Below are 229,621 nucleotides of genomic sequence, written 5' to 3'. Positions count from 1 at the left end.
TTGCTAAGTCTAGAAAAGCTGAGGATTTAAACCCTACCTCGTTCTCTTCCCTTACAGACAGCAGTTGAGAAGCAAGAGATGGTGATCTCGATCCAAGAGGGATGACCATAGACCATTGGGCTGAACCAGCTGTTCCCAAGCCCTATTCTACCCCCTCAAGATGGTGCACAGCTCGACGCCATACAATTAAAGCACACACGGGTGGAAGGATGGCTACCAGAGTGGGACAAGAACAATCCAACTCTGCCGCAAGTCTCAGCAGTTGGACCCTGACAGCTCGTGTGAGCAGCAGATGGGGAAAAGGAAAATAAAGTTCAAGGAAAGACAGACTCCTGGCCCCTCAGTCTCACACCCTTCTGACCACAGGAGCCACAGAGGAGTGATTCTGTCCACTGGAAGCAGGGTTTCCTGTGGCTCAGTGCTTGCTTCCTTCCTGCAGTTCCCCTTTCCTTCTTTATTTCCCCAAACAGGATGGGAGAAGGCCTAGGTAGCAGATAAAACGTAATCCCCAGGAAGCTGTGCTCGTGGTCACTTCTGGAAAAGTGCATAGGCCTAAAGCTAGGCGGCTTCCAACAAAATTTCGGAGTATCTCCACACCTTTCCAAAAAGGCAGTAAAGGTTAAAGTACCTCAGAGTCTCCCACTTCCGTAACCTCCGTCTTCTACTGTTCATTTACTTCACCAAAGAGAAAAGGTACCAGAAAAAATAGTAAGAGACTTATTACGAAGACCAGAGCATCAGTTTTCAAGCTGTAAGGCAAATTATTTCCAAGTTATATGTATCCAGGTACAGACAAAAAGATCAGTAGCAGCAGTAAACACTAAGAGGATAAGATAAGAATATGCAGTCTGGAAAAAAAAAAATAACAATAGCAGTAGCTTGGGAACTAATAGTCTTACACCCACTCCTGAAAAGGCCACAGCAAGACAAGCACCGCGAACCTAGATAATCTCCCTGTATGCTGTTCTAATAAAAATAATGAGAAACTAATACCAATTTCGTAGTTTAATTTATATAGATACCATCAGACTAACTTAATTGCCAAGGGACCCTGTGGATACAGAAGAAAAGCAGATACCAAACCTATAACCAGAAAAAAAAGTGCTTACTCTGATGCTGGCCTCTCTTCTGGGAATCAAGAAGGTTGAATCACCAGAAGCCTCCAGTTATTTACAAAGAACACAGAAATAACTGTAATTCTTAGATCTATGCCATATTGGACTATCAATTTTGTGATTTTAAAGCATTAAAGATTCACTACCAACTATCAAAACATTTTTCAAGAGTCAAACCCAACTCCAAACAAGAACACCTTTCCGGCTTAAATACGACCTAATTAATACCTTAACTCTGCTGCCACTGAAGTCAGTAAAATGTGAATACAATTAGTCCCTAAACCCAGAAGCTTTATACTTATTTATACCAACAGTTCAGTGCAATACTTAAGAATTTGTACATTGTTGCCAAATTAAACAGCAGACAGCTAAAAATATGTTACGACTGTAACAGAGCTGCTGCAACTCCAGGTGGTTATTTTACAAAATACAGTGGTTTTTTCCCCCCTGAAATACAAAAGGGTGCGTAATAAAGCAATAGAACTGAAGCATTCTTTTGTCTTTGTAGGTCTAATGTTGTCCATAATCAAGTCATTTAAAGAAATGGGCATAAAAGTCATTTTGATATGAAGACCCAGAGTTTTTATGAAGCAAACAGAGCAAGGCAAACTGAAACATGAGCGCGTGCTGCTCGCATTTGTAGGGCACAACAAGGAAAATCTGATACTAAACACATTTGACCTGTGGCGACTCTCTGCAGCTACAGCGCTTTAGGCTCATTAAAGAGCCCACGGCTGGACGGTCTAACAGTATGAGAACAATATTAACAGTGTATGCTAATTGTTAGCTGGAGTCAAATGCAGCCTCACTAACTCTTTTTAAATGCATTTTTAAACTGCAGTTGAAAACAGAAGTGAGCATACAGCTATTTACCATTTTTGAAAAATGAAACTGTTAAAGGCACATTAACTATATTATGAACCGATTAAGACCACATTCCTTCACAATAATAAACAACACACGAGCAATACAATAAGGTCCTACCTACGCCCTACACATTCACCACTAGAAAACAATCCTGCAGGACTACACTCGTTCTGTAAACAGAAAAGCCGATCAAGACTTCCAAAATCTCATTTCCTGTCAACACAGTAATCACAACTAAAAAACAAAATTATTCATTAACTGAAATACTGTAGACTCCACTTTTTAAACCATGGAGTATAGTTAATTAGTTTCACAAACGTAAATTTAACCTTCTTAAATTAGTTTTTGCAAATAAATTGCACATGCACACAGAGAAAACACTCACACTAAAATAACTCTCTCCACTACCTGCTTTTTAGGCTAAAGCTGAAAATGTTCTTTTAAGTTGAATTCACTTTCTTTAGGGGAAAAAGAAAATCTGGCTATACTAAGATCCTGATTTCCACCGACTCTTATTTTTAAACTTTACTGAGTGGACTACGATGAGGCTTGTGTAACTTTTGCCTACAATATTATGTAGCTACTGCCTCATTACAGTTAACGATGGTACTACTGAGACCACACCTGCTCTAGAAACATCCACAGATCCAAAACTACAGAACGGCATTTGGAACATTTTGCAAGTACATATATATATATATATTTATATGGAAACAATTAGTTATTTATCCACAAAATGTCAAATTCAACATCGAAGACTATGGAACATAAAAAAAAAATCTTCATTTTTGTCTTTCAAACTTTGCTCATATCCCCAAAGTAATTCACTTTTAAAATAAGAACTGCTCTTATCTAAAGCCATTTGTTAATACACTGATACTTACGAACCGTAGTTGGTTATTAGTACACGTTAAGAGATCATGTAACAGTAAGACAGTTATTAAAGCATTAAAATATTTATAAGTGCCCCAAGAACAAAACTCAAATTCCTCATTCATTTCTAATTCTCACCCTGAACATTCACACCAATACACCACACTTCTGATTGTCTAAGCCACAGAATGGAGACTAGTTAACAGCAATTAAATATATTAAATCTTCCATGCGAAAAATTAATCAGTTAAATAGCTTTGGTAACCTAGTATATAGTTAGCTTTGTGTAAATATTTTGCAAACATCCCTTCCCCCAAAAAAATCCCTATATACCGTGTATATTTATATAATAATATACATATTTCCTGAGTAAATCGTTAAATCTGATTATTCGGAAGATTTGGCAAAATATCCAACTTTATATTACTAAAATAGAATTTTAAATAAACATTCAATAAACACATTAAAATAAATATGGAATGTTTCTGAAAATTATAGTACCGTGAATTTACATTAATAACAAACAATAATTTTTTTAATTAAGTGCATACTATGTTATATAGTTACCATTTTTTAACCCACTGAGTAATCAATAAATCTAATTTCTAATCCTGAGTGACAATTTTTATCACCTGCTAATGTGTACTTCAATGTAAATCTACAAAATCCTTTTTTTTTTTTTTAATGGAAAATTTTAACAGGCTATGCTATAGAAAAGCTCGGTTTACATTGGTTTAACTAGAAACTGAATTGGCAGCAAAACTGCTGAAGCATCTCACACAACCAACGTTAAACACTGATTATTCTTGTCAAACTGCTAGCGATAACCTGAATGACCTGACTCCCTGTCACAACAACAACACAGGAGTGTGGATTGCCCCCTATGGAGTGATCGGATGCAAACTACTTAGTGATCACTTTGACACTTAAAAGAACTACATATCGGTGCCAAAACCCCCTGAACAACTATGAAATAGCTTTCAAATCGATTTTTTTGAGTATGCTAAATTGTATCATTAACAAAAAATAAGGAGAATTAAGTTCTGCCACACTCTGGTTTCTCAGGTCATGGCTTGACTGACAGCTGACACATAGCTTTGGATAAGCAAACAAGGAAATGCTCAGCTATTGTTTAGTTCCTCTTAATAATAAAATTCTTATGCAGCAGACATTGCAATACCAGCAATATTAAAATTGCATTAACACTATTACAAGATGTGTCTCTCAACACCAGAATCACAGTAATTGAAGTGCAGCACTGATCAGTTATATGAACCCTTTTGCATGTGGCTAACCTGTCCAAAACACCTTCCACGGCACTATGCAGGGCACTTTGCCCTTCCCTCCCAGTCCTCAGCCTTCTGCCCTCCCTTTTGTTATTATTGTTATTATTATTTGTTATTATTCCAGAATTCTCATGGGTTCCTCGGGTTTTTCTTTTTTGCTTCCTTTGTTTTCATGCTCCATGCTGCTTTTTTCTTGTGTGCTTGTGTTTGGAGGACAAAGCTCTTGCAATGCCCTTTCAACAACTTCTTGTTTTACTGGACCGCTTGAAGAGGTTTTTGGCAAAGTCATCTGTAATGCACACCATAAAGCGGTACGAGCCTTGCGTGTGGAAGCAGCCAACTCCCTGATGGCAGCCGCCAGAGCCAGAACATCTGCAACAGAAAAACACGTTACAGGTTAAACTAGTATACAAGCCTCGTAATACTAAAACATTAAAAAATTCTGTAAATTTGATCAACCCATCACCAGTACCCAAAGTGTCCTCAAGAAACAGCTAATGCTGTGCCCTGGGGTACTGCACTGGTTGAATTCCATCAGTTATCTTCCTTCTCTTGCAAGTGATAGCTAGAACATCTCACACTAATAGCAACCATAATTGTGTCCAAAATTCAGTGGCATAATCATCAGGCCTGCAATAAAACAATTAAGCTCATTTAATTAGCGTTATCAGAGCGGACTATCTACAATGATACTAACAAGTATGACTAGTAAAACTACCTACTCAAATCTAGTAGCTATGTCCTTTTTTCCCTCCTTTGTCTTCCTTTCAGTGGCCCTGATACCCACCCAGCCTCACTGCCGACCTTTGGATTTGCGATCACCAACAGAAGAACTCAAAGAAACACACATTTCACAGGGGAAAACAGACCAAAGGCTTTTCCATACATGATTTAGATTGTGCTCAGGCACCCAACAGCAGCACAGGTCTTCTTCAGAAACATAACTACACCACAGATGTTACCATTAACCATAAAAGATTAATTGCAATTTGTCTAACTACAAGTATGATACAGGATGGTTCAAATCATGCTTCTATATGCCTTTACTAGAAAGCATTATCGAAAACATGGTTTGTAGGATTTTTCTTTTTTCAATAAGACTATGACTACCTGCTTTCCTGGCTTATGCTTGGGGCTAATGTCACATTACTCAATTTTAGGAGTACTTTTAGAAGTTGGTTTGCATATAGGATTATTACTTTTAAGGATATGACATCATGCTTGACACCTAACTCGTGAAAGCAAACCATTTTCACTCTTTACGGTTTATGTTTCCCTTCTTACAAGGAAGAACTATCCCATAACACATCGCTGGAAGCCAAAGGAACCACACTCTCAGCTTCACTGCAGCAACAGGAAATAAGACAATATAGGACTGTGCTGAGCAAGGATCCAAAAGAGGATGGAGGTGAAGCAGGGGAAATGCATTCCTCTTTGGAAATCATTTTCTGAGACACAGGTATTTTCTGCAGAAAGATAATGTGATCTTTACCACCAACCCCCAAATTCTTGTATGTATCAGCTGTATGATAATTACACTGAACAGCAGGTTATCACTTACAGGATGCTATTAGAAGGGAATGCAACTTGACCAAGTTTTGCACTACTTCTCCAGAAGTACATACACCTGGTACAAATTATTCTGGCTTTACGTCAACAGAAGTTGGGAACCTTAAAATGTAATTTCTAGCATTTTTGCGATTTAGATAAGGTAGACAGACACAATTAACACAGCACCAATACATTTCTTTTACTTTATAAGCTGAAAAGAAAGACTAGCTATACCACTATAAAAAAAAAATTAAACTTGTTTAAAAACAAGTATATTTTTACTTTTAGGACAACTACTATGGTTACATAATATCACTGAACAGTTTTTACAGTTCTTTTAGTTGAGAGGAGAATGTTTCAAAGGGTTTAAACTAGTAACAGAAAAATAGAAGAGGAAAAAAGATCTCAAAGTAATTTAAAGTCTTTTTAAAAGTGACAGGTTTAGATTTACGAGCTTTTTTGGTCAAAGTTGTAATAATTGCTGCATATTTCAAATTTGCATATTTTAAATGGCACACTTTCACAATTAAATCTTCAAAAAAGCTTTGAAAACTACAGAAATGGAAAGCAGTTACCTTTCTCATTGTTATAACGTGGTGCTCCTTGTCTCTGTGGATTAGCAGCATTAATAATCTCATCCTTGCGCCTCGCCTGTGTTACGTGAATGGCTTCCATATGGTGTTCCAATGCAGCGGATATGTTCCCGTGTACAGGGGTACCACGAAGCCTTTCCATTTTTCCTATTAACGTGAGCACCTGCCAGATACATTGAAATTATCAAAACTGCTAAATCTCCATTAAACAAACGTAAAAATCAAGCTCAAGAAAGCTCACCCTGGCTTGTTCTCGTAACTGGTCGACAATCAAACGATCAACGCGTGATGGGTTAGCAGGAAGTCGGGATACAGGAGTGTTATTTGAGCTAGATATGCGCTTTCCTGGAAAGTTTCTTGCAAGGTCAGCCTCAGTCTGGAAGGGAAATAAATAGCCATTAAAAATGTTTAAAATTAGTACAATATTTCAAGCCATATTTTTGGGGTCACTTAGAATTTTCAAATAAATTAGAAGTGCACTTCCTATCTTTAATTCTGACTGCATTTAACAAAAAAACACTCCCAAATATCTGTCTAGGTGTAAAACCAGATGTTGTAAAAACAATAACACTTCTCTACTCCAGCTCTACCTCAGCATGCAATGCTCAGCAGCAACATTTAGAACCAATGCTGTACAACTTTATTTTAACCAATCCTGGACCTAGGAAAAGCTATTCTTGACAGTACCCCAGGAATTTAAACTGTATGCCTCTCCCTGCATCTCTCAAGTGTCACACATTATGATTATTACCAAAAGAAACAGGTGATCACACCAGCATAAGTTGTATCTGAAGTGCATCAATGTTAAAAGCCAGATTTAACACAAACTGGTATCAACTCTGAAAGAGTCATCAACAGAGCTGCGAAACTCCCTATTGAGAAAGGAACCAACAAAAACACTGTACAATGCAGACAGTGACTAAACATCTCCAAACTTATTTCTGGACAGGAACTTATTATACTTGGAGTAAAAAAGACATAACTAGCAGCTGATACTCTCTCCTGTTCCTTCTGCAGTGTACACTGGACTTAGGAGAGAAATATTAGATACCACATTACAGTTCAAGGCAAAGTTAAGTCCACATCCACACTATGCACATTCATAATGAAGGTATGTGCTGAAGTCCTTTTCTTTTTGCTTTACTGACATATCCATATTATTTAGTCTCTCTCCTCACCTAACATGAGCTACAAGAGCTGACTGACTCTACTTGCATTCATCTCAGAAGGCTTAAAGATATTCGGAAAAAAATGGATGGAGAAAGGGCCATGAATTCATGTAACACCGCCAGGTATTTAAGAATTACAACTAATAAGTAATTCTCAGTACTCATCTATTTGCGCATTTAATATTGCGGGCAATTCCAAACAGACAATTTGTAGAATTTTTTTTTAAAAGAGGGATCTGTGGAAGAGTGAGATTTATAGAAGGAAACAGGTAAGCTCACTGTCACTGTGAACACCAAAGCAGCTGCAATGAACAGGTTGCTGAGAGCTGAAAGGGCTGACTGATTGGACAAACTAGAATTAAATGCAAGTCCTGCTGGGGGGGAATTTCTGTCTACACTCTTAAGGAATTCAGGTAGGACAAAAATATCAGAAGGGTGAGAATATCAAAAGAAAGTCCCTTCCCATGTACATATGTACAGGTGAGCTATACATACTAGTTTGTTAAACAACAGTTTAGGTGTGGCCAAGGACAGCGCCTTGGGATAGTTTAGGTTGTTCAGACTGTAAAAACAGCTGCTGAGAGTTTTAAACCCTGCCAACTAGCAGCCTCCCAAACTGTACCTACAAACAGGGACTAATGCAGTGCATGTACGTTCCCGCCAGGCAGACGGGATGCAGTCATCCTCTTTTGAGGAATAAGTAGTTTGGTCGTAGGAATGTGAGCCACACTATGGCAGCTGGTTTGCAGGACTGAGATCAGTTTATACTCATAAATAAAGCTATCTGCAGGTGTAGTCTGTAACTACAAAAATCAAGGACTGAGAAAGCCTGAGTAGAGCACTAGGATAAATTTGGATGACATAGAATGGACCAGATAAGTTCAACGATTAAATCCCTTTGATTATTAACAACATCACGAAATGAAGGTAAATAATTTTTTTAATGATGAAAACACAAAAACATAAATTATGAGATAAAAGCTATGATTCAGTCTTCCCAAATGACTTAATTGACCCAAATCCTGCATGAGCACGTTTCGAACAGCCGCTTTTGCCATAACAGAAAGCAGAAGAGTTTCTCTGTCTCAGACACACTGGAGCAAGAATCATCATCACCCTTTCTCACTTGTAGGGAATTCCTAGAAGACTGGACAGGCAGAAAGAAGTCTTGTTTAAAGGCATCAGTGTGTAAACAATACAGGCAATTCTATTTACACTTCCAAAAGTCCATTAGCAAGGTCTCACAGTTGATGCTGGAAAGAAAAAGGTGCTCTCCAGAGATCCAGTTTGGTCAGATACCTGTCTCTTTCTCCAATCACCAGGAATCTTCTCCAGCATGGAAGAAGTAGACAGGCACTCACTGTAGAATTAGGACCATGGATTACTGACAACCTAGTTTTTGAGACCTCGTATGGAGATTTGAATCCTCTTGGGAAAGCATCTCCTGCTCCTTTTGAGCACAGAGCTTTCATTCCCAAGCGTAACACCTTTATCAGTAGTGTGACCCCTCCCTGACAACAGCTCTTAGCAAGAGAGTCTGAGGCAGGAAAGTCACTGTAACAAGAAGAGTATAAATTGAACCTTCCTTTAGGAGAAGTCACGTGCATTCAGAACACTGTATGTTTTCCCTACAGCTATGTACAGGGTGCCCAGGATTACTTACTTACTACTTTTTTTTTTCCCACTAAACAAAAGATTTAGTAAAACAAGAAACAAAAAGAATAAGGGAAAGACACCACTATATCACTGACAGTAAAAAAAAAAAAAAAAAAGGAAGAAAAACCAGCAAAACCAAAAAAACATTCCACAGTTTCTTTCCTTAAATGACTATGTGGGGAAAAGGAGAACCTGGATTTGTAATACTGGAGTTAAAGATTTAATTGGAGAGAAGGAGTATGGGACAAGAAAAAAAAAAAAAAAGAAACTCATCTAACCAAACTGTGCAATATGGACATTTAGAGCACTAAGGTGTATTAAATGCCAGGACTTTAAGAACCACCTGTGGCAGTGAGGGCCCTGCTGGATCACCATATATGGCTGGTGGCCCTAGAGTCATAACAAAGGCAATAACAACTAGCTAATGGTCTTTTATTGACCATATAAATGAAAAACACCCACGCTAATGACAATTCAGTGCTTTGGCCAGTGACATTATTACCACACTTGCTGTAGCAAATACTGTAAGTGAACAGAAATCTGTTAGCAGCCCTGTCTAAGGGGAAAGGACGTTAGAAACTGAAGCTCAAAGCCACACACAATTTAAAAGCAGTCATGGCAAACAACACAAGCGTTATATTTAAAGCAGATGTTGTAGATGGTGCTCTAGGTATTTAACAACATGACAACAGAATTCTTGCCTCCTCAAAAGGAGTGACAGCCCAGAGGATCTACTCTCTATAAATTGTTTCAAGCGCTCACCGGCTTTGATAGGAAGTTATTATCAGTTGGGTTTTACCTTCTTTCTCTCTTTCTCCAAAGCTCTCCACTGCTCGTAACACTCCTCCAGTCGGATATGAAGCTCATTAGCAGGTCCACTGCGATTTCTGGGAGGCCTGTACTTGTTAAATGGTGTTGGAAAGGCAAAGTACGGTGCAGCTATTTCCCCACAAAACAGATCGTTGATGAAGGGATTCAAGTGGTTAAAATCATCGTAATGAAAAAGATCAACAAGTTCTGAGAATGGAAATGGTGATGGAGGAAAACTGAAATTATTTGCTGATGAAAACAGATGGTGATTAAACGGAGGAAAGCTGGGATTTTGCTTAAAATCAGACATTAATGGGAAAGAAGGAAGAAAAGAAGGATTGATGAAATCTGCCATGCTACCACCATTCTGTTCATGTTTTTTTCGGAACATATTGAAGTGCTGACGGTTTGGGGCTGTATACCCAAAATGAGGAATCCAATTCTTTTTGCCTCTTCTGTCATCTTTATTACTAATTTCTTGGGTCTGCTTTTTTTGAAATCTGTGGTATTTTTCAGGGTCTTCACTTAAAAGATTCTGCTGTGTTAACCAGTCAGATGAAAAATTAATGGGGAATTTACGGTATTGACCCTCCTTATTAGTCAATGAACTGTGCTGGGATCGTCCCATGGGTTTTATTTGCTTCTGATTTTCTGTGATGAAATTAGAAACTCCCAAATTATTAGAAACACCATTTGATATTTGTAACCTTCCATCTTTCCTTGAAGGGAGGAGAGGTAAGATCTGTGAGTAGTAAGAGGACTGTGTTACAGACTGATGTGTGGGAGAACCACTGGACATGGTTGAAACCCCTGAAGATGATTGCGGACTTGTTACCACTTGCTTTCCATACGTGATATCAGATGCAGATGTTGGACTTGTAATTTTCCCATCCAGCCACGTATGTCCATGGCACGATGAAAAACTCCCATTTTGCATGACATTTTTTACAGATAAATCATATTGAGATACTTTATGAGAGCATTCTTTCGGACTATTATGGATCTTACACTCATTATTATTAAGAGCATCCCCCAAAGTAAAGCTATGACGACCATTTTGCACACGGGTTTCCTGTGGTTTTCTGTTTGTCCCTCCAGAAAAATTATTTTCTTTAGGGGATTGATTGAAAAAATATAGCGATGGATGAACAGATGGCTGCAATTTGTGAGCAGCTGTAAAATTTTCATATCTTTTAGAAAACAAGTGGTTGTTCTGGGACACTTTATCCCAAGAGTCATCAACAGGCTGATTGGAAAGATCAGAGGAATACTTAGTTTGTTCTTGAGCATCATTTTTCAGAGCTTTGCCTCTTGCTCTTTCAGTTTTCCAATAGTCTTTCTGAATGCTAGTGCCTTCTTTCATTATGTTCTGAGAAGAAAAAGTGCTAAAATTGGAGCTGAATTTTTCATAGTCTCCATTTAACTTCATGTGGTCATAACTGCACAAATGCTGATTATAGTCCACATTTTGAAATGAAAATCCTTCTTGGTGAATTGTATTATTATTATGCAAAGAGGAATTTTCAGGATAACTGTTCTTCAGAATATTATCTGGCTGAGAGCAAGGGCCAGCTGGAGAAAGCCAAGACTCTATGAGATGAAGATCTTCCAAACCTCTGTGTAACATCTCCACATCATGAGACTTCTGCAAGTGCTCCTGATAGTAGTTCTGTGTGCCCAGCAGGTTTGAAAAATCCTTACTTTCAACAGAATGCTTAGATGAGAGCCCTGAGAATTCACCATTGCTTCCAAGATCAGGTGCCCACATCGGTGGAAACAATCTTGAAAGAGAATTCCTGTAACAAAGTTAAACAAAGCTCCTGTAATGATTTAAAACTTTTCATACATTAAAACAGTTCATGTATCACAGTTATTTCCCCAACACACACATATTTCCCTCATTACATTCTGGGCTAACCATACACAGCTCTCCTCCGGAATGTAAAGTGGGGGAAATATTCCTGCTGTAGTTGAGTAAAGGCTATGTGAAATCTGACTATAAATGCTGTTCTCATTTACAATATGTATACTCAGAACTGCAGAGTTTATTTGGATTTATTAAATATTTTACATTGGACTGTATTCAGTCAACTCCCTACTGGTTAAAATAAGATTATTCCCCCCCGCCCCCCCCAATGCTGTAGGTTGATGGAAGACTTCAGAAAATTTGCATTTCTAACGTTTTGTTGCCTTTTTTTTTTTTCTGACAATTGAAGTAAAGAAAAACACTTCTATATTTCAAGGGGATTTAGACCTTCATTACTCAACTCCGTGAAATAATTCAAAATGTGTATCATATCCGTGTGACGGAGGACATAAAAACCAGTACACAACACACAAGAACTTTCAGAACAAACTTACCAATCTGTAACTGGTTCTGGCTTGCTTGGCTCCTCTAAAATGCTTGACACTAGCCCAAACATATCAGGGCCATTGCCAGAATAAGAAAGGTTTATCGGTGCCCTGAAAAAAACCAAAAAAGCCTAGGTAAAAAAAGTCTTTTTCTCCTAAACAAAACAGGTAAAAGGAAAAGTAAAGCATTAAACCTTTGATTTATTTTAGCAGCGTCTGCTAAGTGTTCTGAATTTCATGTATTCTCAGCACAATATATTTCATATACAGAAAACTCTCCCTGCATTCATGAATTCTACAGCCTAAATGAAGTAGAACAATTTTCCTAACTTCTTGCTTCGACAGAGACTTCTCAAGCTGTTATGTGAAGAGACAGGAGCAGCAAAAGATTTTCCTCTCTTCTCAATCAACATAAGTATTTTATAGACATTTCCTCAAATCTTGACTGCCTTCTTTAGAGGGCAAATAGGATCAATCTTCTCAAGATCTTGAGCATTCTAATTGATCTACTTCCATAATTCAAGAACTATTATTTTAATCTCAAAAAAAAAAATTTAAGTTATACTTAAATTGAGCCACTCCTTAATCCCTCCTTAGAAAAGAGTTGGTCACAACTGCATTAAATATTCATGATGAATACCAAAGGTTCAAGCATCACCACTCTCAACACAACCCCAAATTTTATCTTTTACTTCAGATGCAAAATGAGATCTTTACAGAGCTGTCTGTAATGATATCTAAATCTCTCTCAGAAGTTAATTAAAACATAACACTGTTAAGAGATCCTTGCCTCTAATATGCATTGGTTTGCATCAATAAATTTCACTCATCATCCTATTCTCATCCAGCTGATTGTTTCAGTGTCCCTGAAGATCTCTCAGGCTTCCCTGGTGTCAGTTTATCCAAACAACTACATCTTCTGCTAATGCTGCCACATAACTACTCACGCGGATTTCACAATTTGATTAACAAAGACTATAAAACATGGGATAAACTATTAAGGCTGTCACCTTGTTAATCTCTTGCCACAATGAATATTAGCCACTTACACCTTACTACTATTTAAGTCAAAACCACATTTTGACTTCTAGCTACCTCTATTATTTACATCATGACCACTCAGCTTCCTCTGTAAGGAATCTGGCCTACATGATTTTGTTTAGAATATACATAAGTGCAAAGATTCTTGAAAATGTTTTATGAATATAGAACTGTAACTAATATTTGATAGCCTGATCTCTTCTGTGTCTCTGTCAGATGGTAATTTTTTTTTTTTTTACTTTTTTTTTTTTAAATGAGACTGATTTACTGCCAATTTCTGCAACCAACTGGAGATCATAGATGAAAGCCTGCATCTACATGATTTTCAACAAGGGAGAGATCAGAGTCAATTTGCAATGTGGCATGGAAATTAAAAATAAAATTAGTGGCCATTTTAGAACAGCAGACAGGGCAGCAGGAAGCTGGGTGGACTATAAAAGAAAAAAAAGAAAAAAAAGACAAGAACAAGCACAGGACAGCAGTGAGTGTGAAAGTGCCCAAATAAATTTTACAGACTAGATGAAGGTGAGATGAAATGTTTAGCTTTTCCTTTTTTTTTTTTTTTTTTAACCTTAAGCGCTAGTGTATATCTGCAGTCTCAGAATGGGTGTACAGATGGATTGCCAGTAACAAAGAGCACTTAGTTGTTTAATTCTTTGGATCACTTAAAAAAAATAAACCAACACTAAACACAAAACCACCCTACCTTGCATTTATTACCTTGCAGTAACCTTAAGGCTGTTTTTAAGAAGACATTGTGTATTTTAATGAGTGGATTGGCACTCAGAGGTTAAACTTAGAACTTACAGCTAATACTGGGGGGCCCAGGACAGCTGGTCAGTATTCAAGGATCACCTTCTCCATGTCCAGGAGCAAAAAGAGGAAGGCAGGAAAGAATGCTAGGAGACCTGCCTGGATGAACAGGGAGCTCGTGGACACACTGTCACACAAAAAGAAACTTTATAAGGAGTGGAAGAAAGGACAGCTAGAATGGGAGGCATATGAGGAAGCTGTCCAAGAGCAGCGAGAGACCTGGTGAGAAAAGCTAAAGCTCAGTTAGAATTAAACCTAGCCGAGGAGATCAAGGGAAACAACAAAAATTTCTATAGGTACATTAATGGTAAGAAGACGACTAGGGAGGGTGTGGGCCCCCTCAGAAAGGAAACGGGGCAGCTGGTGACAAGTGATATGGAGAAGGCCGAGGTTCTCGATGACTTCTTTTCCTCAGTCTTCACTGGCAAGGGCTCCAGCCACACTCCCAGAGTCACAGCGGACAATGACAGGGGCTGGAAAGAACTGCTCATCTTAAGTGAAGATCAGGTTCGTGACCATCTGATGAACCTGAAAGTAAACAAGTCCATGGGACCTGATGGGATACACCCACGGGTACTGAAGGAACTGGCGGATGAGGTTGCTAAACCGCTCTCTATTATATTCCAAAAGTCATGGCACTCTGGTGAAGTCCCCACTGACTGGAAAAGGGGAAACATAATCCCCATTTTGAAAAAGGGAAAGAAGGAGGAACCAGGGAACTACAGGCCAGTCAGTCTCACCTCTGTGCCTGGTAAGATTATGGAGCAGATCCTCCTGGAGGCACTGCTGAGGCAGAAGAATAACGAAGAGGTGATTGGGTACAATCAACACTGCTTCACCAAGGGCAAATCATGCCTGACAAACCTGGTGGCCTTCTATGAGAAGGTCACAACATCAATAGACAAGGGGAGAGAAACTGACATCATTTACCTGGGCCCGAGCAAAGCCTTTGACACTGTCCCACATCACATCCTGGTCTCCAAGATCGTAAAATATGGGATTGATGGACTGACAATTCAGTGGATAAAGAACTGGCTTGACGGCCACACCCAAAGAGTGGCTGTCAATGGGCCCATGTCCAAGTGAAGGCCAGTGACAAGTGGAGTCCCTCAAGGATCAGTACTGGGACCGGTCTTGTTTAACATCTTTGTCAGTGACATGGACAGTGGCACAGAGTGCACCCTCAGCAAGTTTGCTGACGACACCAAGCTGTGTGGGGCGGCTGACACACTGGAGGGAAGGGATGCCATCCAGAGGGACCTTGACAGGCTGGAGAGGTAGGCCCATGCCAACCTCATGAATTTCAACAAGACCAAGTGCAAAGTCCTCCACCTGGGTCGTGGCAATCCCAAGCACCGATATGGGCTGGGCAGGGACTGGCTTGAGAGCAGCCCTGAAGAAAAGGACTTGGGGGTGCTGGTGGACGAGAGGCTCAACATGAGCCATCAGTGTGCACTAGCAGCCCAGAAAGCCAATCGTCTCCTGGGTTCCATCAGGAGAAGCGTGGCCAGCAGGTCGAGGGAGGTGATTCTCCCCCTCTACTCCACTCTCGTGAGACCCCACCTGGAGTATTGCGTCCAGTTCTGGAGCCCCTACCACAAGAAAGATATGGACGTGCTGGAACATGTCCAGAGAAAGGCCACAAGGATGATCAGAGGGCTGGAGCACCTCTCCTATGAGGACAGACTGAGAGAGTTGGGGTTGTTCAGTCTGAAGAAAAGAAGGCTCCGAGGAGACCTTCTAGTGGCCTACCAGTATCTTAAGGGGGCCTCCAAGAAAGCTGGGGAGGGACTTTTTAGGATGTTGGGTAATGGTAGGACTAGAGGGAATGGATTAAAACTAGAGATGGGATGATTCAGAGTGGACAGGAAGAAGTTCTTCACCATCAGGGTGGTGAGACACTGGAACAGGTTGCTCAGGGAGGTGGTGGAAGCCCCATCTCTGGAAGTTTTTAAGGCCAGGCTGGATGGGGCTCTGAGCAACCTGATCTAGTGGGAGGTGTCCCTGCCCATGTCAGGGGGGGTGGAACTAGATGATCTTTAAGGTCCCTTGCAACTGTAACAATTCTATGATTCTATGAATTGTTACCTTTCAGCACCTTGTGAACCACTGAACTACCATTTCTCCCCACAAACTTCCTCTTGTTAGGCAAGTGATAAAAAAATGCAATGAGATTGAAATTAGAAATGCTAACGGCATAATCATCGCTGTCAAAAGCTGCTGTGCCAGTCTGTACCAACCAATCCTGCCCCCACCAAAAGGTAATATTTTGTTGCCAGCACTTGGCATTAAGCTGGAAAGAAGAAAGTGGGAAGCCTAATATGAAATAATTATTTACGCATTTCTAAGGGTGGAATAGAAACGCTACAATTTCAATTGCTGTACACAAGCTATAAAATTACCAACGTGAAGGAGAGGCCGAATTATTTCAGTGGGTATCCCCTAGTTTCTAGACTGTGAAATAATTATCCCCTGTTCCTTACAATCCTTGTACCATTTGTGATTTTATAGAAATCATTCCTCTGCAGAGCTGACTTATCAAAACCCAAGAGGAGTTTCATTCACCCTCCACTGACATGGAAGCTTTCAAACCCCTGTGCAGCCTCGCTGCCCTTCTCTGTAACTTTAATAATTTTACTGCATTATTAAGACTAGATGATCAGAAATGCCTGCAATAGTCAAGACTTGGGCAGAGTGGCTTTTTGCAGGGGAATAAAAATCTTTCATAATTCAAGTAACACAGACCCTTTGCATTCATTCAGCATCCAAAACCACAGGTTTTTTTTAAATATATAAAATCAAACTTGAGTGCATTATATCAAGGGCACAATAAGACAGTAGGCTGGCATATTTTCAAGAGTAGCTGTATGCATATCTGTGCTTTCAGCAGCAGAGGTACCACTTACACGCGACCTGTGTCTAACACTCTCTGCATTGTTCTTGTTCCAGGAAATATTCTACATTATCAAGCAGGGTCATTATGAGCTACAGTACTGAGGGATGGGAGGCACAGAAGGAGAGTGGCTTTTTTCTTTAAGGAGTTTTCAAATTACATACAGCAGTTTCCCATTTCCTTCCCTCAATGTAGTATTCTTTCCAAATTTTAAAATGTTTTTACATCTATACACACACATCTATACACAGACAGACCCCCTACCTTCCCCCCACCTCAATCTCTATAATAACTTTTATACAGTAAAGAAAAATTTTGAGTTTCTAGTTATCCCATAAATTCTTCCAAAAAGATCCAGAATCCCATTTACTCTGCTCCATAACAATTTCAGCGTTCCAGAACAGTACCCTAAGATTTTACCAAGAATGCTCATACCGTTTCTTTGTGCAGTCTTGAAAAGAACCTTTTGAGCCAATATCCTCTCCACATGCCGACCAGTCACTATACAGACGGGAAGATTCTAGCGGAGGTGGCGTACTAGTAATGGCTCCTAATAACGGGGAAAATAACTGAGTGTCCATTTTTTGTTTCTTGCTATTTACCTATGTTGAAAAGAGAAGGAAACGTATTTAACATTAGATGTTTATATAAATAAGCAGTAAAGGCAATAAAGCAAACCTTCTTTTTATATCTTGAGTTAAATAATTTTTCAGGAAAATCAAGTGCAGCTATGACAAAAGGATACAGTCTAAAACTTGTTCCCTCTCCTGCCTTAAAGCAGTCCAAATCTGACAAATGTATGCATCTTCTAAAAATAAGTAAATAATAAAACTTACTTACTATAGAATAATAGGAATTCTCTACACATTGTAGGCGTTTGCGTGTCACGTTCACAAGCTCAGAATCTTCTAGTCTATATGACTGGAAATGCACATGTCACAGGCATACACATCCCTTCTGAGAAAACAAAGGGAAGAGCTATTATCCTTGCTATATCCCTGCAAACATAAAATATTCCAACAGAGCGCCCATGGTAAGCAAGGAGGGACATTTGTAAACTTCACAGAGTAAAATCTGGGTAAGATCAGTGATCTGTCCTTAAGTATTGGTCCAGAAAAGACTATTATAGATAAATTATTTATTCAAAGAATAAATAATAGGAGATCCAGGTAACATAGCGAACTGTACCTCACGAGGTATCTCAACCAGGAATTACTACAACAGAATCTGTGATTGATATAGGTTTAAGTAGAATATCAGAAAACTACCTGGAGTTGGAAGGGACTACTTGGGGTCATGTGGCCTAATGCCCTGCTCAGAGCAGACCCCATTTGATCAGGCTGACAGAAACTTGCCCAGATGACTTCTGAGATCCCACCACTTCCTCTCTGGGCAAATTTTTCTAATATCTAACTGCTGTCCTAGTTTAAAAAAAAAAAAAAAAGTCTTAAAATAGTCTGTACTACCTTCTCTACAACCTCCCGTAAGGCAGCTACACACATCTGTAAGATCTTCCCTTTCTCTTCTCCAGGCTGATCAGACCCAGCTCTCTCAGCCTCTTCTTGGGCATCCTGTTCTCCAGCCCACAACCATTTTGGGAGCCTCTGTAGGACTCACTCCAGTACCCCTCTTGCACTGGGGAGCCCCAAACTGAACACAGTATCCAGTTGTGGTCTCACAAGGGCAAAACAGAGAGGATCATAACTGCGCTCACCCCTCTGGCTACGCTAAGACAGCCCAGTATAAGGGTGGCCTTCTCTGCTGCACACTGTTGATTAACGTCCAGCTTGACCACCAGGACTCTCAATCCTTGTTGATTAACTTTTGCAAGTTCTGACTCCAGGAGTAAAACCTCAAGCTTTCTTAAAAAAACAAAACCAAAACCTTTTATGACAGAGAACTGAACTAGCTGCCCTTTAATTCTCCTAAGTAAAGGCATTCACTCAAGATGGAGTATTTGTGGTTCTGAAAATAATATTTGGGAGACTCAAAGGAAAAAAAAAGAAAACCAGCCTGAACCCAGAAAACCCAAAACCAACAAAAAAAAAAAAAAGGAAAATAAAAATCCAAAACCCCAGATGTATCAATAGTTGCAAGAGGCCATGGAATTGGATACAGACTGGAGCTGACTGTAGCATCCCACCCTGTGCTTTACACCTTCCTGAGGAGGCCAGTAACTAACAAAATTGCCCTAAGGAGAACACTTAGCAGCCTCTGTACCCATCCAATTCTAGAATCATTTCTTAGTAAACTGAGGCTCTTATAAGCACAAAGAAAAATACCACTGCATCAGTTGAAAAGAATCTATTGAGGGGATTTCCTATTTCAAGATATATTTCATTGAAGATGCTGCCTTTCAGGTTCTTTGAGTAATTCAACCCATCTCCCTGAAACAACTTCTGAATTTGTTTGTGTTCTTGGCAAAAAAAAAAAAAAGTCAGTAGGCCAACTCAAAAAAAATATATTTTTTTTTTTTGGCAGGGAGGACAAAAAAAAAAAAGGAATTGCTTCCTTACAAATACTAATATATTTCATCTTCAGCTCTCAAAGAGCATATTAAGAGTTGCCACCCCACTGACTACTAATATATGGATAGCAATGCCTGGGAGATTGGAAAGAAATTGCAGATTAAATGACAGGAAGTTCCAATATATTTACACTTAACTAAGATCACTTCTGAGGGCATGAGACAACCTGGAGATCCCCAGCTTCTCTTGGATGTGTCAGTGACAAAGGTTTTCAACAAAAGCAGCAGGTTAAAAAGAGATGATGTTGTGCATGTCACTCCTCTAGCAAAGCCCTCCTGCTAAGCAAGTTTGTCCATCTTTCCAAGTCTCCCATTACAGACAGAAGGGCCCAGTGTTAGGACATTAACGAACTGGAATTTGCAGAGGTGCTTTTGGCAGGTGTCCTGTGTGTACAACCTGGAGGCAGGAAGAGTTCCCAGCCTACTGCAGAAAAACACTGCAATTAGCTTACTCTAAGACCCTAACATGCTGAACTGTGGATACCTGGCTGCTAAGGATGGAAAACAAGAGGGTTTTTTAGAACTATGAGGATAAAAGTAACTTCTGTCACATTGTTCTTTGTAAATACAGCTGGGATAGGTACAAAAAGCCAGCTAAAGAAAGCTCTTTCATCAGGATGGTCAAACTAGCCTTGGATCCAACAAATGGAACCATTTGCTAAATCCTTATTCAATAACTGCAGAAAGATCTCAACCATGTACTTATAAAATTACCGAAAAGGCTAAAAAACACAAAATGAAAGGAACAAATGGTGCTGCAGTGATGACTGATCCTCACACTTAAAAGCATTTAAGCTGATCTACAAAACTTCCATTTTATTGCTTCTGAGATAAAAATTGCATTGTCACTAGGAAGCATATTGCCAACTCTGTGAGACTGGTGCTTCCTATTGGACAAATACCTCTGAAGCCCTGAACAATCCAATAGAAAACAGAGGGTTTAACGGAAATTTACACTGTCTGAACAGCCTTATGCATTCAGTCTGTCTAGAGTCACATTAGAAGTTTTTTGTAGGTAGAGCTTTTTAAAAGTTTTATCTAAATAAGCTAAAAGAACAAAACTTCAATATTGATCATTTCACTATCTCATGTCTCATCCTTTTAAAAAAAGAAAACACTGTTAATTTAATTTTTCTCTCTTCCCTCTTTTCTCAAAGTAGAACAGTAAAATTTTGCTTACTACAAATCCTCAGCTAGAATTTGGGTTAGTGAAAGCTGTCACGGACTCAGAAGGTCTCCCTTCCTGGGTCTTGTCTGAAAAGGTAGTAAAATATTACTTGGCCAAGTGTGCTTCTACCAGGAGCAGAACAGAACAACCCTTTAGTGAACTGCTTCAATAAGAAATAAAAGTTTACACTAAGGGCTTATCACTTCCAATAAACTTGTCTTACACATCCAAACATACCCTTATTTAATAACAGAGTTACTATAACCCTGTAAAGGCTAGACACATAATCTGTAACATTCCATACAAACACACTGTCAATATCTATATCGTTAAATAAGAGACAAGAACAACTAAGTGGCACAGCAGTGCTCATGTGATAGAAGTAAATGCTTACTCTGCAGAAGAGAAGGAGAGTGATACCCAAATTGTCTGCTACAAATGACTCCTGAACCACACGTAGAGTATCCTCTAGGAAAGCAGTAGCTGACCAAGGCCAGAATTTTAGCAACAATCTAGCAGTATCAACAAGCACATGCCAATGCCCAGGCCCTGCTCTTGTTTAGCTTATGAGGAGGCAACACAGAGATAAATTATGCTCCTTGGCTAGAGTATAAAACACGTTTCCATCGATTAAAAATAGGATCTGTAACTAATGGATTTATCTTTTCTTTTCAGAGCCATTAATCACTGCTAATGAAAGTTGTGCAGGACAATGTGACTAAAGATCAGTAGAAGAGGTACTTTATGTACCCTGGATACAGCCTCGTCACTCAGCACTTACAAAACAATGGAGTCTGTCATTCTACCTAGTTAAACAGAATTTAAAAAAAAAATTAGAAATTCTTGTCTGTGCTTTACATATGAACTACTAACAAGTTACAGCAAAAAAGTGAAAGGGATAAAACAGTGTATTTTCTCCTATAGTTTGCTTTAGTTTCAAAATTCTTCACTGAATTTTAGATAGTCATAACCTCCACAACCGGCTTTGGAAAGAAAGGACTGCCTGCAGAGGCACAAACGTGTTTTGCTCAGAACTCCAACCTTAAAAATCAGTGAATGAAATACTGTCTCAAAAAAAAAAAATTAAAAACAACTCAAATGACAACTCGTACAGTCTCCCATAGGGGTTTTACTTCATTCTTTACACCCTGCAAATCATGGGAAAGCCACTGCTTTCACTAAATTTCCTCTCAAAACAACAAAAAAATTACCACATCTAAAACCTAGATACATTATCTCTTTTTTTTTTCCTTTCAAAGCATAACAAGACACAGCTTCTGTTCTTTCCTGTAAAATAGAAATGTGCATTGACTAAACTCTCTCCCTGCGTACAAAACTGAAGACACTTTTTTCCAAGACATCTAACACTGTTATTAAGTCACACCTTATCTTCAAATGAGCTCAGAGGGCTTTTAACTTCTGCAAGAAGCTCATCACAACTGAGGTATTTACCAAAAACATTCACTATTTCCAAAAGCCTCAAGCAGTTCCTTCTATTTAGAAGCTCTTTCAAAGTTTCTTTTATTTGAGGAGAAATAAACGAGTAGAACTTCATCGGTATAATGTTAACATTTCAACCGTAAATATATATGAAACTAAATAGTATCAAAGCTATTAGGCATTGATATTGTTATGGTATCTGTGACATGAGTTCTGTGCACACTGACTTGTTTTGCGACCCAGCTCCTTTGTGCTTCTGCTTCGACCAGGCTGTGTGCTAAGGATTTGCTGTTATTACGTAGATGGCTTCACTGCTCCAGCAGCGAGGGCAAAGACCTTGAGGAAGGCTGTTACTCCCTCACTCCTACTGCTGTCCTCCCATCCCCCCAACCAAGTGCCAAACTAGCACAGCTGCCAGGCACGTAGAGACAGATGAAAGCTACAGATCACAGTTAAGGACTTGATAAACAGTAAATTGTATTGGGAACAGAGAATCCTGCATGGCAGAGATCTCGGAACAGCTGAGGTTGGAAGGGACCTTTGGAGTCAAGGCCCCTGCTCAGAGCAGGCTGCTCAGGACCACGTGTGGTCAGTCCTGAGCACTGCCATGGATGGAGAGAAGACACACAGAAGTGCCAGTGTGCCCCCACTGTGCCCCCATACACAGACACAAGACAAATTTTCCACAGAGAGAGGTTTCTGCCTTACCACCACAGCTTGAGATGGGCAGCTAGGAGGCAAGAGATCTGTGACCTTCTAAAAATCCTTCGTCCAAAGATTTAACAGCACTGTGAATACAGCGGATGACTCTAATATTACTTCTTATTACTGGAAATGTTTTGTTTCATGTACTATCCAGCTAAGTACTGGAAACAATTCCAGACTGTCACCATCTATTCTGAGATGGTAATAGCTGCTGACAGAGCAGTGAAGGCCCCTCAAGCAGACTGGCAGGAGTTTTAGGGACTTTCACAGAGACCACTACATTACGCCAATTGTATAAAACATTTGCAGTGACATTATGTATATCTGGGGTACCTTGCTGAACTATAGCATTAGAGGACACAGGCTAAAAAAATTCAATAGGGCTTCACTGTCCTCCTGTTTGGAGGTGAGAACAGTCTGCAGCTTATATCAGAGTAACAGTTCTCTGAAAAGATATAAGCTAAAAAATAATGTAATCAGAGCTAAATATTTGCTTCTTTATATAATTAGAAAAAATTACTTTAATTCACATAAAGTCCCATCCGACAGAAAGTTCTTGATTTGCCAAAAAGCATTTGAGCTATGTTAGGTAACAGCCTTTTTACAGTCAGTTATCCTAAAACTGCAGGAACTCACTGCTACAGAGCATTGCTCGCAGATGCTTTTTATAAATATCTATCATAACAACAGTAAATGATAGCACTGCACGATGTTATTACTTCTATACTGAATGTATTCTTCTCTGATTTCTTGGCAGGATAAACATTTCCTGTTTATTTCTTGTTTTTCTTGGCAAGATAAAACAAACAAAAAAAAAGTACTGTTTTGGTTTTTTTACTTAAGGCTTCTAATAACTCCTGCCTACAGCCATCTTAATCTATAGCACACTGAAACAGGTTAACCCATTCAGGATGCACTGATATGAATTCTCTGAAACCAGTGGGTAAAATAAATAAATAAATAAATAAATAAATCAGAATTTGATAAATTGTCCTCTTGGACTACCTGGGAAACTAACTAGCAGAAGTTAACAGGTGATGAGGATGTGTCAAAAACTAAAACCAGGGGATTAAATAGGTCAGTTATTCCGATATCTCTTAATATCAGGGACAAAACCATAAGAATGGCAGATTACTGGAGACTTCCTTCTGAATCCCAATTTTGTATCATCAAAAAGGCTTGTTGCTGCAGCAAAGGGAAATGTTCCTTTTCATCAGTCAAAAAATTAAGATTTTCTTTTGCTGAGAAAAAGGAATCAATTCTGTCAGACATCTCATAGACACTTAAGTCAATATCATATAAAAAAGAACCGCTTAAGGTGGGGCAGAGCGGGAGAAGTACATTTATGAGCTGCTTGTTCAATATATGGGTTGTGTAGCCCACTTACAATTAAGAACACTCATGGGCTACTGGGCTATTTCTTTTGTTTAAACACTAGCATGTAAATACAATTATTGAATACAACAAAAAAAAAAATTTGACCATGGTAACTTCCAGCAGTTGTTCCTCAGAAGACTTTATGGTAAGTCTCACAAACACCCTTGACAAGAGGCACTCAAACCCAGACTGAATGAGGAACTGCTGACTTCCATGAATAGAGGATCACTCTTCTGGACTGACACAAAGTAATAGTGAAAGCTGCTCCATCTGTAATGTAGAATTCTCTTCAGGTGCTGAGGGGTTTTTTTGTTATGTGGTTATTCAATATATTTAGTTAGAAAAACCAACATACCATACAAGTATTTATTTCTGTTTACTATTCAAGTTCACTTTTTGGACTCACCTGTGACTCATAATTACCAGGGGCGGCACTTTGTTTGACCATGTCCTTGTTATAAGTATACAAGTTCTCTTCCCTGAAGTATGCAGCATTGCTGTGCAAGCAGAAATTTAGATTCCTATGGACAGACTTAGCCTATTTAAAAACAATTAAAAAATAAAAAAGAAAAAAGGTAATAATTACCAGGTCTGTTAAAGTTGTATTTATTATGCATGAAACTCATTTCTAGCTAGCCCTCATTGCTCCTCCCACCATCTCTCCACATCAAACCACCCACAACTCCTCCAGTACCACCTATGTCTCACATTCGCAGAACAATGGCGACGTTGCTTTACTGCTGTGAGAGGCCACATGACAGAACAGCTCAGCAGATATGAGAGCTGCTGACCACGGGTCACATGGAGTCCCAGAATGGGTAAACCAGCTGCGCTGAGCTGCACCTAAGATCACGCAGGCAGAGGCAGCTTGACAGACAAGACTCCTCTCTTCAGCTTTATCCTGTCACATAGATACATCACACAGGTCCACATCTACGACGCCAGTATGTAAGCTCACCCCATGATTCTGCTCACCAGCACACGTCTGCCACAGAACTGAACATCCATCCCTGTCAAATGACAGGACAAACAATCCTCAACTACCTGGGACTGCACCCATGTAAGGGCTCCACTCCATCTTCAGACTCGTAGCTTCTCTCAACGGCAAAGGCAAGCTTGGCTCCTGCCACACATTGCTATCCAAAACCAGGAGTCATAAAAGCATGTTCCCATGAAAGCCCAAAGTATAACATGCTGATTCTGAAATCCGTTCCTATGCTCTCTGCACATCCATTCACACATTACAGTATAACCTCCTATACTTCCCTTATTGAAAAGGGGATTATCAAGATGCCACTGCCTACTGACATGCCTGCACTTTGCACGCGTGCCATTTCTCCAACTTCAGATGTCTGCACTACATGACACAGCAAAAGCCTGTGCATTACACAAATATAAGGCTTCATCTTCACTGACACAAAGCCCTAATTGGTGGAAGAAATGAATGGGGGAAGGGCTGCTTTTACAATTAAGATAAACCAAGATAAAGTGTGCAACAATATTATGATAAATTCTTAAAACTTAAAGCACTTGCTCTTCTCCTAAAGTAATAAGACTGTGTCAGACAATACCCACATCCAACTGTGGCTGACCTACTCTGACCTGCTGAAGGACAGAACTAAGGATTTACCTATCCTGATGTCCAATCTGAAGTCTGCTACAATGATTTGTTCAACCCACAGTCAAGTCCTTGCTCTTCTCTTTTCCCAGGGCCTGCTGGAAACAGGCTACAAGCTGGATAAATAAGTTCATCCATTTCTGACAGTCACTTGTGCCGGGTTTCCTATAGTGTTTCCATCACCATGCAGCAGAGAAACATGCTCAGACTGACAGGAAAGTCTGCAGCAGGAATGGGTTGCAGAACAGTTCCATGAAATGTCCATGTAGATGTGTTGACGCTTCTGGGAAGTGCTGAGCTTGCTGCTCTTGCGCCAGTTGGTCTTCAGTGCATGTACAATACACCAGCTGTATTGCAAGGGAAGAGCTGCAGCAACACATCCCTTGACACTACAGAAAGCTCTGTGGCCCACACAGATGGAAGATTAGGCTCCTTGTATTTAAGCTAAATTAGTGGGCTCTGCAATGAAATGACTCAGGTGCACACAATTGCTCCTAGGTGCTAATTTTATTACCCACAGTCTCCTTTCAGAAGGGATGACTAGTGATGTCTTTATACCTCCCATGATGATTTGTTCAGTCAATATGTGTCTAAGCTGCTAACCTTTACTGATCCGTTAACTATTTGTGTGATTTATTAGCTGCTGTTCTGTCAAAGCAGACTTAATGAAACCCATTAATGATTTGGCTAATCACTACCTCTGTGACACAGTGTAACTATTCGGAACTTTAAAAGTGGGTTTCACAAAGCATTAATTGATATCTGAAACCCCAATCAACAATCCATTTATATCTCAAAATAGGAACTACTTCAAATCATGGGAAACTTTCAAAGCGTTACAGATGCTGCAATTAGGCTGCACAACCTATGTAAAAGTACAACCGAAGCTTAAAATTTACACAGCTGTTCAACAAAGGTACGAGTGCTACGTTCCGTGCTCAGGCAAATACACCTTCTTTCAGAAAAATGGATTTTCAATGGTAACTTTCTGCGGCTGTCACTTAGCTTTTAGGGGCTGATAAAACACATGCTTATTGCACTACTGATAAATTATTCATTCCTAGAAAGACCTTTTGGGATATCTTCAGGATGTGAGGGTACTACATTAGAGCTTTAGTGGAAGCCAATGCTTTACTTAAAGAAGCACTGCCAGCTTGCATCGCGTTAAATTAATAATAATCAAAAAATGGTTCTCATTGAGTACTTTAATACCACGTCCTCAATTTGTAAATGGTTTTGTTTTCTTCTGACGTTGTTCAAAAAGATCTCTTAAGTAAAAAGATGAATGACCACAGCTCAATACCAAAGGGAAACAAGTTGTTCCATCAGCAGCAAAGATGGATGACCTGCTGCTTATATGTTCATGCTGTAACCCAAGCTCATCCTAACAGAAGCAGTTTCCTTACTGCATCATCTCCATCTCCCCAGTCCCTCCCTACTCACCCTAACGGCAACCAGCTGGGAGCCCACTGTAACATGACAGGATAAGCAGGCCACACTGAAGACTTAAAATCATAGAATGTTTCGGGTTAGAAGGGACATGAAAGATCATCTAGTTCCAACCCCCCTGCCATGGACGTCATGTGGAAGCCTTTCTCCCTGCAAGGACACTGATCTGGATCTCTCCTCTGTGGTGCTGTCAACTTCCATGGCATTTACAGAAATTCTTTACCCTCAAGACATCCATCTGCCTCACCCCCCATTTCATTGAATTTGATGGACGGTTCAAAACTGACTAGAGGAATGACAGACACCCCAACAATGTAACCATTCAGCAGCTGGAAAAAAGCAATGCCTCTGATCTTCCTTAGGAATGAAATGTCCACTCATCTTCTCATCAACACTTCTTAAAGCTAACACTAGAAATTTTAAACAAACCTTGCAAATAGCAAGCCCTCTCAGCATGTGTATAGTCACCCTACTAATTTTGGTGCCTTCTGCCCCCAAATATCCTGTCCCACAGTAAATACAGGGATAATGTATTCCCTGTACACATATGTATGTACACAGACACACTTTCCACAATCTTCTTGCATTTATCAAATAGAAGCCATAGTAAATATGAAACTTAAGTTTGAATTATTCCTCACTGATTAATGTGAATTTTGCTAATCCGAATGCCTGCTTTTCAGAGTAATACAAATAGTGGTATCTTCAGGTGGATTTATATTGCACTTCCAGAGAGAAACAGTGTGCACACGTACACACACTGATGCCATTGTGGAAAAGTCACAGGTTTTGCAGTTCTGCACACTACGGTACATCGAGTCCTTCAGAAAACAAAGTCGATTTGAAACATTACCTTAATATTGTAAGGAGATCATGAGGAAAGCCTAAAAACTTCCACCTACACTGCTTGAGGGTTTACAAGTTCCAGAACCAGGTTACATGGGAAAACTACTGTTAAGTCTAAAGACCCACTCTTCTTTTTTTAACACACGTGTTTTGAACCTCTTTTATATTTAGGCCTATCTGCTTTACGAAGCTACATGGCAGAAAGTTTGTTGGGGAAGATTCCAATCTGCTCCTCAATTCTACCTTTAGAAACATTAGCCTTGAAACAGTACACCAGTACTTCTGTGAGCTTCCTCAGTTAAACACAAAAACACAAAGAACGTTTCTGCAACATTTATATTAAAACTTAGAACATCAATGACAAGAAATTAAGCATAATAAGCACTTGGGAAATCATGTGATACAGATTTATCTACCAGGAACTGTGGCTATGTACGTGCCATTATCATAACTTCAGCCTTCCTAAAGTCAGTAAATTCAGAAATTCAAATTTGTAACCTCCTCACTTACTGCAACTTTTGCTTTATTAGTTAGAAAAAATAAGGATAACTTGCCAGCAGGTAGTTTAGAAACAAAGCCCTGATATGCAATTCATTTAAGCCATTTTTTAAAAGTTACAATATTGCTTTTAAAGACAGATTTTTAGAGATCTAAAAACTCGAACTGTGATCCAAAGCCACAAGTACTTCTAACACCAAAGTCTTACTATTTCTAAGTACTTCTGCATGCAAAAAGGACTGAAGCCTCCTGCCCTTACTCTGGAGTTTCAGAGGATGTTTTTTTTCTTGTTTATAAGAGCCATGAAACCCTAATCCCCCATTAAAAAACATCCTTAATGAAATATTGACATGAAGTTTCAGTTTTAAAAACAGCAAACACAACTCAGCTGCAACATGTCATTATCCAAAAGTTCAAATTTGGGACTGCTAAAGGAAAGTTTTAGAAATGTGGTGAAAGACAGCTACTTTAATGCATCTATCACTAAGCAGCCTATGACACTCAAAATATCTAGTCAGCAAATACACATCTAAGTATTTGAATAACATATTCATGTTTAATGCAGGCTCCATGGAAATAAAAGGGAACTTAATACCATCTACCTCTATATATTCACCTTCACTTACAATTCTTACCACGTGTCACACTCCATTATCTCCTGGTAGACCAGGGAAACACAAGGGACTAAAACAAACAGGTACAGAGTTTTTTAACTGCACTTCCACTCACTTTAGAGTCAACTAATCCAAAGGTAACTTAACTGCGTGATTTGTAGGTTACGTCCTTTCAAACACATGTAGCTGCAAAATAGGATTATTGGTATTAATATACTCTCAGTATAAACTTTTTTGTTTAGGAATATAAAATTCTAACTGCAGTTGCAAAATGTTTTTCCAGATTCATTTTGACAGATGGACTATCTAGTACAGTTTAAACTCCACTAAATCAAAATGTCTTTCCAAATATATTTTTAAACAAACAAAAATGATGAAATTATCAATTACTGTATGTGTAAAAGCAATTTTTTTGAAGTTACAAGCCAGCGTATGTGGCCAAATAAATATTTTTTTAATCAGCTGCACAAGGATCTGTATACACTATATATCATTATATGGAGACTTGTATCATTACATTAGACTACCAAGATCAGGTATAAAGCTACTTTTCCCACTTGACCTGCTCCTCACTTTGTGAAATTCAAGTATAAGTAGATGCCTTCAAGATCTCAGACTTGAGCAAACACTGTCATAATGCCATTCAACAGATATAAACTGTTTCTAAAGAGAAATGAAAGGGGATCTATTACCTGTTTGAGAATTTATTACATTTCTCAGTGAAAAGATCACAGCAAGTATTCCCAGGTTTCCCATTCACTTTGTAAGCCTCTCCTCATTCTCCCTATTAGAATAATCTGGCAGTCAACACCAAGAGACATTTGTGTTTAGAGAATTATGTTTTTGTCAGGCACTTACAATATGTGACCACATGAAAGGCTGGGCACTATCAGGTGAATAAATCATTACACTTAGTTTAAACTACAGCAACATAAGCAAATACCCCACTGCAGAAATTGCTTTGCCAGATTGTTTTCCACCTTTCTAAAATACGATTATTACTCCAAACCTCTAACATCTCTCCTGAACAACAAAATCGACATAAACCTCATCCCGTTGAGAGAATCAACTTCCACGGAGACAAACCTGCACAGATGTTGCCACCAGCCATTCCCTGCCTGCATTCCTCCCACCGACACAGGCCACTGTGGAAGCACAGGCAGCACAGGCACTCCAACATGCCAGCTGTACACACTAGAGCACTGCAGCAGCAGCTGATCCCCGTGCTTTCAGGTCCGGCCGCTGCCGCACCTCATTTACCTCCCCTCAGATCGCTGCCATGGGACACACACTACACACCTCACTTACTACACGCACACAGAAACTGTTGCCAGGCTATGGACAGCGTCTCTCCTCCATCCGTTGAAGCTGCAGGACAAAAACAGCAGAAAAGAAGCAAACGGATTTTGGGCTGTGGGCAAGGAAACGGCCGCTCGAGACAAACTAGCAGCGCTGGCATTAAACAATTACTCCACACAGCTATTCCTAGACAGAGGAGTCTCTAAGCTGCACCAACACTACGAGAAACAGTACAAATTGCTTGCCCTTAAATGTCACCTCATGTTTTCTTTAGATACACACCCTTTCCAATATCTCTGCGGCAACTGAAATCCTCCCCTAGTAAGCAAAGATTTCACACTGCCAAACGCCCTGCTACAGAAGTGAAAGAAACACCAAGCTTACATTTTTGGTCTTCTTGCTTTACAACCAGTCTCAGCCATGTAATGTCTGATGTCACTGGAGTACCAGTATGTGGAAGTACTATGGGAATTGTAGTCTTTCCTCTGTTGTGCAATAGCTACAAGGTACGGGATCGAGGACTGCAGCTGTGAGCTTTACAAACTGTCCCTTTCACACAGAGGCTTACAGGGACCACCTGAGAAATGCAGTTGAACTGCTTTATTTGGCCAGGAAATGCTTCGCAGATGGGAAAAAAAGAAAAGTGTGTGGAAGGTTTTGAAATGCACCTTCCCCTCATTCCCATGCAAGAAGTAATTTCTAAGCAATTATTCTCAGGTGATCGCATATTTCCAAAACCATTTAAGTTGTAATCAGGAGGCACAACCCAGTGAGAAAAGTTTAATCACTATAATATACATATAATAACCTTGTATTTAACAGTACAAGAGTTCTTATGACAAGTTCATCATCTTCTGTACCTCTGGGGCTTTGGTACATCCACATTATAATTCTCTGGAATTAATAACACAATAATTCTCTGGAATTGATGTTTTTTGTCAGTGGTGATGATGAACCTGCCACTTTTGTTCCTATCTCTCCACTGAAATCTACCATTTGGCTCACCTCAGCTATGTAACTATGAAAGAGTTGCAGCGTGAGCAAATGGAGCCCTATGCTTCCTGCAACAAGAATTAAAAATAAAGGTTATTTTAATTAAAGCACTTTCAGGCTAAAGTGCTGCACCTGATGAAGAACCTGAAGTACCTGACTTACCATCTCCCCACTTTTAGTTGAGCATCTCATAGACAGTTACATTTTATCACCTTTTACACATTTTTCCTTAGTAAAGTCATTATTTTCCCATAACTCTTTGCCTTAACTCAGATGATGATGATGAACTCAGATGATCCTTCCCTCACATCGCCATATTTTTAATGCTACAAAAAGACCGAAGAGATATAATTTAAACAAATAAAGGAATCCAGAGACAATGGAAAAGGCTAACAGAGCCTTTTTCATCTTTTTGAAGAAAACAATATAAAAATCAACTATAACACAGTTCGGCTGCTGGGAAGCATAGTCCATCCTCAGTCAAGTATTATTACAGAGCCTTGAGACTAGAAAAAAAGAGAAAGCATAGTTCTAGCAAGTTTCGGCTAAATTTTTCCAAAAAAAAATCACGATAGTCTTCAGCATAAACTTGTTATCTGTGTTAAATCTAAAAACATATGTTGTTCATCCCGAACAATAAAACTGCCCCAAAATCCATCTTACAGAATATGAGAAAACTCCTACGACAGCTAGAAGTGTTACAGTGGAAATCAGAAAAGCATTCCATCTTAGGTTCTTCAACAACTCCATGGAGGCAGATTAAAAACAAAAGATCCTAAAAGGGAGGGAAGGAGGAACAAAACTTTCTCCAAAGTTTTCTTCTGTTCCCAAGGCATTTTCACAAAGCCTTGTTCTGCAGAGTCCTTCCCTCATCACTATCACTGTAGCCCTTACCACTAAAGCACTGCTAAAACACACTGCAGAGTGCCACGTAGCACATAACCTTCTCCAAATATTAAGTGTATTCCATATAGCTTTTCTGACACAGCAGTAAATACGAAGTGAGGTCACCCCTCCCTAAAAAACCTCAGCCCTTGCTTACATTATTGCTATTCTCCCTCTGGTTTCTCTCCACAAAGCTATAATGGCATTCAAAGAATGTGACCATCCTCCTCCAGCTCCTACAACAGTCTGATATAAGCACAATTTGAGAATGACAACGTATATAAAAACGACACACTAAGCTTTTATACCCATTTCACATTTAAGTTTTCAGAATAGCATATCGGCACCAGTGCTGCCGATAGTACGCACTGAACTCATTTGCTGCAAGGAGGGGGGTGGGGGAAAGAAAGATCAAAAATCTCAAGCCATGCTCTGACCAGGGATTAAAGAAAACAGAGAAAGCCCAAATGTTGCCAGTGTTATGGCAGCACAGGACTAAAGTATATGCAGTAATTTTAGTCATATGAATAAACCCCAATAGCTTCGAACGAAGTCCAACAGCAGAATTTCACACTTGTTTGGCCCAAGCAAGAGAAAGGGAAAGAGAGGAAATGCAGACACAAATCCTCAAGAACAGTTTAGGCATAAATTATTTCCGCTAGCTGGAGAACAGTGTGTTACAGAAGAAAACAAGACAGCCTTTTCTGAAGGGCTCACAGGCTACCTAAAAGCAAAGTAGTGCACACAGAAAGGAGTGAGAGAAGAGTTTGATATCAAAATGTAGCACATCTCCTTGTTACCATCCAGCAGAAACTGCTCCCACCAACATTCTTACAAAGTAGCTAGAAGTAGTAGCAGCTACACCTTCCTCAAAGTAACATGCAAAAATGCCCCTAGTGCCTGTGCAGAAGCACATCAACAGATCCTGGCTTCAGCAGTAATGGCTGTGAACAAGGGCACCAAAGCTGCCAAATTCTCCTGCCTTTAAAACTCTAGAGAAGACGTGCCTGCTGGAAAAGCAGGATCACCGCAGGCTGCAAAGGATAAATCACATTTGTGAATCTTAGCTGTGCAGTATTCAGATACCTCATGAAGATTGCAAAGGTTTCAGCAACGTATTAACCAGCGGGCAAACATACTCAAAATATTAATAAAGCAAGGACTTTTTAAACTTGCTAACTTCAAGTAACTCAGCATGAAGATGATGCTCACACACAATGTCCTAGCATCAACCTGGTCAAAGCGGTATAAATTCATTCAATGATGCATTTTAAATAGCAGATTGTAGTGATTTTAATAACTAAGTAGACTATCTGTTTATACTTCAAATATTAGCAGTCATTCTTCCGGACGCATCACCACACCGGGACAACTTTTGTGGCTTTTTACTATGATAGGAAATGTAAAAAACATAACAATGCAATCAAACACTGCTTCCAGAAAAAAAAAAGAAAAAAAAAGCCAAAACAGAAGAAAACAATTTCTTTTTCCTGAAACCAAACATTTCAACGTATCCCCCTCCGCAGCCTCAGAAAGCATCTTACTCCTGTCTTACCCTATTGGGATTTCAGGCTAACACAATCGCTTATTCCCCGCTCTCTTCTGCTATCTCTCCGTGCAGAAACATCAGTCATTTCTGGTGTGTCAACACCGCTCACGGCTCTTTAACTTCGGAGGGCGCTCAGCTTTCTGACAGGCTGCATATGACAAGTGGAAGAGGAAGACAGCCTGGTACTTTCGCAGACAGGTCCTTTATTTACATGGTTCTGCTCTACCAGCAGCCACAGGGCTCTCCCTCCCTCCAAGGGAGCCTCGCTGCAGCTCCGCCGCCGCCCCTCACCGGCCCTCACCGGGCAGAGGCCGGTTCCTCCCCTTAGAGAGTGGCCTCACGACCTCCCCTCCACCGCTCACCCCACTGGGCTCCGAGACCCCAGCCCCGTCCTGACAGCGGGGGCGGCGGCGCTGACGCCTCACCTCTGCCCGACAAGCCCCGCCAGGCCTCAGGGCGGCCAGCCGGCCGCTCCCCGCCACCATTTTATCCTCCCGCCTCACACTCCCGCCCTGAGGAGACCGGGCGGCACGCGCCGCCGGCCAAGGCGGGAACGGCGCGCGCCGGGGCGGGCAACACCACTGCGGGAGCGGGGGGGGGAGGAAGTGGGGGACTGGAAAAGGCGAACCATCGCTGAGCACGGGAGGGGAGCGGAGGGGGTGGCCCGCCATGGAGGGGAGGGCGAGGGGAAACTGAGGCAGCGAGGGGGAACTGGGGGGATGAGGGGAAACTGAGGCAGCCAGGGGAACTGAGGGAATGAGGAGGAAACTGAGATGGTGAGGGGGAAACTGAGGTGGTGAGGGAGAACTGATGGGACGAGGGGAAACTGAGACGGTGAGGGGGAACTGAGGGGATGAGGGAGAACTGAGGGGATGGGGAGGAACTGAGGTGGTGAAGGGAAACTGAGGCAGCCAGGGAAACTGGGAGGGTGAGGGGAAAGTGATGGGAAAGTGATGGGATTGAGGGGAAAGTGAGGCAGCCAGGGGAACTGAGGGGGTGAGGGGGACCACCCAGAAAACAGGTATGGGGAAGGGGTTGGCCCCTTGGAGAGTGGGGCCCTCATTTTGCAGCTGTATTTAGTCTGAGGCAAGCACCCTGAGCAGTTTTACCCGATGGCTCCCCTCAGCTGCCATGTTCATCCCATGCTGAGGGAAGCACAAAAATATGACGGAATTGTGCCATAAAAGCGTCTCGGCTCCCCCCAGGGGCTGTGTGGGCCTGATTCCAGTGGTTTATTTCTCAACAATTCCCCCTTCCTGCAGAAATCAGTTATGAAAAGTGCCATTGAGGATGTTTCAGCCCTTTGGTTGAGGTGAGGAAGAGGTGATTGGTTATTCGCCCCTTTTTAGCTGGCTCCGCCATGGCTTTGGTCAGCAGCGGGGCTCTTCGCTCAGTCCCCGCTTGGCATTTGCTCTGTCAGGGATCGTTGGCGAGACAAACACCTCTGCAAAATCAACCCTGCACCTCCACGGCCAATCGCCCGACCCTCCAGCCCAACCTCACCCAGCTGAAGCTGTTAACGATGGAGCAGGCTGCGAGGGAAAATAAAAAATGGAAGGATAGCGTGGATCAGGGCTGCCCTCTCCCATTTCTGCCACATCCTTCCTCTAGAAGTCATCTAGTATTACCTCTGAAAAAAAAAATCAACCTGTGTGTTTATTTTGTGTCTAAGCAGCCGCATTTGTAACCTGCAGCTGTTGGCAACAGAAAAGCCTTTCACATACGTTACAAAGACAAAAGAAACGTGTGTGCGACAGAAAGAGATGCAGGGCTTCCCCTAACAGAAAAAACATGGTGTTTATTCAGGCTGTGTGTATACCAGGACAATATAACTATTCTGAGAAGACATTGCACAATGGGCAGCAGAGGAAGAAAAGGCGCTTCTGGCAAAGCGGCATCAACGCGGGCAGCACAGTCTCGCCTTTGTGGCATTCGGAGGATCCAGAAAGGGTGAAGAACTGCAGTTTCGTTATTTTTTCCAGCAGAAAGACTTTCTTAACAATCTCAAACCTGACAAAAGGGTGTCAGCGATGACAAGAATGAACAGCGTAAGACGTTTCTTGTCAGCAAACAACCCAAAAAAGTATTCTGTTGTGTATCTTCACACAAGGTAAATAAAAGGCAGTGTCTCTACTCTTTCAGACAAGTCACATTTAAATTATTGATACAATAAACTTTTAATGAGAGATTCCACAAACTCATTTTACAGCAAGCATAGATTTTTCACCAATATGAGCATTTTTCACAAATCCCCTTCACAGTACCAGTGACACTGAAACAGTGGCAAAATGTGCTTTGGACGGTTTTTGTTACAAATATTCATGCGAGGTCTTGTTTTTTTGGCCAGAATGGGATCTCACCAGCTCATCTCTCTCATCACCCCCTTCTGCACAACGCGCCATTCCAAGAGCACGCACGCAATGGAATTATCGTAATACAACAATACAACAGTCACCCCAGGCCACGCACCAGTGCGCCTTATTTCTGTAAAACACCCCTTTTCTCTCCGAAACAGTCGTTTGGGCGAAGGACGGAGGTTGGGAGCGGCAGAGGAGCTGGCTGCTGCTGGCTGTGCTCCCTCTGCCGGTGCTGAAGCTGGGGACCGGGATGTTTGAGAGCTTTCACACCGAGGACGACTTATTAAAATCAAGGTCTGAAATGTGGAGTACAAGGAATTCCTCTTCCTGAACATAATTACAAGTTGGAGTGGTGGGAAAAACCACCCACCCAATCGGGAAGTTTAAGAAGCAGCTCAATGCAAGGAGTCATTTGCAGTGAACAATTTAGCCTGAGTACGTACCTTGTGCAAGGAAAGAGTGGCACACTCGCCGTTGAAAAAAGACATTATAATACCACAGAATGGTTACTCTGAACAGAAACATTCAGTGCACGCAATGGATTTGAAGAATCCTGGAATCCTGGCATCAAACACCACAAACAACAGCTGAAGGCAGAGTCGCCTTCCCAAACTTACCACACAAGAATATATCCTCAATAAGGCAAATGTGCGAGTGGTGGTTCCTCATTTATTTACTAGCAGTTTTTGGCCACCACTCAGGTATACTTGCAGTGAGCTTCACTTTATCACCCGCTACATTTAGGCAGAGCGTTTCATTTATATTAGCTAACCTCAGCAAAGCTATACCCAGTTCACCTCCTCCTGCCCGGAACTTGCCAGCTGACTTTCCCGATTCAGTTAAGATCTCGGCACCCTCGGGAATGCTGTCCTTGGGAAGCGGAGCTGAAAAGTGAACTGGCAGCAGACGTTTGCGGATGACACCCATGTGGTGGGTCCTGGCTGTCAATTCCTGCCCGATGTAACAGCCTTTGGTAAAGCTGATACCATTCATGTAGGCCAGGTTTGATTCCAGTGGGAGGGCTACTCCAGGAGGGAGATCTTTCACACCTTCGGGAATTCCTAGGAAAAAAGTAAAACCAATGGGTAAATGCTGTAAGACCTTCAGTATTTAAGCTTTCTGGAGTGTGCCTCCTTGGTCATAAACCAAGAGAACCCATAAGAAGCAGTGTGAAATAATGAACTTCCCAGTACTCTGGTTTGGACCTAAGTGAAATCATTAGCCATAAACGACGTTTACTGTTAAGGGCTAACAGAGAACAGCACTAGAACCTAATTTCACGAAGCGTACAGCACCTCCCAAGCACACCGGTGGAACTTCAAAGCACCCAGAGAGATGCAGACTCCCACACAAAGGCATCAACGTTGATGTCAATGCCAAAATCTTTCTCACCCACAACCTACAACTTGACTTTACTGTCGATAGACAGTTGGCCGACTGTCTTTCTTAAATCCCAAATGCCGAATGTCTGTATAAGTAGTTGTCCTTTTAGTGACCAATGACACAAAAATATTATTTTTTTGAAGCAGAGCATTGGACCAAGCTTTCTGCAGTGGCACCGCAAGAGGAGTGCTGGTGTTCTAGGGAAGTGGCACATCCCCACAGTCCAGCCCAGTCTGACCCATTAACAGCTTGCTTTTCCGAACCAGACGGACTCAGGTTCATGCAGAGGACCATGATCTTTCAGTCCGCCAATTAATTTAATCCACTGTCTGCGTGGACACAGTAAAATCGATGGGAGCTCTGCGCAGGCAGGGGGACTCCCAGGACCAAGTTCCCTCTCATTTCAATCATCCGTCCCTTGGCCTCCGAGTTAACTCTGCAAATCCAGTCATGCATTTTTAGGAAAGTACGTTAGGGTGTTTCCTTTTCCTCCCTTAGCAACAAGGAAAACACACACTGTGCACAATCCCAAAATAATCAAAATGACTCAAACCACAGAAGTCTCCCTCTAAGAAAATGAATAACTCTGGTTTTCTTTTGTGGTTGGCGTTCCTGACCCACTGCCCCATAATCTTAGTAATAGGGAACTATACCCAAATATTGATTCTGACACAAGAGAGAATTGTAACTACCAGATCACTTCTATCCTCAAAGTAGTAAATAATACCTGTACTTATTAACAAGTTAAACACTTTGAGACATACCAATGTGGCTTTTATAATTTATTCCTCTGTCTTATATCAGCTTATGGACTCTGATAATAAGACGGAGCTGTGAAAATACATAAATAAATAAATTTCCCCAAAATCCAGTGACACAGAGTGCAAAACAGGACTTGGCTTTACCTTGTTTGTACCTGTGCCTGTGGTAATCCTGAATATTTCCAATCTGACTCCCAGGGATAATCTCCGACAGATTTGCTCCTTTTTTTGTAATCAGTCTCCAGCCCATGACTTCTGTCCTGGGGTCAGGAGTTAAAATCAGAGCCTGGTCTGCAGATTTAGCGAGGGAACTGGCGATGTCTCCAGCCTGCTCCCCAGGGACGACGGCCCACAAAGAGAGGTCAAGGCAAGGGGCGATGTTTACTTTCCTCCGGATCTTGTACAGTTTGAGATGTTTTTGTATGGCCTCCAGCACGCCGCCGTCACACTCCAGCAGGATGTGCGGCTCTTCTTCTGGATTCTCGTGGAGCCTAAAAAAGTAACACCTACAAGGTCAGAAAAACAAACCTCCCACAGCAGCAGAAGCCAACACGCTTTATCTTGATCCTGGTGCGAATCCAGGGATCTGGGGAACCTCACTGATGGCTGCTGGTGCACACAAAAGCAGCACTCAGCTCCCTGAAATATTTTTTTCAGCCACCCGTTCCACTATTTTCTAGTAAATGCTGCCTTCACCTCTCCTGGGGACAGAAATGGGTCTGGCCTTGCAGTTTTCTGTACCAGTCACACTCACCTAAAGCGACATGAGTTTCAGCAGGAGAAGAGGCTTCATTCAGCTCTGCCATCCATTAATTACCACACTGTTACCCTCACGCGACACTCCACCAGCCCAATTTTTCCCTGTCACCATACCTGGCTATAGGGTGTAATTATTATATGTCATCTGTCAGTGACTATGGTGTCTGTAAGGCAGCACAAAACGCTTGTTTTGTATATGGCCTGAATATACTCATAGATGCCGTGCCTGGGTCCTGCCCTGAGGCCTGCTTTAAACATACTAAGATTACAGAACATAGAATTGTCCAGGTTGAAAGGGACCTTTAAGATCATCAAGTCCAACCATCAACCTAATACTGACAAAAACCACCACTAAACCATGTCCCTCAGCACCATGTCTACCCATCTTTTAAACACCTCCAGTGATGGTGACTCAATCACTTCCCTGGGCAGCCTGTTCCAATGCTTGATAACCCTTTTGGCGGATAAATTTTTCCTAATATCCATCCTAAACCTCCCCTGGTTCAACTTGAGGCCATTTTCTCTTGCCCTATCGCTTGTTACTTAGGAGAAGAGACTGACCACCCCCCTCGCTACACCCTCCTTTCAGGTAGTTGTAGAGAGCGATAAGGTCTCCCCTCAGCCTCCTTTTCTCCAGGCTGAACACCCCCAGTTCCCTCAGCTGCTCCTCACAAGACCTGTGCTCCAGATCCCCCACCAGCTCTGTTGCCCTCCTCTGGACTCACTCCAGCACCTCAGTGTCCCTCCTGTATTGAGGGGCCAAAAACTGGACACAGCACTCGAGGTGGGGCCTCACCAGTGCCGAGATTGAGGGCGACGATCACTGCCCTAGTCCTACTCACCACACTATTCCTGATAGAGGTCAGGATGCTGTTGGCCTTCTTGGCCACCTGGGCACACTGCTGGCTCATATTCCACTAGGCAGCTTTCCACCCACTCTTCCCCAAGCCCTTGGCATTCATGGTGGTGGTGTGACCCAAGTGCAGGACCTGTCACTTGGCTTTGTTGAACCTCACACCATGGGCCTTGGCCCATCGATTCAGCCTGTCCAGATCCCTCTGAAGAGCCTTCCTACCCTCCAGCAGATCAACACTCCTGCCCAACATGGTGTCATTTGCAAACTTACTGAGGGTGCACTCGATCCCCTCATGCAGGTCTTTGATATTAAACAGATCACAGAATCACAGAACGGTTTGGGTTGGAAGGGACCTTAAAGATCATCCAGTTCCAACCCCCCTGCCATGGGCAGGGACACCTCCCACTAGACCAGGTTGCTCCAAGCCCCGTCCAACCTGGCCTTGAACACCTCCAGGGATGGGGCAGCCACAGCTTCTCGGGGCAACCTGGGCCAGGGCCTCACCACACTCACAGTAAAGACTTTCTTCCTAATATCTCATCTAAATCTCAAAGGCATTACCCATTGTCCTATCACTACATCCCCTTGTAAAAAGTCCATCCCCAGCCTCCCTGGAGCCCCTTGAGGGACTGGAAGGGGCTCCAAGGTCTCCCCGGAGTCTTCTCTTCTCCAGGCTGAACCCCCCCTAGCTCTCTCAGCCTGTCCTCACAGCAGAGGGGCTCCAGCCCTCCCAGCATCTCCGGGGCCTCCTCTGGCCCCGCTCCAACAGCTCCGTGTCTCCCCTGTGTTGAGGCCCCAGAGCTGGAGGCAGCACTGCAGGGGGTCTCCCTCGAGTGGAGCAGAGGGGCAGAATCCCCCCCCTCGCCCTGCTGCCCACGCTGCTGGGGATGCAGCCCAGGACGTGGGCGGCTTTCCGGGCTGCGAGTGCACGTTGCCGATTCATGCCGAGCTTCTCAATTATGCTATTCCACTGAGGTAACTCACAGAGGCCAGCGGTGAGAAATATCCAGAGCGAGCCCTTTGGTTTTTTTACGCCTTGATTTGCAGCGATGAACCAGGAACGCCTCAGCGACTGGCGCGCAACGTGGCGGCCGAGCAGGGAGAAGCCCGCCAAAGCGGCGCGGCCCCGGTCTCCATGGCAACAGAAGGCCCCCGCTCCCCCTGCCCGCCTGGCCCCGCCCCTCGGCCTCACCTGTAGAGGATGACGTCGTACAGGCAGCGGCCCTGGACGCTCAGCGCATGCGCGTAGAGCGCGCGCGGCAGCCCCGCGGCGGGAGGGGGGGCCCCGTCCCCCTCCACCAGCCGCGTGACGTCATTGGTGAGGAGCCCCTGGAGGAAGATGGCGGCCTCGGCGCCCCGCACCGCCAGCAGCGCCCGGCCCAGCTGGAAGCAGGCGGCGGCCCCGCTCCCCCCGCCCCGCCACAACCGCCGCAGCCCTGGCAGGGTGGTTGTTGCTGTTGCCGCCGCCGCCGCTGCTCCCGCCCTCACCAACATGGCGGCGGGCAGGCCGAAGGCTGTCAGAGGGCCCCGCCGCAGCTCGCCGCCGCCGTCGCCGCCATCTTGTGTGTGTCGGCGGGGAGGGCGCCGCCGGCCCCGCCCCTCTCTCCCTCCCGTCCCAGGGGCAATCGGGTACCGGTCGGGTAGAGGTCGAGGGGCGTTTTGGGGAGTGATGGGTCCTGGACACCCCTAGCTCTGCCCTGCAGCTGCACGGAGGGGCGGCAGCGTCCCGCTGGGTCGCGGGTCCCTCCGCCAGGCAAGGGGACGATGGAGGAAGGGAAGGAAACGGCCTAAACTAAAGCCACCTCCTGCGGTTTGGTTGTGCGAGTCCTCGGGGGCTGTTCAGGCTACCTCTGCCCTGCTCTCGTGGCTGCTCGCAGCATTCCTGCTCCCTTAGTCATTCCTTCCCCCCCCCACCCCCCTGCCGAGCCTTTAATCCCCTGGAAACTGCAGATGGATAGGGTACGTACCCATTCTCCTCCAGTGGTGGTTTGGCTGGCGTGCTGGAAACGCTGCTGCTCCAAAGGTTCCTGTTTTCCACTCTATTTTAATGCTCCGTTGGATATGTTTCTAAAGGACCCATCAGCTGGCCCCATCCTCTTTTAACACTCCTGGAAAAACAGTCAGTAGCTCTCTTTTGGAATCAACGACAGTGTTTGACAGTAGTAATTTCTACTCATTGACACTGCACAGAAATAAAGTCCCCGCATTAAAAGCGTGGAGCTGAAGGTGCTGTTCTCCTGCCTCTTTAACATTAGTTAGCGCTGTGAAGGGCCCAGGTAGCCCCAGGTTTAGCTGCAGCTGCTTACGCTGGAATTCATCCCACAGTTCAAGACATGGCCGTGAGTCACGGCTGTCATTTGTGATTGCTTTTCTCCAGTTGCCGCGAGTCGGTTTAAGGCCATTCTGCCCCTTGCTGCGGCCAACGCCGGTGCATGTGCGGCTCTGCAGGGAGGGGGCTCAGGCTGGCCCAAAGTGAACTCTGCAAAACAGAGCCATCTGTGTTCACCGGGACAAGCAGCACCGGTGCAGAGCTCCAGCTCAAACACACTGAACCTAAAACCCTGAGAAAAGGGGCTCGTTTTTCAGGAGCTGCAAATGCAATGGCAGCAGCCAGCGCATCCAACCAGCTGGCCCTTGGGCAGGACCAGGCGCTCCCTGCGTGTCCCGGCAGCGATAACCTTATCACATATCCCTGTGTGCAAGGGGACAGATCCGCTGCCGGTGGTGGAGAGCGATGCGGCATGTTGGCCCCTGAATTCGGCGCTGGCCCTGCTCGGAGGCGACGCTTGTCAGGCAGCTGCGCCGGCAGAGCAGGTGGAGAAATAAAAACAGGCCGCGGATGTGATTCAAGGTGACCTTGGCGCACAAACGCACTCTGCCCAGCTGCTGGCACGTGCTGTGTGTAAAAAATGGGGCTGAGGAAACCTGCCTTCCTTTAAACCAGGGCTGAGGATGCAGAGAGCTTTTTCCTCTCCTTGGAAGTGTGAATATGCCAAGAGTAGGAGCTGCGCTTTGCTTTTTAGAGATCTGGGAGAAGGGTGAAAATCATGTAGCTGGAAGCACGTCTGGGCTGAGACGCGAGGGTCAATGGGCACCGGGGACCCACATCCAGATCCAGCTTTGGCCCTTCTTTGCCCAGTGCTGCATCCCTCCCTGTTGCACCCACCAGGACACGGTGGCAGTCCTGTGAGCAGCCCTTTGTCGTCTCTCTCAGTGCATGCCTGTGCTGCCTCCTAACTATCACACGTGTTGCGTGAACCCCCCCCCCGAGCATATTTGAAAGGATGGCAACGGAAAGAAAAGTGAAAACGGAAAAGCATTAGGGAGCCAGTTTGAGCCTTTATTTGGTTTTTCACTTCCTACAGCTTTTATTCACTTTTTTTCTGGGTTTTCTTTTAGCACAGAGTTACGCTGCCAGTAAAGGAGTATTTAAACATTTCAGTGATCAGAAAATACAACTTTGCCAGTTTAGAACATTAAATTGGCTCAGGGAATGGTTTGAGGGAAGCTATAGTGTGGTCAGGACCTGGGATGCTGAGAGCCAGGGGGAGGTTTGTGGCAGCGCTCGCTGAGCGTGTGTCTGAACTAAAAGTAGGGGACCTGAAACCTGGTTGGAGGGACAGCGTGATTCCCAGAGCTTTCTGTGAGATTAATTTGGCAGATATTGATTGGGTGATTCTTCCCTGTCCTCCACATCCATTGCTCAATGCTCTTTGGGTGAAGTTACGGTGACTTTAAACCCCACTAGCAGAGCAGGACCCGTCTCCACTGGCATCAGCATGGACTTGGCTGCTGTGTTTAAGGCTCCCAGGTATGGTCACGGATCCCCTCCTTCCTTTCCTCTGAAACCAGAGTCCCAGCTCAGCAACCGAACAAAAAGGAAAGCGTGATAAAAGGAGTCTGTGTCCTCAGGTTTCTTCTTCATTTCTGTGCTTTGAAGGCAGTTTAGGAACATCAAAATGGCCTGGTGCTGAGTGGGGTTGGCAGAGGCAGAGGGAATTTTGAAAAGCAAATACTCTGTGATGCTCGGTCGACTTCTGTCAGAGTCTCTGACCTAAAATATCTAAACTTATACTGGAAAACCAGTCCTCTCCTCTATGGAATTCATCTACCCAAATGTGGACATCCGCACCCGAGTGGGCTGGGCTCCTTTGTAGGTGACAGAGGTGAAAAAACACTTTCGGCATATTTTACCCTGAAGCCTCTGCATAAACCAAGTCACACCAGCAGCGCCAAGAAGTGCCTCTTCTCCCCACCCAAGTGGTCCTGGGGGGACCATCTCCATGCAGGCATCTAATGGTAATGGAGATTGGTCTCTCCTCTGTACCTAAGGCTCTCCACGTCCCGGTGAGACCATAAAAGGTACAGCTCCCTCTTATGATACTGCACCCACAGCAGCCTGATGAATTGTCCCCCACCAGCTTATTCATTTCTAACGTTTTTTGTGGAAGGAGAGCTGGTGGCACGGGTGGCAGGGTGATGAGATGCAACGTCTCCAGCTAAGCCCTATCCCAAAGGGGACATCCCCTGAAATCCCTCCCCCAGAGGAGCATCTCTCACCCAGGCAGGTATCTCGGGGCAGCTCAGAAACCTTTCTCACAGCTAAGAAAATGGTGGAAAAGGACAGGGAATCTCTCTCTCTGTTCCTCACCGGTCCCTGGGCAGTTGCACAAGCTGCCGGCAGCCTCTTGCTCCATCAGCTTTCCACTCTCTGCTCTCCCACTGCCCGAAACCCTGCCGTGTCTGGGGCTTGCTGCCTGCCGGAGCAGCAGGTCAGCTCGCGGCGGCTCATCCTCGGCGTTTATTCATCCATAACTCAGCTGCACTAGCATAAAGCGGGGATAACTGCTGTCTCTCTGCAGCCAGCCCTGCGGATTAATGCTGGTATAATAAACTCTGTTTCTCCAGCTTTTTCTTGGGGTGCTAAGCACAAACTCTCATCCACGAACCCACGTGAGCTGCAATTATTCAACCCTAACCCTGTGCATTAAATACTCCCCAAGCTGTGCTCCAGGAGGTCAGTCGCAGGCAGCCAGCAGCTGGGATGCGGGGCTGCGGTAAACCAGAGCAGCACTTCTGGCACGGGGACAGTATCCCACAATCTTGGAGAGGAAAACACATATTATGGCCTGGGCAATGCAAAGGCCGGTGAAGAGGTGGGGGAAATTGCAAGGACAACAGGCTGGATGTAGAAATAAAGTAAATTGGCAGCTCAGGAGCAACCCGGCTGAGTTTGCAAGGAGTGAGTCTCTGCACTGAAGGGGTTGTTCTGTGCTAGCAGGGCTGAAAATGAAGGTAAAGCTGTTATTAGCATCTCCCCAGGGGGAGCGATTAGGAGTTAGTGAGATGCTGTTGACAGGAATACTGGCTGCAGCGTGGAGCAGCTGAGGAAAAAGACGGGTCTTGTGATCCCAGAGAGAACGGGACGCTGGAGGGTGACTGGTATTTTTCAGCCTGGCTTTCTGAAGGAATGAGGGGTTTTGCAATTGCTCTGTGTGTTTCCAAAATACAGGCAGATGGAGGCTGGTTTTGCCGCTCCTCCTTCTACTGAGCATTAGACTCAGGGGCACCATCACCCTCTGGCTCTGCCCTCCCTCTGTCCCTAGCACACTCTCCAGCGACAGCAATTTGGAGGTGACCCGGGGACAAGGGACGAGGCTGCTCCTCACTCACTCCCCACTGATGCCAGTCACCCAAGCCATCAGGGCAGGACGTGGCTGCCTGGGTGTTGGGGCACAGAGACCTAGAGCAAGCCTGGCAGCGAGGGATGAAGGACTGCTAGCGAGGAAGACTCGCTACAGGGTTTGTTCCTGCATGACTGTGGCTAGCACCAGCATCAAGCTAAGGTCAGCCACCCGTTGGTGCTTCAACGGCCGAGTAAATCTGGTACCAACCCAGCAGCCAACAGCAAGGATAAGTTCACTTTATTCCTCGGACCTTTATGGTTTGAAGGACGCCTTGTTATTTAGCAAAATTTTTCTTTCTTTTGCATGTTTGATGTAGCGCTGCAAAGGATGTGACCTACGAGGCTAAAGTGCTTCTGACTATTGATCTTCCTTGTGGACTTCTTTGAGGATCCTGTTCTTCTCTGTCTCTTGGTGGGAGCTGGCCCTGCTCATGTCAAAAGAAGTGGTAAAGGTACCACAACTGCCAGAGAAACAGCAAAAATGCATGGTTTTGTCCAGAATTTGTTTCCTGAAGACTCTTTGGACAGTGGTTGTGAGTGAACGTGCCTGCTCTTTAAAGGGATGAGCAAAGATTGAGGTCGTTTGGAAAGTCAGGCTTTCTCACAAGTGCTTTTCCATTGTTTGCTCAGCTTGAATCATCAGTTTCTCCCCACGTCCGCAAAGTTTTCTTGCTTTTGAAAGTACAGGCTTTCCTGAGCAGTTTCAGCTCTGTGCCTGAAGGAACTGTAGGCAGTGATTCATCAGAGAGACAACACATCCCAAACAACTAGAAGGTCAACTGCTTCTTAAGGCAAAAATATTTTGCAGTGATTTATAGCCATATCTGGGAAAATAGAGCTCTTAACGTGGCTAAAAACAGGCAAATAATAGATGGAGAAGAATTTCTTGTCATCAACACTCAGCGCCCTTCTTATGGAAACACCACACGCTTTACATACTGTAACGAAATGTAAGTTTTATTCCTTTTTATTAGTAATGGATGTGGAATAGCCAGTTGAAGAGTTGGGCTGATGTATCTTTCTCTTTTGACCAGTGTTTAATATTGTAACTACAGTCCAGATGTAACATTTACACTGAAAAATACTTACAGATTCAACCTCATACTCAAAAAATTTCTAGTACAAATACAGTTAGTACATAAAAAAATGAACGACAAAAAAAAAAAATAACAATCCCAGAAACTTCGTAACAGCACAGACTAGTTATGGCCTTGAGTTAAGTTCAAGTATTTCCCAGTGGAATGCAATGCAAGCAACAAGGTAATCTGGCTTTTACGTGGGACATTCCTGGCCCTGAATGGTAAGAATAGAAATATAAGTGTGGGCACTTTATCCGACCAAGTTTAGCGAGAGAGTCAACATTTATGATTAGTTCAGCTACAGAGCCAAACCCGTCTTGTGTGTGAACAAAACTGCTAACTTGTAAAAAAAAAAAAAAAAAAGCAAAGCATTAATTACACTACTAGTGTTTCTTCTGTGGCCAACTGCCTGTCGTCTAATTGAAATTCCTCGAGCCGCTGGTTTAGTTTGTAATGTTGTGATGGGGGTTTTGCTTATGGTTATGCTTATTTTGCCTCTCTATCCTTTTCCTTCCCAAACTGACATCATAAAGGAGGTATTTTTGCTCTTGCCCTGAAAGGAGTTGTTTCTGCAGAGGCATTAATGCATGTCTGTTGCCTTTGTGGCAGTGACTTGGTGGAAATATACAATATTCTAAAGGCTTTAGAGGCCAAGGAGTGGAGGAGGAAGGGGGGAAGTGAGCAACTCAGTATACATCATCATAATAATAATTCCTTATATTTCTAGGGCTGTCTGACTCAAGCTGGCTCCTGTGTGTGGCTCAGATGGGATCTGGGAGAACTGGGGTCCCTCCTCCCCAGGGTCAGAGGAGTCAGTGGTGTCCTCCGGGCTGGCTGGGACCTTGCAGGCAATTTTGCATCTCATCCAGGCAACCCATGACACCAGAGAAATCCTGCTGGGAATGTGCCCTTGTGCTTCTGTCCTTGTCAAAACGCTTGGGAAACATGAGAAAGGAAGATCAGCTCCCACTCCCAAAGCATTTTATGCAAGGAATTGTTTCAAGCCTGATAGATGAGCGGGGCTGGCTGGAAGAACGGCTGAGAGAGCGGTTACCCTGTCTCTCTGCCCAACGAGGAGGTTGTATTGATCACCCGAGAGTCTGCCCTGGCTCTAGTCCTTGTCAATATTGCAATTATTGACTCTCACTGTGGAAAACAGTGTGCGCGTATTAAATGTGATGGTGACACCAGCCGGGAGGAGGCTGCGAATCTGCTGCAGGACAGACAGATCATTCAAATCTCCCTTGGTGCACTGGGTCTGTGGTGTGAAAATAAAAAGGCAGTTTGATGGAGGACAGGAAGATCCCAACTGTACAAGCACACGTCTGAGGAGGGGAGCAGTTCCCATGCCTGCAGAAGATGGGGTTTTGGGGAGGACCAGGGTGGCAGATGAGCACATGAAGAGCAGCAGAGTGGGAAGGTGGCCTGAGGACCATCGCTGCCACACTGCTGGGAAGACATGGACTGGGTGGTGGTGGTGGTTCAAAGCCACCAAGGAAAACCATGCTAGAAAAGCAGCCCTTGGAGAAAGGTTGATGAGACCAGAGTTGTTTAGCTTAAAGCAGACTGGAGGAGGATGAAAACAGACTTCAAACACTCAAAAGCTTCTGCAGCCGTTAAAGGCATGAGATGTTCTCCGTGGCTGCTGAGGAGAGGAGACACTAGGGGTTGCAGTGAGGGGGGTTCATGTTAGCCATTAAGGAAGCATTTGATGGTGGCAAGTTCGGGAGAAGATCCATGGTCCTTTCCAGCCCTGTTGCTCTTAAGTGTCTCTGAACCTGCAAGTATGGTGCCCAGGGATCTCCTCCTGTCAGGCACTGACCAGCTATATTGTTGGGGAAGTGGGTATAGCCCTGCTGTATAAAATGGGTTTAATGATTCAATCAGTTCCCTGTGATCATGTTCTGGGGTTTCTGGCTTAAAATCTACCCCCCACCCCTCTTCCCCGTGGTTAGGCCAGGATGGTTTCCTGAAGCAAGAACAAGGGAGGCACATGCCCATCCCTGCGTTTGGTGACTCGCTTGTGAATCTGCAGGTCAGCAGGAGCCGAGGGGCCAGTCTGAGTCATCAGGAAATGCTCAAGCCGTGTCTGGGGCTGAGGGAGGTATCGCTGGTATGGGCAGAAGAAATCCAAAATCCGGACTCCTGCACAGCACAGTGCCTTCCGGCATTGCGTGAGAAGGATGAGTTTATCTGGGGCTGTGATATTGCTGCTCATCTCAAAGGAATCAGAAAAACCCAGACAGAATCCAACCATCGCTCTCCTCAGAGTTTCCATCCTTCCCTTGGGATTGTGACTTTAAATACACGCAGTTTCCCATGGAACACAGGGCTGGCCGTAAGTGAGAAGTCACATCAATATGGAGGACGGGCTTGTGCCCTGAACAGCTGTAATTACTAGGGAGCAAATTTCCACCCAGCAGCACCTCTGCTTTCCTCCCCGGCAGCCCTGGGCTGTGGACCTGCATGTGTTTATCTTTATGGTAATAGCAGCGACAGCAACCAGCCTCTCCTGCATTGCCTGGTGCAGCACAGCCCAAGAGGAGAGCCTTCCCACGCGCAGGAGAAGGACCAACAGCACGGTTGGATATGTTTGTCTCCCCACCACCGTGGTGTGAACTATCTGAGCCTGTCATTCAAAATTCACGGCAGAAAGGCTGTCCCTCCGCACGACAGATGTGTGTTACTCCTGACCATTGCTGGTGGAGGGGATGAACCGATCCTCCTCCTGGATGCAGTTGTCCATTTTCAAGGGGAAGGTCTCTAGCAGCGAGAGCAGGCAGCACTCCAGGCATTTTACTGATGCCTTCAGCAGGTCCAGGAATAAGCCTGAAAGTGTTCCCCAGACTGTTACACAAAGCCATAGTGAGTATTTAAAGCTGGATACTTCCCAGGATATTTCTTTGATTTCTTTTTAAGTCTACTTTTTTGCTGTCAGCACTGTTCTCTAATGGCATGCCACAGCTCAGTCGAGGTCTGGAGGAGCTGAAGTTCTCTGTCTGCTCCCCAGACTGCCCAAAGGGTCCGGCTACCTGGAGAACGGGCGTCCTCGAGGTTTTCAGGGACCAGTCTCAAGAACATGAGAAAGATGCCCAGCAAGAAGTCACATAGATCCAATGCATAAAAAATACTGGCACAGGGACCTGCATGTGACTTTCGGTGTCTGGCATGGCCCTGAGGGAACAGCTCGGCACAGGGACAGCTCTGTGTTCAGTGAGGATTTATTTCATTCGCGTTAGGTTTGATCCTGAAGGCTCTGCCTATTTGGGTTCTCCATGGTGGTGAATCAACCGTTGGACTCTTGGGAGGTTGCAAGAGCATCTGCCAAGCCACAGGCATCTTGGGAGCATCTCAGGGATCAGACCTGCTCTAAGACCTGGCAGAGAGGTTTCAGCCTCTACCAACCTAAATGATTCTATGATTCAGTAGGAGATGCTCCCTGTGACCCCAGTGATGAGGTTTTCTTTCTGTTTTGTGTTACTGGAGGGGTAAAAAGCCACAGCCCCACAGCTGTGCAAGAGACACAGTATGAAACCACACTGACAAAGCACGGTCTCAGCACTAGCAGGAACCTTGGAGCTCAGCAGCTTGGTTTTAACACGCTCCCAGTTCCTGTAGCTGCCTGAAAACCACTCTAAAACCAAGCCAAGCTCAAAAAGCTCCCTATAAACTAGTGAAAAACTTCCTGCTGCTGTCCTGGTCCTGTCCTCCACTGAAGCCAGATCTCCTGCTAAGCCCCACAGACAAATGCGTGACACTTGCCAGTTCCCCAGGGGAGGCTGGAAGCTGGAAGCCCAAAGACTGCTCTAGGATGAGATCAGCCATAGTCCTGGACCAGTGGGGTTTTCCCAGGAGAGGTGGAAGGCTGTAAAATTACCAGAGGGTTGATATTACGTTTATATATTCTCTCTATGGCTATATTCATACACACATGTTCATATGTGTCTGTATATATACGTACATGTACACACACACATCATATACACACTATGCATAGTTCTGCCATCTGCCACTATTTATAAGGGTGTTGATTAAACAGAAAAACAAATTTGCCAACACTGATCTTCCAATCTCTACTAAAATTCAGCAAATAAAGAAGTCCAAACCCTTTATAATTTTGTTTTCCTGGTTGCATGAAGGCACTTTCTGATGATGTGAAGCAGCAGTTTGTTAAAAACAGTGTGACTGCAGCCGTTCCCATCGCATCTGTAGCAAGCGCTACACAGGCACCAGTACGACGCAATGTCACTGCTCGCTCCTGCTGTGTAGTGTTTAATCGTATTTGCTTTTTGCTTCAACGCAGAGGAATAAAAGACGAAAACCATCAGCGCCGCGCTATGCTTTTAGGTCTCCCTGTGTAAGAGAGTTGCTGTGTTTCTGCCCCATAACCTGATGTGGGTCCCAGCTCGTGGCTCGAACGATGCCTCCTAGAGCATCTAGCAATTCAGGCAGGACATCAGCTGTAAGCATGTCACGAAGGTTCCTGCAGTGTGTCAGTTGTTTTCTTTTATCAAGGGATCAGAAATTAATTTTGATTAAGGATATTTAGTAATTAAATGCTGCCTGACCTACAGCACTCTAGCCTCGCCATGCAGGAGGGGAGCTGCTCATCGTTGGCCTGACTTCTCTCCTGAGCCACCAGGAGCTCCGCTTCTCATCATGGCACATTGTCCAGTCTCTGTTGGGAGCTCCAGTGGTGGTGGGAAACGCAGGGGGTTTGCTATTGCTCACCGGAGGTTCCCAGCTGGAGAACATGTTGGAAACAGGGAAGAAACGTCTTTTGTTAATGCGCTGGAAGACAGCATTAAATTGGTCTGAAACTCCGTTACTTTCTTGACTTCCATATAAAAATTGCGCCTGTGCCCTGTGAAACGAACGCAAGACAATACCGAAAAACAGAAACAAACCAAAATAAAAACCCCACTTACGCTGCCTTCTCTCCTTTTGGATGACGCTATATCCATACAGACGTCTTTCCATCTTTACTGCTTGAGCTCCCTTTCTCCAAACAGGCCTTGGGTTTAGCACCTTGTTTCTCCTGGGCGGTGTTGGCCCTGTTCTGCTCTACCACTGTGCCACCCGAGGCAGGACTGCTGGTTCGAGAAGGTTGTGTGTTGCCCTGGGTGCTGCTGTAGCTCTGAAACGCTATGTCTAACTGCTCCTGGGCCACTCGCAAGTGTTTGTGAAGGGTGGACAAGTCTGCTGGGAGGTTCTCGTCTGGGCTGGTGCACTGCTGCTCCTGGGCGACGTTAGCCAAGTTCTGCTCATGAGCCATCAGGCTGTTGGGGATCTTGGTGGACTTCTCCGATTTCACTACCAGGTTGTACTCAGGAGGGCAGGAGATGTTCTTTGGGTAGGCATAGTTGTAGGGAGGCTGCCTAAAGCTGTTGATTTTCCGGTTGCGAATGGCATCTCGGATGGTCCCAAACCCTAAGTGAAACATCTCACACATGTTCAGCAATAAGCACAGGCAGCTCACGACATACATCACCAGGAGAAAGATGGTCTTCTCTGTTGGCCGGGACACAAAACAGTCCACAGTGTGAGGGCAAGGGACTCTGTTGCAGACATAATAGGCTTCTACCTCAAAACCATAGAGCAAATACTGCCCTATCAAAAAGCAAACTTCAAACGAAGCTCTGGTAAGTAGCTGGAAGACATAAATTTTCATCAGTCCTTCTTGCTGGATGCGCCTCCTCCCGTCATGCTTTTGTTGCTCTTTGCTCTTGGGTTTGGCTTTGGCTTTCTCATGTTCTGCTGTATCGTCAGAGATCATGGGCTCCTCTTCGTCAGCCTCCATGGGGTCCTCCATGTTGCGCACTGCCTGCCAGTTCAAAGCAAACTGCTTCTTCTTCTTGAATCCCTTGAATTTCTTCTCCTCCTCCGCCGACCGGGCAATCCTGTGGATGGCATAGCCCAGGTACATGACCGAAGGGGTGGATATCATGATAATCTGGAAAACCCAGAACCTGACGTGTGACAGCGGTGCGAAGGCATCGTAACAGACATTGTCGCAGCCGGGCTGCTTGGTGTTGCAGGTGAACTTGCTCTGCTCATCGGAGTAGATGGACTCCCCCCCCACCGCTGTCAAGACAATGCGGAAGACGATGAGCACAGTGAGCCAGACCTTCCCCACGAAGGTGGAGTGATTGTGAATCTCTTCTAGCAGGCGGGTTAGGAAGCTCCAGCTCATGTTGGTCATAAGGGCTACTCAGTTATAACCTGCAGGAAGAGGGGGGAAGAAAGAACACATAGCTGTAAGTTAACATCTGTGGCTGCAGTCAGCGATACGGCTGTGACATTGGCACATCTGTGACAGATGAAGTCATTTTATCTCAAAGAGGCACCCTTCGCTGCTGCAACCCATCTCCCCAGTGAGGGACCATGACATGGGGCTGACCATGAGAGCGCAGCATCGGGGAATGTGCCATGGCCAGTGTGGGGATGTGCTGCACCACCATAATTGGAGGAATGGATACCTGGTGGTACCAGATAAACACAGATTAATAACGTAACAAGCCACGGCATCTACTAGGTTCACCATTACCCACTTTGTCACCTGTTTCAAGACCTTACTCAGCTGCAAGAAGGGTTTGGGTGACTGTAAAAGTGGATGCAAGATGCCATGGAAGCCATGTAGGCACAAAAAGGTGCTTAACTTGTGACAATCTCTTGCTTGCACACCATGGGCTCAAGCGCCTGAGCGGAAAGCGGGAGTAGAGGATGCTGCCCCCATCAGAGAGACTTGCGCTGCTGAAATATCTTTCATTAGCAAACCCAGAAAAATGCAAAGAATCAGCAAAAGAATGGGAATATTTATGTTTACATGCTGATGGCCCTTTTAAGTTCCTTTTGAGAAAACACAACAAAACAAAACAAATGTTTAATCAAATGCAGGCTGTTTTAAAAATAAACCTTGAAAAGATTTCAGAGAAAAACATGCACTTATGAGAAGACCTGGACAGCTGGGGAGGAAGAGCTCGTAATACCCATTTTGTGTTTAGCTTAACTTGCGATGGGGCCTCAGCCCGAGCTCCTTGGGATGACCCCAGGCATCATTAAAGGCAGGAGGCAATTTTACTGCTTGACTGGCAGCAGCCCTGACAGATACCTGGAGACACGAGCAATAGGGAAAGCACTCAGATCCAAAGAGCACCGTGGTGGGGGACAGCGAGGCTCTCACTCCATGGCAGCAGAGGATGGGATCATCCTTTCTGCTCCCCTGAATCCTTCCTCTGAATCCTTCTCAGGCTCTTCATGGAGTTTACCCACCTTGTTTGCATGCAGACACCAGATGGCTGTCAGTAAATTAGGTATCCGTGAACTCGATCCCACCCATGAACTGATGCCTACCACTGCGCCCAGAAGAAAAGAGTGGATGTGTTGGTGGCAGATATAGGAGCACATGAGCGTGGACACAAGTGAGTGAGCGCGGAGTAGCACATGGCAGCGGTGTGTTATGGCTTGGCAGTAGCTGCCCTGATGCAGGCTGCTCCCCTGCCGTCCTCCATGATCACGCAGAGGACGAGAAAGAAGCCGTTGTCCATATGTTGCAAGAGTATGGACACCAAACCTACTCCTCCATGCTGGCTGAGCATGGCTGGGTAAATATCCAGGGGGTAAAACGATGCCGTGAGACATGATCCTGGTCCTAACGTGGTTTTGCACCACTTTTCCCTGGAGACACAAAATTATGCCCTAGGGTTTCTGTGGCACAAACCGGGCTTTGAGCCCATTGCCCGTGCCAGGCGCAGGGTGGGAGAGACACCAGCATCAGCCATGGGCACAGCCCCACACGGGAGCAAGAAGGGAAATGTGCCTTGCTCCACGTCAAGCCTTTCTGGAATGTGATTTTGCTCACGCTGCTTCTCAGGACAGGAGCCAAACAGCACTGGTTCGCTCAGCCCTCGCCTTCGCGCCACCCCGAGAGGCAGCAGCGCCGTCCGAGGCTCGAGAAGCATCGGAATTCTTCCTCTGTCGACGGCTCTCGAGAGCTGGCAGATGGAATTTTCTAACCCTGCTATTTCTAGATCAAACAAATCCTCTGTGAACCCAAACTCCCAAGTCTTCACACGCCAGACCAGGACCGCAGGAGCACTCTGCAGATGGTGTTATTCTTGTCCTGTAGCTGGAGAAACTGAGGCAGGGAGCAGAGAAACAGCTCACTCCAGGCTGGGTAATAAGCCAGAAGAAGAAGTGGGGAAGGTCTCCTTTCTTTCCTCAACTTACTTGGGGAAGCACGACAGCCCTGAAAGCTGCTGGGACCAGAATCCCCATCTCCTGCCCCAGAAGTGACACCTGGGACCCAATGGTCAGTACAGAAGTGCTGCTGCAGATACAATTCAGCCATTGCAGAAGAATGTGGGAAGCGATCCCCACAAATCTTATTCTTTATTTATTGAGGAAATTGGGTTTATTCAGGGGTGAGATGAGAAAGCATCCCCTTTGAGTGCCTTTTTTGCTTCTTGACAGTGGATACACTCTAAAGTGTCTTTAACCCTTCCTCTGACTTGTGTCCCCACTCAGATATGGGCAAAATGGGGCATTGAATGATTTGCAGGATTAATCCAGGCACTGGGCCAAGCTCCAGCTGACAGGGGACTGGGAAGGGAAGACCCTGCTGGGTGCAGCAATGTCCTGCTGTGGGACACGGTGCATCTGTCTGTGGAGCATCCGGGTCCGGCCGAGGCAGGGCTGGGGCTTAGCTGGAGCACACATTGGCCCCAGCTTGGTTGGCCCCATGCGGGCATTCAGCCACCTCCTGGCTCCCATCCACATCCCCGATTAGCTGCAAGCCCCACATTGTTCTAAAACACGGGCTGTAGAGCAGTTCATTTATAATTGCAGTGCTCACCTAAAGGGTTTACGAGGTCTACACCGGGGATAATTTACCATTTTGCAAGTGTTACTCAAGGACACAGTTCCCAAAGCTTGGACTTAGCTCCCAACAGCAGTTTTGCTGGGGCGGGGAGGGTCTAACCAAGGTAACGACGGCTTTTGGAGTAAATGTTCAAGTTTTGATCCTATATTAGTCAGGGTTGTTAGCAAAGCACCCAGTGCCTCATCTGGGAGACACATTTTGGAAAGGAGCACCCGATAGCGTTGGCCCAAAACACTGACAAACCTCCTGAGTCAGGGAAAGGGAAAGAAATTGCAAAATAACCAAAGTGGAAGATTGTTGCTTTGAGACAGCCACCTCTGGTTACCAGCCACCAGCCCGAGCTGTTGGTCCTGCCGTTGGCACTACGGCTCAGCCCTCCGTGACCATCTGGGTCTGCAGGAACATCTGCAGGAAACAGCCTCAAGCGGTCTCTGCGCCCCTGGGACCCCGCTGTTGCCTTTGCGGATGATCACACCTTGACGTTAGACTCTTGTGTGTCCACCCACTCTTCTGGCACCATTTTTGAAAGCAGAAGATGAAGGAAATGAGTTAAAAAACCCTCCTACAATCAGTTCAGTTAAAATTCCAGTGTTTTTTGCGACTCATTGGCTAGAAAGACTATACTATGAGATTTCAATGCCTTTAATTGCTGGGGGGGGGGTGTTAGTACACCACTGTATTTTGGAATCAATTACAAGGCAACAAGCTTCCAAGGAAGGATTTGTTCACAACACTTTTGCTGATGAATAGGATGGCACTAGGAAAAGACTATGTCGCGTCTCCTCACAACGCCAACTATCAAAACAGAACAAGTGCATTTTTGCACCTTTTGTGTGCTTCAGATCGAATTCCTCCACGCAACAGAAAAGTTACACAGTCCAACTCCCTGGGGAAAAGTCCCAAGTCCCTCCCTGGGGAAAGAAACACCTGTATGCGTCTACAGCAGGTAGATGGATTTGATTAGGTGGTTCAGGTAGCTAAATTAGCTGCCAGAGCGATCGCATGAGAGGTCACACCATCCCTCTGGCTTTGAAATCCATTCATTCACAGTCACCTATCTTCACACGTCGCCTCCAGACTAGCTGACATGCAGTGTATGAAGCGCAAGCGGGGTACAAGTTTCACTTCGAAACAGCCATACAGGCAGAGCTGAACCGCTCGACCCGACAGCAGCACTTAAAATCATGAAAATCGTGCGTAGCCAGGTACAGGAATGAGCTGTTGGCTCCATGTTCTCTTCACTACTTCACTACTCACTTCACCTCTGCGTAATCTCAAGCACAACTGTTGGAACTGGGAAAACTTTAAAACCTGAGTCTAAAAGGAGCAGAAGAGGGAAAAAGCTAAATAGAAAAAAAAAAAAATATCTGTGCTAGCTGGATGTCCTTCCTTTCCGCACAGTTGCCACAGCGTTGCTTAAACTGCAGGGAAAACAATGGGGAAGAAAAAAATCTACTCACAGAGACATGGTGCTTCTCGCGGTGGCTTTCCCTCCTCCGCCGACATTCCTGTGCTGCCGGCCCTCCGCCTTGCCTTAGATAAACTCCCGCCGCCTCGGTCCGGCCATACCCCGGCCGTTGGAAACTGGAGCTCGAGGGAAGTATTTAATGTGCTATCAAACCCCGCCTCTGCCGGGCACCCACCGCCGGAGGTCCTGCCCGAGCTGCCTGCACCCCTACGGCCGATCCCACCGCCGCTCGTGGCTCCTCTCTCCCTCGCCAAGCCTTGGGAGAAGGAGGGAAGGTGCTATATATATACATATATATACCGGGGAAGAAAGGGGCATTGGTTTTAAATCCAAACAAGCCGCCGGGTCTGGTTTTAGGAAAGCTGCCTGGAATTTTGCTGTCGAGCTCTTGAGCCGGTTGGAAGTAAATTAATAGCATCAGCTAGTGGCACTGGTAACAGATTTGTAAGACAGAGAGCATGACTAATAGGGAACATGTGGAAAACACATTTTGGCAAAACTTCCTTGGTTGCTGGGGGGGAAAAAAATAGCAAGAAAAAGAGGCAAGGCTCACTAGTGAGAAAAACCGCTCTGCAGCTCCTGCTTTGCTGCACCCCCAGGAGAGGCTTTGCCTGAGAGAGGTGGTGCACCTCTGTCCGAGCTGTCGGATGGGAGCAGGGAGCAAATGAAGGATGGGGAAGGGGTTTTGAGCCCACACAGAGACGTTTTGGCTTCTCTGCAGAAACGAGAAGTACGGGAATGTACATGAAGCCTAAGGCAAGTGGAGAAGAAAACCTCCATCCTGATGGTCCAAGGATCCCTTCTCATCTTTGCTCTGTCTCTGGGAAGCTTTGGCATTGCCAGCCCAGCGGGATCAGGGCTCCAGGTAGCTGCTGAGATGGAAATGGAGAGTCAAGGCAGAAGGTCTCCCCAAGGGCCAGCAAGGAGGAGAAGGAAGCAATAACATCAGCCAACAAGTTAGGGAATGATCAGACCCAGCCTTTGAGGGGAAAAAGCATGGGAAGATGTACATTTTGATCAAGGGAGATATTTGAAACCATGTGGTTTATCAGGAACTTTCATCCCTGGTCCTGACAAACCAACATATTCACTCTGCCATCAGACCTCTGGTTTCCCAAAGAGCCCAAAGGAGGAGCAATTCCTGCTCGCTGGAGCATCTCGTGCTGATGCTCTTGCAAGCAGCAGCACTTCCTGCACTGCTCCACGCTGGCTAATGCTTTGGCTGTCCTGCTGGAAGCTGCTCTGTGGAAAGCCCAGGAGTGTGTGAGGCCCTGCTGACACCAGAGCTCGGCTGCGTGACACAACCCCATTGCAGCTAACGGGGTCTCCAGGGAGGGGCTAGCATTTCTGGGCATGTTGTAGTAACTTTCCTGAAGGTTTTAAGTTATAAACTAATTACTTATACACAGTGATAAGTTAATTTGCTGTTCACAAGTAGCTGCCTATGACAGGCAGGTGGAAAAAGCCTTATAATCAGCTGTTAGGTGTAGGGATGGACATACCCTTCAGGGAATATGCCACACTAGGGAAACCAGAGTTTGGGAGGTATTTTGGGGGGAATAAGCTTCTGAAAAAGTTAAATTGTCACAACTCTGGCTGCCTGCTTCAATTTAAGCACACAGCACTCCAACAAAGCTTGCACTCTCAAAGGACATGGGGAGACAGGGAGCTGGTTTCAGAGGAGAGCACCAGGGCTGGAGATCTCCTCCACCAATGCTCTGACCTCCCTGGAGATCTCCCATCAGGACCCCTCTGAGGGGCAGAAAACATGCAGTGAGCCAAGGCCACATTACCCCTGCGTGTTCTCAGGGCTGGGTTTGGCCTCCAGCACGCTGGGGCAGTGATCTCCTTGCCCTCATGGTCCTTCAAGCCTGGAGACAGTGCGGTGGGTCACCTCGTGGTCACCTCCACAGGGGCCACAGCATGGTCCTTGGGTGCATCCCCACCAAGAGGGGACCCCATAGCTTCCAGCACATCACACCATCTACTTCTAAAAGACAAGTCCTATGAGATCCATCAGACCTGAGGGATGGCCACCAAGATCTCATTCCCACAAAGATCTGTAGCGAAACTTCCACCCGTTCCAGCTGGTGCAGGATGGAGAGGAGTATTATTAGTTATTTAAAAATAACTAGCTGAGAACAACTTCCAGGCTCTGCAGGACTGCAGGCATCAACTTAGAGATAAAAGGCAGCTCAGCACGGTCCCTGTCCCGTGGGTCATGCAGCCTTTCCAGGCCTTTTGCTTTCTAACCGTGCGTGTTATTTATACACACAGCAATCTCATCTGGTGGAAGTTTTCTCAGGGCATCTCTGCTTGAGGCAAGCTGAGCATCATCTGCTTCTGCTCCAGCCTCCGGCCCAGCAGGTCTGGCCATCGCACTGGCAGGGATCGTGTTGTTCCCATCACCAAACCATCATCCATGGGCTAAAGCATCACCTGGGGAAGGAGGCAGAGGGCTGGAGGCAGAGCCAGACCCGTGCATTTTCTCCTGCACTTTTTAGCTGGGTTTTCACTGTCTGAATAGGTTGTGTGAAAGCCAAAACCTCCTGTGCGCGGGTAATAACAGAATGGCAGGACTATGCACACAGTTATAAATAGTTTGTGCTTTCTTTCTCCCAAGGAAGGCCGTGGAGAGCAAACAGAGCTTTTCTAGCCATAAATGAATGTACAGGCTAATAAAGTTATAGGCACCTTTTCACTCCCGACCCACCCCTGCAGCATCCCATGCCCTGGATTTAATGCTTGGCACTGAGAAAAGGAAATAAAAGAGAGGGTGGAGACAGAGGGGGGATGGATGTAACGAAGCCTTGTGCGATTCTGGTTGCTGCTGGGAGTCACCTCGCCAAGTCACCTCTCCACCCAGGCACTGCTCCTCTTTCAGAGTACTGATCTATCTATATTTCTCTTAGATATCCTATTGAAATAAATAAGTGCTGTCACTAATGATACTGAGATCTGGTATAATGTCTCTCTGCTATGTCAGTGGTGAGTAGAAACCGTAATTATCCGCTCTGGCCACTAATCTACAAAGCTCTGTACCATATTGCAATGAAAGTTCATTTTCTTCTCTAATTTTCGCCTCTGGGATTTTCATTCGATCTGTTTTAAAACCAAATGAAACGAAGTAACACATCTTCGTTCAAATGATAAGCCCACTTTTTTTAAAAAAGACCTGGGAAGCAACATGACTGTGTCAAAAAACGTCACATAACTGAAATAAATTAAGAATGTCATTGCAAATTGTTGGATTTAAATTAGGAGACTGCAGAATTTAATGCCTGAGAAACAAAAACATTTGACTACCACAAATGAGGGCAAAGATTAAAGCATCAGTTTTAATTCGTACCTTTTCTTCTTTGGCTAACGTCACTAACCTTTTCGCTCTGACCTTTGGGGGTGGGATGCAGGACACATCTTCACCCTTGGTGGCTGTGGGTGCCATCCGCTTTGAAAGCGGTTTGTGATGGAAAGGGCGACAAAGGCACTGCCTAAAAGGAAATATTAGACTTGGAAAATATTCTACTTCTTTGGCATAACCTTCAAGTCCACTGCAGAACTGCTGAATTTTGTCATTAGTCTTACTATTCAGTAATTTGGTGGCAGTTCGAGAGAAAAAGGGATGTTGGGGGGTTACAGCTTTGCCAGTGAACAACAGAGTGATGGAAAGGCGCGCTGAGGTCTTACCTTTGCAAGCGAAGGCGGTGCTTTGAAATACTGCAGCTACACAGAAAAAGAGTCAGGTTTTAATTTAATTAGTGTCTCTGGTGTGGCCATTACTTGCAGCTCCGTGCCTTTAGCGGAGCACCACAGTTCTGGAAATGCTGTAAACAGATTTATTTTTTTCCCCTAGACGTTAAGATGTGCTTCAGGGCACAGCAACCTCCTTTTTCAACGCATCCTCCTTTCCTCCGGTCCCCCTCATTCTGCTGTTATCCTCGCTGTCTTCAGGCCAGCTGGTCCTCAAGCACACAGGTGTAGGGGCATTGATGGGTTTGGAAGAGGACTTGGGCTCATTTTGTACAAGTTTGGTTCAAGTCAGCATTGCAGCTTTGACATTTCTAATGGATCGTCCCCAGCCACATGCCTGGTTGATAGGACCAGGTAAACCAAGTGCTGCAGAAAGGTCCAAGCGTGTATCTCACTTCATCTTCATGAAGATGAAGAAGCCTTGAAGGCATCTTCAGGGCTGCCTTCCATTTCCTGATGGGAAAGAGGCCATCAGCACCCATCAGAGCTCGCTCTTCATGCCTGGAGTCTCCAGAGCCTTCAACAATCCAAGGACCCAAGTTTTGTCATTGTACCGATGACATGCCGGCTGGGATGGGGACTTCTGCTGGGACAGAGAGCCATGTCTCTTGTGTTAAGGTGCTTTGGGACAGGCCAGTCCCTTCCAGCAAGGGCAGAAGCAATGTCCTGGGATAGGACTTGGGTTTATGGGTGGAGGGACCATGCCTCTGTTGCCAGCCACAGAAAGAGCCCTTTTGCTCATGAAACAGTAACTGAACCAACACCCCTGTTTATGGATGGTGGTATCAAGGCCAGTTGTGGATGTCTCAGGGACCCGTTCAGGAGCTGTGATGCAGAGATGGGAGGGAGAAGGTGGGAATAGCCACAGCGCTGCTCAACTCAGCCACCCCTGGGCTCCCGTTCAGTCCCACCATGCTCCCTAGCTTAACCCAGAAAAAAAATCTCAGTTGTGCAAACGTCCCTCCTTCACCCAGAGCTTTGGGCATCCTCCAAGATTCAGGACTAATCAGGGCTTGCATCGCAAGAACTCTGCCAAAACCTCAACTCTCTTAAAAAAAAAAAAAATATTTACAGGCAGCAAAAAAAGCTGTGCCAGTGTTTGTTGCTAAAATTTGCTTCGTCACAAATCTCTGTACGGACTTTTCAGGACAGTGGTGATGACAACCCCAGCACAAATGTGCCATTTGAACAACACGGAGCCGAGGACTCTACGTATTCATCCTCCAGTTCATTTTTCTTCCGCATCCAGCTCTGCTTGTTGGATGAACCCAAGAAGTTTTTGATCTGGATCAGCACATTGCGCTTGGTCTCTGACTCTTGCAAGGACCAAACGGAGAAAATCGGGTCTCAGAAGTTTTTCCAAAGCCCATGGGGATTTTGGCTGTATAATGTAAGGATGTTTGAAAAGGAGGTGACGGCTGCTTTTTTTCATGCTCTCTGAAAATATAAACTCTGGCTCTGAATTGCCATGAAATTTGGATCACGGTCGTGCCTCAGTTAGCTCAGAAAACAGAATTTCTGTTAAGTTTGCATTGGTTTGTGATTGGCGCAAAAAGCCAATGCTGTTAGCAAAATGAACAATATTTCTGCTGAAAAACAGGGAAATGTTTCCTTTGGATATCACTGAGTGATGACTGCAGAAAGGTGAAACCACTTCACTTTGAAAATGACAAAAAAAAAAATCTGATACGGTTAAATAACAATAAGATTTAAATTCCACAGTACAAAAGCCCAGAGGAAGCACTTAAACCCTGGGCTGGAGAGCAGAAGCGATTTATTCCAGCCCTTCCCAGATGAAAATTTCACTGTGATGGACACATTCTTGAGATAAAATTCAGTGTTGACAGAAGCACATATTTTTTTTCCTGACGGGAACTTTTCTGCTGAAGTTTTCAAGGCTGGCAAGATAACACGGGCCAATGTACCAAAAGGTGGCAAGAAGGGACTCGCGGAGAGCCCCGGAGATGTGGCTCAGCAAAGCTATAAAGCATTTTTTCCCTGCGTCTGTTCCTGCTCCAAAGAAAGCATCTGCCTCAATAGTCAGAGGTCAGATCGAGCAATTATTCCCTTCTCTATTTGCTTCCCTTTCCTGAAGTAGCTGGAGAAGCAATGGGAATAAAAGGCCGTCTCCAACCGCACCCGTTGGGGGTCATACCTGGTGTTAGCGCTGCCCACGTCTCTCCTGCGAACCCATGGCGTTTCCCCGAGCTCTCATAACAGGAAGCAATAAACTTTCCAGCCGGTGTGTCCCAGCCCTGGCTGGGCTGCAGCACAACCCTGTGAAGCCAAGCCAGGCTGGACTTGCCGTCAACCTTCCTGAACTTGTACAAAAGAGTGAGGTGGGGGGGGCGGGGGGGGAACAATAAAAAATCAGAGGAAATCCATCCCCTGGCGAAAATGGCTGTTGCAAAAGTTCACGGCACATCGCCTCCTCCTGCCGTTGCTCCTCCATCTGCAGTTCACCGAGCAGCGGTGCATCGATAGAAGCAGGGGCAGTGCAAAAAGGTCAGGGTGCATGGGAAAGATGAGGGAACGCTGGAAAAAAAGACGAGCGGCCACATTTTTGGCTGCCCCAGAAAGGTGGTGGGTTTTGGTTTTTTTTCCCCTGACACCTGTGGACGGGCAGAGATGGCGTGTTAGGAGGGAGCTTGGAAGAGCCCCAGGAAAAGGGGACAGGAGCGGGGGCAGAGGTTGGAAGCTCAGCCACGGCTTCTGGGCTTGATTCAAGAGCTGCTGGGTGAGGTTCCTGGCTCGTGCCGGGCGGATGAGAAGAATGGTTTCCCTGCTTTTCAGCTGCGTGAAAACCGTGTGCGCAGTGTCAGTGGGGGGTGAGGGAAGAGGATGGGAGCAGCCAGCGACTCTGCATAGGGATGAACATCTTAGACACAGCTTGAGGGGAAAGACAGCGACGCCCCCCCCAAAGCGAAGGTGCGGCAGTTGTGTCCTCTGCACATCCACACAGGCACAGCAGGACATGCTCAAGACCTCCTCCAGCTTTCCTCACCAAACCCCTCTTGCAAATTCCTGCAAACACAGATAATTTTTGGTTTTCTTATGGAACGTTCTTTGCAACTGCACAGATCGGCTGCTGACTCTGAGAGTTTGACTCTATTTTTTTCAGCATTTCCAAAGAGAAAAATGATGGTGCCATCTCTGTCATCACACGCTTCATCTGTCAGACATGGGGAAGTGCAATGGGCACCGTAACAGGCAGGACAATCTCTACACCACCAATGCTGGTCTGACCAGGACATTGCTGTTCAACCAGCCCCATTAGATGTAGCAGCCCTCTGGACACCAGGATTTAAACCAGGTTCATATGGGTTGGAGCAACCCAAGGAGACTCTGCCACTGCCCTTGGCTCTGGCTGAAGGGCCCTTTTGCCCCTAGTAAAGGACAGTGTGACACACCACGAACCATGGCCCCATTTGCCAAAGGGGAGACTCAGGTCTATAGGTTCAAGCTTGATCCTGCCCAAACCACAAGTGCAATAGGGGAGAAGACTCTGGGTTGGGGATTTGGTGGAGGTTTCTTTCGCCCCTGACTGCAGGAGAAGCACAGCATGAGAACTGGGTACAAAGTTATCTTTGTTTCTTTACTACCCCAAAAATATCTGTAATTTGCCAACCAAAGTGCAGGTTAGAGGAACCGTGTCTCAACCTTAACAAGGACAGGAGCTTGCAGTGAGCAAGTGCCCCACAAATCGATGCAGGAACAGGACCCATAGGCTCCAGCCCAGCTATGTGAACCAGGTCCAAGCTCTACCCACCTTCACATGGCGGTCCCTCATCCAGCCTTGGACATACATCATGATCATTGAGCAAGTGCCCTGTCCTGCGCTGTCCTCCGGGCAGAACTCATGCCGTACTGCTTTAAACAACTGTGTGGTTAAAGACCATGTGTGGGTGATTTGGAAGAGCTGCTATGCTCGTGAGTGGATTTAAGGTCCTTTTGCTTTGGTGTGGCATCTTCTCAGGGTGCTGAGTCCCATTCTGTGCTCTGCTCTACCAAGAACTTAAGGGTGGTCTCCTAAACCTGTCATCCAGCACCTCAGCAGGTGGCCTGGTTGCAGCCGCTGAGGTGAAGCTCAAGGAGCAGGACTAGTAAAATGAGCCAAAATCCTGTCATCTGAACCAGGACATGTGCAACTAAGACACCAAACCTCTCTGAACATCTCAACGCTCCTCACTGGAGCATCTATTGCTCAATCTCCTGGCTTTGGAGGAGGACTTGCCAGGACAGATGGAGCTGTAACAGTGAGGGCACTCCGTGACCCAAGTGTTGTGCAAATAGGGAAAAGGGATGGGGACGGCAGCCAAACCCTTCCCTCTGCAGTATAAACCCGTCCCTGCTCCCTCCCCAAATAAACTCTGTGCTGCAGACCTGCAGACACTCTTCATCACCGAAATGTTCTCCTGAGCTCAGCTCTGGCTACCCAGACATCAGACCGCTCCTCACAGTAAAAATAAAATCCAACATCAACTAAATAAGGATATCGAAGACAAGAAAGCAAACACCAAAATGAAAATGCCAGACACTTGGATATGACTTTATGGCCCATTTTTCTATTACCAATAAGATCTAAACATAGTTAAAAGGGAAGAGAGAGAGAGACTTGAACGTGATTAATGAGGAAACAAACGGGTTGGACATGCTTTTGCCAACTGTTCTTAGATAACAGACAAAACAGAAAATAAAGAAAAAAGGAAACGTTATTACTACAAGTGCTTTCCTATCCTTCTGGCAGGGTTCCCAGCATGACCAGGGCAGGTTTCTACTCTGCTCACCCAGATTTATTGTTACACCAGTATCACCAGTAAATATTTAAATAACTACTTGGGTAATTACACACAGAGACAATTATATGGTCATGTTTACATGCAGAAAAGAGGAGTGCCTGGTGCCAGGCGAGCAGTACAGTACCTTCCCCGGGAGCTCTGGGGACAGAAGCATCAGCGAAGGCTGGCCGATCTGATCCGAAGGCAAGCGCAGGGTGGAAAAGGGATGGGAGCCTTCCTGGACGTGTTTACATAGGTGGGCCACCACCCGCTGACGCCGCAGAGGTCAGCAGCTCATGCCTCACATCTGGACGCCACTGGATCCCCCGTGCCAAGAAGGGAGACCACGTGTCTTTTCATCCCCAAAGCTTGTAGGACTGAAGTGGTGTTGAATCAACCCTTCTTCCCTTCCAGAGGTAGAAAGTGGGATGGAGAAGGTGCCCTCATGCTGGCATCCATGTGGGAATGGAGCCAGTCCCATCTTGCCCTGGGCCATGCTGATGCTTGAAGCAAAGGCTGACTCTGAGATCTGCAGTGCTAGAGGTCCAAGCCCTTGGGCATCCAGTGGGGTGCTGGCAGCACCTTCTCCACCTCCACTACACTGGGCATGAGCACACACCTGCTTGTCTGCCGTGCCCACCATCCAGCTATCCAAACCCTACATTAGCACCACCAAACCCTACACCAGCACCACCAAACCTTACAACAGACCACCAAACCCTACACAACCTCCACCAAACCCTACACCAGCATGACCAAACCCTACACCACCACCACCAAACCCTACACCACCACCACTAAACTGTACACCACCTCCATCAAACCCTACACAACCTCCACCAAACCCTACACAACCTCCACCAAACCCTACACCACCACCACCAAACCCTACACCACCACCACTAAACTGTACACCACCTCCATCAAACCCTACACAACCTCCACCAAACCCTACATCAGCACGACCAAACCCTACACCACCACCACTAAACTGTACACCACCTCCATCAAACCCTACACAACCTCCACCAAACCCTACATCAGCACGACCAAACCCTACACCACCACCACCAAACACTGTCAACAACAAACCATACACCACGTCCACCAAACCCTACAACATGCCCCTAGATTGGGACCATGGGCTTGGGGTTTTGCTATGGTCTCATCATGCCCCATGCACAGGGCTAAGTCAGACAACCCCCCCGCAACCTTACTGCCTGCTCTTGTCCTACCAAAAGTTGAACCGAGCTGGTCCCTGCTACCCATCTGCCTTCACCCCACGTGGTGCCGGGTGGGAAGGAACCACAAGAGCTGGGCTGCAGCCAGGTGCAGAGGACTATCATGGGATGGCACCTTCCTTGCTGCAGCATCACCCTCGCAGGCCCAGGACCTGCTGCATGACCCCTGCTATAGGAGAGCATAATCTCTTACGGTCTCAGTCCTTAATGAACACAGGGCTCTGTGCAGGTCGTTGGTCCCGAGGTGGACAGCCACGCTCGCTGCCCCTCAGGAAGCCAGAAGCTGGTTGTGCTTCAATGTGAGCACACTTCAACGTGTGCACGCTGCTTTGCAACAGGTTGCGCTGGGGAGTGAGCAGCAATAAAAAGCTGGAAAGAAGAAAGGGTAATATTGAATCCAGCTGTGAAAACAAAGATTTAAACTCTCTGAGTCTACAACCTCTCTTGGCCAATGCACGGGAAAAAATGTGCCAACATTAATTCCTCTCCCCACATCCATCCAACAGACATTTTTTCATGAATGAGCGTGTTGAGGCGGAAGGGGAAGGAAGGGAGATGCAGGAGGAGGAGGTGGACAGCCCTACCACGCCTTTTACACAGGGGAATCTCTGCAGCTCATGCAGAGGCAGGGCCGTGGGGCTGAGCCAACTGTGCACCAGTGCTTGGGGCTGATCCACAGCCTGAGACAAGCGGGCAGCTAGGTGAGGTTTTTCTGTCTTTTCTTATACAACAGGCTGGTCCTGAAGGTAAAGATCTTCCCGAGAGAGCGCCAGGCACATGGGTGAAGGTTTTGCTAGAGACGTGAGCGGCTCAGGTGCAAGCTACCCTGCTCACACCAAATCCTCCACCACCCACTGGGATGCACTGGGCTCCTGCTGCCAGAGCAGGTACCCCTGGCATCCTTAGGGCTTGCGTAGAGGTCAGACACCCCCATACCAGGTACTTGGCTGGTTCCCAAGCAGAGATGCGTGAAGCTCCACTGTGAGGCTGGGGATGGGACACAGAGGATGCTACCCTCACAGTTTAACCCGCAATAATTTTGAAGTCCCCACCATGAAATGCAACAAGTCCCTCCCTAGTCTCCTAGTTTTGTGCTTACATTTCTTTTCTTCCATGTTCTCTGCCAGCCCAGAGGCCAGTTCAGCCTCCTCTGCTAATTGGAACATTGCTAAAGAGGTAAACAGCATGGAAAATGCTGCGGAAAGAGGGTGCAAAAGAAAAGATCCTCCTTCACTTTGCAATAAATAGCCCTTAGAAATGCCAAGTCAGAGTCTCTGACCTACAGGCAGCTATTGGAACCCATCTAAGTTTGCTGCTGGTCAATTGAGGTCCATTCTCTTTGCTGCGTCTCTGGTGGTGGTCACTGGCTGGGCACGCAGCCCACCACATTTCAGTATTCCAGGAAACCCCCTGGAAATTTTCTGGAGCAAACAGATGCGATCAGTGACCTGGCCATTACCAGAAGCTGGAAAAGAAGATGAAGTTGTGGGAGGCTCTTCTTGAAAATTCACTCTTTCCATCTCTGGTTCTTTCCCTCCCTTCCTCTCCAAGGCATCCTCCCTTTAGCCTCCAGACAGAAATAAATAAGAAACTGCAACACCATCTGTGTTTCTGAGAAAGATTAAGAAGCAACAACTTAAGGGAGGTGAACCAAAACCCCAAATTATTTTCTGTGGCATTGCTATAAGACAGGTCGGTCTGTATGCAGATGGACAAGGTAGAGCCCTGTGGGCCATGTGTGCAACCATGGAGCTGGAGCCAGAGGAGCAGCGTCCCACAGCCAACTGGTGGTACCTCACTGAGCCATGATGAACGCGGAGCCTGTGAGCTTCCTTGCATCATTTGAAAGCAGAGCTTCATCCATTGTTGTCTTTTCCCCTGGCTGCTTTTTGGGTCCCTACTGGCCCCAAAGCCTGGGAGCCTTCACCTCAACCCTCTGGAGCCTACATCAATGCTGCCTGGCCAACTCTCTGCTCTCTCTAGGGTGAATCCATGCAGAAATGGGCAGGGCACCCATATTTCCACCTCTCCCAAAGGCAACAGCACAAGGAAGATATGTTTTGGCCTTCTCTCAAGCAGTAACAGTCCTGCAAACCATGAGCCCTGATCACTAGCACCAGACACAGCCCTGTGATGGAGGGTGGCCAAGACATGACGAGGGAATGGACTTCCCTGGTGGGAGATAATATCCAAACCAAGCCCAGGAGGTCCCACAGGGGGTCTCTCCCATGGCACTGCCATGCTGTCCCATGTGGGACTGGACCTCCAACCAGCAACGTTATCGCCTCCTGCTTCCGTGTGTCTCTTCTGCCTTCACCCTTGACAAAATGACATTGCATCGCCCTGCTGTGATCCCAAGCTCCCCTTTGTGTCCACCCCCACTGGTTTTATCTATGCTGCTGGCTCCAAAAATGAGCAGGTCTTCTCCTGGCACACCTAGTGTCACATCTCACCACCTTCAGGACTGCAGATCCAGACCCCAGACAGCTCTTGCTCTGCTGCGGTCCATTCAAAGATCCTCACTCCATCCCTGTTTTAAAAATTCAGCTGACCAAGTGGGTTTTCTCCTTTGGCCGGGGCCCTTCTTTTCTGCTCTTGATTTAATTGTCCAGTTGTAATAGCCAAGAATTTCCAAGACCTGGCGGAAAAATTAAAGAATGAGTGCAGGAGCAAAATCACCCCTGCCTTGGAGAACGGCGCTTTTATTTCCTGTCAGCCATCCTCTTTCAGGCACTGAGAGCCTTTCCAACCACTAAATCACCCCGTTGGACTCATAACAGGGGCAGCTGAACTACACCTAGTTCCACCTATTGAAATGACGGCAATGGTCTCCATCCCACAGGAACTGACCCCTTTACTGTCGCCGATGCCGGTGGAAGTGCTGATGACATATGAACGTTAGCGGCCGTTATTAATTTCCAGTGGTGTTTGCTGAAGTTGGAGCCAATGCAGAGCCAGGGCGGAGGGGAGTGAGCTCAAGGGACTGGAGGTGGGATGTGGGGATGCTCAACCCAACGGAGAAGCCAAGGGCTGCGTGGAGGGGGAATTACGGCTTTGCTTAAGAGTTAGCTCCACCAGACTAAGCAAGGTGTAGGCTGGTTAGACAGGATGCTCCGCTTGTAGGATATCCATCCCAGTCATCACACTGAAGTCCTGCATTCAAAAACACATGACGTGATCTGTGGGCTTCATAGGACCAAGAAATGGGGTCATCACAGAGCAGTGCACGTGGCCTCCTCTTGGAGCTCTCAGCAAAGTCTACCCAGCAGAGAAGTCCATGCACATACTCAGCCCACCACCTTCCCCATCCTGGCCAGCCCCGAGGAGAAGTCATCGCTCCCTCACCAGCCCAGTCCCTGCCCAGACTTCTGGCCAGCCCCTGCTTATAGCATTTTGAGTGCTTTTAGCTGCAATTTGAGGAATGACCAATTTTTCATGCCTGTCCATGCACCAGCCCCATTAACGCCACAGAAGAGAAGGGGAACGGGGAGAAGTTCGGCCTCTCCACGGTGCAATGGAAGGGGCTGGGTGAAACGTGCATCCCTGGGCAGGTCTGTTTTTAAAAAGCAATTACTGGCAGGGAAGACGGCAATTCCTGCATTCCTCGGTGAAGGAATCCGGATGATGTCACCTCCTGCCCGTTGGCAGGAGCATTCCTGCCCGCCACGGGCAGCCCCTGCCTGTGCTACAAATATTTATTTTGGCTTGTTTTTTGGAAGCTTCCCATTACAAGGAATAACAGCAGGATGGACTCTCCTACTGTAAGCCTCGTCTCTTAGCCACAGCCACATTAGCACGGGCCACAGGTTAATAGAGGTTCACACATGCCAGCCAAAATTTTACTGCAAGTCGAAGAAGTGGGGGATTTTGTTGTTTGTTTTAATGTTTTTTTTTTAAATCTGCCATGCAGTGCAGTCTGAGAGATATCAGAAATCTCTTAAAATAGAAGGCTGCCTGCTCCAGCAAGCCCATTTCAACCAAATTTTCTGAATTTTCTAGTTCGTGTATTTCTATTGGAGGCATGTAGATGTTCTATTGGAGGCATAATGTTGTGGCTTTCTTTCCCTCGCTTTCTAGTAGGATACATCTGGTAGGATTCGTCTAGTAGGATGCCTAAAGCAAGTCAGGATTTTTCCTAACCAACTGGCCAGGAATAAAATGCCCTTTTGCCTGGAAGGGGGGTCCCAGTAGATGTTTCTAGGGAAAGAGTTGCAAGGATATTGGGCAATTGCGGGGTGGTGTGGAGGCAGGACCATGTGAAGCGTGGTGGCTTCTCCTCAAAAGGAAAAGATCCCTCATTGTGTCCTCCAAGACTGTTTTTAAGGCACTTCAGTGGGATTTAGTTGCCTAAACCTGGGTGCTCAATCCTCCTTGTCCTTGGAGCTGAGCTCAATGTCCACCTGGCCTCCGAGGGCTGGTCTGGGACACGACTCAGTTTCTAGCTCTTCTCTCTGCTGCTCTAAATTACACTACTACATGCTCTCAGGAACCAGGACACCAGAAGCACACCCCCATCCAAGATGTGATATCCTTCTGCAACTCTTTCCTGCTAGTTTACATTTTTAAATACCCTTAAAAATGCCCAACCCACGCAACGGTGCTGCTTGCACCCCACTGTTCACCCACTTCTTAGCACCCGTGATGCTGGAGGAGGAAAAGTGGACACAACCAGAGGGGTCAGGACCTGATCATAAAGTAGGTATCTTACAGCAGATGGATGAATTGCGTCCTTATGCTCCATGATGACCCATTGCTGGCACCTGAAGAAGTTTCGTGCTCTCAGACCTCAACTGGAGGTCTGGCAGGAGAACAGTCCTGCCCTTCAGTGGAAAATGTTAGAAGAGCAGGAGAGTGTGTTTTGTGAGATGCTTGTGAGGTTAGATTACTCCAAATCCCACAGATGTTGATGGGATCTCACTAAAGTCCCTGGTTTTATTAGAACATGAGCTGTGCCAACCGAGATCCTAGCAAAGGCACAAAGAGAGGAGTGATGGCAATGGAAATGAGCTGCATTTTTAACACCAGGATAAGGTATTGCCCCTGTATTTGAGTGCATTGATGAGTTGGTTTGGGTTGTAAAAAAAGCACGTTTCAGCAATCGCTTTTGGAGATTTCCCAAGCTGGTGCCCCTTGCATCTGCTGATCATATTGTCCTGCCAGGCCAGGGAGGCTGTGAGCAGAGACTGGAACCCCAGGCATCATGATCTGTCTCTCTCGGTGCCAGATACAGCCTTCATTGGCATAACGGCTAAATCTGGGCTGATCCCCACCACACTGACGCGTGAAATCGTCTCTCCTTCCCCATGGGGACTGCAAGCTGCTGAGCTGGGCAGCAACTAGGCATTTGTGTACAGCTGCTGGGCAGCCTGAGCCCTACATCATAAAATCATAGAATGGTTTGCATTGGAAGGGACCTTAAAGACCACCCAGTTCCACCCCCCCTGCCATGGGCAGGGACACCTCCCACCAGCCCAGGTTGCTCCAAGCCCCATCCAACCTGGCCTTGAACCCATCCAGGGATGGGGCAGCCACAGCTTCCCTGGGCAACCTGGGCCAGGGGCTCACCCCCCTCACAGCAAAGAATTTCTTCCTCATATCCCATCTAAATCTCGCCTCTTACAGTTTGAAGCCATTACCCCTCGTTGTATCGCTACATGCCCTTGTAAAAATCAACCTTTCTTCAATTAGTGCAGGACTTTCATCAGCGCTCTTCTTGTTTTTAAGCTCCGGCGATAAGAGGTTTCAGTGAATATTTCAAACGGTACATAAACTCCAGCCTGCCAACATAAACACTGTCAAAAAACACTCCCATAAATCATGCAACACAGTTCACCCTTACTAGAACTATTAAAATTTTCTGGAGTGGCTAAAAAAGTGCCGTGGGCTGCCAGGAGGCTCTGCGGCCACCAGATCTGGGAGAGAGACACGCAGTGCGAAAGCTTGCAAGAAAGCAGCTGTTGGGAGCAGAGCTTCCTTCCCCTCGGGATCTCCGGGTGAGCTCCGCTCACGCAGGACTAAATAAATCAACCCCACGCCCACGCGCGTCCTGGCCAGCATGCGAAACCTCCCACGTGTTTGCCGTGAGACACGGTATTTCTCGCAGAAAGCCGCCTGCTTTTCCCTGCTGCTCTTCTGGCCTGGCTGCATCCATCTCCTCCGATTTTCCAGGGCATCCCTCTCTGCTCTGACAGCTAGGAGTTAAGGTTATCTCACAAAACCAGCTTCGGAAGTGCCCCGTGGACCCCCGCAGCTCATGCAGACCTTGAGGACTGAAGCAGGAGATCAAAACTTCTTGTGTTTGCCACTGGAGGTTTCTCTGATCTCTCTTTCTGCCTCGGTCAAACCCTACAGCGACCCAGAGAGCGGAGAAGGGGGAGGTCTGGAGCAGCCCCCGTGCAAGGACCAGCCCCAGCCCTGGTCTCTTTGCCATAGGTCGCACCCACTGAAAGACCAGCAGCACTGCAGCACGGCCAGCATCAGCCCGGGGCCATCTCCCGGGCTGGGTCCAAAGGAGAAGACGCAGCCATCCTCTCCCTCTCCCAAAATCCCAGTGGCCTGCAATCTGTCTCACCACCCCGGGGACATCCAGGAGAGCTTTGCGCTCCTGCTGGAGCTCCTCACCTCTCCGCTTACATGGGGATGCCAGGCAGGTCTCCGTGCCCCGGCCAGGGCAGTGGGATGTCTCACGTTCCACCAAACCAGCATTCCTCACCAAACGCCATGTCCGTCCTGTGCAAACCCCTGGGTCCGTTCAACCGGCAGCTGAAGCTATGGCTGATCCCTTCTCGCCTGTCTCCCCCTGGTCCCACCACGTGAGAGATGCTTTGTCTGGGGAGTTTGCAGCCTGAGAGCAACCACCTCCCGCGAAGCCAAGCCAAACAGGCAACAAAGCCCCATTGAAAGGCAGCCTTGCTCCGGGTGCCCTTGGAGAAGTGGCTACATGAGCCCTGAGCTGCTCCTCCCAAGCTCCGTATCGCCGCTCCGGCAGCGGCAGCATCATGCCAGCCAGCAGCCTCCCATGCTGCCCTGGCAAAACTAATGGGTTCTGGCATCTCAGGTGACCCTAAACACCTACATGTGGGCAACTGAAACCAGCCCGGGGTGTCCCATATGCAGCCCGTGGAGTCTGGGTGCTGGGGTCAGCACGGGGTCCTGGCCCTGGTGGTCTCCCCCTTCCTGGGGGACCCAACCACAACCCCGTGAGGACCCACACTATCAAGTGAGGTTCTTCTACGGCAGAGATTGCTTTGCAATGCCCGTGGCATCATTTTTTCTCTCTCTCCTCTCCCTCCCCTTCTCCAGCATCACTTTCTTTTTATTAGCTTGATCTGTTTTGACTTGAAACTCTCCAGAGCCGGGGCCGGCTGACGTCTTCCCCAGAGCCACGAGGTGCTCCCATCCCACCCATCACAAGAGGAGAGCAAAGGGCTGCTCTCGTGCTGCAGAAAGCCCCCAGGGGACCTGGCAACACTTGCACAGGCCACCAGGTCACGGAAACACTGCCAGGACGAGGGAGAAGGTGACCACGTCTGCTCTTGCATCATGTCACTAGATAACGGTTGGGAGCAGAGACCGGCAGGGGGGAGGCAGCGGGGAGCTGCCTGCACTGGGAAGGAAACAAGGACATTCACTTCTTCGTGCGCCTGGTTAACTGTTTCTGTCTGGGCGCACAGAGGAAAGGGCTGGGCAGAGCAGCGAGCAACCCCATTGTCCCCGGCAGGAAAAATAAAGGGATGATAAAAACGTGCCTGGAGGAATTTGGCTCAGGCTCACATTTGAACCGGCATCTGATTTCCGAAGGAGAGGCATCCAGATGCACGGCAGGGCGTTCTCCGGTGGGGAATGGCATTTGGGGTTGTGGGTTGTATTAACTCTGCATTGACCCAGAGGGTCAGACAGACAAAGGGTTTAAGCACCCGAAGATACCTGGGACCAGGCAAGAGCCGACAGCGATGCTTCAGCCCGGTGGCTTAGCCACGGCAGGGGATGAGCTGCGTTTCTGGGCTGTTTTCCCATGATTTTGTCCATTTACACCCTGCCAGCAGCCCGCTGGTAGTCCCACACGTGCCGTCTGCAGCTCGCTGCCTTGCTGGCCTCCACCTCGCCTTTGAAAGGCGCTTTGCACAAAGCAGACGCTTGTAAAGCTCTTGGCCGAGCGTGTGTTTAAGAGGGTATTAAAAGTTGCAGTCAGAAATAACAAAGCAAAGTAGAAATGCAGCCTCGGGAGATGCCGAGATCCCTCAGTCCTTGCTACATAGAAATGGGTCTTACCTCCATTGAAATGGGGATGCTGCATGTAAATTCACCCAGAAAATAGGGCCTCATGACCTCAACATCATCCTGGCCCCCAGGGAGCAGCTGGTGCCACCCCATCACCCCCCAGTGCTGGGAGGGTCCCCTCCCGGCAGAGGCTGGATGGTGGTGGCATCTCCCAGGGACGATGGCTGGTGCCAAGGCTGTTGAATGTCATTAATGATCAGGGTGATGGGACTGGGTTTAGGGCCAGTCAGTCCTAGTTGGGGGGAGCAGCGGAGAGGTGCAGTGGGGCAGTGCTGCTGTGTTGCGGGTCCTCAGCAGGCTGGAGAAAGGGGCTGGTGGGACCCAGGTGAAGTTCAACAGAGGCAGAATGGTGGCCCTGGTAGGGGACAGGACACAGGACAGCGGGGCGTGACTGGCTGGGGAGCAGCTCTGCAGGCAAGGATGGAGGCATCCTGGTGGCCAGGTTGGACATTAATCAGCAGCATGGCCTTGCAGCAGAGAAGGCCACCCCTATGCTGGGCTGTCTCAGCAAGAGCAAAGCCAGAGGGGTGAGGACTGCTATAATCCTCTCTGTTTTGCCCTTGTGAGACCACAGCTGGATACTGTGTCCAGTTTGGGGCTCCCCAGTGCAAGAAGGGTGCTGGAATGATTCCTACAGAGGCTCCCAAAATGGTTGTGGGCTGGAGAACGGGATGTCTGAGGGGAGGCTGAGAGTATAGGGTCTGATCAGCCTGGAGAAGAGAAAGGGAAGATCTTACAGATGTGTGCAGCTGCCTTACGGACGGATACAGAGAAGGTGGTCCAGATGCTTCTCAAAAGCGCACAATGAAAGGTCAAGTTGCAGCCAGAAAAACTTCAACCAGATACGAAATAAAAGTGTCTCCATGACAAACACTGGCACAGAGAGCTGGTGGGATGTCCACCCTTGGAGATAACTCAACCGGACAGGGCCCTGGGCAGCTTTATCCAACATCAAACTTGGCCCTGCTCCATGACTTCCTGAGGCACCTTCAGCATCTGTTGTCCTGCAGTTGCACAACGCACCCTTGAGATTCCCATCAGTCCCACCTTGCTCATCATCTCCTGCATCTCCACAACCACCAGTGGCCGGGAGAAGTTGGCACCCTCCCCATGAGACTGCTGTGTCCCCAGGGAGAGTGAAGACAGACCACAGAAGAGGGTGTGAAGGTCTTGGAGGAGCTCTTCTAAGACCCTGTGGGATGTGGATGGACCCTGTATAAAGCCACCTCGTGCCCCAGGGACAGCCCAGGGCACCTGGCAGGCAGCCCCAGGGTCCCCACCTTCTGGGAAGCCAGCCAGAGAGCCAACAGGCCACCCCACGGTGCCAAAAAATGCCACCAGACCTCTCTGCAGAGGCAAGGAGCTAAACCAATTCCTCTAGCAAAGTTCGAAATGAAGAAGTTAAGAATGAAATTTACCCCCATATGCCTTAATTTATAAGGCAGGACTCCTCATTTTCTATCCATTTCACCTGTCCCCTGCTGCTACCGCCCCGGGTTGCGCTGATGGCATGCCGTAACCCCGCACAAACTCCTTTATTTTCTCTTTTCCTGGCAGCAAGGAGCAGAAACCATAGCAGTTTACATGGCCGGTCACCAAGATCTCCAAGCAACAGACTGGGTCAAAGGAAGCTGCTCAGCCTTAAAAATGACCCTTGCACTGGTTGGATGAACCTTGGGTGGAAGAGCGCCAAACAAGGCATAAATTACAGGAGAGAAGAGTCCTCCACAGTGCTGCAGAAATAGGGTGCACGTCGTGTGCCGCAGTCCACCTCCACAGTGCATTACAGGGGAAGGAGGGGTTTCCTTATTACACACACCGAAAAAAATCTTCTGGTATTTTGGTCTTGGACAACACCCAAGGATTGTCTCAGAAATAGCTCTCGTAGCTTGCAGGAGTACAAGGCGCAAGATTCCCCATCCGTGACATGTCCCTTTCCCCCATTCCCAGCCACCCATGACTCACTTGCGCCGGGTTCCATTGGATTTCCTTCCTCCAAACTTCCTAAAGAGGCTTTGGACAGAGGACAGATTGCCCTCCTGTGGCATTTCAAGGTAATTTGGGTGCAAAGAGAAGGTGCCTGTGGCCTCCTAAGACTCAAGAGACTCTCTGTTTCCCTCTGGTTGGGTATGGGGGTGTTTGCTCACCCCCTGCCAGTAGAGGACATGGCTCTCTCCCATTAAGCACAGCTTAAATAAATTTATTAAGCCAATATATAGATGGAAAGGGCGTTTTGGGATAGGAGGAGAAGGAACCCCCAGGGTGTGTGTGAGAAATGTCTGCCTACCATGCATGGGGCGCAGCAGGGAGCAGGAGGGTTCAGGAGATCCTTCCAGCCCTGCTCTCAGGGGATCCCTCTGGACAAATGCTGGTTGCAACCAAGTTTTCTACGACTGTACCAGTGACCTGGAGGTAGGAGGGATGTAGTTAAGGGTCACCCATCAACCACAAGGAAGTTCTTAAGGTTTTAGTGAAGATGGAACTGGTAAAGGCTACAGAAACCTCTACGTGAGGTTCATCTAAGGACCTAGAGGTGTTGCTGGGGGATACAAGTTGGAGAAGGAGATCCCACCTCAGAGGAGCATCCTGTGTATTTGGTAGCCAACAGGAGAGTTTTCACTCAAGGAAGGACAGTTGGCCAAGAAGATGAAGCCACCAAGGAGCAGGTTCAGCTCCCGCTGGTGGTGATGCTGCCGAGCCACTTGCCCTCCCTGTGCTTCAGTTTCCCCGGCTGCGCAGGAGAGAAGATGCCCTTTGTGAGGGACTTTGAGATGCGAGGATGAAAAGTGTGCTCACATCCCTGGATGTTATTTAAAAGACAATACAAAAGCACCTTACAGAGAGCATGAACTTATCAATGGACCTTTTGTCCATGGGTTAGAGACACCAGATGCAAAACCACATCTTCTGCTGGGCTGAGCTCCCACCGCTGCTGGTCTCTGCCTGCGCCTGGTCTTTAAAGAGGAGCTCGTGATACATGAGCATGTACCACCTAAGCCGGTGCTCCAAAAGCAAGCAGGCCAGAGATCCCAAAATTTGCTGTACGAGCAGAAGACTCAGAAACATAACCCAAGGGACCAAGAGCAGGGAAACCAGGACAACCAGACCCCAAATCATCTTCCTCTGGCAGCCTGAGATGGGGAGAAGGTTTGGGATGGGGACTGGCCAGAAGGTCCCGGAGCACATAGGGGTTTTCATCAGGAAAAAACTAAACCACCAAAGGTTTAATCCCAAACTCCCTGGAGATAGATTCGCGCTGCCCCGCGCGATGGGGGGTGATTTATGCCCACAAAGCGTGCGCAAACTGTTGCCAAATAGGGATGTTCTGTCTCTTCCCACCATCAGGAAAGACAACACAGGAGCGTCAGGTCGCGGCAAACGCGTTCCCCACCCGAGCGATGGGGAAAAGGCAGAAAACGAAGAGCAGGGTGGGAGCAGAGGTGGATCGAAACCGAGGGAGGGGGTCGGCGAAGTGCCGGCGATCATCCAAACTAAAACCACCCCGCAAAACATCCAAATAAAGCGGAAGGGAGGGGGGTAAAAAAAAAAAACAGCAACCCAAAAAGTAACATACGGAGAAGCGCCGGGCTCGGTCCTTTGCACGAACGGTCCCATCCTTCCCCGCCGCGGTGCGCGGAGGCGCGGGCAGCGCCCCGTCCCTGCTTTCCCTCCCCTCCCGCCCCTTCCAACCCGGTTCTCTTCCCGCTGCACCAGCCGGGAAGACGGTGACGTGGAGACCTCCACCGGGGAAGCTTCCTGAGACGGGAGAGAGCTCCTCCGAGTCTCAGGCTGTGAACCCGTCCTTCTCCGGGACGCCGAGGATTTCTTTCCCTCCCTTTTGTTGTGGACCTTTTTTTTTTTTTTTTTTTTTTTTTAAACAAATTTCCTTATAAGCACCCAAAGAAAGTCTGGGAAAAATGCTAACACAGCGATGCTTTCAAGAGCCAAGAGCCGTGCTTCAGGGGGGGAAAAAAAAAAAAAATAATCAAATAATTCAAATAATGTAAGGGTTTAGGGCTAATAATAACAAAGAGAGCTCTCCTTGGAGCAGGGGAGGGGAGGCGGAAAATGGGGGTGCTGAGAAATGCTTCCTCCTTCTTTGGGATTTCTTTTCCTTTCTGTTCCAACAGGGGGGAAGCGGGAAAAAAGGCTGCAAACTCGACCTGTCCTTACAGCTACGGTGACGTGCGGCAGCAGCCTCAAAAAAAAAAAAAAATCTCTTTCCCGCCCCCCCCCGATTTTGATGTCCAAGTGAACAGCCCAAAGCAGCGCTCATCGCTATAATATATTTTTAGTATTTTATGGTGGCGGGGGGCTGCTGGCTCAATCCCAGACCTTCTCCGTCCCTTTGCTCCCTTCCCACCCGCCTTTTTGCAGGGCAGAGGTGGGGGGGGAGGGGGGCGGTTGGGAGCATCGCGGATGCTCTGCGGATAACAGCTGGAAGGGAAAACAGCTGGAAGGGGACAGAGAGGACATTTGCCTCCTCCTCCAGCCCCTCCTGCTCCCAGCCAGAGGGTTCTGCCCCCCACGCAGGGCTCCGGTTGAGAAGGATGGGGGGGGTGGGATGTTACCCCATGCTCGAATGCAACAAGCAGGGATTAAATAACCGCCGCCGTCCGGAGGCTGCGACCTTTGGCGCGTTGTTATCTGTTCCTTCGCGTTGCCGGCTCGCATGATTTTTATGGCTGATCTCACAATAATCGATGTTTTCCTTAAAGGCCCCATGCTGCCCGGCGAGATTTGGCTTTCAGGGCTTCAAATCAGCGAGGTTTCGCTCGCTGCAATTAAAGAGAAAAAAAAAAAAACCAAAAAAACCCAACCCAAACTTCATAACCCCAGCATGAAGATGGCTCTAAGACTTTATAATCTGGTTATTCTTTAATCTCCTGATCACACAGGGAGCCCGTGCACGTCCCTCGGCACTCCTTAAGTAGCGCCCGCCATGTGAAACTCCTCAAAATAACTTGTTTTTTCCCCGGTTTTAAAGAGAAGGGATGTCTTTGCTCCCCGGCACAGCTGGGATGGGGCAGCCAAGTTTTCATCCTCTGATTTAATTTTTTCAAGTGTGTTTCTTCTCTCCAGCTGTTTCAGGGGAAGGAACGAGCTGGGAAACAGCCTGGCTGACCGTGCCGGAGAGGGGGGGAGGGATGCGTTCACAGAAGGGGTTTTTCAAGAGGAAATTAGCTCGGAGGATGCTCCGGGGATGGAGGAGGATGGAGAAGGGAGGCATCGCCGCAGCGCTTGCTCCTGCAGCTGCTGCTGCCCTTGACACGGTCACGAGCCAAACCTTCAGCCCAGATTCGAGCTTTTTCGAACAGATTTTGGGTGAGGAAAACACTGTTCACCAGAAAGTAGTCAGGGAAATCCTTTCGTAGGTGCCCAACTTCACAACAACCTTAAAGATGCTTCTAAAAAATCTCAGCCTTGCTCTGTTTTGGAACCGGAGCAAAGTCTCAGCCTTGTTTCAAAGAGGTTCAAGAGAAACCCTGTATCCAAATTTTAAGGCATCGCCCAGACCCCAAGTGGAGTTAGATTTCTGTAGCTTAAGCACGTATTTAACGCAAAACATTTTATAGGCATAAAAAGACGACAGTTTTCATGGCTCAACGTGTTGACTTTACATATATTAGAGATGTGATATATATAATATATATGCTATATAATATATACAACATAATATATACAAAATATATTATGAGCATCGATGGAAGAGTGACATGCGTCCCCCCAGGGTGAGGAACAGAGCATCCCTTTTGTCCCCAAATCCACATTTTTTTCCCCATCACTGATATCCCCGGAGTCGCGCCTCGGCCAGCCGTACCTTTCACAGCCAGGAAAAACAAAAAAAAGGTGCGTCTGAGCTGCGGGTCTTCACCGCATCACCGGAGACCTTCGGGGGGAGGAAAAGCCCAGCAGCACGACCGACCGCAGCCCCTGCAACAAAGCCAAGGAGGAGGCGATTATTCCCGGGCATCTCTCTGCCAGGCACAATACGGCAGCGTGTCAGCGCCCACGCTCAATGCTGTCATTGTCCCCTCCAGAGCCACAGGGAGAAGCTTCTGCTCCTCTGCAAGCTCCCAAAGGCTTCATCCTACCACAGGAGAAGACCAGAAGACTTGGGTTTCCTCCTAGGGCAGGTTGGACGGGGGTCTGAGCAACCTGGTCTAGTGGGAGGTGTCCCTGCCCATGGCAGGGGGTTGGAACTGGATGGTCTTTAAGGTCCCTTCCAACCCGAACCATTCAATGATAACAGACCGAGGGACACGGGAGAGCTCAGTTTTGCCTTGCCAACGCCGTTACGCTATTGCCTGGTGAGATGTTCCTACGAGAGAGGAAATGGGATCTTAGATAAGATACATCAAGGGTGCAAAGGTGATGGGAAGACTGGTTTGAGAACGGGTGTTCACAGCTCGCTGATAAAACAGAGGGCTGCTCTGGGTGGTATTTTGTACAGATCCTTCCAGGGACTTCGCATCTGGATGCTGCATCCATCAGAAGAGCACACTGAGGAGCTGGAGAGGAGCCAGTGGTGGCCACCAAGATGGTCAGGGCCAGAGGATGGGACACGTGAGGAGAGGCTGAGCTGGGTCTGATCAGGCTGGAGAGAGCAGGGGAGACCTTATCGATAAATGCAACTATTAAATGGGAAGGTGGAGAGGAAACGGAGCCAAAGTCTTCCCAGAGGCACCAGAGAGGCAGCAAGTTTGCTGCAGCCAAGACGATGTGAAGGAAGATCCTGCTTGTCTCGGAGGAGCTGCTGCAAGACGACTGGTGAAATTTCTTCTCTATGGCCACGGCGGATAGGACAAGGGCAATCAGGTGGGATTTCAGTAATAAAAAAGCAGTAAAGAACCCAGAGATGCTACTACAGCGGTGCCCTCTGCTTTCTTTATGCTCCCGGTGTCTGCAGGTTAGGAGCAGGTCCTAGAGCCGATGGAGTGAAGCTGCAGTGTGATGGCACCATGGAGCAGCAGCACCCATGCTTGGAGGGCAGATAGGGTGAAAAAACCTGTGCTGCATCCAAAAATACATATATATATATATATATATAAAGAGGAAATTAAATGCAGGAAAGCCGCTGTGATGGAGCTGGGCTGTTCCCTGGGCATGCAGCAGGGGCAGGGTGTGAAGGCAGGATTTGGGAGCCTGGGGCCAGGAGGAGGGAGCAGAAGGGACGTTCAGCCCAGGTCTGAAGGCACGAGGATGCCTATGCTGGCCGAGATGACTGTCGGCGTTATGGCTTGCTGGCCTCCACAGGTCAAGCTGCCACAATAATTAGCAATCAGATACCGCATCGATGAAACATGTGAGATCCTCCTCCTCGCTCGGGGGAATGGCCTGACGAGCTCCCTCACCCCACGGATGCCGGTCACGGCTCCCCAGGGAGGGCGATTACACCAGCGGCGTGGGCAGGGACACCAGTGTCCCCTCTCCACCTGGGTCTGGGTGTTGGTTTCTCTCTCCGGTGCACGCCGCTGTGTCCAGGAGGGATCCATGGGACCACCACCATGAGTGGGGATGCAGCGCAGTGTCACAGAATGCTTTGGGTGGGAAGGGACCTTAAAGACCATCTCGTTCCACCCCCCTGCCCTGGGCAGGGACACCTCCCACCAGCCCAGGTTGCTCCAAGCCCCGTCCAACCTGGCCTTGAACACCTCCAGGGATGGGGCATCCACAGCTTCTCTGGGCAACCTGTTCCTGTATCCCGCGCTTCCAATGAGGAAGAATTACAAGCCTCCCCTTTTTTTTCATCCTACACCCAGTACATCCACGTCAGCACGCGGCTGGTTGCAACAGGGGGAAACTGGAGCATCGCACCATTGGCTTTTTGGAGATTTTTCCCAGCAGGGCTCCGTCCCCATCACTTCCACACTGGCTTTGCATTAGGGAGCCAGGGACACCCCTGGGGCTGGATGCCCACCATGTAGGAGCTTTGCTTTCCATCAGCAAGTCTTGAGAGCAAACAGGAGAAGTAACCCCTGGCGATTCAAGGGATTATCTTCGGGGGAACAGGTTGCCCAGAGAAGCTGTGGCTGCCCCATCCCTGGAGGGGTTCAAGGCCAGGTTGGATGGGGCTTGGAGCAACCTGGTCTGATGGGAGGTGTCCCTGCCCAGGGCAGGGGGGTGGGACGAGATGATCTTTAAGGTCCCTTCCAACCCAAACGATTCTGTGATTCTATGAATTAATGCTGGACTGAGGACTTGGCCACCATGGGTCTGATGGCAGCCACCCCGTCCTTCCCGGCTGGTTCTGGTTCCCAGGGGTCTCCTCCCCATGTGGGTTCACTAAAATAATCCCCTCTATGGGGCAATAAAATAAAATATATTAATTCTTTGAGCTCAACCTGGGCACCGGCATCTTGCCTTTTCCGCCTCCCTTCTTTTTATCGCGTCCTCGCCTCTCTGCCAGCTGGGATGGGGAAAGTAAAATGCGGAAAACATCCTGTTCCTCCCTCCTTTCGTGCCAGTGGAGAAAGAAGTCAGGCGTCAGGAGGGGGACATACCCCCGATCTCACAAGCGTCCGGTTGTACCAGTTACCGCCGCACGCAATCTGAATTGCAGATGGCTTCTGGCTATTTACAGGGCTGGAGCCACGTCCCAGACAAGCGGAGTCACGGCTGCTATTGTCGGAAAAAGCTTAGCCTGTACTGGATTCTCCATTTTTTGCCTATTTTTTGAGCTGGGGAGCAAGGTTTTGCTTGAGGAAAGGGGAGCGTGGTGTTGATGCCGGCGTTTCGCCCTGGCCAGTGCTCCTTGCGGTGCCCGCCACCCCATCCGGAGCCAGTTGGGTTTATGGATCGGCGTCCCGCGCTCTCCAGGGATGACACAGTTGCGCATGCGGTCGATGAGGCTGACCCAAATGAAGCGCCCAGCAAGGCAGGCACGTCCCGGCTCCCGCCCTGGCTGCCAGGGCGGCTCTTATCCTCGCGGAGCCGATGGAGCTGGGATGTCTCCTACAAGCATCACGTACTGACGGGATGCTCCCGAAAACCCTGCACTAGAGAGAAAACTCCATCCACCCCCACAGCTTGCTTTCCAGCAGCAGCGCCGTCAGGAAAAACAAGCCTCGGAGGAGCGATGTCTTGGCTGAGGGGTACCGGTATTTCGGATCGGGTCCCACCGGGGTCAGTTAGCCCCAGCGAGGGTTATTAATTGTGGGTTTATGGGACCTACCTGTGTCGGTGGGGTCTCAGCGCGCGGCAGCAGCAGTTGGCACGTGGCTGTCACCTCGCTGTCCTGCGGGAGAGCACAAAAAGGGCATCAGCGTCCCCGGGCTGGGACCACATCACCCAGCGTAACACCAACCTCAGCCGCAGCCCCCTGAAAAAACAAGCCCACGCTCGGGCACGGCTGGATTCCTCAGCTGGGAAAAGCCATCCCCAGCCCTCCGAGCCCACCTCCCTCCTGCTCCTGTGGACACACGCTCCTCCTCTCCCGCCCAAAGCCAGCCGCACTGCGAGCTGACGGAGGATTTTGCACGGAGCTGGGTTGGGAAACGCCGGCGGGTCTCATCCAGCGGCTCCGCTGGGGAGGGGAGACCCCAGGGAGAGGGGTGACACCCCGAACCCCCCCCGCAGTCAGGCTCTCGGCTCCTGCTTGAGGCCACGCAGGCTGCCAGAGGATTTCCTAGAAGAGGCCGGCTGCACACTGATGGGAGGGCAGGCACTGGATATAGCAGAAAAAAAAAAAAAAAGGTTTTTTTTCCAGAGAAGCCGGTAACCGGTGGCCTCAGCCCCCTCCCCAGCCACGCTGGGGCCGGGCAGCACTGACCCCATCTGCGATTCCACGTGCTGCACAAACTCTCTGCAAGGTCCCAGGTGCGGGCCAGCAGCCCAGGATGGCGCGCAATAAGGTTTTTCTCCCCCGATCGCGACTTCCCACGGCACTGTAGCCACAGCCCCACTTCACACACCGTCCCCGCGCACCGACACGAGCACGTCCCACCACACCTTCACACCCTAAATTTCCAGTGCTCTCCATCAGAAGCACAGACACAGACCGAGCCGGACACCGATGGGCAAGCGAGAAAACCATGGTTTTTCCTACTATTTTTTTTTTCTTTTTCCCCCGCCTCGTTGCTTATTTTATACGCCAGCCGCCCAATTATTTCCCCGGGCCGGCTCTGCCCCATGGTGCTTTTTTGCAATCGCATGGAAGGAAGCCTGAAAATCAGGGCTGGCTCCAAAAGCACTGAGATGCCAAGAAAAGCCACGGCAAGGACAAGTCTCTGGACCGTGGGATCATTGGGAGAGGGGGGAGGGGGTGTGATGCTGGAAGGAGCCGTGGGCTTTGGGCTAATTTTGGCTGCTTGAAACTATCCGGGAAATGTGGCTCCAGCCTTTCTGGGTTTCCCCCAGGATGATTTGGGCACTGGCTTTGGGGACTGCCTGCCCTCGGGCATCCCTGCACCATGTCCTTCCCTTCTCGGCGCCGCCGGGTCAGAGCAGAGGTCACCTCTGCGGCTAAAGCCACCAACCCCACGTTTGTCCCTTGGGAAGGGTACGTCTATTGCCGAAAACCTTGGATGGGCAGGAGGATAGGAAAAATTATCAACTCCTGCCCCAGAAGCGGTGTGTCAGCCCGGATTCAGCACGAATCACAAGAATAAGACCACAAAGGAATTGTTTTGAAGCCAAAGCGCTACAGGGATTTATTCTTTTTTGGGCATTAGCTCCGAAATACCCTCAGCCCCCACCGGTGAGAGCCCCCGCGACGGGTTTTATCCCAGCTTTTCCCCGGGATGGCTCCTCGTACCCTCTCACGCACCCTTCTCCTGCGGATGAGCCTTCCTCCCCCAGCATCCTCCTCCCGCAGCAGGGATGCAGGACGAGGTGCTGCCCCGCTTCCCAATGCATCTCACGGAGCTGAAAAAAGCTGAAATCTGTGCAATTTTATCCCAGTCCGATGGAACAGTGGAAATTATATATGTATGTATATATAAAAATACCCTTTTTCTGACACTTCCGCAAGAAACCCAGGAGAAAGCCCATTCTTTCACCCGGATCTACCCGGAGATGGAGCGACCGCCATCTCAGCCGGAGTCACAGCCGTGCTCAGGGGGAGAAATTCATCCCCGTGGTCCCATGGGACCAGGTGACGAGGTTTTTAACCGCCGTTGGGACAGCTAAATAAAATCCCTATTTGACAGCGTCAGCTTCCTCTTGTCCTTCACCTCGCCCACCTTCACCCCAAAACGCTCCAAACCCTTTGGACCCTGAATTTGGTGGCTGCCACAACCGTGATGCTCGGTGTGGTCTTCACCCACCCCAGGGATGCGGGGATGGCTGCATCCCCAGCGAGCTGGTACCGAAATTACAGATCCAGGAAGGTATTTATGTTTGCAAAGGCAATTAATAAAATAGACGTCCCGTTTCGAGGAGGCAGAAATTAAACCTATTTCAACAGGTGCCTTTGCCCACCCCATTATGAGACTCAACATGCGGCACAGCCCCTCCAAAACACTGAACACGGAGAAGGGCATGGCTGACAGCACCCGAAAACGACTCGCCGGAGATGCTCAACAGCCACATCATCCACTCAGCGACCAGCCCGGCTCCAGCAACCTGCTCCCAGTCCCTCCACCACCCCGTCACCTCGCATTAGCGCTGGGCACCCCGGCGTTCGCTGCCTCCGTCCGTCAGACACAGCGGCAGCCGCTAAAAGCGGGTCACCCGGTATGGGGGAGGGGGGGCGTATTTAGGGCTTCCACCTCTGTTATCACCAGGGAAAGGGAACACAAGTGATCTAAATGACTTTTTTTCCCCCCATTTTTCCAAGTGCTGGCACCGTAGGGCTGAAGCATTGTTCCCTTCCCGCTCCCAGGTACCACTCACCTCTCCCGCGGGGACAGCCGAAGGCTGGGCTCGGGGCTGGCAGCCGTGGGGCTCTCGGGACGGTGGCAGGAGGGCAGGGCAGGCAGCGGCTGGGCATTTCCATCTGGTGACAGCGCCGCAGGTCCCACAGGGTGGCCGGAGACCACCGGACTGAGGCCAGCACCGTGTCCTGGCCACCCAGGCGTTTCGCAGCGCCGGGGCCCCCCCCTGCGTCTCTCCCGCTGTCATTTCTGCCATCTAGAGGGGACGTTTCCCCACTGCAAACGCGTCCCTCAAAAGCACAATGAAAGCTCCCGATTCAGGGAAACATCCCTCGTCCGTCGCTCGCCACCGCGGGAAGAGCCCGGCCGCAGCGATTCCCGCCGCCAGGATGGGGAAAACCAGATGCTGGGATGCTACACCCCCAGAAAATAACTTTGGGGAGCATTTTCCGGCTCGATTAACCAAAGTTAGAACCTCGCAACATGAAACTCATGACAACAGAATGGATTTCAGAGTCTAAGCTAGGAAAGATATATTTAAAATGGCCCAAGAGAGGTAAATCATCAAAATAACCATCACATCACCTTTCTGAAGGCAAGCGAGGTACTAAAAGGGTGGCCCAAGGTCTGGTTCTGCTTATTGGTGTCCGCAACGTGAAGGATGGAGCTTGGTCGATTAGGAGGTGACCTGGATTGAGAGGGAGTGCAGGTGTGCCGGAGCAGAGCAGCTGGGTAAACTGGAGAGATGGAATAGGAAGAGGATGAAAGCCAAGAGCTGAGTGTAAATGACAAGCCTGCCCTTGGTAAGACACGCTTTGGGGTGAGAAAGTGTCACAGCCTGGCGCTGCGCGGTCCAGCCGCTCGTGGTCTGCACGATGCCAGCTTGAGCTGGGTTCGGTCTGGGGGGAAGCCGGCTGGAAGCCACCACCCGTGGGAGGGCAGCTCCGCGGGACTCGGCACTTCTCGAGGATCCAACGCAAACCGCCTGTGTCCTTTGGGACAACAGGCTCCGGGACAAGCAACCCCACAAGCCTGTTTGCAAGCCCTGCAGTCCCAGACCAGGTTAACCCCCTGGAGGTACCAGATGCACCACTGCTCGTCTCTCTCACGCATTTGCCTCGGTGAAGGTTGGGGTGGTTTGAGTGCAGGGGCTCAGTGAGGAACCAACCCCTCCGAGGAGGCTCAGGATACGACCTGCTGGAGGGACCAAAGGGCTTGGAAGTTTGGGGGCATGAGGGTTAAGGATGAAGAAAACCGGGGGAGGGAAGGGGAAAGCATCCTCCCAGCCCTCCTCAGAGGAAGGTCTCCATGTCTCAAGGCAGAGATGAGCCCGAGGAACAGTGGCGAGACCAGATGGATCACAGAATCATAGAATTGTCTAGGTTGGAAGGGACATTTAAGATGTCTAACCATCGACCTAACACTGACAAAAACACATCACTAAACCATCTCTCTAAGCACTACGTCCACCCATCTTTTAAATACCTCCAGGGAACATGATTCCACCACTTCCCTGGGCAGCCCGTTCCAATGCTTGATAACCCTTGTGGTGTAGAAATTTTCCCTAACATCCATCCTAAACCTCCCCTGGTGCAACTTGAGGCCGTTTCCTCTTGTCTTATCGTCTGTTACTTGGGAGAAGAGACTGACCCCCACCTGGCTACACCCTCCTTTCAGGTAGTTGTAGAGAGCAAGAAGGTCTCCCCTCAGCCTCCTTTTCTCCAGGCTGAACACCCCCAGCTCCCTCAGCCGCTCCTCATTAGACTTGTCCTTCAGACCTCTCACCACCTTGGATCCCTCCTAGGAAAAGGGATTTATTGCTGCCCTCAAGCACATCATCCAAAAAGGCTGCACAGCTTGGAAAAGAAATAATTTCTCCTCCAGCTTGCAGGTGTAAGAGCATCTAAAAAAATCTACCTGCACCTAAAGTCAAGTAGAACAATTAAGTATGTGTGAATTACGAGATTGCCACCAGGGTGGCAGAGAGCAGGAGAAGCTCACAGTACTTTTTCCCCCCAAAAAAACACAGAGGATAGATCATATCCTGCAACCATTCCCTTCTCTTGGCTTCTTAAAAAAACCAAAACAAACCAGTGGCAAGAACTGTGGTTAGAGCAGCCAAGACGTGCCGACATGCTGCCCCGCCACCGCGACACAATATAACACCGTAGAGGGTGAGGGTGGCAGGCACAGACCATCGGAAGCGCCTGAAGGAGCTGTAGCCAGATTGGCAAAAGGAAGCAGGAACCAGAGGGAGCAGGAGGGTGCCAACATGTGTGACAGCCGGTGACAGTAAAGATGGGAGCCCCTCCATCCGCAGGTGGAAATGGGGGTCACATCCATCTAAATCACAGAATGGCAGGGGTTGGAAGGGACCTCTGGAGATCATCTAGTCCAAACCCCCACCAAAGCAGGGTCACCCAGAGCAGGTGGCACAGGATTGTGTCCAGGTGGGTTTTGAACGTCTCCACAGACGGAGACTCCACCACCTCTCTGGGCAGCCTGTGCCAGGGCTCTGACACCCTCAAAGTAAAGAAGTTCCTCCTCATGTCGAGATGGAACTTCCTATGCTCAAGTTTGTGCCCGTTACCTCTTGTCCTGTCGCTGGGCACCACTGAAAAGAGCCTGGCCCCATCCTCCTGACCCCCATCCTTTAAGTATTTATAAGCATTAACAAGATCCCCCCTCAATCATCTTTTTTCCAGACTAAAAAGACACAAATCCCTCAGCCTTTTTCAGAAGAGAGATGTTCCAGCCCCCTAATCACCTTGGTAGCCCTTTGCTGTCCCCTCTCCAGCAGTTCCCTGTCCTTCTTGAGCTGGGGAGCCCGGCACTGGACACAGCACTCCAAATAGCTCCCCTTTATTGAGTGGCATTAGCTGGCACAACACGGACCTCCGCAAATATTGCGGTGGGATCCTAAACCACGTGCCGGGGCTGCGGTTGCCCAGACAGCGCCTCCACAGCCTGGCAGAACGGCTCTGCCCTGCGGCGGGGGATGCCGTGCAATCGCTTCCAAAGCATCCGCGCCAGGGTACAAACCTGGGAGAGCCCACGCCGAACAGAAAACACAAGCCTGACGGGGTTTTCGTTTTCTTTCCTTTTAATAGAAACATCCTAGACTAACTTGGGAGGAGGATCATCCTAAAGGGGAAAGTCTCTCGGAATGAAATGGTGTGACTCGCTTCGGGAATGATGTGCAAAGTTAAAACATCCAAGCAGGCTCAGCTCAGGACTTCCTGGATTCTTGCGTCTTCTTGATTTCCTGCAAGGAGATGAGGGAAGCAACTGAGCAGCTGCCACTCTTTGGGAACAACTCAGTTTCACAGCTCTGGAGACCGCGAGCGATCAACTCCTCAGACCAGCTCCACAGCATCACAGGACCAAGCCCAGGGTTTACGCACAAGCCTTTAGGGACAAGGCAAGGTTTGGCTTAAGAGGCTCTTCAAAAATCCCATGCCCCTTCCATACTGCCCAGGGATGTATGTTTATTTTGCCCCTAAACCAGTATCGCGCTGGATCCGTTTCCCACTCTTAGGCCACTGATCCACCATCACTCATACGCGATCTGTGCTCAACTACGTCACTCAGCAGCTCAAAAGAGATCAAATGTGGGCATGAGGACTGTCACCTGCTCAGCCTAGAGGTCATGCTGGCCCAGGGAGTGAGGCAGAAAAGCCCCGATGGACTCACCTCCAGCAGTATCTCCTTCAATTCGGAATAGGCTTTTTCTAAATCATCATTAATAATGACCAAGTCGAACAGGCCAGGCTCTTTACCTGGGGAAGAAAAACGAGGACAGAGTTGTTAGAGGAGAACATGTGCCTTCCCTGTGTCACCTCTCGTGCACGACCTGAGTTCCCGTGGCATTTTAGTATTACTATTTCAGCTGCTGCTAATTTGCTTCCCCACCAACCACCCACAAGGAACTGCACTGCGAAACGATGCACTACGGTGCTTAGATCAAACTAGCTAACGCCAAGCCCTGCCAGCATTCCTTGGAGAACACAAGTCTGATGTCCACACAGAAAACAGCTCCTGAATCACCAAGGCATCCCCTCTCCCCAGCCACATGGACTTACTAAGTTCCAAATCTACGCGGGCTGCAGTCAAACGCTTCAGTAAACTTTCTTCTGTCTCAGTCTTCCGGTCACGTAGTCTTTTTTCCTAAATCCAATGACAAACACATTAAAGAAATGCGTGTTCCAGATGCTGCATGCAGAAACCACCACCCACCCCCACAAGCCAGTGCTGTCTGCCATCTCCTACTGCTGGTGACCATGGGCACATGAGAGAACATCTGCAAAGGGTGAGGGGCTTCATTCACAGCCCAGAGCAAACCCGTGGCCAAGCTGGGTGTGGGCTCAAGATCTCCTACACAGAGCTCAGGTTCCCACTCTCTTTCTGCCCCCCTCTATTTTATTTATTTTTTGCAGGTACTGCTGGGAGATGAAGTCTCTCTGCTGGGCTCCGGCAGCTGGTGCTGTTGGCTTCCGTCCTCCACACTCCACGAGAAACACAGACTGCCTGATCTACTGAGAGCAAGAGAGGAGAGCCAGGAGTTGTGCCACGTACTCCTTGCATGGCTTCAGCAAATCACGTACATGTGTCCACATCCCTCTCTGAACCAGGACATCGATTTCACTTCTGCAAGAGGCACACTGCAATCATTATTATATAGGGCCCCATAGGACCAGAGGGGTACAGGATTTCCACTGCTGCAGAGAACAAGCTTCCCTTGGTTTAATTTTAATTGCTGGAGGCAACTCTCAGCACAAGAATCTTCTCTCCCCAGCATCAAGCACGACTAACGCATTTAAAGGCTGGTCACGCTGCAATGGAGTCTATAACCCAATGCTGGCAAACACACTAAGGTGTGGGAACTGTACAGGAGGGACTCAAAAAACAGAGCACAGGAAGATTTATCCCTGGGAGCCAGAGGCCAGGGAGCTGGACTGGGCAAAGGTAACAGCGTACTCAGAAATGTCCTCCCCACCTATTCTACAGCCCTTAAAAACATACAGATGAACCAACGAGGGGGGAACACCCATCCCTTCAGAGCAAGACGCTGATTACCTCTAACTGCTTAACGGCAAAGGAAGGCGGTCGCTCACCAAGATGTCTATGGATGGAGGCTGCACGGAGATGTAGATGGGATTCAGGTCTGTCCTCTTGATGTTCTTCACGCCCTGGATGTCGATGTCAAGGACGCAGATCTGGTTCTGGGCCTGAACAGCCTGCACTGCACCTTTACTGGGGACAGAGCGAAGAGGGAAGGGGTTAGAGCATCCAGCCATAGCAGTGAGGGTTTGGTGTGCCCCCCTCCAGCAGCAGGTCCTCACCTCACAGGGCTCCTCTGTGCCTAAATTGTGGCAGGAGAAAAGAGAGAGCCTGCTCTGCTCTTCCTAAAAAGCATCTCTTTCCCTCAAGTGTCCTCTGGCTGGAGCAGGGACCTGCTGTCTCCTGCTAAAGAGGCTGGCAAAACCATGATGGAATGTGTGGAAATGGATAACGTGTGACTATCCCATGAGCAGTGTGGCTCGGGTACAGCCCCTAAAGCTCCTGCCTTCAACAAACACAGGAGCAACCTTCACCAAAGAGTTTTGCTTTGAGACTCTTCCCTTCTCCACTTCTGACTTCTCCCTTCTCCACAACGCTGAGAACTTCCCTTCTCCAGAGATGCACCGATTTCCGTACCCATGCACTCTCCTGAAGGATGCTTGATAGAGATGGATGCTCCTGCCTGGGTTACAAGATGCACAATTGAGAAAATATTTTTTAAATGGTGGTTCTTGTATGTCATTAAAGATGGTATCTCTTCCCCAACACAGGGGAATTGCCTCAAGCTTGTTCCTGAACACCCACAATTCTCCCTTGAAAAGCAGCAACGCCAACCCTCTCCTGGCATGCCGGAGATACCTGGACTAGTTTCTGGGTAGCCGCCCTCTTGGGGGACTTCAGTATTTACACAATCTTGGGGGACGGTCAGCATTTGCACAGTGCTGAGCACAGGTTCTCCTTCAAGCCAGGGTTCCATGGCACGATGGACAGTGCAGAGAGAAGCCCTGCCAGGAGCTCGGAGGTGGCACTGCAGGTTTCAATGTCGTGAAGTCAGGAGGTCGTGCATTGGCAGCAGAGATCAAGAGAAAACACTGCCCTACAGCCAGCCTCCAACTTGCTTGATTCCCAGCTCACACCCAGGGCACCTCTTTGGACCTCACCCCATCACCCTGCACCACCAAGGCTTGCTCCCTGATACCTCCTGCAAAAGTGTGCTGAAAACACGCTGCCTTAAACAAATGCTCCTGTGTTGTCCTACGCCCCAGGAAGGGGGAGTCACAGCTCCAGTGAAACAGGATTTGGGACCTCCAGCCCTCCTCCCACAGCTCTCACCAACCCCTGATGGCTGTCCCAGCTGGAGAAGACAGGGTCTTCACCAGCACCACAGGAAATCACCCATGGGTGTCGCTCAGCAGCTGCTCATGGCCACAGTGCTGCTGTTGGCAGGGTGTGCAGAGAAAGATGTGACAGCCCAGACCTGAACCCTTGGTCTGAACCTGCAGCTTCACGACAGCTCTCGGCAAATGCAGCCAGAGGGGACAGAGGCAGCGCAAGCAGAAGGTGCCTCTCAGAGGGATACAGAGCAGAGTCAAGACGGGGAAAGCTGTAAAGACTTCTGGAAGCCTGCAAGCCCAGAAAAGCCCCAGCGACCAGGGATGAGCAACACAGCAGCTCGACCCATCGGCTGTGAGCTCCTAATGCTGGATGGTAGGGAAGAGCACGCAGACAGACAGCCTTGGGGTGCCGCAGCTGGTCTGGTCAGTGCGGCAGGGTCTACTGCCTGCAGAGAGGTCACGCAGGAGGATGGAGGTGGCTGGTGACTTTCCTCCTGACCTAGGAGTCCCACAACACAGGTCACAAGCCCCAACAGGAAGGAGAAAGCTGAAACGAAGCTGCAAGACCAGCCCCGTACAAATACGGAGGTTTGCTGCCTTGTTCGGGTGGGCAGCAGCGAGAGCCCAGATCTGAGCACTGCAAATCCACAAAAGCTCCCCAAAATAGGTTGTTTTGCCTTGCGAAAGCCACAGGCTTCATCCGGTGTCACCAAGTACCAGCTAACTCCTGCTACAACCAACCTACAAAGGGCCAGCAGCTCTCAGAGCCCCGAGAGACAGACCCCGTGCCCGCACTCCGATTTCAGCCTCTAACTTAAGGCAGCGTCAAAGAAATTCTGGTTTCTGCGGGTAGGACTCGGTGCTATCCCAGAGACAGGGCCCTTTCAGGGCTCTTAAATTAAGAAATTCTTTTTTAGTTATTCGTTATTATTAACTGATGAGATTTAGGGAGCAGGAAGGACTGGTGAAAACGTCAACTCTTTTGATAAGCATGAGGGACTCTCTCCATTTTATTACACATCTGATTAGGAACATCCTTAGGCACCTGTAGAGGAAACACAGTCTTGGAGAGTTTCTGTATTTATTCTGTTTGCAAACTGGTCTTTGTGGCTGAGATGGTGTGGGTTAATTTCAGCCTCCCACCCTGCATGCCCACCAGCACAGGCAGAGCCAATATGCAGATGGGACCAGAGATGGAAGTGAGGGCCAGGGAGAAAAGCACTTCAGAAACAAAGCCAAACATTATTTGATTTGGTTAAAGTATCAAATTCCTGCAAATTTCAAGGAAATGGGCTGAGGAGAGATGTCTTCTCAGCACCCACGCTGAAGAAAAGGCACCGGCATCAACTCCACCTACATATCAGGCATCAGAAAGCAGCCGTGTCCTCCACGCTGCAGCCGGCTGGATTAAGCAGGATGCGTGTGAAGGAAGGAAGCCTGTCCTACGCAGGATGAAGCCAGGGATTAAGGAGCTTGAACTCGGTTTCTCCTTGGTGCTGCGTATTTGGAAGATGAGCCGTCAGGTTTCGCTTCTCTTGCCAAACCAGTGACACTGGAAGGATCAAGGCCAGGGCAGGGGATTATGCTTCTCCATCAGCCTCAGAGGGAGCACGGCCAGACCCCCGCGAGGCTGCCCTTAGTTGCGGTGACAACAGTGACGCCTGTGCACGTCACACTAAAACAGCTACGTTACTGAAATGCAAAATCACCAGCTGTTCCTCCAGACCTGTAGACTTACAGCACATTTGGTCTGCGGGCCTTATGTTGGCAACTCCCATAAGGAGACCATCCTCAGAAGCTAACTTTGCCATCTCCAAAAATTCCTCCAAAAAGCACATTCAGCTCTTTAAGAAATATAAGTCTTCATGAAAAGTGTTTCAGGCAAATTTCTTCGATGCAACCAATTAAATATCTCAGGAAACATTTAACCCTCCTCCTTAGCAGGTCCTTTACTATAGTGCCACAAATTTCTCACAGTAATTATATAAGATATCTGACTTCTAATTAACATTGCAGCTTAATGTTTGATTGATCATCAGCTCCAACGCCCGGGGCAATGCTATTTTAAAATCCCCCTAACTCTTTAACCCCAGTCAAGGGTGCCATGCAATTTATCTATTTGTAAGCAGCCACTTTACCAAAGCAGCATGCGTACTTGTTTCACAACAGCCGATACATCACTTCTGCTACCGAATTCATTGTATTCGGACCATTAGGTAACGCAGGGATAATGACAGTAAGTCTCCGTTCTGCCCATTACTCTTTGCAAGCATTTGGAAAATATTAAGGAGTGTAAATAGTCTGTAAAAATCACCCTTGTGCAAGAAAAGCGTTAAACATATGAACTACTTCAGCAGCTTTCAAACACTGGAGGCTACAGAGAATCTCATAGCACAACAATGATTTAATTATGACGAGCTAACTCTCTCCAAGAGTTAGTTTTGCCATCTTAATAAAGCTGACAAGGACCCCGCTATCAAGATGAAAGGCTTTGCTTACAGCATGAACCTGCGTGTTTGGGGGAAGCCAGTGTCACTCAGTTACAATATTTTTGCCTTCACCATCATCTCAGCTCCTGGCACCACCTGGGTTGAGCAGCGACAGCGTCTGAACTGCGTACCTCGTCCCGTACATATTTCCGGAGAACTCTGCGTGCTCGATGAATTCACCAGCATCGATTTCTTTCTGCATTTCCTCTCTGGTCACAAAGTGGTAATCTGGATAGGGAAAACAAGGAAAACAGCCAGAAATTAATAGCTTTGAAGGTAAAGCTCATGGGCAAAATGACACCCATGGGTGCTCAGAGGAGGCTTTAAGCAGGCTTAAATTCTGCTTTGGACAACGCTGGCAGACTGCAATTATCTATGTCCTAATTACTGTATACAGCATCCCCTTTCCACACCAACTGCCCAGACACCTGCTCAAAATGTTTTGGAGTTTTCTGTGCGGCCAGACACGCTGCTGGAACCCCTTCTTCATACCCCTTCCCCTTTCTCATGCAGCAGGAAACTCCTCCCTGCTCCCCACGGGTGTGGAACACATTACAGCAGGACTGCCAAGGCCTCCAATTTGAAAACATTTATGATTAAAGACTAGAATAGGACGAGAGAGAAAGAGAGGGAGATAAAAGGGAACATCAAAACCAAACAAACTAAAAAGGAATGTTTCTCTGTCTTTTGTTAAAGTTCCTCCCTTTCATTTCAGAGTGAAAACCGCCATAAGAAATTAAGTGCAAACCTCATTTGATTCTTTCTGAAATACGCAAATAAACCAGAAAACAGAAAAGCAGCTGGCCAGCTGCACACAAGCTATTAATACAGATAAAGGCATCTCGTTAAGCAGTTGCATTTCCCAAAGGACTGTGCAGTTGAAGTACCTCACCAGAGCTGCCTGGCACTTTGGAAAACCAAGCCACTCAACACCCAAGTATGGACCAGGGTGCTTAAACTGGGAGCTCCGCTCTGAAAACGTCAGCCAGGAAGTCACAGAGATGGCGTCTAGAAAAGGAAACTGGCAGCACATGCTCTGCCTCTGTTAACATTTCACCGCTTAATTAAATTTTGGGTTTGTTCTGCTAAGTCCATCCCTCTTCGTTATTTTCCCTACAATGCATGGCACATGCTGCAGAGCAGCAGTAAATGGCTACGGTCTAACTGACACCGAGATCAAGAAAAAAATTGTGTGTGTGTATATATACAGACACACACACACACTCAAATACATCATTACTGAATGTCTGCTCCTCCTGCCTCAGGAAATGCACACTATAAACATAAATGTAGGACTAACTTATCTCCTAGTGGGGATTCATGCATCCACTTCACATAAGAACTTAAAAATTTTTCAGAGGAATCACTTCCCGAGTCTGACGAGACTGCAACACACTCACCTTTGCCGTTTACTTCTCCGGGTCTTGGCTGCCTTGTGGTATCTGCAAGCAAAAACAAACCTTGTGAATTTTGTAGATCACCCAAGGAAGTAATAGTATCAAAGAAATAAAAGCACACACACAGCAGATTAACACAATCACATAGTAAGCTGATCCTCTGTTTCAAATGATCAAAGCTTCTGGAATCAGCTAGTGTAACACACAACGACATGCAGGATTGGCCTTTAATCGAAGAATCCTAGATAATCTGAAAACAATCAATTAAGACTGTTAGGGGCTGAGCTGTCAGTCTGGGACCTACCAAGCTGGGCTTAGTTTTCATCTCTGCTACAGTCTTGTGTAATCCTAGACACACTATTCGGACCTCTGCCTCAGTTCAGGGGAATTAGCAATGCCCTACTTCGCAGAGTTATCTTCATTTTGAAAGATCACGCAGCACCTACATCGGTGCTTAAAATAGCCAGATTTAATGAATAAAGGCAAACTCCTGCATGAGGTACCTGCACGAGGTAGGTGAATAAATCAGACAGCCTTCAAACTCATTCAGACTAGTATTATTCTAAGCGCGTGCTCTGCAAACCAAAAAGGAACCGATGGTCATCACGGAGGGCAATGCCAATTACTTTATTTAGGACCGGCAGGAGTTAATCCAATGCAATAAGGCTCTGATCGCCTCCAAGTTTTCTATAAAGCACCAAGGTGCCTCCAAGTGGTTTATGGAGATTTAGGAAAAAAAAATATCTACCAAGAGGCAACCTTGAGGAAAACTGTAAAATTTAGTTTGGCGTTAGATGAGAAATTCAGTTGAATCAAGAGCACAGGATGAAACACACAAAAGGAAAGATAATTTTAAGGTTTATTTCATCTCCAGTAACGTGAAATTTTTAAACATCCAGTATTTGCCCTTTCAAGGTAGAATGAATTCGGATCTCACAGATTTCAAAGCAAGAATTTTTACCTGCAGTATCCAAAGCATAAGGACAGTAAAATAAATTTCGATAACGTACTTAAAAACACCTTGCAGAGCTCCAGGAAAAATCAGGTGAATGGGCTGTGGACACAGCCCAGATTCTGAGGGTAACCTTTCAGGTGTCGCTCAAGAAAAAGGAAACAAAATTGGTACGGCAACAGGCAAGCTGCCTGAAGAAAACTCCCTGCACTTACTCTGTTGTGGATGCAGGAGGACTTCAGCGAGGACTTCAGCAGTGCCTGCAGCCTCCGAGCAGGCGTGAGTGGACCGAGCTGGCCGGCCAGGGGTTATTTTCACATTACAGGTAGAAAAAAAAAAAAAGGACCCTTGGCCAGCACTTAGTGACCAACGTAGAAAAAGTCAACAAACCACCAGAGCAATGGCAGGAGGAGGAACGTACAGAGGTGATGGAGCGAACTGCCTCACTTGCTGACCCGGTAATGAGATGGGCTTAATGAAGCTCTTTAGTTTTAAATCTGAGACTCTGGTTTGCAGCCCCTGGGCTGTTAAAATCCCCATCAGCTCTCCGCCAGCAGGTGGACGGAAAGAATTGACATTTGAAGCAGAGGTGGCGGGGGGTGGGGTGGGTGGGAATTTTGTTACTTTCAGAGTCAAGAATGACTCAGAAAAAAATCGCATCGCCTCTCCAAGCTGTGTTTGGAGGTGGGGAGTAACCAGACCTGGAAAGGATGCTATTCCAGACAAATCTCAGACTTGCCACTTAACAGCTGTTCTAAAGGGCATCCTGACTTATTTAAACATCCCAAAGAGCTCACAGACAGACAGACTAGGACACAGGCAAGCCACAGGAGCCTGTTATTTGGGGCTACAGAAGCAGGCTCTGGGCTAGCAGCCCTGAACTCCTCCACTACCCTTCCACAGAGACGTACAGATACTCACGGGAGACGCTGAAGCCGAAGATGTTCTCATAATCTTTAAGCAATTTCTTTAACAAAGTGCTCTTCCCTGCACCTGATGGACCACTCAGGACCACTGGTCTCGGCCCCTGCATGGCTAGAGAGACAGAAAAATACGTGTCTGGTTAGAAACACCCATGGGAAAACACAGCTATGGATTCCCAGAGGTGCTTGGCCCCACACAAAAGTGTCTATGCTTTACCCTCGGATACAACTGTCTGCAGGCAAATCTGAAATGAGAAGTCACAAGCCTAGAGCTGATAGGAAGTAGATGAGAGTGCAGGAAATACCAGGGAAATTCAACGAACTATTAAATTAGCAAACTGGCTGTAGAAAGTGGGAGCTGCCACCTCTGAACTGCTGCAAAAGGTCTGGTCTGGGAGCCCTGAGGACTCGGATATCAGGTGAGGCCCCAGTTCTTACCTGGGGAACAAATACCTCGGACAAATAAAGGACACGTATCACCGCCACATGAACAATTGTTCTTGAGGGACTGAGGTTAAACTCATGGGACATAACCCAAAGGAGGAGGAAGCTGGGCTCCAGCTGCCACTAAACTGGGATAATTCAAGCCAGCTCTGTCCTAGCTCTGTTCTGTCATCAGGGTTGGGTCCCCCGGGACCCAAATCCTAGGGAAGATTTTCTCTAAGAGGAGGAAAATGTTGTCTGTGCCTTGTTGTGTCTGGAAACTCGGGACATCCACACACAATGGCAATGCAGCTTAATACTTGTCCTTACTGATAAGAGGTATAATAGTCACAGCCACTTCCCTCTCACAGGGACAGGCCTCGAGGAGTGTTTGCAGGAGATGCTGGCGAGAAAAGAAGGCAGAAAGCAGCCAGCATTACACACACAGAGCTCCGAGGGAGGGATGGATGCCCAGGAAATCGCCACACCTCTCATGTTACCTGTTTACATCCCAACAAGTACAAACTACAAGCCTATGATGGATGGACAGTTAAATGTTTTACATCAGTCCTGGGATAAACGTCCACATGCAAAGCCTTTACCATAAACAGACAATGTGCCAAAGCCTAGACCCAGAAGCCCAACACGTCCTCCACCACTAAACCTCAAAGCCCTGCAACAGCGGTCTGAACCCACGTGTGATCTGGGACACGAACATGCTTTGGGATTTATTTCCAGTTTCCTGGAGCGCTCACTCCAGCTCAAAGTGTCTCATAGCAAGAGAGAAGGGTTTGGTTCCTGGCACAAAAAAAAAGGGACAAGGGTTTGGTTCCTGGTAGAAAAAAAAAGGCGGCCTGAGGCCACACAGACCTTTCTGCAGTTGTTTCTTCAGCCAGGAAGAAAAAAAACTGGGCGTTTGCATGTTCCTGCCTCTCTGGGGAGGAAGAAAGGTTAATTATCGACATGTGAATAAAGAAGAAAATCCTGTACAACAGCACAGGGGGACCCTCATCCATCAACAGCAACTCAGCAGCTTCTAAACCAGCAGTGACACCTAATGTGGGACAAATCAAAGGCCTGTTTTTCCTATTTAAAAATAATTACTTTCTGCAAGCAGTAAAGTCCTCGGAAATGCATTTTTTTTTTTTTAGCCTCATTGCCTGGGTGTGGCCTCAGGAGCAATCCACTGACAGACAGTATAATGCCTTTCCATTTTAAATTAGATCATAGCAATGTCACCCTGACCTTACAAATCACTTCTGAAGCAGCCTTAAGCCAAATGCCGTGTCTTACAAAACCAGCCGTGGACCGTGCAGCAGGCTAATCTAGGCAGGCTGCCTCCCTGACCCCAGCCCATGTGAGCTGGACACCTCCTCATCCCTAAATCCCTCCCGCACGGCTCTGCGACTGCGCAGACACCTATTGGGCAGCACTACAGCTAGCAAATTATATGAGTTTTCCCTTTGTTCCCTTTGCTTTGCACTTGTCTGACCAGAGTTTATCCAAACCTGTATGAAGGAATGGGGTATTAATACACAAAGTCTAAGTGGATGCCAGCAGTAGCTAAAGTGGGCATAAAAACACCCATGTTCAATCACCAACCAAAAGGAAACTGTCTTTTCTTCCCTTTTTTTTTTTGCTGTTAGTGTCCTCCAGGTGCTGCAGCCCCAAGAGACCCAGCCATTCTCCGGGGACCACTCCCATCACACGTACATAGATTAGGCTCCATCATCCGAAAAGCACGCAGCTGAACAAAATCCAGAAAGCCCTTTTGAGGACCTGTCATACCTTTCCCTTAGCCCTTGATAATTTCCAAATATCACAGGTTTTGCCTAAATGTTCAATACCAAGAGGAAAGCACGTCCTCCCGCACCTCCTCACCAGTGAAATGCCATTCAGTGCTTGCAGCAAGGAAGCAGAGGGGCCCTGGCTGAGTTGTCCAAAGCATCTCCCTCTCTTCTGCCGCTGCCCGTTCCTCTCACCCACATAACTAAAATGGGGCAGCCCCGACCATCGCTTGCAAAACGCTCCAGAAGAAAAAGAGGAGCTACGCAAAGTTCATCGCCCCCCAGTCATCCCAGTGCATTTCGCAACACAGCTGCTCCCGAACGATGCTCCTTCATCACACACCAGCTTCCTCAGCCATTACCAAAAGCCCCCACATGTGACATTCAGACGCCAGCACCGACTGTCTGGGCATTACACGGCTTTCCCTTCACCACGATCCGACTGTGCCAACAAGAACTGCTCCAGACACACAAGTCCTGGTCCCTGCCTGCATCCTCACAGCCCAGCTAGAGGGAAAAGAGCTTTTCTCTCTCCCCCCTCAAAATTTAATCCACCTTTTACCAGGCATCGATAGGAAAAGGGGAATTTAAAGCTGCCCAAATCACTTATAATCACTTAATTCAACCCCAGAGCAACCGGGAAGGGGTAAGAGGAATGGGCAGAGCACTGGCTGGGAGCAGGCTCCAACGGATCCTTACCTTTTGCTTTTACTCCCTTTCAGCCAAGGTACAAAATCCAGCTCCTCGCAGCAGCGACAGGCTCACAATATGAGCGAGCCGGCAGAAAGCTGGGCTATTTGTGAGCTGCCTAAAGCCTTAATTACCGAGCTGCAATTTTAAGATGGCCAATGAAAACAGCTCGCTGGTCTTTAATCTCCTCTTGTGGTTTCTTCTCTGCTCCCTGCTCTCCAGGCTGATAAAGCTGCAAACACCGCTAACGGGTGGCGGCATGTGCCAGCCTGGCACTTCAGCAGAGGAAGACTGTCCCTGTCTCTGCATGCAACCTCATGGTCTCAGGTCCCCCCCAGTCACCAATGTAAATGCACACAGGGAAGAGCTGCTATCTGTGGGTCAGAGGGAGGTGTGGCACCTTCCAGCGAGACCACCAGTTCATTCGGGTTGGAGAGAGCCTTGGGAGGTCTCCAGCCCACCCTCCTTCTCAAACATAGCACCTCTTTAACTGGTGATGAAGTGGTGGTGCCCACAGACACCAAGAACGGATGGGCTCTTAGATAGCATTGACGCACATCAGGCATAAAACCCAGGCTGTAAAGCTGCTATGCTCAGACTACACACCCAACAGTGGTGTAATTGAGGCAACTCTTCTAGAAAATCACTCAGTTTTGACTTTAGCCAGGATTTCAGCTTCTGCAGACAACGCTCCTCTTCTTTTGGACTGAAGTCCCCACGGCTGTTGCCTCCAGCCACTGCTTCACCTCAGGCTACTTCATGAAGGCGACAGGGAAACTCCTTCTCTTGCCCACGTGAATCTGAACCCAAGTCTCCAAACAGCATGTCCCAGCACCTCCATGGTGGGACCCTGCAGGGTCTGTGCCACCCTGGTGCTGGTGATGCTTTTCTGCCTGAAATAGCACGGGCAGGGCATCAGGGGAAGACAGAGATGCTCTCCTTTACTGTACTCCCTTTTTTTCACAAAAATATTCAGGACTAAAGTGGGAAAAGACACACAAGTTGCGATCACAAGCCTCACATCTTTGGGAAATGGTCTAAAAATAAACCAAGAGACTTGCAGGTGCTTCCTCTTGCCTCCCTTCAAATGTATCCCTTCTCTTTTGCTGGAGATCTGCAGAGAAAAACAAGCCGCAATTTAGAGGGGAAAAAAGCCATTTCCATTGCCAGATGAAGGGGTTGGGCCCTCGTGGGTGGCAGACGGCAAACACCCGGCTGGCAAACTGGGAATCTGTGCCAGCGCAGAGCAAAAACAGCTCCCACGGAGCATTTTCAGAAGGCACCCACCACCTGGCGCGGTGCGGGATTTTGGGGGCAGCTGGTGGAGGCCTGGGAAGTGAAAAGCAAAGACGTCACGGAATCCCTGCCTCGAGACACGAGCAGCGCAGACGAGGGAGCGGGTGCCCTCTTCTCCACCATCAGATTTAACACACACCCTGACCCCAAGAAATCGCTCCTAATGACAAGCCGGTCTGCACACCGATATTAATGTCCTGCCCTGGCTTCTCCGCTGCCCCAGCCCTGTCAAACACAACTCCTCTCCCTCTGGCAACCTGAAGCCCTCAAAAACCACAAGTAAAGCGACAAAAAAGCCTGAGAAACCAGATCTGGCGGATACGTGGCTTTTTAAACCTCCTGTTTGGTTCCCAGCCCAGTAAGGCATCTGCACGTCACATTTTCAAGCTGTTGGCAGCAGCAACATACAGGCACGTATTTATTTCTAACAGAAGCTCATTTTTTTTCCCCTTTTGCTCATATTTGGCATTTTCAGAGCAGTCAATCTGCAAATACCTAGCACAGAGCATCTCTCTCCTCCAGTAGTTTACGCCTAAAATGGTTTTGGATCTACCCTAACCACCATGGATCACCAAAATCACAGCGGGCTGGAGTGGACCAGCAACAGAACAGCACAGCTATTTAATAAAGACCCTCATATTTGGGGAGGTGGCACACTTGGGACTGAGGACAAACGGCCACATAGACCCTAATGGGCTGCAAAAAGACAAGGTGGTCACCAAAGGAGGCTGCAGGAGGTTGTCACTAGGGTGAGGAACATTCCTTGGTCTGCTCCCACTTGCTAAATTTGCCCTGGATTTTAGCTGGGAGGCAGCAACACAACCAGTAAGGCAAAGGACAGACATCACAAGAGTCAAACAAAATTAATGCTGATTAGCAGGGAGGCTTTAAAGAGAAGATAAAGTAGAAAAGAAGATTAAAGGACAGTTTCCCTGGCAGTCCAAAGAAAGGTCTCCTGGATTAGGATTATAATCCCATTCCCTATTTTCAGCAGGTTCGTTATAAAGCTGCAACTCCCACCCTTCTGAGTTTTGGGATGCTTTTTGAAAACCCAACCCAGCTACAGTAACACAACAAAGTTTAACATTATCTGAGAGCAGGCAAATGCTCAGCAGCTTGATGTCTGCGAGGAGCCCTAGGTGCAGGACATCCCCTCGGCTGGTCAGATGACACCAGCTGCTTCAACAACCATAGGCCCAGATCCACGCTTGTTCACTCGGGGAACGGGTGGGCAAAAGCTCCAGAGCTTTCTTGCTGGTTTCCCAGCACACAGACTGCACAGGACAGCTGGGCTCAGAGGTCCTGTCCTGACAGTCAGCAAGGTGTTTTAATAAAGGAAATTATTTGCAGTACTGAAAGAGGAACAGAGCACCACCACCATGGTACCTCGAGCTGGTGGAACCACTCAGCCACCTTTTTCCTGGAAACAATTATCTAAAAAGCACTAGTTAGCTCCTCCTCTGGCTGCGCTGATTTGTGCCCTTTGCTTTGCAGGGAGCAATGATGAAGCAGATGGAACAAGAACAGCTTGCTCAAGGTCACTGCAGAAATCAGCTAAGTCCCGTCCACAGGTAAGGCTAGAAGTCACTCCAAGACCCTGTCCTGCTGCAAAACTGGACCAGTTTAATCAGCCAGCCGGTTCGAGCCAGTTTACCCACCTAGGTAAATGTCTACAAAGGTGAAGCTCAGACTAGTGTGGTTTTGCCAGTTTCTCCTCATGTACCTTGTGTTTCACCACACAGAGCGTTATTTTTGGATACCTGAAGGGTGCTCACCCCAGAGCCCTGGTCTTACCTCATTGTCTTGCACCGCACCCACAAAACCCAACCAATTCATAGAAGCACAGAATGGCTACAGTTGCAAAGGACCTAGTTCCAACCCCCTGCTATGGGCAGGGACATCTCCTACCAGGCCAGGTTGCTCAAAGCCCCGTCTAACCTGGCCTTGAACACTTCCAGGGATAGGGCAGCCACAGCTTCTCTGGGCAGCCTGCACCAGGAGCTCACCACCCTCACAGCAAAGATTTTCTTCCTAATATCTCACCTAAATCTCCCCTCTTTCAGTATAAAACCGTTCCCCCTCATCCCATGGCTCCCCTCCCTGATCCAGAGTCCCTTCCCAACTTTCCTGGAGCCTCTTTAGAGACTGGAAGGGGCTCGAAGGTCTCCCCAGAGCCTTCTCTTCTCCAGGATGAAGCCTCCCAACTCTCTCAGCCTGTCCTCACAGCAGAGGGGCTCCAGCCCTCTGATCATCTTCGTGTCCTCCTCTGGTCCTGCTCCAACAGGTCCACATCCTTCTTATACCGGGGGAAAGATTCAGCGTGCAAGCTCCCCCCCCGCCGTTTGCCTTATCTAATCGTGGGAAAGCACATGCCAGACCCATCCCCCGGCAGCCCAACGACGGGGATCCCAGCGCGGCTAGAAACTACGGCCCACCCCACGGCCGTGGATAGAGCAGGCGCTCTGAGGAAAAAAAGCTGGCCTAGGGCACGGTTCCCCCCTCAGGCAGAGGCCCCGGTGGGGACACCACAGCCCCCTCTCAGTTCCTCAGGGCTGGCTGGGCCCCCTCAGCTAAGGGGTTCAGCGTCCCGAGGCCAGCTGGGCCTCACCCCCCACGGCCGGGACGGACACCCGTGAAGGGGGACGCGGAGCCCCCGCCCTCCCTCACGGGGGCCCGTCCCAGCCCCTCCGCGCTCACCCGCCGCCCGGGCGATGGGGCCGCGCAGCCGCCGCCAGCTCATGAGGGGAACGACCGTTCCCGACAGCCCCCGCGGCGCCGCTGCCGCGCAGTGTGACGTCAGACGCAAAGGAACGCACGCCCTGCCCCGGTCACGTGAGCGGCGGGGCGCACCACTGCGGCGGGCGGAGGGGGGGGAGAAGCCGTCGGTGAAGGGGACGGGGGGTAACATGGCGGTTCTGTGGGGTGGCTGGGGCTGACCCGTGATGGCGGATGAACGGGGCGGGGGGGACGGGGGAGGTCGGGGCCGCGCCATGATGGGGGGTGAGAGCCGGGAAGGGGCGGGGGGGAAACACGCTGGGGTGAACCATTGCGGCGCGGCAGGGGGTTGGACTGAACCATTATGCGGGGGAGGGGGGGCGAACCATGGTTGGGGCGGGGGGAGCCATGATGGGGCTGAACCAGGGTGGGGTGGGGGGACCCGTGATGGGGGCCTGTGGGGCTGGATCGTGATGGCGACCCCGGGGATGTCACACCCCCCTCTCGTCCCCCAGGGCGTCCCCGAGGAGGCTGCCTCATCTCCCGCTCTCTGCCGCGTGGAGGATCCATCCTCACTCGCCTGCACGAAGATGGCAGCCTTGGGCCGGGCGCTGAGGTGAGCATGGCGGTGGTGGCCATGGGAGAGTGGACGGGCCCTTCATGGGGCTGGGCGTCAAGAGGTGACGGAGGTTTAATGGTGGGTCCCCTTCACTTTCTACACACGGGTACCTGCTGGAAGGCAGCTCTGCAGAGATGGAGCTGGCAGTCCTGGTGGACAACAAGTTGCCCATGAGGCAGCAATATGACCTTGTGGCCAAAAAGACCACTGGTCTCCTGGGGTGCATTGAAAAGAGCGTGGTCGGCAGATGGAGGGAGGTCATCCTCCCCCTCTGCTCTGCCCTGGTGAGGCCGCAGCTGGAGCGCTGGGTCCAGTTCTGGGCACCCCAATTCAAGAAGGACAGGGAGAGTCCAGCAAAGGTTACAAAGATGATCAAGGCTTGGAGCATCTGTGTGATAAGGAAAAGCTGAGAGACCCGGGGTGTGTTCAGCCTCGAGAAGGCTGAGAAGGGAGAAGGCTGAGAAGGGATCTCATCAATGCTGATCAATATTTAAAGGCTGGGTGTCAAGAGGATGGGGCCAGGCTCTTCTCGGTGGTGCCCAGTGACAGGACAAGGGGCAACGGGCACAAACTGGAATGCAGGAAATTCCATCTCAACATCAGGAAAAACTTCTTTAAATAGAGGGTGGCAGAGCCCTGGCACAGGCTGCCCAGAGAGGTGGTGGAGTCTCCGTCTCTGGAGACATTCAAACCCCACCTGGACGCATTCCTGTGCCACCTGCTCTGGGTGACCCGGCTCTAGCAAGGGGGTTGGAGGAGGTGACCTCCGAAGGTCCCTTCCAACCCCTGCCATTCCGTGATTCCCACCAGCGCCCTCCGCCTCTGTGCCAAGCCGCCGCTGCCCACCGCCACCTCCGCCCGCACCAACTCCAACCGCGCCGCCATCTCCCACCTGAACCGGCAGCTCTACGGCCGCCTCTACCCCGTCCTCCTCGTCAAGCTCGACGGCTCCACTGTCCGCCTGCGCTACAGGGAGCCCAAGCGGATCCTCATGGTGAGGCGGAGAGCCGGGGGAGGGTCGGGGGGGACAGGCGAGGCCCAGGGTGGGTAGGGGGGTTTCATGCCACGTTGCCCCCTCAGCTGCCCCTGGACAGCGGCACCCTGCCCAGGGGTCAGGCAAGGCCCAGGGCGGGGGGGTTTCAGGCCATGTTGTCCCCTCAGCTACCCCTGGACAGCAGCACCCTGCCCGAGGCCCAGCGCAAGGCCCGGCTGCGGAGGCAGTTCCCCAGCAAGCCGAAGGCCGAGACGGAGGAGACGTTTGAGGGCATCGACCTGGGCACCTACGAGCGGTTCTGGAAGAAGTGAGGCTCTGAAATAAAATTTATATAGAAAATAAAAAAAAAAAAAAAAAAAAAATAATAAAGCCGGGAAATGAGTCGTGCTGGTGCAGTTCTGTGAGGGAAGGGGGTTCTGGCCTCCCCAGGGGGCATCCCAGGGGCTTCCCCCGCGCTCCGCGCTGCGATGGTACGGTCCCACCTGGCAAACCGATGTGTTCCCCCCCAGGGGCGTGCGCGGTGGTAGCGGCCGGGGCGGGGCGGGGCGGAGCGGAGGGGCGCGCGCGGGGCTCGCGGCGCGGAGCGGCGCGCGAGGTGCGTGATGGGGAGGGGGAAGGAGGGGGGGAGTCGGCCGGGGCGGGGGGTCGTGGTTTGCTGCCGCCTTATCCCCCCCCCGACCCCGGGATGTGCACCCCCACACGCCCGTGCAGTCACCCCCCTCTATGGCCTTACACCCCCCCCCATGGCCTTGCACACGCCTCCCCCGGGCCGTAAGCCCCCCCGTGGCCGTGCAGGCTTCCCCCGCGCTGTGTGACCCCCCCCGTCGGACCGTACACCGCCCCCCCCCCCCCCCCCCCGCCCCACCTGCCGGGCCGTGCAATTCCCCTTCCATGGCCGTGCAACCCCCTCGGACCGTATAACCCCCCCCCGAACCATGCATACACACACACACGCACACCGGGCCGTAACTCCCCCCCCCAGAGCCGCATAGCAGCCCCCCCAAACTGTACACACACACGCCCTCGGACCGTGCAACCCCCCCCCGGACCGTGCAACGCCCCCCCCCCCTAGGTCTTGCAACCCCCCATGGCCGTGTGATCCCCCCCTCCCGCTGTGCCCCCCCCCCCCCGCCTTCCTCCAGGCTGTGCACCCCCCTGGGGCTTTGGGGGGGGGCCCACATTTGCCCTCCCCCGCCCCCGGGTAGCACGGAGGAGCTGGGGGGGGGGGGGGGGGAAGACACACAAACCCTGGGCTGATCCCCCTGCAGGTGTCACCATGTTCGGTTCCTCCCGGGGGGGGGTCCGGGGGGGCCAGGACCAGTTCAGCTGGGAGGACGTCAAGACGGACAAACAGCGGGAGAACTACCTGGGTAAGGGCTGACCTCTCCTCCCCCCCCCCTCCCCCCCAGCCCCCAGACACAATTTTGGGGTGCGAATGGAGGTTTTTGGGTGCAAGGAATTATTTTTTTCGGGGGGGGGGTGGGGAGGGGTTGTCTCGCTCCCTGCAGGGAACTCCCTGATGGCGCCGGTGGGCCGGTGGCAGAAGGGGAAGGACCTGACCTGGTACGCCAAGGGCAAGAAGGAGACGGGCCCCCCCTTGTCCCGCGAAGAAGAGCTGGCCGCCGTCCGCCTGGCCGAGCAGGAGGCCATGATGGCAGCACTGTGAGTCTACATCCCCCACTCCCCTTCCCCCCCCCCCCCGCCCCCCGAAAAAAAAAAATAGGAGGTGTGAGGCACGGGCATCCCCCCCATCACTTGGTTTTTGGTTCTATAGGGGCTACAAGAACGTGAAGAGGCAGCCCACCGGCCTCAGCAAGGAGGTAAGGGGGGGCCACCACGTGGAGATCATGGAATGATGGAATGGTTTGGGTGGGAAGGGACCTTGAAGACCATCTAGTTCCAACCCCCCCGCCATGGGGACACCTCCCACCAGACCATGTTGCTCAAAAGCCCCATCCAGCCTGGTCTTGAACCCCTCCAGCGATGGAGCAGCCACAGCTTCTCTGGGCAACCTGGGCCAGGGGCTCACCACCCTCACAACAAAGAATTTCTTCTTAATATCTCACCTAAATCTCCCCTCTTTCAGTATAAAACCGTTCCCCCTCGTCCCATGGCTCCCCTCCCTGATCCAGAGTCCGTTCCCAGCTTTCCTGGAGCCCCTTGAGGGCCTAGAAGGGGCTCGAAGGTCTCCCTGGATCCTTCTCTTCTCCAGGATGAACCCCCCCAGCTCTCTCAGCCTGTCCTCCCAGCAGAGGGGCTCCAGCCCTCCCAGCATCTCCGTGGCCTGCTCTGGTCCCGCTCCAACAGCTCTGTGTCCTGATGTTGGTGGCCCTAGAGCGGAGCAGAGGGGCAGAATCACTTCCCTTGACCTTCTGCCCACACTTCTCTTGATGCAGCCCAGGATGTGGGGGGTTTCTGGGCTGTGAGCACACATTGTCAACTCATGTTAAGCTTCTTGTCCACCAACACCCCAAAGTCCTTCTCCTCAGGGCTGCTCTCCATCCCTTCCATCCCTTAGCCTGGACTTGTGCTTGGGATGGCCCCAATCCACGTGCAGGACCTTGCATTTGGCCTGGTTGAACTTCATGAGGTTCACATGGGCCCACCTCAAGCCTGTCCAGGTCCTTCTGGATGCCATCTCGTCCCTCAGGCATGTCGACCCCTCTCTATTTTTTGGGGGGGACACACACAGGATGCTCTTCTCCCCCCTACAGGACCTGGCTGAGGTGTGCAAGCGGGATGGCGCGGAGCGGGACGAGAAGGACGTGGACCGGGTGGTGGGCTTGGGCAGCTCCAGGTACAGAGGGGAAAGGCTCCCGCACCAAAATGCCCCATTTCAGGGCAATTTGATTTTTTGATTTTACCATTTTTGTGCTTTTTTTGGTGTTTTTTTTCTCATTTCATGACATCTCTCCCCAGCGGCAGTGCCGGCCGGGTGATGCTCTCCAAGGAGGACAAGGAGGCGGCCAAGATGGGGCTCTCCATCTTCACGGTACGGCGCTGGCCCCGGGTCCCGTCTTCCCCATGAGGTTTAAAAAAAAAAAGACGGAAAAAGGCAAAAACCCCTTTTATTTGAAAGCGAAGCTGGTGGTCGTAGCCCAGAGACCTGCAAGATCTCCCCGTGTCCTGCATGCACAGCGTTAATTTGCGGGGTTTTAATTAGGAAGCGGCTCTGGCAGGCATTTAAACGTTTTTCCAAATGTAATTTAAATTTTATTTTATTTTAATTTTTTTCCCAAATTTACTATTTAAAGGGACAAAGTCCCCTTTTTCTTGTAATTGGAAGCTACAAGCTCAAAGAGTCACTCCATATTTTCCCCCTCTTTTTCAACCCCAGCACCAGAAAGTCTCCAGCAGCCCCGAGACGTCCGGCTCCAAGAAGAAGCAGGAGAAGGAGGAGAAGGTGGAGGAGAAACGGTGAGGACGGGGACCAACCCTTTGGTGGGAAACCACCAGGAATGGCCATTTTTGGGGGACGGTATTTTGCAAAACGCTTCTCTGGCTCCGTTTGGCATTGGGCTTGTTCTTCATCTGCCCGAAGCACCCCCAAAACTTCTGCTTTGTCCCCAAAATCTTGTGGGTTTTTTTGCAGAGGGCTTCTCCTTGGCCAAGGAGGGATGTGGTGGGATGGATGTGGAGGGAGGGATGAGTTTTTGGAGGAGCTGGAGGGATGCGCAGGGCAGGGATTGTCACTGCTTCATCTCTTCCCCACAGACCAGAGGGCGGCAAGAAATCCAAAAAGGAGAAAAAGAAGAAGAAAAAGAAGAAACACAAGAAGGAGAAGAAGAAGGACAAGCATCACAAGAAGGATGCTGCCCCGTCATCCTCTGATTCTTCTCCGGACCGGGATGAGAGGTAGCTGGGTTTGGATGAAGGCTGTAAGCATCATCGCTGGAAAATGGGATGAAGGATTTAGGAGAGCCACAAGGTTGTAGCTGGCATCAGGATGCCCCGTCGGCATCTCCTGGCTTTCCAAAATCCCTGTTTCATCCCCAAAAAATGGCTTGTCAGTGTCCCTGATGTCCCTGAGCTCACTTCCCCCTCCATCCCCGTAGGCACCACCGAAGGAAAACCCAGCAGCGCCCAGAGCCATCGCGGCACGGTGGCCGGCGGCGGCACGACACGGATTCTTCTGCCAGCAGCCGGCATTCGGGCAGGAGCCCCTCGCGCCGTCCTGCCCGTCGGCGGAGCCGGAGCCGGGATGGCCGTGGTCGCCACCCGTCCCCGCGCCGCAAGGGGAGGAAGAGGAGCAGGAGCCGGTCCCCTCCGTCCCGCGGGGTCAGGCAACGCCACGACACCGATTCGGAGGACTGAGAGGGAGATGATGTTGTTTTTTTTCCAGGGAGATCTCGCATAGGCTATATATTTTTTAAGGTTATTAAATTAAAAAAGCCGCAGCTCTGCGGTTGCCGGGGCTGAGCCTGGCAAAGGGCATTAGGTGTTGGCGATGCTGGCTGCCCCTTCCCTGCCCGCGGCTCCTGGTCTTCAACCTGGGGCAGCACCGGCAGCTCTCCCTGCGGTCGATCCCAGCCATGGAGGGCGCAGCAGGCACCCGGGCACCCTTCTCCTCACTCCCTGGATCCATCCATCCATCCAGGCGGGATTTAGCACGGAGGATGCTGTGGGATGGGTGCTGGCACTGGGACGGGGCCGGCTGCAATGCTGGAAATGCTGCGGATGCCTCGTGTTTATGTAAAGAGACTTTGGATACAGTTATTATTATTATTATTATGTTTTTTTAATATTTTCTTCCAAAGCCCTCGAGTAGCTGCCAGCAAAGCAGCTGGAGGAGAGTTTGTTTCCTCAAACCCTCCCTGAAGTTCATCAGCTGCAAAACAAAACCCGGGGCTCGCGCACTGCCGGGAGGGTTTTGCATCTTGGAGCCGGTGGGTTTATGGTGGCCGAGCTGTGGGGCTGTCCATGGAGTGATAGGTGCTCGTCATGGGGCAAGGTTGCTCTCTGTGGGGTGATGTGTGGGGCCACATATGCTCTCTGTGGAGCAATGGTGCCCTCCACAGGCTATGGGTGCTCTCCATGGGGTGATGGCTTGTCCCCATGGGGCCACACGTGCTCTCCATGGAGCAGTGGTGCCCTCCATGGGCTATGGGTGCTCTCCAAGGGCCACAGTTGTTCTCCAAGGGGTGGCACGTGCTCCCCATGGGGCATCAAATAATCTCCACAAGGCACGCATGCACATATGAGCAGGGGAGCTCCCCCTGAAACCCCGAGGAGAGGACAGAGCCCTGCCTGGGCTGCCTCAAGGTGACACTGACCCCCGCCCCCTCCCGTCCCCAAAAAGCTTTTTAATTTGGGCAGACCCAAGCAGGAGCTGCCATCTCCCTGGTGGGACATGAAGTGGAGGTGGCTCCATCGCCCCCAGGCTCCTGTGGGGTGGCATAAATCACCACAGGGATGTCCGTGCCATGGGGGGGTTCCCCAGGCAATGTCCCCCAGCCACGTCCATGTCCCCTGCATGGGGATGGAGGAGCTTATCTCCTGGGGACCAGTGTGTTTCCAGCCCAAGTTTGTGGAAAATCGGGGACTTTGTGACTCAAGCAGCTGCGGATGAGGGTGATGGATGGTCCTTTTGGTTGAGAAACAGCCTGTTTGAATTAAAAAAAAAAAACAGGAAATTGCCCTAATTAAGGGGTGCAAAGAGAACCTCTGAAATAATTCCTGGCTAATGGGGAGAAGATGGATGGGGCTGGGGTGTCTCCCGTAGACATTTGCTCTGGTCATGTCCACGCCACAACGGGGCAGGGAGCAACCAAGTCCGTTCCCAGCTGGATTTTAAGCCTCAAAACATGAGTATTTATGTGCTTGGCACACCGAGAAAGGGGAATTTTACATTAATAAATAGAAATATTGATGCAAGCGGAGAGGGATCGCCCCGCGTGGCTGCGGAGCATCGCCGGAGTGGCCGTGCCAAGCACAAGGGCCTCGTTTGTGTAATTAATGATGCAATTTCTCCTGCTTAAGACAGGGCTGTTTTGTGTGTTTTGGCAAACAAAAGCCCCCGGCCTCAGTTTTTGAGCTTTGGCAGTGTTGGAGGGGTCTTCTGTCATCTCAGCGCCCGTGCCTTCGCGCTGCCGGGGCAAGGAGGGAGGACGGGGGGACGCAGAGCAGGGCTGCCGGTGCGGGGTGGGACCAGGCATGCCCCGTGTCAATACAAGGACACCATTCATCATGGCAGGGGGACACGGCGGGATCAGGGCCATGAGCTGAAATAAAGCCCTTCTGTCCCGCTCCCCTCTCGGGGTGCCAGCACGTGCTTAACCCCGCCAACGCGGGCAGCAGGAGATGCTGCAGAGCGGTTCCAAGCTTTGATGATCCCCTCCCCACAACACTTTTTTTTTTGCAGGGGGGAACAACATCTTGTCAGGGTCACAGGGTTATTCTTCATGGTCTGCCCCAGCTCCAGCCGAGGGACGCAACGCAACACGTGCAAGTAGGGTAGTCCCGGTTCTCCCTGCTGCGCTCTCACCCTGCCCTTACTCACCAGGCTGAGCTGGGGGTCACCCTCTTGGGGATTTTGGGGGGGGGGTCCAGGCTGCAACCGGTGCCTGCTGGGAGCATCCCAGCGCAAGGGCAGCGGTGGGGATGGTGGAGCAGGGCTTGTGCTTAACGGGAACTCGGCACCAGGCTGAAAAGGGAACTGTGGGAGCGCTGAAACATCACAGTGAGCAGAGAAAAAACCCAGAACCCTACGCAAAATCCCAGCATCCCGCTCCCTCCGTGGGTTTCCCCTGCCTTCATCTCCCAGATGGGTGGGATGGATGCTCCCGGCAGAGATAATCCGCACCCACAGCTCGAAGCATGGCAGTCGGTGCCTAAGGGTGTTGATGTACCCAGCCCGATGCCGGAGGGGCTGTGGCACTTCTACCCTGGTGCGGTTCAGCTCGCCCTGGAGGCCTCCCTCTTCCCGGCTTTCCCCAGCCTCGCTGGGAATTTCGTACTCACCCTTTCCCCTCGATCACTTCGTGCTCACCCTTTCCCCTGGACCAGCGGCTAAAATCCCCCCAGGAACCCAGCTGAGGCCAGAACAGAGCAAAGCCTGCGCTGCCCCAGCTGCGCAACAGCTCAGGATCTCAGATAACATCAGCACATTCCCCCCATCTCTTCCTCCTTCCAGCAGCAAATCCTGTGCTTACGAGTGCCGGAGCCTCAGGGGGAAAGCCATCATTTTGGAGGAGCCTCTCCACTGCCCACGGGCTCAGGGTCCCGTCTCACAGCCAGTCATCCACCTTTTTTTAGAGATGGGGGAACAAGAGAGGGGTGAGGGACTCCGCTTACTTCAGCAGCGCAAAGCAACGCCAGCAGACGAGCTGGCCCTTCAAGTCCAATTCCCTCCCAGAACAGGAATAAATAGACGTCCTGCCCCATTAGGCACGCAGAGATCCTGATGCAGAGCTCGAAATTCAAGGCCAGATGAACAGCTTCAAAGAATAACCTGACTTGCAGGAGTTTTGTAATCCCTTGTCATTGGTTGCCTAACACTATTTACCCTTCACGACCGAGACAAGCGCAAGGAATAGACACAGGGTCAGGCAGCTCTTGCTGGGAAACCTGACTAAACCTGACCTCCACCCGCAGCCGCCCCAGGTGAAGACAGGGCAGGAGACACCCGTTTCACTGGAGGAGCCTCTGCACAAGAGAGGACAGTCCTAGAATAAACCCGCGCTCAGGATCAAGGCTGGTCTGGGCACACACGTTAAGCAGCTGCCGTGCTGCTTGAAGGACTCGGAGAGGAAACACAACCTGGGGAGCGAGGGGAAGCGTAATCTGGTGAACAGAGACATCAGGAGATCACCCAAAAGGGTTGCTCAACTCTGAGAAAGCAGACGCCAGCGCAGCCTGCAGTGAGAGCAGCATTCCTGTCTCCTCCTCGCACAGCTGCAGTCCTTTCCAACACGCATCCAAAGCCTCAGGTTTCCCCACCGGTGCAGTTGCTCTCTAACCTGCTTAATAGACCTTTCCTCTTACTTTTCCAGCCTGTGTAAGGGGGAAATCTGCTGCAACTCTGGCCAGGAAAACAGCTGGCAGCAACCTGAGCACGACCATCAGTGATGAGAAGCTGCAGCTGACTGGGGAAGGCAGGACGATCAGCTGGGAGTAGCTCTGTCCCAGATCCAGAGGGGACTGCAGAATGGAAAAATGCAAAACAAAATGTTTAGGAAAGCAGACCTCGTATTTCTCCCCCCAAAACAACACTGCAAATTCGCAAAGCTTGTTATTAAATAGGATCAGCAGGAAGAACAGTGTTGTGGCAAGTGATGGGGCTACTCAAGAAGCTCAACAGATGCCCTTGAGGCAATGAAGGGGACTCCAGCAGAAGCCAACTATCACCAGCCAACAGGACCCAAGAACTGCTGCCTATCTCTTCACCTGCAGGAGCCCAAGGAAGAGAGGAGACATTATTTGGGAAATACAGGAAACATCCTGAAATTTTCATGCAAATTGGGATGTGGCAAAACGCTGGTTGGATCCCCATTAATCAAAGCAGCTGGTACTGTACAAAGAGGATACAAAACAACGTGATACCAGTGCAAGTTTCATGAAACTTTTTATTCAACAAGTATTTCATTATGATTCTGCCAAGATGATCAAATGAACAGCAAGGCATAAAAAACATGAAATAGTTAAGAGATTTTTATTCTAATAGCTTTAATTACAGTGCTTGTTTGTCGAAATGAAAACTGAAAACAAGTATACAAAACAGTTGATTACTAATCGTGTATTGAAAGCAATAAAGGTTTCCACAACACTAAATAAACCAGTTCTGATAGTTCCTCGAGTTAAAGTTTAACAGCTCCAGCTTCTTCAGTGTTTATCAAAATACAAAAGAAAAGTAAAGAGGTCTTTTTTTTTTTTTCTGATGGCAAATCTGAACCTTGCAGTATGAGGGATGCCAAGGGTTTTCACACATATACAGATATGGGATTGTTCCAAGATGGGATTGAATACTTCTAGAGTGGAATGACTCTCCAAACTCTCATGCTTTTTTTTTTTTAATTTTCCTAGACACTATACATAGATGTTTGGTGTTTTTCATGGCAATTCTTATGTTAAGTACAGTACTTTCTGCCTATAGAGCTTAGGACTAGTACAGGCTGTGCTTTCTGTGGAAAGGTTTGCCTTCTGGAGTGGTTTACACACAAGAAAAGTATAAAACACTTTTGACAAATACGACAGGCTAAAAATGTTGACTTCTGGAAATTATTCAAGTTCAATGGAAGCGATAAATCTCACCTGAACCAAAAGTCAGATGTTTAGCATGAGGCTGAAAGCTCATCTAAACCAGGTCCGACAAATCTTTTAACGAGTATGAACAAATATGAGCACATACCATGAGCTACAGAAAGAGCCACAGATCTATTAACTATGATCTGTTCTTTAAGCGGGTGAAGTTAATTGGGTGTCGATCATCGCTTCACCGTTTCAAAAGAATCAAAAGTCACCACATCAGAGCTAGAACAGCGGAAGCTATGTCAAATGTTTGGATCTTGAAGTGTTTTTACTTTTCCTTGACTATTTAAAAAAATACAGAATTCAGGTTAAAAACCAACCACCAAAGTGGATCTCACAGATCTCACAACCCAGCCGAGATAGTATTCAGCTCTACTGCACAAGGACCACTGGCAACCCTTATGTTAACCCACTTAAATCCCTTCCAAGTACTAAACAGTGAGTTGATTCTTTACAATAAAAAAGCTGAGTAATATTGCATAGGAGTACCAGAAACTGCCTCATTGGAAACAAAAACTATTTACATTAAATAAGAAACCTAACTGTTTTCAGGCTTGTATTTGCCACATTTACAGCATGATGCAATATATACTGTGACAAAAGAAATGAAAACAGCTTCCGGCACTCAATACCACAAAGTAGCACAGTTTGCCACATTAGAGTAAAGCGAAGGGCGAATAGGAGGAAATAAGAGGGAGGGGTGGAAAAAGAGGGAAGAGGAAGGTTTATGGTTTCATTTCTGGTTTCGGAGCTGATTGGACAACCAGTCCAGTCCTTCATAGAGACCGTCTCCACTAGTGGCACAGGTTGCCTGGATATACCAGTTCCTGTGACGAAGAGAATGCAGTCCAAGTTTGTCTGTGATTTCTGCTGCATTCATCGCATTCGGCAGGTCCTGAGGGAAGGAAGAAGAGTCATTTTCTCCCCTACTCGCTGAGAAAAAATGCCCGCCTCCCTACGCCGTCTTTGATCATCAACTTTAAAGCCATTAAAAGAAAGTTAAGAGCTCTAACAGCTTCTCTTTCAGAAAAACTTAGTGGACTACTTCTATTTTCACATTATTTCCCCTATACTGACAAAAAGTCTCAAAGGTTCAGCAGTATTGTGGAATATTTCTCTTCAGAAGTACTTCTCTTCAGGAAACAGAAACGAGACAGCTGATGTTTGGATCAAGTCAGCAAGCCCCTCAGTGTTGACCCAAGATCACTTACAATTCAAAGTCCATTTCATTCACTTTCCACTTGGGAAATGTTTTCTGCAACTGCAGTTAAGATTTAAAATCAACTTTTATCATGAAGTAGCACTCGCCTTAGTACTGCTTCTGTTTATAGGCCACCTTTCCTGGTCCTAGGCAAGACTTAGGGCTTCTTTGCCCTTTACAGCTGAGCCTGTGGAGTGATGAGGCAGGATGCTATTTCTTCTATAAATTTACTAGTCATATTTAAGACCCTTGACATTTGGGTTTAAGCTACCAAGGCCTTTACAAGCAATAGAAGGCCGAAGTCTCAGCTAGCTTTGTGTCCTGGAACAATACAGCCCACAGGTCAACACAAGTATGTTAAAAGTCAGGCCAGTGCTTCCACCAACACCAGCAGCACCCTCAAACACCCTAACTGAAGAATTCAGGGAGGTTCTGGCATTCCGGCCTTTCTGTCTGTTTGGAGGAAGCTTGGGCAGGGGCTGTACTTAAGCCGCGCCAACCGCAAAAATTAAACTGGTAGATTTCTTCCTTAAAATTGAAAATGCAAGCATTTCTAGTACCGAGACTGTTCAGCAGGATGCTCCTTTCAGATGAGAACAGGGTAATTCAATCTATGAGGTTGCTGTCTTCAACAAAAGTGAATGGACATTTACTGAGAGCTTATCGATTATTACATTGAAAACATGAACATCAAGTTCAAGACCTAGCACTCACAAGTTGTACGTTTTCAAGAATTCTTACAGAAAGACACTTTTCTTGGGCATACCTGTTTGTTAGCAAACACTAATAAAACAGCATCTCTAAGCTCATCTTCTGCCAACATTCTCATAAGCTCTTCTCTGGCCTCGTTCACTCGTTCTCTGTCATTACTGTCAACCACAAAAATCAGACCTAGAAATAAGCAAACAATCAGAATAAGCGTACACCAGAAGTTATTTCCAAATGATACCTAGTTCTGGACATCAGAACTAAGCTTTGAAGAAAAAAAATAATGCAAAACAATTCAGTATATATCAGAAAAATACAGTTTTCTTATTATTGTAATCTCATGTCTGAGAGAAAGCCTGTTTTTGCTGAAAGCTGATGTTAGTTTGTATTTGTGTTTTTGGAACCTGTGCGCTTCGTCTACATAGCCACTCAATATTTTCCAGTGAGTAGCAACTCTTGAAATCCTGTGACAGGACTCAAAGCCATGCACACTATAAAGGCGCAGCAGTGGAAGAAGTGACAAACTCTCAATCCATGGGGCTGTTAGAGCTTGTAGTAAAGACTACGCTTTGAAGTGAGGCAGAGAGTTGTGATGCTTACAGAAGAATAGCAAAATTCTGGACTCGCCCTGAGTCAGATGGACAAGGAAGACTGGTTTCTAGATTTCCTCCCATCCCTCTTTGAAACTGCACTAGTTTAACAGCAGAGCCACACACAAACACACCCTTTTATAATAATAAATATTCCCCCCTGCCCCGCAAGATTATCATAGTAAGGGTATTAAAAAAAAACCCAAAACTTTTTAGATTCTGGAATCCTGCAATTTAAGCGTTTAGACTCACCTTGTGTGTTCTGGAAATAATGGCGCCAGAGTGGTCTGATCTTATCCTGGCCGCCTACATCCCAGACTGTGAAGCTAATGTTCTTGTATTCTACTGTTTCCACATTGAAACCTAAAATAGAAATTGTTGACAAAAATCTCAGTTAAACATACTTGTCCCTAGACCTACTTTATTTACCAAGTCACACTCAGACTGTCATTACTAGAAACATTACCTTAAAATTTACATCTACTTTAAATAAGGAGAATCTTACATTGAAGCCCTTAGACAAACATGGGTTCTCTCAAACTCCTGCTCCCACCCCCGCCCCAAACTAAGGCACAGCTGTAATTGCCACCTGAGCAGCTAGAAAATGCAGAACAAACTATGTTACATCAAAAAAAAAACCCCAGGCTTTAAGGACTGCAAATAAAGGATGTGTCTGATCACACAGTTCTCAAAAAAAATGGAGTCACCCTCGGTTTCTCAGTCTAATCTCACTGATGCCACAGCAGGCTTAGCAGGGCAGGCTGCCATTCTGTGGCCTGTGAAGGGTTTTTCCACAAATGACTGAAGAGATGGAATGGAGTGAAAAAACAGAGTAATATAATCTCCTCCCATGCCGGAAAGATCAGCTGTGCCATCTTTATACCGTGGTTTTAGCAAGTGTTTGTTCTAACAGTCAAGTCAGGGCACAGCACTAAGTCACTTAAATTAACAGAGTGGCAGCTGAGATAAGATCCTACTGCAAACAATAAGACTCAAATCTCAAAGCAAGCAGTTATACAAATGTAAAAATCTTACCTATAGTAGGAATAGTAGTTACTATTTCACCAAGTTTAAGTTTGTACAAAATAGTAGTCTTTCCCGCAGCATCCAGACCAACCATTAGAATACGCATTTCTTTTTTGCCAAAAAGGCCTTTGAAGAGGTTAGCAAAAATATTTCCCATGCTTGAGATATGTTCTCACTGTCCAGTGAAGTCTAGAGGAAAAAGATCACAGTATCACTCATGAGTTACCAATGGCTGGGTTCTGACCAGGGCATAATCAACCACCAAAAAAAAAGTATCAAATAATATGAATTCTTTAGACACCCTGAAACCACCACCATACATTATTTTTCCCCATACTGAAGCCATACAAAGATGAACAGATACGCCAAAACTTACTCCATATAAAAAGACATGGCTCCGAGTGCTTTAGATCTTTCAAACGTTCTTTCAGAGATTTTAGTATTAAACACCATTCTCAAACTTTTGTTTGCAAAATTGATGGTTTGCTTTCAACGCAACTAACCACTTCACGTACTTTGTCCTCCATTGTTATGGGATAACTTATCTGCGGCCTAAAGTGTCACCATAAAATACACTTTTTCTAATTGACCTGCAGTTAAAAAACATTTTAAACGTGTGCTCATCTCTTGCTGCTTAGTGTACCTTCCTTCTTGTGCGAAGGAAATTCAGAATACAGCTTGGATTCTCCCTTACTCAAAACAGTTTCCTTCCTCTCAAACCCCGAGGAAATGGCCTGCGAGCACAGTGTAAATACAAAGCAGTATTACTTTCATTAACATCAGGGGGGAAGCCTTCCCTAGGAAGCAAATTCACATTTACTGAAACTTAACTATTGAAAATTAATAGCCACATTAAAACAGACAGGTTTAGAAACAAATGCTTCCTCCTCCCCTGCGAACACTTCTCCTTGGACGCTCAGAATTGATTAAAAACATCGTCAGAAGCTTCCTGTTTAGGAACTGGAGAAACTGCTTCTCTGCTCCAGCCCTCAGAGACGCTTCCCTGTGCCCTTGGGATGGGATCCACCCCACCACAACTTGTCCACTTCTTCCACAAATTTCCCCCCCTTCCCGTACTTACTACTACACAGCTCACAGCAAGTTTGAAATCACCAAAAGAACCATTATTCTGCTCACGTAAGGCAAGAAAAAATCAGCCTGAAAGCTTTACAGTGGGGTGCAGATGAGGATGTTACGTGGCGATAGTGCCGGTCCACACCTCTACTGCTGCTTTGTCTAGGAGCTCTCAGATGTCAGTTTGAAAAGAAAGAGACTGAGCCCAGCTGAAAATACAAGCTTAAGACAGTAGAAGCACTCACAGCCAAGAGGTGTAACATTCAAAGGACCGGTTTCCTGTAAACCAAGTCACACAATTTAAAGCGCAATATGAAGTATGAATCATCTCTTGAAGATACTCTGCATTTCATGATGAAGCTGTGTGCTTGAAGCAAAATTCTCACTGGAAATAGACTTTACAGAATATTTAAGACCATTAAAACAAGCTTTGAACTGAAAAACACACCACAGAACAAGAATCTTGTTCTGCTCTGTTTGCTAGGGATGTATGAAGCCTGGCTTCCTCGCTCAGCCCTGGGACAGGTCTAAGCAGTTCTGCCCTCCTCAGGAAGCTTTGCTGGATACAATTTTTAACCCAAAAGTTAAGCACTGTAACATTAACTAGGTCACATGTCTTGGCACAAGCAGCTCCACCGTGAAGTTCAGAGTCCACTCCAGAGTTCCCGAAATGACATCAATCACCACTTCAACTCACTCAAGTAACATGAGTCAAAAATTCATTTATTTTATATGGCTGAAGCTCAACGCGATTGAAACTTTAAAACTGTAAACCAGACAGGGCAGCTCGGGGATTAAAACCAAACAGAAGGTTTAAAAGGTCTAATATTCCACCATTTCCTTCATATTTCTGAAGCACAACCAAGAATATTCAACTCCCACTGGAATACACGAAAGCTGTATAAACAGGAAAGTTAATTAGGAAGCAGAGAAACAGTTTTGCTAGAGTCCCTGTTTATCCAAATCACTCACACAGCAGGAAACCTCACTCCCCAGCCCACAACAGCAGCCCTTACTGGGCTGGAGGGGAGGGAGGCTGTAAAGCTTTCCTTTGTCCAGCTGCTCACCCTTCCTCTATCTTCTGCTTCAACTGAAATGCAACAGTCAGAATTGAACTGTAATCTTTTACCAGAGCTCTTGTAACCCTCCAAAACGAGTGTAAGAACCTCTGTAGCAAGAGAACCTTACAAGCCCTCCAAAAGAATGTGTTTCTTTATGTTTAAAAGTGTAATAGGTTCTTAAATGCTTGGGTCAACAGCAGTAATCAGGTAACACAGCAAAATCTTAGCATTTACATCCACAACATCTTTCCACACCCTGGAGAAGTCACAGTCTGCTGAACAAGTTGCTTACACCTGGCACTAACAGTAGCAAATCCCGTTAGATTCTTGTTCTCCTGGCAGCTATTTCCAGGTCAATCTGCCCTCCACCACCGAAGCTGCTTTTGTACCATCCATTCTCCCTAGTTTTACTTTTTGTGAAGAATAAGAAGTTAAGACACATTTAAATGCTTTGCTTCCATTTTCTTCTTGTTCTCTTCCACATTCCTACCATCAAAACCGCTTCTGTAACTGATTTGATACTTCAGGGTAGGTGACACTGCAGAAAGTCTGATTTATTTTTACAGGCAGTTAACAGTAGTTTACAATCCACACCTGGAATAGAAGTGCGTTTAGATGTTGACTAGAAAGTAGCAGTATCATTGCTGTCTAAAAGAAAAACACCAGGAGAAACTCATCTGCAGAACTCCCACAAACCATTGTGGGTCCTACCAGTGACCTGTTGGATGCTGCTGGAGGAAGAGAGAGGGCCTTTGCCTTCCCCATCGGGGGCACCATCCTCCAACCAGCAGCTAGAATCACGTGTTCATCTATTGCCACAGAAAAGGAAATCTTACTCCCACGGTTTTGTACACTACACTCCTCTCCCTACACTGTCCCTAACAGTATTTCATGACTATTATCTAAGCAAAAGCACCTTGAGTTCCTTCCTCTGTATCAATGAAATCCTCAACCCAGTCATCATCATCACAACTGTGACCAGCCACCAGGTTTTGTGGTGGCTTTGTGACCATTCCTGCTGACCAACAGCGCAGACGCTACCACAGCGGAAACTGCTGGGACAGTTTAGAGCTGCTTCCCAGGACTTCGCTGCCACCCATTAATGCAACTCAGCTGAGAGATCACGCGATTACTTCCAGTGTACTTCAGAGCGGAATCTGCTTACTTTAATTCTCATTTCAGTCCGCTAGTTGGACCACGAGAACTAACAGACAGTCTGAAAATACAAGGAAATTTAAGACCCTTTTAGGTTAACCAAGGCATGTTCAACATTTGCAACCTATATCAAGACTTGCCAATATACTGCCTATATTCTCTACTGAAGCTTAACTTTCTCTTTTCCTCAACCCAAATGTTGTCAGTAATCGCTACACTGATCATTTTACAAGCACAAGTTCAATAAAACATAAAAGACTAGGCTTGCGAGCTGTTTGTAGTACTTCAGCATATCTTCAAAAGAGGTATCTATCAGCTAAGTAGGAGGATTTGTGTATGAAAGGGAACAATTTGAATAAATGGCACAGACTATTTTTGCAGAGCATAGGGTGCTTCAGCTTCCAGAAATGGAAGCTCACCACCTCTCACCAAACCCTGATCAGCCCCAAACTGAACTCTCTGTATGACTCTTGTTTCTCCCTGCTCATCGAAGCCCACACCTTAACATAGTCTCCTCCACCTCAAGATCCTCACAGCACTAAAAACCTGTTGGGCTGGTTCAGGTAAGATATAATGCACCACGGGTAAACATCGAGAAAGACATTCACTGCATAAGACTGCAGTTTTGTTTCAGGAAACAAGGTATTTTCAGCAGCCTGTTTTCTAGTAAGTGATACATTTAGATAAGCAATTAGGAGAACAGGCAGCCTTTTTTTCAGAAAGGCTCAGTGTAATGAGTTAAAAATGAATGAGTGTCTGCAGTTGCTGGCAGCCTGCTGTCTGTTAAAGCAATACGGCCCATGAGTAAGAACTAGAATTTGCCTTTATTAATTGTAGGTGGTTAGAATAAAAGCTCTGAGGAGTATCTCAAGGCCAAAGATCATTCAACACTTAATCTTCTGCAGCATTTTATATTTAACTGTACGTTAATGCATTTTAATGCCATTTCATTCAGGCTGCTTATCTTGAGAAGTCAAATACGATTCGTGACCTCCAAACTTCTCAGATGAGCTGTGAGCTAACAAGCCATCCTACACCAGTATGACCAGAAGGGTATGCAGTATAGAAAACATAGCTACATCTTGAACTCTCTGCATAACCTTAGTTTTGCACCTCTGGAAAAGTTCTTTTTGACCATATAGAGATTAAACTTCACTGAGCCAGGAGTTGTGGCAAATGCCACAGTTTCATTCAGGTTTATACCATTCCTTTAAACACACCATAGCAGACAAAAACCAGAGGCCAAGACAGAGGATACCATACACAATATTTAGTCAAATTATGCCTACAGTATAGAAATACATTTATTTCACTTCTACTTATCAGCACTTACCACATTAAGGCTCCCACAGTGAAAAAAATAATGCCCAAAACTTTTCAAGTGGCATAACCAAACTTTCTGGGCACAATCATTTTGGCAATCTGTTCTCTATAGCTGAAAAATACCAGCAGCAATGAAGATCAGTCAAGAAAAGCTTAATTCTGTCCCTTCTCTGCACAGCACACTGAGATACAAAGGTACAGAAGGGATTTGTTGTCTCTGGGAACGATTACATCTCCCTAGGACTTTCATATCTTGTTTTAAATGCCCGTTTCAAGGAGAGACAACATGGTGCCACTACCAATGAGTAACTGCATTACGCAGTGATTATCAGGCAAAATATTAATGCTAAAGCACAAGCTGAAACCCCTAACAGTTGCAGATTTACCAAAAAGCTTTTTCCTAGTAGCTTTCTGCACCTTGTTCTATTTGCTTAGACACCTACAGCAAGTAAAACTGGTGCACTTACAATTTACTACCAAAAGTACATCTCCATTTAAAGGAAAGTCTATTTGACACTGGCCTAAACATTAACTCCACCTCTAATACAATTAGAAAAACCCATAATTCCTAACCTCGTATTAACACACTAGTTTTATCAGTCACGGGAGAACAAAAATTGATCAATTTGTTATTTAATAGAATATTGATTTGAAATCCAGTCAGTTATCACAAGTTGGCTTGTATCATGTTTCAACTTTACAGCATTCTAGAAGGTTTTAAAATGTCAAGAGAAAGAAAACATTCGTACAAAAGATCAAACCCATGTGTAAACAAGAGGTGAGAAAGCTTTTTTTTTCCTAAAAAAAAAAAAATCAAGTTCAACAGCTGTTACCTGCAAGAACAACTGGCAAATAATTTAAAGTGCAAATCTAAGATGGCAGCTTGTTCTTTACAGTATAAAGTGTGATTTAGAAGAGAATGTGAGAAGTGATCCAACGAGAATAGAACACTGCTAAAATTTAGGATTAATCTTGGGCCTCAGCATTTCACACCACCACTCAGCAGACACAGTCAGTTAAGTACAGCTGCATTCTTTTGAACTTGAAGTAATTTCTTTAAAGTGTTCTGTTACAGCAAGTTGTGAAAAACGCTCTTGATGAAAACACTTCTTTATATATAGCCAGAGTGGCCCAATACATGACTATTCAAGTACAGTTATATTCAACTATTTTTAGAAATTGTTTACTGGCCTTTCATATCTGATAACCTGAGTGAAAGATGACTATGTATCAACTCAAGCCCTTTAACTTCAGGGCCTTAACAGTGGAATTTAGCTTAAATAATTTTGATTTGAATTACCTGAGACTTCAGACCATACTAACATCACTAGGTATGGAATAGATGCAAAATGTAGGAGTAGCTAACAAGTAGGCTAGGCTCTTTTATCAGCAGGGGATTATCTTGGACTTAAAAATCACCATTAATAAAGGCCACCTCAAGAACTTCTTTTCAGAGCTTTTCAGTACTACCAAGTCCCAACTCCTTCACAGGGGAGTGTTAACTGTGGAGATCAAAACTAACCACTGCAACAGTTTTCCCCACTTCACAATGGATGCAATTCTGCCAGGCACGAGATGCAAAAGGTGTCCTAAATTATCATATTATCAGAGACGTTAGAGGAAAAGTACTGGCATTGAAGCGTTATGTGAAATACAAGTTAAAAGGTATGTAATTGTACTCCCATCTAAAGAGGGATAGATGGATTTGGCCACCAAAGGCTGGCAGTGACCAAATAAAAAGGGCCCAGATGCACATGGCATGTTCAAGGCAGATGGAGGACAAGTCAACCTCAAGATAGAAGTTAGGTGAAAGAAGATCCAACTCGGAGCTGCTCCTTATGTAGCACCTTCATTTAACCTAAGTAGGTTGAACATCTTGCCGTCTATACGCATTACCCAGACAGCACATCTTCCACATGCTGTAACGTTCTCTTGAGAGCGCTGGGCTCAGAGTGGCAGGAAAACAGAAAGTATTTCCACTTACAAGATCAAAACAAGGGCAAGAGAGGGAAAATTTCCTTTGGGGTCATGCCTACTTCTTCTCAGACACAAGAACTCACTCCTAAAATATCAGTCAGAATAAAAGAGTCAGTATTAAGCAAAGAGAGTGGGTTGTTTGACTTAATACTCAAAACCCAAATACAGTTATTGTCTTAGTCTCACCTTCAAGCAGGAGCAGCAAGCTACTTCTGTTTCACAGCAAAATCTCTAACTATTCTAAACAGTTATAGACACCACGCATAACTCAACAGCATGCAAAACAACAGATAGGAAAAAACACATCTGGTCTGAGAAATATTTTATTTAAAGGATAGTTTGACAGGCGGGAAGTACAGAAAGAGTTGCTGTTCATGCTTTTAGACAAAACACATACATGACTTCCCTGAGGCCCACCTGTAGCTGCTCAGGAAATAAAACGGTGCCAACAATGTAGCTGTGACACCCCAAGTGAATATGCGACTTCATATTCACCTGTTAAACAGTGGGTACGCTGCCATTGAGAACTGGTTATTACAAAGCATTTCTTTTCAGATAAGCAGTGCACAGTTTTTTGAGCCTGAACTATCCACAAGTTCAAAATCTTAACTTTTAAGCCAAATATCCTGTTATTCATTCCCAGTAACCGGGCAGTAAGTCAACATTTACACTCATATTACAAATGGCAAGAACTCACATGAGAGCTTCGGTAATGAAATTGGCTTTTGGTTTGGGGAAAATGTCAAAGCAGAGCCTACGCAGCTAGCTGTTAGGTACAAGATCAGTGTATGAATAAGAGCTATATTAGACATGAGATTTTTTATTAGAATTGAAGTATCAGCAGAAGTAGCACCACAGCCCTTCAATGTTTGCATGTGTTAGAAACAAGAAATAAAATTGGATACTCACGAGCAGAAAGAAAAAAATGCTGAATAATACAGAAAAACAGCTGCTGTAGTACGAAGCTGATTATAAACTACTTTACTCATCAGTTAAAGAAAGGGAATAATGGCCGAGGACTGTGCTAGCTCTAATACAAACTCTGTAGCATTTCAGTAGCAAAACTTTCAAGAGATTTCTAAAAAAGGTATCAAAACTATTCCTTTCCAGAAAAAGTTAATTTATGTTCACCATATTAACAGATCTCAGGAGCTTCTATTTCTAAAGCGATCCTTTATTTTTAAAGAAAAGTGGTTCTTTAAACTTCACCACTGCAAATTCAGATGGAGTCTTGCGTTGTGAACTTTTTGTCCTTTCACCAATTTATGTAATCAATAGCTTATCTGATAATTGTACCTCGGCAAGACGTATGAATTCTACTGCTTAAAGCAGGCTTTCAAACAGGTGTAACTGAAGCACAACACAATTTGGTGAATTATAAAGACTGGAATCCAGCCCCCTACTCCCACACACACTTTGTTTGCCTTGAAAAGCTGTGACTAGTCCTGCCCCCAACTTGGTCAGCATGACTAACACAGACGGGGAACTAAGCGCACTGAGCAAAAACACACCACTCCTGCCCAGTCCCTTTTCAGATTCCAACTGTATTTCACAACTAGGCAATCTGAAAAATTCAGCAAATGCCTTAGACCATGGGGGACTGATTTATGTTCTGGTGTCTGCCTTTTAACACCATCCAGCAACTATTATGTATACCACAGACTATAGCAGCAAAGGCTATTCCGAGTGGAGGTGACATCTGCTTAAGCCATTTTTACTCCTGATGCTCCACCACAGTAGAAGCGTCAATAAACTTGGCAAAGCAATTGAGTTTAAGAGGTTCAAGTGAGGCGAGTTTCCTCACCCTTTCACCCAATGTAATTATTACAACAGAGAAAGCAGTCCAACAGGGTTCTCAAGCACTGCAGATGTGTTTTTAACAGAGGAAGTCAGAGGCATCATACCAGCCTCATAAACTTTCCTTTCAGAGAATTCTCTTCTACATCTGTAAGATTGTGAGTACTTATACTGACCATTTGATTGTAAAACCCAGGAATAAAAGCTAAGAAGTAACCCAATAGTTCAGCTACAGTTCCTTTCTCCTACATAAGTGCTCCAAATCAGTAGCAAAAATAGTAATAACGATATTGCCAAATGACCTTGGACAATTTACTTTGACTCGATTTCTTTGCCTGAAAAATAAGGTTAATAGAATATCCTGCAAACGGATGTTGTAAGTCTTGCCGCTTGCAAAACAAAGTTCAAAGTATTATATAAATAGTTCGCATTTTAGTTATTGACAAAGTTACATTTCAAAGCAAGACCTCTGGATACGACTCTAATCAACCTGTGGAATTTGGTTTAGCAAGAGCCAAGCAGCAAAGCAACAAGGTCAATGTCAAACACAACATTTAGGCAGTTTTACGACCCAGCAGAGTTTTAGTTGCACTCTCCTCCATGAAAACGTTCACATAGCTGACCTATCACTTTATCAGACAGAGGTTATCAGCCCAAAGTATCATGTTAACTACTGACAGAGACAGGATATAGTATTTTCAGACAGAATATAATATCCTCCCACCGGGAGCTGCTATGCCAAGGAAAAGTAATCTCCTAGACCACTAAACCCGAGCCACTGAGGGTAAAAACAGTCTGCTCCAGGCTAAAGCTCAACTTCTTATCATCACCCCCTCGGCCCAGCCGAAAGCCCAACTCAGCAGCCAAGAGCTTACAGGAAAATAACCTCTCTCCTACGAGTTTCATCCGAGCCTCATTTCCCCTACCGAGCTACCAGATCTCCGAGGTCTGCTACGATAAGGGTTTTCGGGGGGCGGGAGAGGAAAAGGAGGAAATACTTCTCTCTTCGGACGCGCTCCCGGGCGGGGCAGAGGCCGGAATGAGCGAGTTTGGGGAAGGGAGGAGAAGGCCATCCCGCCGCATCCCCTCTTAATTCCTCCGGCAGGGGGAGCGGCGCCGGGGCCTTGTGCAGCTGCTGGGGAGTTATAGCGGTTCCCCCCCCACCTCCTCCCCTCGCCCCTGCCCACGCCTCCCCAGCAGAGAAGAGAAAGGGCTGGCACCCACCCCGGCCCGGCCACCCAGCCCCAAAGGCCTGAGTAGGTGTGTGTGTCGGGGGGGAGGTGGATGGGGCAGCGCTCCAGCCAGGCCCGCCGTTCCCCAAGGCCCGGCGCTGCGGCCTGGCTGCAGCTTCCTCCCGCCCGCTGAGGAAGGCGACAGCGGTGGTGGGGAGGGAAAGAAAGAAGGACGGAAAAAAGCCCCCGCCACGACCCGCCGCCCCCTCCTCCCCTCAGCGACAAGGCCGCGGCGCCTCACAGCCGCCCCGCGGGCCGCCGCCCGCAGGGTGTGGGCGGCGGAGGGGGGGGGATGGAAAGCGGGGCGGCGGACTGAAGCGAAGGGAAGGGAAGAGGAAGGTGTCGGCGAACCCACCGGCGATCAGCTTGGCTGCCCCCCGGGCAGTGGATACGGCTGTCCTCGGGCTGTCCCGCTCGGAGCCGGCCTCCCCCTCCTTGCGCCTCTCGCCCGCTCTCCGCCCAGGCAACACAAGATGGCGGCGCTCGGCGGCCACGTCAGTGCCAGCCCCGCGCGCGGCACGACGGGTAACCGAGGAGGGCAGCGGCGGGAGGGGGCGTGGCCTCGAGGGAGAGTGGGCGGGACCACGGGGGGAACTGCAGCGCTGGAACTGCGGGGGGGCGTGGCCAGAGGCATGGCCACGCCCCCACACGGACACCACGCTCCCTGTGTTGCCCCGCCTCGCGGCTCGTGACCTGGGCCGCGGTGTGCGCGCGAGGGCGGGCTTCTCCCGTACAGATCCATCTATACACATTTATATATGTATTTATATAAATATACATTTAAAAGCGGCCCGCGCATCCCGCCGCGGGGTTGGTGCGTGTCTGACAGTGGCAGCGTGCCCCCCCCCCCGCCCCCTTCATACACATCGACTGCATATTTTCTATGTCGGGAAGAAAATCCTTACTTTTTTAATGCTCTTTCATCCAAAATAAAGCGGGACTGCGGCTTCTGCTGTCACTTCAGTCCGCCAAGGAGGGTGTCGTGGTTTAACCCCAGTTGGCAACCAGGGCCACAAAGCCGCTCGCCCTCCCTTCCCACCCACCACCCCCCATTTGGTTGGGAAAGAGTCGGAAAATTGCGGGAAAACTCACGGGTTGAGATAAAGACAGTTTAACCAGTAAAGCAAAAGCTGCGCACGCAAGGAAAGCCAAATGAGGAATTCATCCCCTGCTTCCCGAGGTGTTCCCATTCCCTTCAGGTGATCAGCCGTCTCCAGGAAAGCAGGGCTCCATCACGCGTAACAGTGACTTGGGAAGACAAACGCCATCGCTCCCAAAGTCCTCCCCTTCCTTCTTCTTCCCCAGCTTCATATACTGAGCACGACGTCCCATGACATGGAATATCCCTGTGGTCAGTTGGGGTCGGCTGTCCTGGCCGTGTCCCCTCCCAACTTCTCGCCTACTCGCTGGTGGGGCAGTGTGAGGAGCAGAAAGGTCCTTGAGAGCTTAGAAACAACACAAAACACCAGTGCGCCATCACACCGTTCCCATCCCAACCCCAAAACATAGCCCCACACCAGCTGCTAGTAAGAAAGTCAACTTTCTCCCAACTGAAACCCTGACGGAGAGAAAACAGAGAGGATTTGTTAAAATTTTCCCTGGTTTTGGTACCGGAAAAGGCTAAACAGATGGAGAAGACCTGCAGGATGGAGTGCACTGGGTGCTGCTGCGGCCCCTCCGTGCCTCAGTTTCCCTATGGGAAAACCCTTTTAATTTTTTCACCTTAGTAATACACAGATGTGGGAGGGAAGAGGTGAACATGGAGCAATTTTTTAATTCCACGTGGAAAAAAAATAAATTCGCATGGTTCGAAAGCTCGGGAGATTGGTGTAGAAACAACTCTTAGCGCATGGGCGCAATAAATTGAGGATTATTTCCTTTCCGGTTTTGGGGTAACTCTAAGATATATTGAGGTCATGTGCTTTCCCAGGCTAAATGCTAAAGGCTAAATACTAAATACTTCCTTTATTAAAGACAGGAAGAGGAGTTTTGAAAGACACCAGGAAGCCATGAAAACTGCTTGTTTCTAGGTTTCCCCCCAGTGCTCGTAGGACATGAATACCTCGAAGACTTCCATCCCCCTGTCAAATGGGGTTGAAATCGCCCAGCGGCTGATAACGTTACGCAGAGGCGAGGGAAGGCAGACGGACAGATGGATGTGAGCCCAAAAGCTTCTTTTCCTGAAAAATCGGGTCACGCGCGCGAGAGGGATGGCAGCAAGAGGGCTGAGAAATGCCAGGAGGGAGCCTGGGGTGGCGGCGAGATCTGCCCTGTGCTTCCTCCAGGGAGGCACCGTCCCCCGTCATGAGCAAGTATGAGTTAATATTATTATTATTTTACTTAAGGAAGCACCTAAATTGCATTAAGATCTCCCCAGACAGCCAAAAGGCAGCCGGAGCATTGACAGTCTAAGAAAGCAATGGAAAAGACGCGCCGAGAAACCAAATGAATTCTTTTTTTATTCCGCACTGCAGAAGCCGACCTGTCTCAAAACGGGGGATTTCAGGAGGAGAATAACCGTTGGCAGTGAACAGATTGCTGCCCACCTCGATGTCCGGGCGGGGACAACTCCCACTGGGATGGCAGATGTCCCCGTCCCTTCGGCACCGGCTCTTTGCGCGGTTAGTGAACCCTTTGGGGCACGGCATCCTCCAGGACCTGGTTTAAGCCATACCGAGTTGGACCTAAAACGGCGTCTAATCCTTCGTCAGTGTCTTCGAGAAAGAAAATGAGAATTTGCACTTGCTTGGGGCTCCTGGGGAATATGTGTCCTTGCTGGTTGGGGATATTTTGGGTGAGCCCTGGGGCAGGAGCTGTGCCGGGAGGCCACGCTCTGTGTGTCTGTGGATGGGCTGGTAGGAGGGAGCTGCTCTCAAAGCAACAGCAAAACCCCATTAATGCAATTATCCCCCATCCCCAAATCCCCTCCTGCCCATAGCCCAACCAAGAAACTGCTTGTTTTACATCCCTGTCTCCATCCCTGGACAATGAACCAGATCAGGGCGCTGCTCTGAGTTAAAAATAACCATTTTCTCCTTTTTTTTTTTTCTTTTTTTTTTTTTTTGCTTCATTTTTAACCCAGAGCGATTCCTCGCTTTAGCTCATGGGGTTAGAGGGAGGGGAGAAGATACTCATCCCACCATCCCCATCACCTCCTACCCTCCGCGGCGAAAATCCAGCTGACGGAGGTGCCAGCCAGGCAGTCGAGGGGGGTTTATTTTATTATTATCATCTACGATATATCATCTACGATATATGATTTCACCGTTATCGCCTCGGCAAGGACCCGAGTCGACGCTGTGTGTGAGGAGCCTGTAGAAATTTGGCCCCCTTGGTCTGAGTCATTAATGACGGCTGCCGTGATGCAAGGCGAACACTTTGCCCGGTGACTCATGACATTTATGGGAAGGAAGAGGCCTCGTTTTCTCTTTTTTATTTTTTTATTTTTATTTTTTTTTTTGCAGCTGGGAGAGCAGACGTGTCACTTGCTCTTTCTTTTCTGTGAAAAGCCGATGTGGGAGGACAAAATGGGAAGGGATCCCTCAGGGCGGTTGGGCTGATGGGTGCTCCCAGGGTTGCCAAAAGCTCTTTGGCTCCTTTGGCTTTTTCCTTTGGAGCCGGAGAGTTTCCCTCCCTGCCGGGAGCCTCATATGACAAATCTGCCGGCTGAACTACACCCTGTCCTCGCTGCCTTCTGAAAAAAAATCCCCAGTGTTTGTGAAAGGCGATTTTCTGAGGTTATAAAAATATCATCCGGAGTTCACTAAGCCATGCTTTTCCTTTTGCATCTGCCCCAGGAAAAGATACCGCGGGCTGGATTTGCCCTGAATACAGGATCCCTAAAAGTCGATCTTTTCCCCCAGCATGGGCAAGTTGTCTTTATTGAGAAGACCCTTTATTGGTGATAATCTGCTGGTGTCTGGTATCATGGGGTGGTGGAGACCTCTGAGCTGGTGGTAGTGATGTCCAGCTACTAAATCCCTCCTGGTGGTGATGATGAAGTCATTTTGGGGTGTTTTGGGGTGATACCAGTGTGGGCACCCACGTGGAAGGGGCTGAAGGACACCAGGGTCCATCACTGCTCTGCTTTCTGCTGCCCTAAAGCTCTGGCTCTGCGAGGCCATGTTGTCAGGTTGGGGATTGCTCATCTTTGAGTCTCTCATGTTGGGGTGAGAATTGCAATTACTCACAGGAGCTGTGAAATTATCCCCTGACAGCAATTTGCTACCTTATCTACCGAAAAAATAGCAATTATTTCTTGGTTTTGGGGTCCTGGGGTCACCTATAGATGGGTCCAGTCTGTTGAAAAGCCAATAGATCTAGTCTTGCTGCTCACGTTTTACCATTCTGGCAGCAAGAGGAAGGTGGAAATGGGGAGAAAAGCAAGCTGAACTCTAAATGCTCCCTTGATAGGCAGCAAAATAAGAATATTTTCGGCAAGAACTTTTATTTTGCTATGGTTTCTCCACTCAGAGTTGACTTAGGTGGTAGAAGGACCCACATAGCCAGAGCATTTTTGAGAACTTCTCAGATGTGTGACTGAAGCCTGGAGAGCAAATGGAGCAGATCAGCTCTCCGCCCATGGCACCAGCTCCCGTGGGATCTTGAGCAAATTGCTGCAGCTCTCTCAGCCTCACTTTTTTTCTCCTTAATTCAGAAATAGCTTCGTGACTCAGTGACGTGCCGTGTAACCTGCTGGTGAGAAGAGCTTTGTCTAACATCAGCGTTGCTAATTGCTGACACCTCTGGATAACACTCTCAGCTGCATCTGCAGCGGGGTGATGCCCTATTTGAGCAGCCTTGGCGATGTCTTTTGGTACTCGGGAAAGATGGGTTAGACACAAAAAGTTGGTTCCTCTGCTGTCGTCTATCCATCCTTCCTCCCTTCAGCTGCTACAGGGCAGATGCCCCGCCTGAGCGAGTCCCTCTGCTCTTCCTCAAGTCAATGGAGATAAAGAGATTCACCCATCCTGCTCCAGACATCACCTCCAGCAGGTCTCCGTTGCCTATTAAGGGAGGTCTCCAGGCGAGATGTCCACAGTCAGTCAGCGGGATCCCTCCTGGGATGATAGGCAAGGATTTGCCATGCTCCCCACATCGTTTTGACCTCAAGCGCTTAATTTACTGAATGTTTAAGTTGGAAAACGCATGCTGGCAGGTTACTTTGCCTGCAAAACACCCCGTGACCTGCTCAGCTTGCCCCTGAAACTCAAACATCTGTGGTCAAGGAGTGCTCACTGGCTGTGTCTTCTCCACAGAGCGCTTCAAACACAGAGGTGCTAACCACCGTCACTGATTACATCTGACAGCATTTTGGGCATCTGCAGTGGCAGTAGAAATGCATTCCTGACCACGCAGCTGAAGTATCTTTACAAAGCGCTGCTGTCCTCTTCTCCCCTCCCCTATACGCAGCCAGAAGGGGATGATAAGCTGAATTCACCTACATGTGTGAGGAGATGCTGTGGCCACCGACTTGCAGCAGCTCCCGGACGCTCAGAGCTGGGAGCCGAGAGGCTGCTTGTGTTTTAGGAGTGAGTAACAGTGTCGGTATTTGACCTGTGAGGGCCTCTGCTCTTGGGATTTGAGCAGCTCAAGACTCATGACCTGATAATGGTGTTGGCTGGTACCACGAATGGTTGGTCTCACCCTTCACCTTCTCCGATTTTGGGTTTACTCCGTGGCAGCATTTTAATGTTGGAGGTTACGTGGCAGTGCTGGAATCAGACCTGCACTGATGGAGCTGCAGCTGGAAATGCAGCTTCGTCGGGTGTCCAGATCCATGGGGCACAGGCCCATGTGGGGTGGAGATGTGGACAAGCACTGTTGTCCCCTGTCTTTGAGCATCCCCTGAAGACACCAGCCATTCCTCGCCAGTGCTTCCAGGTCTTCATGGCCAGGCCATGCGATTACCCACAGCTCAAAGTATTTGATGAGATCAGGTCCTTAGGGATATCTGGTCTTCCTGGATCCTCAAGGCCTACACACAAAGATGTTTGCTCCTGTGACCTGGATAACTTCAAGGTGCTGTGGGGATTAGAAATACCATCAACTGGGGTGTCATCTCAACTGGGAGTCCAGTAAAGGTGAAAGGTTAGAGCCTTAAAATACCCCATTTGTAGGGCTTTGTGCAATTTTACAGAGCTCCATCAGGGAAAGCTCTCTGTCCATCATTAGGGTACCATGCTGCTGTGTAAGATTTGGTGTGGCACATACCCTTCTGCTTTTAATGACCATGCACAGAAAACCTGGATTTTAAATGCCCAGCTGAAATATTTCACCTCTAGCAGCACAGTGCTCTAAAATCCCTTGGTTTGCTAGCAAAGCTGCTGCCTCTGAAACGCTAATATTGTGTCCTGTCACCCCTGGCTTTTTCCAGCCAGGATTCCCAGTTAATGAACTGTAAAAGAGGAGAGCGCTCCAGCTTTCCATATGAAGTAGCTTGGCTATGGAGATCTAGAAGAAAACGTAACACCAGAGGTATCAAGGTTATTATCACAGCGTTTTCCTGGATGGGGATGAAATTTAGGCTGTTCTCTATCATCGAAACCTCATTAAGTTGCGCAGCCACTAATTGATATGCCCAAACCTGACAACTTGGCTCAAAGGAGAAGACGGCGGTTGCCCTGGGACCCGCCAATCAATGTCACAGCTATTCCAGGCCCACGGTGAACTTTGACCGCCTGCAAGAATGACGGCAATTGTTTCAGTTGCGAGGAGAAAGATGGAAACCAGCCTAATTATAACATCAATGTCAGGTCACATACCCCCACCGGACACCTGCGTGATGGAGAAAAAAAAAAACCCAGACGGCGGCTATTGGGGTCCAGCTTCTGTGAAACTGTTGTGTCCACTCAGGGTTGTCCACTCTGGAAAAATGTCACCTTGAAGAACTCTGTTCATCCAGCGTCATTTTTCTGGAAATCTGAGGATGCACATTGCAGAAAAACTGCAACTGGTGCAAGATCAGGAGTGAGAAATGCCAACGTGCAAGGGAAATCCTGGTCTGTTTGCAGCAAGATTTGTAAAGCAGAAGGAGCTGGAGTCAGGAGGCTGCTGGAGGAAGAACAGTAGAGAAGGCTTTGGGGTTAGGAGAAAGATGTGGTACAGAAAGGAGATAAAAAGGTGATGAATGCCTAAGTCACCAGGATCATTTAATCTCATGCTGGGTCTCTATGAGGTAGCCATCCCCAGCCAAGTTCATTCCTTGCTCCCTTTTATCACAGAATTATAGAACGGTTTGAGTTGGAAGGGACCTTTAAAGGCCATCTAGTCCAACCCCCCTGCCATGAGCAGGGACGTCTTCCACTAGATCAGGTTGTTCAGAGCCCCGTCCAACCTGACCTTGAATGTTTCCAAGAATGGGGCTTCTGCAACCTCCTTTTACAGTCACTGCAGAGAAACAGGGATCTGAGTGTGTGATTCAACTACCCTTTCCTACATACCTGAGGTCAGCTGGGTCTTCATCTCCACCAGCAGGACTGACTCGATCTCCCCAGGGGTCTGGATCCAGTGGAGATGTCTTCTTCCTAGGAGATGATGCCCTGAGCAACCTGAGCCAGTGTTGAATTCAGCCCTGCTGTGAGCAGTGTTGGACCAGAGACCTTCAGAGGAGCCTTCAGTGCTAATTGGGTGTAGTTGTCTTCATTTAATCAGATCTATGTAGCAGGAGAAAGAAGAGCAGGGCTAAAGGGATGAGAGAGGTCCTGGGCTGACATTTTCCACTTGCCATTATGCAGAGCTCAGGTGAGATTTGAGGGGGTCTCAGAGCTACCCCCAGGATCAGAGATCCCTCTCTCTGTTTTAAAGTTTCTGCACTGTCCCACAAACCCAGACCTGAGAACTGTCCCCCTTCTTGCCCTGAGCATGGGGCAAAGGATCTGCAAAGGTGGCATGGGCATGATGGGCTCCCACAACGGCCTCCAGCACTTGCTTGAAGCTCAGCAGACGTCGCTTGTGGGTTCCTGTGAGATGGATCGTGAGATTTTTCTGTGACCCAAGGAAAATATGCTGAAGGCAGTTTGACCTCAGTGGTGGGGCTGGGCATGCAATGCAGAGAAGAAAGTGAGTAAACAACAGCTACCAGGGTCCCATTTGCTGAAATTCAAGTGTAAATTAACCTAGTACTGCCTGAGCACCCTTCCGTTCAAGTGCAGATGAGGGTGTCCTTGCTGCAGGATGCTCTCAATGCTAAAAGTTCATAGAGGTCCACCAGAGTTCATTGGAGGAAAAACCCCTCAAGGACTCTTAATCCAACTGTAGCCCTGAGCATCCCTGGCAGAAGTGGGAGAAGATCTGCCATGGGCTGGACATAACATTCATCGGTAGCCCTACGTGGTACCTATGTGGTACCGATACCACAAATGAGGACCTTGAGAGGTCTTAGCTAGGGCACCATCTGCAAGGACATCTCTTTTCCCAAGACCATGTAGCAGCAGAGGAAGGACTTGATCTACCAGCTCCAAAGCAAGAAGTGGTTGATGGACAACCTTGTGATTGAGGTCTTGGGTGTCCTTGTACCCCCGCCGAGGATGCAGAGGAAAACCTGTGCCCACCCCATGCTCCAGTGTGTCCTCTGGGTTTCTGCAGTCCTTTGGACAAACACTCATTTACTTGACGCTACTCCTGTGCGTTTGCACGCTTATCTCTAGGGAAACAGCTGTGATTTATCCTTGAGAAATAGATTGCAATTAACATTTAAGCCCATACCCGTGATGCAGTTACAAAGGTAATATAATGAATCAGTCTTTTAATAATAAGCTCCGTAACCTTTGAAAACTCACCCGTGTGGGAGCTGGCCACCCAGCAGATAACGTTATCACTGATGCCAGCGCTGTCGAAATCTCTCCACCCTTCCCTGATCCGCTGACCAGGGTCTGAGGGGCACGTGCTGGTCACTAATTAGAGCCGATGTGTGAAAATAAACTTGTGTCTCTGCAGCCAAAATAGAGCTTGGTTCCCTATTTTATTCTGCAGGGACAGAAGTGAGCTGGCCATGGGGCTTGTTCCTGGCTCAGGTCCTTGTGATGTGAGATGGAGAGGCTGGAGGAGACTGGTCGGCCCTTCCCATCACCACGTGAGAAGCAGGCATGGGAAAATGGGGTAAAACATGGAGATTTGGGGCCCTCGGTGGGGGGGGACATTGGGTGTAGGGCAGCTCTCCTAACCGGCTTGCAGCCAGCATCCAGGATCTGAAGCCACGCATCTCTGTGGTGAAAGTGTGAAATCTGTAATTATAAACCAGCTAATGAACGTATGCTTGCCAGATGGATTATATATGGCTGGGGGCCAGCAGAGGCCACCATGGGCTTGGCCCTTGGCCATGGCATGAGCATGGTGGGGATGTAGCTTTAGGATGAGTCACTTGGCTGGTGCATGGAGATGAAGGTTGGGTGGTGATGGGTCTTCTTGTAGAGATCTTGTTCTCCTGATCCAGGCAGGAAGGTTGGCTGGTGGCTTGAGCAGAGGGAAGGACGAGGGTTTGAGATATGTCACCTGGAATTTCTTTAGCTATCAGATACTACCCATCTGAAAGGTGTTTCTCCTTGGGTGTAGACCATGCCTTTTGGTGGGGAAAAGTCCCAGCTGGCCATCAGAGGAGCAACCGTTCATCCATGAGGTCCTGAGTCTGAGTCACCCTGGAAGAACCTCCACACCCCTGCCTCCTGCGGAGGAGCTGAGACTGACCACGTCTGACTTCAGACACTCTGTTTGATACCTCCTGGGAGGAGTCTGGGCCCAAATCCCTTTTTTCCAAGGAACAAACTACAGCAGTGAGTTTCCTTGGCTTGGAATCCCTCCATCAGCTGCTCCAAGATGTCCTGAAATAAATAGCTTTCCAGAACGCTTGGCCTCACGGCATCTCCTAAACGAGAAACCATCGTCCTGATTTCTCCCCTGACACCTGAGGAAGCCCCTGAATTCAACTTTGAGCTCCTGTAGGGTCTAATCCCGTTTGGAGGGGATTGGAAGCTGTGCTTGGGGGATACTGGCTGCTCCCCTGGTTTGGATGAGGTCCTTAATGTTTTTTTAAGTCCTCGATCCAGCCAGGGCTGCTCTTTGCAGGGCAAGGGCAGGACTCGCTCTTCTGCGAGAGGTTTTCGCAGTTTCATTTCTTTTTTTTTTTTTTTTTCCCCCCCATATCCTTTCCAAACTGAAATGAAAGCAAAAGCAAACCTCCCAGGAAAACGAAAAATTGAAACCGAGTAGCAACGACTGGATGAGGCTTTGAGCAACCTGGTCTAGTGGGAGGTGTCCCTTCCCAGGGCAGAGGGATGGGACTAGATGGTCTTTAAGGTCCCTTCCAACCCAAACCATTCCATAATTCTAGGACTGGCGGCTCGCCGCGATGCCAGACCAGGTGGCGCATTCTGGCCAGAGCTGGCTTGAGCTGAAGTAGGAAACCATGGAATACTGGGGGAAGAGAGGGGGGGAAAAAAGACAAACAAGCAGACAGTTCAAAAAATACCGCAGCTGAACGTTTTGACTGCTCTTCTCCAGGGAGAAACAGCATCAAACGCGGCCTTTTTCTGCTCATTTTGCTTTCCACGAGGTAAGGTGCTTCCAGGGAGGGACTTGTCGTGTTGGAAAGTCTCTGTATTCCCTCCCCGGTGGGGAGCAGACAAGTTGCCCCCGGAGTTTTAGTGCATTGAAAAGAACAAGCCTTCGAAAGCGTAACTGTGCCAGCCGTTTCAAAACGCAGCTGATGCTGAAATCCAAAGTTGAGTGAACTCACGCTCTACTCAGGACAGGACCCCCCCCCGCAGGTAAACCGAGGCACGGAGGCCTGCGCAAACCGCCACAGTGGCAAGGTTTTGGGCTCCAAAAAGGGCTTTTTCAGTCTCTTTTTTATATATTTATTTTATTTTGCTGTTGGCTCCCAGGGAGGTTTCTTGCAGCAGATGGCAGCAGCGGGTTTGCGAAGGTGTCGGGACCCGCTGGGTGCTCAGCAGCACCCGCACCCAACCCCAGCACCCAGGATGTCGGCGAGATGGGTTTGCACAAAATGCCCCATCGATGACCCAACGGCCATTGCTTTCAGCAGCAAAACGTCAAAACCCTAATTGCCTGGCTGTTTTAACCCGAGTGGATTCTCCAGTGTCTAATAGAGGGGTTGAGCAGCCTTCCCCTCCCCTGCAGCCCTGGTGTGTACATCCCTCCTCCCTCCAGGTATTAAATTTTAGAAGGTTTATAAGGCTCAAACGACGCCGGAGACCTCCACGTGTTTGATGCTGAAGCTGAATCGCGTGCTGCGGTGGCTGGAGGTGGGGCAGACGGGCGGACAGGCGGACAGACAGAGCCTGACTGCTTTATCCTTATTTCTCTGCAGTGGTGATTCCACCTGGGATCTCAGACAGTCTCTTAATAGTCTGTGCTTCCTAATTAACACGCTTTCCCCCCCTTTTTAAATTTTTTTCTAGCTTGCTTTCTGAAGTCAGGGAGGGCACACATGTGGTTTGTGTGTGTCCCCTCCCTGGGATTATCGGTCTATAGACTCATTTCAGCCCAGTTCAGTGGCGGATGGAAAAATGCCCTTCTCAAACACTGGATGAAATCCCTGTGGGAGCAGCCGTCCAGCTCCTGCTGACACCCTCAGGCCAGACCTGTGCCTGGTGTAAATACGGGACTATAGGGTGACAGGGACAAGTGATGTGCCCGAGGTCACACAGGTGAGATGTCAGTGGCAGAGATGCTCTCTAGACCCCAACACGGGGGAGATGAAGCTTTTCTCTCCATCGAGGAGGGGATGCTGGCGCGTTCACGTCGAGCATCCCTTGGGGACCAACGCAGCCCACCAGCCAGGGCAGGCTGTGCAGCTCAGCCCTCCTCTGGGATGGTTTTGTTTCTGCCAAAGTTAATTATTTTTTGGGACAGTTGCTGTTAGGGGGGGTCAGAGAGCTACTGTCTGAGCATGACCCTCTCCGGGGGACAAGGGGATGGGAGAAGGGGAGGCTCTTTGGTCCTGCTCTGTGTGGATAGAAACCAGATGCACGGGGCATCCACATCACCAGGTTGGGGGTCCGAGCTGCATCCCTGCCCCAAGCTGGGGTGGGGGATAATTGCAGGACCATCCATCCCCACCGACCCGGGTCCCCTCTGCCCCTCACAGCGGGCTCAAGGGTGGCTTTGTCCTCCCGGTGCCTGGGTGGTCCCCCCCGGCATCGGCGAGTGAAAAGGTTTCTCTGAATCGCTGCGTTGCTTTATAGCAATAACTGCGGGGAGTTATTCTCCCCAGAATTAAGTCCATGACCGGTGGAAGAGAGTTAAGGTAGCGCTTCACAGTTCCAATTATCTTGGCCCCTCGGAACAAAAAAGCAGATTGTGTTGCCGGACAAAAGGCATTTTCTATGTAACTTCTTGTCTCGAAGCATTCATAGTGTGTAACGCTGATCTAAATACCGGAGGGCTCGGCTATCTTACGTTGTGGGCAAACCTCCCATTCAAAATAACCATTTGCTGGGGAATTGTATTCAGGAGGGGAAGGCAAAAGCGCATTCAGCGTTACAGGCCTGGCTGGATGCACCATCTGTAAGGTATGATCTGGGTAAAATCCTTGGTGGCACCAGGGCAGATATGAGAGCAGGTACGTGAGGCTGGGCCGAGGAGATGGGATGCGCAGTGGGGCTTGTGCAATAGTTGGGGACCCTGCCAGCCCCTGTCCCCGCAGCTCTTCCTCCCTTTCTCCCTATTTCTAGAGCAAGAAGCGATGATGCATCACGTCCTGCTAAACACCTGGACCCAAAAATTCTCTACCGCACTCCTGATCTTGGGACACGGGTGGCCGAGGACCACCTGCCATGAGAGAATGATGCCTCCATCCCCCTGGTTACCCCATCATCTTCTCCGTATAGCAGTGACCCAGGGGACAACTCAGTGACGGTCAGAAGCTAAATAGATCCCAGGGCGTCATCGTACTGCTCTGTGCCTCAGTTTCCCCCTGTGAGCTCTGGACTGTGTTTTGGGGCTTGGAGTTGCTCTACGGGAAGCCAAACCCCGCTGCCTGTACAGCAACCTCCACCACCACCCCACTGCTAGCTGGGACAAGCCGGGAGGATGAATTATTTGGGGAGCAGTGGAGCTCTACTGGGGGAAACCATAGTTTGGCAAACACTTGTGAGATTATTAACCCTCACGCTCCCGAATTGCTCAGGGTGCTCCAGTTATTAGCTCTGGAAATGGAGGAAGAGAAGGAAACAAACCTGGTTTTCTTCATTTGGGCTTTTTGCTTTGCCTGCATGGAGAATTCAGGCAGATTCATGTCTGCAGCCGGGTGCGTTGGCATCCCCTTGGGTTACCCTGTTAATTGCTTTGGCTTTATCCCTATATTCCCCCGGTGGTGCAGACCTTGGCAGGACCCTACGGGGCAAGGGTATAGCTATATGTCCATCCGTATGTGCCTCTGGCAAGAGAAGCAGCAGAGGAGTAGTCAGCAGCATTTTAAGGGAGCTGGTGCCAGGCATCATCTGTCCCCCTGACTCAGCACTGGCATCATCAGCCATCACTGTTTGGGGACAGGGGTGGCCCTGCTGGGCTGTCTTCTCTCGTCACTTTGTCCCCACCGTAACTTCACCCATGCCAAAGGGATGTGCCGGAGCACAGCCGAGGACAGGTGGGAGGATGGGGACAGGTGGCACCCAGCATCCCACAGGGAGCAGCTCTGGGGAGGTGACATCAGAGACCATGCTGTCATCTGTGCGAGGCCATCAGGGCATCAAAGGCTGGGGGGACAGCTGGGCTAGTAAAGACTGGAGTTCTCATAGCTGATGGCTTTCCAAAACTGTGGTAGCTGTTTTCACCTTGAGCCATCTCTCCATGCTGAGGGACATGACCAGGGTATCTTCTGCACCCAGTCAAAGCCAAGCCCAGATTCACTGTCTCCATCTTGTTGCCCCCAAAGCTCTTATTATGTCTCAGCCATCACTGAAAACCCAACTTGATTGGCCCAAGGGGGGGACCAACATTTTTGTTAGTCTGGTTTCCTAAAATAAATTAAATATGTGCGACCACATCACCTTGTCTATTGGTCACTGTCAAAGCCCATGAACCTGGCCAATGTCCAGCAGCTTGCAAGGAGGTGGTGGTCCATGTAATTTCTCCAGGAGACCTGATGCTCATATGGCACCCAGGAAAAGAGGAAGAGGGGACATCAGGATGGTCAAGATATTGTCACGGTGGAGGCTCTAGGGACAAAGGGAGGGAGCAAGACATGTTTCACCCATGGGATACAGGTCTACCTCATTAAAAAAGCCCAGCTGACCTCAGATCCATTGATGAATGGGTTTCCCTAGGCCCATTTTCAGGCAATTCATTTATCATCTGCAAAACCAACATAGGGCTTGAGCTGCTTTGACCACAGCCGTCCCATCCCGTGAGGTCTCCTGCCTGCTCCAGAACCCTCCCGTTACTCATCCGCTGTGTCATCTCACTTCCCACCAGGCTCTGGGGAAACTAGATCCACAGCTGAATATTATGGTTATTTAGGCTGCTTTCCTGGGTAAATAAACCCCACACGTTTGTTGCTGTCTGTCTGGTGTCTTCTATCCCGTTTCTCCCCAAGTAGCTTTTTTTTCCATGCTTGAAAAGTTTCATCGGTTTTTGACGGTAGAGAAAAGGTCTTAAGGAAAATGTGTTGGCCAGAGTGGCCTCTCACTCACATGAGCAGAAAAAGGCAGGGATAGGCAGAAAGAGGTGAACTGGGGTAGGACATCTAGGAATGAACTTCCTGGAGAGGCTGGAGGTTGAAGCCCATCAAGAAGAGGACACAGAGGCTTGGGCAAACTGGTTGTCCAAGATCAGCAGTCAGGTAGGGAATGTGATGTTGCTTGGACCCCCCCTTGGGGGGCCGTGCCCTGGGGCATCCCAGCAATGCCACAGGAGAGTGGCAACAAATGCACAAGGTTTGGCAGATTCAGGCTTGCCTGTGGAAGGCAAGTTATCTGGAAATGGTTTCCACCAGGCACAGAGGAGTTTTGCGGCAGACTGTGCCACCTGAACTGGTCCTGTATCAACCACTTCTGGGGGATTTGAGGTCATTTTCCTTGTTTCTTGCTCACCACCATTGGCTTTGCAGGGCTGAGACAAGTTTCTGTCCAAGGGACTGTGTTACCATCTCCCAAATGCAATGGGATTAGGGACACAGCATGGGGAACAGCATCATTCAGGATCCAGTCAGGACAAGGTAACATGACCAAGAAACATCCTTCTAGATGTGACTTTACTCCTCAAACCAGGCAAAGTGTGCTGGTTTCAGCTTAATGCTCTTGGGTCCCCATGGGTTTGGCTTTACCTGTGCATCACCCAGAGATGGAGAAGCAGATGCTCTGCTGAAACCACTGCATTTCACTGCTTTGTGACCCTTTTTGTCCTGAGGATGGAGGGGTCTAGACGTCTGTGGGCTTGGATTTGCCTCTGCTGAGGGGGAGATTTTGGAGACCCACACTTCCTTCACTGGCATTTGGAGTAAGTAAAGGGCAGAGTGAGTCTTCAGGGCATGTTGGTGTGTCTCAGCTGGGAGATGGGCTCAGATCCAGAGGCTGAGAGCTCCTGGGACCAGTGCTTCCAGCTCAGATGTTTGAACGGTGGCCATTTGCTCTGCAGATGCCCCTCAGTAGTTTTCGAGCTAGTGCAGCATGTGGGGGATGTGAAACCCAGGCTAAAGAAGAGAGGGGAAGGGGAAATGCCTTGATATTATTATTTCAGCAGATGATGGAGATTGCTACTGCTGGATGGCCATTGAGGCCATGGGTGGAAGGGAGACTGAAGGTGGGGATGGCTGTGATTAGCAGCAAAATCAGTTAACACCAGTAGTTTCAGTAGGGATTAAGCCATGTGCTTCATTAGTAGCAATCAGGACTACTGTTTGGGAGCAGGTTACCTCCAATGTTCTTACACCATTATCCCAAACACCAGACGTGAAGCACTGCCCAGTCCAGCATCGGAATGAGTCGCCCAGAGAGGTATGACGTCTCCATCCTTGAAGGCTTTCAAGACCCAACTGGGTAAAGTCCTTCCAACTTGGTCTGACTGTGCTTTGGGCAAGAGGTTGCACTAGAGACCTCCTGAGGTCCCTTCCCACATGAGTTATCCTATAACACTATGACATGTGACATCTCTGGTCCTGTCCTACCTGTCCCTGTGTTTGGAGGCTCTTCTTGTTGCCATGATAGCTGGAAGGTTTCATCAAAGCAAAGAGCCATCACCCCTGGCTCTATCCTGGTAACTGGGATACTGCTGCAGGTTTTGAGGTCCTTAAAGTCCTCTTCTGGCAGCAACCCAGACCCATGGGCGGTGCTTCCTAAGTAATTAAAATTCCACTTCCACTCCAGCATTTTTAAAATTACTGTGAAATGTTCAATTTCCTGCCACAGTCATTTTATGAAAACGATTTGGAAGCAATTTGTATTATTTTTAAGCTAAAAACCCCCTGTTTTATTTTGGTAGCACGACTGTCTCAGAGAATTATTTTTTTTTTTAATTATTTTTTATTTTTCAGAAATGCTCTGTAGCATCAGGTCTCTCCAGGGGATGCAAACCAGAGCTGTGCCCAGAGTTGTCTCAACACAGCCCGTCTCACCCCGCTGACCGGAGAAGGCACTTTGGTTCCCAACATCAACTCTGCAGTTTGGGTGCCCTATGATGGGTGGTATGACCTGCTCCTCTTTCTCCTGGAGTGGGATCAAAACACTCCAGCTCTCTCAAGGCACTGGATGGGGACCCCTTCTCCTCCCTCTCCCAAGGTCCTTGGGTTTTTGCAGAGATGGTAACACAGGAACTGCTAGACCTGTAGACTCATCTGGCCCAAAGATGGTGACTTTGGGCTATTTCAGAAAAAGGAGCCCGTTTCCTCTGTTTCACCCCAAAGCTTCAGAAAATCTTGATCCCAGGCTGATCTGAGGTAGCTGCCACCCAGCCTGGCCCAAGAGTGCAAGGTTTAATGGACACGGAGAGGATTTTCTTATCTTGCAGTAGGAAAGCAGATAATCCTTCCTGCTCAAATACTTCGGAGAGGGGCATAGCTGCCTTCTCACAATGAAAAAGTGCTAACTCTGAACCCTACTGATGGCATTTCTGCTTGTCATGGGCACAATGAACTTCTCCACTTTGTGGCGGTAGCAGCTTCCCCCTAACGTGCTTTGCCAGAGGGCTTTCCTGATTGCCCCTGAACCACAGTAGCTTCATTTGGAGACTCGGGTGTCATGTATGAGATGCCACGTGGGTGGGAATAAACTGACTGCCCACACTTGAGCACTCAGTTATTATCAGACACTTGGGCTCCTTCCACAGCCCCTTTGCAAGTCATCTGGCAAAGCTTTTGGGATGTATAAGAGACAGCTCCTCCTGGCAATGAAAAAAAAAAGGGGAAACCAAGCAGAATAAAATCACCAGGGCTTTGTGTTCCTCCCCAAAAGGCTTCAGTGACCCGTTTTCCAGGCTGCTGGCCTGTCCCTGCCTGATGACACTGCAGGGAGGGAGGCAGTGCCTGCTGAAGGGACATTTCCAACACTAGATGGAGCAGTGACCCTAGACATGAAGGAGCGAAACAATCTTGCTCTTCTTTAATTCACTCCTTTCTTGCCCTGCATCTCGGCCCCGAAGGGAATTTGGGGAAGAACAACAATTTTTCAGCATTCAGGCAGGTTGCCACCCCATGGTGGATGCTCAGGGTCCTGTGGTGGGGACCGTCCCTTGATGAGCTGCCCAGCTGTGGTGGCCAAGGGATTAGGGTCTCGCCTCTGGGGGACATTGCCCATCCCAGGAGATGAAGCAGGGATCAGGGGGATCAGACTCCGGGTCATTTCCTTGTTGCCTTAACACGTGCGTTTTTTCCTCAGCCACACAAAGGCAGGAGGTCAAAGGCTGGGGATTAAAAGGTGACGGATGGACATCTGCGGCCAAAACACAGAGCGTTCGTGCCTGGGTGTCCAGCGGCGGTGGCCGTACTGCTTAGGGATGAGCTGCCTGCAAGGAGATGGAGGGGTTTCTCCAGGGCTAAGAGGGATCCTTGGATCTTGCGTCGGAGGCCACCAGAGTGGCACAGGGCATGGCCGTGCTGGCTTGTCCCTACCTGCCATAGGTGCTCTGAACATGCAGAGCAAAGGGGAAGGCACTTTTGCATGTTCCTCCTTCTCTGACATATTTCCCATCTCTCATCCACGTGGGACATCTGGGTTTGGACTTAACGGGACAGATTTAGCCAGCAAAATGCTTTTTCCCCAGTGATTTGAGAGGACACATGCTGTGGACCCTCAGCCCTGGTCATGTCTGTAGGAAATACCTTCTTCAGGAGGTGAGCGGGAGCCTCCATGATGGAGCTCCCTGCAAGTTGGTGCCTCAGTTTACCTCTGAGTATGAAAGCTATAAGCAGACACTCCAGCTCTCTGGAGTTGCTGTGAGATTCAGGACATGCCGAGAAAGTGTTTGGAGCTCCCTAGGCTATTATTACAAGGCTACCTCTATATTAAGAATGGTTGATGTCCTACTTGTGTGTCTTTCCTTCTCATCCCATGGCTGCTGGTGCCACCTGTGGGCTGTATCTCACACAGCTGGTATCTCCACGGCTTTATGTGTTGATATGAGTTGGAGGAGGGCCTTTACATCAGCCTTTTGGGGGGCTGGTCTACCAGGACCCAGAGACTCTCCTCTCCACGGTGCAGCTGGACAAATGACCCTGATGGTAACAGTTGTCCTTGTCACGTCTATGAAGAAGCTAATAGATTTTAATGGCCCTGAGCTTTACATAGTCCACCCACACCTCCTTCTTGTGGCCCCATCATCCTTACCACCTCGAAAAGAGCAGGACCAAGATCTGAGTGGTTCCTAATGGCCAAATGAAGGTATCATCTTTACCAGCTTGGAAAGCCCAGGGCCAGGCCTGAGTTGGCCTCAGGTCTCGTGCAGGGTGGACAGTAACAGCTTTCTTCATCCCATTGGCTCAGTTTTGGATCCATCCTCCTGGATTTTGGGCCCTTGGCACCTGTGTCAAAATTCAGTTCCTGTTTGTCCTTGGCAATCGGTGGACTGCAGCTCAGATGGGCAGTTTGGTCTCTGGAGGTGCCTGGACACAAGAAATCACCCAGGTCCCAACTGAGGCAGCTTAGCCAAACTCCTGCTCTTTGGTGGGGTGGATCTGGGCATCAATATGGCTTTGAGTGGTCTTCACATGGGGTCATTGTAGGAGCATGCCAAAGAGCAATCGGTCAAGTGCAGGACCTTGGACCCATCTCCCGCACTGTCCCTATGCTGTCGGTCTGTCCTTGCAGACAGACACAAACTGAGTCCCAAGACCACGTACCTTTGACCCCCATCTGAGAGGGCGTCCACCAGACCCTACAGGAGATGGAGCTGCTTGTTCCTCCTCAGGCTGGACCTCTCCATGAAGGCAGATGTCTGGCTTCTCTGTCCTGCTCCCACTGCCCAAAACCTTCCTCTGGGGTCAAGGCACATGTTTGGGCCACCAGACCTTGCAGGCTTTTCCAGCAAGCTGGGGTACAAAGCCCGGGGGCAAGGGGAGCCATGCCACAGCCCTGGGTAGTGGGAGCTTGGGTGCTTTAATTGAGGGCTTCAGAAGTCGTTCCCAGTGCTGGGAAGGTGGCTTAGCTCCGTAATGACCAAAATCTCAAATACCTGAGGCTTGAGTCACGGCTTGAGGAGGAAACATGCATAAACAAGCAGCAAGCCAGGAAACTCCACCACCCCGATGGACAAAGGTAAAACTCAGTGGCTTGGTATGTCTGCGCGATAGCAGCAAAAACCCCAGCCAGCGGGTTTTAGCTGATAATCGCAGCACCCCAGGCTGTGCTCGTGCGAGCGAAGCGAGGGCAGATTTAGGCAGCGCCGCTGAAGAACACCCAGGCTGCCGGAGCTGCCGGTCGGGGTGGTGGGTGAAATCACAGCGTACCCTGGGATTTCTCATGGGGGCAGGGAATAAAAGCAAAGTTCATCCCCCCGGGGAGGTCAGCGGGGTGGGGAAACTGAGGCAGGGAGCACACGGGAGGTAGTAGCTCATGTTTCTGAGCCCTTGCCGTGACTTTGGTTTCTCTTCTCTCTGCCAGGATCAGCGTGGAAAATAAACAGCCCCAAATCTCATCTGTCAGGGCTGGATCCCAGTGGAGCTTTTCCCGTCCCACCCCTCTGAATTTCCCCTCCAGCTTGAGGTGTGAGGAGAAAGAAACGTCTCCCAGGGAAGGTCAGGCATCACCGCGTGAGCTTCCAGCCAGGCTTGGCTGCAAGTCCTGAGGACGGAGGTCCTTCTGTCTCTTTTGTGCCTCAGTTTCCCATTATGCAGAACGAGACCTAGCAAACTGTCCTCTAGGGATGCCCTGAATGTGGTTACAACATTCCCAATGTTTTTTTTCTGCTGAGTATCGAGGGACAGCAAAGAGAGGGAAACCTGAGAGTCCCCTGAAATCAAGTGCGTGTTGGGAAGTGGATGGAGGAAACCTGGTGCACCTGGGGAGGATGGAGAACTGGTGACAATCGATTGTTACTGGTGCCCGGCGGCTCTGGGGGAAAGCAGGGACAATCCCGTGGCGTGGGATGAAGTTGAACCACGAGCTGCTTTTCCATCCCACATCAGTGTCGGGGCCTTATCTCATGGTGGCAAGCCCTGAGCGGGCAGAATCGCTTCGTTCAGGGCGCCCGGATGGCCGGTAAACAGCCGAGGAGTGATGGGCGTGTGCCGAGTTTGCCTTCCTGGCTGGAACGCCGCTTATCGCTCTCCCAGCATTTCCCATTTTTTTCTCATGCCGCACTTCAAGCACAAGAGAGACATTGTCACTGTTCCTCGAACTACCAGGCGGGGAGCACGGCGGGGAGGGGAGAGAAAATACCCTTCTTGGCCTTTCTCTGCCTGCGCCTCCGTCTCTATAAATCAAGTGGATTTGTGTGGCTCCCCGGTCAAGTATGGGCATTAGCGCTGCGATGCGAAGTCATTTCAGTAATGTGCGCCCAGGAATGCGCCTTATCTGATTTCCCTCCTGGATTTTCTTTTTCCCAGTCCTGCAAACGGAGGGTGAAGCTTCCCCTGGGCTCATGGATTGAGATGTCCTGCGAGAGCATCAGTGCCGGTGCGATTCACCGGCGCCTTCCCGGCCAGCGTAGACCCAGGACCTCTCCCCATCAGCGGGTGCAACCGCTGTTTTTCAGACACTAAACAACTTCCCAGCCTGGACAGGGGCCATCCCACGCTGCCCAGGGAGGGCAATGAGATGATGACAACCCTCCTGAGCAGCTGCTGTTTAGGGGTTGAAAATTCAACCCTTCCACTTTACGCTGCCAAGCAAGGCAAGGACCAAAAAATTGCCCTGGGAGCTCAAATATAACCTATGCCTGTGCACAAGTCACCCCACAAATAGATTCCCCTCCGGATTCTTGCAGATGGGGAGCTTTCCGTGCTCGATTTCTTTTAATACAAGAGCTTTTCCTTTGCTGGAGCGGGAGGGGGCCGGCGGCCGGGGGAAGCACGCCTGGAATGTGACAAGCCTGTTCTCCTGCTTGTTTGTGTAAACGAGTTGGGTCTATTCCCTTCCTCTCAAAGTGCAGATTTTAAGCCTTCTTGCAAAGTAAATTTACTTTGAGAGCGTGTGGATGCCAGTGCAGAGGAGGCGGTGTGGTCGTTGGTGATGATGATAATTAATAACATTAATAATTGAGAACAATAAAAGCTCTTTTTTTTTTTTTTCCTCCAGAAGTGATGGGTGGTGAACAAGGGCTCCATCCCACACTACCCAACACCTTCATGTCCGTATCTCTTCTCACCCATGAGACCATCTGGCCATTTCCAGATGGAAATTTCTTGGCGAGATGGATTTCCAGGTGTCCACAGCCGGCCCTTTTTGCCTGTCCACGTTGCAGTGAAGAGCTCCTCAGCTCCTGAGTCCCAGCCACAGCAAGAAGCTTTAGAGCCGATCACAGACCAAATGATAATTCGCTCGAAAACGCAGAGGAGATGTGGACCCCAAAGGCTGGTGGGTGGCAACGTCCCTGATGGATGAGGGAATTGTTCAGCTCCAGGAAGATGCTCAGCCTGGCCCTGTTGCTGTCCCAGGAAGACCATCGTTTATTCCCACCGCTGATGCAAAGCTTTGAGAGGTCCCTGTGAGGCAGTTCAGAGGACAAAACCCACTTTGTTTTGGCCTGAGAAAGACACTATCACCCCCTCCGCTGCCACTCTTAGTTATATCTTAGAGCAGTTATTGGCAGCAATATCTTAACAGTAATAATAATAATGACATTTATGATGATGATGATGAATGATCCGTGGTCAGTTACAACACCTCTGGAAATTTCACTCTCCCAGGAGATGCCAGTGAGTGCCTGGGGAATAAGCCCCTCTCTAGGTGATGTGCAAAGACCCCAAAATCCCCACTCACCACCCCAGGCACCAGGCGAGAGGCAAGTTTTCAGGGTTTTATCCAGTAAAATAGTCCCTGGAGTGGGGGATTGGGTTTTGCAGAGCGATGCTGGGCACGGTAAGGAGCTGTGGACTGCCCATGTTCCTTGGCCACCTTCTATATGTGACTGGATGTGTCAGATAAAATCCATGGACATCCTCAGTGCATTGCTTTGCTCCCAGAACAGGCAGCCATCTGCACTTCTCCTCTTTCCCCATCATGTCTGGTTGTCAAACCGGCTTGTTGCTGCTGGGCAGGCCGGCAAATAGCCTTGGCATCATCTTATCACGTCCTCCTAAACAGGGTTTTAGCTGAAGCTGTGCAGGTGAAGACAGACATGTGGAAAGGCACCTTCTGTCTCCAAAAGGTGCAAGGTTGGAGATTTATCCTTTATGTACGGGTAGGGAAACTGAGGCACTGAGACAGCTGAAGGCAGTTTGGGTTAGAAGCCCCGTCTCTTGTGTTCAAACCCCATGAACCGTCTGTGTGCATTTTCCATGGCCAGCTTCACCCTGAGGTCACCAAGGTCACCTTCTTCTCCTCTCCCTTTGGGTGCTGCAGATTTCCCTGCCTCCAGACTCTGCATGCAGGATCACCAACTTCACAGTCATCACTAATTGGCTTCGAGGTCAGGATCAGTCCCTGATCCTCCTTTTCTGTCAGCATAGACACAAACTTGTGGCCACTGGAGCCAGAGAGCATTTTCTGCCATGGCTCGGCGTCCAACTACTCCATTCCCTTCTCAGAGTTGGGTTGCGTGTGGTGGTCACCTGGCTCCAGTGGCCACATAGATCTACTGAGCACAGGGTCCCGTCTCGACCTCAGCCTGATCCAATGCATCTTCAGGGGAGGAGATCTTCCTGGGATGACTTTGCAGGAGCAGTGCAGGGGCACTTTTAATATGTGCATGGACACACTGAGGAGCTGTGGCCTTTCGGGAGGGTCTGGGGAGCTCTGCTGGTGCCAGAGCACGTTACCCACCCAGCTGAGAGTAAGGCAGGAGGTGACAAGTGGGAAAGTTTTCCTTTACCTCCTGCACGTTAATTGCACAAGTGAATTTCCCATCTCTTGGTTTGGAAAAGCCCTCCAAATCCATTTCCCACGAGCCGGTGTTTAAGTCCCATTTTAATATGGATTGTGCCTTGTCTCCGTCCCTGTGGGAGTGCTGGATGTGCTTAGCTTGACTCCGGCCAGCAAGACTGTAGCATAAACTGCCTTTAGTGCAACACCCTTGCTTGAATCCTTTGGGACTTGAGAAAAGCTGAACCTGTTGGTTCCTCTGTTTTTGCATCCCCAGCTCTTTGTGTCTCCTCTATGCCAATGGAGGTGGTTGTTCTGAATGATGAACACTTTGTTCAGCTGTACCCAGGGTACAGCCTTCTCACAGCCTGAAATCTCCCAAGGTGTTGAATCTACTGCTGGTGCACAATGAGATGTAGTTGAGAGGGTCCCCTGAGTAAGGGGTAGCACATGCCCCAAAACAGGCACCAACCCACGTCCCACCCCATTCTTCTCCTCCACCCACCAGCCTACCCTACCTTATTCCTGGGTATTGACCTAGTGTACATGGGGGTTGACAAATCATTATTTCCAAACCCGAAATGCTTCCACATATGAAGGCTTGCTTTCTTTAACCTTGTCTTTTTACCATTCCATGGTTTTAAACTGAAAATGGCTGAATGCAAACACTAGAGGAAATCTCGCTGAACTGACGCAAGGTCCATCTTACAGCTTGTCTGCCTGCTTCTTTTCTGCTCCAGGGTGCACCCACCAAGGACTGGGTCCATGCCCTGAAATGGAAACAAACCTTCTCCCTGGCCATGGTCGACAGAGAGAAGGACCTTCCCAAGGCCGCTTGTCCCACCAAATCTCTGGCTTCCCTCTTGGAGACGTTCCCATCTTGGACAATGATGCTCCCAGCCAACATGATCCTTCAAGCCCTTGAACTATGCAGAGTGGGCTAATTCTGGGTTGATCTGTTGGACCCCCTTTGTCATGGAACATTAGGTTTCTCCACTGGAATTCCCCGGGGAGATGCTGCCAACAGTTTGAATGGACGCCTGTCCACCCCAGGCCTTTCCAACCCCCAAACGTGGCGTTAAACACTGCAAAGCATGTCAGGCTTTGAGTTCTGTGTCGGGACACGTCTGAGGCATTAAGCTCCAAATGCCATGTGAAGACTGGGAACATTTTTGTGGCAAGTTGCCATCTTCCCCCCAGATCGTTTACCTCTTGAGTGACAAACCCGGCTTTGAAATGCTTCTAATGCTTTGCAATGCTGTGGCTTCTCCTCTGTGATCATCTCTGAGCGCGGTACAGACGTTATCTAGTTACGACCCTCCCTGAAGCAAAATGGGGCAATTCCTGGCATTTTCAGCGCGCTTGTGTTTGTATTATATGGAGCCAATCCAGGCAGACAGATAATCCCAAACTTTCGTGATGCTTGAGTCCGTGTCTTTGCAGGCTGCTGTGTCCTTGGACGATGGTCGGAAAGGAAATACCATGGATACGGTCACCCTCTGTACACATATGTGTGAGTGCACGCTTGTGAGAAGCTGATTGTACCTAATTTGAAAGCAGGGCAGAGGTTTCCAACACGTCTCTGCTCAGAAACTCAGGTCATTATGGAACAAGCCCTTCAGACTGAATTCTCTGAGGTTTAGGTGCCTGGACAGAGCCTAGCATCTCCACTGGTTTCAATGGGAGCTCAGACACCAGGTGTCCAAGAAGATGCCTACACCTCGGTTTGGATGTCTTTCATCCTTAGTGTTAGGTGGGATGAATCCCAACTCATTTGAGACTAGTAGCAGCAGGACCACACTCCAGGTCCTCGCTAGAGCATCTGTGCTCATTTTCTCTTGCACAGATACAGCCCAACCGCTTGCGTTCTGTGTGGGGTGGAAAATACTACACCAGCTGTGTGGTCTGGGGTAATTTTCATTAGTCTCTGACTCGATGGCTGAATTGCAAGCCCACTCCTGGAGCTGTCAAGCAACGTGGTTCTTTAGACTTGAAACAAGGAGCTGATTTTTTTCCCTTTTTTGATTCCCCACCCTTTTTGGCCAATACACTTGGATGATTTACTGATGCAGATCTGCTGGATTAAGTAATTGATTTGATGCCTCTTGAGTGCCAAGAAAGAAATACTCTGCATTAAAAAAATAAGAAATGTGCCAGCAAATCCAGCCCTAAGTACTATTTAAGGGCTTCTGAGAAGGCTGGCTTGACACTGGCAGGGCCACCCAGGCTCCTCTTCCCGTGTCCCCTGCCCCAGTGTCTTGGGAAGATCCTCTACAAGGATGCGAATGGGGTTTTATTCCCATCCCATTCAGGGGTCAGTGGGTTGTGTGAGGTGCATAGGTGCCTTCCAGCTTGAACCGGGTGGGAAATAATTATGATAGTAGAAATTTTCCCGTTCCTCAGCAAGGTGAGCTCCAGGCCATCAAGAAAAGAGCAAAGAGCAGCTCTGTGGGAGGATGACTGGTGGACAGATCAGCCCTTCCTAAGGTCAGGGATGCAAGTTGAAGCCTCTTTTCTACCTTTTCTGCCTTGCTGTTGTCATAAACTCTTTAAGGAAGGGACTGATTTAATTATTTGTTAGAGCAGGTATGAACCACTCTTTGGATGGACATTTCTCCTTTGCTTTTAATTAGAAATTCTGGGACAAAAGAATATTTCCTGGCAAGTTTGGTGTGAACTGACATATGCCTGGGAAAACTCTATTACTTTATTAAAAAAAAACCTCTAAAAATTGTCCAAAACACAACCTCAGACTCAGCTGCTCTCTGAGTAGCATTTTTGGTGAGCTAAACTGGGTCATAATTTTGCCCGGTAAGCCCAAGTGGAATAATCTAGCAAAGAATAGTACAAAAATATTGCAAAAAGCCTTTGTCCCTTCTGAATTTCTGCAAAAAAAGGTTTGGTTTGGCCCATGGCAGAAATATTTCAATGGGGACCTTTGGTGGGGACTTCCAGGGGAAAAAAACTAATTGAGGAGAAAAAGTGAAATGGAGATAGGAGCCTCTTCCAAAGAAACTTTAAAGGTAACAGAATATGGAGTGAAGTTTCCTCTGTGAAAAACAATTGCTGGTAAATTTGGTTACTGTATAGCAGCTGTCTCTGAAATACGTTCAAGATAAGGATGAGAAATTCGGGGGTTGTTTTAACCATTGCTGCTGAATCGCTGCACTTTGGACCTAATTCTGCTATTGAAAAACAGAAGCTGGTTTTAGGTGTGTAACCAAAGCTGAGCTTAAAAATGTCTCCCAAGGCGAGTTCAAATGAGAGCAGCCAGAACAGGGCTATCCTAAACAGGGATTAAAAAAAATAATATCATAACTGCTCTTAGAAACACAAAATTGGATCATTGTGGGCCTCAGTTTCCCACTTGCAAAAAATGCCAGGAGCAGTTTTGAAGGTTCTGAGTTATTCTGAACTGCAAAGTAAATATCACTGGTTTAGGGAAAACCTCAGTAGGGCTGTCTACCTACTAATTGTTTCAGTGTTTTTTCCACATATTTTTTTTTCGTGGGGAATACGGTTTCAGCATTGCCAACCGCTGTGTGATTCTTGGGGTTCCTAGTGTTTCTCCTCTTGCCATGTCAACTTCTGGGCTCCTGCAATTCTGGGGAAATCGCCACTTTCCTTTTGAGAAATCAGCAGCTTTTAGCTCATAAAGAAGCATGGCAGCCCTTGGAAAAGCCAGACATTACAAATTCAAAGTCGAGTGAAAGAAAAGGGCTGCCTCCAAAGTCTAGATGGCTAAAATGATTACAAGATTCACGTGTTAGAAATCCTCACTGTTCCCAACCTGGTCATCTCTCTTGGGGCTCCCTTGCTTGTCGCTGACGAATATTTGAGTTGCCAGCCCTGTGCTGCTATGGGATGGTTAAAACCTGGCAACCGAAGATGATAATAATTAAAAAATTGTCACACCACCAGGAAAAAACAAACAAACAAACTAAAGAAAAAAATGGGGGGAAAAGAATGGTGAGACTGGAGCTCCCAGCTTGTGCTTGGCATCTTTTTCTTTGGCAGTGTGTCTTCGGATTTTTGGGAGAGTCTCTCAGAGAGCTGGTGAGCGCCCTTCATGGTCAGGACTCTAATTAGCCACTCGTCTCTCCCTGCAGGCATCTGGATGGGCTTCCCCAGCACGTTGGGCATCCTTCGGTAGGGCACGGAGGGGAGGCTGGCAGCCTCTGGGCTTCACAGGGTGCAGAATTTACATCGGCTTAATCGGAGGTAGTGGAGTTGGCCTGTCTCTATTTTTCTCCTTTTTTTCCCCCCTCTTTGTTTTGCTTCATGACGGGCTGCTGAATGCATGAAGTGATGTGAATTGATTTGATTTAATTAATCCGTTTAAAAAATATAGATCTGCTGTTTGTACATTTCCCCTCCATCTCTCTCGACAGATTGTTGGCTCTCCGCTCCAGCAGGCTTGCAAGCCGGCAAACTCCCTCTGCTGGCACGGCTACCTCCCATTTTCTTCTAGCCAGAAATTTATGATATAATCAGACTTTCCCCAGCAGTACAATTGTCTTCGTGGGAACAGCATTGTTCATAGATGTCCTCGCTTTATACACCAGTTGTTTTTTAGCGCATATTAGCATCCTGGGGATGCTGCAGGCCCCCATCCCTAACCTGGGAGCAGATGATGGACAAGCCAATGTGGACATCCCCATGGGCGTAGGGGTCCGTTGAATGGCCACTCTGGGTGCCAGCGTCGTTCCCTGATCACTCTTCTTAATTTTCCAGCAAGGACACAGGTCAAGCATGAGGGATCTGGGTGTACTCATGAAGCAAATTATTACCCAGGTTGAGTAACTGGCATCTGCCCAAGAGGGAAGGAGAGAAACTTTCTGGAGAGATTCTGCCTGTCTAGTGCTGGGACCTTATCAGGGCTGGACTGTGTTAAGGAAGGATGTATATCCATTCAGACACTTTTTGTTGAAGAGATTTCTCCTCCACCAACCAAAAAACCCGTACTCGTGTGGAGAGCTTCCTCCTCTGCTGTAGCAAATGTACTTGACGGGGTGTACCTGAGCCCAGCCCTGAAAGCAGGCACTGTGCTAAAGTGTTTGCTTGGCTTCAGAAATGTTAAGAGAGGGAATTTCTCTTTAGGAAGCTCGAAGATGTCAGTTTGAGTTCACTCTGTGCCTGACCCAAAGCTTCTTGAAGGCAATGCAAAGCTATCATGGACTTTGAATCAGGCTCTGAGCCCATGAACTCATACCTGAGCAGGAAGAAAAAAAACAAAACAAACCAAAAAACCCCCCAAAACCCCAACAGCAAGTATCTCCAAATGAAGAAAGATCTTGTTTCTGAACTCCCACGCTGAAATGCCAGTCATTGGAGGGCTGGTGCTCCTCTTTCTTCTGTGCACCAGAGAGGTTACCCTTCTGCATCTCCATCTGTATCAATGTCCAGTTTGCTTTTGAAACCTGCTGAAACCTGGGAACCTCGGTTCCACAGGGCAAACACCCATCTTACGCAAAGGTTTTTTTTTTTTTTAATGATTCCTTTATTATCTTTTCCTCTGATACATAGATGTTTTATCTGTCCCTGGAAAGCTTTGTCAGGTTACACTCAAAGTAATGGATGTGCCTTTCTTCTCCTGCACTGCTGGGGTGTGAAGCTGGTGAGGTGAAGGTTGGTACCTGGCCAGGGTGGAGTAGAAGTCATCCACTAAAGGGCTTTGAAGTCCTTCAGAGGGGGATTCTCCTCTCTCTTGTGACTTCCCTAGACTCATAGAATAATAATTTGGGTAGAAAAGGACCTCCAGAGGTCAACTTCTCCAAGCCATGGTGTCCTCTAAGCCATTAATTTGACCTAGCAGGATATGGGGACAGGATGGTGACGGTTCCCAATGGACAGCATGGATGGGGTTGCTCTGCAGTTCATGGGAACTCAGTTCTCCACGATCTGAAATTGTTTGAGATTGTCATTGATGTGGTTTGGACCTGGGCCTGCCAGGGCAATCTCCACAGAGCAGGCAGAGGACTGCAAACCCCAGCCTCACCCTGGGAGGCATTTTGGATGCAGCCCCCTTTGCTAGAGGGTTGGAGAGCTGGACGGCATGGAGGCAGGCCTGTTCACTCATCCCCCAGTTCCCAGATGGATGGGTTTTGGCTGCCTTAGGACCGAGGAGTGGGTGTTATGTTCTTTGTGTCATGATGTGGGTCTTTTAGGGATAGCGTTAGAGCCAACCTGGTGCAGTCAGTGCCTTTGCAAAGAGCCAGTCTTTGCTTGGAGAATGGTGTTGTCTTGTTCCACAGTGGAGCTGACACACAACCAGGGTGACCCTCAGGACCTGAGAGCAAGAGAAGAAGCGACAGGAGCTGGTGGCTCATCTAGAAGAGCATGAAGAAGAAGGATGTGTGTGTATGAAAAGGCTCTAGGAGCAGCCAAGCTTGGGAACCATCTGAGAGCAACGTTGTGTGAACACACTGCACTGCAAGAGGGCTTTGGGTGGCATTTGTGTCACTTAGGCAATGTCAGAGATGACATGTGAGGAAGGAGATGGAAGAGGGTAGGGGGCCAGTCCGGCTCTAGCGAGAGCGGGCAGGGATGCCTGAAGAAGGGCTGCATCTTACAAACAGCTGCAATCACAGAGCACTGTGTTGGCAACACGAAATATGTCAACAAGCAGCAATTAGGGCTGCAGCACAGAGCCCTGCCGACCACCAAAGGAGTTGACCTGGAGGACTGGGGCCAGCCTGGATCTCACTCAACGCCTGCCCCAGGGCCAGTGCAGCTGGATCTGGGCAGGTCTCTCCCCCCACTGTGAAGGCACGCTTCCCTGAGTGCTCCAGGACACAGACATGGCCCTGAGGTCCCACCAAGTGCCTCCGACCTCTCCAAGCGTGAGGAGCATCTTCCTGCTGATGTGAGCCCTGGTATGGAGATCAAAGGCTGGTTTCTGTTTTGTGAGAGGGGTGCCGACCACAGAGGTTGGGTGAGAGAGCAGCGGGCTTGCAGCTTGCACCACATCCTGGTTTCTGTCCGACTCTGACAGAGGTTGGTCTGACACTTCCATTAGAAGATGGTATTTCCAGTTTCTTCAAACTTTGCCAAGCTTTCAGTACTCAGGATGAAATTTTCCAGGTGCACATCTGCCTTTTTGCCACAGCCGAAAGCTGAGACTGCAGTGGTTTGTCCCTCACAAGGAACAGCTACTGTTTTTGCTGGTGTGAACTCATGCATTTTGGGGGAAGATCTTCTACCCCTGTTAGCAATGGCAATAACATGAGGATTTCGTTTTCCTACAAAAACAAAACAGAAGTGTATTCCTCCAGGGAGGAAAACTCCTGTTTGTACATGACCAGGAGAAACCAGTTAAAGTGCAGAAGCTAAATCCTGGAGCAGTCCATCTTCACTGATAAGTCACCAAGCACACAGCCATTACTGCTCTGTCTTTGAAGCTCTCCATTTCAGTGACTACCACTGGTTGCTCAAGGAAGCCCTTGAGATTAGCAAGGCTTGACAAACTCCACAGAGATATAAATCTTCATCTAGATGGTACCCAGGCCCTGCAGATTAGGGGGATGGGATGTCTCAAGTTCAGAATAACAACTGCTGTAGCTAATGTCCTTCTGTTGTGCCATTTCTGGACTCCAAGTAGTTTCTCGGTGTGCTGAGCAGAGACAGCTGCAACCACCTGCTTTGCACAGGTACCACTGGGACTTACCCCTATTTCCTTCAGCCCTGGGAGCCCATCTGGGACCACATCGCTGCTTGCTCTTCTGAGCCCTCATGCTCCTTCTTTCCCTCTTTAAGGGTGGCTGGGATGGAGCAGCCGTTCACTGGGTGTGCTGCTCCAGGGGCTGCTCATCTCCTGCAAGACCACTCGCTCACCGGTATCAAACCCCACATTCCTGCAGGCAGCCTGACACCTCAGGCTCTCGCAGACCAGCAGTGGAAAAGCAAATTTCCCTTCTAGGCATGTTTGAAAGAAGGCATCAGAGAAGAATTTCAAGTGGAAAAATACCAAACTCTTGCACTTGACTGAGAACCAAAATAGATTGCAACAGTGCTTTCCTCTGGGAGGAATTTTCCTACCTGGGGGCAGCAGCGGGGGGAAAGGGCTTGAACGGACAGGTATGAGGCTAAAAAAAAAAATGTCAGGTCCTTTCTTTGCACAAGCAAAAAGGGAAGTTGGCAGCGGGGCAGCACCAGGGAATAGGGCTGCACCTTGCTTTGGGCATCTCATTGTGTTTTTCTTGTGCGTTGGCAGAGCTGAGTGGATGGTGTCCCACCAGCCAAGGAGGGACTGGAATATGTTGCGTTCCACCATGGTATATGTTATACATTCATTTAATTTGCTGCATGTGGCTGTTGAATATATATAGATATATAATTTCACAGAATCATGGAAGAGTTGAGGTCGGCAGGAATCTGTGGAGATCGTCTAGTCCAAACCTCTGCTCAAGTGGTGCCACCTACAGCAGGTTGCCCCAGTCCACTCTTTGATCACCCTCACAGTGACAAAGCTTTATCTTACATTTCAGTAGAATCTCTTGTGTTTCAATTTGTGTCCTAGAAATAATTTTATTTTGAAGATTCACCAGTCTTTGAAACGAGCTCCCTTTCCAGTGCTCCTTTGTGTTCATCAGTCTGATGGCCAAAGGTCCAAATTCAAGTCCAAGTTCAGACTCCAGGTCTCTGGGGGTGATGGGTAGACCTGACCCTACTCCATGGATGATCCTACCTGACCCACCCCGTTTGCTGGGGAGCAGAAAATAAGCTGGGCCACTTTTCTAACCACACCTCCCACTGCCTAATTATCTCACCAACCATCTTTGCGTTCAATGTAGGCGTTGGGACATGGCCTGAAATTGGCTTCCTAGCTCCGAGAAGGGGATGGGGGCGCATCCAGTGACTTCCTACCATCCCCTGTGTGGCAGGATCTGGCCCCACAGCTGACAATGGGCTGCTTGTTGGGCTAAGGCGTTCAGCAGGACCCCGAGGTAAAGGGGAGACTCCCTTTTACTGCTTCTTGCTTAATAACAGGCTTGAGGATATTAATTACCTTAATTAGAGCTGGCCAAACCTGTTTGGCTTGGAGCTGGGAGTTGATGGGGACCAGCTCTCTCAGCTTTTTTTCTGCTCTTAGGTCTCATGATGTTCCCCAAAGAGCGAGACCTGTCCTATTTCAAACGTAATTAAAAGGCCTTTGAGAGGCTCCTTAGATCCTGCAGCTTTCCGAGCAAGGAGACCTCTCTTCAGTAAGGGGCTGTGTTTCATAAGCAGCAAGAAAAGTGGCTTTATTTTACTCCCCTCCCCAAAATAAAACCAGATGTTTTTGGTGATGCAGGGAGGTCATGGGCATAAGACATTGTGCTGTCCTCCGGAGACTTGCGACTGGAAAAAACCTCATTCTTGGGATTGTAAATCCCCTTGGGAAACATGGAGGGTGGGTTTGCGGATGAAGAACCTGGGCCAGTCGTGAAGCTGGAGACGACTCAGCCCCCTGCCTGGCTGGCAGTGCAGGAAAAGCCTCCTGTCTCAGTTTCCCAGCTGGAAGATGTACCGTGTCTTGTCCAGTCATCACTTTTACTGACATACGTAATACTTCGTTGGGGCCTGGGGTATCACAAGCAGTAGCGTTTGGTGACTCAGCTGCTCAGAATTTGCCCAGAGAAGTGACTTCATGGTGAGTCTTCATGGTGAATGCTACGTCAATGCAAGGTGAGACACTGGGCTCAGATAGCCAGGTGGCCTCTCTCTGGGTTTCCCTGTTGTTGTCACTCTCCCAGAATGGGTAGTGTTTGCTGATGACCTGTTGTCACGATTCACCCTTCTCTTTCCTTTGGCTGAAGGTGCTAAGCTCATCTCAGGTTGACCTCCAAATGGAGGTCTTATGACTTATGCATTTGTGGGTCACACATTTCCACTGGCTGAGAGAGGACCTTGGAGTGGCTCAATCTACAATTCCTTTTGCAAGAAAGTGGGATTGTCTGTGGAAGCACAGTCCTTGTAGTATGTGCAGCCTCCCACAAACTGATGGTGTGTCACACTAGGGCTGCCAGTCCCTTACCTTCTCTATAGCCTCACGGGATGACAGGACCCATGCTAGATTCCTCCAGCACTCATTGTGTTCAAATAATGACCTTGGCTCTCTTTCTTTGTATCCTGTACTGTCCCATCAGTGCTCATCAGCTCAAAAGTTTCCACCTCCTCTTGAGAAAGCAGGAGGCCATGCTGTGAGTCAACCGTCTTTAGCAGTTGTCACAGAGTGGACACTAGCCAGATGAAGGCATCTCAGAGAAGTGGTTGAAATGCCAGCTCATCTGTCTGGGGTCCCTAGGTCTTCAAGGGGAAAACTTCCTCCAGAAGGAGATTCGGAGATCCTAAGCTGTGTTGTGTTTTTGCCCCGAGTCACCTTCCAGTGGCACCTTATCATTTTGCAGTTCTTCTGAAGTTTCTTAAAAATATTTGGGATCCATCACGCCTCACTGTGGTGCTGTGCGTGTGTGATAAGTACAGCCAAAGTGAGACTTGACTTAGCCTAAAGTAGAGGAGATGAAATGTACCGTTTCACTCCAGTGACTATACAGGGAGCCTGAAGTTCTTCATGAAACATCTCATGAAGGTTTGGATCCATATAGGGGTGGCCCTTGGTCATCCTATGAGCCTGGGGTTGACTTTATGTCATTGCTGCCAGGGATGATGCTACAGATGTGGCAGGGCCCAGGGTCTGTTCTCCAGGCAGGTAGGCATGCCCATCGCCATTGAGCAAACCTGACCTTCTTCCCCTTCCAAACTACCAGCTGGGGAGGATCCAGCAGTGCCTCTGCTGGATCCTGGTACCCAGGCTGGTGGCCGAGGCCCCTGCATTATATACAAAACTAGACTGATAGAGTCTCTATTATCCTGTTTACTCCTTTCCTCTGCACAGCAAGGAGAATATTATCTCCTTTGGTGGAACACCATGCTGTCTATAAAACACAGGTAGAAAATACAGAAAAAGGAGCATGGTTTTGGTCCACATGAAGCAGTGTTTTCAAGTAAAAAAATATTTGCACTTAGAAATACTTTGTTTTGTGCAGATGATATTTAGCTATTTAGCCAGCTGTCTTTTCCAAGCCAAAGGGACAAAGTGCTTATCCCAATCCTCTTCCTCCTCTTTGGCATTTCTTGTTGAAGGGTGGACATCAGGAGATACCCTATCCACCAGGTATTGCTACAACACATTGGAGAAAGCAGCTATCACATTTATTATTTTAATCCTGACTCAGGGTTCGAGTGTTTAATAATTTAGGACAGTTGTGGGCTCTGCCAATCCCGAGATGGATTTAATTCTTGCGTTTGCTCAGTTGGAGAAGGTACTCAAACTGGAGATCACATGGGAGTTACTCGTATTTCTGCATGTGCGTCTTCAGGGAGCGAACAAAAGTAAAACTGCCCCCCTCCCGAAACAAGAAAACAACTTTATATTGAAAGCTTTCTAAATTGTTTGGGTTTATGGCTGGGCTCAAAATGAAGTAATGGACTACACTGATTGAGGGACTCCCTCAAGGTCCCTTCTAGATCTATCTTCAGCGTTTTGGTAATTCCAGTTCCTGAAATGCCTTTTTTTTGAGCTGCTGTCATGTTTTAAAACATGAAGTTTGGTACCTTGTCCATTTATGTGAGAGAGATGTTAGCGAATGCGTTGCTGCAGTTATTGAAAACCTGTGTACACTGATGTGAAGATAAAATAGACCATGGAAGTTATGAACTGGAAAGCTGGATTTTCACACTAAATGGTGTGAGGTCAGGTCTTGAGAGACCTATTCTGTAATGTTAAGGGGTGCTGGTATAAGTACTAATGTAGTACTTATTAATGTAGCTGGATGCTTACTGTCAGTGTGGTATCTCTGTGGACTGTATTTAAAATTTGTGTATGTTTGTGATCTGACTTACAGGTCTGTTGCCTTGTATTTGTCATCGTCATCTTGCAACACCTCTGACCTCTTCCAGGAAATGTGTCCTGTGTTTCGGCTTACCCTAGGAGCAAAAAGTTGTTGCTTAAGCAGGTTTCAGGCATCTCATCCTGTGAGCTTTCTGTAATTATTTGAATGAGTGTATTGAACTTGGTAGGCCATCCCAGATGGAGGTGGTCAGACACGTTAGCTTTGTCTTCTCCCTCCCCCTCAATGACACGGACCTAGATCGTTGGCCAACTGCTCCCTTCCTCCAGACCGGCTGTCCTCCACCTCTGCTCTTTGGCATCCCCTAAAGCTGGGCTGCAGACACAGTCCCAGGCTGTCCGGCATCTCCAAGGGCATCTGCCAAGTGGGATCTGAGGAGGTCTCACTCCTCCTAGACCTCTTGAAGGCTGGCCCCAAGTCCTCTGTCACACTCCCACTTTGTCCTTACTGCTCAATTAAAAACCCTTCTCCTCCTACATCCCCTTGATTACAAATTTTGCTCAAGCCACCCCTTCACCTCTTCTTTAACAAACTTCCTGAGCCCTGAGTTGGGAGTTGGCTTCCCAGCTCCAAAACAGCTTGTGCAGCTCCTTCCCCAGGTCCTGGTGCTTTAGGAACATCTCCAACCTCTTCCAGGAAATGTGTCCTGTGTTTCGGCTTACCCTAGGAGCAAAAAATTGTTGCTTAAGCAGGTTTCAGGCATCTCATCCTGTGACCTTTCTGTAACTATTTGCATGAGTGTATTGACTTGTTCTGTGAATTATAAACTCCATTAACTCCTTAGTGACTCGCCAATGCTTGGTGAGAAGGGCTCAGATCCCAGACATATCTAATGTGCTTGAAATCTCTTCAAGCTTATGGGAATGAGGAGCTTAATCCTCCTTGCAGATCTAGTTCAAAATACCCTTTTCACTGATGAATGCTGACAGCTGCTGGTTGGAAATTCAGAATTAGCGACTTTATCACCCAGCACTGTAACCTCTTTTTTATGTGCTTTCCTAACTTTTCAGTCTATGAGAAATAAACGTACTGTGCCTTTAATCTTGCCCTGCTAAGATTTTCTTCTTTAGAAAAAAAAAAAAACACACACACAACCCAAATCGACTGCACTCCAGCAAACACCTGTATTGCCACTGAAAGGCCTTTTGCTAATATATTTTTCCCCCTGTTCTTGATCACACCTGTCTAGCTTTGGGCAAAATAAAATATTCGCATAGCTGCCAGAAGTAAAGTTCTTTCCTGGCTTGAGCTACTGTGTGTAAAGATCTCCAAAGAAATGTCAGATCACTTTATTGAATCCTACTGAAAACTTGTTTGACAGTAACATGCAGAAAGGATCAGGACCTCTCTCTAATTGCCAATGGCTTGAAAAGAGCATTTGTTTTGAAGGCTTAAAAATGTTTTTCTTTCTTTAAAAAAAAATAAATATTTTTATGGTGATATTTAGATGCATCAAAAAAACTCCATGCACATTGCTCCCGTGTTTGCATAGATGCATGAGCACACACTGCCTGCACAGGAGCCCATGGGGAGGGCTGGATGCACAGCTGGATTGCAGCCACCTCCGGGGCAGGAGGCAGAGCCAGCCAGCAACATGCACCAGCTCGGCAGCACAGGCCAGGGTGCGGATTAATATATGCAGTTTTTTCGGGTGCTCTGAGCTTCACATGGTGGTAAAAAGCACCTTTATGCAGAGGACTTTTTGCCCTCATGAAGCCCTGTGCGTGAGCCGGTCAGAGCTACTTCAGAGAGGCAAAATTCCACCCTCCGCACACCGTGTCTTACAGCTCCGGCTTCCTGTGAGTGGAAACAAATACCCATTGTAGTGGGGAAAATAATTAGAAGCAGGTGAAAGCACATTTTTAATGATCCTCTGACCAAACTGATATTTAATTTACAACAGGAATATTTGCCTCTCTAAATCCTCCCTTGCTGCTCCCAGATGTTAATTACGGTTTGTCACTCCAGTGTCTGCTGTCTGAAATACGTGTTCCTCTGGGCGAGACCCAGTGCTAACCTTTGCCTTGGCATCCTGGAGAGCACTTCTTTAATTATTCTTTAATTTTGGGAGGAGTAAACTGGGATTACTGGGACGATCAAGCCTTTGAGATGGGGCAGGCAGCTGGAGCATCACTGGAACCCCCATTTCTATCTGAGCTTCTCATGCAACATTAATCTGAGCTAGCCTGTTTCAAGTAGTCTGCCAGACCTCAAAATCTGGTTTGTGGGGACATTCAAACCCCATCTCTGGGTCGCTCATTTCCCCAAAGGCTGTTGGTCCTATTAGTCCAAGATGAAGTCTCCGTCCTCAGAGACGGAGACTGACTTTGAGGTCTGAGTTTGCCAAACAGCCTGCTGCTGCTCAGGTTTCCACAGATCCTCAGGTGATGCCACAGCCGGGGTTTTTCAGATTCAAACCCTGTCCCCAGACTTTCTGATGTCTCCGTTCTTCTGTGGTCATTTCCCTGCTAAATGTCACCTTGGATATCACGGGTCTTGTGGGAAATCTGAAGCCACCAGAGGTAGCAGCTCAGAAAATACACAGAGAAATCTCAGCTCCCTTGGTTTGAACTGAAGTCTAGCAAATTCAGTAAGGATGGTATTCATCTCAGCAGCCTTTAGGTGCCCACAAGGTTGATTTGGCAGTCTGAGGCAGGTGCCTGCATCTCTTTTTGTGGCCGATAAGGAGAAACGGGAAGCTCTTGAGGAAAGGTTTGGTGTGTATCAGACAGGAACTCAAGACACATCAGAGAAGTTCAGAGTTAAGACGGTTGGACCATTCCTGAGGTCTTTAGCTCCTAACAGAACTTTTTATCTATCCCAAGGGAACCCATTTTTGACAGTGAAGTGAAGACAGCAACTCGGTTATACTTGTGTTCTTGGTGGAGCCAGGGTGACTGAGTGGCTGAATCTGGTTTTTAATGTACACATGGACACACACATTTATCACACTAATTTTGACATTGTTAGCCCTTTGGGGCCCCAATACACCTTTCTGTGTTGCAAAATGAAATAGCCTAAGGCAAAGGGCCTTGCCCAAGGACACAGAAGGAGCCAGACCCACAACAGGACAAGACTGAAGGAGAAGAGCTGGTGGAAGCAATAGTTTCAGCTTGGAGACATCGATAGCAGGATATGCGGTTGCTGATGGAGGTGATGTTTTCTGTCCAGTTTCTCTAGACGTCTTGTTTCACAGCTGAGGGAATGACCAAATGCTTCCTTGGCTTTGCCAACAGGAGCTCTACAATTAGCCAATATCCTCATAAAAGCAGCATGGGGTCATCCAGGACTTCATCCTAGGAGGGACTCCACACAGTGTTAGTGTCCAGACACCAGTCAAATGAGCTGATTTAGAACCCATCATATGTTCACAAGGGCTCACGAAGCGTCATGTTGCAGGGATTGATTGGGAAGGCTAACATGCTCCCCACCTCCCACCCTGTACTAGCGACAAAACGCTGGTTTGGCATTGGCATCTCTCATCGATGGCATTTTTAAATTTTTTGCAGCTGCAACTAAAGAAGGGGAGACGGAGGATAAGCAGGTGAACTTCTCCTGGTGGTTAGGAACCTGGAGTTTGCCATGTCCCCCGGTAAGAGATATCTTTTCCTATGGATTTTGAAATTGTCTCATTCATGGAAGGACATGAATTAGAAGTAGGTCCTTCAGCATAGCTGACCTGAGTGACAAGAATAATTTCAGACCAGGTCTATCCACGTAAAGCTCATGCTTGTTTAACAATCTTGGTAGGGCAGTGGTCCTGTAAAACCCTTTTTGTACCAATCGTGAAAGGGAGAGGTCAAAACAGTCTTTATTCAAGGACATCCAACGTCATTGGAGGAGCTGGGAGCATCTGGTATCAGACAAACCACTTGTTTGCTCATTTGGGCAATATCTCCACCTAGCAGCAGGAGCTGCTAGGACTGCTTGGCTGGTAGAGCTTTCTAAAGAGATCTCTCCATGCACAGTGTCAGTGTCTGCTGGGTCTCATCCATAGAGACACCTGCATTGACGCAGACTTCTCTCTGTGCTGGCCGGGAGTGCAGACCCAAAGCATGCTGATGCACGCAGGATCCCATGCTGACACGTTCCGGTGTGTCCAAGCATCTGTGCTGATTCTGGTGGGGTGTCCTTCTTCATGGAGCTCTGCCACCACCTCTCTGCTCCATATCAAGTCATGCAAAGCCTCTGCTGTTAAGTCAGACCATTGGAAACCCTCTCTTTATCTCTTGCTTCCCACTCATAACTGCCCATGCATACACGCGTGTCCATGTCCATGCATGCACATGGATGTGGACTCTCTGTGTCCTGTGTTAGGGCCTCTCCACTCACAGCTCAGCACATCTGCAGGCCCAGGCTCAGGAAGGAGAAATTAGGAAACTGATTTGTATTTATTTTTATGCTAGAGTAGGGTGGAACTTATCCCCAGATCTTGCCCACCTTACTGAAACCCAGAATTGCCATCTCCTTGGGGAGGGACAGACCTCTCCAGTGGCAGGTCAGATCTGAGGTGGCCTGAGTTGCCCATTGGGATGAGGTTTCTCTTTCTCTCCACAGCTGTAGATGAAGCCACTTGCAAAAGGGTCAGATCAGGGGTGTCCACTGAATATTTGTTCTTCTCAGTGGGGAACAAACCCAGGGGATATTCAAGCTGGTTGTACAGGTTGCTCTTTGAAGGTGGGAACGATTAGCAAGCAGGACTTGAAATCTTCAGTCTGCTTTGACACTGGGGATCCAACACACGTGGAAGTTCAAACCAGCACCTCCAGCAGGTCCCTGAACAGAGAGCTGTGAACTGCACCGTGTGCTTGGGTCTCCCAAATGCCTCCCATGCAACCCTTCATCACTGCCTGTGTTAGTTCCCCATCAGAAAATCTTCCCTGTCTCACGCTTGAGATTGAAAACTGCTTTGGTGATGGAATGAGTGATGGCCTATTCTGCACATCGTCAACACTCAGCACCATGGGGGCTTCATCTCATGACAGCAAGCTCCGAGGCTTTGCAGCTTCACCACTCACTAATCACTGCTAAATAAGAAAGGGGGCAAGAAGGCCGCTGAACTCATAACAAGCATGTTTAAATCAAGGAAAGAAAAATCAGAGGCCAAAAATTAAGGTGCTTTGATCCTTGATTTTATGTCAACAGAGACGAAAGGAGAACACTAAGTCTTTTTACTTTTTACCAGCTGCTGCTTGAAACAAAATAATTGGATAATTAAAAGGCCTTGCCTTATGTCAATTTTATTTAGGTGCCTTGATCCACTGATGGAATGTGTCATTGATAGAAGGTTTAAGAGCTCATTAGAAAAATCCAGAGATAAACCCGGGGCTCAGACCCTTCAAAGGGCTGTCAGCTGGGAAGGGAGCGGGGATGCTGTCCCAGAGTGGCCCAGCGGAATGGTACCACAAGGGAGAAACTGTGCTGGGCAACATCTGTAGTAAAACAGGTTACACCTTTAGCACAGCCAGGCTGCAGGTGTTGTGGAACACCCCATGCCCTCCCGTGCTCCCCCAGGACCCAATTTGGGTCTGAAGAAACAAAAGTGCTATCTGCGATGGTGTGGCATTTTTCTTTGGCAAGGTGTTGAAGTTTTGGTGGGGTGAGACCATGACATCCCATCTTGAAGGCACCCTCCCACCCTTGCTTCTCACCAGCCATTACTTGCCTTGTCTGACGTTCTCTCCTGGGTCTTGGGCAGGGATGAAGACTCTACAGAAAATAACAAGGCAAGCGTACCTTGCCCTTCTCCACCTCCCTTGGCTCCCCAAGCTCCAGTAGTTTTTCACAAGACTCATTTGCCAACTTTGAATGACTTAAACTTCTGCCTTTTTTGAAAACACTACCACATTTAAGACAAAATTAATACCTTCCGAAGGATGTGTCCTCTCATATAGGAACTTTTCCTTGTGTAAATGCATCTCTTTAGATCCAAGGCTGAGGATGATGTACAGGTCTTCTCTGGGAAGATGGTGCCTTTGCAATGATTAAAACGTTTGGGGCAAAGAACAATTCCTATAGGAATATTTCTTCCCCTGTTGGATTTTGGGTGAAAGTTTCCAAAGGCTCCTGAGCACAAACCAGTGCTGAGTCAGGGGCACATCCCTTACTCCGACTGCCATGTGAGTCTCACCACCTTTGGAAGTAGAGGTCAGGGTGTTGATGCTTTTGAAAAATTAATCTTTATGTTAAATATCTGCATCAATTTTTTTAGCATTGGTTGATAATTACTGTCCTTGCTGACTTCATTTCCCTGTTTATTCCTTTTGTGACCACAGTGAACTGCAGTTCCACAGGCAGAGAGAGATGATGTTGTGTTACCTACACTGGGTAGGACTGATTCAATGCTGTCAAAAGGCAGCCAGGTGTCTTAAGCCACTCCTTTGGCCCTTTCTAGAGTCAATGGATAGAGGTGAGCATCTCTAGAGGATGGCACATCCTGGTTAAAACAGTTCCTCCAGATAGCCGGGAATGACTTGCCCTCTGAAAGTAGCCTACTGATAGGAGAGAGGCCCCAGTTGCCTAGGTGTGACCCACATTTGGAGGTTAAAGTGAGCTGAGATGAGTCAGATCCCCTTGCAACATGAAAAATTTAGGAGCCTGAGAGAAAACCCTCTGACCTGCAGCGTTGCCTGCAAAATTGGATGGTCTGAGGCCTGCCAGTTGGTCTGCCACTGTGTGCTGTACACAATCCTATGCATACAAATGAGTGAAGAAAGAAATAACCTGCGTATGCACATATAGCATATAAAGCTATATAAAATGTGCGTATGTGTACACACACAAAATCAAAATTGTATATGTATGTGGTATATGTGTGTCTGACTAAGGTCTGTGTATATAGCTGTCTTTAAATAGCATGAAGAGCAAAGAAATACATATATCTACATCTCAGGGCCTGTATGGAAAGGGTTTATATAGCTTTGTAACCCAATTATATGACCTGGAGTCAGCACGGAGGGAAGCATAGCAGGGGGAAAGGACTATAGTGGGTCTGGGTCCTGACTCCAGAGGAGCAATGGCAGCGCAGGCAGCTGCCTGCATCGCTAAAAGTGCCATTAGCAAAACTAACAAGCGGAACCCCATCGCTGGCACCGCTTACGCTGGCGGTCGGAGCAGGTCTGCGGCATGCCGAGCGCTGTGTGAATCCGAGGAGGCTGTGATCCTCACAGCAGTGGGTGGTAGAAACCACAGTGTGTAAGCGATGCTTTCTGCTTTATTTGGTTTGTGACTGATTTATAGGCACTTCTGCATTGTAATTGGCTTCACTGAGCCCACTGTGGCTTCGTGCTGCCATGGCTGAGAGCTGGGCTTGGCTCTAATCTCCCATTCCCCGACCTCTCCCTGGAACAATCCGTGCACTGCTCTGACATGCGGAGAGATTATGGTGTTGGCTTAGGAGCTGATTAGTCTGCATGATATCTGCATGATAAATATCTTTATAAATAGCTTTCCTGAGCAGATTTCATTAGGCATCCCTCAATAAGCACCAGGGCCTGCTGAAAGAGCAGCCACCACCTTGCAGACTTTTGTCCTGGGACAGGTGCTTTGGGGACTCCACAACATCCCATGGAGCGGTTGTACCTTGTGCGTGGGGTCGTGGGATGAGGGATAGCCGTGGGGTGATGCTACTCCTTGATGCCATGCCACCTAGCACCTTGTCTGAAGGGCATAATCCCACTGGTATTCCCTTTGTCCAGCATGAAACGTCATGGGGTCTTCTTGCTTGAGATGCTCACCATCACGGTCGGCGCACCTTCCCTCTGCTCTCCCTGGAAGGGGATGGCTGGTGGGGATGACATCTTCCCTCATTGCTGAGTCCATGAAAGAATCCAGATCCAGAGCAGGAAAAGGGCCTGGCTGTGCTAGGTCCTCTACAAGCAAACCACAAAGAAGAAATGCTCCATGGGCAAGAGATAGGAAGAGGTTAAGGTGGTGCACACCAGGCTGGGGAGCATCCTCTGCTCAAGACGGCCTCCCCTCTTGTAGGCTTATCTGATTTTTGGTGGGCTTATCCCTCTGATAGATTTGGTCCCACAGCTGAGTTCCTGTGGAGGTAACAATCACCTAAATAATGCAGTGATTGGACAAAATATCCCTGAATCCAGTTACCATTGAAGGGTTTGAGTTGAGGCTGCTCTAACTGCTATATGAGCCTAAAAACCTGTCTGAGCAATGGTGGCAAACAAAATGGGAAGGCAAGAGGTTGGGGGCCTGGTTCTCAACAGAGAACCAAGCCTGCCCATCGGTAATGCTGTTTAAAGAAGATGTTGCTGTTTCCACTGGAAATGGAGAGGTGTAATGGAGTGAGTGTACGTGTGACAGAAAGGAGGAGAGGACTTCTGAGAATCGTGGTCTTCACAGGTGTAGTTCAATCTCCAGGCAAATCACAACAAATTCCCGTATGAAAGGGGCTGTGTGGAGGTCTAACCGGACTGGCAGTGACTCGTGTAATGATTCTTCCATGATCCTCAGAGGACAGTCTTCCTCCCCATCCTCTGCCTCAGTTTAGGGCCAGAGTTTAAACGGCAAGAAAGAAGGGCTGAGATTACTCTCTCAGGCCTCCTGTGTAAGAAAAGCTGGAGGAGGACACTGCGTAAATTCCTGCTGGAACTAGAAAATCCATTTTAATAAAACATTTGGCCTTCCTTTTAAAATCTGTGTAATGTGAATTGTTGTAATCCCTGCTAAATCGTTCCATCAGACAGTCAACTTCGGTGTTAAAATATGTCCCATATTTGGTGTTTGATGATGGCTAACTTTGATTTCTGGCATTTATATCTTCTGGTACCTTTGTGTGATCCACAAAAGAGCTCTCTATTACTGAACAACCATTCAACAGACTACTCATAGACTCATAAACTATCATCCTTCTGTCCATTGAGTTGTGGGACTGAGCTCCTCTAAGGGTTTCCAACAGTGCCTCCATTCCCAGGACTCTTCTCCAACTCCTCTTTGATTTAACAACATCCTTTGGGAATTGTGCCTCAGTATTTCGGCAGTGCCTGGGTTGCAGTCTGGGAGGAAGAGTCTGGGGTGGGGAATTTCACCCTCACCCCTTTTCAGCCCGGCTTGGGCGGCAGGAGGACTTAGCAGGTTCCTGTCCCTTCGTTCCCTTGGAGGAAAGAATGGGACCATTCAGCATCTCTCTCACCAGCTCCGATAGCCTGCTTTGGATCCTGCCCAGCAAGAGCATCTCCCTCCCTGCACTTCCTGTAGAAGCAACCCAGGGGAATCAGCTGGCTCAGACAGCCATCTGCCTGGAGTGTGGAGTAATGAAGATATCCCACAAATTCAACATTTCCTCCTTTCTGAGGGAAATGCAAGCAGATTGGGTTGCTTGCTGTGATGCCCAAGTCTCTTCCAGAGTTGCTGCTCTCCGGGAGGGGGAATATGGCCACACTCTTTGCTTCTGCACATCTGCCTTTATATTTGGCCCTCATCTGCTTGTATCTGCCTGCACTCATCTGAACAAGCGTGCCCTTTTGCTCCGTACCATTGACCTCAGTCTCTTCCTTACATGCTGATCAGGTAGACCTTGTGTTGTCACCAGCAATTTTTTTATTTTTTTTTCCAAGACGTAGAGAAAATGTTAAAATGTGTATTAAGGAACCGTTCCCTGTGGGACCTGACAAGGAACACACCCATCTGGCAAGGATCCCTTGTTTAGAGTTACGCTTCGAGACCTACGTTAGCCAGTTTTTAATCCCTTTAATGTGTGCCATGTTTGGTACTCCAGTTTCTTAATCAAAATATCATACAGTACCCAGGCAGTTGCCTTGAGGAAAATCTAAGTACAATTACATCAGCACTCTTCCCCTTATTAACCACGCTTGTGCTGTTATCAGAAAATACATCAAATTAATTTGACAAGATCTATTTTTCATAAACCCAAGTTGATTGGCAGCAATTATATTACCTTCCTTTGATTCCATAATAAACACATCTCATATGAGCTATTCCATTATTTTTTCTGGGATTAATGGCAGGCTGGCAGTCTAGAACCCGTGTCGTCCTGTCTCTTCTTTTAAAACACCGGCAGAACATTCATTTTCTTCTGGTCCTCTAGAACTTCCCTGGGGTTCAAAGACTTTTGAATAGGCTCCAATCCCTTCTTGGCCAACTCTTTAAAAACTCCTGGATGTAAATGATCTGAATCTGCAGATTTATTAATGGCTAGCTGTGGGAGATGCTGATACCATCTCCCTTGCTTATGGTTAGAGCCATAAGTGTGATCATCAGCAGTGTGTGGTAGAAGTAGCTTGTGCAGCTTTTTCGCAACATGCAGAACTGAAGTATTTACTGAACATGCAGGGCTTTTCTTGGTTATTATCCATGGTTCCTGCATTCCCCTAGAGTAACAAATTAATGCTCTCGTCAGGGTTTCTTTTGTTCCTTGTACAAGAAAAGCGCTTTCTCTTCAACCCTGACTGTCTGCTGACTATAAATATTTCTTCAAGTCCTTTATTTCCCTTATTGATTTTCTCCACACCTGAGTTCTAGTTACGAGAAAAATGTCTTTCTTTCTCCATGCATTACACTGGTTTTATTTTAATACAACAACTTGTTTTATTCCTTATCTTAAATACCTACTTTTACTTTCCTTCTTAATCTAGCTTAAAGAAAAGCTACTATGGTCTCTCTCCTTGTTGATAAGGGTTGTAGATTTGAAATCAGTAAGTAGAAACACTCTTGAATAGTTCACATATTGACTCATGTAAAGCCTCTCCTATTGAAGCTCCTGCTATTTGACCATTTGGATCTGTTCCTCCTTTGTTGTAAGATGAGGCCTGTAAGGAATTTCGCTCCCTGGGATGCAACACGTGATGTATAAATCTACCTTCCGTAATTTTCAGAAATGTTAAAGGTCTTTCTCTGGTGTGTGGCCCAGCCCACGTCACTCAGGTTGCAGCTTCCATGAGCACGCATCCAGTCTCCCTTGCAGAGTAGAAAGGTGCTCGAGGACATGGTTGTCTTGTTCTTTGTTGAAACGTGGTGGTCATTAGTTCAAGCCAACTTTCAACTTGCTCTTCCTTCTTCTGTGGTTATGGAGGTTTCCTGATTCCTTCCTCTTCATGTCTCACTGGTAGACAGTTGTCATTGTGGTTATAGACAGTTATCTGATGTTGCTGTTGCCTGCATATTCAGAGGATCCCTTACATCTGGATGAAATATTTGCCAGAGATCTTGGCAATCAAACCAAGCTTCTTAGCACTGGACCTTGTTTTGTGATTTTGTGGCTAAAGGTTTTGTGATTTTGTAGTGAAAGCAGTCTGGTCTGACCTCATAGCTAACCTTGCTTTGAGCAGGAGGTTCGAGTAATGACTTGAGGTCCCTTCAAACCTGAATAATGCTATGAATCTATGATTTTTTTTTGGTTAATCTCCTCACTTAAAAATAGAAAACGGTATCTGAAAAAAAAATATTTAAATTTTGGCTTAATTTCAAAATTCTGTCTTCTAATTAAAATATGCTTCCTGATAGGCTTCAGCACCAGACTCGGGTACCCACATTTAGAGGTCTACACCATGTAACTGGTACTTGAGATTTCCCAATAATCCATAGAGATATGGTCACTGGAGCCCACAGAGCAATCTAGCTAACCAAACAAGTGGATGAGCTGCATTGGGATCTTTGGCATCTGCTGCTGAGGGTCTCAGCTGAGTTGCTCACATGGTGGATGCATGGTGCCATGTGGGATTGCAGACACCTGAGCAGGGCTGACAGCCACGGCACAAGAGCTTGGAAGGAATCCAGTGCCCTTTGCAGCCATAGCCTGAGGGCAACTCACTTGGCATGAGGCACCACACCAGGGACTGCAGCGGCAGCCCCAACACCCAATGCCTGCATGTGGATGTCTGAGTCTGGAGATGATGCTCTTGAATTTTAATTCATGAACATCAAAAAAGCATTGATGAACTCCTGGAATCTGTTGCTAGGGAAGGTTTTTGGGGCAGAGAGTATCATCAGGTTCAGCAAAGGGCTAGACAAATTCACGGACAACAGTTCCACCCATAGATAAGTAGAGGAGCAGGCCAAGGTGCACCCTCCAGCATTCCTGTGCCATGGCTGCGGTTGGTGGGGCAACATGAGGGCAATGACTGCAGAAAGTGGCCTCCCTGGAGAGCACCTCCTATTGCTGTGGTCACAGACAGGTTACTGCACTGACTGCTGGTCTGAATCAGTAATTCGCATTTTCTTATGAGTTTTCTTAATGTGAAAATAGAGTTTTTCATTTGAGGTTGCTTTGTTCGATAGATGTCTTTTCCCTCCTCTGACTTTTTGATTCCCCACAAGATTTCAAAAAATTGCTTTACATACATCTCTGAACAGCTCTGCAGGTGTCTGAAGGCCTCCAAGCCTGCTATGGACATCTCCCCAGCACTCCTACACTCTTTGGCTTGAAGTCTTGCTGAGTTACAGACTCCCGCTCAGGCACCCAGTTTATTTGGGAGTCCAAAGTTGTGACTGACCTGGATGGTCCCTTCCTCTCCGTGGGAGGTTACCAGCTCTGCAGAGGGATGCCTCACTAGGACTCTGATCTTGCTCCTGAGCCAACACATTTTATAACCCAGTTTTCTTAGTGTAAACTGACATTGGCAGCAGTTTATGTCAATATGTTGGGCCAATCCCCCAAGACTCCAGATAAGAGGCAAACACTACACTCCTCTGCTGCCCACAGCATTGAGAGAGAGGCCAGACTTGATATAATCTTTCTGTTTGCATTATAAGCATGCCTAGAGGCCTTGCTGTGCTAGGTCCTACATGTCGATCCGACAAGAGGCAGTTCCCGCCTTGAGTACCTGGCAGCCAAAATGGGCAAGGGAGATGGAAAATGTGAATGGAGCAAAAAAAGCACAGAGACCATCTCACCCAGGGTCATTTGGTGGTGGCCAGCAGAATACTTATGTCCCTCGATGACCTGTTAGGGGTCTAGGACTCTGTTACATGGCGTATGTGTGTTGAAGGGAGAAAACTGGGGAAGAGGAGGTATTTGGGTGGTTTGCGCTTGGTCAGTATTGTGTCTTCACAGCATTTGAGAGAGCACCCTGGCACCCTGGTCCAGGCACTCCCCAGCTAGGGAACCCCAACGCTCTCTAAGCAAGCTCTTGTGGCTTGGCATTATGAATTGTGAATGGTCAGCATGGATCATTATGAATGGTCAGCAGCAAATTTGACCTTGACACTGCTCTTGAGGGCACTGGAAACACCTCAGGGGAATGCAAGTCCTACTTAATTAGCTAAATAAGGCCCTGGGAGCTGGGTGTTGAAAGCTCTGTTATTTAATTGCACTCGTTTCTCTCACATCATATCTCCTCAATGTGCTTGCCCCACCTGCTTTAGTCATTGTGAGTTAACTGGTGAAGATGGACATTTCCCAGTCACCAAGGCGAGCTGGTGGGAATGGGGTAGGAAAGGGCAATAAACTCTTCAGAGCTGCGCCCACGTTTCAAGTCTAACCAAAGCTGTGGTGACACGGAGCGCAACATAATAGTTTTTGGTGTTTTTTTTTCCTGAATAATTACTCTTACTGAGGATTCTAATGGGAGGCAACTGCTGTAAAGGGCAGTCAGCTGGAAGTCATACTGGACGGATGCTGCGGTGCACCCAGCCTTGCAGAGGAGAAGTTTGCAGGCTGGATGCAGAAGGTATGGTCCCAGCTGGGACTGGAGTCCAGCAGAGGGCACTTGCTGAATGCAGCAGGCTGCAGCGCCCGTCCTTGGGCCACAGTTTAATTACAAACTTTGGCATATAGCAATCTCGTTGTCTTGAGTCTGTGGTTACTCAGTGTATCAGTTTCATAAACTTGCCTGCCTGCCCTCTGTGACTCAGTTAATAATAATTAAATGATTCTTTAACAATGCTGGGTAGATTTCCAGCTATTTTTCAATATGCATTAATAATCCTTAATGCTGGTGAACTTCCAGAATTCCTGGGGTCTGGGTTGCTGAAATATACCCACACTGATGGGTCTGATTCTCCGTTCCCTTGGGCAGTCATTTACTGGTGTTTAAAATGCAAAGTAGGTGTAAGTGAGTGGAGAACGCTGATATTGGTAGCATTTTCTCTTAATGGTGCTCAGATTTGTGAACCTGCACCAACACCCCTTGGTGCTGCAAGGCTTCAGTAGGCTTTGGAGGGGACGAGGCATGGCTGTGCAAGGTAAGGAGGCAGCAAGGCACGAGATGTTATCCAAAACTCCTCCAAAGACCTCAACTTGCTGACTCTGTGCAATTAGGCAAGTGCCTCGTGAGAACAGGCTTCTGTAGTGCTTGTCCTGTCACGAGGGAAAAAATTCAGGCACAAAAAGTCCTGCAGTAGCTGGGCCCATCTGTCTCCTCTCATATCCAGAACCTAAGAGCATAAATATTCAGAACAAACCTTACAGGGAATTTGTCTTCAGCTGATCTTTACAAGTCCAACAACACATGGTTGCACTCTTTGGGCAATTTCAGACTCTGTGCCATAAGATAAAGAATAAAACAATAAAGCAATAAATTCCTAGACTCCTAAAAATGGGAGGTAACAACACAAATGATCATCTGGTCTGATCCCTGGCATCACACGAGTCAGGGGACCCCACCCAGTAATTCCAGGGACAAGATTTAAAAACCAAGCCAAAAAATATCTCTTTTAGGAAAAAAGGATGGCCTTGATTTAATGAGTTTATGTAGTTTGCTACTAAATTAATTCTACTCTAGGTGGAAAGTGTATGCTGTATTTCTAGCCCTGGCTGATCTAGTGAGTTATCTGTTTTATTTTAGATATGTGCTTTAGGATGGAGTGAGTGCATCCCATAGCTCCAAAGACTTTGTTGGCAAGATCCCGGCTGACCATAAAGGATGACCATAAAGGGATCTGAATGAGCTTAGCTCAGACATATGCCTACTGTGAAAGCAATCCACTATCGGAGCTTTATCTTTAACTTTTGGGTCATGTAACAGTCAGTTCTGCTTGTTAGATTAAGGACACATCTGCTGTTAGAGAGCCTTGTCCTGTGCTGCCATACAGCATTTTGGAAGAAATATACAGATCTCTGTATATTTCGGAAAGTTCGATGGCTACACACAAAAGCTGGCTAAATACCTGGCTTAGTTATCCATCTGTGCCTGTCTATGGGCACCAAGGCTCAGCTCCTCAAAGGAAAAGATGCATCGAACTATTTCCCTCACATGGCAACCAACACGTATGAGAGGTGTACCCTGCTACTTTAAAAAACCTCACTATTTGGCAGTTAAAGTCAGTGGGTGTTAGTTCCCTAGATTGTAGCTAAGCCATCTTTGAAGCCCCTGTTGACTCGCTTGCTCTACTGATGAGCAACAGTATGAAGTCTTAAAGGGCTTGGAAGTTATCTTCCTTGAAAAGAAAGTTGCAGCCCTCAGATGGCATTGTTCTTGTATTCTGCTTCTTCCCTAGAGGAGGACTATCAGCCATTGCCAGAGTTATGAAGCAGTCTTTATGTTTGGAGGCAACATTATCAAAATGCTCTCTAATTCACATTTGTTGTGCTCCCTGCAGGACAATTTACCCCTCCAATGGTCTTCAGATCCTCAGTCAGTGGGAACTAGGGATGATGTTCAGCTTATCTGCTTTAGAGTGAGTTAAGTTGTACTCCACTGATGCGACAAATACTCCACTGATGGTACTAACCAGATGTCCATTGCCTATAAAAGCAGTCCATGAGGACTATCTCAGAACCAGACAGCTTTATTCCATGTGTTTGCACTCGGCCAGATGATGCTTATATGAAGTCTTCTCCACCTTCTATATGAAAAGTCTTTCCTAAATTTGTGAATCCTCTATTAAGGCTGAAGTTCTCCTCAAGTGGAGTATTCCCCTCCATTTGCTGGAGGGGAATCCTTCTCCAAGGATGGAAATTACCCAAGACAGCATGTGTAGAACAGGATGAAAAAATGGGTCTGGCTCCCTTTGGAAGAGGATGGTTGCGTGCTGAAAGGTATCAGACTCTGCCTGGGGAGTCTCAGATTTGTGCCTGATACTGGTTTTATACCTGATGTCATGAACAGACAGCTCTGACTTCTCCACACCATTGAGATATCTTGCCCTCAGTTCTAATTTCCTGGTGTCCCACATGGTCCACCTGCTAACTGCTGGCTTTGAACCTGCAGTGACCCATCTAGCTTCCTGAACTTCAGGTGAAAGGAATAACTTGGTGCGACCCTGAGCCCTGCTGTAGGCACAGTGCAGATGTCATAGCTCGAACCACACAGCACATTCAAGGTCACTTTCTGGCATAGTCAAAAGAGACAATACAGCCACTGCCAGCGGGACTCAGAATGAGCATCCCTGATAAGCCTCATGTTTCTCCAGGATATTCCTCATTTGCTTTCACATCTAGCAAGACTTTGAACAACATCTGACTGCTCTCTTCCATATTTTGTTTTCTAAGTTATTTATAGAATCATAGAATCATAGAATTGTTTGGGTTGGAAGGGACTTTAAAGATCATCTAGTTCCACCCCCCCTGCCATGGGCAGGGGCACCTCCCACTAGACCAGGCTGCTCAAAGCCTTGTCCAACCTGGCCTTGAACACTTCCAGGGATGGGGCAGCCACAACCTCCCTGGGCAACCTGTTCCAGTGCGTCACCACCCTCACAGGGAAGAATTTCTTCCTAATATCCAATCTAAATCTACCCTCCTTCAGTTTGAAACTGTTACCTCTCGTCCTATCATTACACTCCCTGACAAGGAGTCCCTCCCCATCCTTCCTGTAAACCCCCTTTAGGTACTGGAAGGCTGCTATAAGGTTTCTCTGGAGCCCTCTCTTCTCCAGGCTGAACAACCCCAACTGTCTCAGCCTGTCCTCATAGCAGAGGTTCTCCAGCCCTCTGACCATCACTGGGGCTCTGTGATGCCCCAAACTAGGGTTACAATTTTCTGTGTCCTAGGCTCTTCTGTGCATCTATTCTTCAATGCCAAAAAACTGCCTGATGCCCACGTGAAACACAATCAGAGGATCACTCGTCCTACTTGCCATCTCTTGAAATAATTTTTAATAGTGCTTGGTCTAAATTTGATGGAAAACAGGGTGGCTTTCCATGGCAATGAGTGGGCTTTGGAGCAGGTGCAGAAGGGTGGCTACATCCCACTGGGAACCCAGGAGAGTGAGGATGGGGTGTGTGTGCTTCAATTGATCTGTTTTTAAAGAGAACATGTGATATTGCTTCCAATATATTCGGTAACAGGTTGATACAGAGATTGGAGGCCAGGCTGCTCGTGTAGCTCTGTTTGGAGACTGTGCCCAGACAAAGATGCAGATGTAGGTTGCCCCTTCCTTGTGTGTTTCTGTCCTTTGTCTGCTGTGCTTTGAAGCTACACCTTGACACTCTGGGATCCAGCCAGACACGAGGAGGTGATGAATCAGCACCCAAACTAAAATCCAAAAGGCCAGATGCTCAGCTGGTCTGAAATGGCAGCTCGAAGTAAGTGGAAATGGGCTGAGTTGTATCAGCTGAGGGATTGGCTGTAGGGGTTTTAGGTGAATTATCCTCTATTTTCTCAAGACTTTAACAGGCTGAAGCAGGTAAATGGTCCTTGATATGTGGTGCCAGGTTGCAGAGAACACCTTGCTCCTTGATGTTAGGTTTTTAATACACCCAAGCCTTGGCTTTGCAGGTTAACACACTAGAGGGGATCTAAAGGAATCATCCTTCATTATCAGAGTCATCCCATTATTGAAATAGCTCCAATGATTCTTCACAATTACAATGCCTAATTTGCCCTCTGAGCAAAAATGATATTAACACCAATGAGGTGCTCAGCCCTTTTTCCACCTGCAAATGTTTTGGGTAATCATTGCAGGTGCTTCTTTATAAAGTGAAGCAACTGCCTTTAAATATTTCAATTATTTTTATTAGATTCCACTGTTTTGCAAACCTCATTGGCTGCTAGCCAGTCCTCAACCTATTCCCCTGTCTTTGAGTGGCTTAATATTGAAAAGGATTCGCCTTGCCCTTAGACTGGATGTGTTTGTACAAGTGAACTGTCTGTTGATAGAAACAGATGTGCAAACCCCAGATTTCTTGCATGTTTGGTCCATGTGGGTCCTGAAAAAAGACATGTACTTCTCAGTTGATAGCCTGATATAAAAGCTACTGTATAGGTGTGATGTGGTTTGGTGCAGGGTGCGTGATCAGTGAGACCAATGTTGAGTTTGGTTGCTTCTGCAGCGTGTTGTTTAAAGGTATGATTTAAGTTTGATTCTGTGGATGTCCTTGCGTTGTCCTGTTTGCTTGATACTGACTTCATCGAAAGGTGGGATCAGGTGGAGGCAACTCGGGCAGTCCCAGAAGGATGTGTTGCTTAGGGTCTGTCACCAAGTCTATACCAAAACTGCCACCATCTCCAGTGAGAGCTCTGTGTGGATGATTTTTGGAGGATTAGACAACAGACAATATGTTATGGAGTTTCATAACTTCCTTTTTCCTGTCCTTCTTACTTCTTCTTTGCAGAGAAGCATGATTACCTGGGGAAATTGCGTAGAATATCTTTAACAAAGTAACATTTGCATGTCCCTTTTTCTCACAGTAGCCACAGTTTTTCCCTCTATACTCACCCCCGCTATTTCTGAAGCAGAGCCGTTTCCCTCCACAGCCACATCCTTTGCAGGCAATGGAACAGTCAAGAAAGCCCTGAAACCACAGGTCTTGCTGCCTATGACAGATGTCTTTCCCTGGTTAGCAGCTGGAGATGGGGTGAGATGGGCTTAGGGCTGGTTGTACGGCCATTCCTACGTAAAACACAGCTCCCAGGACTGCAGAAAATTATCATGGCTTCGTTTTCTAAGGCAGACTGAATATCTCCTTTGCTGAACTCTCTGCAAGCAGGTCCTATCCCCTTTCGGTCATCCAACCCTCTTCAAGTCTCACCAGCAGGATGAGATATGGTGTAAGGAAAACCCTTGGCCTCCCTTTAGGGCTCCAGTGGCTGGCTTGCCAGACTGCCTCCAGCCCTGGTGTTGGGACTTATGCGTGGCCCATCTGGCCCACCCCAAGTGAGGTGAGACAGCCATCACCTCCCCTTGTTCTGCCAACACTTTCCTCCTTCACCCAGCTGCTAATTGCAGTTCACAAAGACATGCTTGCTAACACCTTTCACCACCTTTACCTTCTTGCTGGGAAATTGAAGGACTTTATTGGCCCAGGAACAGACACTCAGACTTCAAAAGAAATCTTGTTTGTCTTTGGAGCAGGGGGACCCTGTTTGGGGCTTGGAAAGTGCATGCAGCACATTGCTTGCAGATCCTGCATGGGTCCACCAGGACATGGAGGGACTTACATCAATAGCACACTTGGTGGATTTAGCTGAAAGTGGACAATGAATTAAAAAAGTTAATGGGGGAAAGGAGGGTGTGGCTTACGTAGTTTAAAATCACAGACAGTGGCCAACCAACATGTTTGGATGCATCTGTCCATGTAGATGGAGCCAGAGGTGCAGGATGCTTTGCCTCCAACATCAGGTTTCTCAGCTATTGGTGTTTGTGTTGGGCAGGTGGAGGGTGGTGCACGCAACTGCTGTTTTTGGTTCACTGGCTTCCTAAATTGTTCAGAGAACCAAAAAACGTCAAAACCATTTTGCTTTGAGATGAGTAGAATGCTATATTTGACTCCAAAATGTGTTGCTTCTAAGCTCTCCTTGGACAATTTTTATTACTTAATATTTATGGATTTTTTCAAAGGCAAGAAACACCAAGTGACAGAAAATCAAGGTCTGACTTTTGGAGATGCTCCCCCGCTACCCTAAAAACCTTCTGTTTAAATCAGCAGAAATTCTCCCACAAAACAAACTTGGATGAATCAAAACTGTGTTTCCTCACCAATCACTTCTTCCCCTTCACAGATGGTGGAGTAAAGCCACCAGAGAAGTGGAGGCTTGACTGCTCACCATATTGAAGTACTGACCCACTCCTCACCACTGCAGGGTCCGTATCCTCACACCTGCTTGGTGAAGAACGATGGACGATCCCCACCTCTCAAAGGGGAGGATGGGTAACACACATGATTCACACAGGTTACCTGTCCTTCAGCTGGGAGCTGAGACCTCCTGTGAGGTACAGGCTGAGTGGCAAGGCTCTTAAATCAGCTTTGCCTGTCCCTCTCTCAGCCCATATGACTTTGGCCTGGGATTTACTTCCCTGAAATAGATGTTTTCTCCACAATACCCTGTATGTTTTCTGTAATGGGGAGGAATTTTCTTGGGATGTGAAATAGCTGGTGGGAATGAGAATTAACTTGGGATGAACTCTGCACAGCCTCATTAAAATGAAGGTTGCACTCACAGCTAGGAGCTGGGAATAGAGATGGACCCTGGTGAATGTGAGGTATCTCTGAAAGCATGTGTTGGGATGTGCCGACCTGTGGGCACAGACCCAGAGCATTTGGGCATCTAAAACCCTTAGGGTCCCCAAGCAAATAATAAAAAAAAAAAGAAATCCAACATTGGCTTTGTCTGAGTAGCACCTGATGGTGAAGGAAGTGTGAAATAGTAATACTTAGCTACTCTCTGGCATGACCCAAATGATGTCCAGGGCCTGGACCCAGATAATAGTGGTTTCAGCCCCACCTGCTGCTCACCCTGGAGGAGCTTGGACTGATCATGGCAGGTAGATAACAGCAGTTCATGCCTTGACATCAATCTGGGAACCACCTTGTCCATAGAGTTTGGAGCAGAGTCCCACCACTGGCAGCTCTCCTGCCTTCAGCCTCCCAACCCTGTAGCCCTTCAACAAGAGCTCTTAGAGTGATCTGCAGATCAGGCCAGCAAATAACCCTCATTATCCAAATGGGGAAAACAGAGGCACAGAACGGTGACATGATCTTCCTCTTGTTTTCCTGGGTGTAACACCACCCCTATGACCAGCCATCGCAAATCCTATTTGGCTGGTCTAACTGCCAGCCCATGTTGTGGGATGCCCACAACATCTGTGTGATGCTACACTCAGAGACACCATTGCTGTAGGAAATGGATAACCTTTGTATTCAAAATATGATTAATGCAGCTGGTTGACCAAAGCATCAAACCCCTTCTCAAGTGGTAATCACAGCTTTTCATCCTTGTTGAAGAGCAGACTGTCATGGTCAAATACATGAACTGCAGTTTGCTTCTTCTGGTTGGGCTAACCCAACAGCCGCCAGTAGCACCTGGAAATACAGCTTTCTTCCCCACTTTACAGGCATGACTTATGCAATTCACAGTCCAGCCCTAATTTAAACCACAATCTTTTTTTTTCTTCCTTCATGAGGTAAAAATGCCCATCTAGAATTTCCATTTAAATCTAATCAGTTGCTACATGGGCCATCGTTTCTGCTTGGAAATGCACAGGACATGTCCATACAGCTCTACAGCAATATACTCCTCCCTACACCCTCTCCACCCCCGCTTCCCACCTCCCCCCCTCCCCAAACTATGACTCATCTTAAGGCAGAAGGTTAATTTAGGTTAATTATCTTCCTGGTTAGCAGTGCATACATGTCCTGAGCAGCAATAAAGGTTTGACACCCCTCCTGCTGCTGCAAATCAATTTTCTTCCTCATTTACTGTAAATGGAAATGAGCCAGGTTCTTTGGCATCAAAGTAAACATTTCTCTGCATGAAACTCAACTTGTGAACCTGGTAATTTCAGATTTGCTTATAACATGCACATTTGCCAAGAAAAAAGAAAAGCATCTGTTTGATGTCTCCAAAAACTAGAATTAGCCCTGTAGATCAAACATCAGTTCGCCTGCTGCTTTAATAATGGCAGGATCCAGTTGCATTAAGCACGAGGATATCATTACACTATGTACGGTGCTTACATATAAGCTAACCCCTAATTCCCCTACTTAACAGCTAATGCATATTATTATTATTTTCTCTTTGAGTTGGAGGCTCAACCGTGATCCGAGTCTTGCGGTGTTAGGTGCTTTACAGACATGCACAAAAGGAGAGTCCCTGCCCCAAAGAGCTCGCAGTCTAAATAGACACAGAAGACAACAAAGGAAGTGTTACTGCCCCCAGGGAAGAGGAGCGTGAAGGGGCATGCAAATACCCCGAAGCAAGTTTACAGCCGAAGCAAGAATAAGACACTTGTGGTTGGAGTCCTAATCTAGTCAGCTGCCACTCCTGACGGTGGATATCTTTAAAAGGTGGAAGTGAGTTCTCCTAACTTTAGCCCCTCGAAAATTAGGCTTTTCATCTAAGGTGATCCTTCAGGCTGTCTCCATAGTCAAAGGAGACAGGTCAGCACCTTTGGAGGATGATTCACTGCATCGTCTATAAGTGGGGTTCTTTCACACTGACCACAGAGTCTGAGGCCAGATTATTTTGTCCTAAATGAGACTTTAGAGCCATTTGAGATCCCTTGAAGTATCTACAACAGCCAAACATGTTGGCAACCGTGGCACATGGTCAGATACCCCACACTGGTGAACCTGGTGGATGCCAGGAGGAATCCAAAGGTATCTCGAGTGAGATGAGCCCTGGATGACCAGATAAGACTACACATTTCAGAAGAGGAGATGAATCCCAAACCCTCTTCCCAATCCTAAGAGCAGAACCGTAGGATACAAGGTATTTTTCCCTCAGGGGCAACTCTAACTTTCCATGAGGTGTAGGAAGAAGGTGATATGAGAAGGTATGAGATAACTGGTGTTCTTGCTAATCAAGACCAAAATTGCTCACTAGAGGTGCGAGTTCTCTTCAAAGACATTCCGTGCCACCTTGACATTGTCTTTTCTTCCATATAGTGGGAATGATGATCTCTACTTTCACCCCAGGTGCCTCCGCTCAGGGTTAGCATGATGCTGTGAGAACCTTGAGGGAAAGAGGCTACAGAAATGCAAATTCTTCCTGCAAAGAATAACACCAACTAAATATTGTTGCTGTGTGATTATAGACTTAAGACACTGGTTGCTTCGGCCTTGGTCTGAGGGGACAAATGTCCTTATCTTGATCTTCTCTGCCATCCATGCTAGCTCCAGGGTAAGATTTCAAGTGTATTTCTCATCTGAATAAATGTCTCCACCTCTTAGATTAGCAGGATATGTCAAATGGCCAACTCTGTCTCTTCTAACATCAGTTTTTCTGTAAGTCTCTGTCTGAAGACAAGAATTTTTAGGAGTTGACCTGATCAAAACTGATTCTGGCATCATGGGACCAGTACTTAAATTTCATAGTAAACACAGAAAATTATTTAATGTGATACATATTCATACTTAGGGAGAAGGGACTGAAGCAATGAAAAGGAAAATTTGCTTGAAAAGCTTCTAGATGGTTGGATTTGTTTGAAAGTAGTAAATGGTAACTAATAAATATCACTAAGGGCCACTGAAAATCCGATAGAGGAAAACCCTGGGCACTCTCAGATAGTCAACATGGTATTTTCTCTGTTTTGAACAATCTGTAAGTCAAGACTGATTCTTTTCTTTGACTTGCTAACACCTCAACCCTGGCCTTATTAAATTTTCGTTTATTCCTCCAAGCAAGCTGATCTTTGATACTGCCAGGGCCGTATGTTTCTGTCCTGGACCTTACATTGTGCCAGTCTGGTCTCAGTGGGTTTGGCATCTGCAGGAACTGATGCTCCTCCCATCTTGTGGTCCACCAAGGATGAGATCCTTCTCTCCCACACCTGAAGAGTTTTACAAGAAATATGTTCAATTTGACTGATCATGAAATGATGCCTCCAAGTAGGTTTCTTATGGACTTCTGCCTAGTGTGTGAGCAGAGAAAGGGGCAATTAAACTTAAAATTAACTTCATCCCAAAATATAAAAACTGAAGACAAGAATTACTAGCATTTGTATAGACTGTTTTTATGGGTTGTGAACTGTCAGACTTTAAAACTTGAACTGCTCCAGGAAAGCTGAACAACTATTCATGGATTCTTCATTTCATCCTATTTGGAAAGAAAAAGCTCATATCCTTCTATACTTTCCTTCATCCCATTTATGAGGTTAGTTGGAGGTTCTTAGAAATTGGGACTGCAGCACTACCTGCTCCAAGGAAGGATATGATTAGTAGACAAAGTGATGTCACAGAAACTAAAAGTTTCTCAGAATGGCAATTAATTACACAAATCTGTGACTCATCACAATGAATCATATTTCTTCTCTGACAGCAAGAAGCATGAAAACCCCTTTTCATGCTGTATTGCAGGAGCTCAACGACTGTGATAAGAACAAGGCAATTAGGAACCGTGTTGAAGGGAGTTAAGCTAGAGTCGATTTTGCTTAGGGCAGAAAGAGAGTAGATTTCTCAAAGTTCCTTCAAATGGGATTAGCCGTGCCTCTATAAATGTTTAGAGCTCCAAGAAGAACACAAAAACATATCTCTATTCTACCTCTGGTTTACTTAGGTCAGGAATTAAAATATATTTGTTTTTCATAATTTTATACTTAGCTGTTTTTTCTTGCTGAGGACAGAGATGTCAGGTCAACACTGCCCATACTGCAGCCCATACTGCTAGCTACTTTGTTGGGATTGCAAAGAAAAAAAGCAAAGGTGTTCATTTGACTTCTTAGCTTGATGAAACAGTGATCACTGCAGTAAAAGCTGGAAGAGGGTCAAAACTATAATTGGAAAAGAGTGGCATTTCTGGCTTGTCCTAAGGCACACCGAGACTCACACACACTTGTGTACAATGTCATCTCATTTCATTGGCTTCCTGAGCTTTTCCTTGACTTTCCTAGAGAACAAGAATAAATAAACACACAGGTTGTGTTGTGATACCTCCTTACGTTGACTGGTCTTTACAAGTTAAGTCTCCCTCTCTTTAGCCATAGTTTCTCCTGCTGGTAGTGATTCCCAGCCTTCTATGCAGGTGGAACTGAATCTTTTGTGTCCTACCTGTACTGGTTTGTAAGATGCAACAGTGGAGGGGGCTTTCTGTGCCACCTGGGCAACCATAATAACCCTGCCTGAGAAGAACAGGAGCCACAGGAGACTACTATGTCAGGACCTCCATACTCAAAGCAGACCAGGGAGCTGAACAAGCAGCACTCTCATTGAAGGTAACAGTAGGGTTTGTTCTCATGGTGGGATACTTACTTCCAGCCCATTAAACATAATCTTAGCACTTAATTTGCTATTCGCTCCATCGGTGGCATCTTTGCATCCAGCCAAAGCTTTCATTTCACTCAGATTTCAGTAAGCCATCTCCCTGAAAGAGTTATATGGGATATAGTGGTGACTTTTTTTTCAGTTCCATACTTGGTTTCCCCATCTGGTGCTCACCTCTGTAAACCTTCTGAAACCCAAAAATGAAAAATATTGCTGAGAAGCACTGTGTTGATATTGGAACACAAATGAGCAAGAAGATCACCTAGTTCCAACCCCCCTGCCATGGGCAGGGACACCTCCCACTAGACCAGGTTGCTCCAAGCCCCATCCAGCCTGGCCTTGAACACCTCCAGGGATGGGGCAGCCACAGCTTCTCCGGGCAACCTGGGCCAGGGGCTCACCACCTTCACAGTAAAGAATTTCTTCCTAATATCTAATCTAAATCTCCCATCTTTCAGTTCACAACCATTACCCCTTGTCCTATTTCTCCCCTCCCTTATCAAGGGTCCCTCCCCAGCTTTCCTGTAGCCCCTTTCATGACTGAAAGGGTCTATAAGGTCTCCCCGGAGCCTTCTCTTCTCCAGGCTGAATCCCTACTACCTCATCCTGTCTTCACAGGAGAGGTGCTCCAGGCCTCCAATCATCTATGTGGCCTCCTCTGGACCCAATCCAACATGTTTTTGTTTTATAGTAGCATCTCAGTCCTTAACGAAATGAAATCTCCACTAGGCTCAGTTTAGTACAGGAGCATAAACTCTCCATTTGTGCATGGACCAAGGGCTGTTCTTTGGTCGTGCGGCCAACTGGCATAACCCAACACCTCAAAATGCACTTTCCCCTTAAAATGGTGTAGCTGCAACCAAACTGCCCTCTTTGGTCTCCTGAACTGAGCCAGGCGCTGTACAGGGCCCATCAGCGCCACGGGCCATGTTAAAAATTCAGCCAATTATGGGTTATCCTCAAATCCTTTTTGGTTTGCTGGCTGAAAAGTGGCAGTTCCTACCTTAAAGAGCTTGTGAGGAAGGTGATGGAGAGTGGAAGGAAGGAAACAGCATTACTTCTGAGTGCAGCTGGGCCTGGGACATGTAGATGTCCCATGAGTTGTCAGGGCATTGTTTTCAGACTCACAAATGGCAGCATTGTCCACTCCATGCAGATGAAAGCAAGAGAATGAGAAGAGAGCTGCATATTTTAAGCAAATTGCACTTCCCTTGGAGTCTTGGACCTTCCAGGATGACACTTCAACCAATTTCTTCTCATCCACAAAAGACAGCAGCTTGCCTATTTTTAATGAAGCTTCCATAATCACAGGACTCAGGGACCTGAGGCCTGCTCAAAGAAAACACTAAACGAAGTCATAGAGTCTAAGTTTATCTCCTGATCGAACAATTCTGCTATAGTGCAATGGATCCCAAACTTTCTCATTCTGTCCTCTTCATGTTGCGATCTCAGCTTCAACATTTCTAGATTTCCAGTCCTCTTTCTACACCACCTTGGTTAGGATTTACCTGCCCAAGCACAACTGTCTAAAATAAATCAGATAAACTGCTCTCTAATGGTGCTTATTTCTCCCTGTTGACCCTGGGAGGATTCTTGTGTGAGTAGCTCACATCTGAAGTGAGCTGAGATGAATCCCATCCCTACTGCCTGCTCTCTGCTGGCTTGTGCTAGCTTGAATACCAGACTTGTTCAGCTCTGTATGATTACATTATTCCCAAGCACCTGGAATCCACAGATCATCCTAGTCCTAGAAAATGAAATATATCCCTTAACTCCAGAAATCAGGGTCTAGGCGGCAGGAGGAGAGTCTTCTCCCTAGGGTTATTGCCATGTGAGATCTGGTGGTACCGATGTCCCTTGTGCACGTGCAGCAAATCCGCAGATGTAGCCAAGAAATTGCCTTTTTTGTTCTGAGAAGGCAAGTTTTGCTTCAGGATTACTTATGCAAAGAGCTTGCTCTCTTGCATGGCTATAAACACTAATTTGGAGACCCACACCAAGCCAAATAGTTGTTTATGAGATATTTATGAGGCGGAGGCCAAATAGGTGTTTATGAGGCAGTGGTAGTGCCAAAGTCAAATAGGACCTCTAAGCGATGACTGGCACGGTACCATCTCTTCAGGCTGAGCTACAGAGGAGAGCTTATTGAATTCACTGGTGCTTATGATGAAGCACTCTTTGCAATTAACCCAGCGGCGGGATGGACGGGAAAGAAATGAGCCCTCCCCAGGTTCTGGCAGCTGGGAGCAAGAGTCTTGCAAGAGTCATCTTCTTTGCAAAGAAGAGAGGAAAACCGGCATGAGAAGAGGCTGAGACTGAACCCTGTAGAGGCTTAAAGTCCATGGTGTCTGTTCCTCATCACTCTGCACGGTCTCAAAGCCCACCTTCTTGACTATTCTCATAGTTTGGACTCATGTAAGAGCTAAAATGTTGTTTCAGACCTTCCCCCACTGAGACCTGAGGTCTTCTCCTTTTGTAATTTGAGGCTTCCGATGCTTCCAACATTTATTTTTAAGTATGACATTATTTTGGGCTGTTTACCTGCACAGGTGTCATATTCTTCATTGCCCTGTGGAGATCCTACAGAGCTCTTGGACTCAGAAATGACATGACTGACATCCATCAGAAGGTTTACTGCCTTTCATCAAAGGTCCACATGTTCTGGACAGGCACTTATGTAACCTTTGTTCTTGAACCCTCTACTGAATGATCTCTGCTTCTAGTTTTCAGTCTCCTCTTTCGCAGACCAGCAAATTCCTTTCTTCTGAGCTTCCCTATAGCTTTTTTTTTTTTTTTGCCTAAGTGCCTTAGCAGGTACTCTGTCCCCTTACGCATGTGCTTTCTCAGGAAATATTTTTTATGTAAGAAACTCCTCTCTCTTCTAGGTATTCTTACCTCTAGCCTTCATAGCTCCCCATTGTCTTTGTATTCCCTGTGAGAATCTCGTAGTGTCTTACAAATCACATTACAGAAGAATCACTGCAAGAAGAGTCTCAGGGGACAGAGTCTCTGCCCCTTTCATTACAAATCCAGGCACCTGACTTGCTTGGTTTTGATCAGAGGTCTGAGGTCTGCACTGTGGTCTTTGGGGCAGGTGAAGATGCAGCCTGGATGGTCCCCGGTAAAACTACTCTGCCTGGGGAGCAGATGGACAATTCAGTGGCTAAAGGAAGAAGCTCATTTTAGTTTTCTGTGTATGTTTTTTTGCCAGTGTTGAGGTCCCAGCTGGGCCAGTGAGCTTCTGAGAAGGGTCTGATAAGGGAGTGACTGTGTCCAAACTTCCCCAAAAGAGGAATCGTAGACCCTGTAACAGGAGCTGGAGGTGGTGGGTGGAAGGGAGGATGAAGAAATATCATTTCAGAGGCAGGGGGATGCTCTGTCATCAGAAGAAGGCTGCAGGAGGCAGGAACCTGCCTGAGTCATGGGCAGAGATCCTGCTACAAAGAGGAGTATCACCTGCTCTAGAGGCAGAGCCCACTTCTCCCCTTCTCCATCCTCACTAGTACCGACCCCGTGAAGCACGCTCACTAAAAAACAATAGGGCCACAACCCTATCCAAACAAAATACCCCACCAAACTCCACTTGTCTGTGGAGTAAAGCACCAATCCTCGATAAGCCATGTCATTTAATTCTGGATGGGGATCAGATATTATGATAAGAATATATGATAAAAATAAGAGTTTATATAAGGACCATCAATTTTAAAGTGAGTATAGGAAAGAAGAGATACCAGCTACTACCCTGTAATAATACTGCAGCTCATGCAATTGCAGTGAGACTCTTCCTTTATATTCGCTGAACATGCAGACGTCAGCAACATTGCATCACCCCTAGCTATTTAGATGCTGGATGTTTATTTACACAGCAAGAAGCCATGTGGGAAGGTGTTTTGTCTTTTGTCTGTAGTTAGTGAAACCGTGTGGCCTTATTTAGAAGAAAGACTTTACCAAGATAAACACAGCTGGTGTTGCGGCACAAGAACGCAGGACTGGGGAAGAAAAAAAAGCAAAGATGACGAGCCAGCATCTTCTCAACCCTTGGTTAGAGGCCATTGGAGTCATAATTCACCTCAAAGACACAAGAACAAAACCCTAATCGTTCCCTCCCACCATGCTAAGATCTGAAAGCCTAGATATTGTGGTGGACACAGCAGGAAAACCTCTGTCAGGTGGTGAGATGGAGCTTTTGTTGGTCTGCAGGTACATGGAAGTGAGTAGAGGGCGTGCGCGAGGCTGGGCATGTGATGCAGTGCCTCCATCACTGCCCTCCGAGCTGCAGCTCCTCTGCAATTACAGACCTGTCGTGCCCTTAATAAAACAGAGGTTGGCTCATTATTCACATAATCACCTCGAAAATGTATTTCTCAGGCTTGTTCTTTGGTCTATCAAAGCCTTGTGTCTGTATCTCTCCCCTTTTGTCCCTCCCCTCCCCTTTTTGCCCTTGTGAAGCGACCAGGGATGGCTTGCAGTGTAGCCCTTGCCTGTGATTAACGTGCTGACCTAGCAATTATTCACATCTGGATGGGTCTTTGTTCTACTTTGAAGTCTCTCAATGACTTCTCTTTTCCCCCCACCTGTCTTCATTTTCCCCTCTGCGCCCCCCATCCCACCTCCTCCCTCTCCACCTTGTCTATTACTCCTCAGAAGTGCCAGTGGGCCCAAAATGAAATACAGGAGGGATCAGAAATTCCTCCTTAATGGGCCCAGGTGAGCTTGGAGTGGGAAAGGAAAGGCCCAGACCTTGAAGATGACCTTTCCGAAGTGCTTAAGTCAATAACAGTGTGCAACCCTCCCTAGCCCCTTGTTTATAATTGGCAAGGTGGAGATGGACTGGAGGCTCTTTCTTCTCTCCAAGCCTGTGAGATCTTTTAATCTTAACCAAAAGAAAAAAAAAAACCACAACACAACAAAAAACAAGGAGAGGGAGAGGGAAAAAGACGGAGCAAAGTGCTTGGTGATGAAAGAGATAGGGGTTTTGTTCACCACAGAGTGAGGCTGGGGAGCTGCGACTCCTTCTGAGGCTCTTCTGGTGTGGGAGAAGCACCGGTTAAGCAGCATCTCCTCTCACAAGTCTTTTTTTGTACGGCAAGAGAGGAGGAGGGGACGCCTCCCTCTTACACATTCTTATATCCAGCTACTGAGGCACATTCACTAGCAACTGGTTAAGAAGAAAGATTAAGGGTTGCAGGGCTTGGGGGAGTGGGAAGTCCCTTTGCTTTGAGGAGATTAACTTTCGAGACGAAGTAAAACACAAGGCGATAGTCTTTCAAAATTGCCTTCCAGCCGTGACAGGCAATGGTTAGATTAATTAGATTACGAATGCTCTTTTATATTCGGCAGATGGGTTGGGACAAGGTGGGGCGGGGGACTGGAAGAGAAATACTTCATTTACGTTTTTTTTTTCTAGTACAGCTATTTTTTAATGCAACACAGGTGCTCCCGGCATGCTGTGAAGCCCAGTGGTGAGCAAAAGTCCTCCCAGGGGTCTGACTGGACTTTGGAAAGCACGACTGGAGCGAGCACTGCTGTAGGAGGTCATGGAGAAAAACTGTCCATGGTTTCAAAGGAAGCAGAAACAATAGATATGAAATGTAAGATGCGAGAGGTAATATGACTAACATTAGATTTTTCTCCTTTAGGTGAAATGTAGGTGAATGAAGGTGTGGGTGTAGGTGAAATGATCTTGGGAAATAAAAAGCTTTGGTGCCCAAGGAATTACATTCAAAGGAAGCTGTGTCCATTTCTAGCACAGATCATGAAAACAGTTCTACTAAAAGGTCATGCTTATGTTTGCTTATTGTTTTATGTCCACCTATCCTTGAGAACTCCTTTTTTCCAAGGCTTTCTGGAAGTAAGAAGGGGAAGTAGTCTGCACTTTGTTCCTACGGGCATTGGAACTAACAGGGATAGAAAACTGCACAGGCTAAAGATACATCTGGGACAGAGCAAGAAAAATGTGAGAGGAAGCCACAAATTAAGAAAAGTCTTACAAGGGAGACCTGTTGTTCCTGAAGCTTTGCTACCGAGTCATTTTACCCATCTTTAGACATCAGGACATTTCATGCCAAATGACACCTTACTCTCCTTTTATATCCAATCGATAGAAGTAGACATCTCTAACGATGCTTCTCTGACCTTTAGATGGGATGAAATACTTAGATTCATTCCCCTTAATTGCCTATGAATGAGGCCAATAGGAGACATTGTCACTCTTAAATCCTGAACTAGAGCAGAACCATAGATTTTTTTAATTAATTTCCAACTTTTGACAAACTTGAAGATGTTCCCCTCCAAAACATACTGTCCATTGGTCATGAGCTCTGATCTACAAGGAGTTTTGCTGATCTTGGTTAACCTTCTAAGATGTAGGCCATCCATTGATGCTTCTATGGAGATGTAAGGTCACAAGATGGTCTCTAGTCTTGGTCTGTGAAACTCAGCATCCAGGATCTGAGTCTCTCTCCAGGCTCAAGGTTGCTTGCAATCATCTGGTCCTTTCAGTGAGAGCAGTCAGGGCTGGGTGATGCAGCATAGAGTAAACCACCCTGGGGATGGTGTTAGGTAGGCTTCAGTTCATCAAAAATTATTTGGAAATAATTATCTGGAAACAGCCAGACTTTGCAGGGACACTATTGGGCTGAAATGCTAAGTAACTCATCAACTTGGAGCAATAAAAATAGCAACCCAATGAGCACAAGGAGCTTGAGAACCAAATAGTCCAAACAAGACTTGAAGCTTTAACCAAAATATTTGCATAAAGGAGGAGCTCCGAATATTGGTCGACATATTTGTGACACTGAATGCACATGCACAGCAAGTGTGAAAACAACTTGTGTAGCCAACCTAGAGGACGTGTAATACAGCGGAGTAGGGCATATTGTGTATTTTAAGGAAATTGCACCTAGAAGAACCTGAGACATGGTTACTGGAGGGCTGTATCCTACAGCTGGGTCTGTGGGTGGAGCCAACCTGGCAGGATGAGCTCACCACGAGGCCTGTGATAACAGGATAATACTTTCTGGTTTAAGCCCTATGGGGTTGGAGGAGCCTTGTGAAGAAAGACAGTGATGGAGACACTTGTCACTTGTGTGGGAGGTGCAATGTGCATGTGTATGGATCATGTCTGCCACTGCAGCCTGCCCAGACCTTACTGGTCTCTGACAGGGTGAGGGGACTTCTTAGAAATATCACTCTGGACTAGTTGTATCAGGAGTGTCCAACTTTCTAGAAATCCACTGCATGCCTGCAGGCCTCAGGCTATTTTCTTCTGATCTCAGGCAGGAAAGAGGGAACTTTAGAAGTAATTCACAGCCAGAAGATGCATCCCAGGATCACTGTTGCTCCACAGCGGGCAGGCTGCAATGGGGAGCAGCAAGGACCCATCATGCAGCAATGCCAGCCTCAACAGCCCCTCCTGGCTCCATCTCCAATATGCTAGGATGGACCCATGCTTGAACTGCTCTGAGACACTGCTTTTTGAAGGCTCTGGTTTGTTTTTTCCCCCACAGTACAGGTGGGCACACTGCCAAGGAGGTATATCCTGCTCCCTGCTTTTGGCCAGTCCTTCGCAGTCATTTCTCCTGGTTCCCAACCAGTCCCAGCCAGACATACCATGCCCTGGAGATGACATAAACACCACATGGGTGATAGACTGAACAACACCTTCGTCATCCTTCCAGCTCCATTTGCCTGTCGTTTTGCCTGTGCTCATTTTATAGCCACAGATGGTCCTAGAAAGCTTTTCCTAGTGGTATAAGGGAATGTTTGTCCCTCATAATGTCCCATCTGCCTGCTTGTAGCTTCTGAATGCTATTCTTATTTGATTCTGTGTCCTCCTCAGGACCATATCCTTCATACACTGATAGCTTTATTACATTCCTCTGAACTGAGGGGTGTAGGGAGCTATGTAAAAGTGTGCAGGGAAAGAAACTAACAGGGTAGAAATATAAATACCAAAGGACTTTTACGGAGGAACCAAACCTCATGGATGGATGGTTCTTCTACTGTAGGCTCCGGTCAGAATAGATGACCTGATCATGCACATGGATTGGCTTGAGACTCAACTAGCACCTCCCCATCCCAAACTGCTGTTCAGTGCCAGACCAGCCAAATTGCACAAACCAATCCCGAGTACATCTGGAGCAGTGGATCAGTTGAGCATGACTGGATAGATTACTCTGCTTATTTTTTTTCCTGAGCTCTTTGTTTATAATTTTAAACCAGTACGCTGGTATCCCATGGTGATACAGCCTGCTCTGTAGATTTTATCTCCTAATTATGCAGGGATTATTGCAGAATTAAAGGCACATTTATAAGGCTTTTAGAAGGAGCCTATGCTCTGACACTGGCCCTGGAGATGAACCATTCTAGTGACTTTTATCTCCCTTCCAACCAATGCAAAAAGCCTTTTTTCTCTTCAGCTCCCAAACCTGCCTGTAAATAACCTGCCTTGAAATAACCCTCCTGGCCCTCCCTCCTGCCCTCCACACTCCTTCCACTTGGTTTTCTTCCTGTAATAGGTCTGAAAAGGTTGAAAGGTGCTGAACTCTTGTGCAGGGAATTCAGCTTTAAAGACCCTGAACTTTTAGATTCCCTGAGGGGTGCAGAGGAAGGGAGGAGGAGGAAGGGGGGGGGTGTCTTGTGCTTTAGCACAATGACCTAAATGATACATCTCATGTACATGTCATGTCAAGTGTCATCTCTAGGGCTGGAAGTACTCTGAATAACCTGTCTGGTCAGTAGAGGTGACTGAAAATACTTAGCTGCAAGCCATTGCTTTGAGAAAGTCTTGCCTTTTATACTTCTTTATTTATTTATGGGCTGGGGATTTTTTTTCTCTCCTTGTGCAAGATTCCCCAACTGGCTTTTGCTCCAGCAGATTGCCGAACTGTTTGATGAGCAGCAAACAGCAGCTGCAAAACAGGAAGGAAGCAGTGAACCCCATTGCCAGGTGGTTTTTTAGGGTCAGAAATGAGAAATTGTGCCCAGGAATGACAGCTGAAGGCAGAAGCTTGAGCAGTTTCATTTGGCTGGGCTCAGCAAGGAGGAAGATACTCAGCTGGGACCCTCCATCAGAGCCTTGCACCCCGTGTCTTGCAAAGCCGAGCAGTTACCACAGCATTATGACCATCATCTATGGGGGTGCCAGTTTCATCCCCCAACCCGCTACCTCTCTCCCTCCTTCCCTCTGTTTCCCTGGGAAAGCGCCTGTTGTTTTTCCAAAGGAGGTGTTATAAGGTGCCTTCACTGCAGCCTCCCTTGGGGAGGCAGCACTGCCTGCTCAAGGGCTCTTCATTCTGCCAGGGAAGCATCTGAAAACAAGCAGTGGGAGATGAAAAACCCAGATTAATTCAAAGTAGAAGTAAAGCAGAGTTTCCCCCAGGAGGGTGTTTCAGCCCACCTGTTTGTGCCTAGCAGCTTGGGAAAGTCTTATCGGCTAGGATAAATGTCCAGCTTTTAAAGAGGTGATGTTTGAGATACCATTAAACAGGGAGGGAGAAGACGCTGAAGCAAAGCCCAGGGTCACAGCCTGATGGAGGGGGATATCATTTGGCCTCTGTTGTGCTGGAGAGCAGATTAAATGTTTGTTACAGCCCCTTAGTCCCTTTCTAACTGCAGTTTCCTGTCTCTTACCCATCATTGCATGCTGAGCCTTCCTTTGCACCCATCACTGGCACAATAAATCTATGCAAAGCAAGAATTGGCATGTGCCCAGCATGACCTGAGTTTGTACAGGGGAGTCAGGACTACTGAAACAGGAATAAATGCAGAACTGGGTATTCCAGTCTTAGCATTGACTTCTGCACATTTCCATTGCGAGATGCAGGTCTCCATCTCAGCCAAACTTTGATCTGCTCCACTGGTTGGGTGGTGTTATGTGGTGGGATTATTGCTTCTAGCAGGTTGGATGAAATGTTTTTTTCTGGGTGGTGGGAACTCCAAACTTGTAGGTCAGGCATGTGAACTTCAGCTCGGGAGCTTAAACCCCACCAGAGCGAGAAGGCGGCCAACAGCCAGAATGGGTTTGCCAACGGTCTTGTGGACGCATCTGAGAAGGCGTTTTCCTGTACCAGCTTTCTGTAGGACAAGCAAACTCTTGCAGAACAGCCATCTGATCACTACTCCTGCACAGCAGGGATTTCCAAGAGAAGACTTTTCCTAACTTAGTTCTGCATTATGCCCTTTTATCAGCGTGATGCAATTCATACGTGAGGTTTCAAGTGGGAATGAGAGGTTAGATTAAGCCTTCCGAATAACTCCTGTAAAAAAAAATATAAGATGACACCTGTCAAGGTGATGCAAGGATCATCAGGCTTTGCAAACAGCTGCAAGTATTAGGAGATGCTCAGAAAACCCCAAGAGATGGCAACATGGTAGAAATCTGGCTGCAGGACGGAACAGGGCTAGTGTGGCTTCTCTTCAGAATTCAGGAGAACTTCCTGTTTTCTGTGGCAGACTGGCCTTTGAAGATACTTCCTCATCTATCGTTGTTCTTCAAGGTCCCACAACATCTCAGTACCGGTTGCCTCCCGGTCATGCGCAGAGAGACATTGCACTGTGCAAGTGCTTGAAGTGTCCTGTAACAATTAACGTTTCAAAATGCCAAACAGCAACCATTTAATTGCTGAGAAGGACAAGCAAAGGATGGCTCTGAGACTGGGGCACTACCTGGGGGACACAATCTCGTGCCACAGATTTCTTGGAATACCTTGGGTGGGTCTTGGGTCTTACTGGGGCCTTGGGTTTAAAAATTGGAGCTGTTATTGCTTCCTCAGATCGGCAAGGTTGAGTGAAAATGACCAGGTGAGGCTGTAAGGCTCAGACAGGGAGAGTGGAAGGGCTGTGCAGGGGCTTGGAGCCAGCAAGGAGCCACTTCCCCTGGTGGGTCGCTGCATGAAGACAGTGTTCCCCCTGCAGGGAGCTGACTGCAGCTTCAGAGCCTCCAGTGCCTGTGGTTTTTTTTGGGAAGGCAGAATTATTTAGGCAGTCAGGAAAGGAGAGGTGCGTGATTTATCGCACGGAAAATCCACAACTTCTCCTGCTGTTGGTTAAATAATTGCCCAGGCTGTCGTGGCATAAGGTAGGAATGACTTAGAAAGCAACATCTATTTCTTTTGAAATCAGAGCTTCAGTAAATGCTTCTTACATGTTGTGACTGGAGAGATGAGCTGCTCTTTTTTGGTTTTGGTTGCTTTTGTTTACTCCTTTTTTTTTTTCCCCTCTTAGTTTCCTGAGAATAAAGTGTTGCTTGCAGACAATCAATAGAAACAAAACCAGGGGATCTGAAAGTTAAAGGATCTCGTTGTGCAGATGAATTGCGTTCCAGTTCCAGAGCTGAAGTGACTGGGGAAGAGGAAAGGAAGGGCAAACATGCGGAACTTATTGGGAGAGGGAAGGTGTTCGGGGATCTGGAATGGGTCTGGGGACAGTTCCTAACATCCCAATGTTAGGAGACCCTTCACCTGAAGAGTCATTTCAGAACCATTTTAGTGTCTCCTGCCTCTCTTTCCTGTGCTCTCGTGTCCAGCTTCAGGGACGGGAAGCACTCAGGGGAGCTGGGTGAATGCAGAGCCTGGAACAAGGGTCCTGAGGAAAGCTTGGGGTGGGTTGAATTATTTTTCCCCTTTTTGTAGGAAATGGGGGATAGAATAATTGAAAATGAGGAGGAAGAGCAATAACCATTGTGTGAATATTGGAAAAGGTGCAAAGACACACACACACAAAAATAAAAAGAAAACACACACACACACCCCTCCTCCCCCGCCATGTTAAATATTCTGACCTGAAAACAGTTTGAAGACAGGAACAGAGAGGAAAGGATGAGAGAGAGGTTGGTGATGGAGCCACTTGACAGGTCTTTCCAAAGGCCCAGTGACCTCTGGGATGTGGAAAGGATCTGCAGATCATGAAGGACAACCTTGACCTCTCCCTGGAAGAGAAAACCAGGGGTGCATTTGCGTGCTTACTACCCGCAAGCCTATCTTATGATAAAGAGCATTCAGTTTTGATGCAAAGTTCAAGATTCAGCCTAAATTTGGGGGGCAGGAAGATGGGGAAAGGGATGGAGGAAGGGTGTCTAAGTTACTTTGGATGCCTGGGTCTTCTCACTAAGCATAGGGAGGGCCTAGACAAATACAGGAGGATGGATCTCAGATGGTGGATGCTGGATCTGACCTCCTAGACTCTGTGCAAACGGGAGCGATCCAGTTGCAAATGTGACGTCTTATAGTGAAACATAAAGGATTTTCTTCAGTCAGCAAAAGTCCACCCTCAAAACCAAGTAAAAGTACAATAAAAAGGACTGTGGCACTGTGAAAACCAAAAGTGATGTTCTTAATCAACTAAATAAATGGAAAGAAAATGACTCTGAACTGATGAAGACAAAGACAGTTCAATTTTTCCACTCATTTTAAACCTCCATATTATTTTTTTTTAAGTTTTTAAAACAGTTAAAAATATTTTTAATAACGAAAATGGCATGGAGTCATGTTGAAGACCAGAAACTGTACCTCTTCCTTTGGAAATGCTGAAATGAAACATTTCCATTTTCCTCTGTCCACAGACAGATTTTTTCCACTACAAAACAAAATGAAAGAAAACCAAGGCCAGGTTGGATGGGGCTTTGAGTAATCTGGTCTAGCGGAGGGTGTCCCTGTCCACAGCAGGGAGGTTGGAACCAGATGATATTTAAGGTCCCTTCCAACCCAAACCATTCCATGGTTCTATGAAAACCAAAACCACCAGTTAAACTGTCCCAATCTTGCAATGCATTTCAGGACCAGGCGTGCGGGGCGAAAGAAAGATGTCTGAAGAAAAGTAACTTTGCCAGGATCTTGTTTTCACTGCAAGAATTACCGGTGCCTGACTCGAGCCTGTCTGTGGGAAAGTGAGAGGAATTTTGCTACAAAACTTGTAGGTTTGGGTTTGCTTTATCTGGGGACTTACGTGTGGGATACTGCAGCCAGCTGCTCCCTGAAACAAACCCCGCTTGGACAGCCCCAGCCCCTGCATGATGTTACGGTGCTCACCAACATCAAAGGCCAAATTATTCGACCTGGAGTGTGACATGTGGGAGGAACGTCCCCAGCTTGGGAAAACAGTTCAAATAGCCCCCACCACAGCGGTAGGGACGTATAGATATGCAGGAACGCCGTCCCTCCGGGCTGTTCGCCCTGGCAGGGGTAGAGCAGTGTTATGACCATGGGGTTTTGTGCACTGGATGCTCCAAGGGAGCTGATTGCCCTGAAAGCATCCCCCAACCCTTTTATATGGTCATTAGGAGACCTGAATGGGGGAGGCAGTGGGGGCTTCTCGCGCCTCCAGCCCAATCCAGCCAGCAGCCCCTCTCTCAAGTACCTGCTAACAGGTTGACTTGCCTTTGGTCTCAGTCAGGTCTCAGCGGAGACCGGGAACCATTTCCTAGGCTAATAGGTGTGAGGGGAGCCAAGAATTTCACTCTTTTTTTTTTAGGTCTTTTCAAGGCAGGCTATAAACCTCTTGTTTTCCTCCTCCTTCTCTGGGTTTGTTTCTCTGCTTCCTTTTTTTTTTTTTTTCTCTTTTGCCCCCCCAGGTGGTGTTAAAAGTCAACAAGCCCCTTAATCTCAGGGCTGGCCTTTTTCCCCTGCGATGCTGGAGCAAATCCACATTGCTGAAGAGGTGACAGTCCCACATTCTTTGGGGTTTTCCAGGTTGTCACAGGGACTTTCCCCACCTTTTGCTGTGGCAGATGATCCCAGGCTTGGGGCAGGGTCCCCATTAGGCAGATTGCAACCAGACAGGGATGACAATCCCCATTTTCCATCAGTTTGCAGTGGTGCAGCTCAAGAAATGCTGCATGACAAGCTGCAGAGATGCTGAGCTGACGACGACCTGGCTGTGACCAGAGTCAGGGGCTTCCCCCTCCTGCCCTGGATTACTGTTGAAGCACTGGATGTTGAACTGGAGGAATCCCAGTTTGCCTTGTAGCTCCTGATTTATCAGACAAATGCAGTGGTGTAAATCAGAGCAGCAAAACCAGCGCATAAAGAGTCTGGTTGACAGCCTGGCACGGAGCTGGTTCTGCTCTTTGTCTGCTTATTCCTGCTGCTGCAAAGTGGCGGTGAGCTGTATTCCCAGTGCAGCAGGAGCCAGGAGGGATCAGCCTCAAATTTGAGGCTGATTCAGTGTTTTTGGCTCAGATCATGGGTGTTGCTCCCCCAAAAAACCTTTTCTGTTTTTTAATTTGAATGGGCCAGATCTGGAATATTGTTTACTCCCCTCTGAGACTGTTAACATAGGAGTGATATCCTTTAGTGTTACTCTTTCCCTGTAGGAATTGCTGGATGGCATTGAGAGAAAGCTGTTATTCGCTAACCAGCTTTGCAAAGGTCTTCTTCAGAGGAGGTCATTTGGGGTCTTCCCTCTAAAGACCCAGTTTCAAAGCTGTGGCTTCTGGCAAGCAGTAGGGCTGCTCTGCCTCTTCACTCTTCTCCAGGTGGTGGAGAGATGTAGCTCTGATACCCTGCTGAGTCCTTCCCCTGGCCATGGGAGAGGAGGATTTGCTGGTCCATGCACTAGGGAAGTGTCTTGGCTTCTCCAACCACCACAGTAGAAAAGATATTCATCAGCAGCTCCTCAGGTAACTGAGTGGAGGGCGGTTTCAGCAGAGCATATGTGAACCACCAGGTTTGGGTGCCATGCAGTTCGTCTGGTGTCTTCTTCTAGAAGGTCTCCCTGCCTCAGTTTCTCCACCGGCAAAACAGAGATGGTGAGACACAACTCTGAGCTGAATTTTGGGAGCTTTGTAAGGGCTTTAAATTCTCTCCCCTCCTGCATTACACTGTCCTTTTTACCCCACTGCAGGAGAGGAATCAAGCCTCAAGATGTTCTATGTTCTATTGCTCTATTTCAGTGTGGGTTGTTTTTCATTACAGACTTGACTTTTAACAGGGGTAATGACAGAATGTCATCCAGAGGTCTCTTCAAACCACCATCTCCAGGACTCTTCTTACTTCTCACCTCTTCCCCGCTTGACAGCACCATTCACCCTCTTTGCCCTGGTGCAGCGACAGGCTGAAACACCGAAGCTTTTTTCAGGGGTTGTCAGGGGAAAAAAATTCCCCCTGTGGTGCTCAGAAAACTCCCATCAAAATGTCCTTCTGAGGGACGTTGGAGACATTTCCTACAGAAAGCCTTAGACCTTGTAGAAAAGTGACAGTCTGACAGTGGTGAAGAACTCTTAAAAAATCCTATTATCAGGGAATCCTAAAGGAGTGCCTTTCCGACCGGGATAAGGCAGATCTCAAGATAGCAAAAGGTAGTCTGGACTTAGACAAAAGCTTGACAGTGTCACTCCTTCTCTAACTGATTGACTTCCCCAAAAGAGAAATAGGCACTTCCCTTCCACCCTTGGCTTTGCTCAACCATTTAGACTAGAAGATCCTCCAAATGGTTGAGGGCAATGTGTGATAATACGTTTGTGGACATGAAGCCGGGGACACTGTCACTTAAAAACTTTGGAATAATGAGGGTGGACTCCTAACAGGGTATCTAAATTTCCATGTCCAGCAGAGATGAAAGGTATTCTCAGCTGCTGCCTGGAGAGCCGCAGATCCCTCTCCCATGCATTTGTTGGTGCATGGAGTGGGTTTTGGTCACCACTGCGGAGGTGGTGGGGATGGATGGGGACTGGGGAGCTCTTTGGGAAGTGGAGGCTGGAGTGAGGTGTGCAGGGGGTTAATTGTATTAAAGCGAATACCTGAGGAATTAATAATGATTTGCTGCTCATCAGGCAGCCTTCCTTGAGAAATGTAACGCAAGAAAAAACACGTTGGGAAGTGCCAGAAAAATGCATTGAAAAAAAGAAATTGTGGGTGTGTGGGGGTGGTGGTGTGAAGAAGCAGTCTGGGACCACGCTTGGTCTCTGTCCAGAAGTCATGCAAGAAGTCTGATTGCTTGCTGGACGGGGCTACCCAGCACCCCCAGGGCCTGACTCTGCCCTTCGCTCGACTCCACCAGCCTTCTGGAGACTAAAGGGTTGTGGGGGCTTTCATGCAGGGCACGACCCAGCTTGCCGTGGAGTTGCAGCTCCATAAAAGGAGCTTGGGGAAAGCATCCATCCATGCTGGAAAGGAGAGGCGCAGCTGTGGTATGACAAGCATCCACGTTGAGGTTGGATCACCTGGGTTCCCATCAGAGTGAAAGCAAAGGATGCAAGCCCAATGAAAGCCATGCACAGCTACTGTGTAATGCCCCCATCTGGGTAACTCCTTGCTGCAGGACACTGCTGTGCTGTCATAAAGAAGAAAGGAAAAAAAAAATAAGAAAAGCAAAGAGAAATAAAGTGATTTAGAGGAATGATAAAAGCATGTGAAGGTCTGCTTGAACCTCTGAGGACCTAAAACCGCTTATTTTTAAGGGTATAAGGGGGTGAAGTAGGAGTGTTTAACAACTAACCCTAATTTTGCACATCAAGGATATATGTAGACAGCCACCTTGGTATGGGAGCATGTCTGAAGGTTGAATGTCCCTGCTACCATAGGATATCCTTGGAGGGACGGTCATGCTATGAGCCCATTGCATGGAGAGGGGAGCCGAGGTGCCGGGAGGTGGCTGAGCGATTTGGCATGACACATGCAGGTAGTGCGCATCCGCCCCAGGCCTGAACCACATCTCCACAATGACCCCCTTATTCCCTCTTGGGGCATTTGTCCAACTTGCTGTGATGATGCCCTGCCGGGGAAGTTGGGTATCAGAGGGTAGTAGGGATTGGGCAACGTGAGACATTCCTGCTTGCTGTTCCATCCTCTGTGGGGGCTGTTCATAGCCCCCGTTGCTTTTCTTTGGAGAGTGAAACCCTTTGGTTTACGTCAGTCCCACATTGTCCTCCTCGTGCTCATTGGTTCCCACCACTGGCTTTCTCTAAGGAGGGGCTGGTGTTAGTTTGAGACCTGCTTGCTAACCAATATTTTGGCAGCAAAAGACAAGAGACTTGTTATGCACTTCCCGATGGTCACCATGTAATGGCAGGGACGTCCAGAAATCGTGAAGGTGGGATTTTTTTTTTCCCTCCTTTTTTGGAGCCTTTTGGGGTACCAACCCTAATTATTAGGCAAACCAACAACGTCAACGCGATCTGCTGCCTGCCTTCTGCTTTCTCTCCCATCCTCTTCCCCCCTGAGGTACAAGATCTGTCTTTGGTGGTTGGAAACAGCCCAGGCTGGATGTCAGCTCTGCTATCAGAGAACTGATGCAGAAGTTTTCAGTGTCGAGGTATATTTTTCGATAGCCAAGGCGTTGCTCCCAACTTCCTTGTCTGTCACCCGCTCGGAGGAGGAAGCCGCCTTGTGCGTTTGATTCGGAGCCAGCCCGTTGATGGAGCGACGCTGCTTTCTCGCCGGGCTGGAAGCTCGCACCGCTGCCAAAGAGCTGATGAGCCGTTTCTCAGCCACCTCTTTCTCTGCCTTCTGCTAGGCATGATTTTTGTCTTGATACCAGAGAGCCGTTGGAAGGCAGGGGATGCCTGATTTTGAGAAGAAATTTGCAATTGTACAGTGTCCAAAAAAAACATGCAATAGAAAGAAAATATCTGGTTACTTCCAAAACATCTATTTCATCGATCTTGGAGAATATCAGAATTAATTTAATTAACATCCAAGAACCTGCACTGGCCTTAAAATGCAGAGATCGGACCCTGGCCCTTGGATTTGCAAGGCTGATATAATCCTTCCTATATGACTTTTCCTGAAACTACCGTCCCTGTGAGGAAAGCAGAAAAGAAAAAAAAAAAATCGTGACAATTTGTGTCCATTTACAGATCTGTGGTTCAACACCCCAGCTCATTCTCTCCTTTCTAATTGCTGCTTTCTTCTGTTCTCGGGCTCCTTTGTTTCTCTCTGCAAGCAGCCACAGCTTTCAGATGTTTTAGGGTCATTCCTCCATGTGCTGCAATGCTAATTATTTCTTCTGCCCTAATTCAGGTTTACATATCGCTCCCAGCCACACAGGCCACGTAGCACACACAAGAACACTCTCTGCATTCACATGATAAAACCTCCCCACAGACACACACAGGACGACACAAAGCCATAGGATCCCCACACCGGAGAGCAAACCACGGTTTTTGTTGGGCTGCTGTTGCTTCGTAATCGTGCCATCTTAATTAGAGGGTTTCCGAAGCTAGAAACCTGGTGCTGTCATGTACCAAATTTGCCCAGCTAATGCTTTGAAATTACAAACATAGCATTGATAATAATTGCCAAGACTCCCTTTCTTGACGTTTATTATTGCCTATCTGCAACATCCAAAATATGTTAAGTGGAAACTGCTCAAAAGACTTTTCAGTTAATGAATGATTTGTGAAAAGCTCTGTCTTCCAGAAATGACCGATATTAGAATTGGTGTTGATGTCATGTAACAGCTCCCATTCGGAAAAGCTATTGAAAACAGTCCAAATTCCTCAGAACTGTTAAATCTCTTTTAATTTCTCCTCTTTGTGTATATATAAACTGTGGGGGGTTTTTTTGTTTGTTTATTTCCCTCTTGCGGAGAGTAAGTTTTAATTTAATTTGCATGTTGGGTTGCTGCTCTTTTTGTGTTGCATTTAATATATTCAGAGCATTTGGGGAGCCTGAGGTTTGGAGGCAGTGGAGAGTGAGATTGTTTCCATTGACGAATGTGTCTTTCAGAAAAGAAATGAAAAAGTTGGGGAAAATAAATTTCACGAGTGCCAGCAGGGGCAAGGAAATGGAGGATTTTTTTTTCCTTGCATTTTTCCCAGGAAAAATTAGCAAAAAAGCCTGTCCTTCCTACTTTGGTTTTTTAACAGCATCTGCTTTAATAAGAATAATTGCAGTGATGGCAAGAAAAAAAACCAAAAAACAACCTAGGCAGGGATTAAGGTAGATAGCTCCTAAGGAAAGATTAATCTGAGGAATGCATGGAGACATATAGCTCCCATCCAAAAATATACCAGAAAATTAATATAGAGAGCTCTCCATGCACAATACTGGGTCTTGTATGGTGGGATGGTGTTTTGCAACCTGAGGGCTGTCTATGATGATGAGGGTGCATGGGAGGAGGATGCATCAACGTAGCAAGTTTTCTGATATATAAAACACTCTCTCTTCATGATCACTTCTTCCCTCTCCTCTCCCCTCCCCAAACTTGCTTCTTTTCAAAGGGGCATTTCTGATTTCATGTTTTAGAGCCTGAAATGAGTGATGCGTTATAGGGAGGAGGTTTCCTCCAGGCTGAAGAAGGAGGTGATAAAGTTGAGGACTCCTTGCTGAGGACCTTTGTTTCTCCTAAAGAAGGATTAAGTATTTTTTGAGGGGAAAAAAGAGCAGCTGTAGGAAGTCTTGTCCCTGGGTAGGAAAGGGCTGTGGGATCTAATCAGATTTTGCCATCCCGAGCTGCTGAAGTTTGATGTGGTTGAAAGACGCACCATGCACCTGAACCCAAAGTCAACCTTGCAAACTCTCTCTCGGGAGCCTTTAGAATGGTCTTTGGTATTGCGTGGCCAAATCCAGACTTGCCTTTCAAAATGAAAGAGGAGGGTCCCTGAAAGGGGCCTCGAGGATGTTTATTTTTCTCTTCCCACCCGAAAAAATGCACATTAGAAAGGGCATCTGTTGCCTGCCTGAGGGGTGCATCTGGGGGATGCAAGGACCAGGGAGAGGGGATGCTCGGGAACATCCAGATGCGGGTCAAACGTCTGCATTTCCCACTTAATGCCAGAGACCCGTCATCACTCCAACGTGAATTCCCGCAGACAATGCGAGCTGCCCCCAGCCGATGAAAGGCTCCTGTCCTGCTGGGTCTTCAGGGAGATAACCCCGACAAAACCCCTGCAAGCCTCCGCCGAGCTCCTACAGCCTTTCCCCGCCCCCCGGGGAACCCAGAGGATTGTATCCCCCGTGTTTGCAATTTGTGTGTGTGGCACCATTAAGAATTGATATGCTCGATATGAATGGCGATACTTCAAAACGCCTGAATAGAGCCTGAGATCCTCCCCCCGCAGAAGAAGAAAAAAAAAACAAAAAAAAAACATTGTTGAAAAAGTCCCCTACTCAGCCTGGGAGGGAAAGTTTGTGTATCAATCTAGTTTTATAATAGTGTAATTTAGTGTCTAGGCCCGGGCTCTGGTGGTGATATTGTACTGGAATGAATGAAACAGAGGACTCCAGGCTGAGCAAGAGCTCGAGGACCCGGCTGGCTCTATTCAGGCCAAACTAATCGGCTTCAGCTCAGCTCTCCGCCAAAGCTCCCCTCTCAGTAGTGGGTTTTTCTCTGGGTTTTTGTTACTGTTTCTTAAAGAGCTCAGCTGGCTGCTGAGGCTGAAAAGAATCAAATTATTAAAGATTTTGTGGAAAATCCAGTGAGAATGGGCCCATGCAAGAATAATAGCATTGTGCCACCGTGGGCCATTCCCAGCTTCCAGTCGGGAGAAATTGTCAACTCTGTCTTTGTTTTCTTAACCCTTTCAATGGAAACAAAATAATATTTAGCTCAGCACAAAATACCTTCTTTTTCATTTCTAATCCTTTCAGGTTCTTTTTTTTTTTTTTTCCTTCCCCCCTTCTCCTCCTCCTCTTCCTCCCTCCCTCCCTCTTTCTTTCTCCCCCTCTCCCTCTTTTTGTTGGCTGTCCTCTGAAATACATTTATATACCTCATACATTCCCTTTTTCCTTGCCAGTTGGCCAGAGGGGCATCTGTTATCAGGAAAGACCCTTCTTTTTTAAACAGGATGTAAAATGGGTGATTAAATCCTTTATTAACAGTCACCACCAGAAAAGGGAAGAGGAAAGGGAAACATTTTCTTTCAAGCTTCTATTTTTAACATTTATTAGCACTTAATAAATCATTAGTATGTTGTTGAGTGGGCTGGCTGCATAATGTGTCATGTTTTTAGATGTCTATACATTTTAAATTTAGGAAAGTACTTAACTGGGGCATTATAATGTCATTAAAGAACAAAAAGAAAATGTCTGCCTGTCTGTCTGTCCATCCTCAATCCATCAGGGCAGATGCAGCCAAGCAATTTAATTACTCTTCTCGTCTTTTATTTAGGAAGCAAGTAGCTTTCCATTTGTGAGCTATATCTTTCCCTGGCTCTTTCTCTGCTGCATGTGCCAATCCTAAATACGTGAAGAAGCAGCATTATCTCGGTGATGGGAGGAAAAGGCCCCCAGCCACAGTGTGGATGTCGAACCCAGCTGGGCTGCAGGTCTTTCCAGGTTGCAGAGCAACTGCGTGCGGGGAGTTTGGCTGCACCCCATCTTTGCAAGGGGGGATGAAAGCCCATGGCCACGGCTCTCTTGTGCAGAGAAGGCAAAGCCACTGTCACCTTTGCAAGGCTTTCTCAGGAATGGAGCAAAAGATGGAGGAGGGATAAAAAATGAAATAAAAATTGTCAAAACAAACCCCCTCCATACCAACTGGCCAGCACCAGGGATGGGGTGACAAAGCATGATGCTGGATCTGCTCCTGGTGTAAACTTGATGCCAGCAGTTAGGCGGAGGTAAACCGGATGAGCCCGTAACCCTCCGAGTTATACGTTGATAGCAAGCCTGGTATTAGGGTATGGGGGTGAAAATTAAGGGACAAAAGGGTACTCACTGTCCCATTGTGGGTGATCCCTCTAATCAGGATATTCTCCCTCAACTTTGCTCCGCTCTAACCTATTGACAACAGAACTAGGTCATCTTGGTGAATAGAGTAGATTTTCTGCCCGTCTCAGTGTCTTTGAGGCTGGAAGGGATTGTGTGTTCAGTGTTACAAACAGACCTTCTGTCTTTATTTCCCGACCAGCAGTGCGCCGCTTAACAAGGAGAACTGGACCAGCCATTTTTCCCGTAACAAATGGAGGGTCCCATCCAAGCCGTCCTTGCCAATTGGCTTTCAGACAGGGGAAGCTTATTCATGTTTTTAGACCTCAGCCAAGTTCAGTCAGGAAGCCCGAGATGTTTTAAACTGGGGGAAAGGCGGGGGTATTCAGGGCTCCCTTGCCAGCTAGGAGGAGCGAGGCATTGCATTATTTCGGTATTTTCTTGAGTTGGGTCTTCTTTTTTTTTTTTGTGCACTCTCAGGGATAGAGTTGTCTCTCTCCATCCCTGGCATAACACTGGCTTGGGAGGGAGGTGTGCAAGGACTTTTTTTGTTCTCCTGGCACTCCTCAAGAGGACAAGTCCACCCCTGCTTGCTTGAATCACCTACAACGGTGGGAGAAGAATGGAGGATGTGCGCTGAGGTTGCTAGTGGTGAGGGATCTCACAGGTGAGTCACCACCAGTGTAGGTGGATATTACACTACAGCCCAAGACACTAAAATGTTTTGTGATGAGCCAGACACAGAGAAGCTGTTGATTACCTTACTTTGGAGAAGATGTTTATTCCCCATCCCACCCTAGGATGTTTCCTCTTCAGCTGTCTGCTTCGGGGAAGGACAGAGCATCGTCATGCTTTCCATCTGAGATCATGATGGAGTGTCCCAGAAAAAACACTTGAACCACCTTTGTGTAATGTTGCTCCTGGCCCTTTTGAAGTGTAAAAACATCGTTGGATCTTTCAGGGTAGATGATAAGAATATTTCCTTCTAAGGAATATCATCACCCTACCCTAGAGAACCCATAGACATTAGCTCACGTCCTCACACCCATTTTCTCAGTTAGCCAAATCTCATCTCCACTACTATGAATGAGTGATTGGTGTCCCGGATCCTTCTCTGCCCATTTTCAGGCATCATACAGAAATGTCACCTACACTTCGCTGAACAGCCACCTCCTGTGGATACACAGGAGAGAGGACCCTGCACTGTCCATCAAGTGCCCCATGACTTTCCCCACTGTGACTCCAACTCCTGACCCCACAGCCATTCCTCAGCACCCCCTTTTTAGGCATCTGAGATCAGGATGAAGGGGGAACCCCTGGATGGGGCTAAGCAGGGATGGCTGATAATGGTGTTTGGTGGAGCAAAACCTTCTCAAGCACATGTGTCATCCTGGTAACACACAGCCTTCCTCTTCACAAGCTTGGAGGTTGGACAAGGAGGGTCAGCAGGAGAAAGGATCCTTCTCAGTGTCCTGTTTCTTGTGGTCATCTCTAACTGTCCTCTTTCGTCTGCTCTTGGAGACAAGTTTTGGGGCTCAGGGGACTTTTGGTCTGATCCATTAGAGCTGTTCTCGACCTGTAGGATGCCCATACAACTGCTACAGTCAGTGCTGAAGATATTGTAATACAGGAGACAATATGTGTCCTAAACTTGGCTATATGCCTGGATTAGAAATTAAAGGCAAATAAGGCAACCTAAGCTCTGGAACTGCATCAAAGGCAAATCCAGGCTAAATGGGAAGGATCCAATTTCACAGTTAAGTTTGTTAAATAGGTGGGTGGTGGTTGCCGGTGGTGCACACGTCCCTTTATTAACAATTTAAAAATGAAAGGTCTCTGCCTGGAGATAACTGGAGGATCAGACCTTTTTCTGGCTGCCTTGCCACAAGTAATCCTTACTCATGCAAGGTTCCTACTAAAATCACCAGAGCTACTCGTGTGCACAAGGAACATCCTGGATAAACTGAATATAACGGCAAAGATGATGGGAAAATTGCAAGGATAGTAAGACATGCTTGACAGACGCAGGACAGCAGAAAATAATGTGACAAGTCTAGCTCTTTCTTTTTCACTTGTGAGTAATCTGCAAGCAAATAATTCCCAGCCAGAAATTATTCAGCTGTTCATTCACACAAACGTGTTTTTCGTTTTGGATGACTTCTGAATTTTGCTGGAATAGGTTATATTTCAGCATGTGGCCCTTGCACAGAGCCTCTGACTGTTTTCCCTGGTCAAGGATGACAATTTGCAGAAGACAATTTGACAGATGATTTTTTTGGCGCAAATCATAATGGCATTGTTAACAGGTAATCATTAAAGCAAGATTTCATAGAGCTTCAACTGACACTGTGGTGATGCATATTTTGCCTACAGATTGCTCTTTGCTATGTAAACTAAGACTCTGTATAACCTTAGACAAAGTTTAGTAGTTTCGTTCAAAGACTCTTGCATGTGTTTGTTTGCAGTGTTACTGGACAGGAATTACAAAAGGTGCCTCCTCTACCTACATCAACATCAGGATGAATAAATATGATTATGAATAAGTCACTTGTACTACCTTTAGTATTTATCTTTGTGTGCAATGTTGAATTATTACTAGCTTTTGGCTGATTTTTTCCTTGCTTATGGTAATTTATGATTATGCCACAGACCTTTCATACCTTGATTTTTCCTAGTGTTCCCATTCTCATCCACACGATAAATTAGTTGAAAAGAAACTAAACCTCTTCCCTGGATTTTTAGTACTCAGAACCAGGTTTGAGAAAAAATCCCCACAAGGACTCAGAAATCAAAAAATAAATTACCTGAATCCAGCATGAACTATTTCTAAGATGTCATGATTTTTAAACAGATTTCGTCATTTTAGTGGGGAAATGGCTGGAAAGGTTGGGCTGCTTGGCAAGGGCAGTGCTGTGGTATGTTACATGAAATGGTCCTGTAAACAAAAGGAGGTAATTAAAATATGTTTGCCAGAAAAGTGCCCAGATTTCCCATGCAATGTGCAATACTCTCTACAGGGCAGAGCTTTTCCTTTCTGCACTCCCCTCAGCTCCTTGGTTTTATCATCTCTCAGTCAGAGGCAAGCAAGACAATAGACATTCTTTGAGAAATTCACTACAGGGGATATGAAGCTAAGGTCTGTAGTGCCAGTTTTACATCTCCTTAGGACTTGTCTTCATGGCAAATGTGACCAGAATAGCTATTTTAGAATTAGCTTTCTATGGTGTCACTATTCCAGAGGAAAGGGATTTTATCCCAGATGAATTACCCTGTTTAGGAAAGCACTTGGTATTTTGCAATTTATCCACTTATGTGTAGAACAGCACACGGTAATGTGTAGAAATACCTGATATACGGGGGTCAGAAGCAATATGGCCACATTAATGCCATGCTCAGATCATGCTATTATCTGTATCTTCATGCAGCTACATGCACCCAGCAAAAATAGGGTATTCCTCATTAAAATGTAGTTGCCTAAAATACATTGCCCAGTGTGAGCTGGCCACCTTGTCTCTCTCTTGAGTTAATGAGGTAAGAAGATACTCCAGAAGGCTGTTGGTCTCAGCTGCCTTAAGTATCTTAGGGTGGACAAACTGCTTTGTGTAAACATTTACCTCTCTGCTAATTAGAAAGGAAGTCAAAATTCAGAGTTTAATCTCAATTTGCAAGAGCCGTGATGAAACAAATCCTTCGTCAGGTGACTTCTGTTCTTAGACAGGAGGTGGGACTCATCCTACCAGTTCAGATCAGGGTACACACTGCTTTTTCAGGTGTGAACACACCTAAGATAAAAGTTGTTGCAGTCCCCTGTGATAAAGGTTTTAGATGCCAGTGGGTCTACAGGTGACCACCTGTAGACAAAGTCTTTGTACCTGAGTTCAGTTGTATATCTAGACTTCTTTGAAATTACCACTTTCTCATGGATTTCCCCACGCTGTAACTCCTTGACAAGCAGTGTCTGTTGTGTGGCTCAGCTCCCACTGCCATATATTCTGTGGTGGATTTAATACATGTTTAAGTGGATCAATTGGGCCTGGGCTCCAACTGGGAAGCTGGCCTTTGCTGCTTGGTAATGACCTTCCTGTGGAAGCATCCATCCTGTCCATGGTGGAGGTGATGCTTCTGTTTCATTAACCATGTGTGTGACCCTTGAGGACTGAAAAAACAAAATAATGCATCATGTTCAGGCAGCATCAGAAAGCATCTCTGAGCCATAGGGCCCCCATGACAGCTACCCCAGAGGAGAGATGCCTGCGTGGTTTCTACCACTTTGATGAAAAATGAGGAATCTTAGCAGCTTTTGGTGAGGAGAGAAGAGCAAGGACTTTGTCCTCTAGTCAAGTGTTGCTGGGGAATTTTGCAGGCCCTTGACCTTGCGGTGAAAGATGCTCTATAAATGCAGGGGAAAATCAATGCTACAATTGATAAAGGTCACTCAGAGTTTTCAGGGAAGGGGATTACCTTTTACTAGGCCATCTGATACAACTGGAGTAGAGAGGTGCGCTTCTGAGTACACAACATCTTCTCATCTAGATTAGTCAAAATTAGGAGAGATCAGACAAATGAAGTAGGTAGATTAGATTGTGCCCTGTGGTGATAAATCATTTTCAGCCTCCTAGCTGTGACGTAGGCTGAGCCTTATCTCACCAAGCTATGCTCAGAATGAACCTTGGGGGCCTTTTCCAGCTACAATAAAGCGTACAGGTTGGCCATATGTGAGAGACAGTTCCTAAGGATGTCAATGGACAGCTCTGGAGAGCGTGGGCTGCAAGGTCAGTGTGTTGCAAGGCCAATTCCCTACTCAGTATGTGGATTGAATGTTTTTCCTTGTTGCCAAAAGGTGTCTTACAAAGGTTAGGTTGAAAGACTGGCCCTTGGGATGAGGGGACTCAGTCCCTGTGATGTAATTCCTTGTGCAACATTGGGGAAGTTATTTGATGTGGGACTCATCTCACATTATCTATGAAAAAATAATGTCTAATCCAAGCTAGTCTTTCACCTTCTACAGTTAATTAGGGAGATCTTGTTGTCTAGAAAGTGATTTATCCTGTCCGAGTCAGGGGCAGAGCGAGACTGTAAGCTCAAGGTGTGGCAAATCAAAATCCCATTTCAGCAAGCTTTGCAGAGTGAGACATGCCCATCTGCCTCTCCTGAGGGCAGCAAAAGACTTGATACCTAAATTTGAGAGGACCATGTTCAGGTGAAATGACTCGTCTTTTGGTTTCTTTGTGCCTCTGCTCATCATTTGTAAAATAAAGATAGGTGCACTTTACTCCGTTATAGAGAAGATGCCAACAGAAGTATGTTAAAGATCATGAGCTGTTTGTATGCCATGATCACAAAGCTGAAAGAGCAGTGTAGCTTAATTATCCTGACATCTGCTACCTTTTGCTTTGGCAGACAGTGGGTGAAGGCATAGAGTTGAGAGAAGGCAACCGATACAGTAAACCTCATCCCAATTTCTGTATGCTCAGTAACCAAAATCAAATGTCACCATTGGGAGGCATCACTGATGGGAGAGCATTTCACTTGCACTCATGAGTTTGGGCTACAGTTGATGAAGAAACCAACCTGGTCCTGGCATGAGGAAGTGCTCCAACTTGCCTGAAGAAAAATTGACTTGGGGAATTTTGATTCAGGTGTTGATTCAGCGTCAAAAGAAACAGTAGTGGAAAACCATGGAGAATTGTTGCCATGGTTTTACCATTAATGTCTGGTGTGATCTCATGAGGAGGCTGGCCCGTCATTGTGCTGTCCCTATTGGCCTGCTGAACCTGACTGAGGTGCGGATGTAAAAGCTTTGTCCAGATGAGCAGAGTGTATGTCACTATGGGAACACATTTGGGGATGGGTACTTTACAGCCTACAACAGCTATTACAGATCTGTGTACCTTAGTGAATCCCATAGCAAAATAGGGACAACAATAGCCAACCAGCTCTGTGCTGTACTTCAATTCTTCTGGCCAAGAACCATGGGAAAACAATGTAATGTGGGGCAACAGTGCAGAATGAAGTTCATTTTGGTAATTTTTTTCTTCCTCTTTTTTCAGCCCATGAGTAGACAATTCCAGAACAAATTCCTATGCTGGTGACTCTTCAGGCTTAGAGTCTGGAGGGTTTAACAACCAGTGAAGGTCTGTCCTCTCCAGCAATGCCTCAGACCTAACATATGAAGATCTTGAGAAGGTTTCCATGCTAGTCATGTATTAGGAGGAATTACTGACAGTGCCTCTCTCAGATTACTTTTCCCTTGCAGGTTTGAATACTGTAGTTCTTCTCTTTAGTGAACTTTTGGTTTGGAGGACTGCAGGCATTAACTAACGCTCTGCCTTACTTGAACCTCTGCTACCAAGTGCAGAAGAAGAGCTTCTTACGAAGCCTTGTGGGAGAAAAAGTTCTTTTAGCCAATGTTTTGTTGAGAAAAGGAGAAATTAAGACCTGACTGATCACCACCCATTGGATGTCCAAGGTGAAATGACAGAAGGTAGAGGAAGGGCTGGAATGAGATTTATGGTCTTGAAACCAGGGCTGGAATTCATAAGATTTTCTTTCAGTTCCCTGTTTATCTGCAACGCCCGTCTCAGATAATTTTCTTGTTCTGTAAATTGGTTTCACATGATTTATCCTTCCTATCTATTTTTACCATTTATGGACCCCAGAATGCCTATCATTAATTACATGCATAGTAGCCAACTCTTGGTTGTGTCATAATAGAAATAAAAAAAAATTTTGAGACCTTTCTGGCAGAAAGACTTCTTAGCACCAACGAAACTGAACACCTTTGCTGCACTAAGCCTGTGCAACATACCTCTGAGATTTGAGCCCTTTTGTATTTGTATAGCGCCTAGCACAATAGAGACAATGTAATTGTGGCATTCAGGATCTATTTGAACATAATAGCTGAATGCTGTGGCTGTGGCATTGCAGCGCAAGGGACAATATGCACCTGCTGGGCATTGCCCTCTACCAGGGTAATGCTTATGCAACTGCTCATGTGCATTCCCCAGGGTATTGAGTGTTCAGCTCAAGTGGTAGGCAATAGAATTTTTAAAGCAAAAGGAATTGCATATGATGGTTACAAGAGGCTTCTTATACAAACATTACAGACCTAAACTTGCCCCTGTTCAAATCTACAGTCATTCTACCATTGCCTCGGTGGAATAAGAGGTGAGAACTATGCTATGTCCAGTTCATTTCAGTTATGTTAGCAACTTCCAGCGAAATCCAGTGTTTGAGGCACCAAGAAGAGATCTGTTGTTTTGTCAGACACATTTTTGGCACGTTTTTTGCCCTAGTGAACAGATGGCAGATTTGTTATTGAAATGGGAGATGTGACGGTGCATGACAGTGCTTCAAGTGAACTGAACAGCGTGGTGTCTCTGAAGATACACATTTTTCTTGAGACACTCCACTAGCAAAGACATGTCCCAAGAGGATGTGTTTGCTTGCAGAAAATTATTCGGCCACCAGATGTCTCTCCACGCTCCCCTGGTGAACAAGGAAGACGAACTCAAGTCGTACGGAAAAATGCTCATTTACAGTTTGTAACTCTTGTCTTTCTTAAACATCTTCTGTGTGGAGTTGGCTTTACACCATCTCAAGAGATACTCTGCTTCAGGGGTGGATTTTAATGCATCCTTTTGGGTTGAGGAGACTGGAATAAATATTCTCTGGAGCGTTGTAAATCAAAGGTATTTGTCTGCCCATGGCTATACATGACAGCGCTGTTGAAAGATTAGTACTAAGAAGGTCACTTGGGAGGTCAGAGGAGCTCTATGGAAGAGATAGCCTTTAATGAAGAGGTTTCAAAATGGAGAGTGTCTAAGACGGAGTGGAGTAGTCAAAGGACATCCAACCATGAATTTAAAGCACGGGGAACAGGCCCATAGAGGACTTGATTCCCACATGCATTGTTTCTCCAAACTGCTGATTCTCAAGCTTTTCATCATTCAGATATGTTATACTCAAACGATCTGGAGTCAGAAGCAACTTTCATTCCTATTTGTTTTGAGAAGTTTACAGTTAGAGATTATTGTGTCAGTCTGACGTTTTAGAGTATTCCAAACAAAAATGGAAAACTGCACATTTCTGACACTAGAGATCATGGATCTGGAATAAATAAATGCAACTTCCTCTGTCCTTGCAAATTGTGACTGACTTTGGTTCCCAGTGGGATGGATCATTTTATTCTGCATAGTAGTCAGTCTACAGCAGGTTAGGAATAAAAAGTCCCACAGCATTTTCTCTATTTTTCCACAGTACATCCAGGTTTGTCTTTAAAAACTGCAGTATGAGTTGAGTTTGTGGCACTTTCAGAGTTACAGCCCCTTAGATTTACTCTTCAAAGTCACTCCCAGTTCAGATTTACAACCAGTTCCTGAATCTGACAGGAAGCCCTTCACTTGTGGAAGTGAAAAGAGAACAGATCCTATGACTTTGGATCTGAAAGAGGATCCACTCACCACCGCTGGCATACTCTGAAAGACTCTTGTTAAGGACGGCTTAGGAAGATGAGTGCTAGGTTTGAACTACCTAGATTCCTTCCAACCACAAAGTCAAAATCCAGCTGACTCAACTCAATCCTTTTGTGCTTCTTCAGCAGCTGAGTAGAGTCTGTTCAGATTACTCCCATTAAGGATATATTCTTTCATGGTCTGGACAGACATTAAGGCCAGTTTTTGGCCATACCTGAAATTTGCTTTGATGACTTCAGCTACAAGTTTGTCCCTAGTTAGCAGTGGCCTTTACTCTTCAGGTCCTGTGATTATCAAGAGCTTTTCATTATGGAAAACACTGTAGACTTCTAATATTCCCAGGGAGAATTATTGTTGGGCCAGGAGCTGGCAAGTAAACCTAAGGGGTTCAAAGGAAATTTTGGTACCAAAATTCAGTTAGCCCCCACAAAACAATTTTGAAATATATGTGCATTTTCTTTAGTGTTTAATACCGTTTTTTGTTACTTTTTCCATGTCCTACCTCACAGTTGAGATTCCTGCAAATTTGAGGTGAGGCTTGCAGTTTTCGTAGGGTTTCATCAGCCCTAATTTACTGCTGTAAAAGTTAGATGCCCAGGTCCAAGTTAGTCAGCCCAGGCTTGCTTTGTAGTCAAGGGAGAAGAGAGTCACCCCTAGGGGGAGATTAATCTCTTAAAACAGACACCCAAGGCTGATCATGCAAATCACTTGCTGGACATGTCCTGTTCTCTCCCTTGGCTGTAGTCATTGTCAGACTTTTAATCTTCTTAAAGTTAAGTGAAGTGACCACTGTCTTCAGGATTTTTAGCCAGACTGAAAGAATAAATCACCTTTTTCCTGAAAGTCTACACTTCCTCTGAAGTGCAGAAAGAATATTAGTCTCTCCCAAGTTTGTTTCATGGACATTTACATGTCAATGAATATACGATTAGCTGTGCTGCAGCAGACAGCAAGTTGTGTTGGCCCCGTCTCCTGTCTCTGACAGAGGCCAAAAGTAGGTGCCTGGGGAAGAGCAGAAGAACAGGACAAACACAGGGTAATACTTCAACTGGCGTATGCCCAACTCGCAGAAACCCCTGGCTGGGATTTCCGATTAAGGAGTTGTATCTTTGACTGTAAAAACTCTTCATGATTTTTTCTTCAATTAATTTTGTCTTTTTAAACTCAGGTAAATTTAAATTTCCACACCTCCGCGTGGCAGAGATTTCTACTGTCAAACTATGTCCCATGAGAAGAAACACTCTTTTCTGTTGTTTTCCACCTGCTAATTACAGTGAATGTCTCCTAGTTTTAATATTATGAGCAATGATGGATATTTGTTCTACATTCACCTCTCAGACCTATTGTCTCCCCAGGCCTGGATGCTCCAAGGATTCTTTTGCAGATCATGCCAGCTTACACCCTATGGCCTCTGCTTACAGAGCAGTTCCCACCTTCTTTATGCCAGCAAGGTATAACCGCATGCTTGGTGAGCTAGCAGAACTGTAACTTTTTTTATTGGCTTGTACTAATTCCAAGCCACAAGTGAAAAAAGTAATTTCCTTGACATGACATGTTTGATAAATGATGCTAAAAGGTGGACCTCGCTTTTCTCTAGTTTAGCCAGACATTGTTAGTGTTACTAACTTGATGTTATTTTTGCATTCAGATGACTTGCAAGACATCTGCGTGATATCTACAGCTTTGTGGCCTCCTTGGGTATGGTTGTGTCCACAGGCAAACTGGCTCAGGCAGCCTACAGTAATGGCTAGGAGCTATTTTTATTTACCAGCATCGCTGAGGGATGCAAACAGGGTTACGTAGAAACAGATCACCTGGTCTGGAAGTTCTTTAGAACAGGGTCTATCACCTTGTTTTTTATTTGAGCAGTAGGGGTGGTCTTCAGCTGTGATGAGCACCAGAGACACCGTCACAAGACAAGGATTATGATTATGATTGAGACTATCATAATAACAATGACACCTGGATCTCGTTGTGTTCCTCAGGTATCGAAACATCTTAACTAAAAGGGGGGGAAAAAAAAATTCAACAAAGTTGCGCAGCCAGCCTTTCGATTGTATTTTATTCCATATGAATTTGGAGTGTCTGCTGCCTTTTAATGTGTAACCTTCCTCTTCCCTGCAGGAACAACATCTGCTGCTAAGACTGAGGTGTGTCAAGCAGTCCCTGCCAGCCTGTAAGAGCAGCTGGGAAGATGGGGGAACTTATTCAGAGCTCTTGAGGACCACTCAGTTATCACTCATTAACAAGTCTAAAGGTTAGCTCCTTGCCAGCCTTCCTTGTGCCAAACTCCTTCTCCCTGGCTGAGATGCTTGGGGGATGGTGTTCCCACTCCATGGTTGAACCAGTAACAGTGTGCTTGTTGATTTAGCTGTTAATATCAGCAAAGTCCTTCTCTTAGCCACTTCAGGGCTATTTACTTGTCCTGCCCTCTCCATTGAGACACCCTACTGTCCCAACTGACACTGGGAAAAGCATGCCTGAGTGAAATCTCCTGCAAAGTCCGGTCTGCTATTCTGGCCTGGGTTAGCAATGTGTCAGGTGTAACCACCCTAACAGATGGGTAACCATCCATTAGGTGTTCGAAGGGGCTGTGTCTCATCACATTCTAGGTGCAAAGGGATAAGTTTTTGTCAAAAAACTTACCCAACTTCATTCACATTGACTAGACAAAGGCTACTGTGTAGTCTCTACTGTGAACTTCGGTCTAAAGACTGTGTGGGAGACAAGTTACTTCTTTATTCTTGAGAGCACTTGAAATTCAGGTGCACTGCTTGTGAGGGAAAAGCATGAGGAACAGAGAGGGAGCAGGAATTTCAGAAGAAACATTTTTTCTCTGGAAAGCGGCAGTTTGTTGAGACCAGAATTCCAGTCAGGTTGCTCAAGACTCGACTGGAGCTGTCAGTCACTCAGAAACGGCTGGTGACTCAGCCAGGATATTGACTGTAGGTTCAAGTCTCTGTCTGATAGGGAGGGGAGGCTTGCACTTGGATTTACATATGCTGCCAGTTGTCCTTGCTGTGTGACTATTCTGGGATACTTTTCTCACTGAAGCTATCCCATTTTGCATAAAGACCTTGATATTCCCAGGATGAAAGACACCGCCTGCATAACCCAACAGCATTGATTAGGACAGAAAAAACAGGTTCAAGACTCCCTTGGATGACTGCATGAAAGAAATTCTCACTATAACAAGTTGGCACACCACCACAATCGTTGTTTCCCACACACATCGATGCTGCAGAATTGAGAATGACCATGGCCTCACATATCCCAGAAAAAAATATCATAGAGCCACTTTATTTCTTAGAGCTCAGGTGCTTGGTGGGACATACTCAATACAGCAAGAACAGATGAAATTCAGGGTGTTGGGATGTGCACGAACCAGGGATAATGGGACAAGGTTTCAAAGGGTCAGGTCCAGAGCACAGCTCTGTTTTAGATCACTATTAAAGTCTATTTAACTTCACTGTCCTTGCACGAAACCAACTTGCAGAGAAACTGAGCTGACCTCACCTTAACACTACCACCAAGTTCATTAGTTAACACTTCACCTGTTGACACTCGCAGGCAAATCCCAGACCGGATTGTAGCCCTGTGGAATGCAAATCTGGCTATGTGCCTCTAAATGACTGTACGATGGGGGAAAAAAAAAAAATCCACACCTGCAAATAAAAGAGATCAGTAAGCAAATTCCAAAGCCAGGCTGGGTAGCAATGAGATGGTAAAGCTTTCAAATTATATTGGGTCACACCTCATTTCTTTATGGCCTGGTTAGCTGCTGGTCAGGAATTGCTTTCAGCTGGTTTTCGCAGCTTCGAAGGATGGTATATTGGACTGATTGCTCAAGCAGGATTCAACTTGCAGATTAAGACATCTAAATCTAGGCAGCAATATGTAGCGTGCTGCCTACATGTGCTCGTAGTCTACGCTCCCATTACAACCAGTGGAGATGGAATTTTCAACATGCTTGCCTAAACACAGGTGTCCGGTACCATCTGTGGTATCTTAGTGTAATTCCTCTGGGTATCCCCATGCCAATCCAGAAGGAAGTGGGTCTCCTAAAGGGTCTGTAGCACTGTATGTGCCAAGCCCATGTGATACTGCAGATGCCCTAAATGATATAAAGCAGCACTCAGACCTTATGGTGAAATGAATCCCTCATTAGACTTTACAAACAAGAATGGGAACTTGAAAGTCAGACCTCAAATTCGGGGCAATTGGGGCTCAATTCACTTGACTAAAGCGTTCAGTGCCTTTTGACATGTCTTGGGGTATCTGAGACATCTTCCTGGAGCTGCCAGACATGAACTGCAGGAGACCCATGGCAGTTCTGGAACAGCACCTGGAGGACAGGCAGAATACTCCAGATGAAAATGCCTAGAGGGCATCGATATGTCTATTTGTGGTTCTGTGGGCACCTACATTTGTGTGTTTGAATCTGTGAGTCGAATCCCACTCCTTGTGAAGCCCGTGTGGCAAGTCTACAAGTCTGTGGAAGCTTTGGATGCCTTGTTCACATGCAGATTTGTCTGACTATGGGTGGTTCGTTTCCGCCAGACTGGCGCACAAGGACTCTGGGGGCTCTCAGAAGCCTTGGGCTCACTCTGCATGTACAGACCAATTTGCACATGTGGCGTAGGTCTGGCACATCCCAGACTGGTTTGAGTTACCATTCGTATGTGACTGGGAAGCCTGTGCATGAAGAGCAGTCAGGAGACATGATGTAGTACTACCCACAATGTGGCATGTGAACTTGGCTATGGTTTTGCTTAGGTGTAGTGCAGTCAGGACTGATTTATTTTTTTGCTGGGAAGCAAACCTTGGGCCAAGTTTAGTGCGCCATTTCTCAAAGAAACGTGGAGCTCTCAACTCTGTGGATTGCAAGGAAGTTAGGTACCTAATTACTTCTCTGCATCAAGACCTGTGTGCACAGCAATCCTTAAATTATGCTTGGGAATGAGGTTAGACCCTTGGTTCTGAGTGCCAAATAGCTGCTCTTGGTAGTGAAACAGTTTTAGGTGACTTCTGTGACCAAAGTTGTCATGAGCAAAGCTCATTGCCATGGCTGAGTTACCATAGTTAGGCAGTACTGCCTACCCATAAAGAGGAAAAAGACCGTTCTGCAGAAAAGAGCACTTCTACAGTTTCCCTAATGATGAAAAGTCCAGGTCATGGGGCAGCAATAAGTTACCAACACTGGATTTTCTTCTTTAGTTCATAAAAGGGTCAGTAGGGGTTAATAACATGTATAAGGTAAGAGTGACTGAGATGTCCACTCATTTCTTAGTTTTTCCTATTTGAGCCAAAAAAAAAAACCAAACAACCCAAAAACCTTTTGCTCAAACCTGGTAAAGCAGGCGACACAGCTTAACAAATAAGCTTATCTCAAGTGCTCTTTAATAAGAATGTTTATCATTTATTTCTGGAAAATATGCTGAGTCCGGTATGCTGAAAGCTCTCTGTGCTGTTTGACCTGTGTCATTCAAAACAAGGTGTGGGCGTGTGTTTGCAGGGCCGATATTTTGTCTAAGGCATCACAGTATGCTATTTGCCTCCCAGTCCCTTCTCATAGGAAAGGTGCTTTTTTTGTTTATAGATGGGCTCATTTAGAGTCTCTGTAGAAAAACAGACGTCTCTGGAATGTGATCTATACCAACTAAGGTCTATGTTTTAAATAAGTGGGATAAATCTCTGGATGTGCTGAAATCATTCCATTGGCTATAAAGGAGTCATCAAGGATGAGCTTAGAGGAGGTAGAGGTCTATGATAGATAAAGCTGGGTGGCTTAAATCTCTCCTAAGTGAATGGTGAAGGCCACAACAAGACCTGTGAGATCTGATCTGTTTGTGTGAGTGGGGTGGGAGGTGAACAGGCACAGAGGTCCTGGAAATGCTGTCCTGTCTGCCTGCAGCTGTCTCCTCTGCAGCCAACCCATCACCTCTGCAACCGACCCATCATCTCTGCAGCCAACCCATCACCTCTGCAACCAACCCATTGCCTCTGCAATTAACCCGTCACCTCTGCAACCAGCTCATCACCTCTGCAATCAACCCATAGCCTCTTCAGCCAACCCATCACCTCTGCAACCAATCCAGTCAAACTGGAAGTGTCGAAGAGAAGCTGTGCTGTTTTCTGAATCAAATGAACCCAGTTCATGAGTTTGTCTTTGCTTGCTAAGGACAGAGGAATGGGATAGGCTGTTACAGGATTTCTTTTGAAAGCAGATTTCTCTGTACACGGTCCATGCTAGCCATGGTAGGTGCAATGGAAGGCCAGCCATGGTAGGTTCCAATGAAAGGAACAACATGGGTTCACCCATCTTGCCTGTCAGCAGTGTCTCCCCCTAATTTTATGATGATTATTGGTCCCTGTAATCTATTTACTTTTCCATCGCGATTACAGCCTTGATGGTTGCATGACTGTGCCCAGCAGGCTCCCAACCTAATGTACTAATAGAAGAAGAAAATGGCAGGAAATGGCAGAACCAACACAAAATTTCTGAGAGCCTTCCAGGGGCATTGTGCAAAGTGGTGTCTTGCCCATGTTGGGCTTTTCTTGCTCTGGGGAAAGAACGTTTACAGCAGTCAGAGGTGGTAGTGACTTACCATGTGCCAGCTCTCAGCCATGAGTAGCCACATGGTTGGTCGTTGTTCTCCCCACATTTGAAGCAAGATGCCCATCTTTCGGCCACCTTTCTTCACATTGCAGCTGAACTCTTGGAAGGAAACTGGGTTCCTGTCCTAGTGATGCTCATCTGAGAAATGACCTTGTGGTAGTTTAAGTGTACGTGTTTTTGTCATAATTGGGTTGTCACCTACCACAGCAGCTAGGCATGGGTTAAATGGTGCCAACTCAGGTGGCATCTTTTCTTCCAAAGCACACAATTTCTGTCCTATGAGAGGAAGACATATTTGTTCCCTACCTCTCCCCAGCTGTATTTCAGCCCATTATATGAAATACCATTCCGTCAAAACTGTGGAACGGTAGGAAAAATACCCAAACACAGGTTAAAATTAATGCCTTTTTTTTTTTTTTAATTTTCATTATAAAGTTAACACATCTATCAAACTTAACTGGTAACAAAAAACAGTTACAAGACATCGCTAGTGTGCTGTCAGTAGAAAATAGGGTAAAAGCCAATGAGGTCACAAGCACAACAGCAGAGCAACAACACTGTCCCGAGGAGTTATTTCCGCAAATATATACTCTTACTAATATATACATTTATTCATAAAATAAATAATCATAAAAAAATCATCAGACTTAACAAAATACTGAGGAAAAAAAGGTGACAATCCTACTTTGTACAATAGCTTTGGAATTTCGGGTTGTATCATACATGCAATCTGTACAAAGGGGTGCTCAGGTGGGGTGAGGGCAGGGGCAGGCTGGGGAAGGGTTACAGACAGTGATGTAGCTTTGAAGAAGGCGATGTAATCAGGCAGACAGTCTGTGGGAAGGGAAAGCAATAGTGAAAAAACCCACCCACAAGAAGATACTTGTCCTTGACTGCCGGACAAGCATGTTTTGTACCATGGGGGAATCCCCTGGGGTGCTACAGGTCTGTGTTTTATGTCTTCCACACTGCTGGTGGGCTTGTCAGAGAGTCCAAAGCTACAACAGGTCTTGTTTGGGCAGGTTTTGTCCTGGGAGTGACAGAAAGCGATGCCATAAGAGATAGATCGAGTGTGTCTTCACTGAGACTAGGAGGTGTAAGGCTGAGCTGCAGTCAGTCAGGGATAGGCGGGCAGTGGGGCAACTGGGTCTGGAGGAACGCACACCATTGGGAACCAGGGTTTCAGTGGGGAGGATTTCATCACACACAGAAGGATTTTGGAGGTTTGGGGAGCCAGCCTTGGAAAGACTCAGGCCTCTTGTGCTTTCCAAGTGGTAGCAGAGGGTGGCAAGTGCATGTTGGGCAGGAGCTCTGACAAGATGGTGCCTTCCCTCAAAAACATGGGTGACACTCAGCTGTTTGCTAGCCTATGTCTGTAGCAGACATGCCTTCAGGATTTTTGGTGGAGTGGAATGAATGGTAAGAAATAAATAAATACTAATAAATAATAAGAAGAGACTTGGAAAAGAAAGGAAAATGAGGAAAACATCTCCTCACACCTTTCCCACTCTCCACTTCCACGCAGGGTTGTCCAAGATCTCCCTTGGTCCACAGAACAAGTATAAGAAAAGCAAGGTCTACAGAGACAGAGGAGGAGACCAAGTCACATGGAAAAGACCCTTGTGACTGTTGTGCTTCAGGAGCTTTCTCCATCTGGATGGTATTCACATAACAGCACCATTTTTCCTGTAGATGACTTGGTGGGACTTTTCCATTTTCATTATGTGCTCACCAACAGGAAGAGCAGAGATGCTCGCTTCGGGTAAAACTGTTTACATACTGGTCTGTAATGGGGATTCAAATAATTATTCTTACAGAATAGGTCCACCCTCTGTTCCCTTTGATACACTCGTAAGTCTGGCATTATGGAAATGGTGCCTCCTGATTTATATCAGTTTAGGTGAGAGCAGTATTGAGCCCATACACAGTTTTCCATCTTAAAGTCCCTAAAGACGTGACAGTGAGGGACCTGGAGTGGGATCCAGCTTCTAGATGTCCACAAGCATGTGTCTCCATGTGAGTTAGACATCTAAACACCCATATCTGATGCATATCTACTCAGCACAGTCAGTGGAGTCCAGAAATTGATTCGGTTTGTCCCACAGTGGACACTTACATGTGGTCAGCTGAATTGTTCTCTAGCCTCCACTGTTTATTGACTAGCAGCTCGACTGAGTTGCTCACACACAGGCATCTGTTGCCACCTGAGACGCCCTGGGGTTTCTGAATCATCTGCATGGAGCTAGCAGATATGCCATGGGACTTAAGGGAAGCCCACACTCTCCCAGAGTGGCTTCTGAAAGCCAGTGGGGTACCCTGGAGCATCCCAAATGTCTCTAGACACCTATCTTCAAGAATTCAGTCATCCCCAGATGCTATGTTTAAGCAAATGGAGCCCATCATTGGGCTTGTATGGGAGTTTAAGCACCTAGCT

At 47.4% G+C, this 229,621-nt stretch overlaps 7 protein-coding genes across 14 annotated transcripts; 2 read left to right on the top strand and 5 right to left on the bottom strand.

Annotated features, from left to right (window-relative positions):
- Positions 1-3,538: 3,538 nt before the first annotated feature.
- On the bottom strand, positions 3,539-31,008 carry LOC141738564 (uncharacterized). Of its 3 annotated transcripts, XM_074573907.1 has the most exons (9): positions 30,945-31,005; positions 24,643-24,774; positions 17,860-17,976; positions 17,455-17,621; positions 12,282-12,383; positions 9,910-11,716; positions 6,527-6,661; positions 6,268-6,448; positions 3,539-4,513 (listed from the first exon to the last, which is right to left on the bottom strand). In XM_074573907.1, the coding sequence occupies exons 4-9, from the start codon at positions 17,598-17,600 to the stop codon at positions 4,257-4,259; spliced, it is 2,628 nt and encodes an 875-aa protein (XP_074430008.1). In that variant the 5' UTR covers positions 17,601-17,621; positions 17,860-17,976; positions 24,643-24,774; positions 30,945-31,005; the 3' UTR covers positions 3,539-4,256. The 3 variants fall into 3 exon arrangements, with proteins under 3 accessions (XP_074430008.1, XP_074430006.1, XP_074430007.1); XM_074573905.1 differs by lacking the exon at positions 17,860-17,976 and having other exon boundaries at positions 30,945-31,008; XM_074573906.1 differs by lacking the exons at positions 17,860-17,976; positions 30,945-31,005 and having other exon boundaries at positions 24,643-24,822.
- Positions 31,009-36,145: 5,137 nt separating this feature from the next.
- IBA57 (iron-sulfur cluster assembly factor IBA57) lies at positions 36,146-41,779 on the bottom strand. Its single transcript, XM_074573904.1, has 3 exons — positions 41,296-41,779; positions 38,633-38,979; positions 36,146-37,405 (listed from the first exon to the last, which is right to left on the bottom strand). Exons 1-3 carry the CDS (start codon positions 41,595-41,597, stop codon positions 37,014-37,016), a joined length of 1,041 nt encoding a protein of 346 aa, XP_074430005.1. The 5' UTR covers positions 41,598-41,779; the 3' UTR covers positions 36,146-37,013.
- Positions 41,780-46,740: 4,961 nt separating this feature from the next.
- GJC2 (gap junction protein gamma 2) lies at positions 46,741-87,272 on the bottom strand. 6 transcript variants are annotated; one of them, XM_074573898.1, is made up of 4 exons: positions 87,102-87,272; positions 84,442-84,504; positions 81,088-81,200; positions 46,741-53,090 (listed from the first exon to the last, which is right to left on the bottom strand). In XM_074573898.1, exon 4 carries the CDS (start codon positions 53,068-53,070, stop codon positions 51,823-51,825), a length of 1,248 nt encoding a protein of 415 aa, XP_074429999.1. In that variant the 5' UTR covers positions 53,071-53,090; positions 81,088-81,200; positions 84,442-84,504; positions 87,102-87,272; the 3' UTR covers positions 46,741-51,822. The 6 variants fall into 6 exon arrangements, with proteins under 6 accessions (XP_074429999.1, XP_074430000.1, XP_074430002.1 ...); XM_074573899.1 differs by lacking the exon at positions 87,102-87,272 and adding an exon at positions 84,666-84,799; XM_074573901.1 differs by lacking the exons at positions 84,442-84,504; positions 87,102-87,272 and adding an exon at positions 83,612-83,674.
- Positions 87,273-90,167: 2,895 nt separating this feature from the next.
- GUK1 (guanylate kinase 1) lies at positions 90,168-106,254 on the bottom strand. The gene is made up of 8 exons (XM_074573894.1): positions 106,132-106,254; positions 99,237-99,350; positions 97,367-97,408; positions 96,098-96,194; positions 92,197-92,335; positions 91,165-91,249; positions 90,776-90,861; positions 90,168-90,347 (listed from the first exon to the last, which is right to left on the bottom strand). Exons 1-8 carry the CDS (start codon positions 106,172-106,174, stop codon positions 90,312-90,314), a joined length of 642 nt encoding a protein of 213 aa, XP_074429995.1. The 5' UTR covers positions 106,175-106,254; the 3' UTR covers positions 90,168-90,311.
- MRPL55 (mitochondrial ribosomal protein L55) lies at positions 106,215-108,145 on the top strand. Its single transcript, XM_074573897.1, has 4 exons — positions 106,215-106,266; positions 106,665-106,765; positions 107,579-107,762; positions 107,930-108,145. The coding sequence occupies exons 2-4, from the start codon at positions 106,740-106,742 to the stop codon at positions 108,071-108,073; spliced, it is 354 nt and encodes a 117-aa protein (XP_074429998.1). The 5' UTR covers positions 106,215-106,266; positions 106,665-106,739; the 3' UTR covers positions 108,074-108,145.
- Positions 108,146-108,299: 154 nt separating this feature from the next.
- Positions 108,300-112,490, top strand: C2H1orf35 (chromosome 2 C1orf35 homolog). Its single transcript, XM_074573896.1, has 9 exons — positions 108,300-108,357; positions 109,031-109,132; positions 109,271-109,424; positions 109,537-109,582; positions 110,477-110,559; positions 110,682-110,754; positions 111,100-111,179; positions 111,477-111,617; positions 111,818-112,490. Exons 2-9 carry the CDS (start codon positions 109,039-109,041, stop codon positions 112,074-112,076), a joined length of 930 nt encoding a protein of 309 aa, XP_074429997.1. The 5' UTR covers positions 108,300-108,357; positions 109,031-109,038; the 3' UTR covers positions 112,077-112,490.
- A 3,818-nt stretch (positions 112,491-116,308) lies between these two features.
- On the bottom strand, positions 116,309-130,683 carry ARF1 (ARF GTPase 1). The gene is made up of 5 exons (XM_074573895.1): positions 130,508-130,683; positions 120,543-120,722; positions 119,760-119,870; positions 118,976-119,100; positions 116,309-117,903 (listed from the first exon to the last, which is right to left on the bottom strand). The coding sequence occupies exons 2-5, from the start codon at positions 120,688-120,690 to the stop codon at positions 117,742-117,744; spliced, it is 546 nt and encodes a 181-aa protein (XP_074429996.1). The 5' UTR covers positions 120,691-120,722; positions 130,508-130,683; the 3' UTR covers positions 116,309-117,741.
- Positions 130,684-229,621: the final 98,938 nt, after the last annotated feature.

This window comes from Larus michahellis, chromosome 2 (assembly GCF_964199755.1).
Source record: "Larus michahellis chromosome 2, bLarMic1.1, whole genome shotgun sequence".
Lineage (NCBI taxonomy): Eukaryota > Metazoa > Chordata > Aves > Charadriiformes > Laridae > Larus > Larus michahellis.
Note: the sequence above shows the minus strand (reverse complement) of the source record. Positions and strands in the feature narration are given on the sequence as shown.

Bases quoted from the DNA above. Each gene is read 5' to 3' on its own strand.
- MRPL55 (XM_074573897.1), top strand. From the start codon at position 106,740: ATGGCAGCCTTGGGCCGGGCGCTGAG. The intron at 106,766-107,578 runs GTGAGCATGGCG...GATTCCCACCAG, and splicing joins GCCTTGGGCCGGGCGCTGAG to CGCCCTCCGCCTCTGTGCCA. The intron at 107,763-107,929 runs GTGAGGCGGAGA...TTGTCCCCTCAG, and splicing joins AGCCCAAGCGGATCCTCATG to CTACCCCTGGACAGCAGCAC.
- IBA57 (XM_074573904.1), bottom strand. From the start codon at position 41,597: ATGTTGGTGAGGGCGGGAGCAGCGGCGGCGGCGGCAACAGCAACAACC. The intron at 38,980-41,295 runs GTGAGGCCGAGG...TTACTTTTTTAG, and splicing joins TACGACGTCATCCTCTACAG to GCTCCACGAGAATCCAGAAG. The intron at 37,406-38,632 runs GTAAAGCCAAGT...CTTTTTTCCTAG, and splicing joins CAGGCACAGGTACAAACAAG to GAATTCCCGAAGGTGTGAAA.
- ARF1 (XM_074573895.1), bottom strand. From the start codon at position 120,690: ATGGGAAATATTTTTGCTAACCTCTTCAAAGGCCTTTTTGGCAAAAAA. The intron at 119,101-119,759 runs GTGAGTCTAAAC...GCTTATTTCTAG, and splicing joins TTATTTCCAGAACACACAAG to GTCTGATTTTTGTGGTTGAC. The intron at 117,904-118,975 runs GTATGCCCAAGA...TCCTTCCCTCAG, and splicing joins TAGTGTTTGCTAACAAACAG to GACCTGCCGAATGCGATGAA.
- GJC2 (XM_074573898.1), bottom strand. From the start codon at position 53,070: ATGACCAACATGAGCTGGAGCTTCCTAACCCGCCTGCTAGAAGAGATT.
- LOC141738564 (XM_074573905.1), bottom strand. From the start codon at position 24,684: ATGGTCAAACAAAGTGCCGCCCCTGGTAATTATGAGTCACAG. The intron at 17,622-24,642 runs GTGAGTCCAAAA...TTTTCAACATAG, and splicing joins CTGGTAATTATGAGTCACAG to GTAAATAGCAAGAAACAAAA. The intron at 6,662-9,909 runs GTAAAACCCAAC...TTTCCCTTCCAG, and splicing joins TGGAGAAAGAGAGAAAGAAG to ACTGAGGCTGACCTTGCAAG.
- C2H1orf35 (XM_074573896.1), top strand. From the start codon at position 109,039: ATGTTCGGTTCCTCCCGGGGGGGGGTCCGGGGGGGCCAGGACCAGTTC. The intron at 109,583-110,476 runs GTAAGGGGGGGC...TCCCCCCTACAG, and splicing joins CCACCGGCCTCAGCAAGGAG to GACCTGGCTGAGGTGTGCAA. The intron at 111,180-111,476 runs GTGAGGACGGGG...TCTTCCCCACAG, and splicing joins GAGAAGGTGGAGGAGAAACG to ACCAGAGGGCGGCAAGAAAT.
- GUK1 (XM_074573894.1), bottom strand. From the start codon at position 106,174: ATGAGCTGGCGGCGGCTGCGCGGCCCCATCGCCCGGGCGGCGG. The intron at 97,409-99,236 runs GTGAGTATCTGT...TTTTGCTTGCAG, and splicing joins CTTCGGCTTCAGCGTCTCCC to ATACCACAAGGCAGCCAAGA. The intron at 92,336-96,097 runs GTACGCAGTTCA...CTCTGTCCCCAG, and splicing joins GGAAATATGTACGGGACGAG to TAAAGGTGCAGTGCAGGCTG.